This window comes from Condylostylus longicornis, unplaced genomic scaffold (genome assembly GCF_029603195.1).
Source record: "Condylostylus longicornis isolate FDR11 unplaced genomic scaffold, ASM2960319v2 ptg000044l, whole genome shotgun sequence".
Classification (NCBI taxonomy): domain Eukaryota; kingdom Metazoa; phylum Arthropoda; class Insecta; order Diptera; family Dolichopodidae; genus Condylostylus; species Condylostylus longicornis.
In genome coordinates, this window is record NW_026578013.1 from 5,884,163 (window position 1) to 6,148,667 (window position 264,505).

The window sequence follows — 264,505 nt, forward strand, 5'->3', positions numbered from 1 at the left end:
AACTTGCATCTTGAACAATACTATGCGATTATATATCAAAGTAGTGATTGCCGTCTTGAAAAGGTAATTCCTAATAATTATTTAAATTTTTAATTTAATAATTTAATAATATTCGTGCTAGCTTTGTTCAACAAAATAAATAATTAGCGCTAATTTTTTAAATTATCTATTAAGTTTTAATACATAAAAATTTCATCTTATTAATAATAAAATATTAAAAATTATGCACAGAAGAACTATAATGGAACAAAAAATTTTTCATTAAATTGGGTCTCATATTGTCAAATAATAATTATTCTATACTCTCTAATAAAGTACTTTATACTTTAATCAACAGCAATAATTTAACTTATAAACGATTAAATGAATAATTTAAAAAATTAAAGAAAATACCAAACAACTCTTATAAATAAACTTTAATGTTTATCTTACCTTAAATTACCTTAAATTATCATAAAATTTCGTTTAAAAAATTTTTGATAAAAAAAAAGTAAAAAAAAGAACTCAATTCAATTTTAACCCAATTTCACATGATAAAACCCGTACCCATGTTAAAGCGAAAAAAAAAATTTGCAATATCTGCAAAAACTACAAAAAAAATTTTTTATTTTATTCCATTTATTATTAAACTTTTTCTCTTTATTGTTTTTTTTTTTTTTGATAAAATGATCTTTCACATACCACCATCATCATTGATGTTGAATATTTTTGTAATTTAAAGTATAATAAAAAAAAAATTTCCCTTCACTTTACTGCTGTTTTCATTTTTTTTTTTAACATTTTCACAGTTCAGGAAAATTTTTTAAAATAAAAAAAAAAAAAAACTTATTTCTTTCACTATTTATTCGCAAATACATTTTAATGCTGGTATACTCTGTCTTAAAATTGTATTACTGCCATAAAATATGTGTTTGTTTTCATCCTATTGTATATCAAAGTATAGTGTAAAAGAAAAATTGCCCTTCCCGGATGTTACTAATATATTTCTGCTATAATTAACGGAACATAATCATCTGCCATTTAAAAATAAAATGTTCAATACAAAAAATATATAAAATTTTTAGTAATAACTTAAAAATTATAAATTTATAATAAAAATTTTAAAAATCATGCGTTTTATTGATCGGACTTAAAAGATTGACGATGTATTCGAAATGATCGAATTTCCTATTGCATACCTTGATTGCTAACATATTGAATATAACTATAAGTCAATAGTACTTATAATATAACCAAAAATAATGCTATTTTAATAACTGATGAAATTTTAATATTTTAGTTCTCAAAAAGAATTTAAAGCACCATATTCAATTAAAAATAGAAAAAAAAAAATAAAAACCTTGTACAAAATTAAAATTTGAAAAAAAATCTTTAACAAAACAGCAAAATTATTAAATCAAAAAAGAGATAGCTATACATTAAAATTATAATTATTGCAAATAAAATTTATAGAAATTTCTTATGTTCAAATAGCCGGAAAGATGAATAAATTATATAGAGACTGCACGATTTTAAATCGTCATAGTCATAGAAAAATCATTCGTTTTAATGAATTACGCCCTTTATATGACTTTGATAAAAAAATAATACAATATTGATAATTTACTATTTTTTTTCATTCTAAAATTATACTTAGCAATTAGTAATCACACTATAGTTTATTCCAGTCAGAATAAGAAATTAGTCGATTCGAGTATAAATTTACTAACAATTACACTTAAAAAACTAAATAGTGTTTACTTAAAAATTTTATTTAAAAATGAAAAATTTAAAACTTTATTTTTAAATTAAAGAACTTTAAAAAAAATTACAATATTTTTTTAAATTATTTATTTTATTATCATTAAAAATTTCAAAAGTTGAATTTAATTATTTTGCAGTCAAATATAAAAAGTTTTCCATTTATTAAAATTCAATACCAAAATTTTTATGTAAAACCACAAACATTTAATTCAATATTTTAAAACAAGATATTTTTAATATAAAAGTAAGAAATTTTCTTCTAAAAAAGGGCGTACATTTAAAAAAATCACGGTTGATTGTGGAATAAATCGTAAAGATCGCATTAGAAAATTACAAGTGTACAGATATAATTAATTAATCTTAATTAAGAAAAACATTGCCTTAGTGTTTAGTGTTTTATCTAAAGTGTAAGTTCTGAAGAAAAAATTAATGAATACTATTAGTTTTTCTTATTTTTAAGAATATTTTTAAAATCTCATAATATACATAACTAGTACATAAGAATATACATATAAGTTTATTCATAAAAATTTCCAAAAGTTTAACTTAAATTATATTAAAAAATGTTTATATACATGTTGATTGAATTTAAGAGAAAAAAACTCATAAAGAGTAAATACGAGTGAAATAACGAAAATATCAAAATTTAAGAGAGATTTCATTTTGAGTGATTTATATAAAATATGTTGAGTGAGAAATATAATTTTACATGGGTTATTGTATGTTTTCGTATTTCTGATGCATTAAATATTACAGTACTAAATTAATTTATATTATGTTTTATTTTTGAGGGTTTAATTATTACAAAAATATTGTATTTAATAAATTTTCAGAGTCATACATAATTAAACTAATAATTACTCAATTATTACTCAAAAGGTAAAAAATTATTATTACAATGGTGCTTCTGAAATTATTATACAGAAATTAAAAAGCGAATTTCATTTAAGTGATAAACAATTTAAAAATTAATTCATTATCATAAATTCTCAAACTTATGATATAAAGTTAAAATTCTCAAATATATACCAAACAAATATAGTTATGAAAATACTTAATTGTTATATAGACTGACTGACAGTGAAAATGGTCCACATCAAAACAAATATTTAAAAAAATTAATAATATTACATCTGAAATCAAAAAATCTAGATTGCATGTAGATTGTATGTACAGTGTTGTAATACAGTAAAGTAACCTGAATGTTATTAATAGATAAAAGAGTAATTTATGTGATTATAATTATAATAATACAATGTTACAAATGTAAATTAATTATTATTTTAAGTTTATAACAGTTTATTCTAATGCCTATATTTCATATTAAATTTTCACATAACATGTATAGAAATTTCATCTTCTTAATATTAATTGCATCATACCTTCGCAAAGTCTATTACATACGGTTATACCTAATATTTTCCATTCAATTTTATTTTTATATTTAAAAAATTTTACTAACAAAAAATTAGTTACTTACGAGTACATGCGCTATATACAAAATTAATTATAATTAGAATCTTGTTAAATATTAAAATATTAAAATATGATACCACAGAAAATAGAAAAAGAACATATTGTTTAAGCCTCAATCATGATAAATATTTAACACAAATTAATCTATATGCTAATAATTTTTAAAAAACAAATTTTCTTATTTAAAATTCATGCTAAGATTGTATTAAGCTGTTAAGTATAAGATATTCATATTATACAAGTATATAATAATAATAATTATGAGTCATATAGTTTTCAGAACATATCCACAGTTCCAATCGTAGATATTATGCTAAATTTTTTTTAAATAAAATTGAAAATGTCAACTATATAGATATAAAAAATTATAATTTTTAATTTTTAATTAAAACAAAATTTTTAAAGAGCATGTTGGTCGTAATTTATACAAAAGTTTTGTGAAGCTCCCAGAATTTTTTTATTAAATACGTTATTCATAATAACAAAATCATATCATATGAATATTAAATATCATATAGTATGTTACATTAATATTAATACCTTAAAATATTCTTTGTAATAAAAACCACAGTAAGTAAAATCATACATAATAAATAATAATTATAAAAAAGTGGTTCTAAATTTTTAATAAATTTTTGATTAAATATTACTCGTACATGTTACATACTAAAACATAAATGTAAAGTTAGCTGAAAGTAATTAAATTATTCGCATAAGTTTATTTAAAATAAAAAAAAAATATAATAAGAAATTTAAGAAAAAAATTGTGGTAAATTATTATTAATGTACAGCAAACAATTTGAAGTCAATGAACGAAGTTCTTCTTTTTTTTTGAAAAATTCATTTAATTGTCAATTTTGGCATACTATAAATATAAGGTAATAAAAAGTGCTTATATGTCCGATTAGATTTCATATTTGCAACAATCACAAATGTTGCAATGAAAACAAACCTGTTACGAGTATATTTTCTTAATTCACTATCAAAAAATTCTCAAATTTATGAGATAGCTACAAAGTAAAAATTCTCAAATTTAATACTATACAAATATATAATTATTATTATATACTTAAATATTTCATATAGTTAATTAAAAAACAGAATTTAGAACAATATTTTCTATATTTAAACAGAAATAACATTCAAGTTAAAAAAGAAAAACTGTATATTAATTATTAATATTTATTTTACTATTATTATGCATATTACCAAATTCCAAGTAAGAAAACAAAGAAAAAAACGTGACTTAGAACTGGCATTTTTAATTTATTTTCTTATAATCTCATATCGTATGAAATATAAAATATATAAAAAAAAATAAAACTTGAGTGTTATACACACATGTTTATAAGATATCAAGAGTTCCAGCTAACTAATAATTTTTTTTTTGTTAACTGTTAACTGTTTTAATTATTTCATCACGAATATTTTAAAAACCGTTAAATATTACCACAATATACTCGTTAGTATATACCAATTTTTGTTCTCAATAAAAATTTTAATTATATATTTATTAAATTATGAGTTTAAAGTTAAAAACTTGTATAAAATAAAATCTTTTCGATTGAGAAACACAAAATAAGAAGTAAAAACTCCAAACAATTAAAATTGAAAAAAACACAATTTTTTATATTTTAATTTAATTCTTAAAGATTCGTAGTCGAATTTATTGCATTCTGGTAATACATCCCAAGCAGAATAATGTCTATAACATTTCCATTAAATTTGTAAATACTGAAAAAATAAAAAGCATTTGAAAACTTATATTTAATTGTATTTTGAATAACCTTTTATATTCAAATTAATTATTTCATTTAAAATTTTATTAAACTTTAAAACTTAATTTTCATTATTTTTATTTTTTTTTCTTATAGTCGGATACCATAAAGTTTTCAACAGACTCGGATATGCAAGATTGGTTTGAACGTGATGTCAAATTACCTGGTGTTATATTACATGATAAATTAATGTCAGATGCATTACTCGGAACATTACCAATAAAAACAGAACATTCATACAGTTTAAATTCAGATGGCGATTCAATGCCAGAATCACCAGGAAGTTTAAAAAATAAAATGGATGGTAAGTTTTTTCTTATTTATTATTTTTTTTTTATTGATTTTATATAAAATAAAAAAAATATATATATATTTTTAATATCTAAAGTAATTTATCTTTATTATTGAATAATAGAAAATTAAATGTATATGTATGAACATATATTTATATTTCTATCCATCACATACTGTAAAGAAATTCGCAAATATGAAAAACGCAATAAATTTGAGATATTTTTATACATAAATATATTATAAACGAGAAGTTTTACTAATTTCTTGTTTACTCCGTTTTTCATTATTACATTACTCCATTCTCAAGGGGAAGGTGGAAGAGGATGTCTACTAAAGTCTAAAAGCATAAACATATTTGTGGAGATCTAACATCAACTTGACTTATTTAATAATAAAATTTTAACTGTTGAATAAAACGAATTGACGTTTCGATAGCAATACTATTTTAACTGTAAAATATAATAAATTTGTATATTATTTGGAAATTACTTTGGCTTAAAGTGATAAAATGTAAAATAATTTAAAATTTTATTCTTGCCAAATTTTCAATTCATTATAAATTCCTAAATTAACTTAACTGAGCAAATTAATTTGAAAATTAAAAAAAAAATATTTCCCTTCTTTACATACAAAATGCATGTACACAAATTAGTTTTGCTTGCAATACTTATTACTTAACTTACATGCTGTCACAAAATATAAAGTCCTGCTTTTTCAAAACCACTTGTTTTTGACATCATTAGAGAAGTACTCATTTTTCTAACAAAATAACAATACAAATACAAGAACACTGGAAAAGAGCTTAATAACTAAATAAAATAATTTTGATTGCCAATGAAGTAATTTTGAGGCTACGATTAGATCTGTATTTAGGGGCTTGCATAAAATTTAAGTAACTTACAATGCTGTTTCCTATTTTTTTAAATTTTATATTAAAAAATATTAAAAAAAATTCAAACCATCACCACACAGCTATTTTTTAATAAATTAAGAAGTTTTAAAAACAATCATTAATTACTTTAATATATTTATGAATGTGTATGTATGTACTTAAAAAGTAAATAATATTAAAATAAACTTAATGTTTATCAAAAAAAAAAAAAACTAAATAATGTACAACAATATAGTTATGAGTACATAACACGGACAAAAAATTTTTTAAAGTTTTTTCTTTAAATAAAAAACATTTGTATCAATATTTTTCCTCAAAAAAAGGCAACCAATGTATTATTCTGTACAATAATGTAAACATGAACGTATGTACTCATATTTACATACACACAAACTCCTACATTATCGAACTTCATAAAATAATTTTCTGTCACAAAATTTCAATTTTATTACTACATTTTAGACAAAAAAAAATAATAACAACCAGAAAAATTTTAACTTTTTTAAAAGATAAATAAAAGTTGATATTAGAAAAGCATCTGTAATTTTAAAATAAAAAAAAAATTTTCCATATTATACCCATGACCGCAACATTTAAATACATTGTTCTTCCTGTTATACTTCAAAATTTTTGTATATACGTGAATGTATGTAGATACTCCACATGCATAATAACAATAGTTTTGATAGACATACAATATACGACGAGCATCATACGAGAATAAGACAACTGCAATCATACGTACATATTTATGTACACATTTTGGTTTGAGAAACTATAAAAATTGAAAAATATATTTTTAGAACGAATAATTTTTATTTTGAAATAAAATTTTAATACTTTTTACATTATATTATTATTTACCTTTATTTATCAATAACTTATAGAAACAATAAATTTATTGTCAACAGATCTTATACATACATATATGTATGTATATCATACAAACATATGTACATACTTCTTGTATGTACATAGTTCATGTACTTTTTAAATAAAATTTTATTAAATTTTTCTTAGTGGAAATTTTTTGAATCGGAATTTATTAAAATAGCTAGTTGTACTCGTATCATCAAATGATAATCTGATCTTAAAACCATTTAGGAAAATTTCCGAATTTATTTCATTAACAATAATTTAAAGTAATTTGATTATATATAAAATAAATAATTTCTTATTGATCAATTATATTTTTGTGTATAAAACGTCTTATAAAACAACCTGTGTCGAAAATTAAATTTTTTTTTAATGAAACTTTACATAGAGGAAGATAATTGAAATTTCTTAACGAATTGAAATTTTGAAAAAAAAAAACTTAGAAGGATGTGTCCACTTAATTGTATCTACAAAATTAACATTTTAATCATGATGATAAATTGGATTGATAGATATTAGATTATTTGCCTAACATCTCATGTATTATTTTAAAAACGATGAAATTTCAAATTTTCGTTGGAATAAATTCCGCAATGCCAGTTTTATACTACTTTACATATGTAATGTTAAACACAAACTGAATTATAAAAGCACATCGTTCTCACCAAGAAAACCTGATCTAACTCACCAAGAAAAGTATGAATAATTGTAAAACACGATAAATTTGTAAAATTTTCACTTTCAAGAACCTATCTGTTCCGTAAAACCTTCATAAGCCGTAAAAAAATTAGGTCTCTTGTGATTCCGACTCTGATAGGTTTATATTTTAAATTATGTATACTTATTATTCTACCAAAATATATTTTCTGAACTTTAAATCTTTTCAATTCTAAAAGAGTTTTCTACACGAATATCATATAATGTACTAAAGGATCGGACCTATTGATTAATAAGACAAAAATAAAAATTATTAAAAAAAACAATGTTTTCTTCATACACCGTCCCCAATTGAGCTTGAAGTCTAAAAAAACTTTGAATGTTTTATATTTTAAATAAAAAAGATATACTTAGGTTCCTTTCATACCTGTATAAACATAAATATATAGTACAGAAATTGATTTGAATAAAAAGTAAAAAAAAAATTGCTATTTTTATATAATTTGCATAATTAAAATTTTTAACTAAATTTTTCTGGTTAGCACTGCTTTCTATATAACTTCTATTTTTAATCTATTTAAAAAATTATCTATTATATTTTTTTTTTTTAATAAAAGGCTATTAATATTGAAAGTATGTATATATATATAGTTGATATAATTACGCAATCTTGTAAATGCAATGTATTTTTAAAACATATTTTTTTTTGTTATCCATTTTAGTTTTCCAATTAAATATTTGTATTAATTAAAAAAAAAAAGTAACAAATATAAAAACTGAAAATTTGTTTATTCAGGTGAAATATTTTTTAATTCCGTCATTCATTTTTTATCACAAAACTTATATTAATAACATGTATCTGAATATTTGCGCCCCTTATGAAAATATATTTATAATATTTTAAATTCAAGCTTACATGTGCTCCACTAAATGAAAATGTTACAGGAAATGAAATTTTTGTTCAATTCCTAATTTTGTAATTATAAGAAATAAATACATAATATGTAAGCACGTACATATGTATACGTATAAAAATTTCCTTCAAATTTCTCATTGGAAAATAATTACAATTATACCAAATGCAATATGTAGCGTAACTATAAACTTTGTAAACTCCCAAACAAAATTGTTGAACCTAAAATTTGAATATTTGTTGTCAAATTTAGACTTCTGTTATAGAAATTTTTGGATTATATTGTTATTAAATCCTCTTGCCTTGACTATTACTGGGATAGTTTACATCTCTTTATTTACATTATTTTTTTTTATATTGTAGATCTAGTTAAAAATTTCTCGCCAAACTTTAAGACCACCACTAATATTTTTTAATTTTAATTATGAAATGTATTTTTTTTTTCTATTTTTTAAATAAACAAAATTTATTACAAAAAAATTTTTATATTTTTTTATAGATATGGAAGATGAATGCTACCCCGCAATTTCAATGAACACAGCAACAAGTAATTCAAGGCGTTTAATTGATCCAGCACATTTAACAACAACACATATAAATCCAGCCGAAATATCGCTAAATAATTGTGCAGTTTTAACAAATAACCACAATAATAGTAATAATAGTAACAATAATAACAACAGTAACACTATAAACAGTAACAACAGTAATAACAACAGTAACAACAACAGTTCTAGTACCTGCCATTTAACAATTTTAAACAGTTGCAGCACAAATACCATTAGCATAAATCCAAATAGTTTACAAAATACATTGAATCCATTGGCAATCAATATACGTCCAAAACATGTTACCGATCAATTATATAGCGGTAATAGTAGCAGTACATCAAGTTTATCAGATATTGATATTGATGATTCATGTATTAAAGATGAACCAATGTCACCAGCAGATTCAAGTTGTCCGCCAAGTCCTTTAAGTGTTAATGCAACAACATATTTAACAAATATTACATCTCCTTTTACAAATACAACAAATATAATTCAATTAGAACACAAGGTAAATTCATGACATCAATCATGATTTATTAAAATTAATTAATATTTTACAGAATCGTTCAATTCAATTAACTCCCGCCTCACAGAGTCTCTTAAAAGCCCAACAAATAACACTTGGTAATGGTATATCGGCAACTTTATCAGGAACAAATACAAACAGTTTAACATCATCACCACAACGATTAGTTATACCAAAAGTAAATATAAAAATAGAATCCCCAACAACAACAACAGTAACTACACAACAACAATTACAGCAACAACAACAACAACAGCATTTATTCGGTTTACCACCAACACCGCCATCATCATTACCTAGCGATGAATCAGAGGGTAATCAAAGTCCAGAGCATCATTTATTGTCACCGATGTCACCACCAATGCAACAGCAATTAATTAGTAGCAGCAGTTCGTCAAGTAGCACAAATTCCTCACCAGCTGCATCACCATCTACAAGTACAACGAGGAGGAATCATAATAACAGCGGTCAAACAACATCTGGGGTAGCAACGTCATCGCATCACAATAATAACAGTAATAATGCATCAAACAGTGGTCGAGGTTATACTGGTACATCAACAAGGCAACCTATACATACACCTTTAATCAGTTCACAACCGGTAATATTTATTGTTTATTTTGTATAATAACCTAAAAAATAAAATAATATTATTAAATTTAATCTTTTTTTTGTTATTATACAAATACAGAAAGGCTCAACTGGTACATTAGTACTTACAGAAGAAGAAAAACGCACATTATTAGCTGAAGGTTATCCAATTCCAACTAGATTACCATTAACCAAAGCTGAAGAAAAATCCTTAAAGAAAATCAGAAGGAAAATTAAAAATAAAGTAAATAAAAATTTTTTAAATATAATTTTTAAATAAACTTAGTTATTAATTTATTCAAAATTTTAAATATAGATTTCAGCACAAGAAAGCCGGCGGAAAAAGAAAGAATATATGGATCAATTGGAAAGAAAAGTTGAAATTTTAGTATCAGAAAATACTGATTATAAAAAACGTGTTGAATCACTAGAAGAATCAAATGCAAATCTTTTAACTCAATTAGCCAAATTGCAATCACTTCTTAACAGACAAAAGAAATCTAATTAAGAAATATAATTGTTTAAAAAATACACAATAAACCGAGAATTTTAAATGTAAAAGCCACAATAAAATTAATTAATTTTTCCTTTATTTTTCTTTTTAAATGATAATATTGTAAAAATAAACGAATTCTGCAACGAATATTAAATTTTTTATTAAACAATAATATTCTTACACTTACAAAAACAAAAAATTAAAAAATAAAAATCAATTTGGCTTAATTTGCAACTTTAATTAAAGGAAAAGAAAAGAAAAAAAAAGATGGACCTAAAATCCAAAAATCAACAATTTGTACAAAGTATATTGTTCCAGATTTTTTTAAATATAATTAGGTATTATATATAAGTGTAAAAATATAAAAGAATTTTCTTTTTTGAAATATAATTATTTACATACAATATTAAATATACATTTAAAATTTATACATTATAAATTATAAATATAAGTATAAGAAGTTTAACAATAAAAATATTTGTTTCGTTAACATTTTTCCTAGTTTATAAGTGTTAAATTTAGAATAAAATTTAATTGATTAAAAAAGAAGAAAAAAAAATATGAAACCGATTTAAAATTATTTTACAAATTATTAATATTATATTTTGAATTTACAAAATATATAAAAATAACTATTATTAATTTTATTGCAGCCATTTTTTTTTAATAAATCATATGCATAAATATATGCATATATATATACATATATATATATTAATTTAATGTAGAGAAATAAATATTTTTAAAATTAATTTCAAATATTCATTTTAATAAAATTTTTGCTTATAGAAAATAGAAGTTAGATAATAAGAGTAAAAATAATTTTTAATAAAAAAGAAATAAGGATAATTAAATAAATGATAAGTAAAAGAGGCATAAAATGCAAAATTTTCAAAGAAAAACTAAAATAAAGTTTTTATTTTTTATTATAAATATATAAGAATTTACTTAAAATTTACTAGTAAATTATTCTTTACAATTTATTTTATAATATTTTATCTTAAATATTCACTTACCTTATATACAGAAAAATTACATGGTCGTTATTTTGCCTAAACTTTTATTAAAATTTAATCTGATATTTGATGAATATATATGATACCAATACATAGTAATTTTTACAAAATATGAAGGTACTCAGTGTATATATAAGTTGAGCGTTATCCAAAACTGTAATTTATCAAAATTTGCTTCAAAGAATTCTAAAAAGATCAAATTTTAAATAAGAAAAACTACCCAAAAAAAATAATTCGAGACATAAATATATTTTTTTTTGGAAACCAAGCTATGATCTCAAAAATCTTGATTTATTTTAAAAAATATTAACATAAAATATAACATTAAAAAAACTGTTAATTATCTTTTTTAACCAAGCAAAAAATTAAATATTTTGCATAAAAATATTTAAAAATATAAAAATTTTCCAAATTTTTGATTCAAGCAGTTTCGATAATAAATTATATAGCACATATACGTTCATATTCCGAATAAAACTAATTATTTTGAATTGAACATTGTCACAAAAACAATTTTTAAAATTTAAATTTAACACTAACTTATTAAAATCTTTTAATAAAAAGCAGATGTACAATAAATATCAGAAGATTTTTAATATTCAGTAAAGATTTCTTAATTATCTCAAAATAAAATACGACGTCGTTTTTACCTTTAAATTTTATAAGGTTCATACAAAACTGTGGCAAAATTTTATCCATAGGTAAAGTGAAAAGAAAGTTTAACATAAATTTGATAGTTTCGAAAAAAAATATAAGATAAAATAAAATTGAAATTCAATTTCAAAAAAAAAAAATTTAATTATATTTTTATGCTAGTGATAATTGTATAAAAATTTACTAGTTTTTTTTTTTGTTTTTCTACTTTTAACAATATAAATATATAAGTTTACTTTATTTTTATTTCCTTACTTTTTATTCTAAATTTTCATTGAAAGAAATATTTTTTTATTATATAAAATGAAATACTAAATAACAGAAAAAAGAAAACAAAATAATATGTATATATATATATATATTCAGCAAATTAAACCAAGGTTGAAAATTTTAAAAAATAGAGAATAATTGAAGGAAAAAAAAACAAATATATAATAAAATAAGATCAAAATAATTGTATATGTAAAGAAAATATATTTGAAAATGATAGTTAAGTACATTATATAATATTATATTTATATATACAATGAAATATTTTAAAAACAAACGTTTTTAATAAATATATTGAAAATAAAAAATATTTGAAAAAAAAATTGTATAAACGATAATTCATAAATTAATGTTTCTCAAATTATTGTTGCTACAGCATTTTCTTACAATTAATAAATACAGAATATTTTCTCAATTAACTCAATAGTAATTACTATTAAAAATTTATCGCTTATTGTACAGCAATACCAAGCTTCTAATATAATAACCTGCTTTAAATTACTTTATTTTGTTACTTTTTTAAATAATTTAAAAAATTCAATCCTGTGAATATCGTTAAAATAATCTTTAAAATTAAATTAAAAACGTAACAACAATACATAATATTCTATACATACGAGTACATATATAATATAAAATTTATATAAAAATAAATAATTTTAAAATATAAAAACAAAAAAAGATTTTAAGCTCTATTATATTTGAGCAAATTGAAAATTTTTAAAACAAAAATTTTCAAAAATTATATTGCAACAAATAAAAAACATTTAATTTAAAATAAAAAAAAAAATAAATGGACCAAAAACAAACACAAATTACAAAAACATATTATTAAAAAAATACACATTTATATTATAATAAAAATAGAAAAAAAAACCTTAAATTAGAATTCAATGTTTGTCTAATTTGCTTAATTTATAATAGTAAAATAAAATTTGTTGATATTAACATTTAATTATTGAAAAATTTTCTTAACTATCATTTTGATCAATTATATATTATATAATTTTATAAGTTTGAAATATTAGAAATTTCTTTATTATAGAAAAAATAAATAAAAATTAATTAAAAAAAAAAAAACAAATCATTAAATTTACGATTTTTCCAACACAAAAACGGCTGTAATTTATTGTAATTTTAATTTTTAATATTTACAATACACGCTTTATATATATATACATATATAATACATAATTCTTTAAATTGATAATTTTAAAATAAATATATATATTTATCAACATAATATATATATATATATATATATATATATAAGTATATATATATATATAGATAAAAATTTACTAAATAATAATTTTACATTCAAATAGAGTCATCAAATTGACAATATGTATTAACAAAAGTTAATAAAATGAAATATAATTTATATAGTTAAATTTTTAATTATATGCATACTTGCATAATATATATATGTTCGTACATATATATATACATATATATATGTTAAATGAATATAATTTAAAAGTTTATATTTAAATATTTAGGTATTGAAATATATGCTTATACAATAATAAAACAGAAAAGGTCGAGATTGCAATATTTATCGAAAAATTTTCTTTTTAAAATATTTTTACTAACAAATTTTAAAAAATTTGGCTAAATATATTTAAATTTCCAAAAAAAAAAGAAAATTTTTCTTCCCCATAATTTTAATTTTTTTTTTCTCAATTTTAGTTATTAAATTTTTCTACTTATTTAATTATTATAATTTGTAATTTTATTTAATTTAATTTTCGTGCAATGTTTTATATTTTTTCAACAAAATTTGTTATTATTTGGATATCACAATAAAAATTATATTGATTATTATTTGAAAATTCCACTGCAATATAAATATTAAGTTTAAATAAAACAACGTATAACATAAGTGAAAATGAAATTATGTAAACTGAGTAAAAATGTTTTATAATTGTTACTAGAAAATTGTATAATTTAGTAACAATTTTATTGTTACTAATTATTATAGTAACAATAAAATTGGTACTATAATAATTACGGTAATTTAATTCCGATTAACAATTTCAATAACATAAAAAAATAGAGATTTCAAATTTGAAATGAACTGAATAGCAATATATTATAAATTTGCCGTATACTAAATTCTATTAACATAAAACTTATCGAAAAATCAAAACAAAAATTAATCAAAGATTGAAATATTAATTTTATATGATTAAAATTAAAAGAAACTGGAATTAGAGTAAAAATTACCGTAAATAGAAATAAAAAAATTTATTAGCAGTTAAATAATTTTTTTTCTAAATTTTTGAAACTCCTTGCATGAAGTTTTGTCACTGAAACAACAAGATAGTAACAATATTACTTAATAATCTTAATGATTGGAATGTTAACATTTTTAAATAAAATTTACATAAGCTCTATTGAGATATTGTTTTTTTTTAACTATTTGTTTTGCTATTTGTTTTTTTTTTAATATTAATTTGATTTTTTTTAATTTATTTAAAATTTCATTAAAATATTAATTATTAATTTTCGAAAAACTACCGAAAATTAGAATTAAATTTGTTGTTTTTATTCAGAGTTACGTTTCTTTTGTTTTTATAATTTTTTTTTTTTTAATTTAAATGGTATTTTATAGAATTAAAATAGAGAAAAATAATATTATTTTGTTATTTATATGTTTTTTTTTCTATTGTAATTTATTTTATTTTTGTTTTAGATTACATAAAATTTTCAAAATATTAAAAATTTTAAAGAAAATTGTTCGACCTTATAATATTAGTTAAAAATTCTTAAAATAACTTTTAATTATTGATTGTTTATTCATTATATTTTAATTTTTCAGACATTCCATTTTAATTAAATTGATTTAAATAAATTTAATAAATTTCCTAAAAGAAAAAAGAAAATATTTGATTTTTAACGTGTAATTTTGTATTGAAATTTTCCTTACACAATATATTAAAATATTAAATGAAGATATTGTTAATATGATAAAAAATGTGAAAATTTTTCTAATTTATATAATTATTTTCTGCATAATTTTCATTAAAGTCAAAATATGTAGCATTTTCGTAACATTTATTTTAAATAAGAAAATTTTTTAATTAAAGATAAAAATTTTCAAATAACAATTTTCACTTCCAAATTTTTGTTCTTTTTTTTTAATCTATGTTATAAAGAGAAAAACTGAAGAGAACTTTTCTTCAAATTCATATTTTGATAGAAAAATTAAATTCCCCCTTTTTTTAAGTCAGCAATTAAAGTTATACACCTATAGTTTCAATTTTACTTACATATATTTTCATTATATGAAAAATAGATTTGTTAAAACATTATGTTCATATGTTTTTCTTGTTTAATAAAAAAATATTAATCGCTGATAAAAGACACAAATTTATTATATAATTTTAGTTTTAAAATTATTGTAGTTTCATTATTATAATAATTTGCATAATATAGTTTAATTTTTTTTTGTATTAAAATATAAATAATATTTTAAAAATAATTTCCATCAATAAGAAAAGAAAAGAAAAAAATAATTAATTTTGTTTTATAAACAATTACTGTAGTAAAATATATTTAAATATTTAAATTTATCTTATTCTTAATTAACTAAATAAAATTTTAGTTCTTTTCTTTAAAATAAATATATTTAAATATAGCAAAATGAAATGATCTTATCCGAGCCTTTTTTTTTTGAGTAATTGAGTGATTATAACATTTTATTGTACTATTATATAAAAGTCTATATATTATATTTATATAAAATTAAGCTCAAAATAAAAGAAAAAAAAAGAAAACAAGAAAAAATATGTCTTTGAAATTTAAGAAAAATTAAAACGAAAATTTTATATTTAAAAAAAAAAATTATAATAAATATAAAATCAATTATATATATAATCATTTATAGCAAATATAAAAACAAAAAAAAAATAATTCTCTCGCAAATTGTTTACTTTAATGACTGACCATCTTTATCTTATACTTGCATTACTTTAAATTAATTGTGAATAAATTAAATAAAATAAATAATAATTATGAATTCAATTTTAAAAAAAACTATACTGTTAATTTTAAATTTTGTATGCTCAAGAAAACATCATGTAATAATTTTTTAAATTGATTAAATATAACTTGTATATTTTAAAAGTTTGGAGCACATACTTATTTATATGCTATAAAATATAATACGATTTTCCAAAAATGAAAAAACAAAGAATATATATATATACATGTATATAAAAAAGTTTACTATAAAAAAATAACTTAAAATCTTACATGCACATGAAATATACATTTAATATAAAAAATTCAAGATTTATAGTTACAACATTATTTCATAAAATGATTTTTAAAAATAACATAACTAAATTTTTTTAGTTATATTCTTACTACATTATCGAAATATTTTCATTTTGATTGGAAAATCTTTAGAATATTTTGTATATATTCGCAAAATTAATATAAGTATGTGTAATTGTAATAAAATAATTTCATTAAAATTAAAATCGATATACAATATTTATTGTATACGTAATTAAGAAAAATAAAATGAATTATTTTTAAAATAATTTAAATAATGCATAATTTTATGCATTTAATATTAATGTTAATATAAATTTAGTATATTAATTAAATCGATGTATTAATACATTTAACGCTTTAAGCCTATATTGAAATCTAAATATAATCAAGAAAAAGTTATATATGGCTTGCTTACAAATAAAAATAACGTATTTGTAAATATTTATTTTAGTGAAAAATACATTTGATTTTTTTTTTCTCTGTTTTCTATTTTAAATATTATTAGCTATTCATAGAAGAATGTATATATGTATATTTAATTAATAACAAAATAAATGAAATATTTTTAATTTTAATAATCATAAAATTATATAGATTTTTTTCTTAGTTATATCATTATATATTAAGTTATAAAAATCTATTAGATATATATATATAATATAAATATGTTTTGATAGTGCAGCGTACATAATTTTATTAGTATTCATATGAGCACTTTAATAAAGATTCAAAAATAAAAAGAAATAATAATGCAATTATAATGTCCTTTGGGTTCATACAAGGATAAAGTGAAACACCAAAAACTTTTTTGCGATAAAAAAAAAACCAATAGTAAAATAAATCTATAAGAAACTTTGGGACTTTTTATACATTAATTAATAACTTTAAAAAAATTTTATTCAAAAATTTAATTGAAAAATTTAATTAAATTTCATTTATATTTTGTTTGTTAACCGTGTTATTTAAATGAAATCAAACATGAATTTTAGTTCAAGTAAAAAATCATAAATAATTGAAATATTTCGTTCCACTAAATTAAATAAATTTTTATTTAAATTTACATTATACATGTAATATTTATACATGTAACATAATTTAAAATACAAAAAAATTAAAACTCAAATTCAATATTTCAGTGTAATTAGTCCACTAAAAATTTAAAATAGTCAATATGAAAACTGAACATTTTTAATACAAGTGCAAAATATATTAATTAAAAGAACATAATAAATAAATATTTTAATATTGAAAATAAGAAATTAAAATACAAACTTAATAAATTTTAATTGTAAATAAATCTTCTTATTCATTCCTGGCTGTAAAACTTTTTTTGATTAAAGGCAAAGAAATTTCTTATTTAAATCATGAAATTTTGTCTTTAATTCTGTAATTAACTTTTTTATACTTTTACTTTAAATTTTTTAATACATACAATAATAAAATCTATATAATAAAAAATATTTTGTTTTTCTATAAATATACGCGGTACTTAAATAATATATATACGTATATGTTTTTTTTTTCACCTTTTAAATTAATTTTTATAAAATGTGTTTACAGGGTGCTGTTAATTTAAAAAATTATAATTTTGAAAATGTTAATTATATATTTTATATATTACATAACATAATATAATAATAATAATATAATAAAATCCTTTAATTATATTGGAATTTAAAAGAAAAGTAAAAATTTTGTACATTTGCCTCATTTATGCTGAGGATAAAAAAAAAATTTATTTCATTTTTTTTCTGTTTTAGAGAATTATGCGTTTGTTTTAATACATTATAGTAAAATTGGCCATAAATCAAAAATCTTAATTAGTTTGAAAAAAAATTTTTTGCATTAAATTAAAGTTTACATTATTATATAATATTAGAAATATTATAAGTTTTTATATAATGTATTGAAATAAAAATAACTTTTCGATTGCATGCATGGGTGTTTAATTAAAATTTACAATAAGTATCTCACATACCAGGCCATTTCAAAAACGCAATATATCGCGATACATAGTGGAAACTGCGTTAATTTACGTTTACAAACAAATTTCAATAATCTAGTTTGTTAATAAAAATTGTTAAATTTTTCCAGTTAAACCACACGAACTGTTTTGATTTTAAAGAATAATTATGTTTTTACAAATAAAGCATTATGCAGTTAATGTTTTGCAATATTGTGTTTATGAAAAGCTCTAATATATGTACATGTGTACTTACATTAATTTAAGGATAAAAATAAAAATTCGATTTCAATCCAATTTGTCTGTACGTACAATAAAATAAAAGTAGAAAAAATATCAATATTAATAAAACCTATCTAATTATACAAAAGATTTATTTTTTGAAATTTGAAAAGACACAAAAATTCAAAAAATTAAAATATTTTTTTTTAACCACGTCTTAAGCATAAATCATAAACCTACTTAATTTTTGTGTCGTTAATACGAAAATTTTTAATACTTAAATTGTTTTATTTTTTTTTTTTTCAAAATACGCTCAAATATTTCTAAGCACATCATATTTTTTATTGTAATTTGTAAAATGAATATTATGTAATAACTAATAATCAATTGCAAATAAGAAGATTTATAATATATACAAAAATTTACTTAATTTACATTTTTAATTTAATATCAATATTAATTGGTATATGAATAAAAAAAAAATATTAGTTTCTAAACAAAATACATAAATATTATTTTGTTTGTTGTGCAAATGTGACGGAAAATAATAGAGCCGAACTTTTCAATTAAAATAATTTGTTTTTATAAAATTAAATTTAATTAATATTAAATTTCTGTAATGAGATTTTTATTTACAATAAATATTAAATGAAAACTGCATTATTACACTCATATATGGATGCATACATAATGTACATCAATTTTCATTACTTTAAATGATTAAAGTTCATTATTATGTTACATTATACAGATTTATTTTCAAAGTAACATTATTGTTTCAATAATCATCAATTGTTATTTTCAATATTCATGCAAAATTTTTCAAATATTCTAAGAAATTATGGCATTTATCATTAAGTAATTGATAATTTTACCATTCTTTTCAAAATTAAAACCATAAACTTTTTGAAATTAAAGTTTTATGGTTTTATTTAAAAGTTAGTGATCTGATAAAACAGTAACGTAGGTCATGAAAAGGTTATACGTTTCTTAGAATAAGCTCTTCTGCACTATTATTTCATTTTACTTTTATTTTTTGGCTCATATATCATTCTATTTTATATGGAAATTAATTGGATCGTATTTTCAGTAGCACAACAAATTGCATTGTAATCTATTATAAAAATGTATATTTTTATTACATTTCAAATAATTTATATTATTATGCACACATACATTTAATTAGTACAGAATTCATAACAAAAAAAAACTAGTAATTTTAGAAAATGTTTAAAAGTCAACAATTTTTAAACTTAATTAATATTTAACAAATATTTATGGAACAAGTACATTGCAAATGTACTAGAAAATTAAATATAAAATAAATACACGCATTATATATGCAAAAATTTATAGAAAAATATGTATGTATGTATGATTGAACACGTATATACATATTTATATATACATAGATATATATATAAAATAAAAATTAAATATTAATTAAAAATGATTTTTATTTTCAACAATAAAATTAAACAGTTTATGTATTAGATTTTAAGTGACACAACAAAAAAAAAAATACTAAACAAAATGTTAAACAATCAAAGAAATAAATATATATAAATAGTTTAAATATTATTAACATTTATATAAATATTATGTATAAATAAAATAATATTAAATTTATATTAAAGAAAATAATTTTAAGTAAAACATGAATTAAAATTTAAAATATTTGTAATTTTAAGAAAAAAAAATGAATTTTTTGAAACTGTGAATTTAATTACTATAAATTCAATAAATCTAAAATTATGTAAATGTTTATTGTAACATGAATTATAAAAATATACATAATATATACATAATAAGCAGAGATAAGAAAAAAAATCTGAAATAAAGTTAATTATATAAAAATGACATGAAAATTTTTTTTTTTCAAATTTCATTATAAATTTTCAAAAAATATTTTAGACAAAAAATGAAATTTATAATATGATAATATGCATATGTATGTATCTATTATGTATGTATATACATTATATTATATAGTTATGTATACACTATACATATTTATATAATATATGAATATATATTAAAAAACACATTTATTAATTATACGTATTATGTAAATTTGATTGAAAATTATATAAAAAAAAAACATAGGAATAAAAATATAAAAGTAACGCGAAGAACATACAATACAATATTATAATGACAATTTCGTTTAATGAAAATATTAAAAAAAAAGAAAAAGAGCTTAAAATGAATGAAAAAAAAAAGAAAATGTTAATCTTGAAAAATTATATTTGAAATATAATAATATTAATATAACAAGGAATTAATTATTGTTTTATTTTTATCAATTTTTTATCTACATTTTTTTCAGTTGATCGTCTTCTAAGGAAACTAAAAAAAGAACAGCAAAAATATGTAAAGTTTTGCAGAAAAAATAGAGTTTTACAAAAGTTTATGAGGTTTAAGATACAAGCAGGAATTCAATTATCTCTATTCTGTTTTCTATATTTATGACAATATTCTGCACCTAAAATGAGAATCGTCATTTTTCCAATAAAATTACTGTCTTTTTCAATTTAATTTTTTTCTTTTCCTCAAAATATCAAGTAAAACTGTATGAATACCTATTAAATTTTCCGGTTTCCAAAACAAAGTGGCTGAATTTTACTTGAACAAAGCGAGATCCATTATATTTAAAAAGAATATTAATTGTGTATCTTAAACTTGTTAAAGGGGAATGGCGTATTACATACATACATGTGTATTATTTGTTTTCAAAATAGCGCATTACAATTTTTCTCCAATTACATCCAAATCAACACATAATTGTACTTAGTGATATTTCCATAAATTTTTCTCACATCATGATGGCCTAAAAAAAAATTAAAAGAAATTAGAATTATATTGAAATAGCTTTTTACAATAAATCAGCAAGAATTTTTCATTTATTAGTTTCAATTTATTTTAATAAAATAACATTTTTTTTTTAATTGCGTGTATCACTTTATTCAAAAATAAATTTTAAGTTATAAAAAGAAAAATGATTTATAATAAAGGTTACATACTCTCCAAGAAATATAATATTTGGAAATTTTGTGAAAATTTTTAATATAAACTGTTTATGCGTAATTATGGTAGAAACTGTTTAAGAGTAAATTTAACTTTGAAATTTTTTCAAAAATTCTTTTTTACCGTTTTCATACAAAATATATATCTTAAATAAAAATCTTACATGACTACATACATAAATTTTGTATAAAATATACAATTACACATTAAACTTTGTTTCTACCTTTTAAATAATGAATGAAGTAGTATAAAATTAAAGAAAACCATTATTGTCCGCTAAACAGAAATTGCCTATGAAAACAAATAAACTAATTAAATAGTACATACATATATATTATACAAATTTGGTTTTGATTACAATATTTAACAATTATAATTTTGATTTTAAAAATACAATAATATCTTTTAAAATACTTTTACAATTTGAGCTACATAATTTTTCCTTTATGTTAAGAAATATGAAAAATTTATTCCCTTATTTATTTTCATAAAAAAAGTACAATAAAAGCAGAAATGTTTATTATAAAATTGAAACTTTTCTATTTGCACAATATTTATATAAAAAAGTTAATTAAATACATTCAGAAAATTAATTGAACATTATTTGAACAAAAAAAAATCTCTTACAATTAGATTATTTTATTTTTTTTAAATACTAATTTAAAAATTGTGCACTCATGATTTGGAATGTGTTTATTACATTTTTAAATAAACTTTAAGTATAAATAAATTTTTTAAGAGGAAAAATTTTGTTCATAATAAAAATAGCCACCGTAAAAAACTTACAAATTTTAATTTGAACAAAACTTTAAAGTAAACATTTAAAAAGATCAATTTCTTCCACAAAAAAAAAAAATTGAATGAATAAAAAATTTTCCGGTTTAAATTTAACCAAATTTTGATTTTAATTATTTTGAAAAGCTTTAACCATAGCAAAGATTTAAATTTTTTCAAACATTTTAACTTAAAAGGTAATATGTATAATTTACTATAAAAAGCGAAATTTTTCAAATTGATTGATTTATAAAGCAATTTTCTAATATCATATATATGTATAAATTTTAAACATTATATTAGATTAATATACAATTATTTTGGAAAATAATCAATAAAATATAAAGAAAAAGTTACTAAAAATTAATTTGTAAACTTAACTATACTTTAATATTTTCGATACACATAATATTATACATAAGTAAATAATTAATAATAATTTGATTGTGTAAAAAAAAATTAAACAATATTTTGATTGTGTGTTTTTCATAAACTTACAATAAGTAGTAAAAAAAAAAAAACAAATAAAAACGGAGTTGAAAAAAAATTTTGTTTTCTTGTTTCAATTTTCTATTCACGTTCTTGGTAAATATTCTAAACGGAACCATTCTATCAATTCCAATTTCAAATCATATTTAGATAAATCTAAAATAAATCCGCCCAAAAGCACGTTCTCTTGTAAAGTATCATGAGACCATACCGTTACTTGTAATATCCTATTTTGTATATGTTCCAAAGGCATTCGATACTCCAACTTTTATAAAAAGAAAACAAAATACAAAAATATATTTATTTACTTATTTCAAAATTATTTTAAATAATACCGTTTCCATAAAACTAGGAACTGTTGATTTTTTAACAACTTTAGTTTTCCTTTTTGTTACTTTAATTGGATCTGGTTTTAAATAACACTTAACATAAGTATTGGGTTCTTGTCCACCCGGTAATATTGGTAATCCCCGGGCATGATGAATCTATATTTTGAAATAAAATATTATAAGTAGTCAAAATAATGGTAATAATAAAAATATAATTTACCATTACTGTTAATGTACCACGTCTATATTGTAAGGAAATTTTTAGTTCACCACAAACATTTGCAGTTTGTTGTATTGATGGTTTAATATCTAATAATATAAATAATAAAAAAAATGTAATGGTATAGTTTTTGTACAAAATACAAAAAAATATACCTTTAACTTTTGATATATTAATATTGGCTTCTTGTTGATCCCTTAATAATGGATGAAAGAATGTATATACCAAATCGGAATGTGCTATTTCATCTGCTGAATTAAATAATGATATTAGAAAACTTTGAATTTCAGGTAAACGACGTTCAGCTACAGTTTTTATATTTGATCGCCCTATATGTAAATTATTTGGAAGGCTGGAAATAAAAAGTAAAATAAATTATTAAAATCAATTAAAATTTATAACGAAAGAATTCGAATAATAAAAATTTATTGCAAGAATTTAATGAATTTTCGACGTTAAATTAAATTTCATGAAATCTTGGCTTTTTCCTTTAAATATTTGCCTTTTTAGATTTTATTTAAAGCTACTTTTAGGAAACCATGCAACTTGATAAGAAGAAAAATAATAATTTTCATATTATCATTTACTTCACGCCATGAAAATAAATAAATATAATATATATTATTATAGAAAAATTTCCATTTTAACAAATTTTCTGTTTAGCAGGACACTTTGACAACAGCTTGTAAAATTAAATAATTTAATATATGATCTTTTTCGAATACATTTAGTTTCCGACAGTGAAAACAATTCCGAGTTCTTATTCCTATTTCGTAGAATTTAAAGAGATAAAAGTAAAAAAAAAATTATTTGTAACAAATTTGTTAAAAAACAAAATAAAAAAAAATGTTTACTTTTAGATATTTTTCTTCATTCTTCTACTCTTTTACATTTACTTAATATTGCATAATTGAATTATATGACTAGGTTTCTTTTTTTCAATTCAAATGCAATCAAATGACAAGTACAGTGCAATATTTATTTAACGAACAATTTGTTAAGCAGTAAGCTCGATTTTTAAAGGTTCTATTATTGAAACAACGTTCAATTTTGTATTTTTGTTGTGTAATTTTTACACTATATTCAGATTTTAAGAATGTTTTTTAAACAAAGTAGATTTCAATTAAAATTTTTCGTTGCCATAACACTTTTTTCATGTTAGGTGTATGAAAAGAAAACTCCTATCTGATTTTCTTCCTCTTTCTAGAAGAGAAGAATTTTTTGACTATTTTTAATTTTATTTCACAATTTAATTTGTTTTATGTAATTTACATACATATTTACCAAATTTTTAGAACACTACATTGGAAAAACACAAAAAAATATAAAAATATGGCAATATAATTTTGGACCCTAATAACGTTTTTGTCCAAAATTTACATCCGGAAAGTTTTTCAAAAATAAAAATCTTGATTAATTACTTAACTATGTTTTTATTTCACTCTCAATATTTTTTTAGTATATATTAATTATAGATCAACAAACAGATCAACAATCAGATTGGTGAAAAGTTACAATTTATAGTAAAGTTTCACGAAAAACCATAAAAAATTGCAATATATAAAAATAATATTATATTAGGTATATAAAAAATATAAGCATAAAAACTTTTATTATTCGTTTACACCCTGTATGTTTTCAAAATTTTTTTTAATTCTTTTAGTTTTTATTTAAATAAATTATCATTGCAATTGCATTAGCTTTAATTCGTTTTAGTTGAAAATTTTAAAGAAAAAACAAAAAAACAAAAATGTATTTAAAATATTTGCAATGATTCAGTTACTCAGTTATATTGGATACTACTGAATTAGTTTTCTCTCATTCATAAAATATATTTTTAAAGAAAATTTGGCGGATTTTACTTTTGTTCATTAAAGTACTTATTTTTTTTTTTTCATCTAAAAGTAAAAAATATGTTGTAATAGTAATCTTGTGTTATAAGTATAACATATATACTAAAAGAATATTATGGAGAACAGAAGCACTTTTCACTCACTGATGTACTAGTGCAAAAAAAAGGGAAAAAAATATTTTCCTCTAACTAGTGAACGATCGAGGGAAATTTTCGATAAAAATTTTAAAAATATATTTTAAATTATGTTTTTGTAGAATATTTTTTTATTTTATATATAAATTGTATGTTTAGTTCTGCAAGTTTTGCTCTGATACATCAATGCATCGATATACGACGACCTTTTGAACTAACAAGTGAAAACCCACATTATTGTAATAAAATGAAAGTAAAATTTCAATTTGATTGAAATTCTAAAATAATTTATCTAACGTAGCATCATAGCTATGTACACGATTTATATATAAAATTTTGAATGTACTTAAAAATACTGTTAATCTTTAGCTACAAATAATATTTATGCGGCTTATTACATACCCGTATATTTGCTTTAATATTTTAATACCCTGCACTTCGTGAAGGTTATATTAACTTTGGTATGGAGTTTGTACTACTTGAAGGAGTCATCTGCGGTATGGACATATATATATATTCTTGCTCAGCGTAAAATTCTGCGTCGATTTAGACATGTCCGTCCGTCCGTCCGTCCGATCGCACGATAACCCAAAAACGAATAATGCAATCGACACCAAACTTTCACAAGTTTTTTCTTTTGTGCCAAGGGCGAACCCTATTGTTATTGGACTAATTCGGACAACGGGTTCGGGTAACTGCCAAACAACTCAAAGAGTTTATTTTAAATATTTCAAAAACTAATAAAGCTATAAATATAAAATTTTGTATACATCTGTCCAATTACATTCTACACATGCTCTAAAAATTATAATGGGATAGCTGCATCGGTTCGGGTGGCTGCCATACAAAGCCAACAGCAAATTTTTTATATTCGGCAAAATAATAAAGTTATATTCATGAAACTTGGCAATCGGTTGTCCAATTATAGGTCAGACATATCTGTGAAGTTTCTATAGAATGACTTCACGGGTTCGAGTAATTGCTACACAATAACGAAAGGTGCAGGGTATAATTCAATCGGTTTATACCGACTGAAACGTTTTTACTTGTTTTTATTTTCATTTTATTCTACATGCACATCATTTTCACAAATAACGAGTTTAATAATTTTTGTTGAGAACTGGTTCATCATAATAATCATTACATATGTAAATTACAATTTTTATATTTTTTCTTTTATTTTTTTTTTTGGAATAAGAATATATAAGAGATTAAAAAAGATTAAAATTTAAAGTGTGAAAATCATATTGTGTATCTTGTTACACTTTTGTTTTTAAGGAAGACAATAAAATTTGTCTGATAGTATGCAAAAAAAAAAAATTTTACCAGATGTTATAAACAAAAATTTTTGTATTCTATATATTTGCAAATTCTTAAAAATAAGCAAGAAAATTTTTAAGTGATATCAAATTATTTGTCAAATAATAATAATTTATTGACTAAAGTATAATTGCAATCAAAAGATCTAATAGAAGTAATTTAATATTACAATTGATATTTAAATAGAAAACAAATAACAATGAAGATGATATTATTCTTCGAATGTGAAAATATTTTCGAATTCGAACTAAGATAGCTCCACTGCTAAGATTAAAAATAAGATAGCTACTGCTCCTTCTCATAATATTCTTAAATCAATTTACTATTATCATTATTATTTCAATTTAAAATCATAATTTCAAAATAATAACAATGAATTAATTTTGATAGTATATATATATTTTTTATTTCATATTCCTGTCGGCAATTTATTTAATATAATTCCATAATTGTATCAATATTTAAGTAATTACATATATTTTTGTTTTCTTCAATACTTTTGTTTAAAATTGTCTGGTAACTCTAATTAAATAAAAAAAAAAAAAAAGAAAAGAAAAATTGAGATACTCCACTATTTGCCTATTTCTAATGATCACAATAAAATGCATAAATGCAAAGTTAAATCATCACATCGAATACAACCCCAAAAAATACAACAAAGAAATAAAAAGTAGCGACAAACTGAACAAATAAAATATAAAAACAAGAGTAATAAATTTTTGAACTAAATGCATATATTTATAATATTTTTATGATAATTTATTTTTTTCGCTACCGTTCTATATACGTACAATATAGTAAAATGTAACCTATGTAAAATGTTAATTTTTCGCGTGTCAAAGCCGGTGTGGTGATCATTTCTTTTAATGAATACTAAACGATTCAATTGAAAAGCAGCTCCTACACTCAATAAAATTTTCTTTTATTTAGTTTTAGTTTTAATTTTCAATTTTGTTTTTTTTTTTTTCATGTATTATATTTTGTTTGTAATTTTTTAAATTTCCAATCAATTTACATTATTAGAATATTTTTGTGTATGTTGTTTTTTGTTTTAATTTTTGTATGCAATTTTTGCATCAGAATTTAAAAGTTTTTCATTCCGTTTATGAAAAGTAACGTCTATACAGTCATCGCTCAATAAATTTATAATTACATATAAAAAAAAAAAAAAACAATACAAAATTAGAAAAAATTACTTTTTTATCTATATAATAGAAGCGTTTTTCAATAATTTCAATAGAGCTCAGTTATATTAATAAATTGAAAATTATCTTAAGTTTTTCATTTTGTTTTCTATATGTGTATAAATATTTTATCAGAAATCGACGACATAAAAATTGATAAGATTTGAAAATTTAAATTCAAGTGGAAAATCATTGAAATGTAAGTAAAATTTACTGCAACATTAATTAGAAGAATGTATTAAAAGTTTTCAAGCAAACTAAATAACAATAATAATAATAACAAGAACATAATATATAGAAAAAAAGAAAGAAAGATATCACTTCAATTAGAAATCATGATAATTTTCAAATTAAGTGCCTTTAGTTAATATCTAATCATCATTATGTCAACTAGAAAATTTTATGTTATTACCATTTATAAGAATTATTTGAAAAATTTCTCTTAAATTTAAAATTAATTCTAAAAATTTCCAAAAAGAAACAAATAAATTTTATTTTATTAATTCAATAATTTTTCCCATTTCCTTTGCAATAAACAAAAAAAAAAGAAATAAAAAATGGCAAATATTGAATATTTGAATAACAAAGGTGATAAAAATGTATTTAATATATATATACAGAATTATTCTTTTATATAGAAAACAATTCTAATAGACACATTTTTTATATCTAAATATAATTTTTCATATATGTATACATATATTAATAATAATAGGGATGTTTTATTTTATTACATTTCCTTTTTTTTTTTTTCTTGTTATTAAAGATGATGCCAATTTATATGGAATTTTATTAACATTTTGTGGTCTTATTTGTATAGTAGCTGCAATATTAGGAATAAAACTCAAATGGTTTAAACATAGATTAAATTTTGAGTCATCTTTAAATGAATTCAATCAAACAAATTCAGCAAGTAGCACAACACAAACTGAAACTTTTCGTAGCCTTAATCAGCAAGTAAGTAACTATAAAATTAACATTATTTCATTATTTACACTGAAAAAAAAAATATTTTTTTGAGACAATTAAGAAAAAATAAAAAATAAAATTTTAAAATGCCACGACAGCATAAAAAAAAATAAAAAGACAATTATTTTTCAATATAAATGAATTAATTTAAGTTAATGATATCAAACGAAATAAGGATTAATATTGTAATTTTCATATTCATCCATTATAATAACGTCTTCGTGTACTTAAAAACATAATAATTATGATTAATCAATAACCTAAGAAATTTGTGTTAGTTAATTTAATTAATTTCTTGCTAATAAATGAACTTTAATAATTATAATTCGATTTCCCTAATTTATCAGATTTAAGACTAAAATTTTAATAAATTTTTGTTTTTTAACTATTATTAATTAACAAAAAAAACTATTTGTCCCTATTATTATTGAAAAAAAATTCATTATAACAAAAAGATTAATAATTAAAGAATATTCTTTTTAATATTGATCCTTATAAAAATTAAAATTTTGTTTATTATTATTTTTGACATTATTTAACAACTAGCATTCTAATAATTAAATTATTTAAATCTTTTAAAAGCTCAAAAATTTCAAATTTTCGTATGGACATATTTATGTACTAAAAATTAAAAATTAAATTTTTATTTAACTACACCTTATACTAAAATTGTAAATATTTAATTTTTTTTTAATTTTGAAATTGAAATAGTAAGATTTATTTTAATGAACATAAAAAGTTTTAATTAAATTACATTAAAATTTCAAACAGTATAGAATTTTGAGTAAAACCAGCAGAAATCTAATTGGTTGGAAATTTTGTAAATTTGTTATTTTAATTAAATATCCTATAGTTTAAATTTTGTAGTTGAAGGTTTTATATCTTCATATTTTTTTTTCTTATTTTAAGATAAGGATAATAACAAAGAGCGAATATTTTTATTAAGTTTATTCATGATTTTTGTAATTTATTAAACCATTTAGGTATTGTTGATTAATGATTACACAATTTATTACTTCAATTAAAGCGTGTTAAAAAAATGACAATAACAAAATCAAAAATGAGAACAAATTAAAATGTTTCATACGAAATGAATTTTTCAGATAATTTTTTTTTTTTATCACCGGTTATCATAAAAATTCTTAATTATCTTTTGAATTTGAAAATGAGAAACAGAAAGTAAACCAAAATTTGTTTTAACATTTTTTTTTCGTTTGTATTTAATATGATTATGAGGTAACATACTCGTAATATTATTGTTTCGATTTTAATTTAAGAAATATGAAAAAAATTTGTGATTTGTTTCCAAAAATGTTTTCCATATAAATAAATAAAAAATACTTTTTTCATTTTCAATAATTTTTAAAATTCTGTTATAAACTTGAAATCTATTATGCAATTTTTTTTAAATTTTTTTTTTATAACTAGTGTAAACAAATTTTCTTTTATCATCGAGAGTTCTATAATCCTATTTTATGATCATAATTATTTTTTAAATCTCTAATTTTAGTATAAGCCAACACCATATGAAGTTGGTGTATTTAGAAAGAAATCAGATAATGAATTTGATTTAGAAAGACCGAGAGATTTACCTCGTAAGTGAAAAATTAAATTAAATTAAAAAAAAAAATTAAAAATATTATATTGTCATAATTTTCTTTACTTTTTTAGCTATAAAAATAAATAACTCTTCGGGGAAAAAATCGGGAAGCCCCAATTTTCAACAATTAACAAATAACATTTCTAAATCGATTTCTCAAAAACAAAGTAAAATTGCTAAAGAGAAACTTAAATCCGAAGCTGTAAATCCAACTGTTCACAACACTAGATATAATTCAAGTAGTAACAGTAAGTCTAGCGGAAGTCGATCTAATTCGAGGTCACCTAAAAAAGAACATCATCAAAATAGGCATAGTAAAAGAAATTACGAGAAGAGCTCCTCCGAAAAAAATATTTCACCCTTGCAAAAATCTAAGGAAAAAAATTCAGCGCAATCATTTTTAAATAATAAGCAAATGGAAAATAAGAAAAATATTAAAAAAAAAATTAAATTTGATAATATTCCCGTTGAAAAAGATGATCCGAATTCATCACAAATTCATCGTCGTCCAACTGGATTTACAAAATTATCACAAAAAGAATTAGAAGAATTAGAAGCTCTTAGTGAACAAACACCGGTTAACCCTAGCAAACAGAAAAGAAGGCCAACTGGTTTCGAACTTCTTTCTAAAGAAGAACTTGAAGAACTTGAATATTTAGCAAGCAAAGAAGAAAATACAATTGAAAAAAAATTTAACTCTATACAATTTCATGATATTGAAGAAAATGAACCTTTTGGAACAAGAAAAACTGGATCAGAACAGAAAGAGGATGACTATGGCTCTATAAATAATTGGAGAAAGAATGAATCGAATACAAAAAATGATTTCAAAAATTATCCTGGTGTTATCGAACAAGAAAATGGTCAATTAACATTTAAAATTACCGGATTCTCAGATAACGAGGATGATGATGAAGATTTATATTCTAAACTTAAAATAAGAACTAAACTTGACGAAGATTGTAAAATTGAAAATTCAGAAGAACAAAAATCATCTACAAATCTAAAACCAGAACCACAACCTAGAATAACTTTAAGACAATCGAAAGATGAAGATGCAAAAACAATAACTGCAAAAATTGAAAATGTTTCAATATCTTCACCATTGCTGAAAGCCACATCAAATAATTTAGAGGATAGTAATACAAAAACAGAAAACGAAGAAGATAGCTGGTCAATTGTCCGAAACTATAGAAATATAACTGAAGAAATGGCAAAGCATAATCAAGCAATACGGGAAGCAGCGAAAGAAAAAGCTGCGAGACGTGAACTAAGGAATCCATTAGCTTATGATGATATGAATAATACCGTATCCCATAAGCCCAAAAATATGAAAGATGTTAAGAAAAAGCAACACGATAATGAGGAAAGAGAAAAAAAATCTAATCAGAAAGTTAGTTTAAGCAACGACCAAGATGAAGAATCTGAAATATCATGTTAAAATAACTATAAAACAAATAACTATTATAAAATTTATTAAATTGTGTAACGTAATTTTATTTAGTAATTTTCATAATAATTCTTGTTAAATGTAAATTTCATTAATTTCCTTTTTTTTATTTTTTTTTCTGAAACAAAATTTGCAGAGATTAAAACAATAATAAATTTAAAAGGCATACGACATTTATAAGAGAATGAATAAGAGTTTCGGATAGTGAAATATCAAAAAAAAAACCAATCCGATTTCCCAATTTTCCAGAAAGATATAGAGCAAATTAAAATAAAATAAGTGGGTATTAAAATATATGACACATGCACATAAAATTTATGTCATGTGTAAAGTTTCAATTGACCTTATTGATTGTACTAACTATAATACAAAACAAAAGATATCGCAACTCATATCATAAAAAAATTTTCTCGAATTTCAAAGACGGTTAAAATAGTTCTGAAAACTATTTTCAATAATATTCAAGTCAAGATCTTTTTATAAAATACGAAATCTTAAGTAAAAGTTTAATCAAACTGACTTACCTATGTAATTTAGCTAATGGGAAATGAAGGCACAATTTTTGATGAAATTCTAAAAATTCTTTATATGATCTAAACAGGTGAGCTGGATCAGGCTGTCCATGTCTGGTTACTCTTAATATATATGTATAATACTTTTCAATATCATAACGTTTTTGATAACCATGCACCATCACAGACTTTAATCTGCCATCTTGTTGCATTCTATTTTATTACATTTAACTTATATAAATAAAAATTAAAAATCCAAATTATTAAATCAAATACTTACGTGTACTTACGAGGCACAAAACTTAAAAGTTCTCCACCACCATCATCACTTGTAAATCTCATTTGCGCTATATTATGTAAAAAGAAATTGAATTGTGTAAACCAACTTTTAAGAGAAAATTGAATCATTTTTGCAAAGGATGCAGCAGCTTCCGGATTTGATTGTGCCGGTAATAGCGCTTTCCTAACATATTGCACAGCATCAGCAGTTACACCTGGAATTTATGGTTTCAAAATTATGTGCTGTTTAGAAAATAATGTATTTCAAACTACCTGGTATTCCAGCAGTTGCCATTAATGCTAGCATATGTAACAATAAGTCACCGTGGTTTCTAATAATATTAAAGGCTCTGCAACATAAATCAACAAAATGATGGAATTTTGTGGAGGGTTTATCACCACCATTTATAACGTATGCCATATCCGACGTTAATACAAATGGAGTTCGATCTCTTGAGAGATTATTAAAAAAAAAAATCAATTTTAAATTGAACAAATTGTAATAGGTAAATAAAAATAAACCAAAATAAAAGAAATTTTACCTTTTGAAATTACCAAACATTTGAGCATCTCCCAAGAATTTTCCAAAATCTATATGAAACAAATGACCAGAAGTTTTAAGCATTATATTGTCATTATGTCTATCACATACTCCAAGAATATAGGTAGCTACACTATATCCTGCACATGACACTGAAATTTAACGCAAAATAATTTCAATATTACAAATTTTAAACGATTGTAAAAATTCTATTATATTTTTACCTGTAAAATTGTCAACTGCTCTTTGGTATTCTAATTGGCTCGGATTCTGTTTTGCTAACCATTCAGCTATTGGCCTGTCTTTAAATGAACCTGTTAAACCATACTCCACTTGAATCTTACGCAAAGTTTCAGCATCCGATACAAGCTCAATCATGCCTTTTTTATATCCAGTTGGTACACAATTGAATGTAACCATTTTTAAATCCAAGCCTTCAGATAGCCATAGCTTATCCATCACACGAACGAGCTGTATGGTTAGCATATCTTGTTGCAGATCATCACCGGCCTAAAATTTATTATGTATTGCGTTTTCAGCTCAATATAAATATGAAAATCAATTTACTTACTTTAAATATAGCTGGAATTATTCCTTTATCTGACCCATTAAACGCTATTTTCAGAGGAAGTGTATATGAATTAAAATAACTACAGGAACGAAGATTCACCCCGTAAACTTCCAATCCAGGGCCAAGAGGTAATGAAGTTGGTTGATCAGACAAATATTGATGAACAGTTTCTAATTTATTTATCAAAACTTTTTGACGCAAAGACTCTTTTGTTTGCTTAATAGAAACAGCAATATCTGCCAGTTCTTTACACATCATATTCTGACTCAAAAATCGACCCAACAGTTTTTCCCCACATATCTCCAAAAGCGCTCTCAACATCATTTTATTTCTCCTATGATATCGTGCCTGGGTGATTAAAGATTCTTCAATTTCTACGACCGATATTGTAGTATCAATTGAATTCTGTGGTGCATCACCAGGTAAACTATGTACCAACAACCAATATAAATGGTGTGCTATTCTAGGTGATTCAAGGCACTTGCAAAGTAAAAATTTGGCCATTGGAGAAGCTTCATAAGTGTCATGCTTTAAGGCTTGTAAAAGTTGTGGTAAAAAATCTACTAATTGATCGTTAGGCATTTTAGATATCCACTCTACTGCTTTAGATCGGACTTCCAAGTCAGGATAACGAGGTAACAATAATTCTAAAGCTTGCAAAGGAGTCAGTGGTTTCCATGACTTTAACAAAGCATGCAAATCCATTAAACTTGCATAGTCCCAACTATGTGCCGCATGTAATACTTTTGGCAAAGCATGCGGAAAGTTCTGTAAATAATGTCTTTTCTCCCAAAAAACTTCTCGTTTTTCTAAAGCACCTGGATAGCCCTGCTCGGCTGTATCTAGTAGTTCTTGTTGTAAATTTGTATCCAAACTATTAAAATCATACCGAGGGGCTTGGACAGAATTTTCTACTGTTTCGGGAAATATTACTGGTCCTCCATATGTTGGTATTTCTATACTTAAAACAGGACACACATCTGGTTGTGGATGAGAACCTTTTGCTGGGGCAGGTCCCAAAAATTTATCTGTTGTTGGCGGCCAAAGAGACAATAAATATGTTCCTGATATCATTTGTCGAGAAAAATCAAACAATTGAATAGCACACCAACCCAATTCGGTTGTAATTTTTTTGTTTTCTTGTGTTGAATCATCGTTATTTCCGGATTTAGACTGGTCTTGATTTTCGATTTCAGTTCCGTAGAGTACAAATATTAAACGAGATTCTCGAGGTAAAGTGCAAATAGGATTCTTTTCAAAACTAATCCAACTGTCAAATGTAAGTCGAGGAAATAAACCGCCTGTAGTCTCATTAGAACATTTAGTTACTACAGGGTCACCTATAAATTTTGTTCCGTGATAAATCTGGGCTCCTAAAACATAATCTTCGTACTTCCAATTAGGTGGAGGTCTATGTAAACAGCATACATTTACGATTATTGGTTTCAAGACACATGATATAGGTATAGGCGCTAAAATAAATAAATGTAATTATTCAGAAATAGATAAAAACTAAATCATATATTACTAATTATATATTCCAAGCTTTTTACGCAAAAGTCAACCCTGAAAGCATTTACATATGTTTCTATTAAATCCTGTATTCCTTCACGAATTTGGTTACACTTAAGCTTAATTAAATCAACTGTAGTTTTTGGTTTCAGGGTAATTTCTGCATAATCCCCAGACTCAGATATAATATCTGGTTGATTTGCAGTTGACTTACTAGGGCTGCTATGAGTAGTATACACTGTTTGTCCGGCTGCACATATCCTCTTCAATTCGTCTATACTTTGACATATTTGCACTGTGTCAATAGACCCAAGTAGAGCACATATAGCCTTAACACCTTGAACAACACCAGAACATGTTAGTATAGTATGTGGACTAGCATCTGATGCTGAAGATTCTAATTTATCAATTTCCGTTTCTAAAGTTTCAATTAAAATCATCATGTGATCATAAGTAATTGTTGTTGCAGTTTCATTAGGCAAAATATCTTCAGGTTTCAAGTCTAAATCACGTTTATCATCTTTTTGAGTACGTGCGATCGCCAACATATTCTCATTCGTTTTCTTACACATACCTAATTGAACGTCTTTTTCTAGTTTAATACTATCATGGACACATTCTAATTGACTAAGTTTTGAACTTGGTTTTAACCATTCCATTAAACCAATCGGTTTTATTACGAAATCCCCGAATTCTCCATCTATTTGTCCCTCAAGTGTGCAAAAAGCGTGCATCAGCACATGCTCAACACTTGTATTTAAATCGCATGTGAATGCAATAGGGGTACTATAACCGAATACTTGTCCCTCCTGAGTTGTGTTTACTTTGTCGTCTATCAAAATATCTAGAGCTGGATGAACTAAAAGTTTTATACTTTTTTCTTCTATGTATTTATTATCAAATTCCAAAGCAACTATGTGACCAACATTTGATAATTGATCATCGAATTTATACTGAGCACGTAATTCTTTTACCATATTATAAAATGCCATTAATTCCGGCTCATTAGTTCTTCTATCTGTAATAACTTCATACAAGCGAGATGATGTTTTTCTACGATCTAAAACCCTATTTGATTTATCATTATAATCAATATCTGGAACTGTCATGTTGCCTTGAAAAAAAATGTCTTAATTGTATATTTTATATTGCATTTTAACTAAAAACTTACCAAAACTATTACGCGGCGGAAGTGGGGGTGGAGTCGTTACCGACTCTAGTGATTGTTCTGGATAGGAATTAAAAATTTCGGCTTTCCAGCCTATAGATGCTAAAAAATAAAAATTACTTCATTAAGATTTACGAAAATTTCATAAAACTTACCACTAGGACTTATAGGTGTCCTGTCGGTTTTATTAACAGCTTCATAAACTGGATCTGAATATTGCGTTCCGCAACTGTATAAATAATCAAATGGGTCATATTCAGCATAATATGATGTTGTGCAATCTGATAGTGCGTCTCCTATAAGAATTGAGAACATTTTTTTTTTTTTTCTTTTTTTGAATTTATATTTTAAATTATTTAATTATTATGAAACCTATCCGAAAAAAACATTGCGAGGAAACTTTTACTTCAACTAATTGAAATACTATTCACACCAACTGCAAAAAAATAGACAATTCCCAACAAAAAACCGTCCGAACATTCCTACATTTTAACTTTATTTTTTGTGTTTGTATACAATTGTGTTTAAAAATAAATCACAGCTGATTTCTTCAGAAAAAGATCTTGACATTTAGCTAACAAAACTGAGAATATTATTTTTTAACATACATTTCATAAAAAGTACCAATGTATCAAAACTGCTAAATATTTTCTGCAGTTGTCAAAGTTATTATATATTAATAATATATAAATATATTATGTAATATGTAAATATATATTATAAATATATTTTGCATACAAACATAAACATGTAGCGTAAACATTTTAAACGTTAATACATAAACGTTAATGTAAAAAAGGTTTTCTCACTAGTCTATGAACAAAAATTACAATAAAAATTTGATTTTTTGCCGACAAATAGCAAATTTCATTAAAAAAAACATGAACAATAATACACTTACCGTTTTCGTCTTCATCATTAGACAAAAGAGGATCAAAAGCTTCCAAAACGCTGACTCGAGAGCTAAAAGTATTAAATGAAAAATTTTTTATTATTTTAAATGGGAAGTGAGGTAAAAATAGTTCAAAATAAAATAACACAAATTAATTTAAAAACAATGGCTACTAAATATTGTAAATAAAAAACAATTAGGATTAAATTACAAAATTATCGAAAAACAACATTAAAATCAAAAAGAAGAAAAGTTCAACAAGTGTTTTATTAAAAATTCTTAGCAAAAAAACACAGAAAATAATTAAAAAATAAATGTTTTATAAGAAACATTAATAATTTCAAACTCACTTGTCTTCTTGAGTTAAATCTATTAAGTCATCTCCCAGTAACGTTTTCTTATTTCTTCGTAATACTTGTGCATCATTCAAATTCGGTTTTTTATTTGAGCTCGAACTTAAATTAGACATACCAGATATAGAAGCAGACTTTGGGATTTTTGGATATAATTGGGCCTCAGCTTTCTGAAAATAAAAAATAATGATTAAAAACATTTACAATATGAATGAAAATGTCCAAAAAACTGATGGAACTTGATTTACTGATAAAACATGTTGTTCTGCGGAATTTTGAAAAGTATGTTGGGAATAATTATCCAATTTATGAGATGATTGAACCTGAAGTAAATTTAAATTTCTAAAACTATAAGAAGGTGTAGGCTGAGGTGGTTGTGTTGACGGTATTTGATTATATGGACCAATTGGAACCGTTGTTGCGGCTGGAGGATATGTAACGACTCTTTGATGAGAAACTGTGGGATATCCAAAAGCTGCAGAAGAAGCTGCAGGCATATTATATAGCTTTTTCAACTCTTCATTTGTCAAAGCAGGTTTGTTTAAATATTGTTGATTATATACTACTAATTGCATTCCTGGACCACTCTTAGAATTTAATCCAGCGCTATTCAATGAAGGTGTTGATCCATAGTTGTAACTTGCTTGAGTATGATACTGTTGATTATTTATGCTAACATGCTGACTTTGATTATTTAATTTATGAATTTCCTGTATTAGCTTATCAAAATTTGCATTTTCTTCAACTTTTGGTTCTGAAGGACTTGTGTTAAACGAAATCAAATCATCTGTTGAATGACTATTTGATGGGGTGTAACGAATTTCACTATGTCGACGCGGTGGTACAGATGGTGGTGGAGCTATTGGTGAAACACCATCAGAACGCGTTTGACCTGCATTGAATGAACCAGGTCTCGAACGTGATTGAATTGACGTTGTTTGAAATTTTGTAGCATTATTATTTATATTATTATTATTTGATATTTGTTTTACGACGTTGGGCGAGATACGTTGATCTGATATTCTAGTACTAGTAGGTGAGAAATGTTTTGTGCGGCGGTACTGTTCCAAGGCTAACGTTTCCAAACTCAAAGCTGTTGCTTTTTCCAAATCATCTTGAAATTTTTTTTCATAATCTAACTCTGATTTATTGCTCATTATTGTTTTGTAGGATTAAATGCTTCGTAAAATAATCTGAAAAAGTTAAGATATTTATACTATAAATTCTATAATATAAGAATAATTCATGATACTTTAAGATAGTCGAATTAAAATTGCTATAGAAAATGCCAAATATATTTCCCTTAGTAATTTATTTAAACTCCACTAATGAGCTTTGATTTTCTGAAAACATTAATTTTATTTAAGCCATTCAAAATATGTATTTATGTATGTAAAATTTTTTGAAAAATTTATATATTATGGAAAGAGTAGGTATGTATGTCTAATTTTATATCGAAAGTTTCATGTTTAATTAAATTTTTCTGCATGGATATATACCTACTTGACTACATACTTATTTTAAATAATCAATTCCATTTCGATAACTATGATATATTATCAATTATTTAATTTTAAAGAAAAAACAAAAATAATTCAAAATACGTCTTGGAAATGTCCAATCTTCCTTAGTATGTACATATGTATATAAGTAGCTATGTACTTAGCAGGAAATAAAATTTGAACTTTCAATTTCAATAAATGCACTAGAAAAAAAATTTTTTGAATTCATTTGCTTTTATGCACAGGTCTTTAAAAAAAATTTAAATATACATATTTTTAAAATCTACCACTTTTATAAAACAAATTTTTATACCTACCTTTTTCATGTCGCAGAAACTTTAGGAATACATAGATTAGATATCAAATTTTGGCAGACCATTCATTTTTTGTTCAGTACTTCAAAACATTGTTATACAAATCACATTAATTTTTTTTAAAACACTTACAAATAAAAATGATAATTTGAATTAAATTTCAAATAACAAAATATTGATAAATTATAAATATTTCAACAAAAACATTTTTTTTTTTTTGCTTCAAAACTTCGTTATTTCTCTTCTCAGTATAAGTCAAAAAAATTCCCCCTCCTTTTCGGCGACTTTGACATTTGATAAATTTTATTTTCAAATATGTTTCTTTATTAAACACAAACACATTACTAAAATATAATATGATCTCCATTTTCATTTCAAAGTAAAACTTTCCTGAAATGTACATATAATATAATAAGCCTTTAAATTTTAATTATACAATATATCACAAATATGAATATTAGAATATGAAATGTATAAATAAATATCTGCAAATGTTTAAAAAATTATTTTCAACTTGAAACGAACTCGAAAAAAAATAGAATATATTTTCTTTTCAACAGTATATATGTAAGATGGTATGTCTGAGGCATTTCAATGCCTCCTTAGAAAATTTTATAATCTCGAAAAGTGAATAACTGTACACATATAATTTTGTAAGGTATATTTGTGGAGCAATAGTTTAGTTATAACGTTTTTTAAAAACGTCTAAAATTATTGGAAAAACTAAATTTGTTATTCTTCCATCATAAAGCGCTTAAAATTTTAAGTAATATTGCGTTCTTAGTTTTTTTAGTCAAAAATGTAGTTATCATGTTTTGACAGAAAACCCTAGATTTGTTGTTTTAAAAAATTTTAAAGTGTTTAATATTAAGTTATTAAAATTTAGTACAATAATATTAAGTTATGACAAAATGACAAAATATGTTTGTTTTTTTTATTTTGCTATATTTTATTTGTAGAAAAAATGCCAGGAATACATACATTGTTATTTTAAAAGAAACAATAGTACATGATTACTTTTAAAAAACAAATTTATATAAATATGTATATACAATATGTAACAAATTTATTAAAATTTATATATGTATACAATACGAAATTGTATCGGATAATTTTTTCTCCGAAGAAAATTCTCCCTGATGATGTCACAATTGAAATGTCAAAACCATCGGACATACCTTGATATTATTGAACCATTTTGATTAACAAAGTTTAAAGCATTTATCAAAGTTTAACAACACAAGGAGAAATTTAATATTTTCCTTTGGAAATTACAATTAAGTTTATTTTTATACTTATAAAATAAACTTTACTATACTAATAAAAGAATTTCAAATTAATTGCAAAATTAAGTGCAGAATTTAACAGTAACTTCCTACTTTTTATTGTAAGTTTTGCAGTTGTGAATGTGTATTTTTAAATTTAATAATATTTGTTAATAGTCATAGAAAATGGACTTTCAAAACCGACCTGGAGGAAAAACCGGAGGCGGTGGTGTGGCCTCATGGTCAGAAACCAATCGTGACAGAAGAGAGAGATTACGTCAATTAGCTCTTGAAACTATTGATTTGAATAAAGATCCGTATTTCATGAAAAATCATCTAGGATCATATGAATGCAAACTATGTCTCACATTGCATAATAATGAAGGAAGTTATCTAGCTCACACTCAAGGAAAAAAACATCAAGAAAATTTAGCAAGACGTGCTGCAAAGGAAGCGAAAGAAGCTCCAACACTAATGGCACCAGAAAAGCCACGCGTTGAACCAAAAAAATTTGTTAAAATTGGCCGACCTGGATACCGAGTTACAAAACAGAGAAATCCAGAAAATGGACAGCAATCTTTATTATTTCAAATTGATTATCCAGAAATATCCGATGGAGTAGTTCCACGTCATAGATTTATGTCGGCATATGAGCAAAAAATAGAACCGCCTGATCGTAAATGGCAATATTTATTATTTGCAGCAGAACCATATGAAACAATAGCGTTTAAAGTACCTTCGCGTGAGGTTGAAAAAAGTGAGGGAAAATTTTGGACTTACTGGAACCGCGACACAAAGCAATTTTTCTTACAATTTTCGTTCAAATTTGAACCTAAAATCATTCCACCTCCTCCTCCTAATATGAGAATGATGCATCTACATTCGAATTTACGGTACAACCCAGTACCTCCTCCACCACCTATGGGCGTACTTCCTGTACCACCGCCGCCAATGTAAAAGGTATCTCTATTAGAAACTAACCATCTGGAACCAGAAATCATTTTTATCAAAAAAAAATGTGTAGCAATAATACTAATAATGTAATATAAAAAAGAAACATTTTACAAAAGCTTAAATCTTTAAACTTTTATTGATACAATGTACATAATTTCATACCTTCTAAAACAATTAAAAATAATTTAAAAAACAATAGGCATGCAAAAACACCAAATATAAAAAAACTAAAACGATTTATGTAAAAAATTAATAAACAATTGGTCTTTGTGGCATACATAAATTGTAATACGATTTTTTATCCCAAAAATCCGCGCCCTTCCAACCGCACCAACCTTTATTTTGAATAATTTTTATATCATCTTCACCAGTATAATGTGGATCAAGTATTAAAAATTTTATTTCTTTACTTTCCTCATTAAAATCTATGCCAATTATAGTATGCGCAAGAACACCACCCCCAATCATAATTGGTGTTCCTTGAGATTCAAAATGCATAGCCAAATCGAACCCCTTGTGAGCCAAATCTCCCCCAGAGCTACAATGTAAAATTTTTGAATCTACACCCAAAAAACCTTGCAGGCACATTGAAACCTCCGTGGAGCCAATCCATTGTTTTGAACCGACAAAAGATTTTGGTTTATCACCAATACTATATAAATATTGCTGTACTTTTTCGTGACTTGGGATTTCCTCATTTGAGTAACCATGCCATCTAAACCATGAACATAATGTTTGTAGAGAACGATATGCACAACCCCAACCGTTATCATCAAAATTTTGTTGCATGTAATGATAATAACTATAATGTAACTGCACTATATACTGTCGACCATTTTTAACACCAGACGGTTTTAAACCTAAATGTGTATCTATTAATGGACTTGACGGTAAATCATCTTTAAATACATATCGATTTCCTCTTCTAAAATATGGTCTTGTTTGAGGCAAACCAAGTAAATGATGAAACTTTTTTCTTTTTTGTTGCATTAAAGGTAAATTATCACCTAAATCTTTGAGGTAGACTGCGGTTATGAAATGACCAAAATTGTTTGGAGAAAAATGGTATATTTCGGGTTTACTAATTTTAGTTTCGTTGGTTTCTTCAATTTCTTCAATTTCCGAACTACCTTCAATCTTTTCTTTATTTTCCTTAATATCAATTAAACGTTCTACTATAGAATTTTCTACAAGACGTAAAGACCGACAAATACTTTCAATTAGAATATCATACAAGCCTAAGAGCTTAGTTTCCATAAACAAAATTGCCATTGCATCAACTTCAAGAGGTATGACAAGTTTTTTTTCTTCTCTGTAAATTCGCATTGCCATAGAAGGAAGTGCATCCGTTACTTTCTCCGAATTCGGCTCTCTTGTCCTATTTTTAAGTACCTCAATATTTATTATTTCGTATTCATTTCTGTTTTCTTTATCCTGAACATTTTTCTTTCTGGTCGTTTTTTTTACACTTTCTTCTAATTTGACAGTTTCTTTTTGTGAATTAATAAAATTTAAAACATCAGCAATTTTTGTTTCTGAAGGTGCCGTTTGGTTGGCTGATCTACCATTTTCTCCAGCTAAAAATAGAAACATATTTATAAAAAAAAAAATTGCTTAACGATTGAAAATAAACCTGTTAAAAATATATTTGAATTTTTCACATGAAAAGCTAATCGTCCTGAAGCTACATTTTTTCTTAAATCTTGGATATCCTTCTTTATTGATTCTTCTTTTTCAAGAGTATACAATTTGATGTTAAATTTTAGTCTCGTGAAACAAAAATTGCTATACAATTCTTCTTCAGTCATAACTTCATAAGGAATATCAAGCAATTTCCCATGCATAAATATTGAAGCTTTCAGTTCTACAAGTGTTTCTATCTTACAATTCAATAATATGGGGTTGTCTGTTATATCAACATCTTGCATTATTTCTTTTAAGTGGCACTCATTATCGGTACAATCACCAAATTTTACTAATCCACAAAGATCTATTTCGGCAGGAAATCTGTACTGAATGTTTTTGTAATTTAATTGACCAATTGTACTTTCCAAATTGAATCCTAAAAGAAGTAATATTCCATCTCCATAGAATACCCCAAAAAGACATCCACTACATTGTTGCTTTACTTTTTCTAGCCGCTTAAAAAATATACATCTAGTTATGAAATCTACATTTTATAAATATTTTATTATTTACCTTTAGTAAAAAAGAAGAAATTTTTAATTTTGGTATCATTCTTATTAAATCATTAGTTTACGTGGATTTGTGTAACAGTGTTACAAAGTATTCACATAAATTTTGTTAAGTAATTTTTTAACTTAAAATTCTCGTACATAATCAGCGTGCAATTTTAATACTCCGTAACAAAACTTTCTTGCTACAAAAGGCTATTACTTCAAATTTAATGTGTTTATATTATAATGTGTAATAAATATATGTAAATTAATGTGTAATACTATTAGCTTATAATAAATCCAGAAAATTAAAGGCAATTTTTAAATTTAAACTCTACGGTTTTTAGTTTCTAATTTAGGTAAATTATGATGTATTATATTTTAATGTACAAACATACATAAAAAAATAATTCTATTGACTTTACAATGTAAGATGAAAAATGATAACTCTATTTTTAACTTTGTTTTACAATGCAAAATTTATGTTATGTGCAAAGAAAATATAGCTAAATCTGGCTTTAATATTTTTCACCTGGCATTGCTGTATACTTGTTAAAATCCAGTTCGTGATTTATTTTATTGAAAATGTCAAAAATGAATTTTTTAAAAGAACTGCCAGTTGAATAGCAACTTTGTTTAAAAAAATATTTCTGTAAGCCGAGATCACAACCAACGTTTATTGTTATAAATTGCTGCTTTCTTCTTTTTATGTTAAACATATATGATTACGTACCTTTGATTACCAGATATAAATTTGAAGATTTACTTTCACTTCTGCGAACAAGAATGTTCTTGAAATACAAAGTTCTATTTGCAAACCATATTGCATATAAATACTCCGAAGAAACTTGCCCTTTTTTTTATTATTTAAATATCATTCAATTATATACCAAACATGAGAAATTTAGATTGAATATTATCTTACTTTAGGTAGCTTATATGCAAATATTTCGTACAGAAAGCGTTATAGGATTACAGCTATGAGTTTATGATTTTTGACAACTACATCTATGATGTAGATTTTTGAATGATCACAAATTTCGCTCCACTGTTTATTTATATTTTTTGTTGCTATTTGAGTAAACAACTTACATATACAAAGAAAAATTTTTAAATGCGTAGTTTTGGATTTTTCAGTAATTAAATATTTTTGATTTGCTAAAACAAAATTTATAGCAAATAAAAATTCATTTCCCATCATGGAAGTCGTGTTAGTGGAAGAAGAAAACAGAGAATTTTTAACTTTGAAGTAAAGTTCAAAACAACTGTTCACCGGGCGCTGGTGAATATCTGAGACTTACAACCTGATTCAAATTTCTATGATCAGGTGTATTATAGTTTAAAAAAAAAATTAACGTAGCCTTTTGGAGTTAAAGTACATCTTTTTGGTACTTTAAACTTTTTGGTTATGTACATATTTAACATCAGGAAGTGTAACAATAATTTGAAATCTCCGGAATAGTGGAATAGCACATGACATCATTTTCTGAACGTAACCAGTGTCAATCAAATATTCAATATTTCGGACGTATTCATAAATTTAAGAAAGAAAGAGTAAACCTGCGCGCCAGAAAATTTTCACTCTCTTTCTGAATTTGCGCCAGCTGCTTGATAAACTCTAATTAAAGCATTACCATATAGTAAAACTCCAATTATATTCATACAAAATTATTTTGAAACTAGCATAGGTTATACTTTATTGTAAATTGGCAACTTCCATCATATTGTTTTTAAAATAACTGAACAAAATCAAGACATCAGAACATTTGCGATCAAGCATTTCATTGAAAAATATTACAAGAAGTAATTTTTGTAAATTAAATTAAAATTTAAAAAACTTATGTAAATATATCTCGCAACTAATTAAAAAAAAAAACTAATATTAAAATGCAGTTTATTTGAAATAAATTTTAATTTTTGTGCCGTCATACATATTAAGTTTAGTGCGCGTTGAATTACTTGTAAATTTTTTATAATTTATTTTCCGTAGAAGTGTAAAAAAATAAAACATATTTTTAAAATTTCGATTTTTGATCATAATAAAATAAATATAAATCAGTATATCTACAATAGTACATAATTGATATATTTTAAAGTATGGCGACATTCAAAATACATCATGATGAGAAAGAAAATATTGATCACCCAATAGCCGCTGGATCCAAATCTAGCAATGCAATAACTAATAAAGACAAAAGATCAACTCTTGCTGTATTAAGCAATTTGTCTAATCAAGCAAGGGCACTTCAAGGAGGAAAAACGGTAATTTATATTAAATAGTAGCCATTTTTATTACTAGTTGGAATTTTCCAACCATGTATCGCTAAAATTCTTAAGTATGTGGCTAATTGAATTTAGTTTATTCAAACTAATATTGTCATTCTTTAGAAATGTTGATTTTTATTGAGAATAATTTTTACAGTTAGAGTAATGGCCAGTTAATTATAAATTCTAAATATTAAAATTTAAAATTGTTAGTTACTATTTATAACTTTGCACATAATAACTTGAAAATACGTAATTGACTTTATTAACCATGATTTAGATCACTTTTTTAGCAAAAATTATTGATTCTATTGTACATAAAATATAAAATTATAGGCGTTTGCGGATGTTAAATTATCGGGAACCTACCAACAAAATGTTTTTAAGCAACAAAAGCAAACTTCGATAGTAATTGGGGGAGCCGAAAATTATGGAACTGGAGCAATTTGCGTTCAAACTAAAAGGACGACGGTTGAAAACACTGTTAATCATCAGGCTTCTTCGACTGCAATTTCAATCGAACAATCGAAAATTTTTACTGTTTACGAGGACGACTCTTCTGAAAATACTGAAATTTCCGATAAAACCAACGTTAAAAACAAAAAAACTTTGGATGAAAGTGCAAATAACTTAGAGGGTGCAATAAGGTAAAAAATTTTATATAAATTTGTGCTTATACGCTTGATTTGATCTATTTAACTTTTACAACAAGAATTTTTTAAAAAATTTAAATTATATTATTCTTCAAAAAGATTTATACCATTCAAAATTTTATTTCATATAAAAACCCCAAATTTTTTTGTAAAACGCGCGATTTTTTTTTCCGATTCAGGTAAAACAATTTTCTTTTGTTGAGTTTGACAAAAAAAAATAAAGAATAATGTTATATGTAAAAAGGTAAGATCAGGTAGACTATAAAAATGTGTTTGCGAAACTGAATTTTAGATACACACCTAAACATATACTTTTTTGCAATAGGATTTTTAAGGGTTTTTATTTTATCCAAGTAGAATCAATAATGGCTTTCATTCTTGTACGTCAATATATTGTTATTGCCATGTCATATATACACTTTCGTGTGCAAATTTAATTGAAATTGATTATATTTCTTTTGCTAAAAATTAAAACAAATTATATTTTGGCGTTGATGGAGGAACTAGAATGTGCATACCCTTTCAAATTTCATAAAGATGTATTTTATAAGAAATCCACTTTTCTTAGCTATTAATTGGCTCCGTGCTAATATAATACGCGCAATGTATGTCTATCTACTTACTATATAAACAGAAGAAGGGTTTGAAAAAGAAAATCGGTAGATACATAGTATCTTATTTCATAAAAAATAATTTGATCATGTAAATATGAGTTTTTTCATTGATCCACTTAATGTCTGTAAGGTATATTCCATCAATTTTCAATATATTAAATGTATCAATCAAAAATTTAACAGGCAAGTTTTTTAAATATTCAAATAAAAATATGATCAGTTTCTATAGATTTCGATTGCAATAATCTCTACGCAAACTTATAATACATTTAGCCAATAAAGTAGTATATAAAAAGTTAAAACGAAAACTAACTGTGCAAATTTTGTTTAAAAATGGGATTTAGCTCCAGTATTTATGTTGAGTTTGATGAATGCCCTAAACAATAAATTTATAAAATTATAAGGCTTTTTATAAGTTAAGAAAGTACCTCATTTTATTTTCAAGATTTTTGAAGTTTTAAATTGGATTAAATTTCATTTGAATGATATATTTTAGTTGGATGTGTTATCAAGAATCCAAGATATATATTTGTTTACAAGTGTATAGATTCCTGGATAATTCTTATCTCCACATTGATAACCCCAAGAAACTAAACCAACAACAATCCAACGACGATTAGGTAGTTGAACTAAAAGTGGACCACCTGAATCACCTTGGCATGAATCTTTTCCTTCTAAAAAAGAATATAATATAAAAAATGAAGTTTCATTGTTTTTTAAACTTAAATTACGTTCTACATCTCCAGCACAGATAACATTTTCACCAATACGATATGATACTTCATAGGTATCTTTACATTTTTGTTGTTCCCATATTGGAATTGAAACTTCCATCAAAATATTTGAACGTGGCCCTCCAAAATATTGTGTTCCCCAACCAATAACAACTGCATTCCAACCTTCCCAATTCTCTTCCAGTGGCGGCATACATACAGGCCAAATATACGAATTGAAAATTGTTGATCTTTCTAATACTATTATTGCGATATCATTTTCATAAGTAATTGGATCAAAATCAATATGCTGTTTGACATTTGCTATACGAAAATCTCTCGATCTTGTCTCATTTATTTGTCGAACATCATACTCTCCTAATCGAACAAATAACTCTTTTTCAATTTTATTAGTGCAATGGGCAGCCGTCAGTACATGTTTATCACTAATTAATGCACCACCACAAAAAACATATGGGAAACCACGTCGAATTATTGCTGCAATCCATGGCCACTCTTCAGGTTCCGCTGGTCTGCCTCCAATTATCCGCGGAAATTGTTTTGTTGTTAATCCACAACCTCGCTGGTCGGATCTAAATTGGGTTGTACCTTCATTGTCAGTATTTCTTGGTACATTAACACTATTTGCTATTTCTGGACTTGTAAAGTTTGAATAACGAGTACGGGAGCAACAAACTCCAATTGAACTATTATAAAAAAAATATAAAATGCATTTGAAATTTAATACATACATAATATTGACTTGTACATTTTAATGAATGAATCAATTAAATCTTACTCATTATCTAATACACAAAAGTACCCTACAGCTTTCCATATATCATCTTTAATTGGCGGCAAATTGCAAATGTTATTTGGAACACAAAATCCTTTTGAGCCATTAGGGACGGTACATGTTTTATATTGAGCGCTCTGTAGTTAATTGATGAAACAGAGTTGAAAAATTTTATACATATAAACATAATTAATATAATTCCAAGTTTGACTAGAAGACAAAAAAAAAACTCCTTCGGTTCAGTATAAAACTTTTTCTCCGAATATATTTGAATCAATTTAAAATTTTTATTTTTTTTAATTAATCACGAATTATTTTGAACTTTATTCCAAGCAGATCGATTTTTTTTTGTCTTCTCATTCATTTCTGATCAATATCAACATTTTATTTTTTAATATATTGAATTTCTACTCACTTTAGAAACTTCTTGATTTACTTGCCTTTTTACAATTCTTTTGATTTCATTCTTCCCTGAATCCAAAAATAACAGAAATAATATTATATCACATGAAATTTTTAATATTTTTCAATACATAATTGTTACATTAATTACCTGAATAGTTATCCAAAGCAAAACATTGTGCACTTAATAAAATTATCAGAAGTGCATTAATTCTTTTCATATTTTAAAATTGAAAAATAAAAATTTATTTCTTTTATTCATATGACAGTAATCTTGCTTAATTTGAAACTCTTTGTATACTGTTGCAAGTTTTAATTCAAAATTTATTTTCCCCATAAATAAAGTTTCTCAAAATTTATTTTTTAGTTTACTTTCCATATTCCAATTTCATTTTAAAATTACATGCCTAAAAATCTTTTAAAATCATTAAATTTTTAAAGTATATATATATAATTACTTACTGAAAAATGTTTTGTAATTTTCTATAAATTTTTCACTGATCTTGTATTTTTTAACAGATTGTTCTAATATTTCACTTCATCGTTATTAAGTATTTTTTGCATTTTCGAAGACAATATTATTAATTAACTTCTACATATTAAAAGACAATATTTTTAATTAATTTTTTTTTTTGGAGTATTGAATGACAATTTCTGTTTTAATGATCTTTTTAGCATGATGCTTTATGATTGATCTGAGCAACAGTTCTCTCATAAAATTGTGAAGGGTACATTTGTTCTTATGTAAAAAACATGTCTCCTTTGGTTTTTTAATAATATGAAATATTTATTTCCATTAGGAATAATAAAATCAAATATTTATCAAATATTTATTTGATGTAGGAATTATTGGAATTATTGGAATAGAATCTATCCTAGGTACACACTCTTATTAATTTGAAATGAAATAAAATTCGACGATCAATATCAGAGAATTGCTACTTCAAAGCCTTTATCCGGTTTTTATTTTTCTTTTTTTCTGTTATTTTTAATTTTTTTTTAAATTTTAATTTTCCTTTTATAACGAAATAATTTTTTTTATCATCAAGCATCAGAATACAAATTTTTTTTCATATATATACCTACTAACATAGAAATAAGAAACAAACAAACATTATAACGTGACTGAATATTTTATATGTATATATTTATATATATATATATTAAAAAAATTTACTATTCCATTCGCATCTCTATAAAAGTTGTTAAAATAACTAACAAATTAGTACTATGTGTTTTTTATACATAAATTACATATTTTATAAAAAAAATGAAGTATGACGTCTTTTTACGGTTTAACTATTTTTATTGAAAAAAAATTCGAATGTAAGTGCATAAAATATTATCATTAGAATACTTTTCAGTGTGACTTTTTTTTAGTGTTATCGAGAAGCAGCAGTAAAATTAACTTTTTACCTAACACCAATTTGGTATACTAAGTTATAATTTATACTTAAATTAGTTCTTGATATATTTACTGTAAAAATTATTTAATTATATTTTTCTTTTTTTCTTTTTTCTTAGAGATCCTTTGAAAGACATAACTAAACATGAATCTGGTTCTGATACTCCAATGTCAGTTACTGATATTCTTTCGTCACCTATGTCGGTTGATAAATCATCAATTAGTCAAATTGACATTATTGGTGATGATTCTATTGCTGCTGTAATCGATGATTCAATTGCACCGGTTGCTCAAGATTTAGTTTCAGAAGAAAAGCGTAAATTATTGAAAAAACCCAGAAACGATCGTGAGCGTTTTTATGAAGTTGAAGAGTATCAAGATGATATTTTATCATATTTCCGTGATGCTGAAGTAAGTACAAAAGAAAAATCTAAATTTCTTCCATTTATAATATTTTTAAATCAGAAACGAAGCAGACCTAAGCCTGGGTATATGAAACGTCAAGCGGATATTAACTATACAATGCGCACTATTCTTGTTGACTGGCTAGTTGAAGTATCTGAAGAGTACAAATTAAATACTGAGACATTGTTCTTAGCCATATCGTACATTGATCGATTTTTAAGTTGTATGTGCGTTGTTAGAGCAAAATTACAGTTACTTGGAACAGCTGCAATGTTTATTGCTGCGTAAATATATTTAAAGTTTTTAAGATGTATTTAATTTTTGCAATATTTTTTTTTTATTAGCAAATATGAAGAAATTTATCCGCCAGATGTTGGAGAATTTGTTTTTATTACCGATGACACTTACACGAAAACTCAAGTATTACGAATGGAACAAATTCTATTGAGGATATTAGATTTTGATTTATCTGGTCCAACTAGTTACGTATATATAAATACATATGCTGTTTTATATAGTATGTCGGACAAAGTGAGATTATTTGCCACCGTAAGTAAATTTATTGTTTCAACTTTCAAATACGATACAATACAAAATATTAATATTTTGATTTTAGTATTTGGCCGAGCTGGCTCTTTTGGAAGGGGACCCATATTTAAAATATCTTCCTTCTCAAATTTCTTCAGCTTCTGTTGCACTAGCTAGATTTACTTTGGATTTACCAATGTGGGATAATGAATTGAAAAAAATTTCCAGCTATGATCTTTTTCAATTAAAAGAAATTATAGTGCATTTATGTCGTAGTCATAATTCCTCAAAAACTTTACAGCAACAAGCCATACAGGAAAAATATAAACAGGCTAAGTAAATTAAACAATATTTGAATTTTAAGAGCCTCTACGTACTTAAAAAAATTTTTTTTTTTGGGTTACAGGTATTTAGAAGTTGCTAAAATTGAACCAGTGGATATTAATGCAGAAAATATTGAAGAAATATTATTAGAGCAATTAGAATTGATACAACAGGAAAATAGTTTTGAAGAAGAATCTGACACAGACGTAATATGTAGTACAAATTCGAATAATGAAAGTGTTAGAAAAATGATTTCTTCGTTAATTTTTTGAAAAACCTTTTTCTGCATTTATATATATATATATATATTATTTTATGTATACATTTTAACATGTAGCAGAAAATAAGTATCTTTTTTTAATCAATTAATTCTCATATAACAAGCACTATTGAAATATCCTACTCAAGTAGGTTTAATTTTAATTTCTTAACAAATTTATTAAAAATTTAATAATACTTTTTTTGATTTTAAAAGTATATATAAATTTAGATATACATACATTAAAAATACTTTAAATAATATATAATTTCATTGTTTCATTGTTTTATAATTTTTATGTTATGTAAAAAAATTACCAATTTATATGTAGGTCAAAAGTAAATTATCTCATAATTATATTTAAATATTTTTAAAAATCCGAAATTATTAAAAAAGACATTTTTTTAGGTTGTAGTTTGAACCAGTAATAAAAAGAAAGTCCAATTTTTTCAGTTATAAAAAAATAAGCTTATAGTTTGTATCAAATTTATTTTTATAATTATATAAATTAGTATATAAACGTATTTAAAAAGAATGAACATAGAATTAGAAAGGTTTTTTTCCCAACAAATGAATGCATTATATTGAAATATAAATGACGTAATATATGTATGTATGTAAAACATTCTTATTAAATTACTTATGTTAGTAATTAACAGACGTATATATGCGACTTAAATTCTAAGCTAAACATAATCTCATACTTTAAAATAGTTCGCTAAATAATTAATTCTCCTCAAAATATGATATACTTTAATTTTTGTAATTATATAAAATAAAATAAAAAATAGTATTCAATTATAAAAAATATTCTATTATAAGATTTACACATGAAACACACAACATGAAAGAATTTAAATTGGCTAAATTTTATTCACCTCAGCCGAAAGAATCTCATTTTCAAATTGATCTAGACTAAATAAATAGATATTTTAACAAAATCACTTTTACAGAAGTCTTCTAACAAATTTATATGCCAATTTTTTTCCCCATCTTTTTATTAAATATTTAAATAGTGTTCCTCCTTAAAAACTTTTTTTTAAAAACAAATTATGTATTTAAACATGCTTTTTTTTATTAGGAAATATGAACTAGGAGGAATATTGATTGTATATAATAAATTTAGTTATAAAAAATATTTAAATTATTTGTAAAATTTGAAATGCATGCATATAAATTTCATATTTATATAAACAAAAAATGTGTCAATATTTTTTGCATTCGATAAACGAAACCTTTAAATTATGTCAAATAATTAAATTTTTGGTTTAACAACTAAAACCACTAAGATTTCTTATATAATAGATACGAAAAACATTATTGATTGAAAATGATAAAAAGCAATAAAAATCAACGTCAACGTGAAACTTATATCCATTAAATCTATTCTTGATTTAAACAAATATTTTAATTTTGAAATCAATTTAGGCGTTAATTATGAAGTGCATTTATGAAAATTCAATTCAACTTAAATATCAAACCAAATTAACTTTTACATAAAGCACAAAAACTTAACGGATTCAAAACTTAATTCTATTGCTCATTCTAATAAATAATTATTAATTCTTTCAAAAGGAAGAACGATAGAAACAAATCGTAAAATTTTAACTCTATGTAAACAAGAAAATATAAAAAAATTGGAAATAAAAAATTTCTGTAATATTTATATAAAGTTGTATATTAAATGTGTTTGCAATCAAAGGTTAAAAGAAAATCTTTTTTTTATTTTCCCTTTTAAATAATAAATGTAACTACATATATATATTTTCAGAAGTGCTAGGTGATTTATTTTAACATAGCATGCAAATATCAAAATCAATGATTTTATATACTTACAATACTGGTTTGACTATGTATTTGTATAACATATTTTTGTCAAATGCTGGAAAATATCAAACAAATCTGCAAGAGCAAGGCTATTTAGATTTTGCACAGTCGTATATGTAATTATACAATAGATTTGGAAGTTTAAGTGAAAAATCCCTTAATTGTGTAAAAATACTACTTAAATTTGGCATACATTAAATTCGAGTACTTTTAAAATACTAGACAAATAATTAAATTAAGTAAAATGAGAAGACCAAAGTAATTTTCAGTGTATTTTTTAAAAGCACTTTATTTCGTTTATTATTTTCTTAAAAACTAAAGTGATGGCAAATTTCCTTTCAATAATCCGAGAAACCAGGCAGAGGAAATTGTGCACTAAATTCTTCCACTTCTTTTCTTAAATTTGAAACTTCGGCAACAATTTCAGCATTCGAGTGAATCACATTTTTGTAATCAATCAATTTGACACCAGAAATATCAGATATTTTTTTTCCCAATTTAATTCCACGATCAATGAACTCGACAACTTTATCAATATGTTCTTCGGTAAGCCCTCTTGTTGTTAAAGCTGGGGTGCCTAAACGGATACCGGAAGGATTTAACGCGGACTTATCTCCTGGTACAGTATTTTTATTGCATGCAATTGATATTTCTTCTAGAATATATTCTGCTTTTGCTCCAGAGATTCCAGTCGATCTTAAGTCAACTAAAACTAAATGCACATCAGTGCCGCCAGTGGCTATTGAATAACCCGCTTTAATTAAACCATTACACAAACGTTGTGCATTTTTAACAACTTGTTTTTGATACATAACAAATTCTGGGGATTGAGCTTGTAAAGCTGCTGTAGCAATTCCAGCGATTGTGTTATTATGCGGACCACCTTGTAACCCTGGAAATACAGCGGCATTTACACGGTTTTCCAAATCATACAATACTTTTTCTCCATTTGGTTTTACACGTCGTACACCTTTGCGGAAGAATATAACACCAGCTCTTGGACCACGTAATGTTTTATGAGTGGTTGTGCTAACAACATCTGAAAATTCAAATGGCGATGGTATTACTCCAGCTGCGACTAAACCAGATATATGAGCCATATCTGATACTAAATATGCATCATTATCATCGCAAATTTTTCGAAATCTTGCATAATCTAAGCAACGGGAATAACATGAAATACCAGCAACAATTAATTTTGGTTTGAATAATTTAGCACTTTCTTCTAATTTGTCATAATCAATTAAACCAGTTTTTGGATCAACCTTGTATGGCATGCTTTCAAAAAATATTGAGGTTGCTGAAATTCTTTTTGTCGCTGTCATAAAACCGTGAGTCAAATGACCACCATCGGGTAAGTCAAGTCCCATAATTCTTCCATGTGGTTCACATAAGGCGGTATAAACAGCAAAATTAGCTGGGGAACCGGAATATGGTTGAACATTGACCCCCCATTCTTCTGGATTCAATTTATACAAATCTAATAAACGCTTTTGTGCTAATAATTCAACTTGATCGATAAATTGATTGCCCCCATAATATCTGAAAATATTGTATAAAAAATTTTATTAATGTTATTTATTATAAATACATATGTATGTGCATATTATAAATCTTTATCATTTTTAAAAAAAATGTTGCATTTTGGAAAATATTTTTATGAAAATTTGATAACTTTCTAAAATTAAATAATACATACAATATCTATACTTATGTTTATGAATTTATTATCAATGCATGTATGACTTTATTTTTCTTCTTGCATTTTGTATATATATACTATGTAGCTCCATGTAGATTAAATACAGCAGCTCTTGTTTTTTTAACTTCGAGCGGTCATAAAGGTTATCATGAATAATTTTAAAAATAATTATGTATGTTTTCATTAAATATTTTTGTTTTTTTTTTTGGTCGCAATGATAATGTGTAAGTTTGTTTTTAAATGTTCATCAGTTTAGTTGTTGTTTGCAATATAAATTTTTTGAAAGACGATGTCAAAAAATGTAACACCTTAACTATTTTATGTACTTACATACATATGTATGTACATACGTACAATGTATACTAGAATGATTTGGAAATAATTTTTAATGAAGCAATTGATCAACAAAATCGGAAATACATATGTACCTGCTTATATTAACATAAGTATGATAATATAAAATATATTATGCGATATCCGAAGACGAAGCGGTTACAAAAGTTTTAAATATGTCCTCTTAATCGAATATTTAAAACTTAATGTTATATTTTTCTTGAAAATGTTTTATATCAAGAATACTAATGCATCTTGTGTCTACACAAAAGTTAGCAGATAAAAGCAGATTATATGCAGATATAATATACCTATTAAAAAGAATTAGTAAACGAGTTTTTCGATTTTTAATTTATGCAAAACTTTCTATAAATTCATGAAAAATAGTTCAAATATTTGAATAGAAAATAAAATATGATCAGTATCGGAATATTAGTGAGTAGATACCAGTTTCTTTTTCTTCAAATCTAAATCTTACAAGAGAAACATTAGAATTTATGAATATTATTTGTAGCCGAGCCTTTAGTGTTCTGGAGCCTCTTTGTGGCTTGATATTATGTAGGTACATAATGTGTCCATATGTATATCTAATTGTTTTCATTTGGCTTATTAAAATCCCAATTTAATTTTTTTTTTTATTTAAGCCAAATATGTTTTCGAGAAATTATATTATGTATTATTAAAACTAGACTATATGTATTTGCGGAAAACTAAAATGTAAAATTTATTTTGATTCCCAAAAAAAAAATGCATAATACTCACACGTAATATAATTTTAATTAAATTTATAGCATATAATGACGAAACCAAAACATGACATATATACATATGTATGTATATGCATACTATTTTCAATATGTATTGATATCCTACACTCAAATGAAAGCTTACAGCAACATGTGGTTTTATTTAACACCGTATAATTAACTAATTATAAATATTTATGTATGTATAACTTTTTATATTGGAATAAAAAACTTCAGCCCCAATATTCTTACCTTTGTCCAGGCAATCCCTCCGAATATTTATTATGCAAACATGATCCTAAACATTCTAAAACTGCAAGTGATGTAAAATTTTCACTGGCAATCATTTCTAAGCCACGAATTTGCCTCTGTTTTTCATTATGAATCAATTTTAAAAGTTCTGGATCAATTGCTTCTAATGTTGAGTGTAATATTTTAGCATTTCCAGACATTTTATTTAAATTAATAAAATTATTATTTGTTGATAAATTTCTAATAATTAAACTAGACTTGATGTTATTATTTAGTAGAATATTTATTTTACTATTTTTATTTTGTTGTCGATCTGCTTCTGATGATCGTTTTTCTAAGACTATTGTTGCATTCAATGTTGCTGTGGAATAAATATTACGACAATTTATTGTAGATGACGAAAACGCCAATGTTTTTAAAGAAATCGATTTTGTTTTTGCTATAAGATAATAGATGGTATTGCAACGCTGTGTTATCATTTTAAAAAAGTTCTATAAAAAATTAAAAAAAAATAAATATTATTTTAATTTATATTTAATATAAATTAAAATGCAACAATATTAAATATTAATATCTATATGCATATATATGCAAGCTAATGGTCTTTAGTGTTATAAATAAAAATATTTTTTCCAATAATCTACGTTAAAAATGTAAAAAACTGAGTCGAAGTAATTATATAAATTGACTTTAAATGAAATGAAATGTGTTACTGATGACAACAAAATAAGAACTAAAAATAGATGTATTTAAATTTATTGATAATTTTAGCATTTCAAATAAATCAATGACGCTTGTCAAAGTCATTATTGAGATAAATGTTCGACTTGGATTATTTAGTTATACCCCTACGAATAAATTCATACACATACGTACACATACACATAACATGTAACATAATACCTTCTTAATGTAAAATGAGGTAATAGCACATAAGTATAGTGGAAGATTCTTATTACCTATTATCTCACAGAATTTAGTTCTTATTCGAGTAAGTTAGCGCACGATTTACAGAATTTTGTTTTGAATTTCGTACTACTGATAAGAAAATTTTCGCTTTATGACTTTGTTTTCTCCTCATACATTCAGAATTAGTTTCGGTTAATCTTTTATTACAATTATATGCTTGTAGGTGTGTATATAGTGAACAACACATACATATGTACATTATGTACACCATAATCAGAAATTAAGTTTTGATGTTTCTTAAATTTTAAGAACATGTGATTACGGTAGTATCAGTAATAACCTTTCTGATCAGTAATTAATCTTTTAATTTTTCACGATTAATTCTCCACATTTAAAGTTTCCATCAAAAAGTTATATGTATTTTATTTACTAAATTTTTCAATAATAAAGCAATTAGTAGTATTTTGGTGTATTGAAAATTCTTTCTATATTGTACATTCATTTTCTTTCATGATTTTTAATATATGTATGTAGGTATTTTATGCGCCTCTTAATTATTTAAGAACGAATCGATAATGTTTTGTCTGAAATCCGTTTAAATTTCAAAACGAGTCGTAATATAAATACATACCTACATACATACATATCTACATATAATTTTCAAGCATTTTCTTTTGTGTTCAATAAATTTTTGAACTTAGCAAATTCAAATATTTACTATTTTAGGAATTCTCAACAACTTTATTACTAAAACTAATATTCTCAATACAAATAAATTTAAATTAGCAAACAAATTTGTGTTTATTTTACTTTCTTAATTTTATTTTTTATAATATCTTTCTTGTCATTATCTTTGTTTTTGATTAAAATCCTTTTAAACAAAACTGCATCTAATTCTGATAATTTTTTTTCAATGTTTGGATATTTTTTTTCTCGATTGGTAACATAAGATTCACAACTTGGTATATTATCTTTGTTGTTTTGTGATAAATGTAAAGTATCTTTCCAAGAGCGACTATTGAATGGAACAGATAATTTATTCAATAGTTTTTCACTCATATCTGGTATAATAGGCTGCAGTAAAATTCCAGAAATTCTTAAAACATCCATAGTTAATGCAATTATTGTTTCCAATTTTAAAGCATTGTAATGTGAAAAATCTTTCTTCAATTCCCATGGTTTGCAATTTTCAAAGAAATTATTAGCTACATGTAAAGCTGAAATTATTTCATCTATAACTAAATAAAAATTATACGATTCATAATTACTAAAACATTTTTGCGGCAGAAAAACGACAGATTCGACTAAGTTTCTCGTAAAATTTAATCGTATTAAGTCTTTAAAAGCTTTCTCATCGATTTTTGGATATATTTGTTTTGGGTTTAATGACTTTGCACATGCCCTTGATAAAAGATTGCCAAGAGTATCTGCTAATTCAGAATTTAATATTCGATGCAATTTGGTATCACTGTAATTTCCATCACTATGAGCTACTCCTTCACGTAGTAGAAAATATCTTATTCCTTCCATTGTATAATATTGTGACCTTTCTACAGGATCGACCACGTTAAATTTACTTTTTGACATTTTTTGACCATCTACAGTCCAGTGCGAATGGACAAAAAGTTGATTCGGCGGATCTAATCCTGCAGCAATCAAAAATGCTGGCCAATAGATTCCGTGAAACTTTAAAATATCTTTTCCTATAACTTGAACATTAGGTGGCCAATGGTTTTCAAAATTTTTTGCTGGATATCCTATACATGTTAAATAGTTTACCAATGCGTCTAACCATACGTATATAGTTTGACTGTCATCTTCAGGTACAGTTATACCCCAATGTACTCTCGATGTAGGCCTTGAAATTGATAAATCTGGTAACGGTTCCGTTAAATAATCTAAAAGTATTTTTTCAAATTTTTCGGGTTTGATTTTATTGCCCGATTTTATCCAATGAACTACATCCTCTTGAAATTTACTTAACATAAACATGTAGTTGGATTCTTCAGTCCACTCACAAGGATGACCAGATTCTATCGAAATACGACTACCATCGCTATTTATTTTCATTTGTGAATCAGTTAAAAAAGTTTCGTCGGAAACGCAGTACCATCCGCAATACTGGTCCGAATATATTACATTTTTTGATCTAAGGACGTTCCAAAAACTTTGTACTGATTCTATATGACGACTTTCAGTTGTTCTAATAAAGTCCGAATAATTTATATTTGCCAACTTGAAAGTGCTTTTATACTTTTGTGAAATATCGTCACAGTATTCTTGTGGTGAAATCTTGTGATTTGTAGCGGCGTGCTGTATTTTGGTTCCATGTTCATCAGTACCAGTAGAAAATTTAATATAAGTATCGGGATTTTTCAACTTTTCATAACGTGCAATCGCATCAGATAGAACAACAGAGTATAGATGTCCAATATGTGGAGCAGCATTTACATAAAATATTGGAGTCGTTGTATAAAAATAATTTTTAATTGATGAAAATGTTCGCTTTGATACTTTGTAAAGCATATTTTGTTGAAATTTCCCTGAAGTAATAAAACGAATTTTCAAATTTTAAATCTTTTAAAAAATCAAACAGTTCTTAAATATTTACATATTTAATTATCATTTGAAGGCTTACATTTACATATGTATGTGTGTATGTACAAATGTATAACATTATAGGTTTTAATTTTTGTTATAGGGAAACTAATTAAATATGTACATACATATGTATATATGTAAATACTTCAATTAACTTTTTCTTAGTTTTGAAATATTTATTTGATTATTATAAACTGCGAAATTTATTTAAAAGAAATAAAAATTGAAAAAGCATTCCTCTAAAAAATTAAAGTAACGCACATTCATACATACATAAATACATACATATGTAAGTGCTTTGTAAGTACCTAGCTACCCTTTACCCTTATCTAATTTGTTAGAATTAGAAAAAATTTCATAATTTTAGATGTTTGGGGAACAATAAATTTATAGACAAAGCTAGCGAAAATATACTTGTTCATATGGCAATAATTACGAATTTAAATAGTTGAAAAGTGAATTTCGAAATATGTATGTATATTTCTGTAGGTATCAAAATTTCTGTTTATTATTCTTTCTAAACTTCACTCTTTCATTACCACTCTACATAACGTCAAGTGTCAATTTCAGCTGAAAATCGTGCTATTTTAATTTTTAATATTTTAAATTATTGGTTTTATTTAGTCTGAAATTAATATCAGTAATTAAATGGGTCAGTAATTTTATAATGAAAAGAATGTCAAATGCAAATGAAATTGATTATAATACTGCGCTCAAAAGAGGTACATAATTTGTTTTAAATCGTTTTTGAACACAAACTAAATATGCTTGAATATTACTCTAATAGTGAATTTGGTGGAGAGAAATGTTGTACCTTGTGGTGTAAACTTAGTAAACAAACATAGATCCGCTTTACACGAATCTCAGGATATAATAGAACTAGCCAAACATATTCAAAGAGCGGATGAAAATATTAGGACACATACGTCGGGGAAGTTAGCAATTATTTTAGATCAAGTAAGCTTGTTTTCAAAAAAGAAACTTCATAAATAATCTTTAACGCAAATTTTTAGATAAGAATGTTACAAATGCAAGCGAAAACTATATTAACTGAAATGGATCAGAATAACGAATTGAATCACGTGCCATGTAATTTTATTAAGAAGCCTGGACAAATTTACCATCTTTATGAAAAATCATCTGGCATTAAATATTTTAGTTTGTTATCACCAGAAGTAAGACTCTTATAGATATATGTATATTGCACAAATTTTATACAGATGTGTTGCAGGATTGGAATGGATCGTGTAAAGACAAATTTGTAAATAGTTTCCGTTATGAAAACGATTTAACTTGGACTCCATTCGACGAAATAAAAAAAAAGGAAGAAGACACTATTTTTAGTAATAGGCTAATTAATTCTTATCTGGAATGTAAAGACGAAAATATATTAGCAGCGATTGCAGCTAATAACATGAGCATTGAAAAAAACTAAAGAATGAAATCTGATTTGATAAATGTGCATGTACATATATATCAGTAGATTTTTATTAATTGAAAATGAATTTTTAAAAGAATGTAAATCAATATGGTAAAAAATACAATTTGCACATAATGACTAACTAATCTACTTACTTATTCTCCTTTTAGAATATGATATGATTATTTTGATTTAGGAAATTTGATTTTATATTTAATTTTGTAGGCAGAATTTCGTATTCTGCAAAGCAACTTAGAAAAAATAAAAACATGTTTCTGATTGACAACTTGAATCTCCACATTTGGAGATTGCTTATGTATGTCAAAACTATTTTTTCTGTTTTTATTTCACTGCAAATGTTTACAGAATTTAAAAATATTCGAAAATCGATATCTCGTTCACATGTTCCATTCTCAGAATTAATCGATGAGTGCAATTAGTAATGACTACACTAGAATCAAATATACAAACAAACATATTTTAATATGACAATTTTCATTAACAAAGTTTTTTTAAGTTGTACGACGGAATTGGACTTCGTAAGAAACCGCAAATTTCACATTCTCTATTCTATTTATTAAAACTTTGTTTGCGAAATGCTTAAGTCGTAGAAATGAACGATTCTCAATTATACAGTAATGGAAATTTGAAGACAAAAGTTTATCACACAAATATTCAATCGTAGCACGCAATCTTTTTTTTTGTTTTTTTTTTTATAAATTACATAAAAAAAGCATAAAATATATTTTTTAAATTTTTAAAAATTTAGACGTCCATGTGCGATAAACCCAATGAAACATCAGTCTTAAATTTTGATGAAAGAGAAAATACGAATGGAATCGCGAATACATACATACATACATATTTAATTTTCGAAACGTACGGTGTTTTCAAACAATTAATAATTCAGTGCTAAAATAACACTTCTTGTAATGCTAAAACCAATACAAAAAGTATAAAAAAATGTAGCGGTATCGTATCGAGACGGCACAGAAAATGTCATTTACAAATAAGCAATTGTATTGTACTCACTAATTATTATCATTGTTAGGTTTTTAGCATTTTTAATGTCAAATTTTTCATAATGGATTTTTGTTTTATATTAAATTTTATTGATTCGAATTTTGCAAATTTACCTTTTCTTGTTTTGAATATTAAGACTAAAAAATTGGTTTCCTATATCTACATGTCCGTTGTAACTAAATATACGTTACTATATCTACATATACGTTGTAAGTTAAATAATAAAAAAATAGTTTGTTTTAAACTGGACTTCTTTTGGTAAAGTTTTTGAAATTTGGCATGAAATTATATTGTAGCCTAATCTATTTTCAATTAAATGATTGGAAATTCACCTTAAAAAAATTTTTGACAGTCCGGTTGTGATAATTAGAATTATACAAAGTAGATATAAGAGTATTACTAATTTTTTTTAATAAAATTATAGTTTATTCAACTATATTAACGGCTAAATTTTTTTAGTACAGAAACACTTAAAGTAAAAACATCTTCCTAAATTCTATTTTTACTGCACGCAATCACGAGACTGATAAAATAATATATAACCAGTTTCAGAAGATTTCTGTATGTCAGAAGTTAAACCGTAAAAGTCTTCTAAACTAGATGCTTCAATTTTATCAACCATATCATCATCGAATAACAACCACAAACCATGACTTTTAACAATGCTAATATAATGTCCACGATTTGGTCCAGATCCACAATGTATTACAACAGCCATTAAGTCGTATAACCTATCTGGATTAACCGCATCATCTGATGTATTAAACAGCCTTAACTCTAATGGAAATACAACACGATGTGAAACTTTAATATGACGGTTATACTGTTCCATATATTTGAAGCGTTTTAAATGCAATGCCAATATCATTGGCAATTTTTTAACCCTCATACGTTTTTGAGCTTCTTGATAACTGCAGCAAACATCGCATTTAAATTTATTATCACTACATAATGTTTCTGTATTACTAAAACATCGTAAACAATGTGTAATACTCGTATTTTGGTCAACATCAACTTGTAAATCAAAAAAGTGTTCGTCTTTACTACTAACAGTTTCACAATTTAAACATCGTGTTTCGCTTGTTAAAATTCCCTGAAATATTTCATGGACCCACGTAGGATCTGGAGGATTTTCAGTACTTGAAGATGAGCCTTAAACATGGAAATTATTTACTAAGTATTTTTTTGCCCAAAAGTATTTAAAAACATGATCATTTACCTTCTTTATTACTACTATTTGTCAACTTATTCTGACTTTGGTTTCTCTCTGCCAAAATTATTTCATTTATGTGATTTATTAGAAAATTTAAAAATTCATGAGCATCTTGTTGCATATAGTTGTCAAATTCTTCTTTTTCTTTTCGAAGTCTAGCTATAAATTTTTTTGGAGCTATTGAACCAACTTTTTTTTTTTGAGTTGCTATGTTATAAAACAGGTCGGCTAAACAAGAAAGTAATGTTTCCTTAGAACGTTTGTTTTTTGCTTTGTATTCCAAAACTTTTTCTCTAAAAGGTTTACAAAAATATAATGCCTGCAGCACTGAATTACTATAGCAGGTGTTTCCAAAATTCACCAAACCAAAATAATGTTCATTTGGTGGAAAGCTATCCGATCCTATTTCTTTTTCTAATTGTGATACATTCGCACCCATTTTCGAACAGTTAAATCAAACTATACCATACTTTGCAAAAACACTATGAGGTCATTTTTTCAAAATTCTTTTAATTTGGCCAATTTACAATTCCAAAACAATAAAAACAATTCTAATTTAATTTTTTTCGTTTAAATAGAAAACCAATCTTTTTTCTTTTCTTTTCTAATATAAATATGTTAATGAATTCAAATGATTAAAATAAGATCAAATGATATTTGTCAAGTTGACAGCAACTGAATGGCTAAAAACACTTCAGGGTCTTGCCATATTTTAAATTTTTAAAAAGCGATAGTCAAAGTTATTCCTTCATGGATTTTAATTCAGAATTTATTGATCTGTTACTATTATTTCTTATTGCCTTCTTTTACTAGCGGTTTTGACTATCCATCTAGTACCAAGATGAAAAAACGAATTCTTTTCCACAGTTCTTATTTCTCTCACAAATGGAATTTAATTGCGACGACTTGATGTATTTTTAATAAAATTTGCTTTATTTTTAGTGCAATTTTTTTTTCTCTTTCTCAAAAAGTTGAATCAAATTCAAGTAAAGCGCCTGAGGCTTCTTTTGAAAAGTCACTTTTATTGTTTATTTATATTCTGTATTATTATAATTACATAATTATTGGGTTCCTTCACGAAACCATATCAAATTTCAATTGAGTTATCTTAATAAAAAACAATAAGTTTCAATATCTTAATAAAAAACAATAAGACAAAGACTGTGTTTTTTTCACCAAGAAATTTTATTTTAATTTTTTGACCAAGGGTATTCATTTAAAACTAGCGTCTTAAAAAAATTCATTTAAAACTGGCGTCAGATCTTACTATTTACTGAAATTTAATTGAGTTAATTTTAAGTTTTTGTCTCACGAAGGGGTCTATTATTCGTGTCAAATATAATGTAATAAAAAAATTCATAGTCACTCACTAAGTGTAATAAAAAAAAACGTACTGGTTACTGTCAAAGCCCTCAAAAGTTCTTATTAGGTCTTATTAGCTAACTTTACTTACTCTGCTTGAAAATGGTTTCAAAATAAGGCAAAAAAACATATTTGGATCTGGATCTTTCGTTTTAGCAGTAAAATTCTAAAAAAAATACTGCCTGCATGAGAGTTTACCGCTCCTTGTCTATATTATTTTAGTTTAAAGTATATCAACGAACAAAAACTAACTCTCATTTCCTAAATTCTTCTTTTGATAATTAGTTTTTTAAGTATATGACTTCTAAATGATCATAAAAAAAAAAATAAAATAAAGCAATTAAGCAAGTGTTTCAGTTATATATTCATTAAATTAGGTCTAATTTTTTTAAGATTTGGATAATTTTCGACTTTTTGATTTTTGATTAAATACTATCTGGATACATTGCTAAAATAAAAAATTTGAAAATAAGATTAGGGTATTTGAGAATAAGAATTTGGAAATGTACGTTACTTACCATCATTCGATAACTTATTGATTGAACTAACCAAACAAACGTGTGGTTTTCAGTATCGGCCTGTATACAACAATCGAAAAATAATTTAACTTTTTCAATTTAGCTTCAAATTTTTGAAATGTAAAATAAAATAAATTTAGCATAATAAATAATAATGAATACTTCGGATTCAAAATTTTAAACGAACCCTTTATAATTGACAGCCGAAATTGTCAAGGAGAAAAAGGCAAAAACAAAAAAAAAAAAGCAGAAAAATAAACGAAACTTGCAAGAAAAGTAAAAACATAAACAATTTATTTTTCAAACCTAAACTTAAATACGTGAATTATTTTTTTTTCTTGTAGTAAATATATGTTTTTAGAGTTTAGTGAAGCAAAATTTGTGCGCGGACAAAAACTTGTTTTGTTGGCACATTGTTAAGTTGAAGAACTTGAAAAATATTTCAAAACTTTGTAATAATTACACAAAATTTTCTAGTGTTTACCTTTTATGTTATGTATAAAAGCAATATATTAAATTAAAGTTTTAACAATCGATAAAATTTAGTTAATATAAATATTTTGTTTAGTTTATGTGATAAAATTAAGTTTAATATGCGGTGAATTATTTGTAATAAAGAAAAAAAAGAAAAAGAAAATAACTTAAACGCATATTGGTCAAGAAGAAAGTGAATGAAATTTATATTAATATAGACAGCTTTACTATAAGAACAATTTTAAATTACGAGTTATGACAATAATTGATAAACTAACTAAAATATTTCCTGGTATAAGATGGCTTAGAAATTATTCTGTGCGTGATGGTGTTTCAGATTTAATAGCTGGGGTAACGGTTGGTCTTACAGTTTTACCACAAGGTTTAGCGTACGCTACTTTAGCCGGTTTGGAGCCTCAATATGGATTATACTCGGCATTCATAGGTGGTTTTATATACGCTTTATTAGGAAGTTGTCGGCAAGTAACTATAGGACCAACCGCATTATTAGCCTTAATGACATCTAGACATACATCTCTTGGTGAAAATTCTGGACCTACTTATGCTATACTATTGTGCTTTTTATCTGGTCTAGTTGAATTATTAATGGCATTTTTAAGATTAGGTGCACTTGTCGATTTGATTTCATTACCCGTTACAGTTGGTTTTACATCAGCTACAGCAGTCATTATTGGTACCTCACAATTAAAAGGTTTATTAGGATTAAAAGGCTCAGGATCATCATCTGGTTTTGTGGGAACTATCGAATTTGTTATAAAAAATTTAGAAAAAATTCGTATAGGTGATTGCTCTTTAGGTAAGTACAATAAATCACATTAACATTATCCAAAAAAAAACAGTACAAACGTGATATGAAGTGTAAGGCATTTTTATTTTAATAACAAAAAAAAAAAACAAAAAAAGCGTTGCAACAAAACAAAATCAATAAAATGACAATTTATTTCAAATTAAGTTTTCTCAGCTATTCTTATTGTCGCTTGATTTGTTTACATTTAATTTATATCAATTATATATATTAATAAAGCCCTATTTAAGTATGTCTACATAAAATCTCAACAATTTTATAGGTACTTATTAAAAAAATCTAAAAATTTAAATCTCGTATTATTTGAAATGTTATCATCAAATTCTCTATAGTTGATCTGGAATTTATGTAATAGCTTTGCGAAAATTTTAGTACAATGTACACTTAAGTTGAAAAAGCTTTTTTTTAATTTATTGTGTTTAACTATTTACTCACAAAAACAACGTTCATACGAATAAAAATTAATAAATTAATTAATAACGGTAACAATTCTCATATTCATGACTTATGCTATAAAAGAAAATTAAAGTCTGTTGATTTTATTACGTAATACATGTACCTTTCATTCTACCAATAAAATGAATGCTATTTTTTGGTTTTCAAAGTTAAAAATACCCTTGACTGAAATTGAGAACTCCAAAATTTTTTAATATGTGTTTACATTGGGACTCCTTGTTATTCAAAATCTTCAAATATTTATTTTCAAATCGAATTCGGGTTGTTACTCACCACTTGGTTGTGACATGATCTGGCAAATATACGTGAGAAATTAGTACTGTTGCTTATACTTAGGTATAAAAAAAACGAATACTTTAAAACAACGTGAAATTTATTTTTTTTTTTATTATTATTACGATAATAATAAAATACAGGTGTTTAAATTTAGTATGTCGCATTTTTCACGAATTCTTATTTGGAGACTATTTAATAAATTTAATTTTATTTTATTCGATCGGTTTTTGCTCCTTGAATTCTAGAACACGCACATACTTAAATATTTTGTCGAAGCGGAAATATTTTGGTTTATAAATAATTTTTTTATCAATTAAATGCAATCTGGTTATACTTATGTTTATAAAACTTGTATTTAAAGGTAAGCTTTAACAACTTAATAACATGCGTAGCTACTTTACATATTTTAATAAATGATGTAAAAATTTTAATATAAGTACTACTTACCACAATTCATATTGACAATATTTGATTCTATAACATAAATATTATGCAAATATTTTTGTTTTTTTGATATAAAACCATAAATTAGCGAAAATTAGTGATTCAAAAATTTCAAGTTACTCAATGTTTGTTTTTATTTAAATTTTTATTTTAATTTAGATTAAAATTTATATTTAATATGCATGTTTATCAACATAAAGACATTGCCATATAATACATTCCAACATACATTTATAAAAGTTTTAATTGCTACTAGCCACTAACATTGAATCTTTAACGAAAACTAGAAAGTACAATGTGTTTCACGTTTATGATTAAATTAATTAATAAATTAATTCATTTTAATATTAACCGGAATATTTTTTTTTATTGCCCGTAAGATTATTTGGAACATCGCGATTTTTAATGAATACAAATTAATAGGTAGCATTTTCAAATTGATTTTCCACTTTGAATGATATTTTACTTAAATATAATTAAGTAAACCAATAAAAATATTAAATCAAACAATTAAATTTTAAATTGGTTTATTTTGAAGTAGCTGTAATGCTTAATTGTGTACAGTTGAAAGCAATATTAATTTTATTTTAATTCGATTAAAACAAAATTTGTCGATTTTCTTAAATATCTTTTTATTATTCAGTTTTGCTGTACAACAAATTTACGCAAAATCATTTATGAGTTTTCGTAATCATGAACAGGTTTTATTATGTGTATAAAAAATTCGCTTATTAGGTATACATAATTTGTTGTTTTAATAGAAATACAATACTGAGAGACAATTTCCAAGGCTTAATATGTTTTACATTATCAAAAATCATTGTAGCATAAGATCTTATAAAAACAAAAACAATTTTTCTGATAAATTATCTAATGTTATTATTACTTTTTATTTCTTAAGGTTTGTAACTATTAATTACCAAAATATATTGTCTATGTAATATTAATAAACAAACTTATATTATTTAATCTCTGAAAAATTATACTGTAAATTATTATTATGTGGAAACTATCATTAGAAGTTCCATTTCTTTTGATCTCAGATGAGTGGTTTTTATTTTGAAACGGTGAATTATGACCATAATTTCAATTCAAATTATTATTTTAATTATTAGCATAATTAATTCAATTATTGGCCTAAATTCAAATTATTAACTTAAATAGATGTACACATACATCTTTTAACAAAATGAAAATAATAAAATTAAATTAAAATTTTACATTAAAACCATAAAATATTTGTCACCTCACTCAATTTCTCACAAAATTTTTCGTCATCACGGAAATTAACCGTTATAACCAATTCCTTTTTAAATTTTTTGACATCGTTCTTCTTTACGATTTTAAGATCTAACAGAAATTAATGAATGGTTTAGCTTTTCGGAACCAAATTTTTTTCCAATTAACTTTTCTCAAAGTTATCGTCTTTGGACTTAAGCAAAAATTTTATTTTAGACTCCTTTTCGGAAATTTTAATATTTTTCAATTTTTATAAGCAAAACCTTTTGCGAGATCATTTTTTCTTTAAGAAATCTCAAAAAAAAACTTTAAATTCCTAAAAATACACTTCAGAACAGATGGAAACAAGTTGAAAGACAATAGGACTACTACAATAATTTTTTTGCTCATAGTTTTTTTTATTTGTATATTTCAAGCAATTTCAAATTATAATAAGTCTTTATAGATATTTTTTAAATAAAAAATATTTTTGAAGGTAATACGTACATTTCCTAATAATCCGTACTAATTACGTTAGTGGATGATCAGCATATTGTTATATTTGACAGTTTAAAATTTTTTAATTTATTATTTTACTAATGTTATTATTGATGGATTTTTTTTAAAAAGACATATTTATTTCAAATTTTTTGGTAACCTAATGTTAACTGGAGATGTGATTAAGCACTTATTTTTATTAACATATTAATGTATGTATATAACGTCAGAAATTTACGACTACGAGAAAAAAATTATTTTTTTTAAAGTAAATAAAACAAAAATTTGTATTTTTTTTTTTATTAAATACAACATAAATTTATTTTAATTGCTTAAATTTCCAGATAAAACCAGTATAAATTTTCGTAAAATCATTAACCTTATCGTTATTTGTTCAGAGAATAGTCAATTTATATTGCATTATTACAATACAGTTCAATCAAAGTAACTGGCACTTGTCTTAATAATTGAATTTGAAACATTTGATGACGTAAGAATATATAAGAATGAAACACTCACTTCATTCTTATTTAGTTTACAGTACAGTCATTAGACTTTTGCAGTGATTGGACTTTAGTCGCACTATTATTTGTACGTCTTAATCGTACTAGAACAAATCCGTAAATTAAATAGTCTGATTTATTGAATTTGTAATTTAATAAATTACAATTTTTATAAAAACTTTTTATGGTTAATTTTGTATTTGTTCAATTACTCGATTTTAAAAATGATACATAATATTTTACATGAATAATGAAATGTATTTTTTTTACTCACTTGTATCGATATGAATCAAATATTTTTTTTCTGCAGTGATAAGAGTAAAATAATTGCAACAATAAGTTTCTTTAACCGAGATTATGCATTGTTTACAAAGCATACGTACTGTTTATTGGTTTTAAATAGATTTAGAACAACCAAACATGTACTTTACTATGTAAAAAACTAATCTAAAATTTTTATTTCCTTCCTTAAAAATTTTTTTTGTGTATGTTGGCTTTATTTATATTTTCATTTAAATGAAAAAAAGTTTTGAAGTTTATTTTATTGATTAATTATTTCGTTTTTCGCAATCTTTTATGCGTTACATATCAATGTACTTAAACAAAATAAACTTAAAGTTTATAAATTTTGATTTGAATAATGAAATAAGTAGGAATTTTTGATTTAGCAATCATATGCATACATACTTAAATACGGTAAAATTGAACTTAGCTAAATTGTCGCTTATGACTGTTTGATACCTTAAAATAACATTTTCATATAAATTCTGAACGTACCCCAAAATTTATTTGACGTTTATTTTCTGATTTTCATAGATGTCAATTTCGTCTGACATCTAAGAAAAGTTGGAAAAGTGATAAAATTTTTTCTTGTACAAAATATTTTAATTAAACTTTTATTTTATAAATAAATTAATATCTTCGTTTATTGATATAATATTAATATTTAAAAATTTACGCCTAGTGTGAAATTTACTAGTTTCTTTGTATATAAACGAAAATGAGTTTTTCAATGTTGACTTTACTATAATAAATATTTTCAAGTCATTAGTTTATCATAATAATACAGAATTAAATAAAAAACTAATTGTACCTATGTATATACAATAAAAAACTTTTAAGTGCTAAAATTAAATTTAAAAGAAAAAGTATTTTAAAAGAGAAACATTTGGGATTGCAAAAAATATTGAACTATTTCATATAAAAAAAACTTAGCTATTGCAAAAAAAGTATTCAAATAATTTTTGTAGATTTAAAAAATGTTATAAAAAAAAATAAAAAAAAAAAGAGCTCACGATAATTTAAACTACACCTTTGAAACTTAACAAACAAATAAACAAGATAAAAAATATGGAAAACGACGTAGATGTTGTTGATGACGATTTAGGTGAATGCAGATTATGGACAGCCCTTTATAATTATGAAGCTCAAGGGGAGGATGAATTATCTTTGGAATGTGGTCAAATAGTTTATGTTTTATCAACTGATAGTAATATTTCTGGTGATGAAGGTTGGTGGACGGGGAAAATTGGTGACAAAGTTGGCATATTTCCATCAAATTTCGTCACAAATCAAGATCCAATGCTTATAACAGTGCCTTCTGAATATGGAGCTAATCAACCATTAGAAATTAATTTCAACGAATTAGACATTCAAGAGATAATAGGGATAGGAGGTTTTGGTAAAGTACATAGGGCAGTTTATTTAAATGAAGAAGTTGCGGTAAAAGCGGCGCGACAAGTGAACGAGGAAGATATAGAAATTGTACGAGAAAGCGTATTGCAAGAAGCCAAACTTTTTTGGTCATTGAAACATGAAAATATTGTATCATTAATAGGAGTTTGTTTGAGGGCTCCGAATTTGTGTCTAGTTATGCAATATGCGAGAGGTGGTTCACTAAATCGTGTCTTAGCCGGAAAAAAAATTCCCCCAGATGTTTTAGTTAATTGGGCTATTCAAATAGCGAGGGGAATGAACTATTTACACAATGAAGCCCCAATCTCTGTAATTCATAGAGATTTAAAGAGTTCTAATGTGTTAATATTTGAAGCGTTTGGATTAGAAAACCTAGAAAATAAAACTTTGAAAATAACAGATTTTGGTTTAGCAAGGGAAGCTTATAATACAACTCGAATGTCAGCAGCAGGAACATATGCTTGGATGCCGCCTGAAGTTATTAAACATGGAATATATTCAAAAGCATCAGATGTGTGGAGTTATGGGGTATTGTTATGGGAAATTCTTACTGGTGAAACCCCATATAAAGGATTTGACACATTATCTGTTGCTTATGGTGTCGCTGTAAATATTTTAGCATTGCCAATTCCTAAAACTTGTCCAGATACATGGGCTAAGTTAATGAAGAGTTGTTGGGCGATTGAAGCTCGAGAACGACCAACTTTTAAGAATGTACTACATGAATTAGAAATTGTTGCTAGATCAAATTTTACCCAAACACCGCACGAATCTTTTCATCACATGCAAGATGGTTGGAAAAAAGAAATTGCAGAAGTACTGCAAGAACTTCGCACAAAAGAAAAGGAGTTAAGATGCAAAGAAGAAGAATTAAAAAATGTGGAATTGAAGCAACATCAACATGAACAAGATTTAAAATTGCGTGAACAACGAATACAAGCAAGAGAGCGGGAGATATGTGAACGTGAATTTAATTTGACAATGTTAGCAAGGACAACCCCAATGCCAAAGAAACGTTTAAATAAAAAATTTCCCAAAAAATTTAATTTTTTAAAGTCGCGCACTGAACCAACAGAAATTTCTCTTCCAAGAGATTTTCGCCATAATTTAACGACAATAAGAAATCCTAATCCTTTAAATATTGCTTCAACATCAAAATCACCACCAGCATTTATTGATTTAAAAATTGTGGCTTTGCCAGCGACCACAATATCTGTAACTACAGAGGGCCCAGTCAAAAAGGGCAAAACTTGGGGCCCATCAACTGCTCATCAAAAAGAACGCAAGCATCTGCCATCGTTACAACCAGCAGAATGGTCTTCTCATTCCAGTTTTAGTAAAAGTGCTCCAAATTTAGACAAATCAAAATTGACAATAAGTAACCTGCCAGATGGTTATTCGGGATCTACTAGTTTGGTACATAATAAAACAAATGGATCGATAGCTGTTATACCTTGTGACACCATTCCCATTGGTTATGATATACACAAATTAACTGGAGATTCAACATTTATTTTATCACCTCCAGCATTTTTAGATAATAAAAATTTAAAATACAATATTGATAGTTTTATAAATAACATAGAAGTAAATAAAATGTCGCCAGAAGCATTAGAATTTATGCATAGGTTTACAAAATTTCAACAATTAAATAGTAACAACAATTTAAATGATGTGGAAAATGAGAGGGATATAGTTAACATATACGATTGCGATGAAGAATATGAAAACAGCAGAACAGGTTGTTTTAATTTTCGAAAAACATCTAATGCTGATTCTAACAATTCGAATTCATCAACCTATACTAAGTCTAATCAATTGAAAAACAAGAAAAAACATAGCTTAGATAGTAAAGAGACTGAAAGAGAAAAGGAAAGAAAATCATTGTTATATCAAAAGCATGGATATGAAGGGACGTCGACTGAAAACCATAGTAATCCGAATATAACATATGATAAAGCATTTTATAAACAGGTTCAAAAATCGTTGGAACAAATATTTTCAAGTCCCGAAGAAGAATGCAAGCTCTTTTCTCCAAATTCAGAACAGCCAATACCAACTTCCTCAAAAAAATTAACTGCTAGAGAAGAAAAAGTTAATTCACAATCAAGTGGTGATTTAACCATGTACAATTATCAAGACGAAGAAGAAAAATGCTATAGTAACACAAATATGAATCCCGATAGTCCTTATCGCTTTCAACGCAATGGTTCTGGATCTCAATTTCCCCGTTATTGTTTTTTTCGAAATCAAGCAAATTCAATTGAATTCCAAACAGACAACAGCGAAACGTCAAATGCAGTTAATAAATTAAAAAATACATTTTTTAATGATAATTTTAAGAGCTCCAGCTCCTTGAATACATCAACAAATTCAACAACAGATATAAACAATGTTTGTGCCATTCCTGCCATCAACAACTCGTTAGAAGAAGAACATTCTAATAACTCAATATGCAGTGATAAATCTTCATTTGAAATTCTAAATAGTAATGAATTAATAAATTATAGGACTCGTTTAAATAGTTATGATGCAAATGAAGATTTTGGCAATGTTAGCAGTGGTGGTACCTCTCATAATAGTAAAATTATAGTAGCAAATAATGATAAATTAAAATTAGTTAAAAATAAATCCAAAAAACTTTTTAACCAAAGTATATCTGTGCCAGCAACCCCAACTACCAATGCAAAGGATACTAATAATGTAAATGCAACGTCAAAGATACCTATCAAACAAAATACAAGTAATTCTAGAAGTAACAATGTCAAAGAACCTGAAAATACACAAAATTCGGATAAACTTAAAACAACAACAAAAACTAAAACAAAAAGTTTTTTTTCAAAAAAATTCTTTAATTTTGGTAGTTTGAGATCTGAAAAGAAAATATCGAAACAATCTTCTCAGGCTTACAAAAAGTTTAGGAATTCAATGGAGGTAAATGAACAACAACAGTTAATACTAAATGACAAGAGTAAAACTTGTCCTGCACGAGGTAATGACACTGAGCAAGGCTAACATGGTGTATTTTATTAAGAAGAAAATTTAATTTATAGCAAGTAAAGTAAACAAAATATACTATTTGTAAGTTAATTAGGTACATATTAGATTAAAACATGAAATGTATTGCGCTTTTCTGCTTAAAAAATAACTATTTAAAATGAAGTATTTGGCAAATGTGAGGATATTATGAGATAAATAGATTTCGTATAAAGACTGAAATGTTTTTGATTAAAAGTAAATAAAACTAATTCAGATTCATAAATCCAACATTAGACATTTTTAAGTTAGATAATGCGAAGTGTTCGTTTACTTAAGTCTAGTATTCTGTTCTATTTAATTTTAAAAATTTTTGGTATTAAAAATTAGTGAAATCTTGAAATTATGAATCTTACAATATTTAAAATGTAACTGCAAAGTAGTAATGTTACATATTATACATTATGCTATTTTATTTGTAATAAATGTTCAATTCTTTTCGGTATTTCTGCACAATATTGCCTTAAAAATTATACAAATGTATGTATTTTAAAAAACAAAAAAATATTAAATCCCTATAAAAATGCATTTATGTTTGTCAAAAAAACTTCAAGTAAATTTTTCTAGAATTAAATATTAACTTAATATTAGCTGATCTTTATTATATTTCCAATAAACTTATTTTGAATTTTATAAGTTATAAAATTTCATTTTCTAATTTTATTTGATTTCTATAAAAAACACATAAAATTAATGAAATGGAATTGAATTTTTTAAAAAAAATAGGAATATTTTTAACGATACAAAATTGTAGAAAAAAGATACAATCAAAACTTTTTAAAAACGGATTAGTCAAATAATTATATAGCAGTTTTTCAAAGCTTAAACAATGTTTGAATGGTTTAGATACGATTTGAATACTTTTCAATAGTTAAGAAAACTATTCTAAACAGAATATTAGATTTATAAGACAGATGTAAGTGTAAATCTCCTGTTATATACTATTACGGTTCCAATATTTTTGCTGGCATTACTGAAAATATCTAATACCAAAATTATATAATATAAAAATAAATTTAAAGATTTTAGTCAATTGCTTATTTTATAGATTTTTTTAATATGATTGGAGGTATTTTTAAAACTTATAAATGTAAATATGTATGTATTTGAAAAATGATTATTGATAAAAAATTTAAATCGTTTATGAGTTGTCACTGAACCAACATTATTATAATCTAAATTATTGCAATAATTAAAAAATAACTTACTAATATATTTTATTATTAAATGCCATATTTAATGTTTATGAATTCCGCACCAATTATTGTGATGTTTCTTTTCCTTGACTTTAAATGTAGAAAAAAATAAAAATGAATATAAAATAAAGACAAGCAATTGCCTGGAAATATTTCACTTTTATTGAAAATATAAAATAAAATTAACTAATATAAAAATATGTATGTATTGTAAAACACAAATATTTTTTTACGAAAATGTAACGTTTAAAATATGTATATTGTTCCATATTAATTAATAAAACTTGTTAATATTGCTAGCAGATATATATATATATATATATATATATAAACAAAAAGACAATTAATAGCATCTCACTTAGTATATAAAACAAAATAATTGATTGAAATAACACAAATTATAGTGTAGATTTATGCATCTGACATAAAAATTAAAAATAGAAAAAAAAAATTAATGAATACTTATAGCTCAAAAATTTGGCTGGAACATATTTTTGAATTTGTCAATCAGCGTTCGTTATAGTAAGTTTTGAATTCATTCGATTAAATATTAATTCAATTAAAACGCATTTCAAATTAATACTTTATTTTTTTTTTTTTTTTACTTAATTTACGTCTTTAAAATTAAAATATGAAAAATCATGTTTATATTTCAAAAACATTTGTTTAACTGGCACTGTTACTGGCACTAACCTATTTCAAAATATTAAAAAGTTAAATGATAAATTTTTTTAGATAATAAAAATGTTTAAATTAGAAATTAAGATTTTTAAATGAATTAAAGCATAAAGTGCAATTTTTTGTTTGTGACAAATCTTTTTAAAGTAGTTTATATCAAGTTAACTAGAAGTGATACAATAAAAATTTATGAAACTTTTTGGAAAATTTTTACAATTTTGATCATAAAGACGTAATTACTCTTTAAAAAAATATACTTAATATGTAAATAATAAAAAAAAAAAAAATTATTTTATACGTTTATGTTATTGTTACTTTCGTTTACAAGTTTAATGGTTAATAAAAATAATCGCAACAATGAAAAATTAAACTAGTCCACTAAATAGATATCAATTGCTTACAGTTACACTAATACACAATCTAGTAGTTAGAGTCAGTATTGTTTATAACAATGCCAGTATTCATCCCATTATACACATGTTTAATGTAATTCAAGGCATAATTTTAATATTTTTTATATTTTTCATTTTATTTTGACCTGTTTCCTCTTATTTTTTTTTTCAAATGTATATATTCTTAAAAGAATTCTTTAAGACATTTTTCGAAATTAATACAAAATTTAATAATTTGTTTTTTTTTTTGTTTTTTTAAGAAAATAAAGCATTCCATAAGGGTCAATATTTGATTCTTTCTACTATATGAAACTTTAGTTATTTTCACTTTTCTTTTTTGTATACAATTATGTGTATAAAATGTACATACATACATATTATTCGTAAGCAATTCCTTTTTTTTTTGTAAAATTGTATAAAATATTATGAATGATTATTATTATTTGATTATGTCGTATTATATACAATGCTTTAATTGTAAAAATTAAAAAAAATATTACCTAGGATTCTTGTAGTATGTTTTTTGTAATAAATTAAGTTTTATAAATAAATGTAATTTTCTTTTTTAAGTTTTTAAGTTGATTTTCTTGATACAATGTCATTTTATTTATAAAATATTGTAATTATAATATATTAAAAATTTTTATTTTATAAAACTTAAATAAATAAAAAATTCTTAAAGAATACATTTTCTATTTTTGAAATTTTTTCTTCTCAATTTCTTTAAAAAAGATTTAAAAGCAAAATATCTATTTCGATATTTTCATATTAACATTCGAAAAGTTCTTGGTACAATTATGAAAAATTCTTAGTTTAGGATTAAAATTAAAATTAATACGTTTTTTTTTGAATATGCAATTATTTAATAAACTATTGCCCAAAATATTTACTATTTATTATAAGATAAATGATTTATGTAACTTTTTTAAATATATCATTTAGCATTCCAAATCTTTTCTTACCAGCGGACCCAAAGTAAATTTATTTTGTCAAATTGGTTTGTCAATACATTCATTTCAAAACTCAGAAATAAAAATATTAAAAAATAAAATGAAAATAGTTGTTACACACCTTATATTTATGCAGAAACTGAGCTAATTTGATTCTTTTGTTAAGTACAGTTGGAAAAAGAAATCCTATACAACCATATTTCTGTTAGTCGCATAGGTGATATGATATTTTATTATTAAAAAGACTTTCGTTTTTCTGTATAGAATTTCGAATTTCGGAATTTACAATTTAAAATCAAAAATTTATTGTGATTAATATAAGCAGATATATAAATATAAAATGGTTGGAAAACTAAAAAAGAATAATGTTATTTGCAGTATCTATATTATTAATTTTATATCAAATCAAAAAATTCTCGTTTTAAATTAAATACTTGTTTTATGAAATTATACATATTACAATAATCTTTCTTTTACTTTATAATAATCTCATTTTTTTGTTTACTAATATTTTTTGGGCATTATTTTGTTAATATTATTTTATCAAGTAATTAAAAGTTTAAAAAAACGAGTTTACATTTTACGTTAATACTCGTAAATACAGTGAATCTCAAAAAAATCTGCTCAACTTTAATATGTCCTAGACGTTATGGACTCTAATCATAAATGCAAACTTATAAATAAAAATTTGCAATTATATTAAATTTATAAATATGTATAATTATATTAGTATAATTATGAGAAACTAAAAACCATATCAGGAAACAAGTTAAATTATAATAAGTAGTGATATAATCAATATAGTAGCCGAAGTCTTCATTGTTCCAGACAAATCAAATTGTAATTTGTGAACTCGTAAGGGTATAACAATGTTAATATTAAATCATTTTTATCTAGCATTATCTAGCAACATTAGTAAAAATTAAATAATTAATTAAATTTTTATCATTTTTAATTTTTGTTTAATACCACCATCTTTTATTTATAGCTCTTTTTGGACTAGCAATTCAAATCATCTGAAAAGCGAGATATGAAAATAAAGCGAGTTGAGCAAATTAAAAGTATTGAAGAAATTTAAATTTAAAATTATTGTACTACTTAAAAGAATCTCACAAAACTTTTCCATTCCCAAAGTTCTGAGTTTTAGAATTTCAAAATTTAGTCAGCCCTATTCTATGTCAATGGGGTTACAATATTTTAATTTTATGAACGGTGTTCATCTTAAAATGACGAATTAATATGCGAAAATTTAAATGGCATAAGTTTAATAAAATTATTTATATTTAATCATGCTTAGAATTAACTATAAAATCAGTATATTTTATTTTATGCTCAAAATACTCAGAAATAATAAGTAATAAATTGAGCTTAAAATAATTTAAGCTTATAAATTACTTACCTACAGAATGAAAAATTCGAGTTTATAAAATAAAATTTCAAATTTTAAGAAATTTGATATGTATATATATATGTATACATATTTGAACTTCACAATGGAATCTATCACGTTCAAAGATCTCGAAAATTGTTATAAATACATATATGTGTTTATTAATGCTAGCATTATGTTTATGTATATGAAACAGTTGATTAAATATTTGAATATTAAATAAAATTTAAGAATTTCAATTTATTGGGTTTGTGCTATGTTGTGACCTGTATTAAAGACAATTTTACGAGTTTTGGTAAAAATAAAATACTAGTAATAAGTATTAAGTTCAACATTTTCTAAAATATAGGAAAAAAACAGTTTTATTTTTATTAAATACAGTCCAAAATATTTAATAAAAAAAATTACTATTTTAATAGTTAATAAAACTGATGTTTTTATATGATGACGTATGTTTGTTTATATGTGGACATTGTTAGTTTGCTCATAATTTTACTATTTGTATTTCTAAACGATTTATACAAAATTTTAATTCTTAACTTAGTAGAAGTTGATCAAAAAATTTATTCAGCTTTCAAGCTTAAATACAAAACAAATGTTAGTTTTTCGGAAAGCTTTGTATTTGGAAAAATCAAACGTATATTACAACAACGCATTCGTGAAAAATGACTACTTTGGCTTAAAAATAAATAGAACCATTAAAATTGCTGTTTTAAATTTTTTTCTACCTAAAACAAATTTATTCTACTATGAAATTTATAACACTCATAAAAAATTTTCTTTTATTTGCAGGAATACTAGCAATAATAATTCTATTAGTCTTGAGAAAATTGAAAGATATAAAAATTAGTGAAAATCTTGGAGCCCATAAAATATTAAAGACTACAATATGGGTTATTTCAACAGCAAGAAATGCTTTAATAGTTTTAGCAACAAGTTTAATTGCATTTTATCAATGTCAAGATCCAAATTTTTGCCCTTTTATATTAACAGGCACAGTTAAAAGTGGATTACCCAATTTTAGTTTTCCCGAATTCCAAACAGAAATTAGCAATTCAAATAGTACTTTGACAGTTCATCAAGATTTTTGGGATATGATACAAGAACTTGGACCATCTATTATAATTGTACCAATAATAGCAGTTTTAGGAAATGTTGCAATATCAAAAGCATTTAAAAGCAATGGAGTTAGTCCAACACAAGAATTGGTGGCATTATCATTTTGTAACATATTCGGTTCATTATTCTCTTCAATTCCAGTAACAGGGTCATTCTCAAGAAGTGCTGTCAATCATGCTAGTGGAGTTAAAACACCAATTGGCGGAATTTATACCAGTATATTAGTATTAATAGCATTAAAATTATTAACACCATATTTTCAATATATACCAAAGGCATCATTAAGTGCTGTTATTATATCAGCCGTAATATTTATGATTGAATATGAAGTTGTTAAGCCATTATGGCGTTGTAGTCGTAGAGAAATTTTACCTGGTGCTATAACATTTATAGCAAGTTTATTATTAGGCGTAGAAATTGGTTTATTGTTAGGTGTTACAACTGATTTAAGTTTTTTGGTATATAGAACTGCTAGACCAGCTCTAACTGTATCAAAATCATCTACTGATGATGGTATTCAATATATTTTGATAAAACCAAATCATAGTTTATTATATTTTCCAGCTATTGAATGGGTGCGTAATGGTATTTCAAAAGCTGTGGAGTCAGTTGGTAGTTTTCCTGTTATTTTAGATTGCTCAACATTAAATGAATTTGACTTTACCGCAGCACGTGGCTTAGGTGCATTACATAAAGAATTAACAAATATGAAAGTTTCATTTTTCGTTTTAAAAGCATCACATGAAATTCGTACAATGTTAGATGAAGCAACTGAATATCAATTAAAAACTTTAGATACAATTGATGATTTGAAAATATACTTAGAGGAATGCTATAAAGACCAAGTTGGTTTACCCTTGATTTCATCAGAAAATAATAGCGATTTGAACGATAGAAATGACAAATCTTGTTAAGAAAATTAACAAAACATATAATAATATATTTTAATTATATGTATGTATGTATATGTCATCATTATAGAATTTACTCTAAGCGACTTAGTGTATAAAATTAACGAGAAGTGAAAATTGGATATTACACCTTTTCAATTTTATGCATGACTCTCTATATAAAAGATAAATTTATTTTTTAAATATTGACACCAATGTCATGACATTTTCAACTTACTTCTATGACATGAATTTTTTTCTTGTTTTTATATTAATATTATTTTTTCGTCTAAAAATCAATAGTGTTGCAAATATTGAACATAAAAGATTTCCTTAATACATGCATAAATGCATTTTCTTCATTATTCTACACATGTGTAATACTATTTACACAGTCTATATCTATGAAATTTTCAAAATTTATGCTTAATGTTTGTTGAAATGTAATTGTAAAAAGATATTTTCTTATTACTTCAACACAAAATGATTATCTTACATATTATATCTATATTATTTAGCTCAATTATTAACGAAAAAGTAAAACTTAATTCAAATAATATTGAATTTAAATTGAGAATTGAATATCAAAATTTTATTTGCAATATTTTGTAAAGTTGCAATACCTTTCTATAATCTGCATGCTTTAAAAATCCATACTTGCCATTCTTATTATGAATATAAAAAATAATTTGAATCTCATTGAACGTCTGATAAAACCTATTCTCTAAAGGTCAGTAAAAATAATTAAGCGATCACTACAATTTGAATTAACCAAAACAAATTTTTTAAATTAATATAAAACTTTTCTAAAAATATATTTGTGTATGGTAGTGTTAAGATATTGTATTTGTCCCTTTGTAGACTTGTCAAACTTTTGCATTATAATAATCATTGATTATTATCTAACTATTTATATGATGTATGTATTTGTAATTGTTCATATTTATATAATTATTCTACATAATTTATAACGCTAGATTTTAATTTAAAATATAATTTGTAAAATGTACAATGGTAATAAAGATAATTGTTATGATTTTTAACAACCGGAGAGATATATTTGACACTTTCATTTCTATATTTTTGCATTCAAAATTAATCTATGTTTTTAGATAGTTATAAAATATTAGTAAAAAAATAAATTGTCTCGAATTTTTATATGCATTAGATGAAATTCTTGTAATTTTTTAAAATATAAAAATGTTACTTTCAAACTTAATTACAAATAATAGATTATACCTTTATTACCATTCACATATTTACATACATAATTTCATACATTTTTATATTTAAAGGGATCGTACCATAAAAACTTTTAAAAATATGAAACTGTTTGTAGAACAACACAAAAAATTTACAATATTTGTTGCTCAAATTCCTGTGGAGCGCCCGAATATATGCAAAAAATAATTATTTATTTTGTTTTTATCTTTATCGTAATGTGTTTTTATTGTAAAAGCGTAAAAATTATTTTTAAATTTTGTTAATTTTTTTTTGTTTAACTAAAGTGCAATTTTTGAAGTAAAGAATCCTATATAAATCCGAGTAAAATTGGTTTTGAAAAATATTGAATTCCAAATGAATTTTAAAACTATATTTTATTTTAAGTTGAATGTACTTTATTATAATTCAATTATTATAAATAGCAATTCTTTCAAATACATATACATATATAATTTTTGTGTGTAATTTGAATTTTATGCATACCTAATGTATGTATAAAATTGACAATTTTTTTAATGTTCCTATTAAATTATCGTATTATTTAAAAAATAAAATTATGTGTATATAATATGTATATGACAAAAAAGAAAAAATTAAAAAAAATTTTTCTAAACACAGCCAAAGGATTAATCCTGTATTATATTTTCTCTATACAAAAATGAAACCTGTGAATGAAACAGATACCTGCCTCTTACTACTAAATACACATGATACATAAATTTTAATTTTAAATATATCTTTTATTTAGTATATATTTACTTTAATGTTAAAAAAAAATCTATTAGTTTTTTTTTTTTTAAATTTATGCATTTAAAAAAAATGCAAAATGAAAACAGAAAAAATTTTTGAGAAATTTGTGACGATATTAATTAAGATTAAAATTTTTCCAAAATTAAATTTTTATAATTGTTAAAAATAAAATTATTTTGTTTTGTGTTTTTATAATTAAAATTTATAATCTCTCTTAAGATTACGTTATTTCTGGGAAGATTGTTTAAAAATAAAAATTCTATTAAATATGTGTATTATAATCCATTCTGTAATTTATAACATTATATTAATATATAAATGTGAATATAATATAAAATAACAAAATATTTAAATATTTTGATTAAAATTCCAATTTTATTAGCTTACTATATAAAAAAACAAAAACAATTATTTTAGCCATTTTATATACTTGTTTTTAAAACAATTATAATATATGTAATACGAAAATTTTATTAAATTCATTTACATTAAATAAAATTCAACTTAACCAAAATTAAATACAAAATGTTTTTATATTTTTATATTACAAAAAATTAACGACCGCAATAATAAAATTTAAAAGTAATATGTGGTATGTACATTTCATAATTATGTATAAAATTAATCATTGCATTTTAATAATTGCTTATAATTTTAAGGAAATTAATTAATTTAATAAAACAAAATAGTTTAACAACATTAATGTTAAACAGACATTGGAGTCCTCAAAAAAACACTACTTGGAACCGCAATCTTAAGTATTCTTAAAATAACAAAATTAAATGGTATAGGAAATGAATTTATTAAAGGTAAGTAGGTCAAGAGATCACTATACTGAAGTCATATTTAATAAAAGTGCTTATAAGAGATTTAAATAAAGTGTTTACAAAAAATTTGAGAGAAAAATGAAAAAGTTTCAAACAAGGTTATTATTTGTTATTCGTTTCTAATTAATTTAAATATAGAGTATGTTTTGAAATCCTTGTTCTTGCTTAAAGACATATTTAACTGGAAGTATAAATCAACAAGAAAATAAAATGATGGTTCTTAATATTAATCTGACGCTGAAACAATCGAAAAATATGCGCAATAAAAATTAAAGTTATACGAGTATTATTTTTTCATGATTTTTCCATTGTTATTTTATTCAGAAATTTTTTTAAGGTTCGTTATCAAATTAATTAGAGATTAATCTGATACATTCACTTATGGTATCAAATTAAAATACGATTTTTTTTTGCAAAAGTAAAAAAAAACTATATATTTATTAAACAGTCAATTTTCATTAATTTACCATCTTTTGTTGACTCCTTTTGTTACATTATATCCTAAATATTAAAAGAATTTTCATGGATTTTCATGGACAAAGCAAGTTTTATTTCCTTCAATACTTACACGACTTACAAGTATTATAGACAAATGATTCATATCTATGCTTCTATTACATAAATTTTTTTTAATATTTCAAAATTTTCTATTTGATATTAGAAATTTATCTCATATTATTAATTTAAAAAAAATGCAAAAATAGCTTTTAATACATACTCGTAGTTGTAATTTTGACGAAAAATACGTCCAACTCATTTATCTCTTATAAATTTAACCGGAAAATGTTTAGAGATGTTTTTGAAAATTTTTCATATACCTAAAATGTTCATTACTGAACACCATCTGTATATTGATAAATATATTTTTTACATATTTATTTTTATCTTAATATAAGAAATATTATATTATATTGTTATATAGAATTGTATTTACTTTTAGAATATAAAATAATGAATAAGTTCTATTACAGTATGACACTAGAATTGTATTTTTATTATTTATAAACAATACAATGTAACATGTATATGATAATTCTATCCCGTGTATATGCACACAATAAAACACATTTATCAGCAGTTTACAAAATCATATAATATTTATGTACATATACATTTGGTGTTTTGTACGTAACTGGAGATGAAAATATGAAATTGAAAGTTCTTTTAAGCACACTTTTCATTGCAATTCTCTATACTAACTATGTATATATATATATATATATATATATATATATATATATATATATATATATATATATATATATATGTTAATTATAAATTTGTATTTATAAATAAGTACATATGTACGAAAATACGTGATTAAAAGATAAGGTAAAAACGTTGTTTTGTTATATTAACACAAAAATAAAATAAGGTGTACTTGTAGTAAAAATATACAAAAAATCATACAGCTATACCATAAAAGTTTTCTTTAATTCTCTATATAATTTTTCCATAAAACTTTGAAGCTTTTTTTTTGTTATTATTGTATTGCATTAGATTTACAAAATATTCCATATTAAATAGAATTTATGGTTTGAATGTATTTTCATTTTTACATTGCATTCAATTACAAATTTCAAGTTTCATTCATATACTGGCGGTTAAACTATTCAGAACGTTTTTAATTTTTGTATTTATTGAAAGTGTAATTAATTAATGCAGAAAATTAATTTAAAAGTAAAATATTATATAATAATTTATTAAAATAACTTTAACTTGTTCAAAATATTATAAAATTATTAGATAAATGTGTATTTTATATAAAATATTCAAAAAATTTGTTTGTTGAAATCATACAGATATTTATATAATAAAAAATATTAATTATGCGTTAATTAGTAATAAATATTTTAAAATACATAATATATCAATAAATTAAATAATATATTTTTTATTTCATTAAAAAGAGAGAAAAGTGATAAAAATTTATCAGAATATTGAAAGAAAAAAAAAAAAATTTGATCACATTTTTGTGCTACAAATCAACGTGATTAAAGAAAATATTAAACGTGAAAGCTACTATAGAACGCATTAACGTATGAAATATCAAAAAAAAAATTCTTATATACGAATAATAAGAATTTAAATTGCTATTATTTTATTTAAAAAAGGGCTCTTTAAAAGTAGTGTTCAATTTAAAACAAATTAAAATTTATTGTACATAATCAAATTTTAATAATAATTATTTTATATAAATCAAAGACCCAAACACATTTAAAATTTTATTACTGTACTTTAGAATATAAGTACATATTTTACATGAGTGGAATATTTATTAAATGAGTGAATTTTATATGTATGTATATAAAATTGAAAATTGAGTTGAAAATTGAGTAGAAATTATACGATACATTCAAAAAATATTATTTGCTATTAAAAAGTAAAATTATTTTTCATTTATTTTTAGTAACTATATCAATGGTTTCATATTACATATTATATTTATTATACTGTCTATGATATACATATTTTTATATTATAAATATATTATAATGCAAAAGAATTTAAAATTATTCTATTAAAAAATTCTAGAGCTTAAATCTGAATTTTTTAATGAAAAAAACCATAACATAGTAAAATTAATTTTGTATTTGTGTTTAAATATAATCAAAATATACGTATATGTACATGTGTATTGATAAACTTTAAATTTAATTATAATTATAGGTTAATAGGAAACTATTTAAGAAAAAAAAAATAACAAAAAAATTGCAAAATTTATTTACAATTCAAAATTTCCGTTCTTATTCAAAATAAATAAAAAATAATAAATAGAAATTTACAAAATTTTATTAAATAATAAAATGATAATTTATATTTTTATATATTTATATTAATTGTAAATTTTCAAAATATTTATATATGTAAAATATTATATATTATAAGAAATGTATACTTTAGAGATGCATAAATGCGATAAAAATCTAATATATTTATAAATATTCGAACGCGTTCTTCACTTTTTTGTAAAAATAATAATTTAACATAAAAAAATTAAATTCAATTTTCAATTTTATAAACAAACATTTAAACAAAAATATAAATATTCATATTATGTGCTTGTTTATAAATACATTTTTCATAATTTATTGCAATTTCTTTATAATATATACTATATTATTAATATTGTATATGAATGGTTTATTTTGAAAGTGATTATAAGTCCATTTGGAATTTTAAAACTATTTTATTTCCAAAGCAATCATAATGTCAATAGTTGGAGTTGAAAATTTACTAAACCAAAACGGAACTATATTTTGATTTTAGTTGAAATCAACTTATACGTTAGGTCACTTTCAAAATAAACCATCAAATTATATACTTATGTACATTTAATTTATTTTATTGTGTTTATTTCTATGAAATATAAATAATAAATTAAAGCTACTTGAATTTTGTTAACAAAGAAAAAAAACGATTAAAATATATAAATGAAATAGAAGAAAATGAATTGAAAATATACAAGTTATAGAACAAAAGAAAGAAAAAAAAGAAAATCCTAAGTAAAAATTGACTCTTATTAAAAATACACAAACAAACAATCAAATATAAACATTTCCTTTGAAATTTTGTATACAAATTGCTTATATTAAATACAAATAAAACATGCATATAATTTATTTATATAAAATATCTAAAAATTAATTAAATGAGTTCCAATTTATAAATACCAAAAGAAAAAAAATATATATATATATATAGAAAAAAAAAAATAATAGTAGAATGGAGTGAATTGGAGTGAATTTTAAGATAATATTTTATTTTATTTAAATAATATTAAAATTATTGTGTTTAATTTGCTTTTTTTTTCCTACTTTACCGCATTATAACATTGTTATACATTTTCTAACAAATATAATGATTACAAAAACATTTTAATTATTTGTTTTGCTTATTTTGTGTTCTATTTATTGCTGCTTTGTACATTTATGTATCATTCATTATTTTACATAACTAATACAGTAGTGGCATATTAAATTTTAATTCTCATGAATAAAATCTTTTTTAACTATACGTATTATAAATTTATAAAAAATATATTTGTATGTATATGTATGTATAAATAAAAATCGAATATTCACATTTGCAGCACTTTACACTAATATTTCTTTAATTTTCAAATTTTTTCAAAATTTTTGTTTTTTTCTCAACTTAAAATTTTGTTATATAAAGCGTAGGTAGTACACTTTTTTTTTAAACTTTTGTTTAGTTTATTACACTTACATATTAGCATAGTCTTTGTTAATATATACATAAATTGTTTTAAGTTATTTTTTTTTTGTATTTCAATTTGGGGTCCTAATAACAAAATATAGGTTTTAAATGTTTTTTTTATCATTTATATTATTTATGAAATTAACCATGTATTAACAAAATTTTGTATTTAGTTTTTTCAAACCTAAAAATTCAAGGAATAAGTACCTTTAACAATTAATTATTAATTAATCTGAACTAAAAATATTCCTTTGGGTTAAATCTTAATCAAATTAAATTACTTGAATTTGTAGCACCCAGCCGTATTTGCAATTTCAGGTGATTAGGAATAGAAATATAGATATAGTATTTATATATCACATTTTAATGCATACATGTAACATATGTTTGCACGTAGTATACTTACATATGTATATGTATATATATTCATATATACACTTATACATTATTTTTTGTAACATTACAAATATTATAGAATTACACTTTGTTATTAAAGAGAAAGGAAATATGAGTTAAATTTTTTAACTACAAGAAATTGTCATATTAACCAAAACCCTTTTCCTTTTGGTCATTTTGTATGGTTGTTTATTCACCACTTTTTTCATGTCCATGTTCGTACATTAAAAATTATCACGTTTTTTTACACGTTTTTTATTGCTTTTACATAGAACAAATAAAAAGCTTTTCTACTATATTTAAGTTTTTGTTTTCGTATTTGTTTTTTTTTTCGATTACCAATACATTTATTCTAATCACAATGTAACGTTATTTTGAATGTCAACCATAAGCTAACAATATTATGTTGATTCATTTTCATTTCAAGCAAATATTTCTTCCAATACTCGCTTGCATGTATGTAGTTCTGTATGATTAATAAATAAATATTTTTTTTTCTTAATTTAGTAAATAAAAATTGAGTAAAAATTTCTACGAGTTCAAATCAGAAATTAAAAAGTGAGTGCAAAAAAAAAAATTAAAAAATACAAAACTTTCAATTAAGTATTACAAATTGTTACCTATATGATTAAATTAACAGTATAAAAATATAAAAATATAGAAAATATGGCTGAAGAAGATTCATCAAATAAAAAAACAACAGCTGTTATATCTGATTCAGCGTACTCAAACAGTTGCAGTAATAGTCAATCACAACGTAGTGGTAGTTCTAAATCAATTCTTAGCGGATCGAATTCATCTGGTAGCAGTGGTTATGGTGGTAATAATTCATCATCAAATCATCATCAAGGGAATAATAATAAAAATAATTCAAAATCAAATCATCATCATCATATTTTAACAAAACAAAAGGAAAAAACACGTAAAAAGAAAAAAATTAAGAGTAATAATTTTTCATCTTCGACATCAACAACAACACAGTCAAATAATGGTAACAATAATACAAGTACAAGTCAAATAAATACATCATCAACATCAGATATAACAAATATAACTGACGAACAGCCAAATGATTTTGCTGCTGTAACAAATATTACACAAAATTTACAAAATAATTGTAATAATACAAATTTAATTTTAAATAATCAAATTCAATTATCTGAAATCGATATTGAAAAAAATGCAGAATTACAACAGCAGCAGCAACAACAACAGCAACAACAACAGCAGCAACAGCAACCAAATAAATCTTATCATCATAGTCATCATCATCATCATCATCATCATAGTAATCACTATCATCATTACAATAACAATAATAATCAGCAGCAGACACAGCATTTACAATTGCAACAGCAATCGCATCAAAATCATCAATTAGCTAAATTATCACTCAATAATAATGATAGCGTCAATTTAAAGACTGAAAATAAATTAAGTAGAGATGATGGTTTCTATTGCTTAATTTCGATGCAAGATGGTATTGTATTATTTACAACAGCTGGTATAACTGAATTATTAGGTTATCCAAAAGATATGTGGTTGGGACGTTCATTTATTGATTTTGTACATCCAAAAGACCGTACAACATTTGCAAATCAAATTGCAACTGGTATTCCACTTGCAGAAAATAAAGGAAACGTACAAAAAGATTTTAAATTAAAATTATGTGTTATGCTAAGAAAATATAGAGGTATGTAAAAATTATAAATTTTAAACTATGAATGAACAATGCGGATTAATTTTTTATAAAAAGAATTATGTAACAAATCTGTAGTATCTCTTACATATACATTTTTCAATCTCTTTTATTTTTTTAGTAGATTAATATAGTTCCCATTTTATTTATAAAAAATATATATTAATAGAAAAATACAAAGTTTAGTTCTTACCACAGCTTAACTTTTAGATTAATGCAATATTAAATTTTTGCCTTTCATAAAATTTCTTGAAAAATTCCTCGTTTACATATTACTCGTACATGTAACAAAATTATTTTATCGAGGATATTCCTTTTCATACAGGATTAATGTAAATTTAAATTTTTTCAAAATGAAATGGATTTGATTATATTTTTTTTAAATTTCTTAAAAAAAATATGGCAAATTAAAATTCTTATGCAATTTCATCCTTGTGAGAAAACAGATTTAAAAAAAACACCTTAATAAAAATATTATAGGATTCTCAAAGCTCCAAATTAGTTTTATGCTGTTCCCGCTTAAGGCAGTGAGTAGGTACTGTTTTGTGAAACTATTTAATCATTTATGATTAACTAGTTTCACAAAACTCATTATAATTCAAATATTTTTGTAATTCCCTTTAAAAACTTCGAATTCCTTTTGGAATGTATAACCGTAAATTCTTGGTTCACTACGTAGTTTCACCAACTAATATTGGTTAATAAATTCTTTATTAATATTTTCGTGTAAAAGTTATAATTTAAATAGGAACATCTAATGAAAATCTATAATGAAACGCATTAAATCACACTCAGTATAAACGTGATAAATCTTATTGTTTTTACACAAATTTAACTATAACTTCAACTAATGAAGACCTTCAATTGTTATAAATGAACAATTAAAGGTAATTTTAATTATTATTATTGTTATTTTTAACCTAATATATCTGTTCTAATGCATATATTAATATTTATTTGTACTCGTATTATAAAAAAAATATCATTGGTCAATTCACGAAAATTTTATATATATATCTATGGGCAACTCTATAGGACTGTGTTTATACCCGTACGAACGTATGTTCGAAGGGTATACTAAATTTGCCTTACCGTTTGTAACGCTAAGAAATAACGGTCTTAGATATAGACTCAAGTGTATGTTTTTGATCAGCGTCAAATTCTGAGTTGATTTAGCTTTGTCTGTCCGTCCGTCCGTCCGTCCGTCCGTCCCCACGATAACTCAAAAACTAATTGAGCTAAGTTCACCAAATTTTCACAAATGATTTATTGTAGTAAGTGCCAGAACCCTATTTAAATTGGACATGATCGGGGTACCGGTTCGGGTAGCTGCCATACAACTTCAAAATTTATTTGGCTATATCTCAGAAACTATAAAAGTTGTGGTATTGAAATTTCACACAAATGAATATATTAGTAGGGCCAATGTGTTACATGATTGTCGTTGAAATTACTTGGCTCCTTCTGGTACCTGCCATACAACTTCAAAAGTTATTTGGCTATATCTCAGAAACTATAAAAGTTGTGGTATTGAAATTTCACACAAACGAATATATTGGTAGGGCCAATGTGTATGATAAAAGTCGTTGAAATTACTTGGCTCCTTCTGGTACCTGCCATACAACTTCAAAAGTTATTTGGCTATATCTCAGAAACTGTAAAATCTGTGGTATTGAAATTTCACACAAATGAATATATTAGTAGGGCCAATGTGTTACATGAAAGTCGTTGAAATTACTTGGCTCCTTCTGGTACCTGCCATACAACTTCAAAAGTTATTTGGCTATATCTCAAAAACTATATAAGCTATGGTATTGAAATTTCACACAAACGAATACACTAGTAGGGCCAATGTGTATGATAAAAGTCGTTGAAATTACTTGGCTCCTTCTGGTACCTGCCATACAACTTCAAAAGTTATTTGGCTATATCTCAGAAACTGTAAAATCTGTGGTATTGAAATTTCACACAAATGAATATATTAGTAGGGCCAATGTGTTACATGAAAGTCGTTGAAATTACTTGGCTCCTTCTGGTACCTGCCATACAACTTCAAAAGTTATTTGGCTATATCTCAGAAACTGTAAAATCTGTGGTATTGAAATTTCACATAAATGAATATATTAGTAGGGCCAATGTGTTACATGAAAGTCGTTGAAATTACTTGGCTCCTTCTGGTACCTGCCATACAACTTCAAAAGTTATTTGGCTATATCTCAGAAACTATAAAAGCTATGGTATTGAAATTTCACACAAGCGAATATATTACTAGGACCAATGTTTTTGATAAAATTTGTTAAAATTTCTTAGCTTTTTCTGGTAGCTGCCATACAACTTAAATAGTAGTTTGGCACACACAGTATTTTGAAAAACAGACAGTATTGAAATTTTGCATAAATTAATGTGTCCCTTAGTCAGTTATGGCATCTTTATTTGCACATAGGATAACAAATTCGTACGGGTATCACAGAGTTGACAAGGTCAACTCTATTTTTTTTCGTTTTTCTTTTAAAATTACATAACGTACACAAACAATTTAAATACAAAACTTATTAAAATTATAAAAAGTTATTTTTATCCTAATATATAACCATCATTTATAATAATTGAAGGTCTTCATCAGTTAAAGTTATAGTTAAATTTTTGTAAAAACCATAAGAATTTCCAGGAAATTGCAGTTCATTATTTATTACAAAAATGCATATACACAATGTTAGTTCTTTTAAATAAACACTGTAAGTATGTTTGGAAAATATTAGGATCTTATGAGATTACTTTATTTAATATAGAAATTCATGCAAGATTTTATCAAGTAAAAAATATTGAAAAACTAGAATAATTATAGAAATGAATTAAGTAATTTTTTATTAAATCTATAAATAGATTCAATCGTTCACTAAAAAATAAATCACGCTTTCATTAATAATATTTTATTCCTGAGTATTATAAAAAGGCGTACATATGCATAGGATTCCTTGCAAGTGGTATTAAATTGATATATAGAAAGAGGAACCTTCAAACAAAATAAGTAAAATAAATTCAATAATGTTATCTAACATAAGCAATACTTCGTTGTACACTTTCATATTGAATTCATTTTATTTGCGAATTTCAGTATTTTTTGTTTTAAAATATATACGTTCATTGTCATATAATAAGAGCAAGATATTTTGATAACACTGAATGTCACATGCTGAGCTTTCAATATTGTAAATATACTTATTGGGGTTGTAGAAATGCAAAGAAATTAATTTTTCCGAGAATTCTTGGAAACAGTCTGTTTGTATTTCGATTCTGTATCATAATTTGTATCAGTATCTATTTCACAATTCAAATTTAATAAGGAATTTGAAGGCAAGATTTGTATTGTTTCGAAAACCCGATTTACTAACATAGTATTGAGCTTATGTTCGATCACCTGTAGAATATAGGGTGGGACAATTTTTATAGACTTAACAGCCTGAATAGGCAATTTCATTTTAACACATTAAAAATATTTTCAAAATGTTTAAATATTATAAATACTGAAACAAATACGATTTTTTAAACATAATCTTTTTTTGATAATTTTAATTAGAATAGATAGAATTATAAACAAACATATAATTAATTGAAAAATTTTCATAATCAAATCATGAATAAAATCTCTTCCTTATATTCCTTATTAAATTACTTCCAAATTTTTTAACAAATCACATAATAAATAAATGCTTATATAAATCTAAGTCACATGTTGAAACACACATTGTTAAATATATTATGTATTTATTATATGATTGTTATAATATTTTTTATGCGTAAAACAAAATTTTTCATAAAATAAAAAAGTGTTTTTCAACCTTTTTGTTTCAATTTGAAATGGTCTACAATTTTGTACCATTAATCTATGACAGTTTAAACTTAATCCTTAATTAGCAATACAAAAACAAATTATAAGCCTTTTCATAAACACAATATATCGCGATATATAGCGAGAACTGCGCAATATTTGTGTTCATAAACAAATAAGTTTGTTCAAAAACATTGCTAACCTATCACAAAAATATTTTAATCAGCGCAGTTAAATCAGCTGTACTTTTTTAGCACTTTTCCAAAAAATTTTTTGAAAAAAGTGCTTATTAGTTTCACTCTGTCCGTCCGTCCGTCCGTGGACACTTTTTTTGTTTACAAAACTTCTACACCCTTTAAGATAGAAAGCTGAAACTTCATACGTACATAGATCTTTACTAGAAACTTATTTCCGTAGAACAAAATTTTTACCTATCTCCCCCCCTCTAGAAGTTATACCCCCCCAAAACTCTAAAAATGGCCTTTTTTAAATATTTGTTGCAATGAAACCATAAGCATTTTTGAAATTTTGCAAACGCAGAAAGGCAGTGGCTTGCTTCCCCTAGCGTGATATACTATAGTTAAACTTTAGAAAAACAAAATGGCCGTTCAAATTTACCGTTATCTAAAGTCCTTTTTTTCCAAATTTTTGATGTCATTTTTCTTCTAGACCCCAGCCTGTAGAAGCTTGAAATTTTAGGAGCTTTTAGACATTAACAAATAGTTCATTTCGTTAGAAGAAAATTTTTTTCTATCTCCACCCCCTCTCAAGTTATCACCTCTTGAAATTTGTAAAATTTGAATTTTTGACACCTTATATTTCCAAAACCGCAAGCTTTTCCAAATTTTTATAAACGCAAAAAGCTAACGGTAAATTCCATGAAATTAAAAAATATAATTATTTCTCTTAACTCACACAATTAACCCTTAAAATCGAGCATTATGTTAACCCCTTTTTATATTAATTTTTGCTTTATTTCAAACACTGCATATATGCGTCATCCTAAATATATGCAATTCTAGAAATAGTTTTGTATATGAATGAAAATAATTTTAATAGTTTGATAGGTATACATAGACTGTATTTAAAAGCAGAATTTTCACTTGTTGAAGGGAAAAGTGCTACAATACAAGCCGTTGGTTTGACCCAACTTTTTTTTTCCTAGCTTTTGCAGTTTTCTTAGGATTTCGTTTGTTAATTGTTGTACTTAAACATAACAAAATTTCTTTTTGTTTTAGTTTTCTTTTTTTGTTTTTCTTAATGTTTATTTTTCCTGAAATAGAATTTTCCACTATATTTGGACCAAAATAAATAAATTTTTTTTTGTTAGGTACATTTTTTGTTCATGAACACAATACTGCGAATTCAAAAGAGCAAATAGTTTTTATACAACTGTTGAAAATATATTGCGTATGTATCACATTATTGTTTTGTAGTTTTGCGTTTATGAAAAGGCCTTATATCATTGATAACAGACTTTTTATGAACGTATAATTTGAGTTTACCGGAGAAATTTTTTTTTTAAATTTCCATTTTGTTTTTTATATTTAATATAAAATTTCTTAATATTTGATACGTATTGAAAATGTCAATCACGTTACTTCAGTTAATCAAAAATTAAAACATAAAACTTGTCAAGTGTAGATTTATTGTGCGCAATATTTAGTTTTCTAAATTGCATTTTTTTATTTAAGTTTTCTATTATAGCTTTTTAAGCGTAGTTTTCTTTACAAATATTCTGTTATCGAACTGTTGGTATTTTTTGACAATTCTTTGTTATATTACTATAGACGGATGACATACATATACCGTTTTTTTTTTAAATATATAAAATGAATGATAACAGTTATTAAAATTTATAATGCCTAAAATATTACACAATTTTGAAATTGCTTTTTCTTAAGAAATTCAATTTTATAATTTATTTTAATTGTTATTGTCATTATTATTACATTCAAATATACAAACAGAAATACGTTTTAGAATTTAGATAATAGTCAAAAAAGGCTTTTCATTCTTTCTCCTTTATATACTTTAATAATGTTAAGCTTATAAGGTTTCAATTCAAAATTTAATAAATTTTAGGTTGTGATATAACCTTGTGATGAATAAATGAAATAATAATTAATTATTTATTTTATATTATGTTATTATTTAATTGTTTTTTGTTTTATTGAATATTATTTGCATATTTTAGTCGTATTTATGAAAAGAAATTTTTATTTTTACTTTATTATGTTTTCACACAGTAAAAGAAAGAGTTTTTTCTTGAATAAATTATAAAGAGATGCCATATAAGAAAATAGTTTAAATTTTGAAATGAAAAATTTAGAAAATGAGTTTTTCATTAATTATTATCATTTAATTAAATTTAATTTATTAACATTAATTTAAGAAGCCATAAAATTTTATAATAATTAAGAAATTATCGTAAATTTCGTTCTTATTCACTCTCAATTCCAATCAATGCAAAACATAGAGCTTACAGAGAAAATACAGGTACTCTTGTTGGGAAACAATGTTTAATATTTATTATTATTATTTAATCACAATACAGTCGAATAATTTTCCTTTAACTTAAATATTGTTATCTTGTTTTTATATAAGATTAACAAATATTACTTAAATAAATTACACTTAGTTATTAAATAATTGAAGCTTAAATATTATATAAATATATTTAAATTTTATTAACATTACAAACATTCACATACACATACGTACTCGTATAAGGAAAGTTATTCTATATGTTATATTGTTTAAATCCCTAAAAGTATGCAGCTGTCAATAAATGATAATTTTTAACTTCATTAAATAATTTTGGTGAAAAATTATAATAAAAACCCTTTTCAATCTCCATATTGTATGCCAAAAGCTTTCTATACCGGCTGGATCAGAATATATTTTTAAAATATGAAATTCATGGAGATCGATCGAAAAAGAATTTTTTCGATATTTTGCATAAAACTATGAATAATAGTAAACTACTCAAATTTGATACTTAAAAGAATTTCCGTTCAACGATAAAAATATAATTTTAAGTTAATTTAATTTTATAATTTGCTCAATACTTTATATACAGATATTTTTACTTAATATTTAAATTACACGGCATTTGTTTTAGATGCACGCAACAAAATGATTTCAAAAATTTACAAATTTGAAGAATAACAAAATATTCTATTATTAATTGATTAAATTGATTTAATCATGTCTATAAAAACCCAGGCATAATGTCTATTCTCTACTTGACTTCTTCGCAACGATATCACTTTAATTACTGATGTAGACGAATTGATGTTAGATCTGTTTGAAAAATACTTAGATTCAATTAGTAGTCTTCAAGCGATTTTTTAATTTTCAGTGACAAATTGTTAAAATGTCATTAATATATATCTGTATGTATAAATGTCTTTTTATGGTTAGCTGAAAAAAAAATCTAGGAAAAAATCAAATCTAATTAATTCTAGTTATTTCACGTTTTTAAGCATTTTCTGATAATTTCTATTATACAAGTTAAAAACGTGAAAAATCTGCTATAATTATTCTTTTCAAAGGAATCACATTAAATTATTTGTCAGAAATTTTCCTTATTCATTCTTTTCTGCATGCAGCATCTAAAAATATATTTGAAATAAAAGAACTTTAAATACAAGGATTTGATTTTAAATATACAAGGATGAGGATATACCTGATCCTCTTTTAATAGTTTCAAATTTTCTTTTCAAAGTAGAATATATTGAAACAGAGTTGTTTTTTCTAAAAAAAGTAAAATGATTCCCATATAATTTTCATTTATAAAAACTCTTGGTATTTTTCTAATATTTACAAAACAAATACAATAAAAATGCATTAATTGCATTTAATTATAATGATTAATAATATAAATTTTTATTTTTTTATTTTCATATTATTTCAGGTTTAAAATCAATTGGGTTCGATATCAAAAGTAACGTAATTCAATACGAGCCATTTTGCTTAAATTTGACTTTTCGTGATGCACCCGATGATACGTCACTTATTGAAAACTCTAAAATGTTGAACGGCAGTAGCATGTTACTAGTTGTAAGCGCAACGAATATTAAATCGGTTTATAAACAACCAAATGAGCAATTAGCTTCAAATTTAACAAATTTAAAATTTACTACTAAACATACAGCATCTGGGATAATATCAAGTGTTGATACAACCGCTGTACCATTTCTTGGATTTTTTCCACAAGATTTGATTGGTAAACAAATATTAGATTATTATCATTATGCTGATTTACCATTACTTAAAAGTGTTTATGAACATTTCATCAAAACTGATCAAATATCTGGTAAGAAATATTCTAGTAAACCGTATAGATTTTTGGTACAAAATGGATGTTATATAATAATGGAAACCGAATTTACAAGTTTCATAAATCCATGGTCAAGAAAACTAGAATTTATAATTGGTAGTCATAGAGTTATACAAGGACCAAAGAACTGTAATGTTTTTGAGGTATCTTCGTCAGCAACAAATGAAAATCAAATGAGTTCTTTAGATAATATGCGCAAAAGTAATTTGATAAAAGACGAAATATTACAACTTCTCTCAGAATCAGTAGAACGTCCATCAGATACTATTAAACAAGAAGTTTCAAAAAGATGTAAAGCTCTTGCATCATTTATGGAAAATTTAATGGAAGAAGTGACACAGAGTGCAGACTTAAAAATTGATTTGCCTCAAGAAGTTGACTTGACCATGTCAGAACGTGGTTCTGTAATGTTAGGTGAAATATCACCACATCATGATTACTGTGACAGTAAAAGTTCTAGTGAAACACCACCGTCATATAATCAGCTTAATTATAATGAAAATTTGAAACGATTTTTTGATAGTAAACCAACTACTGTCCCGCCAAATGATGTTTATTCAATTGGTACTACAGCATTTATTGATGAATTAAACAAGAGCGTTAGTCAAAATAATTCTTCAGTTAGTCCAGTACATTATTTCACTGAAAGTGGTGGTAGCAGATCATCTGAAAATTTAACATCGATTAGTAATAATTACCAGAATAATCAATTTGCAGAAGTTCAACAGAGACAACCTAATTTACAACAGACAAAGCAACAAGATTTTCAACAAGATACTGAAATGATACAGCAAATTGATAATCGTCAAGATCAACATCAAAAGCATCTGCAAGATTTACAAAAACATCAAACATTAGTTATTGGGACTAATGGAGGCACTTCATTCGAACGAACACAGTTACCAATTTTAACTGAAATGTTACTTCAAAAACATAACAAAGACATGGAAGTAAAAATGCTAAAAAAGCATAAAGAGCTAAGAAATCGTTCATCTGGTGATAAGTTAAAGAAATCTCATGACCAAAATCATGGCATAAAACGCAGTGGCTCCTTTACATGGGAAGAAGAAATGCATAAAACAACAAAACATCACCACAATGTAGAAAATTCCAGAGATTCTGTAGATGTAACAAATCTTAAAACATTTGGAAATTTTCATTCCAGAACTGAAAAAGTTGCTGTTCAACCACTTTCCCATGGGGTCGATTTATGGCCACCCTTTTCTGTAAGTCTTACAACAGTTCAAACGCCACACTTTTCCCGAGATTATTCAAGTTGCTTTGTATCATCGTCAGCAACAGGACTTTATCCTTTGTATTATATACCTACTAATATGGCCGGTACAAAAACAGTGGATGGTAAGTATTTAATGAGACTAAAACACGACTAAAATTTCATTTTATTGTTGAACATTCCTATAATATAAATACATATGTATATTATAAATTTTATTTAAAGGAAATCATTCACCAAAATCGGTTTATATGACAGGTTTAATGTATGGTCATCCACAATTGTTTTATGCGCAACCAAGTATGATATATCAGCCCGTCCCATTACAAACAATATCGAAACTGTTCAATTCAAATAATGATAGGCCATTGAAAGGAACACAAATGTCTTCTCTTTCATCACCTGTGACCATTTCAGATCAAAATAAAAATTGTGAGGCAAAAAGACAAATTTCTTCACCAAATTTCAATAAAAATTATTTTGTTAAACAACAGCAGCAACAAAAAGAAATTTATATGAAAGAGAATTTATTTAATTCATCTTCTCAAGATATCTCCTCTACTTCACTGGAAGATGATATTGAATTTCCATTAGCAACTACAGCAACTACAACGATCCATAACACAGAAAATATAAGGCATTGTAAGCGCCCGGAACCACCATGGTTAAATAATGTTCGAATAACTTCTGAATTAATATATAAATATCATATTAAACAACCTACTCAATCAAAAGTTCTGGCCAATGATATGATTGCCTTAAAATGTTTAAATCAACCAATTTTAGTTAATAATCAACTTGATCAATTGTATATAGATCTTGAATTGGAGGGAGTTTCAACCAAATTATGCTTGACTGATACAACTTCTGGTAGCAGTGAAGAAGAGGATGGAGTTTTAAAAAGAAAATGTAAGAGTCTCGAATTTGACAAATTAACAATGCTTTATGAAGAAAATTGCCCGTTACCTTCGCCAAAATGTTAAAAACTATTAAGCAATATTATTTGCATTTTTAATTATTTAAAAAGAAAATTATATCTGTGATATTTTTACATGACGTGATATAAACGGAAATTTTAACATTTTTTATTGAACTTTTTGTAAAATTTTATGCTCTTTTAACATAAAATTATGTAAAAATACCACAGATTTTATATTTATAAGAATAACGAAATCAAATATATATTTCTATTTTCTATTTCTACTGCGCTAAAATGTACCTATAACTGTTTAATTATTAGTTGACACGTACCGTATTATAAATTTACTAAGAACAATAAAATAATCGCAGAGGTTTGTCAGACGTATTATTTTCACTTTAAAAGTGATCTTTTAAAAACTTTATTTTGTTAATTAATTTTTAAAATAATTTTAATAAAAAATTGTTTGAGAAATCAAAAATATAATTTAAAAAATCTTTAGTTCAATTATGATGCAATTTAATAAATTAATTTATGATTATATCGAGATTTACAATCGATAATTATTGTAATCATGTATTAGCCAACTTACAAAGAAAAATTTAAACTCCCAACCCTAACGAATATAGGGATTGTTAACAAGAAAGATTAAATTTTAACAAAATTCACCTGTTACTTTTATGCAACATATTTATAAAAAATACTTCTACGTATTTTTTGATAAATTTAAGTACGCACATGTACTATTCATAATTTTTAATATTATGAAACTTACAAGAATCTCCATGGCATCCAAACAAGCATTCGGGGAAAAATTTGACTTGTTTTTTGTTATAAATCGTTTCATATTATGTTTGTATATCCAATATCCATGTTGTACATAATGTATGTATCTACAAATTAACCAACAATGCAAATTGGGCTTTTCTTTTCACTTCTTTTAAATAACAGTAATTAGTAAAAATTAAATTTTATAAATTTTCTCCACTACCACAAAATTAACATAATTTAGAAATAAAAAAACTGAGCTGTTTTTAATGTATACATTTACATATTCTATTAGAAATAGATTTCTACCCATTCTAATAGAAAATAGATTTTATATAATTTGATTGGAATTAAAAATATTTAAATAATTTTATACTTATGTAATATTTTAGTTAAAAGTTTACCTTTTCAAAAGTACCTCTTAAGATTCATTGAAATAAAAAAATAATTTTTATAATTTTTAATAGCGAGTAAAGAAGAATATTAAGTTTTTATTAATTTTATAATTACATATTAAATACATAAACATAATTATAATTGTAATTCTGATTAAATGTAAAAGTAAGTATGCATAAATTGTATTTTTATAAAAAATCATTGAATAATAAAAGGATTATATTATAAATTTAATACCTATCAAATACATATACAAACTGAAAAAAATATTTATTATAGTATATGTATGCATGTATATATGTACATAGCATATGCAAATTATATATGTAGATATGTACAAATAAAACTGCACACAGATGATGTATTTGTATATTTATAAGAATAATGCCTAAAGTAAAATTAGTTTAATATATGGTTATAAAAAAAATTATTCATTTGATGTTAAAAGAATTTTAAAAAATAAAAATATATTGTGTATTAATGTTTTAAAATAATACTATTAATGAACACTGAAAAAGTGTTTTGAACCCATATCCTACGAGCTCTAACTTAATAATATTTTTGATTTAGGCCAATTTTAAATTTGCTTCGAAGATCTTAGTTTACGATGAAACGTGAAAGTGTTTTTTCCGACTAAAATTTATTATATTTTGAAATTCTCATAAGTCTTCAAATTTTCAACACTAAAGATAATATGAGGCACTTCCATACGGTATTTTTACTATGATAGTCTATTATTGAATTTTATAAAACTTTACGCTCGTTTAAATACAAAATTTTTAAATTTAAAATAATTTTTGTTCCAAATTTTACAATATTTTTCCAAAATTATTGTCTGTAGTTAATTGATTCCGAAGTGATTCCAAGATCAGTTTCTCTTTTACTATTAGAGCGATCTATTGATTTTTTAAAGAACTCATTTTTTCTTACCTCTCTCTTAGTCAAATCTTAGTTCAAAATTTGCAAATGCGAGCTTTTAGCAAGTCTTCAAAATAAAAATTACTTTTAAACTCGATAGACGTAAAAAATTAGGAATTACTTTATTTACCATAAAGAACTGTAACCAAATGCCGGGCTGTTTATTGACCCTTAAAATTAACCATCATCTCAAACAAGTTCACTAATTTTTGAATAATTTTCCTTACTTGCATATAAAGATCTACGCTTAATTGTTGAAAGTAATGTAATATATAAATTTTCCATTTTAGCTTTAAGTTCGTTTAAAATATGATAAATAATAATAATTTAATGCTGGAATAAAAATTTTATAATTTTCTCTTTATTTTTGTTTTTAAAGTGTTTAGGTTGGCTACCAAAACTTCGCGGCGTTTAAGCGCTGTTGTTCCATCTTAATTCAGTAAGCGTCTTATTAAATGTCAATAATTGTGAATTATACAGATATCATTGACATTTGTTCAATTGTGACTTTTATAATGTTTATAAAGAACTAAACTGTCATTAGTTTGAATTGTTGTTAGTTGTTTTTAAAAATATTTTTGAATTATAATTAAATTTGTCTATGGGTAATTTTTTTAGAAAAATACATTATACCTGAGTTTCTGAGATTATGTTTTATAATTTTGTCGTAGAGAAAGAGAAGCAGTCATATTTAGAATTGGAAAATGAATATTCTAAATTATGTGAAACGCAGGATTTATTATGGCAAGTTTTAACATTTAGGCAGGAAATCCCTGGCATATATGGAAATCTTTTGAAAAAAGAAGCTAAAATTTGGGCATCAAAACAGGTATGTATAAAAACAGATAATTTCTTGCAGGTTTAAAAATTTCGGTTTACATAAATTTTGTAAAATTGTTTTCATCATTTTTATGATTAATTATAAACAATAAGTTCAATGTTAGATAATTTGTATTTGCAGAAACATCCCAACATAGTACTTAACGAAGAAATCACTAGAACACTTAGTAATTTAAAAATTGACTCGAGTAGAATAGATATGTTCCAGGAAATTGATACAAAGGTAATAATAGTTTTTATTAAATATAATTTATAGTTTAGGCCATATAGTTTTTTTGTAGGTAAATTTAATAGCCGAAAAATCTGGGCAGAATAAAAAAATGTTAGAAGAAGTTGAACGAAAAACTGAAGACATAAATACAATAAAAGACGTTATAAATAAAAACATACATATCATTAAAAATAATCTAATATAATTATTGTACCCTCTTTATAATTAAAATCATTACGAATCATATTCTGAAAATCTTATTTTATTTTTGTAAGCTTCTGTGTTTCTTGGATCGACGAAAACGCTTTGATCAGCATCTTGGTTATTTTTATTTTTTCCTTCTAAATTTCCGATTCGTTTTAATTGATGAGCATTTTCCACTAAAGCATCATCACTTTCTGGGAGCAATGGAGTTATTCCGCTCATTTCAAGACTTGTTGAATGATTAGGAGAGTCCACATCACAAAAGTTTGTTTTCCATATCATTAGCTAATTAAATTTTAAAATTTTCATGGTCTTCACTTTTTCAAAACAATAAACAAAATAATATTTACTTGTCTATCTTGACCGCCAGTTGCAAAATAATTGCCATCTTGTGAGAAGGATACGGCCGTAACTCCATCTAAATGCCCTGTTATAGTATATATCGGCCTTCCTTCCAGCAAATCTAAAATTTTAATAGTTGTATCATCACTTGCAGTTATCAAAAAATTCCCGGACGGATGGAACGATATTGAGTTCACTTTTTGCGAATGAACTGCATATAATTGAATTAATTTCCTTTGTTGTACATCAAATATTTTGACTCGATTGCAAGTCAAAGCTACGGCTGAAAATTATTTTACTTTATCAAAATTCTATCAAAAAAGTTATGAAAGTAAACTAATTCTGTTATTTACCGACAATACTACTATCAGGGTGCCAGGCAATATATCGGCCCATCCCCTGTCTTTCTTGGAAAGTGTGAATACATGTTCCACTTGTAACATCAAAGATTCTTATAGTCTTATCATCGCCACATGATGCTATTAAATTTCCAGAAGGACTGAATTTTGCGCTTCGAATCCAATTTGTATGGCCAGTAAATGAAGTTATAAACTTTTTATTACTTACTCTCCATAATTTGAGAGATTTGTCATCTGATCCTGTTAGTAGCTGAAGCGAAACACATTATATACAAAGTCTATTTACAAATTATTTTCTCTTACAATTTCTCCATCTGGATCAAAATCGACCGATCTAACAACGTTTGAATGGCAAAACATCTCACCTACAGAACTTTTAATCTTGGGTTGCCATACTCTAGCTGTTTTATCATTAGAACACGAAGCTATTAAATCTGCTGTTGGGGACCAAGCTATTGAATTAACCTAGTCATAAAGCTTTGTAAACTAAAATTTATAGTTAGATAATGTAAACAAATTTACTTTATCGGTGTGAGTACTAAAACGCATACATCTTGCAACTTGATGAAAATTCCAGACCATGACGGTTCCATCGAAGGAACTGTAAATACAAATTAAATATATTTAACAACAATATGTACTATTTTTGATTTTTTATAACAATATTACTTCAATGGAATATTTTTTGCATTTTAAACATATTTAGATGAAAAACATATACATACATATACGTATTTAAGTAAAAGTTTACCTAGAAGCGATTTGGTTTGTGTTATTATCAAAAACGACATCAGTTATTTTTGCCTTGTGACCAGTAAAATGCCTTATTAAACCAGGCTCCGAAGTAACTTCCATTCTTGCCTTTCAATGCTTTTATTTTGGATAATTAATCAAATTATGATATTATAAAAAATTACCAACTATTTATTTTTACCCGCAAACGCTGTTGCAAAAATTAATTTAAAATTTTTAGTTTGTAAACCTCTAACTGAACAATCAAAATGTCAATTTTTTTTAACTTTCAAAGTGAAGATGTCTCTAGTAATAAACTGGTTGTGTTTTGTAATATTTCAAATTTTAATTAGTACATACTAAAAATAAAAATTGTCAATCTTTTTAAAACAATTTTTTTTTTTCAGTCCCTTGGCGAAGACTTAAGAAAAAACACTGTATCCCTTAAAATCAAATGGGCTGAATTTGTATTTCTCAGAGGTTGTATTTTATCAAATTAAAAAAATGTCAGATAAAAAAAAACTGTAATTCTAAAGAGTATGATTTTAAAAACGAATTGCTTAAAGTATGTAGAATGGAATCTGAGCATACTTTGATAATTGTTCAGATCATAAAAAAGCACTCGATTTCTTAACTCTGAACGCGTTACGGTGAGAAACGAACACGGATTTATTTTTTGGTCAATCTGAATCCGCTTTGAAAAAAATGCGAACATTCCTAACAAAACGTTTCGACGAGACATTCATTACAGATATCTGCTTTACATAAATATTGAGAGTCTTTACATTACAGCAAAAATTAATCTAATATTAGAGTATCCGAGCATTTGTATAAATTTGTGATTGAGATTATTGTTGTTTCATATAAAAATATGCTTCGATATTGCTTCTTAGATTAAATTATACTTTTCTTAGAGCTTTGTGCATGGTTTTAATATTTGCTCTGGTGTATATTTTTACTTATTCTTATATTTGCAACAAAGTGTGCGGAAAATATAATTTGGGCAAACAATATACTCTATACAAAACTTTTAGCATTAGAACATTTTAACTATGTATATCCTTAAAAATTTTTGCAAAAGATACACACAAGAATGTTAGTTTTTTGTTTATGGGGTTGAAGTAAAAATCTTTATATGTAATTACGGAAGTCGCTTACAAAAATTTTGATTGACAATTTGGGATTTTGACAATGACATTTCTAACTAATTCTTAATTATGTACATAATTTGTTTCTCAATTCTGAGCTGAAAGGCAATTTTGTTTTCAGTATTTTTTTTGTTTAAATAAATTAGTTTAAAATGATTTGTATAAAATGCAGAAAAACTCCTTAAAGGAAAGTTCAATATTACCTCCAAATGTTCGCGGAAAATCAAGAGGTTTTATAGAAATTGAAATTCTAAATATAAGGTGGAAAACCAAATTTATAGCAAAACGATTTGAAAACTATGATATTGTTGCCAAAATTTTTTGGTGGGGGCAAGACAAATTATCTGCAAGGAATTTAAATCTCAAGTCTAAAGTAATTCAATATACAATTCTTACGAATTGTAAATTATTTTACAATTATTTAATTAACTGCGAACCAGTTACAATAATATTATATACACGAACAAGTAATTATCAAATAGGAGTCGTTAAAGCTAAAGTACCTACAAAAATTACTAAAAGTTGTAAAACCTTTTTGTTAAACGAAATTTTGGCTTGCACAGAGACACAAAAGTACATTATTCAAAGTGAAAAAGGAGTAGAATTAGGTGAAATTTTCTTAAAATTTACAATTATGTTTCATGATCCAATTAGTGTAAGGGAAAGCGCTTTTGATACTACGTTTTTAAAAGCGGAAAAATCAAAACTGGACAAGGAAGTTGAGTTAATATGCAGTTCAAGATGTTATAAAGACACTAAAGGCAAGAGAAATTTAAACAAAGTGGATGAAATACATAGTTCTAGAATAGTGAACTATTTATCAGGCAGAAGAATGAGTAAAAAAGAAGAGGAACAAGCCTTGAAAGAAATTCAAAGAACCTCACCATTAAATGAAAAATTTTTAGAAAATTTATGCATAAATATACCCAAATCACCACAAAATCGAAAAGTCTCAACCCCATATGATGAGGATGTAGCTTTTTGTCACAATACACAGCCTTTTCGTGATAAATTTGACTCTTTATATTTGAATGTGAAGTATATTAAACTTTTGCCTCCTGGGGTTCGAGAAGTTTATGTTAAATCTCTTGTTAAAACTACTTTCACAATAGAATGTAAAATTTCTCCCAACCTTTTGGACACGGACCTTAAAAGGAGACTAAATTATGACGTTATGAGATTTTACTCTAATACGTTTGACGATAAGGAACAGAGTAATAATAGTTTTAATTTTCATGATTAATTATTTTGGTAAATAAAATGTCTTTTATTCAATAGGAATTGATTTTAATAAAGAAGCAGTAAGACCTATTAAATTAGCATGTGAAGAAATAAATGAATTTTTGGTTGACCATTCAGAAATTTTATTTACCGTTTGGTGGAGGGAATACGGTTCGAGATATTCTCGTTGCTTAGGTACAACGAAATTTCGTTTTACTAACTTGCTGTCAAGATCTCATCGAGAAGAAGATGCGACTTTAAAAGTTAAGTCTTGCACAGCTGGTGTTCATGTGGCTGATTTACACTGTAGACTTGTGCTGAGATCGAAAAGCAATTGCTTTTGCAGTGAGTCTAATGGTAATGTCGAATGTCGAAGCTTTTTGATTTTTAGTAAAACTTATAAAATTTAATTATTTGAAGGAATTAATGACCAATTTAAACGTTGCCGGTATAGTATGGCATCCCAGGAAAATCGTTGCCCCACTTGCATATTTCCAGATGTAAGAGATTACAAAGTCACCAAAACTCCGAACAATGAGAATCACAGTGCAAATAGCTTAAAACAAAATAATAGTTTAGATAGAGCAAAACAAACCGCAAGTGCAACCTATCAAACCTCCGTAAATTTATCAACTATAAATCGACCGCAGTTTGATGACGAAAACCAAGACCGTTCCAGTGTTCAAACAAGTGAAAAACATCAATTGGAAAAATATATTTTTTTGAAAGGCCTGTTGTATGTTGGAAGAATGACATGTGTGAATAATATAGAAGATGCTGATTATTTTTGTGTCGCTCGAGCTTTTTGGAAAGATGACCCAAGTTCTAGTGGCTTCTCTCACGACAACAACTTTAACTTTCTAGAAGTATTTTTTTAATATTAATTATTTGTTATTTGCTAAAAAAATTATTTCAGGTATTTTCCATAATTAATGACACCAAATTTCTAGAAAGAGTTCGAAATAATGTCCTTGTTGTAGAATTATGGCAAAAATCTAAAGAAAGTCATGAAAAATTATTTGGCATTATACGACTTCCACTCCACCAGTTTTATATTGCCTTCCGCGATCCTTTACTTGCGGATCATTTGTGTAAAGCAAAGGTATTCTTAGTACAAATATTATTTTTTCTTTTGTTAAAAAATTCTTTCCAGCTTCCTGTTATTTCTATCGATGGCTTAACGCCCATTTTTAGTCCCTTAAGTGGAATTATATGTGGTCATATACAATGTCTACTGTGTGTTGGGACGGAAGAACAATTAAATAATTTAAAACAATCGAGGGGCTTTAATTTAAATCCAGTGTATGAAAGCAGTATGCTTTCAACTTGCATTTCAGCCATCGCTGTACCAAACTCGGGAAATATTCAAGAACAAAAATTGAAACAATCTTCAAAACATGCATTTAATGATGTTGCGATTCAAACGAATGGTGTTAACGATATAAAGGAAAATTATGCCAATTGCTCTTCTACAGTTGATAATAAAAATAATAAGGAGAAACTTTCAAATATTTTGGGCAATTTCTTAGATAATTTATCACAAAAATTACCTCCACCTTCGTCCCCAAACGTTTCGTCATGCATTACCTCCTCAACTATACAACAGCAACCAGTTGATAATCAAAGCTCATTGAGAAGAACTTCCGATTTGCTTGACATGTTACAAAAAGCTTTAATACAACCTCAAAATGGCACTAGTTCTCAGAAAGGTGATGCTTTAGAGACAATAGCTGCATCTACGACGATTCCTAACACTTTTAAAATACTATTGGAAATTGAATGCGCTTTACACCTACCAAGAAATCCTATCAAAATGATGAGTAAAAAGAGTAACAAGCGATGTAAGGGAAAGCAAAGCCGATTTCCTCCTAATGAAGAACCTAGCGCATATGTAACTTTTCAAGCTGAAGAAGGATACGGTCAAATGTTTAAATCTCATGAAGGTTTAGTTTACGCCACAAATGTAATTGAAAAATGTTCAAATCCATCTTGGGGAAAACGTTTCGAAATTTGTTTATCAACAGAATATTTAAGAAAAGTAAGTAAATTGTGCTCAATTTGTATAATAAAAATTTTATAATAAATATGTACATGGTTATAGGACAATAAACCTTTCATGATAAGAGTATGGAAAAAGGCTGCGACAGACTTAGCACATTGTCGGCTCTTACCAACTCCAATGGAAGATTCTATTATTGGTGTTTCTTCAATAGATTTGACTGTATTAATGGCTAGGATGCCTTTAATATCAGGATGGTATAACATTATAGACTTCAGTGGAAAGGTCAATGGTCAAATAAAATTAACCATCAAACCTTTGGAAGATGTTCTTAAATTTAAAAATTTTCCTACCGAGAAGAAAGTAAACACGCAATCTACCGGCAGCATATCTCTTTTGAATACTAAAAATTCAATAAATAACATCAATTTTGACTGTGCTGATTTAGACTTGGGTTTGGCAATGGATATGACTTTAAGTAGAGCATTTAAAAGAAAATTAGTAGAATTAGAAGAAATTAATCAAAGATTGCGTGCCCGTCTTTTAGATGTCACTGGCGAAGCTGATCCAGATATTGATTTATCTGAAATTGATGATGAACAAATGGACGAATTTGAGCGCGATTTAAATACAGAGTGTAAAGAGGATGAAGAAGAGAACAAACTTCCTACAAAGCAAAATGATAATTTTGCATGGCTCCAAGATAACAATATTTATAATGATGACAACAATATTGAATCACATAATATTGAACTTACAAAAAACTTAAACAGAATTGATAACAGCGATGATAGTAATTGTTCGAATCAAGAGAAAATAAAAATAATATCCGATTTTCTTGAAAAGACCGAGATCAGTAACAAGAATGAAGATAGCAGTGACAAATAATTTTAAATAACATTCATTGAAATTTTTTACTGATTGAAGAAAAAACAATACAAGTAGTTTTAAATGATATACAGCAATAATTTTATACTAGTTTTATGAGTAAATTTTAATAATTTTTAATTTTTTATTATTTAATTAAAGAAAACGTATTTTAAGTGCATCAAAATATAATTTTAAAACATGTATTATTTTAGATATGTATCTATATGTTAAAATATTATTATGCAGTTAATAAATCTGTTTGTGTTTAAGTAAAAAAGATATGGTGTAATCAATAAAATTTATAAATAATAAATAAAATAGTTTAACTTTATAATAACACAGGATTTTTATTATTTTTTAACTACTCTTTTCAAGATGAATATTTTTTATTTTTTTGATAAATTACTCCTTAAATATGTTTCGCCTTTATTACAAAGCAAGAATGATTTTCAATTAAGGATGAAAACTTCATTTTTTTAAATTTTTTGAATATTGCAACTTCAATTCATAATTAATAGGGAATTTCCTATATAGAATAACGAAAATATTTTAAATAATAAAAAAGCATTCTTATTTTTATATATTTTTTTTATTTTATTCAATTTTAAATTAATTTATATAACTCATTTTTTTTTTATTTTAATATTAATTATTTTCCTTCTTTCTCTTTAAATTAAATATTTTTCAATTAAATTCATTTCTAAAATATTTTGTTCTTTTTTTTTTTTTTAAATTACATCACAAAACAGGGATCATCGTAAAGAATTGAACAATATTATTTATTGAAATATATGTAATTTTATATCATTTTAGAAAAATAATATATATATTTATATTTATATGTATATATATTAATTAATGAAAACTTAATATATAATTTTAAATTTAAATTGAAACTATATAAATATATTTAGTAAAACAGCGTATTTTTACATAAATCATTAGTTTTCCTCCAATATTTTTAACGCTTTATTTTGTTCATTTTACGGAAACCGATTTTAAATAAAGAATTTGTAAAATTATAAATAGTCAGGTGGTTAAATGAAAAAAAACTAAAACAAATTTTAAAATATTAAAAAAAAAAATTAATTACAAAAAAAGTTGTTGCTTTTACTTCGGTTATTTTGAAATACAATTTCACTTATTGCAATTATCCCAAGTAACAAATAGAAAAAGAAAAGAGTTTTATAAAATCTCGGTTATGGTTCAGAATATTTATAGAGTTTTGCGATATTTTAGCTCTTAAAATTAGAACTGCTAAGCTTCAAAAACTTTACATAATTTGTACAATCAAGCTTTAATGCTCTAAATTTAAAAATTGAAATATTGAAAAACTCTAACAAGTTTTCAAATAATTAAGAAACATACTAGAAAATATATTCCACTTATAAGTTGATGGAGAAACTCGTGACATTTAAATTTCGTATTGCAGACTTATGGGCGGGCATAGTCTAATAACTCTCTTAGGAAGCTTAGGAAAATATTAAATAAAATTAACCGAAAAAAAGCTCTTTAATTTCAAAATAAAATTGATTGTCCTTTTAAATGTATGTATGTATGTATTTACTTGGATTCGTTACTTATTATTGTTGGTAATTTATAAATATTTATTTTCGCAAAAAAAAAAAATAATAAAATGACGATCGTTTGTAACTATTGTTAGATTATCATTATAATTATTAAAAGGAAAAGGATTATGCAAAAAAAAAAAAATAATAATATTAAATATATATTTAAATATCAAAATTTAAATAAATAAAGAATTTTTAAATTGTTTTCTTTGGATTTGAAACCTTTACAACTTTGCTATTATATTTTGTTTTTTAATTCTTCTTCTTTTGAACATAATACACATTATAAAATGCTTTTATTATAAAACGCAACAGATAATTTTTTTAAAATCGGGATTTATGTATATACATACATATAATAATAATACATAAATTATAAAAACAAAATTTAAATTATAATTTACATAAATTTTTACTTTTAATACATATTTTTTATTAATATTAATTTTATTAAAATAAAAATCAAATTAACGACAAAACTATTAAAATATTTAATCTTCAAATTAAATAAAAGTTTTAAAAACTTTTCAAAATTTGTTTTTTTTTTGTTTTTGAATAAATCAAAAAGAAATTTTACTTTTTAAAATATATAATGAAATTATATTTTAAATATTTCGTATTTGAGGCACAACACATTAATTTTTAAAACAATATCTTCTGTGCCACAAAATTACAATTAATTTATAGATTGAAGAACAAAAATAAAGATTTGAGAAAAAAAAAATAAACAGGAATTAAAGAAAAACGTCGTAAATTTTGTAAAATTCTAAAATATTTAAAAAAATTAATTAATTTTAATATATATTTTTTTTTAATAATTTATTATTTATATAAATTTATTAAGTGATAATAATAAAATTTTACTATTTTCTATATTAAGACATTTTTATTTTTAGTTAATTAATATTGATAAGTTCAAGTTTAAGTTTTAAAAAAATTATTTTTTTTTGTTTTTAATTTTTTACTTTGGTAAAATTCAGTTAACAAGCACGTTATATAAAATATTTTTCAACTTATATAACATTTTTGCTTTACATTGTTATTTTGTGACAGTGTTCTGTGAATTAAAAGACATCGATGACTTTTATAACTCAGTCTATAGTCTAAATAAAAAAAAAATAGATATTTTTTTTTCTTTAATTTTTATATTACTCGTTTTTTCTTTTAATAATTATAAAATATTATTATACATATATTATGTGTATTTAAGTATATTGGATGATACGATTTTAAAAATATTCAATATCAAATGTCTTAAGTGACAATTAAATGTATTATACATATATATATAATTAATTATTATTTTGAAATGAATTGTTTTTGATGTAAAAAAGTTTTTATTTGAATTTTATGGTACGGATTTTTTTTTTTGTCTTGAACTTATCGATATGTAAATTTTTATTTTATTATATTTCAAAAAATTACTATCTTGAATTCAGGATTTTAGGATATTTATTAACTAATGGGTGATACCAAAAATTTAGGCGCCAGTCATCATTGCCATCAAAAAAATTAATAAAAAGAAAAATTAGTGAAAGACAAAAAATTAGTGAATGATAAATAACACTGTTTTCCATTCATTTTTTTTTTCAATGATGACAATGATTTTGATTTTATATAAAATTACAATACAACAATGGAAACTATTTATGACAGTTAATTTTTTTATGATGACACCAAAAATTAGTGATAGGTTCACTAAAAATTGAGTGATAAAAGCAAACAATGATGACAGGTCTCATAATTCGATAATGGAAAAATGAATTTTTATTTTTTCAAAACTATTTTCTGTTCTTATGTTTTGATTAGAACGAAAAGAGTAATAAATTATTATCACAATAATTGTAAAAGTGTATGTAAATTTTATTTTATAAAATTATTAAGATTGATTTTTTTTTTTTAATTTGAAAATTTTAAAGCTTTTTAATTGAAAATATTTTATGAATTTTACGACGATATAATGAAATAAATTTGATAAAAATGTTAAAAAAAAGACATATAAAATCATAAAAATATTAAATGAAAAAGAAAAAGGAAAAAAAAAGTCAAGAATATTGTGATGAAATTAAAAATTAGTTTGTTTTTTTCTTCTTTGTTAATTTAATTAAATCATTTTTCTTTTTTTATTTCTATTTTATATATTTTATATAATTTTTAGATGATACTACTAAAACTCAACAAATTCGAATTTTTTTTTTTTAATTTTATATTTTTTTTTTTCGTAATTTCTTTATATCAATTTTTTTTTTTTTTCATTAATTATTTTTATTAAATTTTTTTATTTCTTTTTACTAATTGTAGATAAATATAATTTTTTCATTTCTTTTTTTTCTAATAATTTTTTTTTCGCATTTTAAGGGTATTTTTTTTGTGTTTTTTTTTTATACATTTTTACAATAATCATAATATATAATAATTTTTTAAGAGCTCCTTATTTCAAAAAAATTCTTTTTCTTTTTAAATATAAGATATTTTATTTTATTTCTTTTCCTTACAGTATTGTTATTATTAATTCAACATAATTTTTGGTTTTGTTTGTTTGTTTTTTATTCATATACATGTATATTTATATTCTGTAGATACATATAAGTATAATATTATTATTTAATATTCAATATTTTAGTAATTATTATTTTGCTTTAAAAAGTGTGTGTATGGTGTGTTAATAATATTCTTAGCAATTGTTTTAGCGTGTTTATATTGAAAGTGTTTTTAGATTTGTTGTTTTTAATAATCTTTTACAATTCGAAAAAACAAAAATAATTTTTTTCTGGTGTGTTTGCATTGTGATTTTATTCTAATTTTTTATTTTTACTCATTATTAACATAATTTTATAATTTACATTACAAACATTTATTCATACCTTTTTTGTTTAAAATATTTTTTAATAGATTTTTGTTTTTATCAAACAAAAAAAAAAAGAAAAAATAGGATCAATTCGGTGGAATTTTCAATAAATTCATCTTGTTATTAAAACCAATAAATTCTTTAAAGAATATTGTTCATATTGCGAAATTGTACTTTGAATAATCGCAGAAAACTTAGCTGAGAACGAACATTATGTGAATTGTAAATTATTCTGTCACCGCAGTTTGATTAACCCGGAAATATAAAGACAAAATTTTTTTTTTAAACGTTCATAAAAAACAACATAAATTTGATACGTTTTTGACATTTCAAATACATATTTATAATATTGAGAAATAATGATTAACGCACAAACATCAAAATAAAGCTTTTGTTCTTTATATACATATGCATAAATATATTTATTTTTAATTGACATTAGTTTTTCCATTAAAATACAAATATTGTAAAAATTCTGTCAAAAATATCAAATTATAGAATTATACACGTTTTTAGCATAATATGATAGACATGATGAAACTGGAATATCGATTTGTGTTTAAAAGAAAACAAACTTTGCCCTCTCTGTTCTTTTTTTAATTTGAAGAAATAGAAAATGAGAGTTCATTTTGGCTCAGACGTTTTTTTTCAATATATTTTCACTTTCCATCATTTTGTCGTATAATAGTCGTACGAATTATATGAAATTGCAATATTTTAATCATTATGCAAGTACAATGTATTGTAATTTAAAGTTTAGAATAAAAAATCAAATTCTGTTATAAAATATTTTATTTTTCACCAAGTGAAATTAAATTCTATTTTAATGAATTTCAAAAATATATTCTGAAAATCATGTAAGTACCAAATTATGAACATAAATAGATTTATAGGTATAAATTTAAAAAAATGAATTATTAATTGTTTTGAAATGTCCACATTAGTGGACAATATGGACTTCTTTTTTTTTTATTTGTTAAGAACTTCATTATAATTGCAATTAATTTGAAAAATGTGATAGAGTAAGAATTTGCACATTTAATAAAGATTAATATAGAAGATCAAATGTATAAGAAATAGTTGAATACTTTTTTATTAATTGCTATAAGAATGTTATACTTTCCATTTGTTAACGAACAGAAATCATATTATTCTTTCATGTTCGCTTTTTGTTGCTTATTTAGTTACTCTTATTTATTAATTATAGTTTTGAATATATTTAATATTCTTTTAGTATCATTCTATACAATTTTGAATTGATAAAAAAGATGGATATGCAGCATTCATAATAGAAAGCAAGTAAAATCATAATAACTCCAAAATTACAAAAAGATATTATTTAAGACCAAAAAAAAAAAATTAAACAGAATAGTGTACCATACGCTTACATGTAAAACATTCTTTTCAACTATAATTGTTTTTGTATTTCACTACGTTATCATTTTTATAAAACAATTTTGTTTTTTTAATAATATTCATAGTAATTATTATAATAATGTTTTTTTCGTTTCTGGGAAACTATAAAGTATTGCGTTGTTTTGCTGACTTTTATACTTTGCAAAATTTTTTTTATAATGCATTTTACACAGTACTAGCAGTTCAACACCAACAATATAGAAATGTTCATTTATTTAAGTAATACTAAGAATAAGATTTCGAAGATATTTTATAAAAATGTTTGCAGTGCGCTCTTTTTTATCATTTAGCTTAAGATTGCGATTAATTCATAATTTGAAACTTTAATGATAAATTTATGGTTTCTATATACTTTTTTTTTTTTTTTGATTAAAATTTATAAATTTATCTAAGATTCTTCTAGTAAGATACTAAATGAAAATATATTTCGCATATAATTATAATTGCATAAAATACAATATAGGTGGAGTAAATTTTTGGTTTTAAAATTACATTTAAAAAAAGCTTGCCGAATGACTCAATTATAGTTGCATATTATAATATTTTTTACATCTACTATGGTTGCTTTTATTTTGTTAGAGTTTTGTTTTTTTTTTTTGTTGAAAATTATTAACATATAAATAATAAAATGAAAATATTATAGTAATTATAACAACAAACTGCTAATTTATATAACATAATTTATTATTTCACTTTTTATTTTTAAATAATGTATTTTTTTACATACTTTTATTTTTACATAATAGTTTCTTTTTAAATATAAATATATATATAGATATATGTATATGCATGTATATATATATTATGTATATTTCTGTAGTTTTTTATGTACATATTTTTTTTGAATATGTGTTTATAGTTTTTCTTTTAAATTTAAAATTTTTTGTCTAAATGTTTTCTTTCTTTTATTTCATTAAAATCTTTTTTCTTCAAGAACATATAATATGTAATAATATAATTTAAGTATAGAAAAACTAAAAATCCTGTAATTTGAATTCATTTTTTTTTATTCTTCTCTTGATAATTTTCATTTTTTTTTATTTAATTAATTAACTAATTTCATTTCTTTTAAATTTTTGTTTTAATTTTATTTCAATTTGTTATTTTTATAGTTTTATATAGGTGTGTGTAAATAAATATGTATTTATTATAATAATAATAATTTGTAACTATGCGGTTGTAGTGGTATGTGGTGAATTATTACTATTATTTTGACTACTTCTACTATTATTGCATTGTTGTTGTAACATACTATTTGCTGTATATGCCGACGCTCCTGTGCTATTATTATGATGATTATTATTAAAATTTATAACTTGTTGATGACTATGACCGCCCTTGAAATAAGTACTACCATCAGTACAATTACCACCACCAGCACCACCTCTTATGTCCGATTGATCACTATTTAAACCTTTCATAGCTTCTGGTTGTGTACATATTGGATGTCTTGGTGATGCATTTGCTGATGATGATGTTGTTATATCAACACCAATTAAACCTCCACCAACGAGACCGCTATGTCCACTATTTCCAAGTATATTATTTGTATTTATATTACTACTAACAACATCAATTCTACCAGCTATACCACTATTTAATAAATTATTATCATCATTTGTTCCGCCCAGCAGTAAACGATGTTGTTGATGATGATTATGATGATCACCACCTATTCCTGCACCACCACTTCCTTGATGATGATTATTACTAGAATTTATAGTACTGTTGTTACTACCATTTGTTGATGATGATGTTGTTGAATTATTTCCAGCACCACCACCGCTACTTGTACCACTACCTCCACTGTTATTACTAAACTCATCAGTTAAACGTAATGCTACTTCCAAATCGCGTAGAACATCAGTTTCTTTTTCATCTATCAAATTGAAACGTCGATGTAATGCTGTCAAATGGGCAAAAGTTAAATTTAAATGTGTATGTAAACCTAATAGGGCGATCTCTTTAAAATGCGCCGCATATAGATGAGCTATCACATGAAATTGCAAGCGTAATATTTTCCGTGCGATACTTTCAAATGAACTTGGAAATTCATTTGCATATTTTGTAGGAAATATTGATTCATCGCTAACGGTTTTTTGGGTAAATGTCATCACATAATCAATATATTGTGGGGCAGCAACACGTGTTTTCTTCCCTTTTTCATCAAACCATAAGTACGTTCTAAAATCAAATTAAGATTTTGGTTAAAAAACAATACATTTCTAAAAAATTATATATTTCTGGAAATTTACCTATTCCCAGGTCCAGTCATGTCTTGACAGCCTGATGTTGTACAAAATTCACTAATTGTTCCATAAACTAAATTGACATGTTCAAATAGTGCCAGTGCTGAAACAAAAAAAATAATGTTTATTAGAGAGTTTTTTTTTCAATGTTAAAAATATTTTAATAGTTTTAACAAAATTTAAAAGTTATTTGGTTTTTAGCAATTTTCCAAAAAAGAATTTAAAAAAGGAGTGCTTATTAGTTCACTCTGTTCGTTCGTCCTTCCGTCCGTTCGTGGACTCATTTACAAAACTTTTACACGCTTTAAAATTTCATATTATGTTAATTGATTTTTACTAGAACTAATTTCGGTAGAAGATAGTTTTTACCAAAAGTTCGCTACAACCAAATAAAAACCGTAAAAATGCAATTTTTTTACTATTATTGGAAAAAGTACAAACTTTTGGTTTAGAAAAATTTAGAAGAAATCAACACGTGTTTAATATTTATGAAATAATTTGTTAATTAATTGTTAAATTTTTAAATAAAATTAGAAAATTTAACAATTATAACAATGTAAACTTTAGAGTTTATCATGTATTATTTTATGCAAATAGGATAATTTGAGGTTTTAGGTGTTCCGAATTAATCTTGGGGTTGCATATTTATGGGCAATCTTGTGTATGCAACTGTCTCAAAGAAAAAAATAGCTAATTTATGGAAAGTTGTTCTTATTATAAGTTAAATTACTCGTACCAAATGGTAAAGTTTATTTTTATATTTTGTATTTTGTCTAATAAAATTAAATAAAATTTCTTTGTAGGAAAATTTAAGAATTTAAATAGATCGAATTTTATTAATTTGTAAGAATTATTAAAGTAAATTTTCTTTTAGCAAATTGTTAATTTATAATAAAAATGACACGAATAAATCTTATTTAAATTAAATCTCTTTTAATATAATACTCGTATAAGTATGTAAATGTTTCAAGTTGAAAATTACATATGTATATATGCAAATATGTGAATAATCTAAATGATTATTTTAAGTGTGATATTAAAAGAATTATCAAAAAAAAATTTAGTTGGTCAGAGGAAAAAAGAAAAATTAATAAATTAAAAATTTAATATACAGGGTTGTACAAAATACGTATAATCTATTATTTTAGTTTTTATTAAATTTTTACTAAAATTCAAAATTTCTTTTGGCATATAGCCAGTCATTTAAAATAAAATTCATTTTAAATTAATAAGTACAGAAACAGTAGGAGGATGAATTTTGTGTTTATTATCAAAGAATAAAAAAAAGAAGGCCTAAATTTTAATTATTAAAAAAAATGTTTATTTTTATAATATGTGAAAATGATTTTCTTTTTCATTTTTATTTACACTCTGTTGAACTTTCTGATTCTTTCTGAATAAATGCATGTTCGGTGAATTCATAAATTCTGTTTTTATCTTTGGAAATGACAATACCATTTATAATGATAGTAACATTTGTCATAGTGCAGTTTTTTTTTTTTTTTGGCTATTTATATTGGAAAAGTATATTTTGTTGTTGTACATATTACTTTTTGTTATGATATTTTGTTGTTTAAAGAGATAGAATGGGGCTAACTTTTACGAAAATTATATTTTAAGTGGCGCACCACCTAGTTCTAAATATTCTTTAACATACTTTATTTTTACTATAGCTAACGGTGGCTTTGACTGATGACATAATAATCGATTTTTTGTTTATTTTTTTCTTTTAGAATTTTTATAACTCTTTTGGCACAACTTAAATATATTGGACAAATTTTCATATTTAAATTTTTTTTTATTAATTTTAATAAATCATTTATGAATTAAAAAAAAATTAATTTAACTTTATTTCAATTTTAGATTTTTATTTAAATTTTTATAATAATCGGCGAAATATATGAAAAAATATTTTCACGCATAGTCACTACATAAATCTTTCTTAGAAACTCTTAATATCCTTGTCAAATCGTCTCAACCGTCATGAATTAAGAATATGTGAAATTAAGAATAAAATGTTACTCTTCAGGAATGATCCCTTAAATAAAGCCATAAAATATTCAATGAGAGTATGTATTGAAAATTTAAATAAAAATTTTGATCAAATTTCATTTTCAATATATTAGTGTGCATGTACGTAGAGTCTATCTACTATGCGCATTGTACATAATCCAAAATATAATGCACACAATGCTAATATACAGTTTTTCTCAAATTAAAAAGAAAAGAGATACGAAATCTTACATTTTTTGTATAAAACTTTTCACTACTCATTTAGTTAACTTTTTTAATCATACAATCAATCGACTTATATCTTGAAATTTTAATACTATAAAAATACCTACTCTCTAATTGATTTTAAGTGCTTGAATACTTGAATTGTTTACAAGAACATTTTTGTTTCTATTTTAATTTAGTACACGTTTTATTAATTTTTATGCCTTCAAAATTATAAATATAATTATCACTAACAGTTGAACGCCATTAGAAACCAAAAACAAAAACAAAAAAATTAAAATTGACCACTTGAAAAAAAAATGTTCATATCTAGGATTGATAAGGCTATAATTAGATGTAAATAATATGTAAGTATGTTATTTAATTTGAAATCTAAAATTTGCACATTATAATGTTCAATAATTGAGTACAATATTTAAATAGGTAGTTGATATCTTTTGATTACAGACCACTTTTTATTCGAAAAGTGAGTATGTGTTCGTACGTATGTATACGAAACAAATTCTTAATATTGATATTTTTACTGTTTACATTATGAATTTCGCAAGAAAATATAATTTAAATTGGAAATTAATATTTTTATGACCGATAGGGTGGTCGGTGAGTATGTACATACCAAGAAAAATAGACGATAAGCTTTTATTAGAGAAATTTTAAACAGTAAAACTTCTTTATAATTATTTTGCAATAACACACATATGTACGTACATATGTACTAAGGGTTATTTCTAATGAGTCAACTAAATAATTTCCAGTAAAATAATAATACTGCACCCTTTTTCTTATGAAATACTTTACTGTAAATATTTACTTACATATGATCTGTATACTTCCGGTTTCAATAAATTAATTCTTTTTTTTTGATAATGCGACGAATTTAACAATTATATTGAATTTAATATTTATCTTTTATAATCAATGTAATTGAAGCCAAACCCAATATGTAAAAATGTAGATACATATACATATTAAAAAAAGTCAAAGCTTTAAGGTAGGTACGGGGCACTAACTTTTAATCAAATGACTAATAAGGGCATATTATGTTAGAAAGTTAAATTATGACACATATGTAAAATTTTCACTTATAAATTTCATAATTTATATTAGAGATTATTATCAGCCATATCATAAAATCTACTCGCAGAATCCTATACAAATTACGAACTTAGCCGTAGATTTTCGAATGATTACAAAATCATTTCGTAGATATTATGAATCAGCAATGGGAGCATTATTTTTCGGAGTCAGTATTTTAGTTTAACTTTCAAATGTTTATTTTTTTAACAAAAATTTAAAAGTTGAAAATTTAAAAAACCTGTTTAAATTTCGTTTTTAGAAATATTCGGAGAAGAATTTTAGGAATTCGGAATTGATAATATGGAATTGATAATTTTCCGAATTTCAGAGCTACGAACGAAATTCATAATAAGGCTTATATCTTAAGGATATAAGTATATAAGATATTAAAATAATCTAAGTTACAAAATTTTAATATTGAAAATTATTTTCCTTTTCCTAAAATCCATCTGAAAATACTACATTTATCAAAGCTCCTTTGAAATTTTGTAAATATTTATATTAGCAAAACTAATAGATTTATGTATAAATTTAATAAGTGAATTTAAATTTATCATTTGAAAACCAATTAGGCAATTTTAGAAAATATTTAAGTTAGACATTATTTTGGATTATTTCCGAAATTCGTTCAACAATCAATTCATAATTATTGACTCAAACACTATTAATAATAAATATGTAGCTATTCGAAAAATTCTATATATACTTTATAAAAACCTACAATATAACAAAAATTTTTAATTAAATTTATAGAAATTTTGATATATTGCGTGTTAAAAATACAAATAATATAGGCTATACGCATTAAAATGCCAATAAATTTCTTAAATTTATCAATATAATCAATGTAATTAAATTTTTAAGGTTAGACCACAATGATAAAATGAAAAAAGTTAAAAAAAAAGTTATTTTAATTAAAACCGTTATTATTTTTACTTTTGTTTTTTTTTATATAAGATAAATATATACACATGTACATAAATACGTACACAAACTATAATAAATTAATTTAATATCTAAAGCTTTAAATTTTTATACCCTGTAAATTTATATTATATGAAAAAAAGCAATAACTAGTTATTTTCTGGTTTTGTTTACTAATTTCAGCGAGATTTTATTCACGATATTAGAAATTTTAAATATAAGTCTAACGTCAGAAAGTAATTTCATAATGATTATATTTTGAATTTAGAATTATTAAAATTAGACAAAAATTTGTAATAAAATCATTAATATTCATTCTCTTATTTTTTCTCAAATTTTTTGAAAACGATAATAATTGTGTACATACATATGTATGTAAGTAAGGATTTCTTCTCAATATATTTTAATTATTATTTCATAACTAAACGTAATTTACATTTTTATTACTTTATAATATAAATTATACTAAAAACCGTATGAATAAAATTTGAATAGATCTCTATGTATCTCTCTATATCATAACGAAACCACATACACAGTATTTTCGAAATGAAACTTATATACAGTAGATTTTATTTAAATAAAAATTAAATAAATAGAATCCATATCAAACACAATTTGTTCTTTGAAAACATTTGTTCTTATTATATGATTAAATATTTAATATTTATTTAAATTATTTAGCAAATGAAATTTATTTTTAATAATAAATAAAAGAAATTTTTGTTTTTTTTTTTTATATATATATACTTACTATGAGAAGCTAGCCATTCATTATAGTCTAAACCAGCTGGAAGATCAACTAAGGCTTTGAGATCAGCATCAGGTAATTTACGCTCTAAAACACTCTCTTCTAAATATAATTTAGTATCTGTTGAACTTTGATCGCCATCTCGTTCTTTGCGACGAGCTTTTCTGTAAAAAATTAATAAAAAAAAAGAAAAATTAAAAATAATTATTTTAATTAGTTAATATAAAATTTTAAATAAAAAATTAAATACTTCAAATATTAAAAAAAAAAAACAATTACTAACAACAATGTTAAACGAAATCTGGACCATATTAAATTTTTTAATTTTGTAATTGCACGTTGAAATGATAAATCAAAATTATCACTGCCTTCAGCATAAAAACAATTCATGATTATTTATTTAATTTTTTTTTTTTTTGTATTTCTTAATTTCTAATATCCGATCACAATTATAACTTATCTATAAAAAAAAAAATTCGCACTAAAAACTTTAATACCCTTCCTCTATGACAAGTTCTTTTTAACTGGATTAAAATATATAAAAAATTTACATTTAATTTCTCTCTCAGCAAAAAAAAAGAAGAAAAAATAAAAGTAACCGCAAAAAATAATGTTAGATATAAACAGTTAAATATTGTAGCTTATCATCGCGTTGTTATCTTAAGAGTGTGTAGAGATTAGTTGTTTTTAACAAAATAATAATAATATAATTATATTCATAGTGTATATGTATATGTATTTAGAAATTTAAAGCTGATTCATTTTGCGATTAATAATATTTTTTAAAGACACTTATGTATGACACCCAGTATGGTTTACCTGATTGTTTTTTTATTACAGAGAATTCCGTATTTATGAAACATAGCAATATTTCTGAAAAATCACTGAAATTTTTGTTATGCAAAAAATTTTTTTGTAAATAAATTCAGATTTATTGCATCGTCTTCAAAGAATACCTTTCCCTGAATAAAAACCTAATTATAATAATCGATTGGATCTTATAATAAAAAGATTTTTCGAATAATATTTCTCAAAAATATAATCAGAATTTTTGGAAGAAAAATAAAGTCAGTCGAAGTCACAATAAGAATATACGGCAATTGTTTTGTAAAAATTTGTAAAATTTTGTTAGTTAGAGGTAGATACTATATAGTTCTGTCTTCTTAAATTTTTATTAATTGCAAAAATTACAAAACATTTATTTATTAAAGGCGAGATGACAAAATATATTACTCTTACCAAAAAAATTGGATGACAGATGACATTAACACCTTATGTAAAATAAAGAGAAAAGTTTAAAATTTCAAAAATTTCAGGTAAGGGGGTCTTTTAGGTTATTCTTAATTTCCTATACTTTATTAAAAAATACTTTAGCAAAGATAAATAGAGAAAGTATTATTAAAATTAAAATAACTAAAGCAATTAATGTATATTGTACAAATATATGTAGACACACGCTCGTTTACGAATTTAATAAACAAAATATAAAAGATATTTAAACATAACTTGCATATAATTTTGTAAATAAATAAAAAAACAAATATTAATTCAAAAACGTAATTGCATTTTTATAAATATAATAATGTAATTACTGCTGCAATAAAAAAATTAATATCGTATTCACAGCAATACTGTAACAACTTTAACCCGAACAAAAATTCATATATGTACATATATATATACTTATGTGAATTAAATTATCGTATACAGTCGAATACACTTATTGTATATGCACACCATTTTGACTGAAGTTATATTTTGACTGAAGTATTTATGTATATTCGTGATTTGCAATTATTTATGAAAATAAGAAATGGACAATTTTTAAAAAACTTTATGTCAACTTTGCACTAAGGATCACAATGTCTACATATGTAGTTACGATATATAATAATAATGAATATTAACTTTTATTTTTTATGTTTTACGCTAGATGGCTCGCTAATACTTTTTTTGCGTGTTATAATTAAACGTGTTTGACTGTATATGCCAGTTTCAATACTAAAAGTATTTAGATATTAAATATTTTCAGTTAAATAAACTTATGTGATATTAAATAATCAATACTTATATAATTCTTTAAAAAATTTTTATGTTTTTAGATATGCAAACTTAAGTAAATAAATAGGATAATTAATATTATTCGATAAGATAAAAATTAATTTTATAAATTTTTTATATTAATTACTTATATAATTGTTATAAATATTAAGTGTTTGCATATTTGAACTTTGCTTAGATAAATTTATCAACTTAAGTAACCTATAATATGAGGTATGGGACTATGTAAGGGCAGCTGCATTTTAGCAAAATGCTTAAAATTGGATTCATAACACGAGATTTATTTACTTATATGTAAATATATTAAGATACCGTAATGTAAAATAGCTCACAAAAACTAATTGGTTATTATTTGTCACACTTCAAAACTCTAATATTTATCCCATATTTACTCGTGTAATAAATATTTTATCAATACCAAAAAAAACACGTCATATGCATAAAATTAATCTATATACTTAATAATATGTAATTTTTTTATGATTTTCTTAAAAACACTATCTATTATTTTTCCTTTAAAAAAACCCCATTTGAATGTTTATGACTAACAGATTCTTGACCCAATAAATATATATATATATATATAATGATACCGTTTGAATGAGTAATTAATAAATAATTAAATAAATCTTGTAGGTTTAAATTTTTTTTTATTAATTTATGCAAAAAATATTGGCTTGAAAGTCTATTTCTATTTTTTATTATTTTTAATAATACAATTTTCATTATTGACGAATGATAATAATTCTTATCAACTTACGGTAGAAAAAGTGTACTTACTAACAATTTTGTTAATCTTAATAGATTTGAAATTAATACTATAACTTTTCAGAATATAAAATCATTTAGGAATGCATTAAGAAAGATTTTTCGCAATTTTTTTTTTTAATAATAGCAGAACAATTAAATAAACTCACGGGTTATGATGCTACATAGGTCTAAGTGAAATAATTATTGTTTAATCCAGCGCTTAGAACGGTTTATATCCATGTTTATATACATATTATGCGATATGTAATGATATAATGCACGTATACATATCCTTTTACATTACACAAAATATTGAAAATTATTGTTAATTTTATATGGACTTCTATCTGAAAGGCTAAACTTTTAAAATCTCAAAATTTCTCATTCTGGTTCATAAAACTAAAATATCTTCAGTATTGAAGTAGGTATTTGTATATTAGATTTTTTCGCACTACAAAAATGTGAATTTTTAAAACAAGCAATAACTTAATAAGTTTATTGAACCCCTTTAATCAATAATATATATATATATATATATATATATATATATATATAAATAATAAAAATATGCTGATATCGTAACTAAATAATAGTTTGATATGAAAATTTAGTAAAAATTGATATATTTGAAAAAAAAATCTTTTTGAAAATGTAAAAATTCAAATTACAAAATATGAGAGTTCTAATTTCAATAAATTACTAGATTTTCAATTGATTTCCAAAATAAATCCCAACTTTTGAGTTTTTTTGTTTCAATTATATTATACATATGTACATACACTTATGTATAAAACCTAGCTTAAAAGATCTACTCTAAGAAAACACAAATTTAAGCACATGCAAGCTCTTATACCTTCATGTATTTGCAAATTTTTATATTTTATTTACCATTGTAAAATCAATTTACTTATGTACATAAAAAAAATAAAATAATTATAAGTGAATAAACATGTAGATATGTATTATACAGGGTGTCTCGCGTAAAGTGGCAATTAATTTCAGAAATTAATTCTTTGATTAATTTCTAGCAAAAAATTGTTTGACCAAATTGTGAAATAATTTGCCAACTTATGCAAAACACTCTAAATACTAAGTGTTACTGTATGTTATGATTAAATATACATACTAATTATATACATATTTTATATGCATACATACACAAACATCAAGTATTTTTATTAACTATTTACGCGATTGACTCATTTTTATTTGTGTATGTATGAAATAACATTTTTTTTTTAATATCATTTTGTGATTAAAGAAGAAGAACAAGAAAAAAAATTATTAACTGTCATTTGTTTCATGAAAGTAGGTCAAATATACTCGTAATAACAATCGTAGATAATTTTTCTAACTATATTATGCCCATATTTATATTTAATTACATACATATACATATATATTTACTGATATTATAATAACGGGATAATTATACTTATAAATTTTAATACAAATATTATAAACAATGAAGTGATTAATAAATACATATATTACTATGTATATTGTTATCTTAAATTAAATTGAGTACAAGAAATAAATTTCCATACAAATAACTCATAAATATACATACGTACATACTTACATACATGTAGTTATTAATTTAAAAAAAAAAAACAAAAATCTTTTATTTGAAATCTTATTAATTAATTGACAATTTCCTAATCCGATATAATCTTTAAAATTTAATTATAATTTTTTAAAGATGTCAAGAATTTATACAGTATAATTATAAATTTGTATATATACCTGTACTATGTTTATATAATAATATATATAATAATTTATATACACCAATAATGCTTACTCTATTTCGATTATTTGTTTTTGGTAGTCTATAGTGGGCTTATAAAAATATATAATATTATAACTATGCATAATCTACATGACAACATTATAACTTATTGGATATATCTTATAATTATATGTACATATATACATACATAAATAATATATACATATATAAATTTAATGTAGTACAATATTTTGATAAAAAAATATTTTGATTTTTGTTTTGTTTTTTTTAATTGGTTTTCTTTGTTTAATATTGTTTTTTATACTTAGTTAACTAATATCAAATATAGGAAAATAATAAAATTTGAACTTAGTAACAATAATCAAGTGTTTTATTAAAAGAGCTTTGATTTATAAATATATATATGTATGTACATACATAAATTTAATTACTACTTACTTAGAATGACAGATAGAATTTAAAAGTTATTTTTAATGTATGTATGTATGTAATTATACAAATTAATAAAAATCTACTGAGTAAGATTAGTCAGTAAATTAGAAAATTAAGAACACTGGAAACCAATTGAAATTAATTTTAATTTTAAAATAAATAATATGATTTTTAAAGAGATTTTAACTAAGTATATTACTCAATTAGTATTGTATATGTATATATATGTATAGTGCAGGTATACGGAAATTTAAAAGAATGTAATTTTAAGTACAACAAACCTGGTGCACTTTTGTAATTAATTCTTTTAATTTTAATATTAAAATATAGGTAAACAGAATAGATGTACTTTGTTTACTTATTTATTTTAGCAGTTTCGTAATGTTCTATCGACATTTGTTCTATCATAATTAAAAAAGTAGTAGGAGTACAGTATTTTTATATTGTATAATTAACTGTAAACTATAATAACCTTATCATTATTGAATAATTGATCAATAGTTTTACTTACGTGTCATAATTTTACATGAGATTGAAAACATATGGCGAACAAAAAGGAATTTTTTAGATTACAAACACATGGTGTACTTAAGGGAAATTAATATTGTTAAATGAATCATTGCAATAAATTAACTGTTATATATCGCATATATTAAAATTATTACGAAATGTTTATATGAAAGAAATTATTACTACATAATATTAGATATTTTATAACGTTATATAAAAAATAATTAAAAATATATTTGAACTTTTCTACGGTAATTTCGAAATCTTTTGTTTTATAATTTTTGTACCTGTGACTTGTTATAATTTTTGCACTTTTGTGATATGTGAACAAGAACGAATTAATAATTAATTGGAAAACAAGCTAAAACGTTAATTAAACTTAATCGAAATGAAATAAATTTAATACAATTTTATACAAACAATTGAAATTTATGATTATTACTGAATAAATTTATATACAAACAAGTACAAAAGTTCTGTAAATTATTGTTCTTTAACTTTTGGTTTCTTAAAATGAACTTTCGTTTTTTTTTTTTAAATACAGTCAAAAATATAAGAAAAATCCCATTAGAAATATTTTTATTTGCTCGAAGCCACTTTAATACTTGGACTTAAAATTCGTGACGTCACTAGCATACTATGTTGCACCTAACCTTGTAGGGTACTAGTACCCGCTTGTTTGGATTGTCACTTAATCCTATTATAGGCAATATGGATGTAGAAACTTATTATAGACATTTTTTTATTCTTATATTTTTTTCAAAAACTTGTTATTTTTTGAGTAATAGGGCCCTCAAACTTTTTATGTATCCGGATGTACACGTTGTATATTCGCCCGCTACGCAACATTGTTATCCATATTAGGCCGCCGCTCATAATGTGTTAATATTTAATTAAAAGATAATTATTTATTAATCGAATTTTAAGATTTTGTTAATATAAAACAAACTAAATTCATAATAGTTGACGATCTATTTTCCACAAAAAAAACAAACTTCATTCATATTATTTAAAGAAATTTTTCGATTTTAGGATCAAACAATCCCTCTTAATTAAAATATCACATAACACGCATACATGCATAAATAATTTCCAAACTAAAAGTAAGTGAATGAAACTGAAAATTATTTTAATGTACAAGAAAAGTACAGAGAATAAATTAAAAAATAAAGTGTTTATTTTTTTGCCAAGTTGTTTAAATAGCATATGCCATACATATATGTATATATGTACGTCACTATATGAAAACAAAAAATTAAACTATGTATGTACTTCTTTTAAAAATAGGATGATTTTCAGACATACGACTAACAAAGTTTAACAAAACATACCGAGGACAAAACGATTTTGTATATATACTTATGTACTTATTCATTAACAATATTTAAGGTGAAGGAAAGGTAAAATATTATTGAATCATATGTTATTTATTTAGGTAAATATATTATGTATATACGACCAGGTGCCAAAAAAATAGGTCAGTGAATTTTAATTAAATTTCATTTAAGTAAAATAAATTTTAAGTAACAAACATGAGCACAGGTATGTATGGATGTGCACTTGTGTACATTACATATATGCAAATATATGTATATAGCATGAATATATTTAAAATGATTATGTTTATATTTACTTAACCTTGATAATCATTGAAAAAATATTCAATATAATTCTTTGTTTTCTTTTTTTTTTGAAATAAACAAAAGACCTGCAGTCTCCAAAAAAAAATATCTTCTTCATTTATATTTTGGGTGAATTTTTTTTTTGAAATTTTTTCAAAAATTTAAAAAATTATTAACGAAATTCAATACACGTATGACGGATACAATATTGAATTAGTAAAATTGAAATTTAATTCAAATTTATTCTCTGCTAAAACAAAAATGTTTAAAAAAATGATTTTAAACATTTTGACAAGAGAGCAATTTTTTTTTTATTTAACTATATTTTTAGATAAAAATTTTTATGTTTTTTTAATATTTTCATGTCTTAATTATATTGGCTTATGCGAAAAAGAAAACAAAAATTAATGCCATCTTGATATTTTTGACCTTTTGAAGGTCATACGGAAAATACATATCACGTATTAAAATTTAAAGATGTAGTAGATCATAAGATGTTTAATAGATTTTATTTTTTATGTATAAATTATCATTATCAATTATAAATATTGTGAACATTGTAATTTAAAATTAAAAATTTTAAAGTGCTGCAGACATTTTTCAGAAATTTTAGTTGCTCTGGTTAGGGCTCAGGAAGATGTAATTTTTACTTTTGTAACTGTTAATGATTAATGCTTTCAAAGTTTGAATTTTCAAACAACTGAATTCATAGATTTAAAAATGTTTTTAATAAACGTTTTAATAAAGTCTGCAGTAACTCTAAAAATATTTTAAGAAATTTTGTATGTGTCTAGTATTGAGTAATTAAAGTGATGTATTATATATGTATATGTGTGTGTATATATAAATGGGTCTATTATTGTTCAATTTGGAAGTAAACATGTTAAATTTGCAATGACATACCGAATAATAATTCGGTAATTATAAGTAATTGCTTATACTTCATTGCTTATTGCTGTAATCCAGTATCTCTCGAAACTGTCTTATGAATATATATATGTACATACATATGCAATTACATACAAGTCACTAGTTCAATTTTATCATAGAAATTAATACAAACTCACAAAACACTTATGTACATATAGTGTATTTGTATGGTAATAGTATGTCAACATAAATATACAAACATGTTGAATTTAAATGAATGCAAAATATTAAGAAAATTGTTTTGATGAATGAAATTTTCCATATTAATGAAAAATTGCATGTTTTTTTTTATATTTTTCATTTTTAAAGATTTTCTATGTTTGTTTGTTCAATTTAATAGTTTGGTGGAAATAAGAAATTTGCATAAATTATAATAAAAAATAAAAGTTATAAGAGAAAATTAAAAAAGTTTATAAAAGACATAAAAAAAAAACAAGAAAAGAAAAAACAAAATATTTTATAACACCAAAATCAACGTGTCTTTTCCGGTTTTTCACCTAAATTTTTGCTGTTTGCTAGTTGATTTAAACACAACAAAATATTGAAAAGAAAACAAACTTAAAATTTACTTAAAAAGTAAACATCTGTCTACTTAAATGAAATTATACGTGTAAGTGCAATAATTTTCCAGCAAACATGCAGAACTTTCATTATTCAAATGTCCTTGCAGATTTAATTGGATTTGGACAAATTTATCCTCCTTCAAGAGAATATAACATACATACAATGTAAGAATTTTTATTTATTATTTGATTAGATTTTAGAAACATATGTACATATTTTCAAATTAGCAAACTAATCGCAATTAAGTATATTTTTTTTGGATGTGTGTTGGATTTTATACCCACATTTTAAATTTTTACAAAAAAACTGCAAAAATATTCGCACGTATTATAGATATATAGGTATTATGCCTGAACTGAAAATCCGCCGGTATTCCACAAAGTATATTTTCTGTTAAAAAAATAATTGAGACTGTCAATGATTTATATTACTAACATTACATATTTCTGTATATCAGTTTATTTAATTTTAATTGAACATGACTCTTATTAAAATTAGAGTGCTTTAAATTCGGTACAAGCTCTTTGTCTAATAAAATATTTAAGTATTTATTTTATTTATTTCAAAAGAATTTCTCAAAATGAGCTCAACAAAATGATAACCCGTACAGAGTGTATATGTGCTCATTTCACATAATTTGTTAATTTTAATTAAAGTTTTTCAATAAGCAAATTTGTTGTTTTCATTTAATTTATAACCTATTGTTAATTAAAATTAAAAATATATTTATTCAATAAAAACCGGTTTAAAAACACTGAAGTTACAATTATTGTATGTGTTTAGTATATGTATTAAAACTTTTGAACTGTTTGTTCGAATTATTTATAATTCAAGTTCCTACACAATATTATTACTTATTACGACAAACACAAATAAAATTCAAGTGGAAAATATTTATTGAATTTTATTTGCCTTATTATTACTTAATTCTATTGTATTAATGATTTTTCTCAATCCATTAATAAAATGATTCACTGTGAATAGTAATATAAGTATGTATGTATGTATAAACAACATAAAACATTTTTCACCAGATTATCGTCAAGGTCAACAGTGTACACATTATGTACGCAAGTATGTATGTACATGTATATGTATAATTATAATTAAATAATTTATTGAAAGATTGCAAAGTGGTTTTCCTTATAAAATAAAAATATTTACACAAGTATGTATGTTAAATAATTGCGGAAAAACTAACATTTTCTAATGATTTAAAATTATTATAAACGATTCACAGGAAAATCGATTTTGATTGCACATGATTATAATTAAATTCAAAACTTCTTTGTTCTTATGGCTTTTCTCACATTCATAAAAAAAAATAATAAAAGCCTATAGCGTGCGTAAATTTTCCAAAAACGCCATTCAATTAAAAAAAACTATTGGCCATGTAAAATAACTGAATCCGTTTTGTTTCATCATAAATTTATGACTTACTTGAGTACTTTATTTACTTGCATTTTTATGCATACTTAATCGAAAACCCATACATACATAGTTTAAAACAATTTAAGAAAAAAAAAATTATTATTAAAGATTTCTGATAAAACAGAACATTTTCAACTTTAAATAAAAACCTTAAATATTTTAAAACAATTTCGGAAAATAAAAATCTGTCAGTGTTAATCGATCTATAAAAAAAAAAAACGGATTTACTAAATGTACATTTCTGCGGTTTTTGGAAAGAACTTGTTATTAAAGTAAATTGAATTAAAATTTTAGATTTACCATAATTTCGGACCATACTGGTCTATTTTAACAAAATTGAGACAGAATATACATACATACTTAAATGTAACTCTAGATAATTTGAGTTTGGAATAAAATTGAAAAGTATTTGAAACCTCAAGTTTGGATCTGCATACTATTTACAATTACATTCTTTTAACTACCTTTGAAATTATTTGACATTTTGATCTTTACATCCAGATTTCCTTGGATTGTGTAAGCATTAAATATTTTACATATGTACATACATATGTACATACGTCCATATATTACAAATTTAAAATTATTAATTTTAGTCACCAGTTTATTCATTATACATTTAAAATATAAGATAAATGAGACAATGAGATAATGTGCCAATATATGTATGTATATTCAGGCCCGGTTCGACGCCTACGCGCTTTCCATAACGTGCGTCCTCCTTGCGCCCCTGTGTTATAGCGCTCATTGCATAATGCTTACTTTGCATATATAGTAGATCCGACGCTGTGTATATTGTATATGCAATTTAAGAATTATGTGCGATTTTATTAAAATTTTGAAAACATGTACGTACTTATAATTTAATAAAATATCTTACAATTTTCATTTCGATAACTTATATCAAATATTTGTGTATGTACATATATGAAATTATTCTGCCCTGTATGTATGTATATTAAGAGACCTGTTGTTCAGCTTTTAAAATAAAATCTGACTGATTAAGAGCAAAAAGAATGTACATACAAAGTTTTGAAAATTATTTTCAGTCAATTTCCAACAAATGTTAAAAAAAATACTTTTAAAACCGGGCTTTTTCTCGATTTTATGCATTAAAATCCGAGTAACAATAAAATAAAAGAGAACGATAACTAACCAGTTTTTTTAAAGCTTTGAAATGATTCACTTTTATTTTTTACCAGTTTTTTTAAATCAAGATTTAATCTGAAGAACAAGTTCTTTTCCAAAAAAAATTAATAAAATAAAAAAAGAACGGAAAAAAGGTACAAATGGCTTTAATCGTGATTTTTTTTCTTCTTATTTTTAATTTCATTGTAGTTTTTTTTTTAAAATCGTACGACACTTTAATTTTATTTAACTAAAATCGTAAATTATTAAAGAAGGAAAGGTCATGGTAAAAAAAAATCATTTTCGTTTTTTTCTCATTTTTATAAAAAATTGCGCGCTTTTTATTTATTTTTCATTTATTATTTAAATATTGTACTACAAAAATAAAAAATAAACATAAAATTACCGCGATTTTTAGTTTTATTTATTTTTTGGGAACCTTTACAGAGCAGCAAAAAAATTACGTAATTTCAACTTTTCTTTTCGCTTTTTTTTTTTTGTTTTTTAACAAAAAATCTATTATGCTAAGCTTTAAATCATTTGCGCGATAATAATAAAATCTTTTTATGTAGCTTTTGTTTAATATTACAAAAAAAAAAAAACAAAAAGTGATTTACTTGTTTCTACCCTTTTTGGGTATTTTTTTTTTCATCAACTAATGTTGTTGTTTTTACTTTTATTTTGAAGCTTCAATTCACAATGTAAAATTTTCAAGTCATTGTATGTGTGGTGTGGAAAAGTAGGCATAAAAAAGATGAAATTACAATTTGTTATTGAATTGGAGATGTTCTAGTTTCCAAATAAACAGCAAATTATTTATTTATTTTTTTTTCTTCCTATCTCCTTAGCTTTATCGTTTTGTTGTTGTAAACAGTCGATATTTTTTTAATGCTATAAATTGATCATGAATTTAATTAAATTTTTTTTTGCGTTGAGCTCATTATATATTTATGTATGTACATATGTGATTAGGTATATTTTACTGCTGGGAAATTTTACTGATGTTGTTATTGACATCATTCCAATTACGAATGACGCAATCAGTTTACACATAAAAATTTTCAGAAAATTTATTTAATTTTATTTTCATATACATATGTACCTACATATATTTTATTAGAAGAGATAGAGCGAAATAAATTTATATACATAAATACACTTATGTACATATATGTATATAATAATTTACAACAACTTTAATGTAATTATATATACAGATCTAGGTAAATTATGACTAAAAGTTAATATAAAATTGAATGATATCTTTGGATCACGCATAAAATTCAAATTATTCTAAGGTTGTTAAAGAAAACAGCATGCAAATAAGCACCTAAAATCCAATATATATGTATATGTAGGTATTTCACTTGTATTTCGGAAAAAGAACATTACGTCATTCGTGTCATGCATATTTAAAAGGACTTTCTTCTTCAGAGAAATCTCAATTAAAATTTTTCAAATATAAAGGGAAGTTTGTGTAACTTGTGATCTGAGCACCAATTTTAATATAGGAAAGAAGGAACTTATATAATACTTTTTTTTGTTCCTACTTTCTATTTCTACGCACATATATATGTATATACATATATATGTATATACATATATTTGTATATTAAAATACATAATAAAAATTATATTTACTTATTATGTCAATTGGTCGAAACTTTATAGAAATATTTCATGTTATAATAATAAAAATTTGAATTAAGAATAAAATAAAAGACTTTAAGAAGAGAAAAAAATTCAATTTAAATTTAAAATAAACAAAAGAATTGCCGAAAATTTTTTTAATTATTTGTGAATATTGTGAAAAAATAAATTATTTTAAATAAGAATAGAATTTAAATTTTTCTCAAAAAATGTTTGTAAACAGTATGTATGTATGTGCTCGTGTACATAAAACAAAACAAGTAAAATAAAATTATATGTTTTATTTTTAATGAGTTCCTTTGTTTTTTCATCTAATTTTATTTTTAATAATAATTTGCAAACAAGAAGAAGCAAAGTTACTTTATAATTTTTTCATGGAGAATGTGAGAAAAATATTTAAAATTTTCACTATACAAAATATAAAGTTGATGACATACATACATACATACATACATAATTGAAAAATCACGTGAATAAAATTAAAAATTTTTTTATAGGTAAATTTATTCACAAAATGAATTTTAGTTAGGGACACTTTGAAAGTATTTTGTAATCAACAATATTTGCGGTACACTGAATGGGTAACAATATACTTTTAAAATGAATGACGAAGTACAAAAAAAAATGCGTGCAATTTAATAAAAAAAAAAATCAGTTTCAAATGCAATGTGAACGAAACGAAAATCGCTAGGTATGAACATTCGTTCAAAACAAAACAATTCCCTCCTTGTTACATAAATACAAAATTAATTTAAAATCACGCAAATTTTCTGTATAAGGAAAGTTTAACTAACGGTTATTGTTATAAATTATAATTTTATTATTTAAAAATTATTATTGTCAGTCTATTGTTTAATTTAAAATAGCGTTGACGTTTAAGAGTTTTAATGAAGAAAAAATTTTCTTTTCATAACTGTAGATGGGGTGCGAGCATGATTTAAGTTTTTATATTTTAGTTTTTTTTTCACGAAACATTCACTAAATTGAAATTCTTTTGTTTTATTTTTATGCAAATTTCATCACTAAAGAAAAAAAAAATTTAATATATTTGAGATTTGGAAGAGAAAAAAAAATATTTAGGCTTTCTCATAATTTTGCTTGAATTTTTTTTTCATTTTGGGTTTTGGTGTGACCATTGTTAATTCTACATTGTTAAAAAGATGTACGTAAACCAAGTGACTAATGCAATTGATTTCATAAAAGAAAAAAATTGTGATTCGTGTACATAACTGTTATAATGTAAGGAAAGCGATCGATTTGCAGATAGAAAGTTGATCTAAATAAGAATGTTAACTTTATTTTTTAAGCTTGAATTCCTAAAAATTTGCTAGTTATTGTTGGTTACATTTTGCAATTAAAAATAATTATAATTTTTTTGAATAAGAAAAATTTAATTCAAAATAGCCCTTGTTGTAACCTTATTATCTTCTTTCTATGTAATTATTACATTGTTTTTTTTTCATAATTACAGAAACACGAACATAAAGTGGACAAATTGTTGTTTAAAACTTGGGACAATTATAATTTTCATAGATAATCTAAGTTTTGTAACTATGTATATAATTTTTACTATCAATGTACTTATGTATGTTCAAACTAGCTATTTATCGGCATTGAGTAACGGAATTCTCATAGTTAAAATTTAAATATATTTCTATTTAAGTATATCTTAATTGAAAATTCTTGGGCTAAATCTTGATTAATTAAAAAAATATAATATAGATGAATTAATAAAATAAATAAATTAATATTTTAAAATATTTAGATTTAATAAAATTAATAAAAAATTATTTCGTTTTAAATACATATGTATGTTATAATTGCCAAAGTTTAAGCCTTGAAGTAAACCCTTATTTTCTGTTGATCACTTATACCTTGTAATAACTGAACCATTGTCGGACAATATCGCTATCCTATATCGAAATTAACAATGTTGTTTATTTATATTGGCACATTTTTGCACTTTCTTTATTATTAATTATTCGTATGTATATTTTTTTATAAAAATAACCAAGAAACACTTTTTCATATTTTATTATGAAAAGTTAAGAAAAATGTTATCTTCCGTATAATACAAAAACGCAAATCGTTTATTTTCATTAATTTAAAGAAATCGAAATATTTAAATTATAATTTAATGGCGCTTTTATAAATAAAATGTAATTCCAAATGTATTTGTATGAATGTTCAAATTATATGTGCGACTCTATTATAATAATCTTTAAATTCATTCATATTTATGTAGATATTTTAAGGCAGACAATGTCAAAAGAAAACTCTAAAAAATTTGAGTAGTGCCATCGCCAATTTAAATCAATTTTAAAATGACAACAATATCAACGACAACAAAAATATAATGCAAAAAAATAAAAATGAATTTTATTAACCCTTTTACATAATTTAAAATGGAAAAAAAAGAAGCACACGTTTATAATCAATAATAAAACTGGATCTTAACAAATTAAAAAATTATTTATTCATGTAAAAACAAAAAAGTAGAAAAACAACAGCAACCGTTCGATCACCAAACCACTCACGAATATTGGTCACCTTTTATATAGAATTACTCCCATGTATACTTAAGTATATACGAGTATGTGTGTGTGATATATTTGTGTTTGCAATGTACATAAATGTATGGTATATACACTTACAGTAAAAGTAAAATAGATAAAAATCAACTTTTGCGTTGGTGCATATCTATTGTGAATCTCAACTGCGGTAGATGTTGATTAAATTAAATTTTGCCAATGCTAAACTACAAATTTTTTCAAACAATTTCATTTTTTTGAATTTTGACTTTTTAATTCATTTATTTTTATTATTATTCCCACAAGACTATAATCTTTCATAAATATAAATTATTTCCACCTTTGATATTTATTTAATATTAAATTTTTAATAAATATTCAGATAAAAAATTTATGTGTTCTAAAGATAATGTTAGAATAATTACTGGCCCAAAATAGCTGGCCATTTTTATCGATAAAAAAATCCTGATAGTTTGATCAAAATTGCAAAAAGGTAAAATTGCAATAATGCTGCATCAAGACATACTTAGTTTGTCAATTAGAGTATGTACGTACATGGTACATACATATTTACGGTCTTAATTGTTTAGTGTTAAAATAAAGCACTCCTTCAATTTCGATGTGAGAGATTGTCTATATTCCTCATTGTAGAGACAGGCAAATTTTGCTTACATAAATACACATATAAACTTCCTTCGGATTAGTGCGGACTGGATTTGAATCACACAATGTTTGAAAAACTTATATTAATTTATTCTATAAAAATTCTTAAATACATAAATAATATCAATGGACGCACATAATTTTCAAAATATTTTATTACAACGTGTCAAACCCTCGATACTTAAATAGTGTAAAATAACAATAAGTACAAGTCCACTCACTTGTAATTCAATAAATAACAAATATCACTTTTACATAGCCACGTTTTTTTTTATATTTCTTTCCAATATTTTGTCGTCAGCAACAACCATTTTCTAATTAATGACAAACTATAAAATAATTAAATAAAACCACAATTTGGCATACATTAGAGGTCAATCTATACCCACATATGTATGCATATGTATACGTACATACTTATATGCATAAATTAAAAAAATTTACATAAATTCAATTTAATTAGCATTTTGTGTTGAATAAAACAAAGCACATACATATGAAATCCAAATATACACGAGCAAAGAAGAAAAAGAAGAAGAGTTCACCGATGACCATTAACATATTTTACAATAAATAATTGAGTCACCGTTAAAAGTTAAAAAACCCCAGTAAAGAATTTTTAATAAATGAAATTCTACACTTAAGACGTGGTTTTAAAATAGCGAGTAAAAAAAAAAAAAATATGTAATTAAAAATTTATTGGTATGTTTTTTTTATTTAGTTTAAAACACATTAAATTCTTGTGATTCATTAAAATGGCACATTCTCTTTATGCATTCCTTTAAGTACAATTTATGAATGTACTTAAAAATATTGCAATTTAAAAAGAAGTGTTATTAAATTAAAATAAAATAAGGAAATTAAATAATTACATTATTGCAGTATGTATCTGCAGCTTTAATGAAACGACACTTCACTAGTTCACGGTAAAGCGAAACTTTTGGACATTTTTATTAATATGCTATTAATTTAAAAAAAAGATTGTGAGTTGTCATATTTGTTATTTGAATATTTCATTGAATCATACTTCGGTAAAAAGTTGATTTCGGGAAATGGACTACTTACTCGTCAGTTGGTCTCCAAAATGCAAATGGTCACCTGTCAATTGATTATTTGGGAAAGGAATAACAGAGTTACTTAAACATTATTATTAAAAAGATTAGATTGTCAAATTATTATAAAATTTTATCTAACCTCAATGTCTCTTTCCAATTGTGTATACATACTTATAAGTAAGCAGAAACAATTGGCTAACTACATGAAAGACATAATGTACATACACATATCTACATGACATCTATGTAGTTACCAGAATCATTCTGTATTCTGTAAAATTATGTGCCAAAATATTCTTTAAAAATTCACATAAAAAATCTTTAGAATGTTATTAAGGTTACACTTTTTTTTTATTTTATTTTGCAATATTATTTTTATAATTTTTTAAAACAATTTATTTATAAACTTAAATGATAAAAGCAAACATAAAAATAAACGGTAGGTAGTATAAGTTTTAATGAATGAACAAGTTTTAAAATTTTGTTAGTTTACACACGTGCTCTCTTTTAAATTAAAAGTTAAAATTAATTTAGCTACATACATACATATATAAAATTTAAATGAATATTAAAATAAATTTATTATTTTTCTTATATACATATACATAGCGTATGTCTGCATGTATTTTGTTGTATGGAAGAAAATATTTTTTCTGACAGAAATTATTTCTTTTATTTTGACAATGAATAATGGATTCCACTATTCTCTAAGTTTAAGAAAATTAAGCAATTGATTTATGAAAAATAACAACATGTATAACATTTAGGATTATGTTTGTTAGAAAACAAAGATTTCTTATAAATAAAATGTATAACACTTTATTAATTTTACATTGCATATAGGTATGTGTGTTTATACCAAGCATGTATAGAAAGCATATGTACCTACCGATATACATTATGCTCACCACATTTAATTATTTTCAAAATGACAGATTCACATTAATAATCAAAATTGATTAATTTTGTGATTTGCAATTAACACGTGTACTGTCAATTTGTGACATTTCGAAATTTCAGAATTGACTTATTAACTAGAAATAAGTAAGTAATTATGATTATTCTTAACTCTATATAGCTATCATTATTTAAAAGAGTATTAGAAATTTAATAGGAATATATACAAAACGTTTGTGAATTCTTATAATTTTTATAACAGTTAACATTTTATAAAAAATATAGTACCTATTTATATAAATTTTTTATATGAAATTTTCTAAATAACCTTTATACCTTAAAACCATCATTAAAATTATTATCTTTTATTAGAATTCCGAAAATTCAAATTGTTATACATATAAATGCATTAATATTGTTTATTAAAAGAACATACAATAAAAATATAAAATTTGATAAATTAGAATAATTTATAAGATTCCAAAATAAATACGTATGCATGTGCTTATTATGTGTATGCACACATTTATGTACATGCAAACATATTATACTTATGTACGTCAGTATATGTATAAGTTGAAAAAATTTAAAGAATGAATTAAAAATAAAATATAAATAGAACAGTTGACAACAGTTTCTGAGGTAGGCGAATATTTTATATTAAAATAAATTGAATTCTCATACAATACACCATTATAAATAATTAATTAGTTAAATAATATGTATGGGAATATTAAACGTTTTATGGTTTTTTATCTCTTCTTCTTTTTTTACTCTAGTTGCCAAATTAATATCTAATATCGTTTGACAAATTTCAATTTCTTCAGTATATAAATATTAATTACATAAACATATATGTGTAACCACTTTGTACATATACATACATACATATCTAGACTACTGCGGTTTATTTCATATTATAGTACGATCATAATTTTATTGTAGTATACTACAAAAATTTACACACATAAATATAAAGTGAATATAAATTTATATAGCAACAGATATTTAATACATACCTAATAAGAAATATACATTATGTATAAGTACATATGAATGTTCAAAAATTTATTGTATTTGATTAAAATAATAAGGATTGAATGATCTTAAATTTAAATAATTAATTTGTATCCGGTTTTTTTCGTTATATACATATCTAATACATACACACAATGTAAATATACATATCCATACATATATATGGTATATGTATATCGATATATTGTATAGAAATTTTATAAAACTTTACATGTACCTTTCTATATTTTAGATGTCAATAGCATAAGATTTGTCAACTCAAATTTTACACCGTATAGGAATAAAACAAAAGAACAAGATAAATAAGGATGGTCAGCAAGAAAACAAGTGAAATGTTGAACGAGGAAGTAAAATTAAATAAAGTTGGGTCAAACCAAGGGTTTGTAAAGTAGCACTTTTTCCTTCAACAAGCAAAATACTGCTTTTAAAAACGATGTACTACATTATTAAAACTACGTTCATTTATTTTACCAAATTATTTTAAAAATTGCATACATTTGGGATGAGGCAAAAGAAAAACATTGAAAGAGGCGTTAACTAATGTTCGAATTTAAGGGTTTATTGCGTGATTTATGAAAAATAATTATATTTTTTCAAGACTTGGTAAGTGCCATTTTTTTTTTATTAAAGAAAGTTTTTTGCAATTTATAGAAATTTGAAAAAACCTACAGTTTTCGTACGGACTACGGAAATATAAGTGGCCGAATATTCGAATTTTACAAATTTCGAGCGGCGATAAGATAAAAGCGGATGCGATAGAAAAAAATTTTCACTAATTTTTTGGACGGACAGAGTGAAACTAATAAGCGTTTTTTTTCAAAATTGCTAAAAAGAAGGAAACACACAACAAAAAACCAACATTTTATGAGAATTGAATTAATTTTGTCATTTTTTTTTTCGTTTTGTTATGTATATACACACTAAAGTATGTACATAACCTACTGATTTTTTCAAATTATGTATATTTGTGACAGTTAATTATAAATTACATATATATAAATGCGCATTTGCGAATTTTTAATTAAATAAAACAACATGTATCTACATACATATATGTATGTAAAGGCTGAGGTGAAATTCTGTTAAAGAAATTTCGCTACCTTATTTAATATTTCATGAGGGTTTTTTTTAATATTATAGTAAAAATACGATACATGCATACATACATACAAAAAAAGAGAACACAACAGGTGATAATGAACTTTTTTCTCATATTTATATTATGTTGTATATGTATTTGTGTGTATGTAAACTTTTGTGCCAGTAACATTTTCTTTATTTTAAAAATGTTTGTTTTTAGCACTTTTCGAAAAAATTTTTTGAAAAAAGTGCTTATTAGTTTCACTCTGTCCGTCCGTCCGTCCGTCCGTCCGTCCGTCCGTGGACACTTTTTTTGTTTACAAAACTTCTACACCCTTGAAGATAGAAAGCTGAAATTTCATACGTACATAGATCTTCACTAGAAACTTATTTCCGTAGAACAAAATTTTTACCTATCTCCCCCCCTCTAGAAGTTATACCCCTCCAAAACCCTAAAAATGGCCTTTTTTAAATATTTGTTGCAATGAAACCATAAGCATTTTTGAAATTTTTCAAACGCAGAAAGGCAGCGACTTGCTTCCCCTAGCGCGGTATACTATAGTTAAACTTTAGAAAAACAAAATGGCCGTTCAAATTTACTGTTATCTAAAGTTCTTTTTTTCCAAATTTTTGATCTCGTTTTTCTTCTAGACCCCATAATGTAGAGCTTTGAAATTTTAGGGGCTTTTAGACATTAACAAATAGTTCATTTCGTTAGAAGAAAATTTTTTTCCATCTAAACCCCCTCTCTAGTTATCGCCTCTTGAAATTTGTAAAATTTGAATTTTTGACACCTTATATTTCCGAAACCGCAAGTTTTTTCAAATTTTTATAAACGCAAAAAGCTAACGGTAAATTCCATGAAACTAAAAAATATAATTATTTTTCTTAACTCACACAATTAACCCTTAAAATCGAGCATTATGTTAACCCCTTTTTATATTAATTTTTGCTTTATTTCAAAGACTGCATATATGCGTCATCCTAAATATAGGCAATCCTAGAAATAGTTTTATAAATGAATGAAAATAGTTTTAATAGTGTGATGGGTATGCATAGACTGTATTTAAAAGCAGAATTTTCACTTGTTGAAGGGAAAAGTGCTACAATACAAACCATTGGTTTGACCCAACTTTATTTATTATGTTTATTTTCTTCTTGCATAATTATATGAAATCGGTTTGTAATAATCGTTTACTAAACTGCTGTTGCTTTATACTTTTATATTATATGTACATATGTATCTACATATGTATGCTATATTATATTTACATATTGAATCGCATGTGGCCATATCAATTCTTATTGGAAAAATATATAAAGGCATATTGAAATTTTTATGTATTTACTAATATTACTAATGGCTCTGCATGTTATGTACATACATAAATATGTGTGCATATACTTAATGATGTAATTTCTATCCATCAATATGAAATAAATATTACCCAAAAAGAATGTTTTCATGGGATCACTACATATATGTATATTTGTCAGCACAAACATGTATACATAATATGTAGGTACATACAATACATTGGATTTTTAAATATTGATGTTTTTTTTTAGTTTAATTTAAGTTTAATTTAGTTTTTAAATATCACAAAATTCGGTTTACTTTTTTAAGACCGCATACCTTTGCATGTGCAAACATATTCATATTTTATTAATCATTACAATATTCATATCTGTATATATATGCATAGTATGTACTTTTGCTTTTATTTTCAGCGAAATGAAATTGAAAATTACATAAGAATCAAAGAGGTAATCAAACAACAAAATCCCTACATATGCATTTGATATGTATTGTATATATACTATGTACATACGTATAAACCAGAATTATATCGTAAATAATATATGTATATATGCATGCATATGCGTATGCCTATATCCATTCTAGACAACGAACCAAGTTGTTCCAAAATTCTATTATTCTATATTCTATATGTTAAATAATTGAAGCTTTAATTTTAGATATTTTAATGAGATACTCGATTTAAATATAATAACTAAGTATATAGAATGGAATATTTAAGCCAATTACAATACTTAATTAGAATTGAATTACTTAATTCTATGAAAAAAATTAATTTTAATATAGTTATTAAATAATATTAATTAAACTCACCCTGGTGGACATAAAAATATATTAACTGAATCTTGTGCATATTTTACTATAGCACCTAATGATGCTGCAACTACTTTTCCTGGTATTGTACCAATATGCCATATTCTTTCTTCTAAAGACATTAAAAAACAATTTTCTGATTTAGTAGAATTTGTTGAAATATTACGTCGTCGTCGATGAATCATTTGCAATTTTTATTTCCATTTATAGATTTTTATTTTATAAAATATTTATTTTTTTTTTATTAATTTTCTCTTGGCCTAAAACTTTCTCTGATTTAGAGATTAACACTATATTGCATATAATATTTTATATCTATGCCTAAATATGTTTTTATTTATAAAAATTTTGGTAATTTATGTTTTTGTCAAACAAAAAAATAAAAAAATTGGCACTTTTCACTTTCTTTATATTGAATTAATTTAAAAATTTCAATTTAGTTCAAATCTTAATATATTAATTCTAATATAACTAAAAAATCTAAAAATAAAAGAATTTTTTAATTAAATAATGAAAAATAATTGTAATTACTAATTCTAATGTAATATTTTTCTTAAATACGGCAGCACATGTTTTAATTTTACAAATAAATAATCTAGTTCCTTTATTACTTCTATTAAGTAATATTTTTACTTTCTTAACTAAAATTTTCTAAAAATTCTAATTTATGAAACTTGAAAAATTAATTCAAGACCCATTATAAAATTAGCGGCACATATTTCTAGATACACAAACATATTTTATATAAATACATATGCACTCGCAAAATTAATTCACAAACTGAAATTCAATAATTAAAATTTCACTTTATTGAATTAATAAGATTGGTAAACCTATTAAATTATGAATCATACAAAGCAGGGTGGTATAACAAACATAAAAATCAATTAAAATACGATAAGAAAATTGGATTTATCTGTGTATGTATGAAACTGAACTGATTTTAATTCGCGCAATAATAAAAACTACTAATGTTCTAATTAATTCTTTTTTTAAATATTTTTAATTATTAAATTTTAATTAATAAAATTTATCTCTACAAATATTCATTTTTAAATTGTTGCATCACTTTTATAATTCCAGATGTAATTCACTAAATAATTAGAGCCGGTTTGTTTAATTAAATTAAAATTTGAAATTTTTTAACATTAAACGCTTTTTATTTTATAATTAAAAAAACAAATAATATTAAATTATTTCAAAATTTCAAACAAATTTTATTCAAGGAAAAATTAATTAATTTTATTAGAATCATTTGTTTTATTGCAACTTATTAATAGCAAGACAATATAATAATTAATATTATTAGCATAATAAAACAATTTAAGTATTAACATTTTTATTATTTATAATTTTATTCCCTGTAATTTCAATTTAATATTGAATTGAACAAAATTTTTTCTATTATATGTAAGTACGTTATTATCCTCTGGTCGCAAAATTAATACTAAAAAAAAATATAACAACACTTTAATTGTAATCAAATTGTATTTCACAGTAAATTTACTATTTTCCTTCATATTTTAAATTTTTAATTTCTGAAAAATCATTCTTTCTTTATCAGTTGATTTTATTTTGTTAAAAATCAAACTAGATATTCACTTATTTGGAAAAAAAAAAAATAAAAATTTTAAAATTTATTTAAAAAAAATCATAAAGAAAATCGTTATTCTTGAGACCTTTACAACTTACTTTGTTATACTTTGAAATATGTATGCATGTGTTTTCGCCAATAGAAGTCCAAAAAAAAAGCAGAAAGTATAAAAATAATAAAAAAAAACATAAAAACAATTTTTATCAAGTTTTAAAATCGTGTACTATAAGTTACTCGTGTACAAAATTCAGTAGACACAAACACAATACAGGAAAAAAAAAATATGAATAAAGTTCAACTTATCTTGACCATAAAAATCATAATTATAACAAAAAAAACAATGGAAAAATTAAAAAGTAAACAATTTTTTGATATCTATACCACCCTGTAGATTTTAAAGACACTATCAAATAAGCTACTATACGGTGTCATGAAATTATTTCGATTAAAATTGCTGCTCCTTTCAATTGCTTTTAAGTTAGCATATGTTGAGTAGTTATGTGTCTATGTGTGTTTATCCAATAATTCTAAATCATTTTTGTATATATATGTATACTTATTTATACACAATATTCATGTGGAATAATTTCACGACACCAGAACATACAAAATTATTTAAAAAAAAAAGCACTAAAAAGCTTTTTCAAATTAAATATTATTAAATTTCAATAAAAAATCAAAATTAAAAAAGAGAAATTAATAAAGAATGTTAGTGCCTTTACTATTTATAAATTTCCCATCGTATTTTTTACATTATGTACATGCATACATATTTATTTATACTTGTACGTAAACTGTTACGCATATTGCGTGTAAGCTCATTAAGAAAAAATTAAAAATTTAAATTAATCTAAAACAGTGATATTTTCTTGATTTAATTTTAATATTTTATTAAGAAATTCAATTTATATACATATTTACACATATCCATACGTATGTATGTACATTATGCTAAGCACTAAATTATATACATACATATGTACATATGTAAGTATTATCACTTTTGATTTTGCACTATTTATTTTAAGTACGAGTATGAATTATTAGCTAGTACACAGTAGATATAACAAACATGTAGTTATGTTGATTAAATTTATAAATAAAAATATTTCACAAAAATACTAATTTATAATTATAAAAATGGCCTTATGTACTTATGTATGTATACATATGTGCAATGTACATACATACGTACAAGCATATAAAGTATAACAGATTTTTCTTTCTCTTAAAACTAGTACATAATCAAAATTTTATTAATAGTATTTAAACGATTTATAAATGAATTTTATTTTTTATTTCACAAAAACTCTGCATGATCGAAATAATAAAGAAAATAATTCATTTCGCATTACACAAAAGGTAAAAATAAAAAGAACTGAACGCGACCTTTTAATTTAATTTTTTTTTTTTTTTTTTTGCAATTTTTTATGAAACGATCATATTTGGCTGACGCGACTTATTGCGGTGACAATATACGCACACTTTTTAACATATTTATGTATGTATTAGTTTGTTCACATTTATATACATTTACTTATGTATAGTTGTTAAAATTTAATAAAGAAAAAAAAAGTTATTTACTTGAAATTCGTGTTATATACTTATTTATGTATGCATACGCAAAATAATAGCGAAATGACAAGCGACAAAAGCGGAAAAAAGTAATATGACGGTGGCTTGCGGTGGTCTCGTATTTGTTAACAAAAAAAAAAAATAAAGGAAACCGATAAAAACAAATTAACAAAAAAAAATTGTTTTATTTTTTCGTCTTCTGTAAAATAAGTTTTTTTTTTCGGTCTGTCTATTTGATCAGGTGAAATAATACTAAACACTTAAATAAACTTTTATTTCTCAGATTACTCATATCTTTTTTTTATATATATTATTATAATAATATTCTCATCATCCATATGTTCTCATTTAATTTAAGGTGGGCATGGACAATCAGACTACTAACATAAAAAGAGAATATTGAGTACAATACAATAATATTAAGCGCATATATTTATTTTTCTGTTGATCGACAAAACAAAAATAAATTTAATAAAATTAAAATAAAATTAGTGTTATTTTTTGTTGTAGGTTTTGATTTTATTTTTTTTTTTGTTTTTTATTTTGCTTTAATTTTTGTTGACAAACTACTCTAAGAACGTCAAATTATTATTAGCTTTTCGTTTTAGTAGCTATTGACTATAAATAGACAATACAATATATGTATATAGTATAGATAGATAGATACATACATACACATTATGTACATAGTTATGTGAATATGACATAAATAATTAATTATAATGAGTTGAAAAAAAAAAAAACAAAACATTGAAAATAACTCTAGTCTAAATCGCTTCGCTAGGCTATTCAAATCACTAATGAGTATCAACAACATAATAAACGAGTAGGTAAATTAATTTTTGGGAGAGTTTGCATATGCTCATTTTATTGAGTGAATAACAGAATAATATTAATATAACTGAATGTGTTTTGTGTATGTGTTGTTATTTGAAATTCGAAAAATAAGAATATTTAATTTATTTTAGTTAAAAGCTACATACACATTAACATATTATTGAAATTTACAGAAAAATTGTTAATTGATTAAGGAAGAGAAAGGAAAAAAGCTCCAATTTTTTCTCTTTTTATAATAAAATAAATAATTCTTTTTTATATAAATACATATGTATATATATATACATATATGTATATATATAAATACATGTTGCTGTTAATGTGAACTTTCGTAATAACACAATCTGACCCTGTAATGATTTTTCACCGATTTGAAATATAAAGTGAAAATTAAAAGTAACATGTACCATATATTTATTATTTTGTTTGATCAGTCGAATCATTCTAATTTCAATAAGAGAATATGATGTTATGTTAACAAATTATCGTTAATTATATATTCAACAACATACACATGAATATATGTCTGTATATATGTATGTTGTATATGCAGATTTATAGAAATGATATGTATTCGTGTGTTTGTAGGTATGTGCTTAACATGATGTTTTAAATCGCCGCTATAATTTTGTTAAATATCAATGTACATACATATGTACTTATTTATGTACATATGTATTTGGCTTATTCATCAATTGACTCTATGAATGAAATTTGAAAAGTTGAGATCACTTTTAAGGTAAACCGTTTTTAATACCTATTATTATTTGTTGTTGATTGAATATTTTCAAATAAACAATAATAAGCTCTGTGTTAATATTGATAATTGGATATAGATACATACGTATGTATGTAAGAATAAAACCATTAACATATTAAATATGTACTTTATTAAGTACGTAGATACTTAAATTATACATATTTATAATATTTATTCTAATTTAATTATACAGGTTAATGAAATTAAGATTATAGAGAATAACGCTTATATGAAACGGCTTCATAATATAATTTAATAAATTGTATTGAAAATGGCGAGAAAATTCTCAAACTACCGCAATTTTTATTTTAACACTTAAATAGGATGTACATAATATATGTATATAAGGTCATATTTATGTATATGAATGTGTGTATGTACATACATTTATTTTGAAAAATGATACATCAATAGCATATTAAGTCATAATTAGACATATTTATTTAGTTTTATTTATTTACAATACTATTACTATATTTTGGTACATTTGTCATTTGTGCGGCAAACAGGTATGTATATCTTACACTCTCTTGTCTGTCAATGATATTTGGAGTATTTCTGACATAGATGTGTTAGAATTGCTTAATTTAAGTTCAAAATCTAATTGAAATTTCATTCAATCTGTATTTAGTACGAGTATACACTCTTTTGTCCCATAATCGTAATGAAAATTAAGTTAGTTGGTAGTGTGCAGTTGAAAATGTATTTAATGAAAAATTAAATTAAAAACAAATTAATATTTATATTGATATTTAACTTTGATTAATAAATAAATTATTTCAAAACTTGTACCTATTGGCCACAAAAAATTTTATCGTTAAAAATTTGTATAAAAAATTCCAAAAATTTATTGTTTTAATCTGAATGAAAATTTTAATATGCGACTGCAAATAGAATAATTAATGCTACTTGTCATTATAAATCAACAAATAATTGTACAGTATTGCCAAGTTTTTCATATTTTTCCTCTTTCAAATAATTAATATTAAATATGAAACACATTTACATAATGTTAAGTATGAACATTTTTGTAGTTAAGTTTTCTATGCGATTTATTATGGTCAATAAGCAATAAAGAAAAATTAAAACTAATTTATTATTTAAAAATATTTTTAGACCAATTTCAAATAGAAAATAAATTTTATAGAAAAACAACATTTAAAATACATAACAAATTTGAAATTTGTGCGTAATTCACTCATTTCAAAAAAATATTATAACATTAACTTTTATTTTAGAGAAAAGTTTATTGCTAATGAAAACTATTGGATCATTTTTCAATTTCATTCCCAATTTTATGTTTCTTATTCAAATCGCACAAAATATACTGAATACCTATATAAAACGGATAAAACGGAGTTAATAGAACAACATGAAGTTATTTCATTACAATAAATTCCATTTATTTACTATTATTTATCTTTAATAAAAAATTATGTTTTTTTTTTAATAAACTTTATAGTTAAACCTTTTTTTGCGAACCAATATATTCAAAATACGAGCACTATAGACATATTAATTCTGTTGCAACTTTCGATCAAACTGAGTATTGAATAGAAATATAAACATAGTTAAGTCTGTACACAAAATGCTTCTAACATTTCATATTTTTGTAGTTTTAAGCACGTTATCTGTGCCGACATACTTACTAGTATTAAAACTAAATATTTGCAGATTGTTATCAAATAAATTTTATGATTGCGATATTTTATCCATAATAATATGAAAATTTTTTTGAGATTAAAATGTATGTAGGTACAACTTAACTGAGAAATGCCATGATAATTTTCTGATATCGATAATCAATATGGTAGTTCAAATCGATAATTAATTTGAATTTTTTTTAATAAGTATATCAATTAGTTCGAATATCGTAGCTTTATAAGGAAACACTTATAAAATAAAAAAAAAAAAATTTTAGATAATTGCAATTAGTAGAAAAAATCGGCATTAGGAATATATTTAAATCTTCGTAAATTTGTTTTATTAAATTGCATAATAGAGCATTTTTCTTTTAATTTTGTGGTCTAGTGTTTTTTTAATTTGTAATAGATGTTAAGTAGTCTGGCAATTTTGAACTTTTTCCAGATTATTTTTAAATTTTTAAAATATAACATAATAGGGGAGTTTCCGAATAGTCCTCGATATGATTTAGCCGATTTTATGTACATATGAAGAATTAATCAATAGGTGACCACATTGCAAACATAATATTTTCGTAAACAAACTTGTGCACTTATCTTTAATTAACATTTGGTAAATTTTTTCAGGATTTCACTGTAAATTATTAATGCCCCGTTATTTATTTACTTTTGATAATATTCATAATATTTTCCTTCATTTACCCAATATAAAAACATTTTTGTTTTATAAATATTTTGGTTTTTTTTATTTATTTGACTTTCATTATAAAATATTATTAAAAACCATTGTAATAATTGTGATGAAAGTTATCGCTTTTATTACTTAATAATTCGCTAAAAAAATTCTGATAATTCATTTTTTTTGCTGTTTTATTATTTTTCTTGTTTTTTTTTTGCTTTTCAACGCTATCTTTTAATAAAATATTCTAAATTAAAAAAAGAAAATGTTCACTAAAAATAATTATCAGGCATTCATAATTATTATTTCGCTCACAATTATACGTACATACGTTCGTTTGACTATACGTTCGTTTGAGAATATGTACTAGAATTTAATGGATAGGGTATGTGCAAACAAGATCATGTCAAAAATAGAAAACATATATGTATGTATGTACCTATTTATGTACATGAAAATACAATAATAATGTTATGTCTTAAGATTTTTTTTTTAATGAAGGTAACAGTCAAGTTCATTGTTTCTTTAATATTGACTTTGACATTAAGTATATGAATTTCATTCATTCGAGACAAAATACAGAAAACATAAAAGAATTTTAGTTTTTTTATTTGTTTTTGTTTTTTTTTATTGGAATATTGGCGATAGTATTGAAAATTAAAATTTAGAAAAGAAAACAGATAACAAATATGATAATTAACATATTTACATACATCCATATATTTACATGAACATATGCGTATATCTAAAAATAAAGATGTGCTTTTTGAGAGCAGCTTCATTAAGGCAAAAATCAAAATATTGTAAAACAAAAATATACACATAATATACGTAGCGATCATCTTTTTTTATAACAATTATTATTACTATTGTTATTATTATACGTTATAATAATTATCTAATTAAATTCTATAATGATGACTTCCTGAACTTTTATGTTATGACCATTTGCAAATCTTATATTACGATTTTAAAGTAAAAACAAGTTATTTGGAGATAAGAATATTATTGTTGAGAGTTGTTTTATAATTCACTTTATTTAGATTAAATTTTTGTAAAAATTTCCTATGTAATACTATTATTTACAATTGATAAGCTCGAATTATTTAAACCAATCAGGTTTAAATAGATTAAATCGATTAGTAAATAATATTATTAATTGTATAATAATTGTAAATTGCACATAATAAATTATTACAAAATAATGATTAAAAAATATAAAATTATGTAACACTTTACACTATCAATATTTTATTTCTGTCAAATCTCGTAATTAAGATTATAAATAACATTTTGATAGTGATATTTATAGTGTAATCAAAATAAATTTAATTAACTCATAGCTTCTGATATGATTTTGTTTTTCAAAATTAAATGGAAGTGATTTGAAATAAGTGTTTCAATTTTCGCCCTTGAACGGTCTTTTTTACTAAATATAATAAAATTTCAAATATGTAATAATAGTGAAATGTGCTACTTATGTTTACTTATTAATTTTCTCCTGAAGTATAAAATTTACTTCAGTCAATATGAATTTTACTTCAGTCAATATAATATGACTTTCAATATCGTAAACTAATTCACTTAAGGGGTATTTTTTTGTAAAATTTATCATTATTTTTTTAAAGGAATCTAAATTTTAAAGTTATATTGCAATTGGTGATAAAACACTTAAATTTGTGTAAATTGAAAAAACTGAAAAATAAAGAGGATGAAAAATTTGTATGAAAAATGTTTTTTTTTTTGATTTATTGCTTATGGGTATGAAAAAATAGTAATTTTTATTACTCTTCTAAATTTGCAGGTAACTAACACCTGTACTTTTTTTATTACGGTTTTCCTAAATTCATTGAAAAATCAGTTTAAATTTTTTTGTGTTGTTTTTTCTTTGTTATCTGACACAGTGAATTTTTAATAACAGTAATAAAATTCTTTTTATTGGGTTTATTATTTGAAGGTCGTGTAAAGTGATTTAGGTGTTAATGGGTCGAGATTTAAATGCAAGGTGACAATTTTTCACATACAAATTAAAGCATGTCCATACGTGTGGACATTATACATACATACTTGTACGTATATGTATATAAATAATATTTTTAGCAGAACAATGTTTTTTCTATTCTGATTTTTATTTTTGTTGTTTTTAAAAATTACATTTTACAAAATAAATGTTTAAAAAGGTTTACTTAATGGTCAATGAATAAATAAAAAAAAATTGATATTAAAATAATTAAATTTTATAAATTTCCACTGAAATTTTGTTAAATTTAGCAAGAACTCAGTATGTAACAAAAAAATATTAAAAAAAAAGGTTTGATAATTTTTGTAAATTTACAAAATCATTAAGGTCACATTTATACACAATTTTTTTATAGAATTAAGAAATGGGTGTTGCAAAATTATCACTATATGCTTCCGTACATATTTATATAGAAAAATAAATTTTCAATTCTGTTGGTAGTGTTCAATTATCACTACATTATATTCACACTATATTATCATTAAGGAAAATTATTTCTATTATTATAAAATTTTTCTGCGTCATTTTGTAAATAAACTCATCTCTACCTCATTTCTATACGAGGCAAATTATTAGAAAGTATTATACAGTATTTTAAAGTCAATTACGAAGCTTGCTCAAGAAAAATACGGTTGAAAAAAAATTAACTCTGATATAAAAGTTTTCGCAATTCTACATTTTCATTGATTAACAGAAAATTCAGCTGAAATTTTTGGATGACAAAAAAAAAATTATGTATGAAATGATGAAATAACTATTTTAACTATTTTATGATTAACTATTTTCGCATTTCACTTGATTCTTTAAGAACTTGTAGGGACGCCAAAATTACTTTGGATATTAAAATGTTTTTCAAATTCATTCCAAAATTGTAGGTTTTCAGTTTAATTTTATTGGAAGCCGTTTTACTGAGCATCAATATAAGAAAGACATGCTTTCGTCTGAGTCCCAGTTATATAATAAGTTTAATTTAATATTTTTATTTTAAAAATAGCTATGTATATCTGCATTACCTAATTGATTTTGCAAAAATGAGTTTTATATTCAAATTATTGAATAAGTTAATTGTACAGTGATTTGAAAAATCATTTGAGAATATTTTTAAAAAAATATGAATATGTTAATTTTCTATTTCATTATCTACGTACAAACATCATACGTCTAACAAGCATATATTAAGTAATAATGCTAAAATGTTGATTAGAAATTATAATTTTGTTTCTTTTATTTATAAAACAAAATTTTCATTGAAATTTTCAAATGCACACATGAACATATCCACATACAATAACTTGATTTGAAAGATTGAAAACATATTTATTATGTCAATAATTTGTACCCCACCTACATTCACTTAAAATAAACAAATTTAAATTTAGTATACTGAAATGTCTGACGTAAAGAACTACTCGTATATATAAAAAAAAACACGTAATTCTACTTATGAGATGCACACGGGAACTTTTTTTGTTTTTTTTTTTTGGCGGAAAGTTTTTTTCTAAAAATTATGTAGGTACATAATGTTATGTATAAGGGAAAGTATATACGAGTATAAGAAATTTAATAAATTTTATTTAGAATTTAAAATTAAATTATTATTTTCATTTTTTTTTGTAATTTTTGTATAGGCAGCTGGTATTTTTACAACACTACCAATTTATTCATTATGCAGAAAAAATTTTCACTGGGGTAAAAAAAATTTGAATGACGTGTGTTTAAAGATCGGTGCAAAATACAAAAAAGATCATTTCTTCTTTTTGACGTATGTCTGGATGTGTATTCGTTGTATAATAATGTATGTAGGTACTGTTATAAAATTTGTATATTGCAAAATTTTGATGTAAAATAAAAATGAATTAAATTTTAAATTAAATTACGATATACGTTATTCAAATTAATGTTAAAAATTTTTTAAATAAATTCATAAATTATCAATTCATAATTGTATTTAATAAATTTATTAAGACATACAAGATAAATATTGTTAATAATAAATTTTTGAATATTTCAAATACAAAATTCACTTAGAATATTCTAAAAATAAAAAAAAAATAATTATTTTTACCGTTCGTTATGAATTTAATTAAAAAAATAAAATAACAACACCTAATCAATTATTCTACCCACATTAAATTTTATTCAATCGATTCAAATGATTAGATTATGTTTAATTCTAAGTGTGCTCTTAAGATTAAACGGATTCTTTAATTTTTGATTAATTAACTAAATTAATATTTAAGTAAACACATCACGAATGATTTTTGTTTTTTGTTTCTTTTTTTAAACTAGATTAAAAATGTTATTACAATTTTTTTTTTATATTATGCTTAATGAATGCTTAAGTTAAAGAAAAAGTTATTTTAAGTATAATTTTACAGTTATCTTTATAAGGAACTTAACATGTCGGTTTTAATTATTTTGTATTGATTAAGAAACCATACATACAAACATGTATGCATGTTCAGCTTTCAAAGCTTTTTCATATTTAAACTAAAAATATAATTGATTTTGTACTTAAAATTTTTTTTCAGTGTATAATGATAGTTCAAGTGCAAAGCTTTTTTATAATGAAGGTCGATTTAATTGAAATGCATTTTAGCTATTAAATAATTTCAAATGATGTAAATATTTTTAACAAAAAAAAAAATATCGGAATTTTTTTTGTTCTAATTTAAACTAGAAAATGTTCTGGTTTTTGGCATATAAGATCAAATGTATAGTTTACAAGAAAATGTAAAATATGTTGAAAAAGTGCAATTATTAATTTATTGAAGTTTTATAAATTGGGGAATAATACAATTAATATAATTGTGAGTATTGTTGTATCAGGCTTATGTAATCTAATAGGTAAAGTACATTCTATTTATGAGGTTGACAGCTTATACAAATCACTTATAAAAACTGAGACAATTTATAATTTATTCTCAGTTTTTCGTGCACTGGTGAGAGTTTACTGATTGAGAGTGATTTGTAAAGAAATATTCAATACACAACACTTTGTTCGAATTATTATACTGAAAAAATAAAGTAAAAGCGATCTTTAATGCCAATTCTATTAATTCATTATCACATAACTAGTATCGTTTGCCAAAATGATGGTTTATTATTCATACTTTGAATAACTATTAAAGAAATTACTTAATTTATTTCTAATACTATGCTAGGAACGGAAATTCCTATATATATAACAACATACATACTTAATTTTTTGAAGTACATAATTTCATTTTTTAGTATTGCATAATTATTTATTTAAAATTATTTTAATATTTAATACAATAATATTTGTTTTTTATCAATATTGTCAAATATTTAAGCCAAATTTATTTACAAACTTAAAAATTTTTAAATAATCAATATAAATAAATTTTTTAATTAATCAAAAACAGATTTGTTTATTTATAAATAATTTTTGATATCAGTTTCAATTGGAAAACTTTCTCAGAAATTTTAGAATAATTTACGTCACAAGAAACTAAGAAATTATTCAATTTTTTGATTTTATTTACATATGTATGTAAGAATATTTGCGATATAAAAAGAAATGATAAGAAATTTTTCTTAAATTGTTAGTCGGAACTTTAAATATGATTTAATCAAAAATTGTTTTATTTGAAAACATTTGAAGTTGCTGAGATTATTGTGTATTTTGCGAAAAATATAAATAAAATTTTTTTCTTCTTACTAAAAAAGAAAAAAAATTTTTCCAATCTATAGGAAAAAAAAAATTTTAAAATAATTTAGGTAAAATTTTCTAATCTTAAAAATATTATTGTTACCCTGTAACCAAAGCAAGTAATAAAATTAAATTTTGGCTAAAATTCCAAAATTACTATTTTGTTTAATGTGAAAAGGAAACCTACATCAAAGTAGGTTATATAAATACAAGACAAACAATGAGAGGATAAACTTCTGATGTTGCATCTAATAAAATATTAAAGCCTCCACTAAGTAGTCTAAAACTTTAATTCTACATTAATATAAAATATTGTTTTTTTTCTACATTCATATTACATACTTTATTTATTAAACGTAGAACACTTTGTAGAATACATTGTATATGTATAAAAATTAATTTAACTCTTTTACAGTAAAATATATGTATGTACTTTATACAATGTACGAGTACATATGTTTTTATTATTGATCTGGCTAGAGACATTGAAAATCTGCGAAAGAATTTTTTATATTTAGTTGCATGTAATTAAAAGTGAAATTTATTGTCAAAGAAAAATTACACTATTGCAGTACAATTTATCATTGTGATGAAACATTCATTTCATTAAATTTAACTATTAAGGTACAATGAATGTTGAAAGTAAATGCACAAATATGTATATGTATAAATAAACATGCTATACATGAACTTATTTAGAGTATTTTAAATTTTTTTCACAATAAATTGGTTTTTCATATATAAATTAAATAAGGATTTTTACTTTATTTATCAAAAATTAATTAAAAAATACAAAAATTTTTTCTAATTTCGCATTTTTTAATTATATTAATTGCCATAATAACACATGTAAAGATGAAATCAAATTATGCATCTTATATTTTTATAATTTTGAAAAGAAATTCAGAAATTCTTAAAACTTTCTGTTTATAAAAATTCACAATATTGCAATTTTTACTTTATGTTTTATTAATCAATGATTTTGTAAACATTAAAAAATTTTTGAATGTTTATTTATAATTTTTTTTTTTCGAAATTCATGAAATTTTAAAATTTTATAAATTCTTCATTTATGTGTTTCAATTCTTAGGAGCTTTTATAATTACATTCAATTTGATATATAAATTTCCAAGTAGAATAAACACAAATGAGTCATTCGACATTATACTCTTGTAGATTTTGCAATAAAATTCATTCTAATATAAAATGTTTTCATTATACGAATTTGAAATGACTCCTGCCTATAGTCACGTAAATAAAGTACTGGAATAAATTTTATTATTACATAATTTTAAAATTACAAAAAGTTTGTATGTTCAAGTTAAGTTCAGCATATTTTTATGTTAAAATTTAAATTATTATTCATTTCTTTATTGAGATTTTAATCAAGTTGAAATCTAAATACATAAAAACATTTAATCACCATAAAGTCTATATATAAATCCAAAAACGAGCAACATAATATCAATTCTGTTTAATATCACAACTCGCTTAAATTCACAAAATTTTTGACTAGAAAAATCTCCATATACTTTTGCACATACTCGAACACCCTCAATAGCAAACTCGCTTACTATAGAAACTCTCTTAAAATCAAGTAATACTCAGCATTTTTAAATAAAAAGTAAATCTTTTTTGTTTACAACCTTTGCTTGCAAACTTTCTTTTAACAAAGGTATTGAATGTGAACGCATTTCATTTAAGATGTACCAGTTGAAGTTTCCGCTGTTTTCAAAGTAAGTTCTTACATAAACTAATTTTGTAAGGTCGCTTGATTTCACATAGTGTGAATTTACCCGAGTACCGTTCAATTTCAAAGCGTAAAAACACGTAAAACAACTCGCGTAAAATCACAAATTCTTGGACATTTTTCTATGTGATATTAATCGTGTTCGACTGTACTTTTATAAATATAAAGTAACTTTAATTTTTCACTCAGCCTATAAGTATGCAATTTTCCTAAAATATACTTTCTGAAAGTAGATAAAAGAATATCGAGTTGGATGTGATGGCTTTTGAAGCAATCGGATGTGCTTTATAGTGAATTGATAATTATAATCATTTCCACAAAATAATTTATATTTTACACAGAAACATTGAACCAAATTAGCTATATTAAATTTTAAAGTGCGAATATAAACTAATAATTAAAACAAAAAGAAAAAACAAAAAAAACCAAAAAAAAAAGAAAAAAAAAAGTGCAATAAAAAACAATCGACCGCATGGTCGGAGCGTCTATTAATGCTCTAAAACATGTGATTGATAAAAAAATCAAAACTAAAACTGATTTACATACTAAGATTACAACCATGTCTACGAAACTGGAAAATAGAACATCCAACACCAATTTACTGAAGAAGAATAGACAATTGAGGTTAGATAAAGCTGATCTAAAAAGAGAGTTGCAGCAAATGAAAAAAAAGTTGAATTCCTTATTAAAGCAAAATGTAGATGCATCTGACAACAGTTTTAACATCCTTAATATGGAAACCGACACTGTAAACAATCCTGTGAACGAAGCAGAACCAATTCCAGGTACAACTATCAACAACGATGACGACTGGATACAAGTCTTGCGCAAAAGAAATAAAAATAGAAAAAATCTCCCTTTGGACGAAAATGTTGAAGCAACCACTACATCTGATAGTAATACAGCATTCAGTAACAACAATAAACAGAATTTCAAGTCACAAAAAAAGGTAAATAATTCACCGCAAATGAAAAAACAAAAAAATGCTCCACCAATTAAAATTAATGATAAAGACATAAATGCTATTAAAAAGTTATTAAAAGATCAACTAAAAATTGACAATTTTTTGATAAAATCTATAAGTAAATTTCGACATGTATTGTATTTACAAACCGATGTTCAACACAAAACCGTTTGCGATGCACTAAAGTCTGCAGAAGTAGAATGTTATACCTATACTCCAAAGCAAGAAAAACCAACTAATTATGTTTTAAAAGGTTTACATGGAGACTATGAGAGTGAAGAAATCTTTAACTTCCTAAGGAATCTTAATGTAGAAAATGTGTTCATAAATAAAGTTATTCGACTTACAACAAAAAAATCAACTCTTGAAAATAAAAAGTTACCATTCTTTATAGTTCAAGTAGGACCGCAAAGTGAAATTAACAATCTCCTAAAACTAAAATCTATTGACAACCAGATCATTAAGTGGGAAAAATTAAAAAAATCTCCTATAATTCAGTGTACTCGCTGCCAGAGATTTAATCATTCTGCATTTAATTGTAATATGACACCACGTTGTGTAAAATGTGGGAAGGATCATACAGCAAGCAACTGCAACTTAATCAAAAATGGTCCAGCAGAAAATTTATTTTGCATTTTATGTAAATCAGCTGGTCACCCTGCATCATACAAGCAATGCCCTGTTTACAAGCAAAAATTCGAAATAATGACGTCAAATAAGCAAATGAGTAAGCAAAAACAACTAAATAAAATTAGTCAAGTCAGTAATTTTATAAATCCAAAAATATCATATTCCAGCGCCGTACTAGGTAATGCTACAAATAATTCTAACCCATTTAGCAATAATTATGATACTAACATTACTAACAATAACTATGTTAACACAGATCTTTCAGTAGATATGAATAATAATTTAGGTCGAATGATGAATTTACTGTCTGAACTCAATAAAAATGTAACATTGTTATGCCAGGGTCACAAAGAATTGGAAAATAAATTGTCAACTCAGGCTGAAAGAATCGATTTTTTATTTGAAACCTTACATGGGTGAACCAAATCAGCATAGAAATTTAAAATTTATATCAATAAATGTTAATTCATGCAGATCTATTGCAAAACAACTTTCCTTGCTCGATTTTTTAAATATCAATAAGCCTGACGTAATGGCACTATGCGAAACAAAATTAGGTAGTAAACAAAAAATTTTGTTTAATGATTACAGGATCGTAAGATTTGATAGGCCTGAAAATACTGTAGGCGGTGGCACTGCCGTGCTGATAAGAAAAAATATAAAATTTTCTACAATTAAGAGTAACATTATCGGCAACTTCAAGTGCCTTGAAGCTTGTGCGATAAAAATTTCTATTTCCAACGGAAAAAACCTTATTATAGCTTCTGTTTACGCATCTCAGCGTAACAGTTCCTTTTTTCAAAATGAATTTATTGACCTACTTAATTTGCTGAACGTTACTAGTTCTGAAAATTATTTTCTTATTGCTGGGGACTTGAATGCTAAACATGAGGCTTGGGGTAATACTAGCCACAATAGTAGAGGCCAATTTCTAAAAAATTTAATACAATATGATTCTGTTAGATACAAAATTGCACTATACGCGTCTAATGTGGCTTCATACACGAGACATAATTCTTTTTTAGATCTCATTTTAGCTGACCCAAGATTAGCACTCAAAACGGATGCCATAGGTAAATTAGAAACTCTCATTTATGATAGTGATCATTTGGCTATTAGTACGGATATAACTTTGGATAATGATGATTTGATAATTGAAGTATCTGACTCCATGGAGTCGGGATCATTCAATTATAAAAAGGCAAACTGGAAAAAATTTAAAAGCAGAATTTCAACATTGATTAATGAGGATATTAATATACGTAACTTACCCAATAATAGAAATTTATCGAGAACCGAGATAGATAATGCCCTACACACAATTGAGAATATAATTCACACATCAATGCGATATTCCATACCTGTATATAATACCAATATTAATAGCTCTGAAATGTATAGTAATAATTTAATTAATAAATTAAGAAAATGTAAAAGTCAGATTCTATCCGCAAAATTTCAATTGTTAAAACTCAGTGTTAGTAACTGCGACCCTGTTATGCAAAGAACAAATGCATTATTAAACAATATTAACTCATTAATTAAGCAAAACTTACGCTTATCCACAAATAAATTTTGGGAAAAAAAAATTAAAAATATTACACTGAAAAAAAATTTTAACGTTTTTGCTGAAATTAATAAAATGTACAGAAAAAAAACTACCAATAGGGCGGAAAAATATTTGATCCCTGCTTCGAATTCTCAACTTTTAAGAACGGCGGGCTTGAGTACTGTCAATTTGAGGCGTGTTAATAATAATTACGTAATTGAAAAGGAACAGGATATTTTAAATACAATGGCAGCGCATTTATTTCAAACAAATGAGTCTACTGTAAGTAGAATATCTCCAATAGAGCGTAATATTTCACAAACTATTAAAAATTTCAATACATTTATACAAAATAATGAGGAAAATAACATTACATTGCTAAAGTTTAGTAATCTAAATCGCTCCGATGGGCCAAATTTAGACCAAAGACTTGCGGGTTTTTTTGCAACTCCTAAAATTATTAAGGATATACTACACAATTTAAAAAATAAGTCTTCATCCGGTACTGATAATATTCCTACTTTAATTCTTAGAAAAATTCCAGACCTATTAATAGAAAAATATTGTATAATCTTTAACAATTGTTTAAATCTTTGTTACTTTCCGGAGGCTTGGAAGGAAGCCCAAGTTGTTATGATTAAAAAACCTGGTAAATGTGCATCAGAAATCAATAACTATAGACCCATTAGTTTACTACCAAACATTAGTAAAGTTTTTGAAGCATTCGTAAATCGTATTATTATTAGAGTAGTTGAGGATAAGTGTATCATACCGGATAATCAGTTTGGATTTCGATACATGCATAGTACCACGCATGCTATGACAAAATTTTCATCAGATATCTGCAGATATATTAATAACAGGTGTTGTGTTGCAGCTTGTTTAGTGGATCTGGAGAGAGCATTTGATACCGTATGGCTTGATGGATTAATATATAAATTGCTAAGATATAAGTTCCCGTTGCACTTAGTTGCCTTAGTCAACGATATGATACGAAATAAATCTTTTAGGGTTGTGGGTTTGGGAAACCATAGCTCCAAAAAATTTCGCATAACTAATGGCTTACAGCAAGGCACGGTTAATTCTCCTTTGCTTTTTATTATTTACATTAGCGAATTGCTTGATTGCCTAAACAAAGTGTTAGGTCCTAATCATAGCATTGCGTTCGCCGATGATTTAACCATCTATTCGGCCGATCCTGATCCAAAGATGGTTCAGTGCTTTCTTCAAACTCAATTTAATAAAATTTCGAGATATTGTAGATACTGGAAACTAAAAATTAATTATAGCAAGTGCGAAGTTATCTTATTTAGGGACACTATTAATAGGGTAAATCAGAATATCAAAAAGCACTGGAAAAATTTCGGGCTCAGGGCTGATGGGGGTTCGATTTCTTTACCACACAGTAATAGTGTTAGATACCTAGGTGTAACATACCATCATTTGATGAATTTCAAACTTCATGTTGAGAATCAAATAGGGAAGGCAAACAGAGCCTTTATGTCTCTGAGTAAATTATTTTACTCTAAAAATCTGGATTTTAAAGTCAAACTTCTATGCTATAAAACCTTAATTAGACCTATTCTAACATACGGCTGTCCAGTTTGGTATAATATAAGTGCTTCTACAATGGAAAAATTAAGGTTATTTGAAAGGAAATGCCTCAGAATCTGTACTAATCTCGTGAGAAAACCTGAAACTAATTTTCTCCACTTCTATTCTAACAAGGCGGTATATGAGGCTTCTGATACTTTAAGAATCGATAGTTTCATAATTAGGCTGATTCGAAAACATATTCAAAGGAGTTGTACTGTTCATAATAATTCTTTGGTTGGCCACGCTTATTATGAGAGCGATGAATATATTCGCGATTCAATGACGACAGGTTTCATACCTCCTGAAGGATTTGTGTTTCTTGACAAAAATAATTATGTTGAAAATTCTAATTTCATTCCAATTTTGTATCACTTCAAAAGACATGCTAGTAATAAAACAATTCCACTAGACTTGAATACATACAATTTATCAAATGGTAACCTTTTTATATACGATACTAATATTATTCATAATAATAAACTATACAAATCTGAATCCTATTTTTGGAAAAATTAGTTTATAAGTTTTTTTTTATTTAGACTAAGTAAGTTTTTATTAGATTTTATTATTTTTTTTTTTTCTTTTTTTTTTCAAGGAAATTATTTTTGTTTTTCTTTATCTTTTATTTAAATTTTTTTTAAGCTATAGGTTAAATATTTTATGCTACTCCCAAAAAAAAAAGAAAACTGAATTTTTTTTCACTAAATTTTTTTCTCAGTGTAGTAAACATAAAATTATTATTATTTTACAATACTAATTTAAACATATTATCGTATTAAACTTGAAAAACATTATCGCAGGTAGAAAATGGCCTTAGCATTTAAATTTCGAGAAATAAATGAGAGAGCTAGAGCATTAGCCATGTGCATTTGTAAATAATTTAAGATTATTATTAGAAAGTTATTTTAGTTTTATTTGAACTTTTGTAAAAAACATATGTATGTGACAGAATAAATAAAACATTAAAAAAAAAAAAAAAAAAAAAAAGAATATCGAGTTGGCATTTAATACTTTTCGTATATAAAAGAACTAAGAACGATTTAATGGGAATTACAAATAATTTTTATTTTGCAATTCAGTAATTTGCATAATTAACTACAGGCATGCATATAATTGTGATTTATATTCAAACCGTCTTGCAATTATTATTACATAGTACTATATGTATATAATAGTAATAAATAATAAAAATACTGTTTAATCAGTACAAAATAAAAACAAAAAAATTTAATATAATCTCATGCTTATTAATGCATGAAAATATAGAAATATGATAGCTTTTTTACACGTGCCATTTCTCTTTCACTGTTTCTGTTCTCGATATCATTTCACATCCCATTAGAATCACTTTTCGTCATACAATTATAATTACTTAAAAAGTGCATTTATTCATATCAAAAATTTAATTGAATTATTCAATTATCTTGATATTTTATATGCTGATTTTCAATTAATTGAAATGTCAGAAATACTTTTTTTTTTCATACATGCATATTTTTTGAATGCATTATTTTTTGAAATATTAAAAATGATAAATGCATTTTAAATGCACATCTTCATAACGTTGATTTTTTATTGCATAATTATTGCATTTATATATGTATGTGTATGTGCACAAACTATTTTACTGTTGCATTTATAATGTGCTTTTTGCTTTATTTTCAATTATTGATTTCGTCATAGTATCAAGAGTCATAGAGCTTATTAGACTGTGAAAGTTTGTCTACAATAAATAATAAATTATTTTTATTCAAATAAATTAATAAGTGGTTGAAATTTATTACCTTTTCATTTCTAATTTAAATTTTAAATATATATTTGCTTAGATTTGAATTGATAAAATTTATTTTCAAAATTTTATAATGTATTCAATAGGAAACAATCATAGCTTTTCATTATAGCAAAAAAAAAGCATTTAAAAGTGAATAAGTAAGTTGCCTACTAGAATTATAAATTGTTGCTTTTTGTACCATTTAACATAGTTTTTTATATCACCTCCCTAAGGGTATTGAAATTGATAGTGGAATTTACTATTCCAAACTATTATTGAAAAAAAGAGAGTTACTAAATGAAAAAATTGAAAAATTCATTTTCAGTTTCTAAATTATGGATTTTTGATTAAGACTTGTTATTAATTTGAATAAATTAGTTGATAAATCAAAAGGATATTTATTCTGCTGCATAATGTTATAAGAATAGATGGAATTAAATGAGTGATTTAGATTTTCTTAAAGTTTTGAATGTTAAGTTTTGTGCAAGTACATGTAATAAATTTACTAATTAATTTAATGTTGAAATGATGAAAATGCTAAAACTTTCTAACCACTTCTGAGTAATTCACAGAAAAAAATGAATTAGATTTTTCAACTAATCGTAATTAGCTGATCACAAATTAGGTGTTTTTTATAAACAATTAGAAGTATTGACAACTCCTTTAGCTGTTTTAAAATTCATTATTAGCTGGCTCAACTATTTAGAATTAGTTGAATGCAATATTAAAAAAAATAGGTGATATGTCTAATCCTTTAGGTGTATTATCTAAAATAAGTAGTTGAAAATATTCAACTAATTTTAATAGACATTTCACCTAAACATTTGGTTATTTTAGAAAAGAAAACAAAAAATAAATTTACAGTTTTTATATAAATTCCTAATCAATGACTACATTTTTAAATATTTTGACTACAACAGTAGTTAATTCAGCTATTTCATTTTATTGCAAAAAATTGACTAAAACATTAGGTGAACTACCGAAAACATTGGCTGACTTATCAAAAGATTAAATATTTTGTTCAGAAAAAATAAAAAACAAAATACCGTTACTTTTCTTCTTCAATGACTACTTTTCTAGATATCTTAACTATAACTTTAGGTGATTCAGCCACTTTATTTTGCTCTAAAAAAAAATTAACTAAAACATTAGTCGAAATATCGAAAACATTAGCTGAATTCACATAAAGACACTCGTTTTATCAAGAGAAAATCCAAAGTACCGCTAGTTTTTTTTGTATTCTAATTTTTAAAGTATTTGAATAGAAGCTAGTACCTGGTGAATATTGATATAGTTAAGAAGCATAGTCTTGTTTTTGTAAAGTAAATTTTTAGTGATTGAAATTAATTTTAAAAAATTTAAAAAATAAAACAAGGTTCTGATACATTATCTACATACATCTAATACAGTAGGAAATTGGCTTTCAAATACACAGAGTACGTCTACGTTGCAGCAAGGTACTAGCATAAGCGAAACTTTCGATTTGGTTAGTAGTTGTTTTTTTATTGTTTATACGTTAATGTAATTACTTGGATTCTTGATATGTGTTAAAAACTTTCAGAAAGTCAATCATTACATTTGGAGCCTGAAAAATTTGAAATTTGAAAAACTAAGTTGCACAAATAAATTATATGTCCACAATACTTTATACCAAATTAATGACGTAATTACTTTTAGTGATTTGAAAACCAATAAGTTTTTTTTTGATTACCTATATATGTTTTAAAAATAATACATTTTTCTTTTGTTGTGAATAAAATTAAATGAAACAAAACTTAATTTTTAATTTATAACATCCTCTTATTTTCAGGATTAAGCCTAAATAAATTTAGAAGAGAGCCGAATTTATTTAGGTACTTTTTCTAATATAATAGGTAAAAACTCTATTTTATTTATCTAATTAAATAGTTATATTTTCGATTCTTATAACTAAATAATTAGGCATATTATCTATTGTTGAGAATATTTTTTAACTATTTATTTAGGTGAAATTCCTATTTCTTTAGTTAAATTTCAAAAAGGTTTTAAAATAAATCAACTAAATGATTAGGTGAACCGACTATTTGCTTAGTTCTAATCCACCTAAATTTTTAGGTATTTTAGCTAGTATTGTAGATAAATCAGCAAATTTATTTGGTTAATTTTCCTAATTATTAAAAAGTAAATTCAGCTAATTTAAATTAGGCAATGTAGCTAAATAGTTTAGGAGGCTGAAAATCAAGCATTTCATTAGGTGATTTATACTATTGTTTTAGGTAAATTTTCTACTCTTTTTTTTCTGTGTTGTTACTTATTCAAACTAGTTTATTAGCTTCTATTAATAATTTTTTAAAAAGAAGATGTATGTATGTAATAGAATGAATTTTCTAATGACACTATGCTTATTTCTGTTAAAATAAGAAGATTTTTGTTACTTTTTATAATCTGTATAAGATGCAATACGATTCATTTGTAAAAACATAAAAATAATATTCCGACAAACTTGTTTTTTGGTTCGCTCATAAATATATTTGCTCTTAAATTTCGTCTAATATTTTCGTCAAGTTATCGACATGAAAGTATATATTTTTTATGTATCAACTTAAATCTTCTAGATCTTTTATTAAATCCGGAAATATCAATTTTCTAAATAAAAATTTTAATCAAATCACATTTTATAATAAACACAAAAAAAAAATTATAGACCTAATTTATAATTTAAATTAATTAATAATTATGATAAATATTTACGATAATTTAGGAATAGCATCAAATAAATTTTTTTGTAAACAGAAAGCATATAATCTGTATATGTATGGACTGAAATAATTGGTATGTGTGTACAGCGATCATATCTACTTCAAAAATTCAATTTAATCATCATGTATATTCAAAGTTTTCAAAGATGACATACAGATCTATGTAAATATATTCTATGCATTAAATATTCCGTTTAATTTGACAATATTCAGAAGCTATAAGATAGACATTATACAACATACATTCTATACAAAAAAACTCTTTCCGTCTAATCATATGCAAAGTTCAAAGAAAACAAAAATTAAAATTTTCAAATTTAAAATTATAATATAATTGAAATGAATTGGATTAATTAAAATCCATTTATCTTTGTAGTTTTACCACAAATACGCGCAATCTACATACACACCAACATGTTTCATGTCTTTCGATGATTTTCTTTCAAATATTATTCCAGAAATAACTATGAATGATTCTTAAAAATTTATTTTTTTTTTATTTATGTATTTATTAAAAAATATCCGTATTTAAATTTAAAATAAGGTCAAATCGATCGTGATAAAAACTGCACTTAGAGGTTATTAACATTACTTATGTATGTGAAATACTAAAAGCATAAAAAATCGTAAAAGAGAAAAATAAACTCATTCTTAGGAAAAAACTCTATGCGAGTACAAAGTTTAATGTGTGTACGCATAAAATAAGAATTATAATAAAAATTATAGAATAAATTGACTATTGTTTGACTACAATAACGTTGAATGTGTGACTCATATTTGTACATTTTAGTGGTTAATGCGTTAGACTTCAATTCTAAAGATTTATCATGCAATAAGCAAAATGAAATTGTAAGGAATATATTTAAAAAAGAAATTTATTAAATCAGATCCGTAAGCATTATTTACAAAAATTTATATGTGGATTTATGTAGTGAGTAGGAATATGTTACATTATTAAAATAATTACTTCAAAAAAGTACTTTTACATCTAATTCAAATTTTAGTTAAGAATACCAAAACACAAAAATTAAAGTCGTGTGTCCATATTTGCCTTCCTCACAGCAGTTTTCAAGAAACAATAAAAATTCTGCGATTCCAACCTTATTATTTTCAATTTTTTTTTTGTGGTTTTGGGGACCAAATAATAAATACTGAAATAATTTTCTTGTTATCATAAATAATTTTGCATAAATTTTATACAACGTTAAAGAGAACAAGTTTTGTATTAAATTTTAATTCTCATAACCGTGCATAATTTCAAAGTATCAACATTTAAACGTGATAGAGGGCGTTTATTTGGGGAAGAATTTTTTACCGACCCCTATAAGTATGCATTTGTAATATTCTCAATTTCAAGGCTTAATTTTAAATCTAATTTATCCTAAATAATTTTGAAAACTTGTCGTGATTCTACAGAAAAAATATAATAATAATACTAAAATTTATTTACATAGAAAAATTATATACAAATTTATTTAATTTAAATGCAAACTAATTTCATATAGAAACTATTGAAAAAAAAACACAAATCTGAAATAAAAAACCTAGTACACATTAAAAAAAAGGCTTTTGAAATCTAAACAATTTTTATGCTTTTCAATAAATTAAAATTTAAGTGCTCGTGAAGTGACGCCATAATATTTATGTTCCTCCTTAAAACAAAGAAAAAAAAATTTAAATAATTGCTTTTTTATTTTGACCCTTCAATAGAAATCAATAATTTTTATTTTAGATGTCAACAAATTACAAAAAATAAACGAAAATTTTACGAGAATTTTATTTTTTCAACTTTTTTTTTGTCAAATTAATTCAATTCCGCGCTTGATATCAGCAGAATTAGATCATTTTTTTGGTTCATTTAATTTAAACATTTTATTGTTTAATGTTCTCCGATTGCTTTATTTTAATTTTGTTTATTTTTTTTTCATGGATTATTTTCTCTGTGATTTTTATTTCATTATTTTATTTTCGATTTCTTTCTATTGTTCCGTATTATTTTTTTAATTTTCTTTTAGTTTTTTTATTGAATTTCATTTTAATTACATGTAATATATTTTCTATCGGAAATATTTGTTAGTTTTTAAACTTGATACTTTGTTTCGTCTTATGTATATTTTAAGCTTTGTAAATAAAAGTCAAATTTTTTATTGTTTAAATAATAAATTGTAATTTTAATTACGATTTAGATGATTTTTAATTAAAAAAACTAAAGTGCCTCAAAATCAAATGATCAACAGATTACTGAAGAAATGTATAAAATTTATTAAAAGAATGATGCTACATAAGTAATATGAGATTAACTACAAACGAAAATTGCTACATGGGTATATTAAATTACAATAGTAGTATTCCTTACCGAAAATCATTCGGTATGATCGGTTCTGTATTAAGGGTCGAATTCAAAAGTCCGACATTAATTTAGGAATCTCCACATTAAAATTCTACGCGGAGCTTATATAGCTTTGGAGTTCTAACCTTAACAACTAATTTGAACGAAGAATTTTTAAAGAACCCTTCATTTAAGTTATAGGACTTAAATTTCAATTTAAAATTTTAATTAATATCGTAGTACATGTTTTATTCTAATACGAATTTATAATTTCCCATGATTTTAATAAATAAATTAAAAATGTTGCCAGCATTTTACTTATATGACGTTTAAATAAATAAATTATATTGTATGTTGTGTACAGAACTACATTCAACAAACATAAAACTATAACTAAATACTATTTCACTGCCAGTTCCCGACCATCATATTAATACACACATACGTACAAGTACAATCTAACTAGAAGAAAAAATGATCTCATTCCTTTTAATTATTTGAACTTTTTTTATTTTAGTCATTTTTACACTATGCTATTTTTTATTTCTTTTTTTTATATAATGTTTCCAGTTTCTTATGCTTTTATGTAATTTTAAACTTTAAATCAAATGGAAGAATTAAAATAAAGTATAATATGCATAAAAAGCAATAATGTCAAGACATTTAGAGAGTAAAAATAAAATTTAGAAAATTATAAGCTATGTATGTAAAATAAGAGCACAATAGCCTTCAATTTTCTGAAATTAAATTGACATTATTGTGACAAAAATCAACACATACATATTGTGCATATAAGTATACAGTGTTTATGATTCAACAGTGATGATCAAAATTTTATCTTATTATACGTGTAGTACGTAACATGTAATTGCATATCGCAGTGTTCTTAAAGTAGTAACAAAAGAAAATTTGTAATAAATTTTAAATGTGACTAAGTTAGTGATTAAAATTATAAAATTTCATATGAATAATTTTATAATTTTACATTCTTATTTTTCAGCAAACAAAAGTTTGCCATAGTATTGCAATTGTTAAAGTGGGTACGACGTTAAAATGTCGAAATATTTTTACCATGACTTTAGTAATTTTGTGTTCACTTTTATTGTAACAGAAACATAATTGAAAAAAGAACACATTTTAATTTTAAAATGTTAACACTTTATACATATTACGTTATGTATGTACGTGTGTATGTATATTACAAATTATAAAAGAAAATCAGAATAAAAATTTATTTACGATAAGATCATAAAATCAATGTGGAATTGTTTTTTTGTTTTTTCAAATCTAGTGAAACAGAAACCGATCAACAATTATTTAATTCTTTGTTGAGTACTTCTAAACCAGTTCTAAAGCTATAAATTAATTATTGTTAATTTTTAATAAAGGAAGTCGGGAAACTATAAGACCTAATTCTATTTCAATGTTCTTGTTATTTTAGACTTATTCGGCGAATATTTTGAAGAAAACATTCGCAGCTCTGCGTTTTTTTCATAAAATATGCCGTACTTTAGTCAAATAAAACGTAAGAAACATAAATAGTCCTATATATTCCCCACAAAACGTAAAAAACTCTATATTTTCTCTAAAACAAGTAAAAAACAAATTTTTCAAATAAAATATAAAAATCTTCGTATTTTTAAAATGAAATGTAAACAACTCCGTGTTTTTCAAAAAAAGTGTAGAAAACTCTGTATTTTCCAATAAAACGTAAAAAGCTCTGTATATTTCAAATAAAATGTAAGCAACTTGATATTTTTCAAACAAAAAGTAAAAAGCTCTGTAATTTTCAAATAAAACCTAAAAAACTCTGTGATTTTCAAATAAAACGTAAAAAACTCTGTATTTTCCAATAAAACGTATAAAACTATGTAATTTTCAAATAAAACGTAAAAATCTTCGTATTTTTCTAACAAAATGTAAACAACTCCGTATTCTCTAAGCAAAATGTAGATAACTCTGTATTTTCCAAGTAAAACTAAAAAAAACTCTGTATATTTCAAATAAAACGAACGTAAAAAAACTATGTGTATTTCAAATAAAATGTAAAAACTCTGTATTTTTCAAATAAAACGTAAAAAACTCTGTATATTTCAAATAAAACGTAAAAAACTATGTATTTTTTAAATAAAACGTGAAAAACTATGTATATTTCAAATAAAATGTAAAAACTCTGTATTTTTCAAATAAAACGTAAAAAAACTCTGTATTTTCCAAATAAAACGTAAAAAACTCTGTATTTTCCAAATAAAATGTAAAAAACTCTGTATATTTTAAATAAAACGTAAGAAACTATGTGTATTTCAAATAAAGTGTAAAAAACTCCGTATTTTCCAAATAAAACGTAAAAACTTCGTATATTTCAAATAAAACGTAAAAAACTATTTATATTTCAAATAAAGTGTAAAAACTCTGCATTTTTCAAATAGAACGTAAAAAACTTTGTATATTTCAAATAAAACGTAAAAAACTGTAATTTTCAAAAAAAACGTAAAAAACTCCATATTTTTTAAATAAAACGTAAAAAAATCTGTATATTTCAAATAAAACGTAAAAAACTCTGTATTTTCCAAATAAAACGTAAAAAACTCTGTATATTTCAAATAAAACGTAAAAAACTTTGTTATTTTTCAAATAAAACGTAAGAAACTGTGTATTTTTAAAATAAAATGTAAAAAACTCTGTATCTTTCAAAAAAATGTAAACAACTCTATATTTTTAAAATAAAATGTAAAAAAATCTTTATCTTTCAAAAAAAATGTAAAAATCGTAAAAAGCCCCGTATTTTTCATATAGAAGATATCGCCGTATGTAAGTATACTTATGTATATATGCACGTAAAGCTTTTAAAATCACAGAAAAAATAACAAAGAGCGTTTTTTTTAATCTTTTATGATGTAAGCAATAATTATGCTTAAATAAAATAAGATATTGCCTTATAATGAATACTTGTGTGTATTTCTGAATAGAACAAGTTCTGACTAGCCGCTTATTAATTTTACATAATTTTTATTATTTTTTCTTTATTTTTTCATTTATCGTTTTCTTTGTAATAATTGAGAGCTAAATTTACAGTATGTTTTTGTTTTCATTTTTCTTTTTTGCTTACAATGCCTATGAATGTACTCTACTTTTATTACTCATTTTTAATGGTCTTGCCAGATTTTAATAAAAAAAAATTATTAAAAATAAAAAGAGAAATAAGTAATAATGCCACGCGTTATTTTTAACAAATTGTACGAATAATTTTCTTTTTTTTTTTCTGTTCTTTAATAAAACGCGTTTATAAGGCGAACTTTAAATTTTGTTTTAATATCGTATATGACTAAAATTACAAATCACGATACATGATACATATATAATATACCGATAAATGTACAAAAATGTATTAAATTACACACATAAGTACAGATAAAAATAATGAGTTTCATATTAAATTAACATACGCACATACAAACATGGCTGAAATATACGTACTTGTGCTTAATTGAATATTCCTCTATGGTTTTTCTATTTATGCAAAGTCATAGAAAATGATTAAAAAATGATTTGTTAAAAAAAAAATCTTCATTTAAAATCATTTTTTTAAATGCTCTGATTAGTGAATCAAAATGCTTTATTTTTTTATTGTTGTTGTTCTTTAAATGAAATTAAATTTATCGTTAAATTTTGGTTTATTGTTTCATTAAGATAGAAGGTGGAATAGGTAGCGGGTAGCAAACAGAGAGTGGTAAATTATAGGAAAAGGGAAGTTTTATGTGTGTAAAGTAATTTATAAAAAATGCTTTTTAAAGTTTGTGACGCACCTTAAATTTAAAAATTAATTTTTTTAGTTCACTTTGAGATGTCAGAGATTAATTGGGGGTTTTTTTTTATGATATGCTTCGATTTTCCATTTTCTGATTTTGGTAAATTTTTGGGCGCGCTCTCATTATTTCACAGTTGAAAAAAAAATTGTATATGTATGTATACATATATCATATGGTTTGAATTGACTACTGTTACACATAGAAATTATATTTATATTTGTATTAAGAATGTAGGTTATATGTATGTGTGTACATTCCCATCCATTAGTTGCACGATATCATGCAAATCATGAATTTTAAAATTGCTTTATACTCGTATATGTACATAGAAACAAAATATCTGTATCGTATATGTATAATAAAAATTTAATTTTCTAATTTAACAGAAAATTAAAATATGACAGCAAATTAAGAGCATTCGATAACATTTAAAATTAGAAAATGTTACTTGTACTTGAATATTCAACTGTACTCGTATATTACTGAGTATTAAGTAAACTAAATAAATTTATATTCTTACCAGATTTCGTTTTTAGATTGCATACATAACAGTCAAATAAATGAAGAACTTACCTGTAAAGAAAATATTATTATTAATATAAAATGATAATTAAATTTAAAAAATTATTTTAAATATATTTTTATTAAAAAAATGGCGCGAAAATTATATATTTATTTTTTAATTTTCTTGTATTCAGCTTCAAGTCTACGCGTTTCTAGTTCTGACTGCGAGAGATCAACGTTATAAATTAAAACTGCACTGCAATAGAATCTTTTGCAGGTCTACAAAAACTGCAAAAACGTGCTGCTATTGCACATCCTTGACAGAACTGCAAGCATGAATTCAACCTACATTTCACTTAGCAAAGCAGTAGATGAGACCAATGTAGTTACGCAAATAAAATTCGCTCACAATTACTATATTTTTTGTAAGTACATTTATATATCGAAAAAATTGTGCGAAAAACGTATTAAGTTTCTGCGTTTTTTTAACTTAGAAGAAACTAATTCTTAAAATTATAAAATTTTTGAAAATTTTTTCAAAACTTCCAAAATAAAGCTTGATATTGAAAATAACCAATTTTGAAAACGTGGTAATTAAGTTTACCAAGGAAGTATTAAAGAATGTTTTTTTCATGCAATACGCAAAAATTACCCATGGGCAATTTTCTTTCCAAATAATGTTATTTGCATACTTATAGGATCATTTACGTAATGCGATTGTCAGATTCTTAATAATAACTTACTCTTTCGCATTTTCTACACATATGATTATAATATGATAGTTAACTTATTTTTATTCTATATCTCCTTAATTTTATTGAATATTTAATATGTTTTTATATAACAACAAAAACCAAGGACAATAAAAACTAAGAGAAAATGAAAATGGCAGAAACTAGATTTAAATAAATTTTGTTCTATAGTATGTTCCTAACGAACGCACATACATACATATACAGTTGTTATGTATGCAACCAAATGGAAAACGTGACTATTCTATAAAATCAAATATTTTTATGAGTGAAAATCATATTATAGAATTTATTATACACACACATTAATTTAAATAACAAAATATACAAATATTTGTATTTATAAATTTTGAGGATAAAATTTAAATTGGATTGGAATTGTACATATGGTAAATGTAATAAAATTAATACGTGAGTACACATTTGTATTTATTGTGGAATATTTCTAAAATATCATGTTTGAATTGAATAAACATAAATATATGGATAATCATAGCTAATTTCATTATTTTAAGGGAACTGGGCCTATGTTAGGCCTAAGCGAATAATACTGTTTTAGATCTATGCTCAAAATTTAGAATATTTTATATTCTTATATGGTAAATAAATGTGAGATGTTTAATATTTTAAATTTAAAGATTAATATTTACTCCCATTTAACATTATTTCCATAAAAACTAGCATTCCATTTGTAAACTAATCGCAGATACTCGGAAGTAGTTTCAAGTATGTGTTATATATGTATACAACTAAATGAAACGCACCAGTATTATCCCACGTATTATCCTTTAAATTGAATAAATATGGAAAAAAACAATAACAAATCGATTCCCAATTATAGGAATGCAAGTAAACTTCATTAATATCCTATTTTTATTGTTCACAACGTATTTACAAAATAATGATAACATTAAAATATAAAATCAAATACGTGTACTTAGAATTTATAAAAGAAGAAATCGGATAATAACACGTATGTTCATATAGAATATTATTGTATTCGTATAAAATCGATAAAATATGCCATAAAATTATAAGGACATTTTTTTTAAATTGAATGCATGTTTTTTTATAGGTATGTGTTTACTTCGGTTTTCTATTCTATAATCGTATACTTACATGGATTTTAACCGATCACATTGCATACAAGGATTAGGGAGGTAATGTAATGGCACAAAATTTCACATATAGTATTCGGCGGAAATACGTTTCTCTATCTATCTGCCGGTCTATCTTTAGGTCAGTTTTTCTGCCAATCTATTTGTCAGTTTTCTGTTTCATCAACCGATTTTGATGAAACTTTATACATGAGTTTGATAAAACCGTTTCACCCTTGCGGGTGTTTTTGGAAATATCTATACCCGGAAACTGAATTTTCACTAGGGACTTATTTGATATTTTTAACAGATCTACAGAACTAATTAACAAAATGTTTTAAAGCTTATTAGTTGGAATTTTGTTTTTTACTTGACTTAATTGACGAAATTTTTAGGGAATTCAGACGGAATAAAGTGTACCTCTACTAAGACCCAAAACTAAGTTTTTGTAGGTATGTTAACTAAAATCTTACTAGCGTAAGATAGTAAGTTTGAAAGTGTTTAAAACACATTTTCATAATCTTTTGCCACAATTTCGCTAAACTAGAGCATACACATTGCGGTCGGTTTTGTGCTGATCACATCAGATTTTTTATATAAATAAATACCTACATACTTATGTACATATATGTATGTATATGCAAGCATTAGAATTGATTCACCTTGAAATTTTGATATATATGTGTTTATACTTTTATTTGTAGACATGTATATATATATTAAGTACATATTATCTACAATTTTCTATTCAAATGTAGAAAATAAATTCTTGAACGTGTCAAAATATCATTTTCGAAAGAACTTAATGAACAATTAGAATTTTCTTTATATTGTAATAATTCTGTCACAATTTGTGGTAAAAGAATAATAGATATTTAAATTTAATATTTGGTATAAGGACGAAATTCTTAAAATATGGAAAAGATATTTGAGGTTATTATTGATAAAAATAATTCAAATCTTCAACACTTTTCATTTTTTCTCATTGTTAGAAATCGAGTAAAAATTTATGTGTTTGGCAATAATAATATTGGAATTACGAGTATGTAAAAATTTCGTCATGATGAAATTATTCAGTGAGGAGGCATGATATTGGGTATAATATTGTTAGATTATATTATTGAATAATTACATTAAGTTACACATTAATTAATCTTTGTGGATTTTAGAAAATAATTTGAATTAATTTTAACATTACATTGAACAGAAAGAACTCTGCTTTAAACTACATTAAACTTGTTTTTGTTTCATCTGCTGTAAACTTCAATTGATTTTTAGTCTAATTTTGTATTTGTTAATCTAAAAAATTTTGTCTTGCAGTTTAGCAATAAATTAATTAAATTCAACTCGATAATTATTTCAAACAATTTGGCCTTCATTGAGACCGTGGTAGTACTTTAGTTGTTAAATGTAGTTTAGTTGCAAAAATACATTTATGCCATTTTGAGGTGTTTTAAGGGAGACGACGAGAAAATTTTGTGTATAATCGCTTTCTAATATACAAAAGAAGACAATAATACGTTCTTATTGACATTCGAAGGACTTTAAAAGAGTTTTGCTTCTTTATTTTTTAAAAAAAAACCACTGTTTTTTTTTTAAAAACAATAAAATTTGCAACTAAAATGCACAAGTGTTACGTGGTAAATGTATATGTGCAGTGATAAACAGGTGAATGAAAAACTAATTATATTAATCAATATATTTAAAAAAAAATGTTATCATTTTTTAAAAAAGAAAAATGTTATCCGAACCGCCTTAAAATATGAAATTTTTCATAAAATATATTTCGATTTTTTTTTTATTTTTTTTTTTATTTTTGCAGGGATAAGCTCCTTTTTTTTAATTTTTTTCCGATTAACTACGATTTTTACAATTTCTTATAGAGACTTTCAAAATTATAACACTTACAATAATTTTACTAGAACCAATTTTACAATAAAAATTTGAAAAATTTTCATAATTTATGATTTTTAAATTAATTTTCACTTTTTTGAACAAGTAAATAACAATAGCTAGCAAAAATTCTTTATCTTTTTCTTTCTGTTCCGAAATTTTTACATAACTGAATCGTGTATTCCGTTATTTACTGTTTAAGCAATTCGTTTTCCTTTTTTTTGTGTCTATCAATTTCTAGAGCACGGCAAAACACTTTTATTTTATTCGAAACAATTTTTCCCAAATGAATTCAAAATCGTTTTTTCTTTTTATATTTTAATGTCAGACATAATGGCATATTGTCAGTTCGATAATACCGTAATTTTAAAAAGAATTACCAATTCCCTATGACTAAGATGTACGGATTTTTTTATTTAAAAGTTTTATTTCTATTATATTATAAGATTGTAAATATTATTCATTCGGTTTTGGTAATTCGTAAGTAATCTATTATTATGTTAAAATTTTCAAGAATCAGTAATTTTTTCTAATAAGATGAGATCATGTAATTGAAGGTGCTATAGCAATTCACATGACTATAAAATTGACTAAACATTAAGAATGTCATAAAAAAAAAAATTCACGACGTGTCCGCAAAATAATTATAGCTTCACTTTTAGCCCACCTGGTAACCTTATGCTAAAAAAAATAAAAATAATATGCAATACATTTAATGTTTCGTGTTTTTCTTTCCGTGTAATCCTTATTTTTAATATTTCACAAGTCAAGGTTTTTCTTTTTTGTTTGATTCAATAATAATTATTAGTAAATGTTAACTTGTCGTCAATAAAAAAAAGAGAGAAAAACCGAATTGCAATACAAAGGCAAAAAAAAAAAGAAAGAGAAGAGTTAAGTTCAACTCTTGCTAAAAATATGTCGAACGAACTGATGTTTGTATAAAATTTATACTATATACGGTTATGCAAATTTATTTATTAGCATTGTGTTAAAAAAAAAAAACAACAAAAGACAAAGAAAAACGATAGCAATACTTCGTTCAAAAAATAGAGCCACTATACAATACAAGTAAAAAGAAAAGAAAAACATAAAACATGACATATGTATAACGGCGAAATATTGCAATACAAAAGAAGAACGGTACAAGAATATAGAAACACTCTCTACACTCAAAAAATATTTTGTGTTAATCAGCAAGAACAAGATTAATATTAAAATGTGAATAATTTTATATGTGAAATAGCCACTAAAATGCAAATAAAGATTCATAAAGCCTGTAACTAAGCTGCGATTATTGCGCTAATTTGCAACTAACACAAATGTTAGTAAAATTTTGTGAGCACTTGTTGTATTGCAGTATTTCTCAAAGGTGTCATATAATTCTATAATTTTTATATCTTGGCCCATTTGAATTCTACTCTTTATTTAGTAGGCATTCACGTTTATTATTCTCTTCACGTTTTCCACTCTTATACATAACAAAAAACGATTTCTTTTCTTTGAGTGTTATTTATAAGAGAACGTAAATATAGGAAAATGATGTCAGTAACAATAATACATCAGTGTTCACCGGTTTATCAATAAAATATGAAAAAAAAAATGTAAATTGATAGAACTAACGAATATGGCGAAAAATGTCAGTATGGAGGAGGTAAAAAGAGAAGTTAAAAAAGAGAAAAAACAAGGGATGAAAAACATGCTATAACATTTTGCTTATTTTTGTTAATGTAAAATATGCATATGCATGTGTGATGGTTTGCTTTTTGTTTTTTAATTATTGATTTCTTTTTGTCGTGTGTCTTTGATGTTTGTTGTTCCTTATTTTATTTCAACGACCTGAAAATACAAAAAAAAAATTTTTTTTTGATTTTTCAAATCAGGAGTTTTTAAAAAAAAAAAAATTCGTGTAAGTTTTTCAATTTATAAAACGAATAATATGTCGTAACTTTAATTACTTGGCGATGATTGACAAACTGGTTGATTGGTTAAAAAAATTAAATTTATTTCATAAAAATGTGGCGCAGTGAATAATTTCTTTTCAATAAAAAATATTAAAGAAAGTAAAGAAAATTTATTAAATTTGTTTTTGGCTACGTATTTTCAGCAATATCGTAACAATAATATCAATAAATTGAACCTGTAACCGACAACAATCGGCGTTCTCCATTACGCGTTTGATTAAAATAAAAAAAAAAACTAGTACGCTCATAAACCACCGCATAATAATTGTCAAATATCGTAAAAATCAAACTTTTATATTAAATTTAAATAGGAAAAAGTTCAATATAATTGCAATAAAACTCATAACAACAAGTAAATTATTTTTTAGTAGACAATGAATCGAATAAATTACAAAATCTCATCTTTTATTTTCTCAGTTTTCAAGAACTTTAAATTTTTCGAATTTGCTTACACTCAAGGATCTTTACGTATTTAATTCTACTTTTGAATTCATAAGAGACCAAACTGCCAAAGCAGAGTAAATGAAAGAATGAGAGAGAGAATGTCAGATGAAAGGAATAAATTTGCATGCCTTTTATTTTTTCTTAGCGAAATAAAATTTGATTTCGTTTTTTTTTTTCCTTCACTTGATTATTAAAACTTTTTATGAAAACTTTATTTTAACTTAAAATCTTTAATAAAAAATTTTAAATGATTCATCAAAATTCTTAATTTTTTTTTAAAAGAAAAATTCTTAAAATTCCCCTTCCACCGAATTTCAAATTTTCAAATTTGAAAACAAAAGTAATGAAAGTTTTATGTTTGTACTCCTTTTTACTTTCTCTTTTTTCCATGTTCCCAAAGGAATGTAATCTTAAAGTAAATTTTCTTCTTCTTTTAAAGATAAATAAGAAATTTTCTGACCAAAGGAATTTCCCTTTTCTTTCCTTTGTAAATTTTCTTTTTTGCTTATATCATTAAAAAATTAAAATTTTCTCTTTTAAAAATGATATGAAGAGCAGAAAAACAAACATTGTTACACGGTCGTGTACCTGCAGAACACAAAATATGAAAAAAAATCAAATTCACCCTAAGGATATTTTAACTTTTTGTACTCGTATATGTCCTTAAAAAATAAATAATACATTATAAATATATTTGTATAAAAAAAATATAAAATTATTTGTTTTTGTTATTTATCTTTTTTTACTTTTATGGGTCAATCCGAAAAATTCAACTTTTTAGACCTCCTATACACAAGCATATTAGAAGGTTATGTATATATACAGGGTGATGATTTTTTGAGCTTACACATTTTATTAAGGTTTTTAGAATCTTCAATTAAAAATGGATTTTTTTCCTCTATTTCCTATACCATACTAGATTTTTTAACATTTAGTGACTTAAATTGAAGCTTGAGAAAGTAAGCCAAATTCTGTACAAAAAATTTTTGAAGTTTCAAAAAATTTCACACGAAATTATCGGGTTGAAAAAAAAAATAAAAAAATTAAAGAAGGAAAAAAATAGATTTTCGGTTCCAAAAGTTCGAATGCTTGGTATTCCGAAAGTAAATAAAATACAAAATCAAGTAATATGTTGCTTTCAAGCTCTGTACTACGCCTTTCAAAAACTGTTTATTTGAAGCTTTTATCTTTTTCGAAAGGAAAATTATAAGCAAGCAGAAGGGCAAGTAGAAACTTCGGGAAATTTTTTAAAATCCCTGTATCTCGAATAGCGTCGAGATTTCAGAACATATAGTTCTGAACAAAAATTTTACTCATTTTTGATGCCCTAAATGGTGATGTATGCTATGTCAATAATTACTGAATCATCCTGTATATATACATATAACTTAAACATTCTTGTTTAGAAAAAACAAAATACTAAAAAACCAAAGTAAGATAAATTGCTGAAATAAGAATGAAAATACTATGTTATTTCAATATGAAGAGATTGAGGAACTTTTTAATATAATTTATTTAAAGATATTTTTGATTTAAGGAATTTGGAATTTATGTAAAAAATCTAAAGAATTTTATTATATAAGAAAAATGTTAACATAGAATTATTTGGTGAAATAAATTTATCAATTGTTGTTCGTTAAAAATTTGTACAAAATTATATAAAACGCCCAAATATTTTGGAATTAAAAAATCAAATTTCTCCAGATGTTTCGAGAATTTCAATAATTTGCATATGATTAAATATTCAGCGTACTTCGTTTTATACTCTCGTATACCTTATTATTTAAAAATTGAAAGTGCCTTATATAACATTAAATATTTTTGACTTTAAAATAACAATAAGGTACTGTAGTTCAGTTTACGTGTTCTAACTGCTGGGTTGTGCAGCAAAACAACATTGTTGCAATTTTGATGTCATGGTATTATTGAAATTTCTCTATGCATTCAATGGGCAAAAGATTTAATTGTATTTCGTTCGTTTTCTTTACTATACTTATTATTTTCTAATTATTATTAAATTTCATAACATTTAACTTATAAATCTTGTATAATAATTTATTCATCTTACAATTCAAAGTACATATAACTACTTATAATTCATTTCTATATAAGAATATCACAATTTTTATTTGCTTTGCTAAAAATACAAGCGTAGGTGGGTATTTTAAATATGACAATATTATAAGAAGAATTTAAAAGATGATTTATTTTACAATTCAATTTATCTGAATATTTAATAAATCAAGTACATATTTGTATGTACACATGTATGTTTATAGTTGAAGGTCATTTTTAAGTCAAAGTAAAGTAATGTTCTTGTGTCATACACAAAATATCGTTTTGTTTTTCAAAGATGTTAATCTAATTTCAATTAGTATTCACTGTTATTAAGCTTATTGCATAAAATTTTTAATCCTTCACTTACTTAGGCACATAGCATTAAAAACATGAGTACAGCGTATATGATGTGCGTTTAAACGCTTTTCGAATATAAATTATACATTGCGTGCTATTTCAAATAAATAATAAAATTTGTGTTTTATTTTAAAAATTAAACAAATAAATAAAGAAAAGAGGAAAAAAAATGTCAGTCTTAAATGTAGAAATTGAAAAATGAAGAATTTTTTTATTTTATTATTTTGCGTCTGGAAGCTACCACCAACATTGAAAGAAAAATTTTCTTAATTTATAAGGTGATTCAGTTTGGTGGGTATTCGATTACATTTAAAATGAAAGTAAGAAATTTTCGAATAAATTTTCGAATTCACGGAGTTGTCTTTTAATATAGTTCATACAACCGCCTTGTTCACAATTCTTTAACTTTTTTAATACCTTTTTGTCTTTTGCGATACTTTTAACACTTATTAGTTATTATTGACAAATGACACTTCTTGACAAATGATAAATTAGTGTTTCACAATTTTTTTTGATTATCCAAGTTAGTAAGATCTATTTAAACTAAAATTACGAATATATTCAAAAAATTGTTTAAAATCTCATTAATTTCCATAACAAACCAACAATCTTAAATCAATTTGGTCAAATTAATAAAAAGTCAAAGTTAATTTAAGTTTAATTTTATATTTACTATATAAATGTCAATCCTATTATTGAAGGTTAAGCTTCTATTTAATTTACACTTATGAAGCTTAATATAAATTTATCTAAAAGCATTTATATAAGGTTTAATTAAAAATTTTGCGCGCCTTCATTTCATTTAATTTTTATCTTAATTGAATTCAACACACTTATAATTAAAGAAATTATAATTTAAACACTAACAAAAAAAAAACTAAGTACAGCAGGTTTTTTTATTTCTTTTAACTTTAAGAGATAGCAATCATGATACCTGTTTGTTGTTTATGATGTAATAAGGGTTGATGTCACTGCTATCAATCAAAAAATTTTAACATTTTTTGCTACTTCTTTTAAGTGTTGTTGCTTTTTAGTCATTTTAAATGACTTGTCATTTTTTTATTTCACCGGTTCCTGTTCATTACTCATATCATAATATTAGAATGTTAAAAGTTATTGTACATATATCTGTTGTTGTATGTATACTCTCCATTCATTAAAGGTGAATTAAATTAATGAAACGATGCTTATTTAATCGTTCAAACTATGAAGCAAGATGGAGGTGGAAAAATATAATAGTTTAATTATGTATATATGTATAAATATAGGTGCACAATTATTATATGGTTTAAGTGATGCTTATATTAAAGAGAGAGTTTGTTTTGTTTTAATAATATTTTTTTAAATTAATTCTTATTCAATCTCATGTTTTTAGAAGATATTTTTTTGATTATAATTAGAAAATAAAAATCGTTATTCAACTAGTCACGATCTCAAATTGTTAATTCAGAATTACATAATATTAATTAAGTAAGTGCTTGCGACTGCAAAAATTTAAAAGAAATGTGCACGATAGTTATATATTTCGCGTGTTCTAATATAAAATTTAAATCTGATATGTCATATTAGACTTATGTCATGATATGTTAAAGACCAATGTAAGTTCCAATTATTGATTACTTAAAAAAAAAGGCGGATGTCAAGAAAAATTAGAGAATTAAATAATTTTAATAAAATTAATTAAACCCGCTTATACATACGTGGCATTACATGACATGCATGTCATTTTATTAAAAGTAGGAAAATCCAATTAACTTGAAGCATCAAAATTATAGTACCAGAAAATTGTAATTATATTCCATTTTGAGTTATTGATCAATACAAACTTTTTCCTATAAGACCATCTAAATTTATATGATCTTTTACATTTTTTACATTTTATTAGTCAATAATTTTGGTTTCACACAATACTAGTTTTTCAAATCAAAAATTAAAATGGTTTATATAGGGTAATTTCAAAAAAATGATTGAAAGTAAATTTTAAATGACTACGAGTGCTAGAAAAGAAATGTAACCTTCATAGAAAAAAATTGTTGCCGCTGTAGATGAATTAAATGCAAATAAAATTAAAAGTTAAAATTTTTGTGAAAAACTCATTAAATTTTACAAAATCATAATTAACTTAAAATTAACATCCTTATACACTGAATTACTAATGGAACGTGCAGTTTTATATATATTGTGTCTGTTACACTAATGATATTAACTTTAATAGAAATTTCTTCATACAACTGGAGAAAGTAATCAAAGGAGCGATTGGACTCGAACCAGTTATACCAGTTTTCTGCCTTTAACTCGCTCTATTAAAATTAATATTAATACCCCCATTCTGAACTACGATGGAATCGCCGAATGAAAAAAATAGATTTCTTCAAACTACGGAAAATTTGATATTATAAATTCAGGATGAGGTCCGAACGAAAAGCACTTTTTTTTGAAAAACTTTCTTTAAATGAGAAAAAAGTGCTTTAAAAACGTAATGTTCTATTGACTTCACAAAATGTTAAATAGATGGTATACAGGGTGTTTCGCATAAAGTAACAAATAATTTCGGAGATGATTCTTTGATCAATTTGCAGCAAAAAATTGTATGGGCAGGGGACAGATATATCCGTTTTAGAGCTTAAGCCTATTGTAAAAAAGGTAACGGACTTTTCCTGTATATAAATAAATGCTTATAACTTCGGAGCCATGCAACATAGAGTTATCATTAGGAGCATGTTTTACAGGTGATTAATTGTTCTTTATTTTTGGTCTCACAATTAATTTGATTTAAGCCATAGTTTCTGAAATACAGCTCGTAAAATCAGATTTTTTTTCTTTTGAAATGTTCGGAATCTCTTTTGAAAATGTTCCGCCAGAATATTCATAAAAAGTATTAAATGCACAAATTGAAAAATGTTTAAAAATTAAAACGCAATTAACAAATTTTCAAATTGAATTTGGGAAAATTTTGTAAATTTGAATAATTGAAAAAATTTAAAGGATATTCCTTTTAAATTCCCCCAGGTAAATAAAACGAGAAAAAATTATTTCCAAAACATAAAAACTAACTTTTATTATAACTTTCAATAAATTTTCATGCACATTCACCCAAATACATCGTACATAAACCCTTTATTTATTAAACACAATTTCTCTTTTTTTTATGACATCATTAAGATGACCAACAACGCATTTTCCATCCATTTTTCATTTTAACTTCTATAAGATCAATTTATATACATTTTAGGTATATATACCAATATAAAAAAAAACTCAATATACTCAAATAGCTCTGTAAAGAAAAGTCCTTGCATTTTATGACCCAAAGAAAATAATAATGATTATATCAAATTCACAATTCAACTATAAAATTCAAAAAGAAAATAAACAAAAAAGTTTAACAAACATTTAGGGACACTTTTATTGATATTTTATGCTGTTGTTTTTGTTTTACTCATCCATCAAAATAAATAAGTATATATAGTAAAATATTTATAGTTCGGAAGGGGGGGGGGGGGGGGGTTGGGTGAAAAATGAAAGAAAATAAAAATAACAGTAAATTTTATCCAATTTTCCAGCTAATTTCATTCACTAAAGATTGTATATAATATGCCAAAAATCCCATACATATACTTATGTATTCAATGCCTTGCATATTGATCTAATTTGAGGGGGAAAATCTTATTATTGTTATTGTTATGATCTTATTATCCAAATGACATGTAAAGTTGTGTTTTGAGTAAAATAAAGATAGAAGTTTATACGCTATTTGTAATAACAATAAAAAATATTAAAGTACAATTTTTATAAATATTTTAAGGTAAACACAATTTCTTTCATTTCATTAGATGGAAAATCCCATATTTAATAAAAATTTTTATAGTAACTAGTAAATGTATGAATGTATGTATAGATAATAAAATTTTTGTTTGGTCAAATGAGAATCTGATAAAAATGGTAATTTTCACAAATTTTATTTTTAATTTCGCAGCATAATGTGAAAATAATTTAAAGTTTTATGATTTTTTAGGGAAAAAATAATAAAATTCTATATAGTTCATTTTTAAGGTCAAATTAAAAATAAGTAATTAAAACTTTTATGAAATAATTTAAATTTTATGATTTAATTTCATTCAAATAGAATTTTATTATGTAATTTTAATTATTTCGCCTAATCTTTGCAGAAATTTGACAATATGTGTATAAAAACTAATGGAGTTATTCAGGACATTACAAAATACTGAAACAAGAAAAAATTTTTATGGTTAATGTGATTGGCGTGCGGTAAGCAGTTTGACGCAATTAGCTGGCACAAATTATTAAAGTAATTATGGATTGTAATCATTAATTGGGGGCAAAGGTTTGAATAATTTCTTAAAGCAATAGATTATAGAATATTTTTGGTTCTTAGAATAAATTATGGAGTTAGCTGGTTAAAGTGAATGATTCGAATTAAGCTAATTATTAATTCTGTAAATTAAACTAATTATTAATTTTCAGAGAAAAATATTTTTACGAAAAATCCTATTAAATTTCATATAATTCTGTACAGCAGTCCTACATATGAAATTCAATAAGATTCATACAGAAATATATGAAATCGAACAGGACTTCTGAGAGAAGTTGAATGGGTCGCATTTTGAAATTCATCTTGCTTGCAAGAAAAATACATATTCGATTGCGAACTCAATCATAGATAATAGATATAGATACATAAAATTCAATACAAATTTATTATTATTTTGTCAAAACAAAACAATCAATAAAATTCAGTTGAAAATGTCATTTCTTGACAAATGGCACATACTTATACTGACATAGTACATTATTTGCTCACAACCCATAAAAGTTTGCGAACGGTTTCTGTTCATTAATGTTGAATTAAAATATTTAACTAAAATTGGAAATTTCAAATTGAATAATATTGGCTTAACTATTAACTCACAAATTTTTAAAATTAATTATTAAATTTTATACAAAATCACATCTCAATCCATAAAGGCATACATTTAAAATATTCTTAAAATTTTTCTAAACAAAAATGTCGAAATAATTTTATTTATTAATAGAATTTTTTTTGTGTCCTGTCAATTTTATCTTTATCTAAATTATAATGTACGTTAGAAGATATTCTTCCCTTAAAAAAAAAGTAGATTATAAAAATCCCATAGGAATATTCCATATAGTGCAAATAAGCGTAATAACTTTTTAATATCTCATACATTTAATCTTCTTCGAGTAAATGTAGGACATGATATCGATAAATATACAACATACATAAGTACATATATTTATTGCCTTGTGTTTTCTTATACAAGAACTTTATAATAAGTCCTTAAATGTCTATTAAAATTTTTTCAGTTTTTTTTTTTTTGCTTTACATTCAAACATTATACATAGCTCTAGCTATATTAAAATTTTACTTATTGTATAACTAAAGTGAACCTTCAATTATTGGGAAAAAAAGCTCTATGTTCCCTAAGGAAATTAATATGGCAAGGGAAAGAAAAAACAAAACAAAAAAAAAGATATAAAACCTGCCCTATTTTTCAATGTCCTAAAAATCGTTTTTAGGTTCATAGATAATCAAATTCATCTTCAAAATTTGGCAAAAGTAATAATTTCTTTTTTCCTAATAATTTAAAAGAAAGAAAAAAAGAATTATTTTTTTTTTATATCCTAGGATCATTTCGTATAGAAAATATTCACAGGGTGTTTCTTTTAATATAAATAACTTAAGAATCAATAAGAAGGTTAGATGTGTTGCTTAGATGGTTAACCGAACTGAAACGGATTTTAGTGTTTCATTAATTGTTGTGTTTTTTAACATTTCTATAACATTCTTTTTGTTGTACTTTATTTATCTGCTACAATGGGCTTTTCATTATTTTATTATTCTTAGGTATTTGGAGCTTTAATTAATTCTTACAATAGCGCAAATGAACGTAGAATATTTCTCATATATAATGAGAAATGAGTTGCAAATAACTTTGTTATTATACCAACCTCACTCTAGAATGTTTTACTGCCACTTCCTTAATTATATACTATTAGGCTGACACCCTTTTTAAAGGAATTTATATATATAATATGTTATGTCAATTGATAATATTGAATAATATCAAGATTATTGTATGAAATATGCTTTTAACAGAATAAATTTTTATTTATAGATTTTTAATTTAGGTCTGTTATAATAAAAATTTTTTACTATAGTATCATAAAGTTTCTCTCCTGCACATAATAAGCTCAATATACTATAAATGAAAAGTTGATAATGGATTTTTAACTTGAAATTTTATTTCCTTAATTAGAACAAAAGAAGAGCAAAAAATAAGATTAAAAGTATTTAATACAAAACTTCTCACTATTTGCAGTAATAACAAGGGGAGAGCCACTATTATTTCAGTTGTTCAAAATTTCATTAAAGAAGATTTTGATTTAAGTAGTACAATGTAGGTCAAAATTAAAACATTAAAAATCTAAACAGCAATCTAGAATAATTTTCTATTTACATTAAATTAAACCTTGACGTGTTATACAATCATTTTTTAAAATTGATTCAAATGGTAATATTAATTCTAATGTCAAAAATACATATATTACTTTTCTCTTCGTAGCATCTAAAGAGCTTGAAAGGAAAAAAAATGTCAGAGTATACAATAAATTCTCATTAAAATCTATAATTTATAATTTTATGTTTTATGGTTAAAGAGAGCAAGAAATGTTTTCTTTTTCCCCTTTTTAGATTGTTAAATGAACCATCACTGAATTGTTAAGAACATTGTAAACAAAATTATATAATTCTCTTTGTATATATATTTGTACACTCAATATATTAATTCAGCAAACTATTAATTTATTAGTTTAGATTCTTGTATTGGATCTCGAAAATAGCTATGAGGATAATGTCAATAATGATAATGATTATAAGCATATTAAACAAAAGCTTGTATGATTATATAAGAACATTACACGCTTCGCTACTCATATTAAAAAATTTTTTTTAAAGAGATATTTTGATTGAAAATAAATATTATGATAGAATGAATTCGACAAAAAAAAAAAAATTTAAAAGAAAAAATATTAAAAATACAATAATGACAGCCGCCGTGATGATAGGCAATCATTATTTCAATGGCTAAATAAACATTTATACATACACGTAACATTTTGTGTGTCGACAGATAACTATAACGAGCCTCACTATTTCTATTATCATAGTTGTATGGTTAACAATATAGGTAATATACTTATATATATATATATATGAATATAAGTAAATTTATGTACATACATAAAATATTTGGAATGTTAATAAATCAAGTGAAATGAAATGTGATTTTCTTTTGTAATAATGATAATAATAATAATGATTATAATTACAATGATGATGGTTATTAATTAAAAGTAAAATTGTAATATAAAAGATAATGGAAAAAGTTAAGTTATTGTTGTTGTTCAAATATATATTCATTTAGAAAGTGCCAAGTATTTAACACAAAATATAGAAGTTAAATATAATTGAAAAAGACCAGAATAGAATCGAAATTAATAATATTTGTAAATGGCTTCTTGATTAAAGTATATTGATAAAAGTCTGTCATATTTGAAATGAGAAACAATAATAAATTGCTTGTGGGCGCCATTTAATATATATATATATATATATATATAAATTTATCGTTATAGATATACAAATAAATATTAAAATATTAAAGATATTGGTAGACAAGTAGTGCTAAGAAATTGCTTCAAAATTAAAACAAAAATATTTAAAGACTACATTGTTCTACATATTTTGAGGAAAATTATGGAATTTTAATGGAAAAATAATTTTGAATAAATAATTGCAACGAAAAAACAAATTCGAATTGCGAATATTAAGAAAAAAAACATAAACTTCGAAAAATTCAGAACAAAACCAGAAAAACGTGTAGGGATAGTGAAGATTTGTATCGGAGATACAAATGTTTTTTTTTAAATATAACATGCACGATTATTTAACTAAGGGCTACATCCTTATAATCATTAACAGTTGCTCGTTCTTGTTATACGGTAAAACAAAATTTTTTACATTTTCTTTTCATTACATTCACTTACAGTAAAAATTTAAAAATTAAAATTTGCTTAATTAATGATTATTTAAATTACGGAACAATTTTCAGTTCATTACTTTTGAAACGATTTAAATTAGGCCCTAAGTTTGTTAATTTAATAAAACAGAAAAAAATATTTAAATTTCACAAATCTGTTTTTTCTTTATTTGCAATTAATTTAATACGATATAAGGGCAAAATCTAATTAAAAGTAATTATACAAATAAAGAAAAAAAATAACAAAATAATTTTTATTTTTCAAATAGGACACCCTTAACATCCTTTAATAAAAAAAAAAATTAGTTTATTTTACTAGTTCACTATTGACTTTTTCGATATGCAAAAATACATTATAGTATTCGAAATACGTTCAGTGTGCTCTTGAGATACACGTGAGAATAATATTTTAATTATATCGCTGCGAGGGAATTTTCGAACAAAATTAACTAAAAATTTTTTTGTTCCATTTTCCTCTGCTGCCTTTTCATTCAAAGGAAACAGTTGAAAATTTTAAAAATAATGAAAGTATTTACCTTTGTTAGGATCCTGCACTTAGTAAGGAACACAATTTTTAACGAAATTGATACTGTTAAAGTTTAAACATAAACACTAAGTATTTGTATTTTGCTATTTGATTTATCCTGATTTTTATATTTTTTCAAATGAAATTTTTAAAATTAACAATATAGTTAATTAAGATAGTATAATAAATTGTATTGTATTACAAATCTGACCGCAAATTTTTCTAGTAATCTTAAAACTGATTAAAATCTAACTTTAAATATAAAGAACTAATAATATTAAGGGATAAATGGTAATTACTTTGAAGATTATATATTTTATATACTTATTTACCTAATACAATAAGTGCTCATTTTTACTTGTTTGCTTTTAGGAATATTTAAAAATGCTCACTATACTTACTACACCATATGTTTACCTATATGTAATATCAAATACGTATACAAACAAATTTCTAGTTCACTTGCAAAAATTCTCATTTTAATTCTCATATTAGCAATTAACCTCCTTTCTTATTTTCTACATTAAGATTTTAATACATAACATTTAACAGTGAAGTTGTGATATTTTGAACTCAAAATCTTGTTTTACTTTTTTTCAAATTCAAACATAGCAATTTTAAAATTTCGAAGGTTTACTGGTGTCTGCATTCAAAATGGTGGGAAAAAAAAATAAAATTTTCTAAATGGCTTTCTTTGGAAGTTTATAGTGCGCTTTTAAATTTGAGCAAAAAATTTAAATTTAAAATACCAAGGAAAAATCTTAAACATTTTTTGTTTAATCCTGACAAATACATAAAAATTTTTGAAGTATTTTCTAAAAGGTACTCTTATAATACGTTCTTATAATTAATAGAAAGGTTACCCAAGCCTCAGTTGTAGGAAAATAAAAATTATTAAATTTAAATTTAATTCCTTTAAGATGATTGTACGAAATGTATGTGTAAGTGTATTGAAATAATCATATATTGATGTGTTCCTTTTGCATTTTTTCATTTTAATTATTAGGTTTGAAATATCCTTTCTTTTAAGAATTGAAGACGATTTTAACTTTAAATTATATTCAGAATATAAAAACTGACACAATTGCGACTGACCTTACAACATTGTTTCATGAAACATAGCTCAATAAATCTTTCGAACCTATTATCTCGAATATTAGAATATTTGGATAATGATTCAAATTTAAAAAATGTTTCGTGGCTATATTATTTTGCGAATAAGTTCAAAAGTTGATCAATCATTAAAAATAAATGGAAAAAGAAAATAATTTTGGGTTAATTGCGAAGGGAAATTTTTCATTTAAAAACCAATATTTTGGCTTTTTAAAATTAAAAATGTTTTAACTTATAGATTTTTCCATACAGCACACACACACTCAGTAGAAAAATGAAAAATAAAAAGTAATGGTTTTGGTATCAAAATTTTCAAAATTAATTAAGAAAGTTAAATGTAAAAAAAAGGTTTTTAAAATTTTATCATTGTCTGGAAGGCAACACAATTTAAAAAATTTCCTTTCCTGATATCAAAACAAAAACAAAATATTTTAAATGGGTTTTTCAAGAAGATTTATTCTTGAACACACAACTAAACTTTTTATTTTAAGAGTTTGCTTTTAAAGAATTTCCGCTTTTACTCAAATTAGAAAAAAAAATTAAGGAAGTTTAATTGAAACTCTTAAACACTTTTAGTCATTTTAACTGATAATATTATTCAAGGATTTAAAATTATATTTTTTTTGTAGGATGAGAATGGAAAAACAAGTAAAAGAAGACTGGCCAAAAATAATTTGAATGGTTTTAATTGAAAAATTTTGGTCTTTTTGCAATTGAATGAATAAAAGAAAGAAATTCAAAAAAAAATTGTTAAGAATTTTCTTTGTAGGTTCTTTAGTATTTTGAATACAATATTTAAAGAAACGCCTAACGTAATTTGGGAAAAAAGAAGTGAGCCCCTAAAAGCATGCAATTTTAAGTTTCTTACTGAATATAACAATTAAATTGTATTATATACTGACTAACTTTTAAAATTTCTAACACTTTGTATAGTACAACAAACATTATTTGTTAATGCGGGATTAAATTAATTAAAGGTCAATTTTTTTTCAAGATAAATAACAAATACAAAAAAAATTAATGAACAAATAAAAATTTTATTAAACAATTTCTTTTACCAAGAAAAAACTTCTATTTTTTTTAAATTCAAAGTTAAAATTTTTTTTAATACAGGGAATTTTGTTACCATATAAAATTTACTATCCCCAGTTTAGAATATTTTACTTTATGTGGAAAGTAGAATAAAGTTTCTAAATTTGCAAAATTTATTATGCGGTTTTTAGAAACCAATAACATTGAAAACAATTAATATGATTTTGTTATTTTTATGATTCAGTTATGTTCCTTGACGCACAAATTATTATTTATTTGCAATTAATTTTTATAATTTATTGAGAATCTAAGTTTTCTTTAGAAGAATTCATTATGATCTTTATGATGAATACTACCAAATTTCGCACTTAAATCGAGTATCTATAGTTGTACGATACGCGTCTAGTCTAAATGTATTCGGTAATATGTTCGGAAGAAACCTTTGAGATTTTATGGGTTTAAATGTCAACTGCAAGTCTGCACGAAACAGTGTGGCAATTATCTTCATTCAGAATGAATATCAGAGACTTGACATTAACAGCTCCACTGTACCTGTACCTCAACTGAAATTTTGCAACAATATAAGTATTATAGGACAGGTTGCTAGTTTCTATATTTTATGGGTTTAAGCTACTTTGTTTGACTTTTTGTAAATAATTTTCATTTTCACAAGATGACTCTTTTTTGTCAACAAAAACTAATCTATAGGAATTCACGTACATTAGTCAAATTTTAAAATTATTGTGTTAAGGTTTATTGTAACTTATAGCTACTGTGGTTTAATAAAATTGAAATTCTATTTATGTATTGTACATATATGTAAAGAATTTGATATGATACTTAATTCATACATGCATAGATTTCCATAGAAATTTATATATTTATATAATTCATAAATACGTTCATATTATTATAATTAAAACAATATGAATAAAACTGATAACATTGAGGTCAAAATTTTTAGTTGTTTTCTCTTTAATAAATTCCTGATTAAAATTTTTACTTTGTATAAAAGTGGGAATAAAATTTCCGATTTGCTTCAGAAATGAAATGAAGTTTAAAACGGTTTGTCTTATTTTATATTTCCATTTAATAGCAACATCAGTTGCTATTCCTAGACAATTTAATAATTTGGAGAATTCGAAATATAATTTTCACTTACAACATAAACAAAGAAGGAATAATGAGCAACTTAATCAAATAATAAATGAATTAAATAACGATATTTATGTGGATGACAGCATTGAGCCGTACAATACAGCACGGTTAACGACAAATGTCGATATAAATGGTTTCCTTGATGTATTAAACAATTTAATTGATAGTGAGGAACACAATTCATTGCAGAATGTCGAAAATAATTATGATACATCAGCACATATTTCGGAGGAATTATCAGGGTATATTTCAGAGGAAGATAGTTTAAAATTAAATGAAAGGGAAAGACACAATTTATGTTACGAATGTGGCTTTAATACAAAATATCAATCATGGCCAAAGAATAGAGAATATCGAAGTACAGATCACAGTTTACATCACAGACATCACCATCATTCAAATCATAAACGTCATCATCATCACCCACATAAACATAAACATCATCATCAGCATCACCCTCATCATCATGATCATAAACGTCATCATCACCGTCATCATTACCCAAATGATCACAAACATCATCACCATCATCCGTATGATCATAAATATCATCAGATCTTCTCAAACTACCCTAGAACGGTTTGTTCTGAGTTTCCAGGTCAAGGATGTTTTAATAATTACTATGGACATGGCAGCATTTCTACGTCGCCAAACGAGTTTATACATCAACAAACAAACTTTGGAATACCGCGCAATTATAATGGACCAGGCAGTCCTTCTACATCTTTAAATGGAATTTTAAACGAACAAACAAATTTTGGAACACCACACAATTATTATGGACATGGTAGCTGTTCTACCTTTTCAAATGGATGCTTATATCAACAAACAAATTTTGGAATACCACATAATTATTACGGACATGGTAGCTGTTCTACTTCTTCAAACGGATGTAGACATCCTCAAACAAACTTTGGAATACCACATCAATACAATCCAACACAGAATTATGCAATGCCTTTTCAAACTTTACCAAGTTTACCTTCTTTCATAATCCCAGAAATACCAACAATATCAAGTACATCAACAACATCAACGACCCCATTAACAGTAATTCAAAGAATTGTTCCGACTACCACAACCACAGCTGCTACTTCAACAACAACAACTGAAAGAATAACTCCAACTACCACAAATCCAACAACAACAACTGAAATAATAGTTCCAACTACAACAACAACAACTACCACAACGGAAAATGTGATTCCAAGTACTACAACAACAAGTCCAACATCAACAACATCAAATATAATTCACAGTAGCACAACAACTGTAAGAACATCAACAACTCCATTAACAACAACTGAAAAAATTGTTCCAAGTACAACAACAACAATTCTACCAACAACTACTGAAGAAGTAAGAACTACAATAAAATCATCAACTTCAACATATTCAGCAACTCAATCGACAACAACTGAACTTTTCAATTTATATGGGGATATACAAATAGGTGACAATTCACAATATGAAATAGGTGATGGTCCACAATATGTAATAGATGAAGACACACAATATTTAACAAGTGATGATTCACAATATCAGATAGATTTTCGTTTACACAATTGATTTTTTGTAAATCGATTAATTTTAAATACATGTCAAATAATATTTTACATAATATACGAGTAATTATGACATTTTAATGTTCATTTTTTAATTATAATATGTATATATACGTGTGGCTATCAAAAACATATTTTTGTTGAATGTGAAGAATCAAAAGCTTATTCATTGATAAAAACGAAATTAATTTTATATAAATTTTGAAATATATTCGAACTTAAATTTAAATTGGCAAAATATACAATTATAAAACAGAGAAAAAAGAGAAATTAAACATAAAGGCAGCAAAACAGAGTAATTAACCGAAATTTCTATTAAGTTAAAATTAATGTTTTAATGACATATGTCAAATTACATGTTAAAAGCAAATATGAGCTTGTGAAGTTAATTGGATATACATAGATAATATTAATGAATTAAATTTAATATGATGTGTTCGAAGTTCTAGCAATGCTATATCTAATTTACATTTAATACAAAATAAATACATTTTACGAATATATAGTATGTACATATCCACAAACCAATATTACAAAAATTGCAATAATAAATGATTTTTGTAATTAAAATTAAATTAAGTAACCTTCTGTTCATTACAATTTTTCTTCCTCTAAATAAAATAAAGTTTGAAAAAAGTAAAAGTGTTAATATTTTTATCATTTTAGACTTGCTTAATCATACTCGTATTATATTTTGTGAATCTATAAAACTAAAAATTCTTTTCATAAAATATAAAAAAAACTAAAGTGGAATATTGTGAACTCCTTGTTAAATCTAAAAAAATTTTTTGTCAACTTAACCTTCAAAACATTTAAAAATAATGCCATCTGTAATCTCATACTTACAACGACTTAAACTTATTATGGTTTTTTCCCCTCTTTTTTATTCCCTATTAATATTAAATCGGATTATATATTAAATATATACCCATATGTATGTACGTAATATGTATATAAAGTGAAGTGTCGAAAATATTTAACTTTGATTCAGCTTATTATCATATATCACGTAAGTATTAAGTTCGGCAATGCAGAAACAACAAAGAGTTGTCATTTTATTATGTTCAGATTTTTTTAAATTTATCAAATAATCGTCAAATAGTAATTAAATAAAGTGTCATTTTGACATTGGTGATGCCCACTCAGACAGATTCTAATGATTTTTTTTTAATATTTTCTAATAATCTGATTAAAAAATAATATTTAAAAATTTTATTTTGATTTAAATATTAATAAAGTCAAAATGGTGATCATGAGAAAACATTTAATAATCTCATATTGAAATTTCCTATATCGGTTAAAATAAGAAGAAAATTTAGAGTTAAAATCAGTTTAAATTAAAAATTGAGAAACCATATACACACACACATCGAAATATAATAGGATTACAAACGGGAATTATTGTAAATATACATAATACATGTATATATTTGTGTAGTTAGGTACACAGTTAGGTAAGATTATAAATATACCAAGTTTTCTAAACTAAGTCAACTTTAACTTCAATTTATGAATCTTTGTCAATTTTAATTATGAATTTTAAAAATAATTTTTAATTTAGTAAAAAAATATTCTTTAATTTCATATTGTATATATATGTACATATACACTATGTATGTACAAAAATATTTGTGTTATTGTTATCGGTTTGTTATATAATTTTTAAAATGATTAACCTGAACAATAATGATTAACCGGGCCTAATTTCATCTTCACTTCGAAATTGATTACAAAAATACAAAATTTGACATATTTATATGCAGCTTCGCTCTAAAAAACTTAATTAATTTAAATTATACAAGTGGAATTTAAATGTTAAACAATTTTGGTATCCTACCTTTTTGTTGAATAAAACTATGAAACAAAACTCATACAAAAGCTTATGAGGTTCTTATCTTGTGGCAAACTTAACCTTTGTGTTGTTTTGAAATATCAGTATGTAACAATTGTTTACCATTGTACACGTACACCAGAAGTACGTACGAACTAAAACTAAATTTAAAAATTTAAAAAATTTTGCATATTAAACATACTTTCTACTTATGATTAAAATAAATTATTTTTTACCAACATGTTAATTCTATAATCTCACAGCATGACTCTAACAAGAAAACAAGAAATTTTTTTTGATAGTGCTATGGTAATTCATTTTTTTATATATTTATGTGTCATAGAAGCAAATAATAATAACCAACTGCATTCGCAGTGCGACGTTAATGATCTCAAATTTCCAGTTTTAAATTCAAAGCTTGTTTCTACTTTTAAATTAAGTATAATTTAAACATGTGCTATAAATATAGATGTATGTATAATATAAATGTGCTTTATGATTTAAAACGCTTCAAGGTATATTGTTCATTCACTCTATCAAATTATTTTTCAGCTTTTTTTGACAAATAGTTTTGACAGATAATGTTGATTTGTTTCCTTTTTGTAATTTCTTCTTAATTATTATACTATAGTTACTATAAAACATAATGTATAAATAACAATATACAAATTACTATAATGATGATGATGTTTACAGTTGTTGTTAACTTGTTACCAACTTAATGTCATATCATCTGTCATTCACCAATTTATATTATTTTAAGTTTGTAAATAAGATTTATATATAGACAACTAAATTTGTATATATGTTAATTATAGGTATGTATACGCATATTTATTAAAATAACATAATTATTTGAATTTTGTTAGAAAAAAAAAATAAAAAAATAAAAAAATTCATATAATGGAGTAGAAGTAGTTGTCAGTTGATAACCTGAATGAATATCATTAATTCATTTTCAATCATAAACTTGAATAAGACGGATTAAAAAATTTAATTTGCATATTTTTATTTGAAATTGTATGGTTATAAAATATTATAGTAAATTTTATTTCATTAAAAAATTTGCAGAAACGACAACACCATAATGAAGACTCCAAAAAAAAAAAAAAAAAGAGAGACATGATAATTATTCTTGAAAGTTGAATGATATGAAAATTAAAGAACACAAAAAAAAATTTTGATGTTGCCGGTTCGCAGATTTTCACAGTAGTTGGTTGCTTCCCAGTTTATTAATTGTTCTTTTTTTTTGAATTTATTTCCATATCTTATTTTGTCTATGATTTTTTAACAAAAGAAATAATTCTATAATTAAAAGAAAACCAAAAATTTAATTTACATTTCTTCTACGCTCATAACGAATATTAACAGTAAATTAAGTTTAACAAGTAGACAAGATGAAAATTAATTGTATGACTATGAGTTTTTATGACATAATTTTAAAAATTTCCATTAAAATGAAGTGAAATTTAAAGAAAATGAAAATATTTTCTATTTTATTATGTACCTACACTTGTCATATTTTTATATTTTTAAAAATAAAAAAAAAAGTTACAGAAGAACAGAATTTGAAAATACTAATTTTTCAAATCAATTGCAAATTTGTTTATTTAATAGTGAATCATACAGTTAAAGTTAATTATTGTTTTAAAAGTATATGATTTAATAATAATTATTGCTCTTTTATTATTTTATATTCTTGTATTATTACTATAATTCTTACTATAATTCTTGTATTGCACTTATATTATTACTGTAATTCTTGTATTGTACTATAATCGTAATTACATATTGTGAATTTGAGGGTATTAATAATTGCATTTTCAATTCATTAACTCTCTTGTAGAAATTGTTCTTTTCTAATTTGAAATTGATTGTTCTATTATAAAATCCTAAAATTTTATTAATATTTTGTAACAACTTCTAAATGTATAGTATTATTAATTAACACATAATTCAAAACACCAACACACGTCCACGTACATTATTCAAGAAATTTTGTATTTTTATCACTTACAATTTTTTCAATAAAGAAATTTATTAACACTCTTCAAAACAATAAACTCTTTAATTGTTTCAAAAACATTTCATACGTATTGAATTTATTGAAAAACTTCTTGTCAAACCCAATGCTTAATCCACGTACGCACCGACATGGCTTACATACATATATGTATGTATATATGCGATATTATTCAAATATTTATTTCAAATTACTTCAAATTCATTCCAAGAACTTTACAGGAATATAAAATTCATATATAAGTATAAATGTATACAATATTTCAATAGATTTACAACAATATCTAAAAGGTTAATTAAATTCTCTTCTCACGGTATACACTCTAATTGTTATGGTTTTGTTTTACACGCTTTTTCTTTACCATATATACAAAAAGTACTTAAATATTTTTTTGGGGTTCTTTGATTTGTTTTATTATTTTTTGTTCTAATTAGAATAATCGACCCTAATTATCACTCCATTATATTCTGATTATAAAATCATAAAAAAAATGAAAATAACAACAAAAACATAAGCTCTCTTTCTTAAATTCTAAAACCAAAAAAAAAAAAAGCATTCAAAGATCTCAATCATCATTAAATTAACATCATTGTCAGAAGCCACAGACACACTATGACCCCATCATACATTCAAAAAAACAATATTTTACAATTCTTTTCATAAGAATAATAATAAAAAGAAGTTCCTATGTAAATATTCTCTAATGTGTATAATAAAGAGTTTTCCAATTTGGAATCCAATGTCCCAAATAAATGAATCCCATTTAAAATCGCTTACTCTTCCCTCAAATAATAATAATTACTTATTTAATAAATCGAAATCGAATTGCTAGTGAAATTTGAAATTCTTTTTTCGGAACTTATACAAACAAAGTAGAAGTCAAACAATAGCCGAAATCAGACGATCTGATCGAATTGACAACAGTATCTTGTTAAAATTCATTTAATTAAATCTTCTAAAAATTTGTTCAAAAATTAAAATAACCTTCGAAAATTATACAAGACTTATATAAAGCATCGTGACAGCAGGTTTTAAATATCTGACATTTATCTTGAATTTTGTGTACAGTAGACGCATCGAAAAGCTTTTGGCATAAGTTTTTATCAAATCAAAAAAGTTGTGTGAATAATGTTTAATGTGGAAACCCTAAGTTTCTTTAATTTGAACACGTTCCCATTCTTACAGAATTTAAATTCAAAAAATTTTATAAATAAATGCTTGTTTGAATTTATTAAAAAAATGAATGCAATCAAATTAATAACACTTTATAGTGTGCAATACATTCATTCAAGGTACACGATTTTATGAATAAAATAGACTTAGGAAAAATAAATCTTTCGGTTTCAGAAATGTATGAAAACAAAAATAAATCGATTTCTTATCGAAATTCTTAAGCATTTTTAAGAATTAGTTTTTTTAAATTGCTTTTTCATCAAAAAATCATTAATGGTGCACAGAATAAACAATACACAATCAAATTGTATGTAACAATGAGTAAAAGTGTTTGTATACTTGTATATATATTTTATGTGTAGGAAAATCTCGTATTTAAAGAGAACAAAACCCATCTGAAGAACCATCATCAATTCAATATCCAAATCATGTAATCCTAATAAAAATAGACATTAAATTCAAGATTTTTTTATTAAGTTTTTATTATACTATTTGTTTTTCTATTATTATTATTATTTTTACCGACCGTATTGTGTAAACAATAGGTAGGTTATGTGATGGCAACAAATTTTGCATATCGAGTTTTCGGTGGGAACGTACTTCTCCATAGTAGGGAAGTGTAAATAAACTATTTTTAGCAACCTGTCGGTCTGTCGGTCTGTCGGTCTGTCGGTCTGTCGGTCTGTCGGTCTGTCGGTCTGTCGGTCTGTCCGTCTGTCGGTCTGTGTGTGCACGCGTGTATCTCAAGTTCGGCTGAAGCGATTTTGATGAAATTTTATATGTAAGTTTGTTTCTACCATGGCACGGATCGATCAACTTTTGGTATATATCAGGCCTCGGGAACTGCACTTTTTAGCGGGCCTGTTTTACATTTTTGAACATTTTGAAGAAAGTATTCAACCGATTTACTTGAAATTTTATATATAAGCTCAGCTCGACCGTCCGCAAAAATTCGTATGTTTTGGAAGAAATCAGGCATCGGCAACTAGACGTTTACTACGGGCCAAATATACATTTTTGTGTATATAAAGAGAAATAATCAACCGATTTCATTGAAATTTAATATATAAATTCCCCGTATTAAAACAATGAACATATAACTTTTTTGGAAAGATCAGGGCTCGAGAACTGATTTGCGGGCCGATTTTACATTTTTCACCATATCCACAGAACAAATTGATGGAATTTCTTGAAATTTGATATTTGAGTTCTGGTTGTTATCCAAACTAACTGGCGAGCATTTCAGGGAATTCGGGTAGCACATAGCGAAACTCTACTAAGAGCCAAATTTACATTTTTCTAAGTATGTTAACTATAAGGTTACTAATGTCCTAAAAATTGGAAAGAAGTATTTAACAGACATTTTTATAATATTCTGTAACACTTTCATTTAACTAGACAATACACAATGCGGTCGGTTATGTGCTGACCACATCAGATTTTTTTTTTTCAATTTTTATGATCTAATCTTTGCTTATGTTCGTCTAGCTAAAGCATAAATTAAAATTAAGAAAAATATTTGGTTTGAATCTACACAACATAAGATTTAAGAGCAATAAGAATGGAAATTAAATAATTTATGAAAGATCTAAGATATAAGAGGGCTTGAGCTATAAAACACGATGAAATAAAAAAAAAAAAAATCCGTTTTTTATTAGTAAAATCGTAAATGAAAAGATTTACTCACAAATAAAAGTTCGAATTTCTTGAAAAATGTGAAAAATAAACTTTATTTTAATAGTTAAAATTTTCCGTAGAAAAAAATGTAACAAAATTTATTAGTGTGACAAAACAAATTTTTGTTTTCAAAAATTCTTCAGTATTTGACCGAATTTTTACAACTATAAAAGTTGAAAAAAAAACACTGTTATTAGCGGCAAGTTAACATAAATTTACGGTAACTGCATAAACATACATCGCGTGATCTTATTGATTTATTTTATTAACTCTAATGTTCAGCAACTTAATACTGCATACCCTCGGTAACATATAATTTTAAATTAGATAGCGAGAATTAGACACTTTTGATAATTCAGTTTCGTCTCATTTTACCAATACCAATAATCAACTTTAACGAGTTCTCAATTAAATTTTCGTAATTTTCGTACAATGTTTTTCTTAACTAATAATTCTTAAATAATATTTTAAAAGTTATTTAAGATTTCAGATTATGTAATTTCAAAATATTGTTTTATTGAAAAATTAAGTATCGAAAATTATTTATCGTTTAGAAGAATAATTTAGGGATTCTGTTTGCCCTAACGAATATCTCGTCAAAGTTTAATTTGTTCGGCTCATAATTTTTGACATCAGGTCAAGTTTGATGGAAATCTAAAACACTATACAAATAATTTATATTTTATGTAAGTAAAATTTCCTAATCGCTAATAATTTTAACCTTTCCATTGCCATTAACTTTTAGATTTTTTACAGTGTTGAACTATTCACACAAAACAATCGATTCCTAATAAAAAATATTACAATAAAATTTGCGACAGTGTTTGACGTACTCCATACGTTTAAACCCGATTTGGTTTTATTCTACATTCATGAAAATAAAATATTAAAAAAGTGCAATGTTGTCCCAATACTAGTATAATAATCAATATTTTTCGACAAAAAATTTTGCAAATTTCATGTGAAATAATTATTCAAAAATCTTATAATTTTCAATTTATATAATATTATTTATATTATTATTACCTAAACAAAAATATTTCATAATTTATTTTTTAAATTTAAATCTCATGAAATTTTCTCAAAAACTCAATAATTCTTAATTTATTTTTTTAAGTTCATAAATCTTAACTTATTTTTTACTTATTGTTAAAGAAATTTTTTAAAATGGTAAAAGAGCACAGTAACTATAACAGTAAACGTATTTTTACTGTTACACACATACTCAAAATGTTACGCAATGCTAAACACAGTTGGTATTTTTTGGTATTTTGGTGTACAATGAGGAGATATTACAAATGTCGATTTTAATATCCATTTCCCTTCATGGGTGTCATTTTTTTTGAATACATATTTCATTTCTTCATTTACACTTATAAAATCAGATCACGTACTTTAATTTAAGTATCAATACATTTTCATTTTCTCAATCCGCAAAAAAAAAATAAAAAATCTGTAAAATTTTCTTTATTTTTTCTTTTTTTATAAAATATTTCTTTTGCCAATATTTTTCGGATACTGAGGAAAATATGATGATGAGAAAAAACGAACTTTAAAAAGAATTTCTCCCAGATTTTGGTACAAATAAAGGCAAAAGAGAAAAAGTAGAATTCGACACGCAAACAAAGTAAAATTTATTTTTCACGTGCTTTTTGAACAACATCAACAATTCTCACAAAAGCAGTGATAAAATTTTTGACAGAAAAATTCTTTCACGTGTAATTTTTCGTTTTTTCGTTTTCGGTTTTAGTACCTATTAGCCTTATTGCGTAAAGGAATTTTTCAAAATCAACGAAGATGAAGAGCAGAAGAACAACAAATCAAAAATATTTAAATGTGTAAGTGAGAGAGAAATGAGAATATTTTTTACAGAAATAACTTATGAGGGATGAAAAAAAATGTGTCGTAAATTTAAGAATATTCTTTTTGTTGGTTGGATTTTGTAATTTAAAAAAAAGGATATAAAAAAATAGAAAAAAGTTTTAGATGTTTAGTAAATTTAAAAGCTATGTTTGACCTTGAATTTCTTATTTTTAAAGGTTAAAAACTAAAAAGGAAAAAAAAAATTAATGGAAATTTTACCATGTGGCATTTTATTGATTTTTTTTCGATATTTTATTATTTCACACTTCTATATAAGGGAAATTTATTAATTATTAAAAGTTTACTTTGGAGCTGTAGCACAGCATAAGGTCTTAACATATTTTGATACTTAATTCAAACTTAAGTATTTTTAAAAAATTCTGTAATATTAAAGTAAAGAACTGGGATCAAGAAACAATTGCAAATACAAAACGGATGCATGGCATTAGAAAATAATAAGTCAGTAGTCTAATATTTACAGTTATTGTTAGCAGCCCATTTTAATCTGTAACTCTGCAAATGTTTTGCAACAGTACTTACTATGGCGCAGCAAGTTATTTATTTTGGCCATATTTCCCTCGTTTATTTGGAAATTTTTTTAGTTTTGAAAAATTTATCTTTTCTTTTGATCAATTTCTTTTCAATTTCGATTCAAATAAATCTTTTGATAATTTCCTTGTTAAATCATAAAATTAAATTTTAAATGGGAAATTCTAAGACTTTTAAAAATTTTCAAATGATAAAATATAATTTTTGTTAAATTTTCATAAAAACATCTTTTATATATTACGTATGTATGTATGTATGGTGTTTATTCCGTAAGTATTATTACGTAAGCCGTTAATTGGATAGAACGATAAATGACAATATTTTTGTCAAAGATTCATTTTTTCTATAACCTGCTCAATAACATCGAATATCAAGTAGTGTAATCGATCTCAAGTTTATGGTTACCCTAAACCCAATGCTCTTAAAAATTTATTAATGGAATAAAACACTGCATAAAAAGAATCCATAAAATCTTTGAGGACTCTCATATCTAATTATATATGTACATAAGGAAAAATTTGCAAATATGAAAAATCGAACAAAAAGCAATTTTTTATTAAAATAGATTTTTTCTTATTTTTATTTAAGTATAGACATAAAAAATTTAAATTATTGTCTGGTTATGCGTCATTCAGCTGAGTTACATAATTTGAATTTAAAAATAAATTATTCTTTTATAATTTCATAATTGAAATCACAATCAGGTCATATTAATTTAAACGGGTTTTAAATACAAAATCGTTTTAATTTTAATGCATGAGCTTTTCTTTTCTAAAAACAAAATGCAAATGAACATTAGCATAATCGTATAAATTTTTGTTTTCCATTCTTTATTCTTTGAAGTGAACAAAAGTTGTATTTATACTATGAAAGCAGTCTGAGCCAGTAAAGTTTTGGTTAAAAATGTTATTACTACACTGTTCTAAAATATGTGATGATTAGGAAATCGGAAGAGGTAAGCTTAAACAATTATTCTATTGAAATTTTTGGTTAAATAAATCGTTTTAAAGCTATTTGTAACAAATATCACAGTGAACCAGCCTCCTATGTTGTTTTCCAATTTGTTTCGATAATTTTGAAAATGCGAGATACAGAATTTTTTTACTCCTCCATATTTTTTTGATTTCACGGTATCTGATCGAACGATTTCCACATATTCAATTCGACCTTCGATGATTCATTTTGTTTAAATTCCTAAAATAAAATTTGAACCAACGTTTGCTTTGTACATGAAAATTTTACTCACATAGTTTAGTTAGACCTATTCATTTTTGTTATAATATGTATAAAGAAAGAAGTATGAAGATTAATTTACACGCACATATAAAAAATATTTAATGAAAACACATGATTAGTAAGGAAAATCCTTGAGATTCTTAAGTAATAAAATTGAATCAAAACAGTGATTTGTAAAGTAGCACTTTTCCCTTGAAAAATTGAGAAAATACTGCTCTTAAAAGCAATCTATTACATTTTAAATTACTTTTATTCATATATCACAATATTTCAAAACTTACATATATCTAGGACAAGGCGAAAAAAAATTGAAAGACACTTTAAAGCACAATGCTTGAATTCAAGGGTTTATTGCGTGAGTTGAAGTACATAATCATATTTTTTATGGCATTTATAGAAATTTGGAAAAGCTTGTAGTTTCAGAAATATAAGGTGTCAAAATGTCAAATTTCGCGTGTCGACATCTTGAGAGGAGATGGAATCGGAAAGAAATTTGCTTCCAACGAAATAAACTATATTTATTATCTAAATGATCCAAAAATTTCAGAAACTACAACTTACGGTATACTATATATTTTACCGCCTATATATTTTGCCTATATATTGCCTATACTTCAACTATACTATGCCGCGGTGAAGAAGCCAGCCATAACTTTTTTACGTTTGCAGAATTTTGAAAAATATTTGAGGTTTCGTTAAAAAAAATAATCAAAAAAGGAAATTTAAGAAATATGAGGGGCTATAAAATTTAGCATAGGGATAGATGTAAAAATTTTCTTCTAAGTAAGTTTCTATATCTATTCTAAAGGGATCCACTAATGGACCGACAGACAAAGTGAAACTAATAAGCACATTTTTTCAAAATTTTTTTGTAAAAATGTTGAAATGAACATTTTGATATTATAAATGCATTATGTAACTATAAGGTTGCGAAATATTTATTGAAAAGTATAAAAAAGATGACATCAAATAGAATTAAGCAGAAAAAAATCCAATAAAAATTTTTGGTTTTTCTCCTATAAAAAGGAAAAATATGAAAAAAAAATACAAAGAATGTAACAAAGTGTCATCTTTGTTTGTTGTTGTTGCTGCTGTTTAATTTATGACAAAAGGATATTCACTTATGCATTGATGAATTGAAAATATTCCAAAAATTGAAGCGGATATGAACAAAAGAAATTTTTGAGCGTTCCTAATTGAAAATATGATCATATGAAAAAAATTTACATTTTTATCGACATTGATAGCCCTAATCGAAAAAGGATTTAATCGGTTTTTTCTTTTTTCTCTACTGAGAAGTTCTTTGTTCTTGTTTCTTTTACTTTTATTCAATCATATTTTTCCATTTTTATGTAATTTAAGTACATATATACAAATACATTGTATTTCGAACAAACAAAAGAAGAAGAAGCATTCTGTTCTGATTTCATTTTCTCTATAAACTTAAGAGGATAAAATTTAGGTTAAAATTTCGATCCATTAGAAATAGAGAATGCAACAATAAGAATCGGGTTAATAGATTTCTTTAAGAAGCAAAAAATATAAAAATTGGAAACAAACTGAAAAAAAGGCAAAAGAGAAAAAATTTCTATAAAAAATTTAATGGATAAAGGATTGCAATAATAGCGTATGGTTCACAAACATGTGAAAAATATTTTATTGTATTTCTGTTTTGCATAAAATTTAAATATTCTTGTATTGTCCTTTGAAATGGATCAATGCAAAATACGTGTGTATATAAAATTAAATAAACATCAATTATTTGTAACATAGTCTATACAAATGTATAAGAAAAAGTGAATATAATTTAGGCAGAAATAGACATTTCATATATTTTATGAAAAGAAAATTATTATTCTACATCCAACGAAAAATGTATATATTGCGAATGTTTATGAATTTTATCAAGCTGTACCGAAATGTGAATTTAATATTCAGTTCAGAAATTTATGTTAAAATAATTTGGCAAAAGTGATGTCCGACTTTAATCGAATTCAAAACTTTGAGTAATTTCTAAAATTAGGGACATTGCCTGCCTGACGGCAGTCTACACGGGTCCCTGGCCGTTAGTGGTGCATGCGACGAGGTTGGGATTGCCCTTCAGCACAACAAGAAGGAGATCATTTTTCACTATTTCTACGAGTGTCCGACTCTAGGCGGAACCAGATTGGTTATTTGGGTATGCCAGATTGGCGGGTTCGGACGAGATATCGAAAATTAGCATTGAGGATTGAGATAAATTTCTCAAGAGAATCGGATGACTTACATAGACTACCTAAACGTATTTTCAATTGGGGCACGGTGGGCCGGCTGCACTTGACTTTAAGTTATTAGGTGTGAGTGAAGAATTAATTGAAAACAATTAATCCTAATTATATAAATTAAGAAATTTAGAACTCGTTATTTCTTAAAATTTTAAGCAATATTCAATTCTGAAACAGATTTTTATTTTCCTTTATGTATACAGAAATTAAATTATATTGAAAGTTATGGTTCGGAAAAATTGAAATATAATATGCGGTTGCCTACAAAAATTATAGCAACTTAAAAAGTTTTCAATTAAATAAAAAATTATTTTGGACAATAAAATTATAATTTTTCGTTATTATGTGTTTCTCTTTCAATCTTTTCCCCAAATTATATTTAATTTGTATTTGGTGAAAAATCTCGTAAACATTCTTTTTAAATCACCAAATTAATTTTTTTTCTCTTCAAATTTCAATTTGTGCAAAAAAAAAAACATTGAAAGTTGCTGCATATGAGAGCAAAAAATTATTGGCAAAAAATAATAAAATGAAGGACGTACCAAAATGTAAAATGAAAATCTATGAATTCTTAATTAGTTTATTTATAACCTTATTGTCCTTTAAGTACGAAAAATATGTATTGTATATGATGCATAAGCATATGTACATAAGTCTATATGGTAATAAATTGTTGTGTGTACCCTTTATGTATGGTAAAAGCCCTTCAATGATATGAGAACATGAACAATAAATTTACATTGTTTTATGCTTACATGCGTACATATTTTTAGAATATATATGTATATGGTAAAAGTATGAGTTTGTGTATACGTTAACCACTAAAAACAATTATTCAAAGATAATTAACTTTATATCTGTATACATAAATTATAATTTATGTTATTTAATATAATAATGTTGTTTTTTCTTTTTTTTATATTTTGTGTAATAGCAATAATGGTTAAAAAGAAGAAAAAGCATTTAAATGAAAAATGTAGGTTATGATGGTGGAAAAATTTTTCAAATGAATAAAATTTATTGCTACTTTGTATATATGTACATATACATATATGTACGTATGGCAAATTATGTATGAACATGAACAGAAATTTTTGGCACAGTTTCAATTTCAATTTTAATGAACCTTCTTCTTTAAATGGAAATTTAATAAAATTAAATAATTTGCTATATAAAATTAGACAAGTTCAAAAGTGTATTGAACGGTGACTGTAGCATTTAATGGTGGCATATCTCTAATTTTCTAGTGGTAGCTTTTATTTAGATAATTATTTTAATAAAAATATAACTGGAATTTAACTAAAATGTTGAAAAAATTAAATATACTCATCTACGACATTATATATTGAAGTAATTAGAAAATTATGAGTAAATTTTTCATCTCTTACCCATCCAAAAATTTTGTGCAATTCTATTTTATTCATTGCAAATTAATTTCAGATTTCGAGTTAGAAATTCAATTCTAAAATTAATAATTAAAGTTTTATTTAACACAATATTATAATTTTACAGTAAATTGAATACAATTTTTCCCGGAAAACAGTTTAAAGTTAAAAAAAAAAACTTTCAACTTCAAAACAAACCACGTATTATAAAACAAAATAAGAATATTAAGCCCTCTTGTGGTGAAATACAAAACTTTATTATACTTAAATGAAAATCTTGCGTTTAATAGCTGACATTAAATATTTATAATCGAATATCAGTATTGCCATTTAGTAATAAACATAAATTTTTAGGAATTATTTTTAAAATGAAACCTATTGCCAAAAAAATAGATTGATAACCACACTTTAATTTTATTTGGGTTTGAAAAACAAAAAATTAGTAATAATTTTTTTGATTTGCGAAAATTTCACCCACTTTACATTAAATGTAATTTCACTCAATTATTATTTTTAAAGGTCAGGACCTATAAATATTAAAAAAAGCCTAAATTATATATCTAATAATAACTATTGTAATTTTAAAAAATTTTTACTTTTCAAAATTCTTAATTTCAATAATCAACATTAAAGTACTCATTTTAGAATAAGGTTTCTTCGGCTTAACTGTGTTTAGACAAATATAATATAAATTAAAGTTCTTTAAAACATGTTATTCTTATATTTATATAGGTAGTATAAAAAATTTAAAGCGAAAATAACCTAGTTTTTATGCTTTGTTTTTCATACTTTAAATTTTTTATTATATTTTATTAGTAACTAAACTATTTCACTGCATATAATAATTTTGAAGTAAAATTATTTTCTTTTGCAAAACGTGTAATTTTTATTTTTAAAACAAGCGCGTATATAATAGGTAATTTCCTAAAAACAATAATAAATAATTCAGAAAAAAATAAGTACATTTTCTCCCCTATTAACACATTTTTTTTCTGTATGAGTTTTCAGTAAAACTTTTCTTAAGTATTTTAATATTGTTAGTTCTGCTATGTGTCTATTAACAATTACCGATCATGAAAATTTCGAAAAGAAAATTTATAAAATGTATATAATTTTCTACATGTACATAATGTATATATGTTGTTATATATATACTGCATAGAAATTGAGAAAAAGAAAGATTTTTCAATTACAATTTTTACGACCGATGATCATCATCATGATGATGATGATGACAATGATAGTATGGTTGAAAATTCTATTGTTTTTCCATTTACAGTTTTTCTGTTTTTATGTTTTCAACCCAAAATATTTTCTCAAATCTTAAAAATCATTTCCATTTTCCACTTAAAATGGCAAAATAAAGCAAAAAAAAAAGAAAAAATGAGCTTTTGGTTTTGTGTTTTCCCTTTTGTTTTTGTGTGTAGAAAAAGCATGTCCTATATTTCTATTTTTCTTGTCATAATTACATTTATTGTTTTCGGTTTAAAGCAATAAAAGTTAAAGAAAATGTTCCATTTTTTTGAAATTTCTGAAGCTGTTTTTCCTTTATTTAACCTTTAAAATTTTAAAGATGTTCTAAAAGGAAAATAGAGCATTACAAAGATAAAAGAAGTTTTCTAGACATTGTTAGTTTTATTATTATTTTTATTGTTCAATGTTTGGGATAATATGATGTTCTTACAAAGTATAGGAAATATAAAAACCCTAAAACCTATAAAATTTATACATGTATATATGTGTTTATGTACATGTATGTGCATGTATAAGAAAAATTCAAGAAATTTTTCTTTACCAATTTAGGTCAATAAATGCTGATAAATCAAACTCTAAAGAATTCAAACATCTGCAAAACGTAAAAACAATGTTATGGTTTTTTGAACATTTTATTGCAAATTAACAACTAAATAATTGCCTTCAAAATAAACAAAAACCAAAACTATTTTCGAGCTGAAAGGCAAAATGAAAGAGCTTGGACATTAAGCCAAAATATTTAACATTATTGTAATTGCCAATCAAATAAGAATATTATTTTTATAAGTCGAACTTATAATTCAAAATAAAACCATATTGAATTAAAATATACATACTTACATATAATGCATTTAAATAATATTACATATAGAAAAACTGAAAATTCTATAAATATTTTCTTGTTTAATGTTTTAATATTCTAATAAAATAAAAGTTTTAGAAATTAATTAAAAATTTTAACTGAAAAAGCATTGCAAAAGCCACGATCTTTTTATGACATTATGGTAACACTTATTTTGTAGAGTAGTCATTTCATATTCATTATAATTTTGAAATTCGTTTTGGCAGCAACGAAATTGACAACATTAATAAACTTTAAATTTTTATATCAATTTTGTATTCTTTCCGTATATTTTATATTTTTGAACTAAATAAATGCAATTATACAAAAAGACATATTAGTAATAAATATTAATCAACTCATAATTTTGTACAAATACTGTAATTGTGAATTGCATATAAAAAGGTGAGGAAGACGCGTAAGGCATTTCATTGTAGTGATTAAATCTACAAGAAAAATCATTTTAAGAAAATGTTATAATTTTACATTTTGTTTCCGAGCTACTAAATTGTTAATGGTTATTATAGAATCTAAAATTTAAGTTCAGTTAAATGGTAATCAAAGTGAAATTGTAAATTAGATGGCGGATTGCTGTGGCTTGTTCCGGTTGCAAATATGGTAAGAAAATAATAATTTTAAGAATTTAATCTAGATTCTACATTATATTAAATTTTAATAGTTACATTTTATATGTATGTATGTGTTACAAATAAAATATACTAAATTTCTTACTCATATTAACAAAATACTTAAAATTTCATAGACACAAACTTTCAACAAAATCTACTTTTACATTTTCATTAATAAATTAACTTATACATTTGGCCATGTAAAACTTAATTAACAGTCAATTTAAAATAAAATGAGAAATATTTCATCATAGTGACAAAGAAATGTTGGAGTAATTATGTAAATAGTAAATGTATAGGTGTATATTAAAATTCCTATAGATTTATATATAGATATATAATAAATACATTAAGAATTCATGCCCTTATACAACATTCACTTGTACAATAAATTTAATTTTTTGTTTATTTCAAAGAATTATTTTCTTAATTTGATAACATTTTCTTAGTATTGAATTATTGATTTGACGAAAACAAGAAAAAAATGAACGAAAATAATAAATTAAATAAATGTCAATATCGAAATTGACTGGGTAAGGATATTTTTAGCAGATAGCATTAAAATGGTAAAAGATGTTAAGCAAAAAATTGGTTAAAATTCTATAGGGAATTAAAAAATCTGTTCAGGTATACTAAGTATTTTGTGATTAATAATTGAATAAAATATAAAAGGATAACAATGTAATTTTATTTTTTTTCTCTTTTAATTTTTTATTCGTTTTTTTTCCTTTTGTTATCATTGTAGACGTAATATGCTTTTGAATTGAGAAAAATGTCGAATTGACGTGATGAAAATTTCCTGAAAATTTTTCTATCCCTACATCTTCTATTTTAAATGTATTTCGTGTCAATCGTGTTAAAGAAGATTTTAGTTGGAAATTTGATAAAAGGACACAAAAATATATTGAACCGAAATCAATGAAATGAAAATTGTAAAATAGAATATGAAAGTGTCGTAACAAAAATAAATGAAAAGTAAAAAAATTTTCATTGGTATTGAAGACTGGAAATTTAATTTAATTAAAATTTGCATAAGAAAATTGAATAATACGATTTTTCTTTGATTATTTCACAACTATTATTGCCAGACTTTAATGAAAAATTTTTAAAATACATAGTAAAAAATTCAAAATTTTTACAAAATTTATAAATATTTTTTTAGACTTAATAAATATTTCATAAATTTTAGGAATAGCGAACAATTTAAAGCAAAAATTTAGAAATAGCGAATAATTTAACAGCAAAAGCAAAAATTTAACTAATTAATTTAGACAGTGAAAAATCACCTTTTGACTAGTACTTAAGGGCTCTTGCTAAAATAAGGCTTTTTTAACAAAATTTAACTTCAATTATAGTTCAGTGCAGTTTTAATGTTATAATGAAATCTTTAAAATTATCAAAATTTTACCCCACAAACATGGTTCCTCAAAATATTGAATAAAAGTTATAGTGTCACTTACCTGAAAAGAAAATAAAAGAAAAATTAATATTGGAATTAATCTTAAAAAATTTAAATAAATTATTAGGCAATTAATATAAAAATTAGAAATTTTCATTCACAATAATTCAAAACTTAAAAATAAACCCATTCCCTTGCTGAACAAAGAAAATTGGAATACACAAAAATTATTAAAATATAAATTAAAATTATTTTTCTTTGTTTCGTGTTTCATGTTCGAACGCAATAATTATTCTAGAAGATTATTTAGTTGCTCATAAAATTTTCTCCATTATAATTAACATTTTAATTAAGAATATGACTAATACAATCGTCCAGAATATAAATTGCATTCTAACAAAGTTCTTTCTATTATACAAAACTATAGTAAATTTATAAATTTACTATAGTTGTACTTGCATAGTTATTTAATTCATAGACTCATTATGCAGCAATTAATTACGGTAAATTCCAAATTACATACATATGTATATACGCCAGTATATATTACATACAAATTGGGTAAAAACTGAACTTTTAAAAAAATAAGTTTTCTTAAATGTATGACACTATACCTAGTTCTAGCAAAGTTCATAATGTTAAAGGTATTCCTACTAAAATTTCACAATTTTGCAAAATTCTTAAGAAGATCAGTTTTACAGAGCTTATGTAAAAATAAATATTTAATAAATGCCATTTGCTAATGTAATTTGACACAATTCTAAAGCAAAACTGCATATAAGAAAAACGTCAAAACAATTAAAAAAATAAGTAAAACTTTGTTACTTTAAAAGTTTGTTTAAAAAATTATGTCAGCATTTTCGAAAAGAAAATTTTTAATTTGGTTGAATATTTTTCCACGAAAATATTTTTGCTTGTATTTTCTTAGAACTTTCAAAGCTAATTGTTTTTTTGGGAACTTGATTTCCATTAAGTTAAAACTTGATGTATTTTTTATTCTATACATATATATGTATGTGTATGTGCTGATGTAAAGAAACATCTCTATTGGTATAATAATACATTTAGATTATGTATAAAATGTTGTTATACATAAATGTTAAGAAATTAATCATAATATCTGATTCTACAGACAGCGCCCGATCTACCATATAGAATGCTACTGAAAAATTAAAAAATCAAACTAAATTTTAATAATAAATTTTCCAAATTTTTGCATTACCTGTTTTCTATAAAATTTTTATTTACAGCGTAATTAACTTGACAACATGTTTCTTATATAAAAATATTGCAAAGCAAAAAACTGGAGGTTTATTTCCGGGCTTTAATTCTGTGCCTTCATCTTGCATTCAGCATTATAAAGTTCCAGAAAAGTAATTATTATGCGCAATCTGTAGTGCTTAATGCATTTTCTTCATTGCTTTGAAAGAATTTACGGGGCAATTTTTGGAAACCACCGAAGGCGCAGACCCGGGTCTGATAACAGAATATTAAATATTTATATCAAAATATTCGGTTTTTTTAATATCGTCTTTATTTCATGTCTAGTATAGTGTAGGTGATTTCAGAAAGAGATAGTTGTTATAATGACTTGTGTATAGTTTCTATTAAACTATCTCCTATTCTACTATAAAAGCATAACAAAGAAATAAAATCTTAAAGAGTTTTAATAAATTTTTTCGAATATTTTTTTCTTAATTTGTAATTTGATTAACAAAATTGATTGAAACAGAGATTGTTCTTTAAATTTAATGTTTCAAAGTTCAATTTATCATGGATTTTATATTCATACATTTATACATTTGCCATATAGACATACTTGTATGTATTTCGAATTTGCCTTAAAAATCTGATTAGGATTTTTGGTAATTCTAATAATAACAATATGTTTGTATATTGTGAAAAATCATTCATTTTTCTTAAATCAAATTCATTTAAGTAATTTAAAATGAATTTCTATTAAATTCACTTTAAAATCTGTTTTTTTAGTAAATTGATTTATATACAAAAATCTTCCCTTTTATCAGATTTAATTAATTTATTTCGAAAAATAAAATTTTACAATTTGAGTTTAATCTATACTTTCATTAAAAGCAGCAAAAAGAAAACGAATTAAAATTTTTAATTTATTTTTATTAATGTGATTTAATGTTAGATTATTTTAATTAAAATTCATAATTTAAAAATGGAATATTTCAAATTGAGAAACTTTGTATAATTTTGTATGTATAATAGAAAATCTGGTATATTAAAGCATGTTCATATGTAGAAAGTATGATCAAATATACATAAATTTACTAGATGATATACATACGTATATATCATACTTATGATAACTTTTATTTAAATTTAGATTTTTAATTATTTAAATTAATTTTATTGAAATATCTCGATTTAATTCTTGATTTTCTGAAAGTAATTAGATTATTTTACTGTTTTATATTAAAATGACGGGCCATTTGAAATACTTTACTTTAAAAACTTTCAAATTTGATTTTAACACCCTAATATTTTTATCGCCATTTTAAAACTTATGCTGTCATTTGAAAAAAAGACATTTAACACTGGAATAATTGAAAACCATTCAACAGTACATTAAGTTCTAAATGCAGAAATTTTTAGAATTTCAAGATAATTTATTGCCCCATTCTCCCCAGTCTTTATATTTTATTTCAAGTGAAAATTTATTGCCCGAGTTCACGTAATATAACGTTTTTAAAATCTTATATATGTATACGTACATACCTATCTCATTTTAATTATATATAACTCTTAAAAAAAGTAAAAAAATTCAAAGTGTTAGAGTGTTATTTATAACACTTTACAGGAACAATAATATAGAAAAAAAATACTGTAATAACTTAAGCATTAAGTCACGAAACTCAAAAATTTTTATATTAATAAAATTTATTAATGTTTTTTTTTGCTTTATTATTAATTAAAATAAAATTAACAAATATAATAAAATTGAGAACAATAAGAGAAATTTTCAATTGTTTATAAAATAATCAAAAAAAAAAAATTCTATACGAAAACATACCACAAATTAAAGTGTGGTAATTTTAATTTTATTTTTCCTAATAAAAATAAAAATCAACAATAGATCAATAAATAACATACTTAGGCACTCTTGCATATTATATTCTACTAGCTCATAACACCGAAATATTTCACCTGGTCTATGGTTTTTTGATTATAATGATAAAATCTAAAATAGCAAAAGAAAATGAAATGACAAGATTTAAACCTTTGAAATTTAATATGAAAAATTTCTGTTCCCGCAAAAAAAAAAAATTCTCATAAAAATGTTCATATTCGAAATTCCACTGTAACTGCTATTTTTATTAGCCGATTGTGTTAAAATAATAGTCAACATTCTTCTATTCTATAACCATCAACCTACATCTGTCGTTCTAAATTTTAACTTCTTATGTTTTCATAGTGTAGTTTTTATATACACCTATAGAAAAATATTTTTAAATGAATAAGTAGTGGGAATAACTTTTTTCTTTTATTTTTTCAACTTCCGCTTACGCATATTTCTCATGCTCACAAATTTTTTTTTACACGTATAATGTCAAATTTGAGTGAATGAATAACAGAATAACAAAAGAAAACCAAATACACACATTTTAGCTTGAACAGCATATTGTAGTTTGTAGTAGACTGTAGTACCCTCTACAATAACTCATGAGCATTATTATGTTCTGTTAACCTGTATTTTTCGTTTTTATAACAAAAAGCGAATCTTAGTTATAAAATAAGAACAACGAAAGAAAAAAAAAATTGTCATTCATAAAATTTTTTTTTTAATTTTTAATACCTGAATTTATTAATGCACAATTGAATATCTTCTAATTCCTAGCTAGACTAGTAATAGTTAGAGTTTTCATATTAATTTTGAACTTTTATGACCTTATTTTTATGATCAATTTTAAAAAAAAATTTATTATATTAAGAACATGGAGAGAATAGAGACTGCAATTCTTTGTATAATATTAAAAAAAATTCAATTTCAAAATTTCACCTGAAATTATATGAAAATTTGAAAAAGGTATAAAAATTAGCGATATGCTGGTATCATTGTAATAGAACAATAAAAAAATGAATGCGTTTTTAGTGGGCATTTAGTAAACACGCAATTTTTAAATTTAATATTCAATTCAAATGTTCAAACATTCAAGTGTTTACATAAAGCAGGTTGTAACTCTCATTGCTAATTATTAGTGCTGTCACTTATAAAATTAGCGTAGTATAACAAATTGAATAGTTAAAAATAGTACTTTGTATTTAAAAGTTTGCCAATCTTCAGACTGTAATGGATTTTTAAAATCTAAATATAGAGAAACAAAAATTTTTGTTACATATTCATCAAGTAGTTAATATTTGTGGTCCGGAGAATTAATTTTTATTTCAAATTATTGAGAATTGGTAAAATTTGAGCTTTTCACAATAACTCTAAGAAATATTTATTAAACAAATACTCATATTTTGCAGGTTCCGGAAAATTTCAAGGAATTAACTGCTTTTCAAGGTATTCTTGATAAAAGCTGAAATTGATTCTCCATATTCGGATAGTTTTATTTCATAATTGTTCAGCAATCTAGTACGTGTTGTGTTTTAAAATCATGCAATAGCATTCCAAAAATTAATAAAGTCGAAATGGTTCTCAAATCTGCGTCTTGTAAAAAAATTTTCTTTATTCTAGTACACTTACACTTAAAAAATGTAATTCATACTAAAACTTTCACAAAAATAAAGTATAATTGCCTTGGAATACAATATGACGTACTCTCCTGTTATTATTTTTACATTTAGTAAAATAAAAAGAATTACTACAGAAAATTCTTTAAAATAAATTATTTTGTTTCGCTACTTGATCTCTACTCAATTAACGGTATTTTCCTTTTCATTTATTTTAAAAAACTAAAATTGTAAAATCGTATTTATGCATGCATGTACATATTTACATATATACAAATATCATGTGATCATGAAGTTCTACTTAGTTAGTCAACTTACTTGAAATAAGTATTACATGCATAAATGTATGTACATACAATATGTATGTGTATATGTATATTTAAATATGAATGCTGATTATTAAGATGAAGCCGGAACGTGTGCAGCAAATTTGTTTACGCTTATTTTAACTTTTGAATAGAAATTATAAGAATTAACTGTAAACTTAAATTATATTGTTGTAGGTAAAAAGAAGTACACTAATGTAAGTTTTACACGCAATACACGATTTAAATAATAAAAAATTCATACATACATACATACAAATTTGAAAATTTAATTCGTACTTGAGTACCTACACGTTTATAGAGAGAAAAAAAAATATGTAATTATTTCAGGAGAATTTTTCTTTTGACGTGCTTCATTGTAGGTGATTTAAAAGAATATGTAGAAATAAAATTTTTAAGAGAAAATCGCTGTAAGCATAGCAATTATTTTTAAGAAACAAAAAAAAAGAAAAATAAATTTAACAAGAATAACCAAAATATCTTTTTATTGAATTATGAATGGATTTAGAGTGTGCATATATGTAACCATATTAGATGGTACCTATGAATAGTTGACAAAAGAAGTTGGCAGATTTTAAGAACTCTTAAATAGGAATTTTCGATAATTCAGATATGCACTTAGAACTTTAAGTCTTAAAAATTTAAATCTTAAAAGCTTTTTTTTTTGGCATCATTATAGATCGGCAGAAACAAATTAGTTTTTCTTTCAAATTTTTTTCAAACTATTTATGTCAAAATGAAGCCTGTTACGATGTGTTTCTTTTACAGTTTTGATTTATTCACCATGAAAAAAGCAAAAACGTAAAGCTAAGTACGTTAAAAACTGCAATTTAAAATCGATATAACGAAAATGGACGTTTCGCTTTTCCAACTGATCGTTTCCATAAGCAGATTAGCCATTTGATTAATTTCAAGCAATCCGAAATAAAATTTATCTTAGTTGTGGGCTTTTGTCTCGAAATTCTATTGTTACTTATATTAATAAAAAAAATAATAAAGTTAGTGATTAATAAAAAATTCAGACACATTGCTTATACATTATTTTCTAACAAATCTTGTATTCGATCTATAACATACAATTATAAAATTATGGAAATTATTGAAAAAAAAAAAATAAAATCTTGTTCAATTTCATGCATATCGAAATTTAAAAACTAGGAATACCAATTTGTACAATATTCCCAAGTTAAATTGAATTTTAATTAATTAAAATTAAAAATTTGAAAAAAAATTGATCCCCCCTGATTTGAAATAATAAAAAATTAATTTTCATTATTTCAAATCAGGGCAGATCAAATTAAAATAACCGTTAAATTTGTATTTCAAACATTACCAAATCTTCATTTTCGAATTTACCCCACACATTCAAATAATTTTCTAAGTTTAATATTGCAGAATTCATTCTAATTTATTCCACCCAACTTTTCTAATTCAATTTTTTCTTGTTCTTTCTTTATTCTATTTATTTTATTTTAAGAAAATAAATAAAAGTTGAAAAGTTTTCTTTCCTTACACAAAGTATAGTGTTACAGCAAAAAAAAAATTATCTGCAATTCACTATTTTTTAAACATATTCAGCTGTTCATCAGAAACAAAGTCTTGATGATATCAACCCCGAAAACCAGTTAACAAAATTGGAAAAAAAAAACAAACTTTTTTTATCCTGCTCTTTATTTTTATTTTTCTTTTTTTTTTTGTTTAAATTTCTTTTGTATTGTTTTAGACAAAGATATATGAAAATAATATCCTTAAATAATAATAAGAAAAACAAAATAATAATAAAATATATATTTTTCTTTAAAATAGTAAGCAAAGAATAAAAGGACACAAAACACATCGGATGCAACATTACTTCCTGTTGTCACATTTTTTTGTGCTTATTTTTTATTACTTTAAGTTTTTTATTATAAAATTTGCGCAATATTATATTCTAAAACTAAAGAATAATATAAAAAAAATAAAGGATGTACATATTAAATAGAAATTGTTCTGGAGAAGCGTTACTGTCTATTGTGAGGGTATAGCTTGCGAATTATTACAATTCTTAGTAGTTCGAATGTTAAAATTATTCAATTTACTTAGTAAATTTGGGAATAAAAATATTTTAAGGATTCTTATTCTTAAGGTTACAAATTGAAAATATTTCAATTTGTAAATAAAGAAAGTAAAATGAAGAAAACGCGTTTTGCCTCGACCTACCTAAATTTAAACCCAAAAGATTAAGATTAAGATTATTGAGGGCAAAAAGACTATTAGAAATATAAAATAATATAGGGACAAAAACACCATCTGCGATTATTTTATTAACTAATATTACATTAAGTCAAATCCTATTTTCCTGATTATATTTAAAAATTGTTATAGGAGTTTTCGAAGAATATTATTTTAAATTCTTTGCAATTGACAGTGTTTTCCACAAACTTTCGAATGTAACATAACACAACCGAATCTTAAATTTAAGTAATAACAGTAAGCTACTGCAAATTCTTTTAAAATCTCATATTATTGTTATTTATCGGCTAAGAACTTAAAAGAATTTCGGCAGTCAATCAAATAAAAACAATTTAATAAAAATAAACAAAAAGGTATTCCAATCTAAAGTTGAATTCTATAAAACCGAATGCCAATAAACTTTTATAAAATTGTGAATTTTGCCCAATCTTCCATTTGCAACCCTTATGAAAAATCCTAAATAAACTGCGATGATTACACAACAAGCAAACAAAAATGAGAAAAATGCATTAAAGTTATTGCAAGAGCAACATAAAACAGACCATAAAGATGTTTTGATAAAGTTAAAAAAAAAGTATTTTCCTTATTTTTTTTTCAACACAAAAAAGGAAAACAGAACAGTATAAGGACTATGCGAATAAAAAAAAAAACGAATATTTAAAAAGAAGGACAAACATCCGTTTTAGTTTTTTCAGTATTTCACCGTGAACGTTTTCGTATTAGTAGTATGGCAACAGAATGTATTGGTTATATTGTAGGCGGAACACAAACATATACATACATGTAATGTACATAAGTATCGTGCATGAATGCATATGGAATCATTGTGTTTAATTCCAGTTCACTTATGATGAAAAATCTTTAATGGTGCGCTCTTCTATTAAGTTTTGGTATTGTACTACTGTTTTTACTTGAATTTTTTAAGTAAAGTTTTTCACAAAAATTTTCGGAGGATAAGTATTATGTACATGCATACATATACTTCTATATATATATATATATATATAAATATATATATATGTACAATCTTTTTAAATTCCTTTGAAGTTTTATTTTGCAATCTTCTAAAGTTTATTTTAAGTCAGAGTAGAATATTCAACCAAATATACACAGAAAAAAACACAAAATTTTCATTTACAAACACATACGTTACTTATTAAAATTTAAAATATGAAATATATTTCAACTGTAATTGTATTTGGTCACGTATATGAATTCCATATTAAAAAATTGTTGCCATATACTTTCAAAATCCCTATTAATTTTTTGCTTCGCCAAGAAAAATACACGTGTTATTCAAAACAGCGAATCATCAAACAGAAAAGAATAACCAACATGTTTCAGTAGCAGATCAAGTCCGAAAAATGCATAAAAACCAATTACAACAAAAAATTTATTACTACCAAGTGTACTAATAAGCTGTAATTTTTAAAATATTCAAAATATATACCATGTAAACCATACCTATGGACAAGTACCACCAGTAGACCAAATTTAAGAAGCATCAAAGATAGGTGAAATAAAACCGATTATGGATGATTTAGTTCAAAAAGGCTCCCAGGAGACTAGGGTCTTATTAAAAATATTTTGTCCTAGGAGAGATTTGTTTCGTAATTATGGAAAACAATCTGCATTCACTCAAACTTAAAAGAATTGTTAATATTTAGTAAATTAATTGACGTTCATTGCCTTAATGAACATTTAAAATGCTGTATGACACAAGAACTTCATCTATGTAATTATGTAATATAAAATATTTAATACTTATATGTACTTATATCTTATTTATGCACGCGTATATCTGATTGTGTTTGGAAGCGTATTAGATTTTAGTCCAAAATTACTATATAAAGACAATTAAATAACGATGAACGTAAAATATGGCAACACCATTGTAAATAAATTTTATAATTTTTTCCAATATATCCTCCGGCATTGAATTGCTTGTGGTTGATTCAATAAGTATGCAAAAAAAAAAAAAATTTTTTTTTTTTAAATCCTTAGAAATATTATGCAAGGGATATGAATTCATATTGTGTAGGTTATTTAATATTAAAATAAATTTATTTTTTTTCTTTCGGCCCCCTCTATTACAATCGTTTTAAAGTAAATATAATGGATTCTCTGATGAATATAACGATCATCTACACTTTATTTGTATTGATATCAATTTTGACGTTTTAACTGAAAAATAAAACCTCAGGTGATTTTCAACGAAAGAAAAATAAAACGAATATTATCCTTTGGTTAAGTTAGGTAATAAAAATTCCAAAATTATTGTCCTTGAATTTAAAATTGAATAAATGAATTTTTTGCAAGTAAAAAATATTATATAGGGACGTTGTATGTATCTATCCGTATATTGTACATACAAATAAATTGTTGAACGTACCATGACCTGATCTCACTTCTGAAAAATAAAACCGAAGAATAAACACGAGACAAAACATGAATTTTAAAACGGAAATTGTGGAATCATGTAAAAAATTTGAAAAAAAAAGTAAATGAGTGCGGATGAAATATTGTTATTATTTTACGTGAAACTTGTTAGGGAATTTTGAATTTTCAAATTTTAAACAAAGTGTACAATGCAAGGAAATAGAAATAAAAAGGACAGGTGGTTGGTTAAAATTCTATGGAAAATAACCCACAACAAAAATTTTAAAAACGGGGCAGTAAATAAAATAATTAAAATCCATTGGCATGGCATAATGGACAAAAAATTTAATTGCGTTTTAAAAAAAAATTTATTTTATTTATAAAAATTAAATAAAATACCAAATATAATATTTCAAAATATTTTATTGTAATGCAATTTTCCTGATTTATATTTTAATTAATCGATAATAAAATTTTTGTAATTTATAGGTCATTTGGATTAAATATAAAAAAAATTTATGTAATTACACTTAATTTATCACCTTATGCATGGCATTATGACATTTTGTATAATGAAAATTAAATCTGAAAGTTTTTGAGATTTAAACTTGTAAAATTTTTAAAATAAATTATTTTTAATTGTTGAAAATTTTATATCAGGAATGTTTTTATGCATATTACTGCGGACGTGGTGCAAATATAAACGTGCTTAATATTTTATACTTATATTATTTAAATACTGAGATTATTTTTGTATATTAAGATCAGCACTATTAAATGAGAAATATGGAAAAGCCCATTTGACCTAAATGGCCACGGAAATCTCCTAAATATTTTTCCGTGTAACTTCGTTTTATGGTCAATGGCACAAATGCCTTAAACGGTCAATTTGCACTTTAAATTGATAGTAAAGTGCTACGATGAATTTTGGGCTTTAGGTTCGGGGAACAAAATAGGGACGTGTTAGATTAGTGCTTTTCAGCTTTTACTATATTGAAGGTTAATATAGAAGAATAAATCTCCAATTTGATTTTAATAATTAAATTGGTATATTATCAATTTTCTAACGAAATTTTTACGATATTAGAAAACCAATAATTTAAAAGAAATTTATCAAAAAATATTCCTCAATTATGCACATTAACAATTTTGAGTACGCGTAATTGCAAATTTACGGTCTTCTAATAATAATATTAACTGATTTCTGTCATGTTACGAGTATAATACTCACTAAACATTTTTTGAAATAAAATTGATAAAATGGCCATGACTTAAATTCGTCATTTGTTTTTCGATTTTCACATGTTGTTCCAAATTCCAGAATTTATTTAGCATAAAACTAAACCGAATTGTATTTTAAAAATTTTGCTGACTTAAAATTTAATTTATTGCTTTTGCTAAAATGTATATGTATATATATATAGGAAAGTTTATCACTCTTATGTAATTTTTAATTGTGACATAAAAACCACAATAAAACATTATTTTTCTTTTTGATGCAAAATAAAAGGCAAGTAAACGTGTACATATATATGTACATACATATGTAGTTTATAAATTAAAATCAGAAATATTTATTAAAGTACAGGTTGTTTACATTTTCACCATGCCACTATATTCTCAAAAAAATCAAAAAATTATGATTTTGGGAACATTGGGAATTTCAATTCAGGGAAGAGGGTAAAGTAATTGTTTATTCGTATAATTTCACAATACTATATTAGGGAACTGATTAAAAACTTGTTTTATTCTTAGTTGTTGGAGTCAGAGTATAGTGTAAAGCGCAAATTCTAAATGCAAAAGGGAAATTATAAGGTCCGCATCAGAAACAAGATTGAATTGATAGTGAATAGTCTTCTTAACGGAGTCCTGATTGTTAACAATAAAAGGGAGTTTCCAAATGAAAATTAAATTATAGAAAATTGCTCATAGCATAAATTGCTCATAGTCTCTATTACTTTATTTTTAACAACTACATATGTATGTATATGTATGTGTATAAACACTAATAATATTGAAAATTCTTATATTATTTTTTAACGATAACGAATCACTCTGTCTGTTATAATTAAAACATTTTTAAAATTAATTACCTCATTTATTAAAATAACAAGTGTTAAAAGTAATTTTTGGTAATTAAGTAACAAGCAATGAATGGCAATTAATGTCATAAAATTTAAATTCATAATTAGTTTAAAAAGAAGAAGGGGTAAAAACATGTATGTAAGCATATTTTAATTATAAGATAAGAGACAAGTGTATGAAAACTACAAATTTAACCAATTCAAAAAATGTTTTCTTCTAATAATATTGCTAAGTAACATGTATGTATGTACATATATATATATATATAATTATACATACCTATGTACACATATGATATTTTAATTGAATTTTTTGAAACTGCTTTAAAAAAAAACCACATATGTTTATCACTTTAAAAAACATATAAATACAGTATGTATGCATGTACATACATACATTTATGTCAAGGTCATGTTTGTTAAATTAATGGTTTTATCATTAAAAATTTTTGATAAATTATTTTACATTTATATTGTCTTTAATATTTTCAGTTGGGATTTTATTAATAATTATTTGTTTTTTTTTTTTTGTTTTTAGGATAATTATAAATCTGGAATATTTTTTCGAGCAATATGTTATTTTTCAAGTAGGTAAATCTTAAGAAAATCTATAATTTTGAAAAATATATTTAAATTAATATTATGAAAATTTATTAAACTGATAATTGATTACATAAGCCTCCATGAATCTCTACTGAATAAGTAGACGCCAAATAAAAGAGAAATTAAGTAAAAGCAAATAGAAGTGAGTTTTATTTCAGCATATTGGATGAGATATTTGTTTGTAGTCAGCGTTCCCACTTGGATTCAAATGTATCCATTTGGATACATTTTTGTTTTAAATTAAGCGTTAATCGAAAATACTCAAATCTGCTGAACTGCCAAAATCGGCTACATACAAACACTAAATAACTATTACAAAATTTGTAAAGTGCTGCTTATATTAAAACGTGATACTGCTTTATCTTCAAAAAAATGTTATTTTCTGGCTTTACAAAGCAGATTTCCAAGTTGTTAGAAGAATGTAAGTAAAATACTTTATTAAATTAGTACCGCTTCTTCCTGTGTTCAAATCTAGAACATTTATCAAGCTTTAGAACATAACCCTAACTTTTACATTTAAAATGCAATAGAGGTTCCGTGTGATTTCTTAAAAAATTTATTATAAATAACAAAACTCACATTGTTGAATAAAGCAAATTAATATTAATTATGAGTTAATTTGTACAAAATAGGACGACTTGGTATAATAATTCTACTTTAAGAGGTTGGATTCATTTTTTTCTCAAAATTTGATATATTTTGTTTTTACCGAATGGGAAAACTGTTCGTAGTTTCAACTTTTTTGTTAAATTTCTTAAAGTAATACAATGGCAACACTTTCTACTAAATCATTTAAATGAAATCTTTTGTACATTAATAAATGCTCTCACAAACCCGATGAGCCTACAATTTCACTTAATTGATAAATTGAAATATATATATATGTAAAGAACTACATAAGAATATTACATATATGAAAATAATTTTGCAAGTTTGCGTATTCACATACATACTTACAGCTACATGTATACGATTACATGTATTGCAATTATATAAGTCAATCAAATAATTTACACTTCATTTAGAAGGTTAAAAAAATTATTTCTTTTTACATAAATTGCTATTGTATAAGTATATAAATCTCTTATTTGCTTCCTATTATACATTTATGCACAAATACATACGTAAACATTGTAAGAAATCAATTATATTTATAGATATCCTAGTTATTTACGCACTTTAAAATAATTCCGCGTTATTAAGACAAAAAAAAAAGTTTTCTTTCAATATTTGCGATTTCTCCTTGAAAATTAATTAAAAACAAATTGTTTTTTAAATTGACGACAATTTTACAGTAATTTTATTTTATATTTATATTTATAATATTTATTTACAATCTTGTAATTTATAAAGATTTGTGTTATTAAACGGTAAGTATTATAAATATAAATTACACAGTTTACCGTTTTTATATTAATTTTCTATTATAATATTTTAACTGTCTGTTTATAAAACAATAATAATCGTTTTTGTTGCTATGCTATTTAATTTTACAGTAAAGTAAAAAAAAAATAAATAATAAATAAAATCGTTGTAATTAAATGGAAAAAATCTCCCACTGCTTATGTAATTTATTACAAAAGAGCATTAACATTATAATTAATAGTAAAACAATTTTCCAACTCGACTTATTTGTTTATGAATTTTGAAATAAACTTTAAAGAAAATAGTAAAATGAGCTTTTAGTAAATAAAATTCTGTGACTGTGACGGAAAACTATCCTGAAAAAAGAGTTTCGAATTACAAAATTAGGTAGACTCGTATTATATGAGATTGACTTTGGAAATGCTGTTTGCTGATCAAATTTTTATTATGAATGAGTACTCAAATTCGTCACACTTAAAAAAAATCCAAAATCAGCTTAGTAAAATTAAAATTTGATATAGAATTTAAGATTAAGACTTGATATAAGCATGTAAATTGTAACATTTTGTATTTGTAGCCAAGACTCCACAAGTGTTAGGGTACAAACATTCTGTCAAATGTAATTAATATCTGTGTATTTGATAAATATTTTAATTAAATTTTGACAGAATGTTGATTAAACTAGTACTACTGACAGATATTGTCATTGCTATTGTAATATCAATATTGTAATGCTCTTAATATTGTAATAAACAACGTCCGCGACAGACACAAACATATTCAAATTTTGCTGTTATAAGTTTTTAAGCAATATTTTGAAAATCAAATTATAAATGTTATTCCCTATTGACTTTTTTTGTCAATAAATACATCAAATAATTCACTTTTGAAAACTTCAAATTGAAAAAATTGTTAATATAATTTGTCAGCAGAATTCTCTGACGGACAAAATTTCTATTGTGAATTACAATATTAGGTTATGAAACATACGATTGATGTTCGGTTTATATTATTACGTTTAATATTATGAAGTAACTAAAACACATCTAATATTACACACCACAAAGAATTAGGCAGTTATTATTTCTAACCACAGACATAATACCGTACATTGTACAAATCATTTATTAAATTTATCTACACAATTACTTAAGTAGCTTTCAATCTTTAACAAAAGTGTGTATGCACAACACAATGTTTTGCAATTTTATGAATTATTAAGATTTTAAATCAAATAATTATTAGTAAGAGTTAGTAAGAGAATAAAAAAATAAACTAATATGTAAATTATAATAAATATAGTAATTAGCATTAATTAAAAAAAAAAAATTAAAAAAAAAAAAAACTTGTACTCGTATTAAAGTGCTGTTGATTTCGAAAATAAATAAAAAAAAATAGTTTATGCAAAAACAAGATTTCAAATCTATTATTTATAAATAAAATTACATACTGACATTTGTACATATACACAAACATTCTCATTTAGTTATACATATATATTTACATAATTATGTATACGTATATATATACTGGAATTAACGCCGTTTTATTGCATAATATTAAAAAAAAGAAAATACTTTATAGGTAAAAAAAAATAAAAATAGAATGATGGTAAACAGTAGTTGAATATCAACAGTACCCAGTAATTAATTATAGCAAATTGAAGTAGGTGTAACAACTGTTATAGTGTTATATAAAACACAAAATATGTGAGTGTTATACAAGCGATTATTGTAAACAACAATTTAACAAAATTAAATGTCATTTAAATTTAAAGGTAATTCGATTTCTGTTAAGGTCAACGGCGAATAATGAAAAAAAAATGGTGTGACGAACTATTTATGCACAAATGTAAACGATTTTTTATAGAAAATGCAATAAAAAAATTAATAGAACATATAAGATTTGTATTGATGGTCAGCGTAATGGTATTTTCATTATAATTAAGACAAGGTTCTAGCATAAACAAGGTTGCCAAAGCAAAATGTCAAATTATAAATTTATTTCAGATGTTAGGTATTAGTAATACACATGTACGTAGGTAAAAATTAGGGGTCTTACAAGAAACTATAGTTTTTATTTTGTCAGGAGTTGCAATTTGGACAGAATGCAAACATTAGTTTTAAAATTTGTTTTTAATTTTGCAGTTTTCATCAAACTCGTGGCTATTTCATTCAACTTGAATATTGAAGCCGCAAATTATTTTTTTCAAAAATGAAGACATTAATGTTAATAGCTGGCTGCTTAGTTTAACAAATACATATATGTATAATGCTTCCAATTACGTGGTTCCGAATTTGAAATGTAACATAGAATTAGAGACAGCAAAATACCATATGATGTAAAAAATTCAGTCATACTGAATACTTTATCCTAACTTTTGTGTACAATTAGAGATTAGAAAGAAAAAAATCTGTTTCAACTAGTACTTTAATGGTATCTTAAGAATTTGCCAGGTTCACTGCATAAATGCGGGATGCTAATTGAAAAAAATCGATTTCCTAAATAATTTTCAAATTACGAAACTATTTTTTTTAGCACTTAAGCAATTATTATCAATGCATTTACAAATATTTACTTTTCGTGTATATTAAATTGGTTTTGTTTTTCTCATTCCATAACTAGAAATGAAATTTATTTAAAAATTAAATATTGCTTAAACAAATACACAATTTATAATAGAATAACACAATTATTATAAAAATAATTTGCATAAATTACAGATGTATTTTTTTCTGATTAAATATTTATTCACAAGTATAGCACGTAATTTATTTAAAATGTTAGGATAATTCGATGCTTTCCTTTCCATTTTCTAAAATAGTCAAAACCTTTTTTTGTTCCTGATGACGTGTGTACATACCAATGAACATAAGCACTTAAAATTTAATTAAAATAATATTTTATTGCAATCATTATTAAATTAAAAACAATTTAATTAATTTTAAATGTTTAATTGTTTTATTTGGAAAACAGAACAAATTTTTTTTTGTTTTCCATTATCATACAATTTTTTTTTTTAATTCAAGTACGTTTTTATTGCAGTGTAATTGACCCAAATTCAGAAATTGTTAATTTGATTTTTTTTTTTTTTTGGTTTTTGTTCTTTTAATGTTTTGCATAATACAATGACAATGTTGGGTAGATTTTCAATATGAAAATGAAAAATTACTAACATCACGTATTTGTGGTCATTTAACTCTGAAATATTTTTCTTTTTGTATAAAAATTTGAAATTTATTTGCAATTTTTTGTTAACTGAAGAACAGAGAATGACAATAAAAATATTCTTTGCAAAAATTATAATGCATTCCTTTAATTTTAAGATTTTGAGACAGACAGAGAGTAGACTTTTTTAATAAATTTGCAACTTATTTAATTATGTCATTTTATTCAATTTGATTTAAGCGTATATGATGATTGATATTTAGGATTTGTCGATTAACAAGAATAATAAAAATTTCTGATAGTAATATTTATGATTTTAGAAATTTTGATTTATAATCAGCTTAAATTTTAGTTAAGAAATAATAAATAACATTTAAACATGAGAAATTCTCGAAAAAATTGAGGAAAATTGGAATTTTTCTAAAATTTGAATGCTTGTATTTTCAAAAAAAATACATGTAAAGCCAAATAAATCGCTATTCTTTATTTTAAGCTCTCTAATAGTCCTTTCAAAATTTGTTTGTTTGAAGGTTCTACCTCTTTTGAAACGGAAGTTATAAACAAAAAAACTTAGATATGTTAAAATTTCACCAAAATTTCTTAAAATTTCTGTAACTCGAAAACGGCTCAGATTTGACACTATGTTCCGAACAAAAATTTTACTCATTTTCGACTCTCTACCCGATGGTATATGGCTCCTAACTTGTTGCTGAACCACCCTGTATAGAAGAAATTATTACTTGGGTTTTTCATTATTACATTTAGATTTATGTTGACTTAAAAAATTAAAAAAATTATGTAACAAATAACATTCATGAATATTGAAGGGCAAATGATCTGAAATGATAGTAAAGAATAATTCAACTATATATGTATTTAAGGAAATTTTTAGTAAGGCAAGAAAATTCAATAAAAGTATAGAAACAATAAATAATTCAAAAAAAATTTCCAATTTTATCTAAATTTCCAAATATTTACTTTAAATATAATTGCAATTATTAGCTTAACTAGACAGTATTTATTAAAATTAAAAATTTCTATTGTTACTAATATCTTTACCGGTAGTAGTATTCTTATACCATGTAAAATCATTCCAATATTTTTGCACAAATATTTGAAAGCAATTCATTCAATTAATTTTTTTCAACAACTTATTTGTTTACATGCAAGTTAAAAGGAAAAAATATTGATAAAAAAATTAATAAAAGAGTGCACCCAAAATTTGACGTGATCAGCACATTACCAGCACTACAATTCATTCATTGCACTGCAATCATATTTGTTCCTATAAATGAAACGAAGTGCATTTTGGTATTTTTGTAGTATTAATGAATGCTACGGAATTAACTGGCAGCAAGATAGCTTTTTTTTTTTAGTTCTAAATTTATCGACGTGTCGGCCAGACAAATTGCTTAAAAGTTTTTTTTTCCTTTAAGCATGTAAAAAGAGTGTGTATATAATATGCAATGACAGTACAAAATTTTGTGATCCCAATTTGGTATTGTTGATTTCCTGCCTAAACAAAGAGCAAATTAGTTCAATTTTACATAATTTCTATTAACGCATATCCAAGTTTCAATACATGTACCTACATACAATATGAAATTTGGTTCAAATCCAATGCTCTCCTTATTCAATACACTGAGATTGTTAAAAAAGAATCAATCACTTAAAATTTTTTATTTTAAAGGAACTGTTGTGTTGTAAATGTGCCATAAAATGCATTCAATTTTTTGTTTGTATTCAAAACTTTTCAATTTTTTAAGATAATTTTTTTGCGATTTTTTTTTTTACAACTCTAAGTATATTTTTCTTTTAAAACGAATATTATTCTTTTCTTATCCTTTCAATTTTTCAAAATTTTCCACATTATTTCGCTAACCAAAGAAAAAAAATGCATTGTACAATGAAAAGCACTCCGAAAAGAAAAAGATTTTTCAAAATATTGCAAAAATTCATGAAATACTTAGACTGTGTACAATAAATTTATAAAATACAATAGATTTTACCGCATTCTGATGCCTTATAAAAAATGAAAGAGAACCTGTAATACAAGAGCTTTCCGTAAACAGGGAAAAAAACTAGTTGAAGAAGATGATTTTGATTGAATCACAATGAAATAAAAGGCTACTCGTATTATTAAAAATATATTGAGCATTCTGTCGTCTCTTATAGAAAGAGATAAATGATGATGCATTGTAATATTGTAATAATATTGCTGTCGTCAAAATTATATTCTGTAAATTTGTGTGATGGGTTTGGTAATGCATTCATAGTTTTTTTTTGTTTGCTTTGCGTTCCCTTTCCTTTAATATAAACTATTTGTCATCTTGCTAAATTAAATTACCAAAACAAATAATAATAATGTTTTATTTTATGTAACGAGAAAAAAAAATACCATATTGAAGAACAACTGTGCCAGCGCACAGACTGTGTACAGATATTACGGACGATTACTTTCCATTATGCCTCAAAAATACGGTCGACCTGTCTAGAGAAATTTTTAACAACGCAAACTGAAAAGTTAATAAATATTGCACGCAGCAAAGAAAGAAGTACGCGAAAAGAGAAATTTTGTCCAGCCTATTGATGCGCTGTCTACAGATGGCTGTTTCAAAAACAGCGCAATATTACGTTCGATTTGATTCAGCTTTAAAAACTATATCTTTATCAGTAGCATCATTGGAGATCAAATATGTTCTAATAGCAAACAATTATTATATAAAATAACTAAGCAAATCAAATGCTCATTTTCCTGGACAATTGAAGATAAGAATGGAGCAACCTTGTATGTGTCGACTGCTTTGCGTATCCTTCTGATAACACTTGATACCTAGTAAGTTAACAAGATATAATTGAGCACGTGCATAAATGAACCAAAATTGATGAAATGAACCAGATTGATTGAGAAAACTCTCCTAAAGACAACAGCTGTTGATGAGTTGAAACGCATTTTCAGTGACTCTTAGATCACGCGCATAGGAAAATTATGCCAAAAAGTATATTGTGCTAAGAGCTTGACAGTACAGTACTGATGCTTCTTTAAAAAAAATTTAAAATTGTCGAAAAGGTGTTCTGTAATTTTTAAAGTGACTGTTGTAAACTACGTTCGGGTATTTTTTTACACGGCAAAAAGATGATTGCAAAAGAAATAGTAGAGAGGAGTTGCTGCACTATAAAAATAATAGAGGAGCAGCTTACTTTACTTTCTTTTTTTATCATTTTATTATATCTATAAAATAAAACTAATAAAAGAAAAAACATGTACTAAAGTAAAAGGCAATGTGGAATATTGTAAAATGAAAAATAAATCTTTCTTTGTACCATTTTATTCTCTTCCATGCCAGTAACAAAACCATTTTATTGGGATTTTATTATGTTTTATTTGACCTCAAAGTATTTCATCAATCGTGTTTAGAGTATCAAGTTGCACAGTAATTTTCTTTTATATTATTACTTCACGACGTATAGGCAAACATTATTGAAAAAAGATCATTGATACCAGCATATAGTCAATCAACATACAAGTATGTATGTAAGTAAAGTTTTATAGAGCATTTTATTTATTCTATTGAATATCTAAATAAATTTTCGAAATGCTTTGTTCAGTAAGTAACTATGTATGTATATAGTTTATAATACTACATTCTAGTTGCATTAATAGTATAAGAATAAAAAACAGAATCCTTTATAATATTAGAAAATTGAAAACCGTACTTTACTTTTATTTGAAAAAGGAAGCTACATATATAAATTGTGTGTTTTGAATCTTGAAAATTTTCAAAACTAATATTGTAATTGACTTTTAAATTCTATTGATAAAAAAGTTTACTTTTTTAAAATTAAAAAAAGTAAACAAATGTTGCTTTCTATTTTTGCATTGATATTTTTATGTATGGGTTCAGTATATGTTTTCAATCTAGAAAATTCTAAAAAATTTAACGTAAACTCCGAGTATTGGTTACTGTGATTTTTTTGGAATAATATGGCAGATCTGTCCGGCTAAAATAACATTTTGTCATATAACGTAAAATGTGATGCGACGTACCACTACTTATGGAACATTTCATTTTCGGGACGATAACTGAAAATTTCTAGCAAATACTTTTATTATGATCGGAATACTGAATTCATTCTTGGGAAATGTTCCCTTCATCTGTTATTTCCTTCAGCAATTTTTCAACCAACTTTCATTTAAATATATGTCAGACGAATTGCTTAGGCCAATTAGCATCAATTATTATGAAAGTTAATACTGCGAAGTACGGCTATTAAATTGCCTAGCAAAATTCTCATCAATTGATTGAGAACGAAAAAGAAATACTGGAGTCTTGATAAGGTTAAGAGTTTATTAGTATGAGAGAATAGTATAAGGTTACGAGTATTAGTATGAATTAAGTTTGACGAAAAAAAAACTCTTTAGCCCACATCACAAGGGAAACCTAATTTAGAATTCGCCTTATTTATAACCACATTAAGGTGAATCTTAAAGTCATGCCTCTGGTCATTACCCCAAGATCAATTATAAAATTAACCCGCCTCAGAACACTTCCACCTAAGCGGTAGATATATTTAATTAAAATGGTCGATTTCACAAGAGAAACTTAATACATGACATTTTTCAACGTTTACCTGAATTTCTTTAATATTCAAATTATCTCAGTTGTATAAAATGCATAAATGCAGTCAATTTCAACATCAACTTCCAACAGATATTTTTTTTTGTGTGACTACAGCAACTTTGCCTGTACACAGCTGAGTTTTTTTTTGTTTCTTGAAAAATTATTAAATTTGATAGAATGGCGTCAGTGCTGCTCATGTCATTCCTCCTTATTTCTGGCAAAAATTTTTTTTTTTTATAATTTTTTTTTTATTTGCTTTTGATTTATTTCGCAATTTCAAGGTCAATGATTGCGTAAAGCCCGCGCAAATGGACAAAAGCTTCAAAGAGAGTAAAAAAAAAAATTAAAAATAAAAAATAAACAATTAACGACAATTTTTTTTTTTGTGCGGTCTAGCGGATATTCATATTTTTACTTGTTTTTTTTTTGTTTAAATACTGATGGTTTTCTAGTATGATAATTGTCGGGTTGATGTTTTTCTATTCTTTAAAAAAATTATGGCATTTCTTTTTTATAATTTAATCTGAAATCGCACTCACCGCTGTCGAGTGCTGCTGCTGATTTTGTCATCTACTATAAATGTACATGGAGTTGTTATACATATACATTTGTTATACAAATATATTATTCTGTGTATTAGAGGAGGTGAGTATTATTTAAGAGAATATGTAATTATAAAAATAATGGGTTTGTTGATATTTTATGAATGCGAAATTTAAAAATAACAAAAGAGAAAAAAAATAATTAAGAAAAGTGGTGTTTGTTAGCGAAAGTTTTCCACTTTTTTCCTTTGTTTTGTGTTGTTTGTTGTCTTGCAAAAAAAAAACATGAATATTTTATTAAAATGTTGTTGTTGTTTTTAATTATAATTTTAAATAACTTTTTTTTTAAATATAATTTTATTCACTAAAAGTACCTTTGTGTAGTGATACATTATTACGCCTATATTTATTCAGTTTTTTTGCTATAAATTATTTTATTTATAGGTATAAAAAATAGGGTGTATTAAAATTTTTATTCAAAACTGGATTCCGAAAATATCTAACTTAATTAATTTAAAAATTTTTTGATTTTTGATAAACAGAATTTACATTGTTTGATCAAGAATTAAAAAGAATTAATATTAACTCACGTCAGTTTGTTCCTCTCTTGATTATGTCATAAATGTAAGTGACAGAGAGTAAAATATAAAGAGAAAATCAAAGCTTTTGAAAACAAGAAACTTCTGGTATCACATTATGCTTAGAATATTGATTTTATCAATAGTCATAAATTTGAAATAAATTCTTAAATTTGGATATACTGTCGGACCCGAATAATGGATAAACTAAAAGATAAGAAAAATTCTTTGCGAGTAGTTAAGCAGTTGTTGCAATAATAAAGACACTGCATAAATGTAAAATTTTTGCAATTAAATGAGTCACCCGGTTCAAAATATAAATATATAGATGTCGCGATTGTTTCAAATGTGAATAATTTAAAAAATTGCAAATTTTTAGTCTGTTTTTGCAATTCAACCAGGTTTGTGTGTGTGTTTTTTTCATACTTTATACTAAAATATACTTTGCAATGAGAAAGACGCAATTACACGGGTCCGATTGTTATTTAAATCCTATATCGCGATTTTTAAAACATACTGTACAAATTTAATTCAAATTTTCAAATATGTGTTTACACATGTATTGTATTTACATACATGTATATTTATACTTATCGAAATAAAATAAATTGAGTTAATTGAAGCGTAGGTTTTAGTGTTGTATTATGTCATAAATAAAATCAATTTTGTTATTCAAAAATTTTAATAAATTCTTGATACATAAAAATGTATGTATTTTTTTTTTATTTGGATTTTCGAAATTATAATTGAATTGCAAAATTATTCATAAACATTAATAAAATTGTGCTTTAATAATTTTTATTTTTTTTTTTTGTAAAATATGAAAAAATTTTAATTTTATGTTTTAATTTGTGTTAGAATTTTTAAAAAAAGTATATGAATTTTCACTATTCCCTCCCTCTAGTAGCCAATTTTCTTAATTGTTAAATTTAATTAAGAAAAATCTTATAATCGACATGAACTTGTTTACTCTGTGAAATTCTTAAGCTATGGCGTTATGTATAATTTTTAATTTTGACGCGGTTTTGCTGGTTCTGTTTGTTACTATCAATTATTTAAAGCACGAACAAATCGTACCCTTTAGTATTCAACGAAGCGCGTAGCAAATTTTCTTTCTTAAGAATTTGCATATGTACATATATTTTGGTACCGACCGTTATTACCGTTATATACGTACCTTTGTTTAATATATTGACAACGATAACATTTGTAATACAAGAGCATAATGTTTGCTCTATTTAACTGTGCTTTTCAAAATTTTTCTCGTTTTTTGGATTTTTTAAACAATAAAGATTTTTTAAAAGATAGCAAATCAAAAAAAGAAAAAAATGTAAAAATTGCTAATATTAGCTGTTTTCTTTTCAAATTGTCAACTTATGTGACATATTCAACAGTTATATCTTCATTCAAATGGTTCATTCAAATATCTTTTCTGTTTTGGGGGAGAAACTCTTGGCACGCGTTAAAATACATACATACATATTGAATACGTTCTTTAAAATAAGTGTGTATATATGTTGTACTATATATATACAAGTTTATTATATTGAATAGGCTGATAACGAAACAAAGAATAGCGCCACTTTTTTTGTTAATACAATACAAATAAATTTTTATATTTATGTACTCGTATACCGAAATTGAACATAATGCGTATTTTGAACGCGTAAATCATAACGATTAGAGGAGAAAAATGTCAACTTTAAGTTCTTACATACAATGTAAGAATTGAATAATCATTTGACACAAGATTTGTCTTGGATGTCATGTATATCTAGGTATCAAATTAAGTAGTTCTCATAGCATTTTGAAATTTAGAATATTTCATTACACATTTTTATTGTTTGTGTGTACTATATTTTGCAAAAGTTTATCTAGGTTTTTGAAAGAAAAATTAAAAAAAAATAAAAGTAAACATCAATAATTTTTACAAATGTTAAAGAGATCATATTTTTTCGCCATTCATTTCTCTTTTTAGTTTCTTTTTGAAAACAGCACATTTTATTTTTACTTGTCACCTATTTCTCTTCTAAATATTCTATTAAAAACAGCTCCAAAGTATAAGGTAAGTGTAGCTAATACTGACAGTGGCGGTAATACTGACATATATGAGGTTTTTTATAATTATTAAGAGATTTTCTCTATACAACATATATATATATTTTTATGTCTAGATTAATTCAAATTATCGCAATACTTCCTTTTATTTAGTTTTGAAATAACTCCAAAATATTGAACATAAATCAGTTTTGTTTCCATAGACATAGCAATGGTGGGTTGAATTGGAGAATTTCTTATACTTTTTGCTTAATTTTTCCGATTTTGTTTTTATTGCTTTTTGACTTATTTGAGGGTTAAAAATATATGTATTTATATTAAATTAAATATTTTGATTATTTTTTATCTTATTTTATAAGTAATTCGGAGTAAAAACATTAAATAAATAAGAATTTTAACAAATAATTTCTATCAGTATTAGAAACATCTAAAATTCGACCATGCTTCTATTACTGACATATGTGTCAGTAATACGTCAAAAATCCGTATTTTTATAAATTACGTCATTTTTAAAATATTTAAATTTTTATTTTCGTATTTATTTAATTAAAATCGAATTTGAATTTTCTTTTTAATGTCCGAATTCTGACACTAAGAATTTACTACAGGTTCGGAGTATTTTACCTTTAAAAACTGGTGTCAGTAATACGATCTAAAGAGGGTCAATATTATGTACAAAATTATGTCAGTATAAAGTTTTAATTTTGATATTCATTTTAATTAATTAAAATAATTTCTTTATACTTTAAAATTGTTTAAACTATTTCAGTCAAATGAAAATCGATTACATTTGTGAAAACCTATATCTGACTACGACCCTTTTACCTTTTTAATAGTGATATTCGTCTAATAAATTGTGTATCAATATTGTATACAATACTGTCAATAAAACAGTACAAATCGCTTTCTAAAAAAATGCTTTAAAATTACTGTAAACGTTAACGTCATAACAAATATCACAACGGAAATGGTTCTCTTTAAATAAGAAAAGTAGTCCTTTTTAATAACCCAAAATGTTGTTCTAAAAATTGAGAATGGGTTGCTTTCGTTACGTACTTAATACATAAATAGTCTTTGTTAAAGCAAAAAGCAGCTTTAGAATAGGCTTATTAGCAGCTTTAGAATATATTGATCTGATTTCTTATAATTTCGTGTGATATGGTACATCATATTTTAGGTATTATTTATAAGAATACATTTGTAGCAAATATTACTTATAATACTTTATAAAACATTATGTAATTTCGAATTAGATTTTCATATCTTTTAAAAATTTTTATTTATTCATTGTTGCATATTAAGACTACTAGCAAAAGTACATTCTAATAATAAATATAATAAATTCAAATCAGCTGAATTTCACATATTTTTACCTTTAATTCAATAAAAAATATGTTTTTTATTTTTGTTTGAATTATATTTTTATTTATTTTTAATTTTTTTTGAAATAAGATGAAATATCCGTAGAAATCTAAATTATTATTCCATTTTTATTTAATATTATCATTTTAACCATTTTAACCATTATTCATATATAGAATATAGATTACAGCATATGAAATTACATTGTCAGTATTAGGAACACAAACTGTCAGTAATAGACACAAACATTTGCGGTTATGTCAATATTAGGAACATTTTTGCTTTTCATTTTTAATCGAAAAATTATGAATTAAAAAATATTTTGATTAAATAATTTTATAAAAAACATTGTTCTCAATTATCCAAATTATTCAAAAAATCGGAAACACGATCATTTATTGTATCCCACATATAAAATATCTCACGCCAAAGTTGAATTTGTTGCGAAGTATGTCAGTAATGGGGACACTTACCTTATGCGTTTACGAACGCGTTTACGAACGCAAAATAGACCTTATCTCTATTTACACTTTTCTATGTTAAATTTGCAGTTAAAATAGTCGTACCACTTGCTGAAAAAATTACGTTCGCACCCACATTAAAAATTTTTCAACTATGAGTACATAAGAGTGATTGTAAACTATATAATAAAATGTTAATCAAATTGATATTTCGATTATGATCAAGAATTTTTCCATTTTCCATTTTTATAGTATTAAACATTTATAACAATAACATTCCACCCATGTTACAAAAGTTATGTAAGTATTATGTAGAATAAATTTAAATTCCAAGTATCTTAATTAAATCGAATTCACACATTCCATTTTAAATATCAAATCGAATATAAAAACTTTGGTTTATCTGATCTTATTTTTATTGGATTGCTCATTTAATTTCTTATGTCGGAATTATGGGAAAAAAAAACATTTTTTTTTCTATTCAATAAGATTCTCTAATAAGAATATTGTTTACTCATGCAAAATGATTTATATCTGTTAAGCTACATTATACAAATGCTACAATATACACATACAGCGTTTTCATACAAATATTGTATATAACAATATAACATTTTAAAATAAGTATAACAATCTTTTAGCATAGATTTATATCTTGTTTTACTAAATTTTATGGAAATATGAGAAAAAAGAAATATGGCACTTTGAAAAATAATTCTATGCTTTGATTTCTTTCTATTCAATTTCATTTGTTTAGTAAGTTGTCTTGTTATACATATAAGAAAAACAAAAAATTAAAAGAAAACATCATTTATATATTATTTTAATTTTCAATGCTCTGGTAACTCTAATAATAATAATAAAGATATTTCGATGATTCAAAATGTTTGATTGTATACAAGTATAATGGTATGAGATTTAAAAACATCTTACTTAGATCATCATAGAATTTTTTTTTTAAGTCTTTTCAATAATTTTCTAATATTTTTCGCTAATATTAAAAAAATATTCTGATACGAATAAAGAGAAAAACACAGCGATCTAATAAAATTTATAGACTGGAAAAGAAATAAAACGGATATATTCATAAATAATTTTGTAATACATAAGATATTCATACACACGTATACATATATGGAAATATTCGTAATCGCACAACGGTAATACAAATGAGTGCTGTCATTATGGGTTTATTTTTAAAATAGAATTCAATTTTTCATGTCAAATTTGAGCTTTTGTTAAATTTTAGTCAAAAAAGTGAGGAGTTGAATATTTTTTTTTATATTTATGAATATTTGAATGAATTATATGACACAATTGAAAATAACAATTGGTTTTCTGTTAGATCATTTTGTGAGATCTTAGTTTGTATCAAAGTAAGTGCGAAATTTAAAATAATAGAAGTAGAGATAAGAAATGAAATGTTTAATTGTCGTGAAAATTGTAAAATTTTGTACTCACACAACATTCGTTATCATTAGAATTTGAAATTTAGAAAACCCATGTTATAACATCTTGTTATTTGAGTTATGCAGTAATTAAAAATTAAAACCGAATTACTTATTGGTAATTTTGTCGAATTTCTTACACAATTGCTCTAACTGTTATATTTAAAGTCAGAAATTTTGGAGATATGTAAATAGAATGGTGAAACGAAACCACTCTATTTAGCATCTTAATTAACACGTTCGTTGTCCCAATAAAAAAATGCAAAATTGAACAAGTCCAACAGGGTTTCTTGAATACTTTGTTTTTTTTTTGTAGTCACAGGGTAGCTTTAGTAGTAATAATAATTAAAAACGGATGGGTATTTCTACCTGAAGCACATATGGTCCATATATAATAATTTGTGATTTCTGCGTAAAATAAAAATAATTTTTTCGCATGTCCCGGCGTTTTTCTTTACTTTATTACCGTAACAGCACGTCCAGTGCAGAAACTGTACAGTTCCGTTACTTGCTTTAATTTGCTTTAGAAGTTTCATATACCCCCTGACGCACATGTGGCTCAGGAACGTATCAGTGCTTATCAAGCGCACGTTTCCTGAACCATATGTGAGTTAGCGGACAGGGAACGTGTTAACCCACACTATCTACAGATACAAGTAAATAAGTTAAACCATTACACACTTACTATTTTTTAAACACAATTTGCCTGTTCATTATTTTAAAAAATTCTATAAATCGAAAATATTTTTGTAAATTAAAAATAAATTTTTGTGTTGTAAAATGGGCTACAAATAAACATAAATATTTTATAAGCATAATGGAGAAGTGGAGGATGGTAGATTTGGTATAATAATAATAAGAAAAGGAAATTACGTAAACAAAATTTTTACTTTTAATTCAAAACTAATGTTGTGGAAAACTTTATGTTAAATACATTTTTTATTACACATACACACATATTTAAACTCATACAAGCTTATACGTAATAAATGCGTACATATGAACAAAATGTCTATGCCAAAGAAATTTTTTATTCATTTCAAATAAGTATAGCGTTAATAATTTAACATTAAAATGACATCTAATAAAAATAATAACTGTAAAAGATAACAGTTACAATAATTGATAAAAATTGACTGTTTTTAATATATAACAGCAATTGATGTGTAATAGAAATAAAATTTAGTATAATTATAATAATGACATTTTAATTTTTTTAAATGGGCAATTTAAAAAAATTTAATTTTTAGTTTATAATATTTAAGAAATTTACCAATCAGAGATAAATACATATTTTTGTACATACATACATACATTCAAATATGTACGTGCAGTTACATTGTATTAAATTTTGTATAAAGAATATTTCAATTTTAGAATATTGTCAAATTTATTTATTGACTAATTTATTGCCAGGCTATATCAAATTGTACACTGTTATACTATACAAATATTTTAATAGTTCATACAATTTTTAGTATTAACAGCTTTGAATTCTTTTATTTCTTAAAACTAAGGACTTTTTTGAACAATTTAAAATAAACGGCAAGAAAAAATTTTTTTTGAAATTTTTAGGATAAAATAATTGAAAATTTGAACTTGCATTGACTACATCCTTACACTTATAAAACCTAAATAATTTTTAAACTAAAAGTCTAGAAAACCTGTATTCTAAAATATTCTCAAATGTATATATTTTGTATTCCTATTCTACTAATTCTTTTATTAATAGATTTATGGAATTGTAGCACGCCCCTAGAAGCAGGCAATATTTTATCGATTTGCTCAAAAATTGTATACATATTATGTTTTGGTGGAGTGATGTGATGGCTTTTGAAGCAATCGGATGTGCTTTATAGTGAATTGATAATTATAATCATTTCCACAAAATAATTTATATTTTACACAGAAACATTGAATCAAATTAGCTATATAAAATTTTAAAGTGCGAATATAAACTAATAATTAAAACAAAAAGTAAAAACAAAAAAAAAAACAAAAAAAAAAGGAAAAAAAAAAAGTGCAATAAAAAACAATCGACCGCATGGTCGGAGCGACTATTAATGCTCTAAAACATGTGATTGATAAAAAAATCAAAACTAAAACTGATTTACATACTAAGATTACAACCATGTCTACGAAACTGGAAAATAGAACATCCAACACCAATTTACTCAAGAAAAATAGACAATTGAGGTTAGATAAAGCTGATCTAAAAAGAGAGTTGCAGCAAATGAAAAAAAAGTTGAATTCCTTATTAAAGCAAAATGTAGATGTATCTGACAACAGATTTAACATCCTTAATATGGAAACCGACACTGTAAACAATCCTGTGAACGAAGCAGAACCAATTCCAGGTACAACTATCAACAACGATGACGACTGGATACAAGTCTTGCGCAAAAGAAATAAAAATAGAAAAAATCTCCCTTTGGACGAAAATGTTGAAACAACCACTACATCTGATAGTAATACAGCATTCAGTAACAACAATAAACAGAATTTCAATTCACAAAAAAAGGTAAATAATTCACCACAAATGAAAAAACCAAAAAATGCTCCACCAATTAAAATTAATGATAAAGACATAAATGCTATTAAAAAGTTATTAAAAGATCAACTAAAAATCGACAATTTTTTGATAAAATCTATGAGTAAATTTCGACATGTATTATATTTACAAACCGATGTTCAACACAAAACCGTTTGCGACGCACTAAAATCTGCAGAAGTAGAATGTTATACCTATACTCCAAAGCAAGAAAAACCAACAAATTATGTTTTAAAAGGTTTACATGGAGACTATGAGAGTGAAGAAATCTTTAACTTCCTTAGGAATCTTAATGTAGAAAATGTATTAATAAATAAAGTTATTCGACTTACAACAAAAAAATCAACTCTTGAAAATAAAAAGTTACCATTCTTTATAGTTCAAGTAGGACCGCAAAGTGAAATTAACAATCTCCTAAAACTAAAATCTATTGACAACCAGATCATTAAGTGGGAAAAATTAAAAAAATCTCCTATAATTCAGTGTACTCGCTGCCAGAGATTTAATCATTCTGCATTTAATTGTAATATGACACCACGTTGCGTAAAATGTGGGAAGAATCATACAGCAAGCAACTGCAATTTAATCAAAAATGGTCCAGCAGAAAATTTATTTTGCATTTTATGTAAATCAGCTGGTCACCCTGCATCATACAAGCAATGCCCTGTTTACAAGCAAAAATTCGAAATAATGACGTCAAATAAGCAAATGAGTAAACAAAAACAACTAAATAAAATTAGTCAAGTCAGTAATTTTATAAATCCAAAAATATCATATTCCAGCGCCGTACTAGGTAATGCTACAAATAATTCTAACCCATTTAGCAATAATTATGATACTAACATTACTAACAATAACTACGTTAACACAGATCTTTCAGTAGATATGAATAATAATTTAGGTCGAATGATGAATTTACTGTCTGAACTCAATAAAAATGTAACATTGTTATGCCAGGGTCACAAAGAATTGGAAAATAAATTGTCAACTCAGGCTGAAAGAATCGATTTTTTATTTGAAACCTTACATGGGTGAATCAAATCAGCATAGAAATTTAAAATTTATATCAATAAATGTTAATTCATGCAGATCTATTGCAAAACAACTTTCTTTGCTCGATTTTTTAAATATCAATAAGCCTGACGTAATGGCACTATGCGAAACAAAATTAGGTAGTAAACAAAAAATTTTATTTAATGATTACAGGATCGTAAGATTTGATAGGCCTGATAATACTGTAGGCGGTGGCACTGCCGTGCTGATAAGAAAAAATATAAAATTTTCTACAATTAAGAGTAACATTATCGGCAACTTCAAGTGTCTTGAAGCTTGTGCGATAAAAATTTCTATTTCCAACGGGAAAAACCTTATTATAGCTTCTGTTTACGCATCTCAGCGTAACAGTTCCTTTTTTCAAAATGAATTTATTGACCTACTTAATTTGTTGAACGTTACTAGTTCTGAAAATTATTTTCTTATTGCTGGGGACTTGAATGCTAAACATGAGGCTTGGGGCAACACTAGCCACAATAGTAGAGGCCAATTTCTAAAAAATTTAATACAATATGATTCCGTTAGATACAAAATTGCACTATACGCGTCTAATGTGGCTTCATACACGAGACATAATTCTTTTTTAGATCTCATTTTAGCTGACCCAAGATTAGCACTCAAAACGGATGCCATAGGTAAATTAGAAACTCTCATTTACGATAGTGATCATTTGGCTATTAGTACGGATATATCTTTAGATAATGATGATTTGATAATTGGAGTATCTGACTCCATGGAGTCGGGATCATTCAATTATAAAAAGGCAAACTGGAAAAAATTTAAAAGCAGAATTTCAACATTGATTAATGAGGATATTAATATACATAACTTACCCAATAATAGAAATTTATCGAGAACCGAGATAGATAATGCCCTACACTCAATTGAAAATATAATTCTCACATCAATGCGATACTCCATACCTGTATATAATACCAATATTAATAGCTCTGAAATGTATAGTAATAATTTAATTAATAAATTAAGAAAATGTAAAAGTCAGATTCTATCCGCAAAATTTCAATTGTTAAAACTCAGTGTTAGTAGCTGCGACCCTGTTATACAAAGAACAAATGCATTATTAAACAATATTAACTCATTAATTAAGCAAAACTTACGCTTATCCACAAATAAATTTTGGGAAAATAGAATTAAAAATATTACACTGAAAAAAAATTTTAACGTTTTTGCTGAAATTAATAAAATGTACAGAAAAAAAACTACCAATAGGGCGGAAAAATATTTGATCCCTGCTTCGAATTCCCAACTTTTAAGAACGGCGGGCTTGAGTACTGTTAATTTGAGGCGTGTTAATAATAATTACGTAATTGAAAAGGAACAGGATATTTTAAATACAATGGCAGCGCATTTATTCCAAACAAATGAGTCTACTGTTAGTAGAATATCTCCAATAGAGCGTAATATTGCACAAACTATTAAAAATTTCAATACATTTATACAAAATAATGAGGAAAATAACATTACATTGCTAAAGTTTAGTAATCTAAATCGTTCAGATGGGCCAAATTTGGACCAAAGACTTGCGGGTTTTTTTGCGACTCCTAAAATTATTAAGGATATACTACACAATTTAAAAAATAAGTCTTCATCCGGTACTGATAATATTCCTACTTTAATTCTTAGAAAAATTCCAGACCTATTAATAGAAAAATATTGTATAATCTTTAACAATTGTTTAAATCTTTGTTACTTTCCGGAGGCTTGGAAGGAAGCCCAAGTTGTTATGATTAAAAAACCTGGTAAATGTGCATCAGAAATCAATAACTATAGACCCATTAGTTTACTACCAAACATTAGTAAAGTTTTTGAAGCATTCGTAAATCGTATTATTATTAGAGTAGTTGAGGATAAGTGTATCATACCGGATAATCAGTTTGGATTTCGATACATGCATAGTACCACGCATGCTATGACAAAATTTTCATCAGATATCTGCAGATATATTAATAACAGGTGTTGTGTGGCAGCTTGTTTAGTGGATCTGGAGAGAGCATTTGATACCGTATGGCTTGATGGATTAATATATAAATTGCTAAGATATAAGTTCCCGTTGCACTTAGTTGCCTTAGTCAACGATATGATACGCAATAAGTCTTTTAGGGTTGTGGGTTTGGGAAACCATAGCTCGAAAAAATTTCGCATAACTAATGGCTTACAGCAAGGCACGGTTAATTCTCCTTTGCTTTTTATTATTTACATTAGCGAATTGCTTGATTGCCTAAACAAAGTGTTAGGTTCTAATCATAGCATTGCGTTCGCCGATGATTTAACCATCTATTCGGCTGATCCGGATCCAAAAATGGTTCAGTGCTTTCTTCAAACTCAATTTAATAAAATTTCGAGATATTGTAGATACTGGAAACTAAAAATTAATTATAGCAAGTGCGAAGTTATCTTATTTAGGGACACTATTAATAGGGTAAATCAGAATATCAAAAAGCACTGGAAAAATTTCGGGCTCAGGGCTGATGGGGGTTTGATTTCTTTACCACACAGTAATAGTGTTAGATACTTAGGTGTTACATACCATCATTTGATGAATTTCAAACTTCATGTTGAGAATCAAATAGGGAAGGCAAACAGAGCCTTTATGTCTCTGAGTAAATTATTTTACTCTAAAAATTTGGATTTTAAAGTCAAACTTCTATGTTATAAAACCTTAATTAGACCTATTCTTACATACGGCTGTCCAATTTGGTATAATATAAGTGCTTCTACAATGGAAAAATTAAGGTTATTTGAAAGGAAATGCCTCAGAATCTGTACTAATCTCATGAGAAAACCTGAAACTAATTTTCTCCACTTCTATTCTAACAAGGCGGTATATGAGGCTTCTGATACTTTGAGAATCGATAGTTTCATAATTAGGCTGATTCGAAAACATATTCAAAGGAGTTGTACTGTTCATAATAATTCTTTGGTTGGCCACGCTTATTATGAGAGCGATGAATATATTCGCGATTCAATGACGACAGGTTTCATACCTCCTGAAGGATTTGTGTTTCTTGACAAAAATAATTATGTTGAAAATTCTAATTTCATTCCAATTTTGTATCACTTCAAAAGACATGCTAGTAATAAAACAATTCCACTAGACTTGAATACATACAATTTATCAAATGGTAACCTTTTTATATACGATAATAATATTATTCATAATATTAAACTATACAAATCTGAATCCTATTTTTGGAAAAATTAGTGTATAAGTTTTTTTTTAATTAGACTAAGTAAGTTTTTATTAGATTTTATTTTTTTTCTTTTTTTTTTTTTTTTCAAGGAAATTATTTTTGTTTTTCTTTATCTTTTATTTATATTTTTTTAAGCTATAGGTTAAATATTTTATACTACTCCAAAAAAAAAAGAAAACTGAATTTTTTTTCACTAAATTTTTTTCTCAGTGTAGTAAACATAAAATTATTATTATTTTACAATACTAATTTAAACATATTATCGTATTAAACTTGAAAAATATTATCGCAGGTAGAAAATGGCCTTAGCATTTAAATTTCGAGAAATAAATGAGAGAGCTAGAGCATTAGCCATGTGCATTTGTAAATAATTTAAGATTATTATTAGAAAGTTATTTTAGTTTTATTTGAACTTTTGTAAAAAACATATGTGACAGAATAAATAAAACATTAAAAAAAAAAAAAAAAAAAAAATGTTTTGGTCATTTTGTGTAATTTTCGACTCGAAATGAGTTACCTAATATTAATTTCAAAATTCTATTCTGTTTTCTTTGAAGCAACATTAAATTGATTTTTGCAGCTGAACTTCGTACTGGAAGACCATACATAAGAATGTCCTTTGTAAAACTTTTTTAAATGTTAATATTTCATTTTCTTTATTCAATAGAGATTTCCTAATAATAACTGGGAATAATTTCTTTGTAAAAAGATTTAATTTATTGACAGTCCTAGAGATATGTGACTTATGTCAAATTTATAATAATTAATTAAAAACGTTAAGATTAATAAAATTTTTAGCACCCTTATTGCAGCTATTTATGAAATATTTTCCAATTTTAATTCAAGAAATTTGAATTTATTTTTAAAAAAAAATATTATAATTCAAAAATTTAAAGTAAAACATATTTGATATTACCGTATTCTAAAAATATTCATCAAACATTTAAATACTCAATCCAGTATATTATAAGGAAAATCAAATTAATTTGTGTAATTAGTTTAGATATTGTATTTTATAATTTATATAAAACTACAGGAGATAATAATATTGAAGAAAAAATTAATTTACTAAAATGTACGCTAATTTATTCACATCCCCTTAAAGAAGTATACCAAAACTCCTTATTCATGTTAGAAATCATCCTACAACTACAATTATACGTAAATAATATGTAAGTCTATATATACACGAAGAAATATGTTCATATTTTTTTTTGTTGAATGTCTGTAATGGCTTCTTAAAATCTAGTTAATTTTTTATTCAACCACCCATATCTGAATTTAATTGCATTTTCTTCGTAATAAGATTCCTTACCATTTATTATATACCTTACTTACATTTTCGGGATTACGTTAGGATATAAAAATCTTTCGTATATTTTTACTAATATTAGATAATAGTTTTTATAAATTAACTACCATAGACACTTATATATAAATATTTGTAAGTATAGCAATATATTTTAGGTATTTTTTCTTAATAGTAAATAAATTAGAGTAAATAATATTGAAGAAAAAAAAAAAAAGAAGAATGTTAAAAATATTGGCGTCAATATTTCTTTATTTTTTTCTTCTTCTATCTAATACTCAAATTATAAAGCCACTTGTTTTTTTGCTAAGAAAATTTTCTATACTGCAAGACGGAAAATAAGAAAATCTAATTAAAAGTCACGACTTATACTATACCAAGTAAATAACTAGTACGAATACATACTTGTATAGTTCGTCCAAACAAATATCATATAAACATACATATATGTATGTAGATACTTATATTTATGTAATACATTGCATAAGTATGGGTAAGTAAAGTATATGGTAAGCATTACGTTTTATTTTTATATTTTTCTTGCGGTTAAACCATTTTTAGTCTATACCATTTAGTGTACCTAATTATTGATAGCGTATATAGTTATTAGTTTCTAAAGAGAAGAGAACTCATCAATTTTTAATTTAATTGCAAAAAAATACAAAATTCTTTTAAGACGAAAAAACAAAATCAATTAACCAATTTGTAAACTGTTAAGTATATGCTTTTGCTTATGATTCTATGCTTACTTTACCTTATAGCATATTTATACATAACTGACTAGACTAATAACTATAAAAATTTATTTTTGTATATTTAATGTTATTAGTTCTTCTACTAAATAGTTATTGCACTTTTAAAATTCAATATTTATTTATTAGAAACGTAAATTTTTAGATGCTTGCTTTTTTTCTGAAAAAGTTTTCAAAAAGTACTTACAATAAAAAAGGAAAAAGTTTTCCCTTTGAATAAAAATAAGTCAGAATAGAATAATAAATTTAAATTGATCTTCAGAGTTCAAGATATTTATTACTTTTTCCAGTGAGTTTAAATCCAATTATTCATTTTTTTATACTGCTTATATAAAAATATACATACTAAATTATTGAAGTAATTGAATTCAAATTGAATTTTTCAATAATTTTAAGTAAAATTGAGATTATTATTTAATAAAAAAATAGGATTAAATGGTACTCTTTAATTTAATCACTTAAGTTAATCTTGAAGAGTTGAACAATTTTTAGGAATTTTCGTATGGAATAGTTTACAATTTAAAATATTAAATGCATACCTAACATACTCTGGAAAATAAAATTTTAGAAAATTTTTAAATTTATAGTAAGAATCGAATCAAATTAAAAATAATTATTATTTAAGTTTAAACAAATGAATATAGGTACTCAATTTTGACAACTGATGAAATTTATGTTTGAAATGAGGAATAAAAATAAAATGTAATAAAAGAAATCTGATGTGGCCAGCACATAACCGAACGCATTGTTAAAGTATTGCTTAAAATTATGAAATTTCCATTAAATTTCAATTTCTTTGAATGATAGAGAGTACACTTTAATAAATGTTACCTAGAAAAATATAAATTTGGTTCTTAGTATAGGTTCATTTTTCGTGATCCGATCTCACTGCAAATCTCGTTAACACCCCTGATCTCATATATTATAATTTCGTCTATCACTTCCTGAGATGTAGTAAAATATGTAAAATTGGCCCTTAGTTAAAATTTTATTTCCGAGCTCTGATATTCTCGAAATCGAAAAAATCAAAAAATTTACTGACTTATTATTTTAATATCCCGATATTAAATATGAAATTTCAAGTTATATCATATAAAATTTTAGGAAAATACGCTGATTATTTTGTTAAATTTAGTAATGACATATACGTTTATGACAAAAATATATTAGACGTATCGCAAAAGTTGATCAAACCACATCATCGTCAAAGTAAACTCAGATATAAATTTTCGAGAAACTCAATTCAGCCTCGATCGAAACACATTTCGCCGAAAAATCGACTTGTGAAATTTAGGTCGAGAAAAATAAAAAAATTAAAAATATACTTAAATAACTGCAATGGACCTTAAATAATTCAATTTAGTGTGAAGCATTCAATTTAATTCAAGTAATTTCTGACTCCAAATTTTCAATAAGATACAACCTAGAATATGTTCATATTCTTCATAAGTGATCATTTCTTAAGAAAATTCTATGGGATTAAAAATAATGTACTAAAATTTTTAATAAGTACGCAGATATACTTAAAAAGGTATTTCAATGAATACTCACTAAATTCTAAGAAATGATGTGGGTATGCATTAGAATATCGAAATTGCCCAGTTTTTTTTTTATAAAAATAAAAAATACTTATTTGATATTATTTCTAAATGAATTAAAAATAATAATTTTTGTGGCCAAAATAATGATTACGCACAATTACGCATTCTCATCAACAATAACAGTTTTAATTGCGAAAAAACGCAATTTTTAATAATTTTCATATAAAAAACGTAAGTTTAATTATAATTTCGCTTATACATACATTAACAAATTTTTTGAATTTGCCTATTATATACAATACAACCATATCTGATATACATAATAACGTATGTATGTACATATGTATACACATAAGTAGATGTACATAACGTAATAAAAAAATACTTAGTCAGTAGTCGTAATAATTTTATTTTGAAATTATTAATGGGGTCATCAAGTCTATAAAGAATATAAACCGAATTAATAATCTCAAAAACAAAAAAATCTCGCGAATCTGCGATGTTTTTATCTATTGTATATTTTGTATAGCATAGAGTAAAATAATAATATAAGAAAAAGAAAAAACAATCAACATTGAAAATTCGCGTATACATTTTTATTATTTTATTTTCTGTATTTGTCAGAAGACTTGTGTACTACACACAAATTACAACAACATATGCCATACTATATATGTAATAAAAAATTTTACAATATGTATGCACACATAATATGCCTATAAAACAACAATAATAGTAAGAATTAAATAAAATAAAAAGCCATTAACACTCCTTTTTTGAAAAAAAAAAAATGAAAATAATAATTTTGTTCTCATAGTAGGAAAAGCGATACGCAAATTATTTGAAAAGCGCAAAAATATTATTTTTTTTTTTGTTGTGTTTGTTCTGTTTTTCAATAAAGACTTCCGCACTTCTAACGCCAAGTCAAATGTTATGTTGGGAAAAAAATACAAAAATTAAAAATGAAAACAAATTTTTTTTTCCTATTCAACTACAAAAGTAGCGTTTATTTGTCACACAAATTAATAAATTTTTTTTTTTTTGTATAATCATAAACGTGTACATAAACGTGTACATAATATGTACGTATTAATATGTAAGAAGAAATTGTCATTCGTTTTGCACACAAAAATGAATAAGAAAATGGAAAAAAAAATTAAAATCATCAGATTTTTGGGGTTATAAAACGTGTGAGCTTTTTTTTGTTTACATTATTATGTACAATTTTTATATTATTTGTACAAATATACATACATACATATGTATACAACATATGTATATTTAATATTTTATTTACAATATTTGCTTTAACATATTTGATTTTGATAATGCCGAGCCCCCATAATATAATAAGGGTGACCAAATCTTCTTGAAATTTTTGTATGTTCATACTTTCAGTTTTTGTTCATGTTTATTTGTAAATTTTATATCGTACGTTTTATGCAGCAATTTTACAAAGTCTGATATTTAATTAATTCAGTATTTTTTCAGTATCAAGTATTTAACGCAAATAATGGCCCCTTCCATAAATCATGACGTATTTTTTTGGTTTCTTATGTTTTAGCTATACATTAATGGCTCTAATTATGTTTTTCGTGCACATATTGTGATAATTCAATTTTTTAACAAAATAAATGCTTTATTGAAATACATACTCACTTTCAGAATTTGATTATTAATAAAATACGAAGAAAGTATAGTCAATCAAAAAATTCAAAATAAATTTTAAACCAAAATTGAGATTAAGGACTCAGACAGATTTCCATTTTTAGTTTTGTGACTGTTTGATTGCTTATTTGTATTCAGCATGTTTATATTCAAGTGTGCACACATGCAACATGTATGATCGCATGAAATTAAGCATTCAAATAATTTGTAATTTTTTACAAACTGATTTAAACTTTTAACTAGGGCAATCAATTTGAATTGACGCAATAGTTTAGTTTCTTAGATGGGTGGTGCAACGATTTTACAATCAAGTGGTAATTGCAAAAAAAAATCTGTTTTGTACTGGTTTTGTTGAAGAAGTGCTGCAATAAATGTAAGAAAATTGTGTTTAAAAGTTTAGAAATACTTAATCGATTTTCAAAATACAATTGCAATCTAAAATTTTTCGAAGATATTTTATATAAATTTTACATTACTACTACTTACAAATTTTAATTACAGAATTCCATGATCTTTTAGAGCTGCAAGTGTTCGAAACTGTCTGCAGAGGCCAAGTCATAAATGTAATTTAAGGTTAAAAAGAAAACCGATTTTACCTTATTGTTTTCTTTAAAATGACAAAATACTTGGCCATCCTATTTTAATATTTTGATTATTCAACATTACGTTAAACACTTTAAAGTTCTGTGTTCTAATAAACTGTTATATGTATATTAATAATTTTTATTTTCATTATTTCATTTTCCTTCCTTGTGCATATTTATTTCCCTTTGCCATCTTGACTCTGTTACCTCTCTTTGATTCAATAATTCAAATGAGATTAGTCACAGTTGTATTCAAATTGTAATACTTTGTTAGAACAACATCGAATCATTAGAAAATAGAATACATTCACTTATGTATATTGAATTAATCATAGTTCCAAATACACAATTCTATACTGATTACTGAATTTACAAACGCTATACACAAATTAGAAAATGTTTTACTATGCGGAAAATAAATTTAAATTTATAAAATAAAAATTCTTTTTATTTTATAAATTTTATTTTATTTTGCAAATTAAAAATGAAAAAAAAATTAAAATTTATGAATATTTTATTTGTATAGTTGCGTATCTCATAAATTATTTTCAATAGATTTATAAATATGTATACGTATGTATATATAGCTAGCTTAAGTATGTACATATGTACGAGTATATTGTTTTGATGAAGAAAAATTAGAAAAGCGTTTGTTTGGCATCAGCACAATATTTGAAATTTACAAATTTAAAGAAGGAAAAATTCTTTATAGAGAAAACATTATTTTCTGGCTTATTTATGCTTTGTTGCTGCGTCTTTTTATCATGCGTATACCTACTACAATTTACATAATTTTTAATATAATGAACATAATATAAATTTCAATGTTATAATATAATTTCTTTGCTTTTAGATCAGGAAGATATTAAACCGATCTATAAATGGGTTAGACTAGAAGTGAAATCATTTTTTTGAAATGATTTTAATAGAAAGGAAATTTTCTATAATTTATAAGACACACTTGGTTTTTCTGCGTTTTTTAACTGATTTGAAAATAATTAAGTATAATGGTTTACATAATTGTTTAATAGCTTTAAAGGGTTTGACTCAATTCTAAACATGACTAATATAATTATGAAGTGCTCACAAAAGTACATGTAAAATAACAGGCGGTATAAAAATACACCACAGCAAAGTCAAGAGCTTCACACAGATTGTATTTATCACGTGGATTTAACAACTCACACTCTTGCTCTTTTATTTGATCTAATCTAATCCAAAATTTGATGAGAGTATTAACAAAAGCACCCAAATTTATAAGAAGATTATCGTTGAGGACTCTTACTTATACATATGACATACGCGAATGTCCTCATTTATGAAAATCTAACATGATATAAAGAAAATAATACTCAGAATATTAGGCATAGGAAGACGGCATAGCATTACTTGCACAAAACAAAAGCATTTGACAGTAGAATTTAAGCGACACTGTTGATTTTTTTTTGAGGTTCCGCTGATTTAAATAGGGTAGATTATATTGTTACCGTGATACTGACAGTTACAGAATTTCGGAAAATTTAATATTTGTCGCTGCAACATGCGATGACATTTGAATGACAAAAATTCAAATTGCGAGTTTATTTCCGATTAAATTACTATTGCTGTCGTTGCCATTGCAAATTAAATTGCAAAAACGATATATCTGCGATGTTTCGTACGAATCTCGCTATCGCAGTGTCATTAATATAAATAGCGCATTACCTTCATCAACTATGGATTTCAATTACGGATTACAGTAGCAGAAAATCCAAATTCTAGATTTTTGACTTAACCTTTAAAAAATGGTTAAGTCAAAAATCAAAAATTTTGCCCCATTGGACAAGAACAATAAACTCCTTTACTAAGACTTTTCAAAAAAAAAAGTTTTCAGTTTTAAGGTTTGAAAATAACGAATTGTGAAATCTTATAAAATCACGAATTATTTTTATAATTCATAGATACTTTGTCTGTATGTATGAGTGTTTTTTGCGGGGGCATATCTGAATATACATACAAAAATATTGCAGTTGCAGCGCAGAAGCTTTCCAGTAAAGGTCTTCATTTCTATTTATTTACTAAGAAAATAAAAACAAAATTATTATGATTTTTTTGTTATGACAATTTTAATATACTAAAAACATTGAAATAGATTATTTTTTATAGTTTATAAAGAGTAAGAGGAATTATAAAAAAAATAGCAACAAAATAGCTTAAAGCGAAAATCTAAGACAAAAAGAGAAACAAAAAAAAATATAAATGGCGTGACATAAATGTTGTCGTCAGTCTTTTATAATTTTAAACAAAATAATATTAAAAAAAATATAAAAAATAAAAATAAAAAAAAACTATTTAGAAATGACGTTGTTCGGAAGAGTTACAATGTTTGTTCAAAAACTAAAAAATTTAAATAATATAATGAAGCTTTTTAGATAAGGAAGATTATTCAATTTTTAAAATAAATATCAATAATTATAAAATATCATACTGATTGTTCTGTGTCTACACAGTATTAGAAGTTTGATTACATCGTACACGTACTTTATGTGCAATGTAGCGTCATAATGATATTTGGTGCGTAATAAAATTAACGTCAAACTTTTAGCAATTGAAGTCATTTCTTAAACCACAAATAAAACAAAAACTGAAATATTTGTTTTTACTCTTTCAGAATTTTACTGTTAGGTCTCAAGCAATGCTCAAATTACAAAACATTAAATAAAAATCAAATGTGCATCAAAAAATTTTGAGTATATATTTATTTATGTACATATGTATGTACATATAAGTATTGACATTTTCCAGATAACGAAAAATTTAGTTTTTCCGGTACAATCTCTTATTACATGCATATATGTATGACCATTTAAATACAAAATTTTATGAAATTAAAAAAAAGTCATCTCCGAAAAGTCAGAATTCTAGAGCCGAAGGAATATCTAGTGTTGTGTTGAAAACAATTTCGGAATGTTAAATTTTGTTTTCGCTGTTGTGTACGAAAAATTACAAATAAACATCGAAAACAATATTTTTGAGTTTACCAAACATTTCAAATGAAAAATCAAATATCGGTTGAAATGATCAAAGTTGTCAAGAACTGGTGAAAAATTTGCTCCATGTAAATTTTTGCTTTTTTCTAAGCGCAAGATTGATTATATTTTGAAATTTGAGACAAATGAATTGACAATGAAGTATTATTCTTTTTAGTACTAATTTTTTTATTCGTTAAACCAAGTATCATACTAATTATAAAATTTCCTAATGAATGACTAACTATTGTTCTTTCTCATTTGTTCTCTCACGTAGTATATATACACAAAGAGAAGTAAAACGCATGTAACAATAAAATACTTACTCAATAACTTTAATTATCACCCCTAAAATTACTTGTATTACTAATGAGCAATGACATTATTTGTTACTAAACAAAGATTTCTTCTGTTTTACAGTCAAATATTTAGTCAAGTATTATGCGCTCGTGTAGTTACATTGAATATTTAGAATGTATGTATCTATACATTAAATATTATTGATAACGTGATAAAAATAAAACTAAATTTAAAATTTCTTGTTTTGTTTTTTTTTCAATTTTTCAATTTAAAATTTAATCTTTAACAATGCGGCTGTACTGATATCAATTTCCCGAAATCAGATAAAAATATTACATACAAGCTATGTTACAAATGTTTACAGAAAACAAGAAAAAAATTTAGAAATCAATATTTTATTTCTATTGCGATAATAAAAATTCGTATACTTATACATATAATGTATGTGTATACTGTACATACACATACAGAAATTGTAAGAATGTAAGTATACAGAAATTGAATGTCAGATTGATAATCAACCGTAGAATTTATTTTATGATTTATTACAAAATTGGCATACGCCAAAAATTTTATACACATCATGTAACTAGTATCTATATTTTAAAATATAAAAAATAATAATAAATAATAGTAATAATAACAATAATATAGTAGAAATAATGTAAGTACATTAAAATAAAGAAGAAAATGAGAATAAATATAGTTGATCGTGTCAACTCTGTGATACCTGTACGAGTAAGTGATTTTAAATGTCCGAAATAATTGACATACAGTTTCATACAACTTCTTGCTTTTTATATGTGTAGTGCCATTTTATACATATATGATAGTTACCTTACAAAACCCATACAATCTAAAAGAGTTTTACTGAAAACGATGACCACATCACCAAATTCCTTTGTTCAACATTTCACTTTTGTAACTTTATTAAAAATCGTCTATATCTTACACCATTATTTCTTATGTCTTTAAAAAAGGTGAAACAATTTTAGTATACCCTTCGAACATACGTTCTTACGGGTACAAAATATTTTGACATTATAAGATATTGTTTTTTTTAAAACGTAATATATGGGCTACATCTACCATATGTTAATAAAAATTTTCTTAAAAAAATATGACTTGTATATATATACATATATGTATATTTTTTGCATTGTGTTGTAATCGATTTAACATAAAATGAACAAAAAAACAAAATAAATCGAATTAACACACGTCAAAATAATTATAGGTTAGAATTTTAATGCTTGAAAAAATTTCAGCTTATGTAGATAAAATCTTTCTTCCGCATTATTATTTATATGAAATATTTTTTTATATTATGTTCGTTTATATTTTATATACTATTGTATAATTGTACTTGTATTATTATAACATGTAAATTTGCATATAAAATCAATAATTTCTATAAGATTTAAGTTAATATTTTTGATTGTTTAGAAAGATTTTTGAAACTTATGCAAGAAAAACTATAAAATATTGTATTGTTCAATTATTATAAGATCTTAAATCTCGAAATAACAATATACACATCTATGTATATTATATGTATATAGTTATATTACGGACTTATTTATATACATACATATATTGAAAATCATATTTTAAACCGAATGTCTAAGAAACTAATTGATAGATTATAACTATACAAACGAATCTTTGTACTTTTTTTATGATTCGTTAAGGTGATTTATTCAAAACTGACAAAATGGAAAAATACTGATTTACTCTGACATCTTATAATGTCATAATACTGCGTTACTTTATGCACCATTTCGTTTGTAAATGTTTATTATGTATATGGAAACAAGGGATGACCTATGTATTAAACACAAACATTACAAGTATTAGTGAAATTCCGCATCAGGGCTGTTGCAAATAAAAATTTGACAGAGATAACAAAGTTGACAATATTAGTTATGTAGCAATACATTTTTAGCTACCAATTTAAACATAACACGTTAACAATCAAATAAATTTATTAATTAACTCATAAAATACAAAATGGTCAATTAATTGATAAATTTTCTACTTTCATCACAAATATAAAATATATTTTATTTAATAAAATTTGTCAAATATTAAGTGAGTGGTTTATATTAATAACTGCTTTCTATTATCTTATTGTTACCAAATGAATTGAACAAATTATTTACTTCCCAAAATTACCTTGAAAGATACCATAACAAATCCCGCAATAACCTACACAATATATTTTAAAAATTGTATATTATGCATAGTATCGAATATATTTTTATCACCGCTTTCTATTGCTTCTATAAGTATACGAACCACATTTACCTGCATATATATATATATATATATCATATATATATATCCGTTACAG

General features: G+C 24.1%; 19 protein-coding genes across 26 annotated transcripts; 11 read left to right on the top strand and 8 right to left on the bottom strand.

The window, feature by feature from the left end:
- The first annotated feature begins 2,088 nt into the window (after positions 1 to 2,088).
- On the top strand, positions 2,089 to 10,954 carry LOC129610289 (cyclic AMP response element-binding protein A). Its single transcript, XM_055522819.1, has 6 exons — positions 2,089 to 2,150; positions 5,094 to 5,301; positions 9,129 to 9,688; positions 9,741 to 10,307; positions 10,398 to 10,541; positions 10,614 to 10,954. Exons 2-6 carry the CDS (start codon positions 5,127 to 5,129, stop codon positions 10,803 to 10,805), a joined length of 1,638 nt encoding a protein of 545 aa, XP_055378794.1. The 5' UTR covers positions 2,089 to 2,150; positions 5,094 to 5,126; the 3' UTR covers positions 10,806 to 10,954.
- Positions 10,955 to 23,463: 12,509 nt separating this feature from the next.
- Positions 23,464 to 40,440, bottom strand: LOC129610130 (phosphatidylinositol 4-phosphate 3-kinase C2 domain-containing subunit alpha). Its single transcript, XM_055522518.1, has 17 exons — positions 40,202 to 40,440; positions 38,631 to 39,575; positions 38,380 to 38,552; positions 38,039 to 38,100; positions 37,293 to 37,433; positions 37,141 to 37,239; positions 35,986 to 37,083; positions 34,458 to 35,929; positions 34,111 to 34,396; positions 33,888 to 34,038; positions 33,619 to 33,797; positions 33,347 to 33,560; positions 33,079 to 33,279; positions 24,200 to 24,396; positions 24,045 to 24,133; positions 23,831 to 23,980; positions 23,464 to 23,760 (listed from the first exon to the last, which is right to left on the bottom strand). The coding sequence occupies exons 2-17, from the start codon at positions 39,537 to 39,539 to the stop codon at positions 23,581 to 23,583; spliced, it is 5,601 nt and encodes a 1,866-aa protein (XP_055378493.1). The 5' UTR covers positions 39,540 to 39,575; positions 40,202 to 40,440; the 3' UTR covers positions 23,464 to 23,580.
- LOC129610131 (claspin-like) lies at positions 28,989 to 32,971 on the top strand. The gene is made up of 4 exons (XM_055522520.1): positions 28,989 to 29,123; positions 29,302 to 29,492; positions 31,015 to 31,099; positions 31,176 to 32,971. The coding sequence occupies exons 1-4, from the start codon at positions 29,093 to 29,095 to the stop codon at positions 32,543 to 32,545; spliced, it is 1,677 nt and encodes a 558-aa protein (XP_055378495.1). The 5' UTR covers positions 28,989 to 29,092; the 3' UTR covers positions 32,546 to 32,971.
- Positions 40,441 to 41,423: 983 nt separating the features above from the next.
- On the top strand, positions 41,424 to 42,539 carry LOC129610165 (splicing factor 3A subunit 2). Its single transcript, XM_055522576.1, has 2 exons — positions 41,424 to 41,585; positions 41,641 to 42,539. Exon 2 carries the CDS (start codon positions 41,650 to 41,652, stop codon positions 42,418 to 42,420), a length of 771 nt encoding a protein of 256 aa, XP_055378551.1. The 5' UTR covers positions 41,424 to 41,585; positions 41,641 to 41,649; the 3' UTR covers positions 42,421 to 42,539.
- LOC129610164 (probable Ufm1-specific protease 2) lies at positions 42,505 to 44,688 on the bottom strand. The gene is made up of 3 exons (XM_055522575.1): positions 44,617 to 44,688; positions 44,051 to 44,558; positions 42,505 to 43,994 (listed from the first exon to the last, which is right to left on the bottom strand). The coding sequence occupies exons 1-3, from the start codon at positions 44,653 to 44,655 to the stop codon at positions 42,667 to 42,669; spliced, it is 1,875 nt and encodes a 624-aa protein (XP_055378550.1). The 5' UTR covers positions 44,656 to 44,688; the 3' UTR covers positions 42,505 to 42,666.
- A 1,674-nt stretch (positions 44,689 to 46,362) lies between these two features.
- On the top strand, positions 46,363 to 53,207 carry LOC129610373 (G2/mitotic-specific cyclin-A). Its single transcript, XM_055522940.1, has 7 exons — positions 46,363 to 46,856; positions 47,196 to 47,506; positions 51,562 to 51,853; positions 51,908 to 52,131; positions 52,192 to 52,396; positions 52,464 to 52,711; positions 52,782 to 53,207. Exons 1-7 carry the CDS (start codon positions 46,692 to 46,694, stop codon positions 52,969 to 52,971), a joined length of 1,635 nt encoding a protein of 544 aa, XP_055378915.1. The 5' UTR covers positions 46,363 to 46,691; the 3' UTR covers positions 52,972 to 53,207.
- LOC129610374 (venom protease) lies at positions 47,652 to 50,327 on the bottom strand. 2 transcript variants are annotated; one of them, XR_008697088.1, is made up of 6 exons: positions 50,189 to 50,327; positions 50,051 to 50,106; positions 49,639 to 49,772; positions 48,858 to 49,546; positions 48,555 to 48,800; positions 47,652 to 48,502 (listed from the first exon to the last, which is right to left on the bottom strand). XR_008697088.1 is itself a non-coding variant. In XM_055522941.1 (5 exons), the coding sequence occupies exons 1-5, from the start codon at positions 50,256 to 50,258 to the stop codon at positions 48,619 to 48,621; spliced, it is 1,131 nt and encodes a 376-aa protein (XP_055378916.1). In that variant the 5' UTR covers positions 50,259 to 50,327; the 3' UTR covers positions 48,533 to 48,618. The 2 variants fall into 2 exon arrangements, 1 of the variants encoding a protein (XP_055378916.1); XM_055522941.1 differs by lacking the exon at positions 47,652 to 48,502 and having other exon boundaries at positions 48,533 to 48,800.
- A 1,840-nt stretch (positions 53,208 to 55,047) lies between the features above and the next one.
- LOC129610372 (serine hydroxymethyltransferase) lies at positions 55,048 to 58,559 on the bottom strand. 2 transcript variants are annotated; one of them, XM_055522938.1, is made up of 3 exons: positions 58,463 to 58,559; positions 57,819 to 58,309; positions 55,048 to 56,327 (listed from the first exon to the last, which is right to left on the bottom strand). In XM_055522938.1, the coding sequence occupies exons 2-3, from the start codon at positions 58,295 to 58,297 to the stop codon at positions 55,124 to 55,126; spliced, it is 1,683 nt and encodes a 560-aa protein (XP_055378913.1). In that variant the 5' UTR covers positions 58,298 to 58,309; positions 58,463 to 58,559; the 3' UTR covers positions 55,048 to 55,123. The 2 variants fall into 2 exon arrangements, with proteins under 2 accessions (XP_055378913.1, XP_055378914.1); XM_055522939.1 differs by lacking the exon at positions 58,463 to 58,559 and having other exon boundaries at positions 57,819 to 58,324.
- An 890-nt stretch (positions 58,560 to 59,449) lies between these two features.
- On the bottom strand, positions 59,450 to 63,041 carry LOC129610399 (methionine--tRNA ligase, mitochondrial). The gene is made up of 3 exons (XM_055522965.1): positions 62,904 to 63,041; positions 59,533 to 61,270; positions 59,450 to 59,480 (listed from the first exon to the last, which is right to left on the bottom strand). Exons 2-3 carry the CDS (start codon positions 61,251 to 61,253, stop codon positions 59,450 to 59,452), a joined length of 1,752 nt encoding a protein of 583 aa, XP_055378940.1. The 5' UTR covers positions 61,254 to 61,270; positions 62,904 to 63,041.
- LOC129610375 (uncharacterized protein C1orf50 homolog) lies at positions 61,871 to 62,890 on the top strand. Its single transcript, XM_055522942.1, has 4 exons — positions 61,871 to 62,050; positions 62,116 to 62,285; positions 62,342 to 62,503; positions 62,560 to 62,890. Exons 1-4 carry the CDS (start codon positions 61,996 to 61,998, stop codon positions 62,761 to 62,763), a joined length of 591 nt encoding a protein of 196 aa, XP_055378917.1. The 5' UTR covers positions 61,871 to 61,995; the 3' UTR covers positions 62,764 to 62,890.
- A 1,131-nt stretch (positions 63,042 to 64,172) lies between the features above and the next one.
- LOC129610305 (ubiquitin carboxyl-terminal hydrolase 46) lies at positions 64,173 to 65,620 on the bottom strand. The gene is made up of 2 exons (XM_055522839.1): positions 64,991 to 65,620; positions 64,173 to 64,923 (listed from the first exon to the last, which is right to left on the bottom strand). The coding sequence occupies exons 1-2, from the start codon at positions 65,421 to 65,423 to the stop codon at positions 64,274 to 64,276; spliced, it is 1,083 nt and encodes a 360-aa protein (XP_055378814.1). The 5' UTR covers positions 65,424 to 65,620; the 3' UTR covers positions 64,173 to 64,273.
- Positions 65,621 to 67,148: 1,528 nt separating this feature from the next.
- Positions 67,149 to 83,258, top strand: LOC129610225 (sodium-independent sulfate anion transporter). Its single transcript, XM_055522702.1, has 2 exons — positions 67,149 to 68,155; positions 81,689 to 83,258. Exons 1-2 carry the CDS (start codon positions 67,594 to 67,596, stop codon positions 82,927 to 82,929), a joined length of 1,803 nt encoding a protein of 600 aa, XP_055378677.1. The 5' UTR covers positions 67,149 to 67,593; the 3' UTR covers positions 82,930 to 83,258.
- Positions 72,465 to 76,697, top strand: LOC129610224 (mitogen-activated protein kinase kinase kinase-like). Its single transcript, XM_055522701.1, has one exon. It carries the CDS (start codon positions 72,910 to 72,912, stop codon positions 76,267 to 76,269), a length of 3,360 nt encoding a protein of 1,119 aa, XP_055378676.1. The 5' UTR covers positions 72,465 to 72,909; the 3' UTR covers positions 76,270 to 76,697.
- Positions 83,259 to 87,303: 4,045 nt separating the features above from the next.
- Positions 87,304 to 103,744, top strand: LOC129610453 (period circadian protein). 4 transcript variants are annotated; one of them, XM_055523045.1, is made up of 5 exons: positions 87,304 to 87,386; positions 89,094 to 89,280; positions 90,828 to 92,013; positions 99,768 to 101,552; positions 101,653 to 103,744. In XM_055523045.1, the coding sequence occupies exons 3-5, from the start codon at positions 90,987 to 90,989 to the stop codon at positions 102,408 to 102,410; spliced, it is 3,570 nt and encodes a 1,189-aa protein (XP_055379020.1). In that variant the 5' UTR covers positions 87,304 to 87,386; positions 89,094 to 89,280; positions 90,828 to 90,986; the 3' UTR covers positions 102,411 to 103,744. The 4 variants fall into 4 exon arrangements, with proteins under 4 accessions (XP_055379020.1, XP_055379021.1, XP_055379023.1 ...); XM_055523046.1 differs by having other exon boundaries at positions 89,094 to 89,212; XM_055523048.1 differs by lacking the exons at positions 87,304 to 87,386; positions 89,094 to 89,280 and adding an exon at positions 89,967 to 90,242 and having other exon boundaries at positions 101,686 to 103,744.
- Positions 103,745 to 104,971: 1,227 nt separating this feature from the next.
- LOC129610349 (uncharacterized) lies at positions 104,972 to 105,684 on the top strand. Its single transcript, XM_055522905.1, has 4 exons — positions 104,972 to 105,033; positions 105,100 to 105,257; positions 105,390 to 105,491; positions 105,550 to 105,684. Exons 1-4 carry the CDS (start codon positions 105,030 to 105,032, stop codon positions 105,682 to 105,684), a joined length of 399 nt encoding a protein of 132 aa, XP_055378880.1. The 5' UTR covers positions 104,972 to 105,029.
- On the bottom strand, positions 105,567 to 107,349 carry LOC129610348 (POC1 centriolar protein homolog). The gene is made up of 6 exons (XM_055522903.1): positions 107,136 to 107,349; positions 106,907 to 106,985; positions 106,688 to 106,849; positions 106,379 to 106,634; positions 106,034 to 106,308; positions 105,567 to 105,968 (listed from the first exon to the last, which is right to left on the bottom strand). The coding sequence occupies exons 1-6, from the start codon at positions 107,237 to 107,239 to the stop codon at positions 105,714 to 105,716; spliced, it is 1,131 nt and encodes a 376-aa protein (XP_055378878.1). The 5' UTR covers positions 107,240 to 107,349; the 3' UTR covers positions 105,567 to 105,713.
- A 1,011-nt stretch (positions 107,350 to 108,360) lies between these two features.
- Positions 108,361 to 112,601, top strand: LOC129610168 (uncharacterized). Its single transcript, XM_055522585.1, has 6 exons — positions 108,361 to 109,478; positions 109,543 to 109,842; positions 109,906 to 110,351; positions 110,402 to 110,587; positions 110,639 to 111,523; positions 111,587 to 112,601. Exons 1-6 carry the CDS (start codon positions 108,431 to 108,433, stop codon positions 112,370 to 112,372), a joined length of 3,651 nt encoding a protein of 1,216 aa, XP_055378560.1. The 5' UTR covers positions 108,361 to 108,430; the 3' UTR covers positions 112,373 to 112,601.
- A 6,397-nt stretch (positions 112,602 to 118,998) lies between these two features.
- On the bottom strand, positions 118,999 to 181,903 carry LOC129610442 (MOB kinase activator-like 2). 3 transcript variants are annotated; one of them, XM_055523033.1, is made up of 4 exons: positions 147,658 to 147,917; positions 125,432 to 125,592; positions 120,445 to 120,541; positions 118,999 to 120,373 (listed from the first exon to the last, which is right to left on the bottom strand). In XM_055523033.1, exons 1-4 carry the CDS (start codon positions 147,840 to 147,842, stop codon positions 119,359 to 119,361), a joined length of 1,458 nt encoding a protein of 485 aa, XP_055379008.1. In that variant the 5' UTR covers positions 147,843 to 147,917; the 3' UTR covers positions 118,999 to 119,358. The 3 variants fall into 3 exon arrangements, with proteins under 3 accessions (XP_055379008.1, XP_055379009.1, XP_055379010.1); XM_055523034.1 differs by lacking the exon at positions 147,658 to 147,917 and adding an exon at positions 125,712 to 125,871 and having other exon boundaries at positions 119,002 to 120,373; XM_055523035.1 differs by lacking the exon at positions 147,658 to 147,917 and adding an exon at positions 181,839 to 181,903 and having other exon boundaries at positions 119,005 to 120,373.
- Positions 181,904 to 198,445: 16,542 nt separating this feature from the next.
- Positions 198,446 to 200,122, top strand: LOC129610400 (serine-rich adhesin for platelets-like). The gene has a single exon (XM_055522966.1). It carries the CDS (start codon positions 198,446 to 198,448, stop codon positions 200,120 to 200,122), a length of 1,677 nt encoding a protein of 558 aa, XP_055378941.1.
- The last annotated feature ends 64,383 nt before the right edge of the window (positions 200,123 to 264,505 follow it).

Excerpts from the sequence above, each read along its gene's own strand:
- LOC129610348 (XM_055522903.1), bottom strand. The coding sequence starts at position 107,239 with ATGGAAGTTACTTCGGAGCCTGGTTTAATAAGGCATTTTACTGGTCAC. Across the intron at positions 106,986-107,135 it reads ACAAACCAAATCGCTTCTAG|TTCCTTCGATGGAACCGTCA; the intron begins GTAAACTTTTAC and ends TTGTATTTACAG. Across the intron at positions 106,850-106,906 it reads TTAGTACTCACACCGATAAA|GTTAATTCAATAGCTTGGTC; the intron begins GTAAATTTGTTT and ends CTTTATGACTAG.
- LOC129610225 (XM_055522702.1), top strand. The coding sequence starts at position 67,594 with ATGACAATAATTGATAAACTAACTAAAATATTTCCTGGTATAAGATGG. Across the intron at positions 68,156-81,688 it reads TATAGGTGATTGCTCTTTAG|GAATACTAGCAATAATAATT; the intron begins GTAAGTACAATA and ends TTTTATTTGCAG.
- LOC129610453 (XM_055523045.1), top strand. The coding sequence starts at position 90,987 with ATGGCTGAAGAAGATTCATCAAATAAAAAAACAACAGCTGTTATATCT. Across the intron at positions 92,014-99,767 it reads TATGCTAAGAAAATATAGAG|GTTTAAAATCAATTGGGTTC; the intron begins GTATGTAAAAAT and ends ATATTATTTCAG. Across the intron at positions 101,553-101,652 it reads CGGTACAAAAACAGTGGATG|GAAATCATTCACCAAAATCG; the intron begins GTAAGTATTTAA and ends TTTTATTTAAAG.
- LOC129610224 (XM_055522701.1), top strand. The coding sequence starts at position 72,910 with ATGGAAAACGACGTAGATGTTGTTGATGACGATTTAGGTGAATGCAGA.
- LOC129610349 (XM_055522905.1), top strand. Across the intron at positions 105,258-105,389 it reads AAATTTGGGCATCAAAACAG|AAACATCCCAACATAGTACT; the intron begins GTATGTATAAAA and ends TTGTATTTGCAG. Across the intron at positions 105,492-105,549 it reads TCCAGGAAATTGATACAAAG|GTAAATTTAATAGCCGAAAA; the intron begins GTAATAATAGTT and ends GTTTTTTTGTAG.
- LOC129610442 (XM_055523033.1), bottom strand. The coding sequence starts at position 147,842 with ATGATTCATCGACGACGACGTAATATTTCAACAAATTCTACTAAATCA. Across the intron at positions 125,593-147,657 it reads ATATTTTTATGTCCACCAGG|AAAAGCTCGTCGCAAAGAAC; the intron begins GTGAGTTTAATT and ends AATTTTTTACAG. Across the intron at positions 120,374-120,444 it reads ATGACTGGACCTGGGAATAG|AACGTACTTATGGTTTGATG; the intron begins GTAAATTTCCAG and ends ATTTGATTTTAG.
- LOC129610164 (XM_055522575.1), bottom strand. The coding sequence starts at position 44,655 with ATGATACCAAAATTAAAAATTTCTTCTTTTTTACTAAAG. Across the intron at positions 44,559-44,616 it reads TTTCTTCTTTTTTACTAAAG|CGGCTAGAAAAAGTAAAGCA; the intron begins GTAAATAATAAA and ends ATATTTTTTAAG. Across the intron at positions 43,995-44,050 it reads TTCAAATATATTTTTAACAG|CTGGAGAAAATGGTAGATCA; the intron begins GTTTATTTTCAA and ends TTCTATTTTTAG.
- LOC129610374 (XM_055522941.1), bottom strand. The coding sequence starts at position 50,258 with ATGAAAAGAATTAATGCACTTCTGATAATTTTATTAAGTGCACAATGT. Across the intron at positions 49,773-50,050 it reads TAAATCAAGAAGTTTCTAAA|AGCGCTCAATATAAAACATG; the intron begins GTGAGTAGAAAT and ends AATTAACTACAG. Across the intron at positions 48,801-48,857 it reads CTGTGCTGGAGATGTAGAAC|AAGGAAAAGATTCATGCCAA; the intron begins GTAATTTAAGTT and ends ATTCTTTTTTAG.
- LOC129610305 (XM_055522839.1), bottom strand. The coding sequence starts at position 65,423 with ATGGGTGCGAATGTATCACAATTAGAAAAAGAAATAGGATCGGATAGC. Across the intron at positions 64,924-64,990 it reads AAATAGTAGTAATAAAGAAG|GCTCATCTTCAAGTACTGAA; the intron begins GTAAATGATCAT and ends TCCATGTTTAAG.
- LOC129610131 (XM_055522520.1), top strand. The coding sequence starts at position 29,093 with ATGGCAAATATTGAATATTTGAATAACAAAG. Across the intron at positions 29,124-29,301 it reads TGAATATTTGAATAACAAAG|ATGATGCCAATTTATATGGA; the intron begins GTGATAAAAATG and ends TTGTTATTAAAG. Across the intron at positions 29,493-31,014 it reads TTCGTAGCCTTAATCAGCAA|TATAAGCCAACACCATATGA; the intron begins GTAAGTAACTAT and ends CTCTAATTTTAG.
- LOC129610399 (XM_055522965.1), bottom strand. The coding sequence starts at position 61,253 with ATGCTTTACAAAGTATCAAAGCGAACATTTTCATCAATTAAAAATTAT. Across the intron at positions 59,481-59,532 it reads AATAAAATTAAGAAAGTAAA|TTTTAGTAATAAAGTTGTTG; the intron begins ATAAACACAAAT and ends TGAGAATATTAG.
- LOC129610289 (XM_055522819.1), top strand. The coding sequence starts at position 5,127 with ATGCAAGATTGGTTTGAACGTGATGTCAAATTACCTGGTGTTATATTA. Across the intron at positions 5,302-9,128 it reads TTTAAAAAATAAAATGGATG|ATATGGAAGATGAATGCTAC; the intron begins GTAAGTTTTTTC and ends ATTTTTTTATAG. Across the intron at positions 10,542-10,613 it reads GAAGGAAAATTAAAAATAAA|ATTTCAGCACAAGAAAGCCG; the intron begins GTAAATAAAAAT and ends TTTTAAATATAG.
- LOC129610375 (XM_055522942.1), top strand. The coding sequence starts at position 61,996 with ATGAAAAGAATGTCAAATGCAAATGAAATTGATTATAATACTGCGCTC. Across the intron at positions 62,051-62,115 it reads TAATACTGCGCTCAAAAGAG|TGAATTTGGTGGAGAGAAAT; the intron begins GTACATAATTTG and ends TTACTCTAATAG. Across the intron at positions 62,286-62,341 it reads TAGCAATTATTTTAGATCAA|ATAAGAATGTTACAAATGCA; the intron begins GTAAGCTTGTTT and ends GCAAATTTTTAG.
- LOC129610130 (XM_055522518.1), bottom strand. The coding sequence starts at position 39,539 with ATGAGCAATAAATCAGAGTTAGATTATGAAAAAAAATTTCAAGATGAT. Across the intron at positions 37,084-37,140 it reads TCCGCCGCGTAATAGTTTTG|GCAACATGACAGTTCCAGAT; the intron begins GTAAGTTTTTAG and ends TTTTTTTTCAAG. Across the intron at positions 34,039-34,110 it reads AGCAGTTGACAATTTTACAG|TGTCATGTGCAGGATATAGT; the intron begins GTAAAAATATAA and ends GTTAAATTTCAG.
- LOC129610168 (XM_055522585.1), top strand. The coding sequence starts at position 108,431 with ATGCAGAAAAACTCCTTAAAGGAAAGTTCAATATTACCTCCAAATGTT. Across the intron at positions 109,843-109,905 it reads CTTTTGCAGTGAGTCTAATG|GAATTAATGACCAATTTAAA; the intron begins GTAATGTCGAAT and ends AATTATTTGAAG. Across the intron at positions 111,524-111,586 it reads CAACAGAATATTTAAGAAAA|GACAATAAACCTTTCATGAT; the intron begins GTAAGTAAATTG and ends ACATGGTTATAG.
- LOC129610165 (XM_055522576.1), top strand. The coding sequence starts at position 41,650 with ATGGACTTTCAAAACCGACCTGGAGGAAAAACCGGAGGCGGTGGTGTG.
- LOC129610372 (XM_055522938.1), bottom strand. The coding sequence starts at position 58,297 with ATGATAACACAGCGTTGCAATACCATCTATTATCTTATAGCAAAAACA. Across the intron at positions 56,328-57,818 it reads GAGGGATTGCCTGGACAAAG|ATATTATGGGGGCAATCAAT; the intron begins GTAAGAATATTG and ends CAATATTTTCAG.
- LOC129610400 (XM_055522966.1), top strand. The coding sequence starts at position 198,446 with ATGAAGTTTAAAACGGTTTGTCTTATTTTATATTTCCATTTAATAGCA.
- LOC129610373 (XM_055522940.1), top strand. The coding sequence starts at position 46,692 with ATGGCGACATTCAAAATACATCATGATGAGAAAGAAAATATTGATCAC. Across the intron at positions 52,397-52,463 it reads AAGTGAGATTATTTGCCACC|TATTTGGCCGAGCTGGCTCT; the intron begins GTAAGTAAATTT and ends TTTTGATTTTAG. Across the intron at positions 52,712-52,781 it reads GAAAAATATAAACAGGCTAA|GTATTTAGAAGTTGCTAAAA; the intron begins GTAAATTAAACA and ends TTTGGGTTACAG.